This window comes from Anomaloglossus baeobatrachus, chromosome 5 (genome assembly GCF_048569485.1).
Source record: "Anomaloglossus baeobatrachus isolate aAnoBae1 chromosome 5, aAnoBae1.hap1, whole genome shotgun sequence".
In the NCBI taxonomy this organism is placed as follows: domain Eukaryota; kingdom Metazoa; phylum Chordata; class Amphibia; order Anura; family Aromobatidae; genus Anomaloglossus; species Anomaloglossus baeobatrachus.
Genome location: NC_134357.1, coordinates 19511117 through 19799474, shown reverse-complemented (window position 1 = coordinate 19799474; position 288358 = coordinate 19511117). Strand labels below are relative to the sequence as shown.

At 48.3% G+C, this 288358-nt stretch overlaps 2 protein-coding genes across 2 annotated transcripts in view; both read right to left on the bottom strand.

Moving 5' to 3' along the window:
- Positions 1-17602, bottom strand: part of LOC142310670 (uncharacterized) — a 22220-nt gene extending 4618 nt beyond the window's left edge. The window contains exons 1-5 of the mRNA XM_075348254.1: positions 17457-17602; positions 13046-13225; positions 12840-12963; positions 12638-12705; positions 11770-11890 (exon numbers count right to left, since the gene is read on the bottom strand). Coding sequence (XP_075204369.1) covers positions 11770-11890; positions 12638-12705; positions 12840-12963; positions 13046-13225; positions 17457-17534 — 571 coding nt within the window. The 5' untranslated portion in view covers positions 17535-17602. The remainder of the gene's footprint in view (positions 1-11769; positions 11891-12637; positions 12706-12839; positions 12964-13045; positions 13226-17456) is intronic.
- A 65158-nt stretch (positions 17603-82760) lies between these two features.
- On the bottom strand, positions 82761-267456 carry LOC142312570 (uncharacterized). Its single transcript, XM_075351561.1, is given in 14 exon segments — positions 82761-83733; positions 83736-85181; positions 168729-168849; positions 169568-169635; positions 170166-170289; positions 170371-170547; positions 184573-184704; positions 220376-220531; positions 221652-222865; positions 255955-256075; positions 256838-256905; positions 257063-257186; positions 257269-257445; positions 267311-267456. Coding segments are annotated over 14 exon segments (4278 nt in total). The 5' UTR covers positions 267389-267456; the 3' UTR covers positions 82761-83461.
- Positions 267457-288358: the final 20902 nt, after the last annotated feature.

The following is a 288358-nucleotide window of genomic DNA, read 5'->3' as shown; positions in this document are numbered from 1 at the left end:
CCATCAGTCCCTTTCCTGTCCTTTCCTATTTTAGTCAGCGGGGGCCTCACCTTTTGCTAATCCTGTCATCTACCTGTGTATTGTGTTTTTCCTATATCACTGCAGTCTTTGAATATGGGGGGCTTGCTATTCTTGTCTATTTTCTGAGGCAGAGAGTAATTCATCTTTCCTACCTTTAGGATAGTTAGTTCTCCGGCTGGGTTCACGGTGCACAGGATGTTAGTTCACCCCTCGGCTACTTCTAGTTGTGATGGTTAGTAAGGGGATGGCGGCCAGATTAGTTGCCAATGCTCTTGTCACCTTTTGCCAATGATTTGTGGTGGTCTTCCATGGTTCCGGATCATAACACTTACTGTTATGATCCGGAACCATGGAAGATCACAATAGATCACTGGCAAAAAAGGTGACAAGAGCATTGGCAACTAATCTGGCCGCCATCCCCTTACTAACCATCAACACTAGAAGTAGCTGAGGGGTGAACTAACATCCTATGCACCGCGAACCCAGCCGGAGAACTAGCTATCCTCAACGAAGGAAGGATGAATAACTCACTGCCTCAGAAATAGACCATAAAAGGTATAGCAAGCCCCCCACATTTAAAGATTACGGTGATATAGGAAAACACAATACACAGATGTATGATAGGATTAGAAAAGGTGAGGCCCCACTGACTAAATAGAAAAGGATAGGAAAGGGGCTGATGGTGGCCAGAGAAAAACCCTAAAAAAATCCCAAATACCTAATAGTGCAAAAAGTCCTCAGATCGCTACATCTGAACTCCGTCCTATATCAGGTGCTCGTGTCAAACCAATGAACAGAAAACGGGAACAATTACAAATTCAAGAAGCAACAAACACATGGACTTATAGGAGAAAAACTCCAACCATAGCTGCAGGGAGCTTCCCAACAAAGCAACAGAGAGGGAAGATCCCTGCGTGCAAATAACTGACAATAACCACAGTAAATGACAAACTCAGATAAGAGCAAAAAGAACCAAACAACAAATAAAGAGCCAAGCACTTATCTGGGGTAGATGTGGTCTGGAGCAGGATGAGAAGGCTGGTAACTAAAGAACAAATGGGAACCGGCTCAGCCTGCTAGGAGACCAAGGTTTAAATAGGCAGAGAGTGAGCAATGGAAACGCCCATTGCCGCAGCACACGTGGTCTCTGTCCAAACCAGTCCTGGCCACAAAAGGGAGCCTCACAGCAGCAAAAGCATAACTGACATTTACAACACCTTACATTGCATGTGCTGTGTTTGTTTGCATAGCTGGAAGAACAAATAGACAATGTACTGTGATTGAGCTTCAATTTGTTTGTGTTGAATTTGCTTGCATTACCAGCAAACCAGTGGAGGAGGGGGTGCAGCCTCTCCTGGCCTGAGAACAGTTACATAGTTTGCACTCTCATTGGGCCTAACAGAGTCACATGCTCTGTGCTCTGATTGGGTATGGATTGTGCAGCTGGCAAAATTGCAAGAGTCAGCAGAGGTAGAGGGGCGTGCCCAGATTCTCATCACTGAGGAACAAAGAAAACGTGCTAACCAAGATGGCCCTGGGAGGCATGGTTTTATCCAGTGTGTGTGTCTATGGAGGGGAATTGAAATACACATGGAGACTAAAATGGCTATATAGGCATGCCTGTGATCCGACCTGTGTGCCTGAGGATTAACTCTGTGCTGTGCTGCTTCCTCGTATAATGGACGGAAACACTGGTGGATATGTGATGGATCTACCCAACTATTGTATGCTATGAAGGGATGTGAGTGACGTTTGCTGCCACCACTGAGAGGAGTAAGTGGGGTTGTGGAGACCTTATGGTGATGCTGCCCAGGAGTCCCTATACGGACATTGAGTGTAGGGAGGCTGGTAACAGAGTCCAACCTTGTCTTCACCGAGGGTGGAGGTACTTGGACTTTTACTCCCAGTTCTGTCTCATGGCCGCGCTTCACTCTGGTGGGTGATTGGGCTGGAGATGTTTCCCTCTTTCTCATGGCCGCGCTTTACTCTGTATAGTAAGCGGGGCTGGAGATATTTCCCTCTTCTGTCTCAACGGCCTCGCTTCTTGCTCTTTATAGCAAGCGGGACGGAGACTCGGCTAGGATCGTGATGACTCCCGGTCCAAACGCTAAACGCTGACGTGTTAGTGTAAAATGATCCTGCCATCCCAACCAGAGAGGAAACAGTGTGATCTATCATTATCTCCTGTTCTCTTGGTCTCTGTGTGGGAAAACAGAGTGACACATTACACTCTGTTGCCCTTAGAAAATGCTTGATTTCGGAAATAGAAAAGGAGAAATAATTAGTGTAAAAAAACGGTAATTGTGGAAAAAACTGGGGCTGAGAAAAAGACCCATGTCCAACTCCTACGACACGAAGCAAAAAACTGAATAACTTCCTGCCGGCAGGTGGGTATATACTGCGGAGGAGGAATTAAACTTTTATTTTTTTTGCCAGTGTCGCCTCCTAGTGGCAGCAGCATATACCCATGGTTTCCTGTGCCCCCCAATGAAACAAAAGAGAAAAACAAGCCCTCACGCAACTCCCGCAACAGATTTTCTTTTACAAATTTCAGAATTTTTCTTTCACCACTAAATAATATACAAAACTATACAGGATTGGCATCGCTGTGATTGTACTGATCTGAAGAGTCATATTTCAACTTCTTACTTACCATTAAAAAAAAACAAAACACACAAACGCAATTTTGGGATTTGTTCACCACCTCCCCATCCAGTACAACGTATAGTAACATGTCATTCAAAACCACAACGTGTCCCAATAAAAATCAAGCCCTTATTATAGCCTCGACTACTGCAACCTCCTGCTCTCTGGCCTCCCTTCCAACACTCTTGCACCCCTCCAATCTATCCTAAACTCTGCGGCCCGCTTAATCCACCTCTCCCCTCGCTACTCCCCAGCCTCGCCACTCTGCCAATCCCTTCACTGGCTTCCCATCGCCCAACGACTCCAGTTCAAAACATTAACCATGACATACAAAGCCATGCACAACCTGTCTCCTCCCTACATCTGTGACCTAGTCTCCCAGTACCTACCTGCACGCAACCTTAGATCCTCACAAGATCTCCTTCTCTGCTCCTCTCTTATTTCCTCTTCCCACAATCGTGTACAAGATTTCTCCCGTGCATCCCCCATACTCTGGAACGCTCTACCTCAGCACATCAGACTCTCCACTACCGTGGAAAGCTTCAAGAGGAACCTCAAGACCCACCTCTTCCAACAAGCCTACAACCTACAATAGCCCTCAGCCCAGTAGACCACTGCGCAACCAGCTCTGTCCTCACCTATTGTACCATCACCCATTCCCTGTAGACTGTGAGCCCTCGCGGGCAGGGTCCTCTCTCCTCCTATACCAGTCTGTCTTGTACTGTTAATGATTGTTGTACGTATACCCTCTTTCACTTGTAAAGCGCCATGGAATAAATGGCGCTATAATAATAAATAATAATAATAATAATAATAATAGCGATGTCACCAAAAATATAGAAAAAGTTATGGCTCCTGAAAGAAGAGGCGGAAACTAAAAAAGAAATAAAAATGGGTTGCGGTGGAAAGGGATAATCAGGATATTGCAGAATGGGAGTAATATCCAATTTAATTGGAATAATTAGGGTAGAGAATCCACATTTCCCAGCTCTTTGTCTACTTGGAATAAATAAGTTGCTGTGGTGCAATCATTTTTTCATATATATATGTAATATCCCCATAGCCTGGCATAGAAGAGGGTAAGAAGATATTCAGCTCTTTTACCACCCTCCCGTATTTATGTCCACATATAGTGTAAGTGTACACCACTGGCTATAGAGAATGTATATATAAAATTAATATTTAACTATTATTATTACCATCAAAATTACACACACACACTATATACAGTATATTAATATATAATATATATATCTAATATATAAAGCTCAGTGTGTGTGTGTGTGTCCGCTAAAGAAATCCGCACCGTCATATTTACAATCACGAAATTTTGCACAGACGCCTCATGTGACACAGGAAACATCGTAGACTATGTTTTGACAGGTAAATTTAACCCCGCGCTTTACAGTTACTCTCCAAAAAACATGCCTCCATTAAAGTAAATGGAGCCTGGAACTACTGGTTTTAATAGCAGCTGTGATTGGTTGCTACAGGAACAAAAGACATTGCTAGTATAAGAAGCTTATGTGTGAGGTAATATCATGTCGGTGGGGAGACAGAGAGAGAAGGAGACAGAGACACAGACGGGGAGAGAGACAGACGGGCAGAGAGACAGACGGAGAGAGAGACAGAGAGACAGATAGACTAATACAAAGACAGACAGACAGAGACAGAGACTGAGGGAGAGACAGTTACTATCCGGGACAACGCCCGGGTACTGCAGCCAGCATTTTTTTTTAATATATATATATATATTTATATTGTGAGGTAGCGTCATCGGCTGCGCTGCAGAAGACACGGGATCCAGGCACCAAGGTTCACAGCACACCGTTTATTCCAAAGAAAAAGTCCACAATAGTACATATGTGCCTTTCCGGCAGAGAACTCAGGGAGATGTGATCACTCCCTCACACCCGGCACACCTGCCCTTGTTCCTGAATCTATTTAACCCTCCCTTCAGCCTGTAGGGAAACAGCATTAACTCTATAGTGGATTATCATGGAGTGAGCACAACCGGGGCGAGACATACCGGCCGTCATAGATAACCCCGGTCACAGTCTCACATACCCCCCCCCTCAGTTCAAGCGTGCGGGGTTGAACTCCTGCCATCAAACACGGGCCGCGGGACAAGGCATCGGCGTTGCCCTGCAACCTACCGGCCCGGTGTTCAACCGTAAACCGGAAGTTCTGCAGAGAAAGGAACCACCGGGTAACCCGGGCATTCCGTTCCTTGGCGGACCTCATCCAGACCAGTGGAGAGTGATCCGTCACCAAGCGAAACTGACGTCCCAGCAGGTAATAGCGTAGGGACTCCAAGGCCCACTTGATCGCCAGGCACTCCTTCTCCACTACGCTATAATTCCGCTCGGGAGGGGTGAGCTTCCTGCTTAAGAAGGTGACGGGGTGTTCCACCCCCTGAACCACCTGAGACAGCACTGCCCCCAGGCCGACCTCCGAGGCGTCAGTCTGTACTATGAACTCTTTCCGGAAATCAGGGTTTACAAGAACGGGCTGTCCGCACAGGACCCCCTTCAGGGCCCGGAAGGAGTCCTCGGCCTGCGGAGTCCAGCGCACCATGACGGACTTCTTGCCTTTGAGAAGGTCCGTCAAGGGGGCTGATAGTCCCGCAAAATCCTTTACAAACCTCCTGTAGTACCCCACGATACCCAGGAAGGCCCTAACCTGCTTCGTGGTCAGGGGTCTAGGCCACTTCTGGATCGCCTCAACTTTGTTAATTTGGGGCTTAATCACTCCTTGGCCTATTACGTAGCCCAAGTAGCGGACTTCTGTGAGTCCCAACGCACATTTCTTGGGATTGGCTGTCAATCCGGCTGTTCGAAGCGCGTCTACCACCGCTTGTACCTGTTCCAAGTGGGTCTGCCAATCGGAGCTGTAAATAATGATGTCATCAAGGTACGCTGATGCATACGCCTGGTGCGGTTCCAGCACTAAGTCCATATACCTCTGGAACGTGGCCGGAGCGCCATGTAACCCAAAAGGCAAGACAACATAGTGGAAGAGACCATCCGGCGTAACAAAAGCGGTTTTCTCCTTGGCGGACTCCGTTAGTGGCACCTGCCAGTACCCCTTGGTCAGGTCGAGCGTGGTAAAATATCGCGCCTGTCCCAGCCTATCAATCAGCTCATCCACCCGGGGCATGGGGTAGAGATCAAACTTGGATATTTCGTTCAATCTCCTAAAGTCATTGCAGAACCTTAAGGAGCCATCGGGTTTTGGTATTAGGACAATCGGACTAGCCCATTCACTCCGGGATTTTTCGATGACCCCCAGGCGTAACATTGTCTTTACTTCCTCCGATATGGCTTGTCGTCGAGCCTCCGGTACTCGGTATGACTTCAGGCGTACCTTCAGGTGGGGCTCGGTGACAATATCATGTCGTATCAGACTGGTCCTACCGGGCAGCTCGGAGAAGACATCGGGGTTCTGCTGAACCAACCGTCTGGCCTCTCGCCTCTGTGTCTTGGTGAGGGCTTCTCCAATCCTTACTTCTGGTTCGTCCTCTCCAGAGGTCGCTGGAGCCGGATGTGAACGACCCGAAGAGGAGGGAGGTGGGGAAAAAACAGCCATCAGGCTTTCCCGTTCCTGCCAAGGTTTTAATAGGTGGACATGGTATATTTGTTCAGGTTTCCGCCTACCGGGCTGCAATACTTTATAGTTAACCACCCCGACTCTTTCCTTTATCTCGTAGGGGCCTTGCCACTGAGCCAGGAATTTACTCTCCGCCGTGGGAATCAATACCAACACCCGATCCCCGGGATTAAAGGTCCGCACGGTGGCTTGTCTATTGTAGCGGCCGCTTTGCGCGGCCTGAGCCTCCTGTAAATGCTCCTTCACAATTGGCATGACCGCGCTTATGCGGTTCTGCATACCCAAAATGTGTTCAATCACGCTTTTATGGGGGGTGGGCTCCTGCTCCCAGGTTTCTTTTGCCAGGTCCAACAATCCCCGGGGATGTCGCCCGTATAACAATTCAAAAGGCGAAAACCCCGTGGATGCCTGTGGCACCTCTCGTATGGCAAACATCAAATAGGGAAGCATCATATCCCAGTCTTTCCCGTCTTTGGAGATCACCCTTTTGAGCATGGTTTTCAGGGTTTTATTGAATCGTTCCACTAAACCATCCGTCTGAGGATGATACACGGACGTACGCAACTGCTTGATCTGGAGTAGCCGGCATAGCTCTTTGGTCACTTTAGACATGAATGGGGTCCCCTGATCCGTAAGGATCTCCTTGGGCAACCCCACCCGGCAGAACACAGCAAACAACTCCCGAGCTATAAGCTTGGCTGCAGTATGTCTGAGAGGTATCGCTTCTGGATACCGGGTGGCATAGTCAACGATCACTAGGATATGCTGGTGCCCTCGAGCAGACTTTACGAGGGGCCCCACCAGATCCATCCCTATCCGTTCAAAAGGGACTTCTATAATGGGTAACGGTACCAACGGACTGCGAAAGTGGGTCAGGGGTGCGGTAAGCTGACACTCCGGGCAGGTTTCGCAGAACCGTTTTACCTCCCCAAAGACCCCGGGCCAGTAGAACCTTTGCAATATTCGCTCCTGCGTTTTCTTGACCCCTAGGTGACCACTCATCAGGTGTTTATGAGCCAAGTCGAGGACCCGCCGGCGATACGGCTGGGGCACCACCAACTGCTCTACCCCTACGCCCCGTATTTCATCTACCCGGTAGAGTAAATCCAGCTTAAGAGCGAAATGGGGGTATCTTACCTGGGCACCAGGCAGCTGTGCCACCCCGTCAACTACTGTCACCCGACTCCGGGCATGTATTAATGTAGGGTCCTGGAGTTGGGCTGTCCCAAACGTATCCGGGGACGCCTCCAACTCCGGGATGGGCTCGACCGTCTCAGCCTCTCCTGCCAATACCTCTAGGGGCGACCTATCAGGTTCACATCCTGTCCCTATCATGGGGACCCCTACGGCAGGCGTCCCGGATTCAGGATTGTAGGGCTCAGGTCCCGGACTGACCAATATCTGAGGGGACTCAGGAGGTCCCTTCCATAAAGTCCAAAAATAGGGCAGATCCCTTCCTAGGATCACATCATAGGGAAGAGTATTAATAAGTCCCACCTCATGTTGCACCTGACCGCAAGGTGCTGTGATGGTGACTATCCCCGTGGGATAGTCTCGGCGGTCCCCATGTATGCAAACCACCCCCACGGTACGTCCTGTGGCCTTTACTTTAGCCCTTAGGGTTGATCGCACAAGGGTCACTAAGCTTCCGGAATCCAACAAGCCTGTAACCGGACATCCATTCACCTGAATTTGGCACAAGTGGGGCTCAGTCTCTGGGTAGACCAGGTCAGCGGTACACACCACCTGAGCATACATTGAACCCCGCCGGGTAACCCCACAATCCATGGGCTCCGTGGTGAGTGGACACTGGGCTTCCATATGTCCCACCCGCTGGCACCGCCAACATCTAATGGAGACGGGAACCCCCTTCACGGGTTGTCGTTTAGGGTACAGAACCTTCCGGACCTCAGGAAGGGCGGCCGCGGCCTCAGACGGGACGGTAGGGGACTCCTGCACCGGTGTCAGCGGTGGGTCCTTGGCCCTAGGCTTGGAGGGGCCGGACCGACGGGCGGTACGCAAAGTCTCAGTGTCCAGTATCAAGTCCTGCGTAGCCACATGCCGCTCTACCAGGGACACTAATTGGTCCAGGGTACTCGGGTCACCCTGTCCTACCCACCGTTGAACGGTGACGGGTAAAGTGCGCACAACACGATCCACTACTACCCTTTCCACCATCTGCGCCGGGCTCAGAGTGTCAGGCTGCAACCACTTTTTTACAAGATGCAATAAGTCATAGGCCTGGGAGCGTACGGGTTTGGCTTCCTCATAGAACCACTGATTTACCCGCTGAGCCCGTACATAGGTATTCACCCCCAACCGTGCCAGTATTTCGGCTTTCAGGGTCACATAGTCAATGGCGTCCTCGGTACAGAGGTCCAGGTACGCTTTTTGGGGTTCCCCCGTCAGAGAAGGGCGACAACACCTCAGCCCACTGGGGGGTCGGCAGCTTTTCCCACTCGGCCACCCGCTCAAACACCGCCAGGAACGCTTCCACATCATCCCCCGGGGTCATCTTTTGTAATGCTTGTCTCACCGCTTTCCGGACGCTGCCGTCGTCACCCGGTCCCGGGGTTGTTGCTGCCGGTCCGGCACGGATCGACTTGGCCAGGAGAACCATCTGTTCTTGGTGCCTTTTTTCCTGCAATTGCAAGGCTTGCTGCTGACGTGCATTGGCCTGATCCATCTGTTCTTGGAATTTTTTTTCCTGCACTTGCAAGGATTGGAGCAGGTGTGCATTGGTCTGTTGCTGCTGTGCATTAGCCTGTTGCTGCTGTGCATTAGCCTGAGCCAAATGCTTTATTATGTCGTCCATGGCGTCGCCGGGTTTGGCCTGTAGTATATCCGCTCGAATCCAGGACATGCGCAGCTGGGTCACCAGGGATGGATGCTACACCTCACCGGCTGTCATGCCTGCATTCTCCACCATATGTGAGGTAGCGTCATCGGCTGCGCTGCAGAAGACATGGGATCCAGGCACCAAGGTTCACAGCACACCGTTTATTCCAAAGAAAAAGTCCACAATAGTACATATGTGCCTTTCCGGCAGAGAACTCAGGGAGATGTGATCACTCCCTCACACCCGGCACACCTGCCCTTGTTCCTGAATCTATTTAACCCTCCCTTCAGCCTGTAGGGAAACAGCATTAACCCTATAGTGGATTATCATGGAGTGAGCACAACCGGGGCGAGACATACCGGCCGTCATAGATAACCCCGGTCACAGTCTCACAATATATATATATATATATATATATATATATATATATATATATATATATATATATATATATATATATAAAAATGTCCTTGTTCTTGACCAAGAATCCTCCTAATTCATGGGTTGGGAGAGGACATGCCCAAATCCTCAATATTAATTCTCAGTCTAATATTGGGATTATATTATCCCCTATATAATGAGGAGTAATATTATAATTAATAAGCAGCACCGTGATCATGGCACATAAATAATTCTATATGTCAAATGAATTAAGGTCACACATCTCCACACAGAGTTGATCAGGTTGGTGATTGTGTCCTGTGGATTGTTGGTCCTCTCCTCTTCAATGGCTGTGAAGTTGCTGGATATTGGCATGAACTTGTCCTCGCTGTTGTATACGCCGATCCAGAGCCCCAATCCTGCTCAATGGGTGACCTGTCCGAAGAGTATGTCGCCATGAAACAACTGGGATGTTTTCAGCTTCCAGTAATTGTGCACAGATCCTTGCACCATAGGGCCACGCATTATCATCTGCAACATGAGCTGATGGTGGTGGATGAGGCACAACAATGTCCTCAGGATCTCATCATGGTATCTCTGTGCATTCAAAGCGACATCAATAATGCAGCTGTGTTTGTTGTCCGTAATAAACGCCTGTCCATACCATAGCCCCACCGCCACCATGGGCTACTCTATTCACAGCGGTGACATCAGCAAACCGCTCATCCACACGACGCCATGTACACGGTCTGCCATCTGCCCTGTACAGTGAAAACCGGGATTCATCTGTGAAGGGAAACCTTTCCAACATGCCAGATGCCATCAAATGTGACCACTTGCCCACTCAAGTCGATTACAACGACGAACTGCAGTCAGGTGGAGACCCCCGATGAGGACAACGAGCAGCAGATGAGCTCCTCTGAGACGAGTTCTGACAGTTTGTACAGAAATTGCACCGATTGTTGCAGTCGCCGTGCTGGTGGCCGGTCTCAGGCGCTGCTGGAGGTGACGATGCTGGATGTGGAGGTCCTGGGCTGCTGTGGTTACATGTGGTCTGTGGTTGTGAGGCTGGTTAAATATTCTGAAAATTCTCTGAGCACTTTTGGAGATGACTTATGGTAGAGAAATAAACATTCAATTCACATGTCGTTCTGGTGACATTCCCGCAGTCAGCAGCCAACTGCACGCTCTATCTGTGGCATTGTGCTGTGTGATAATACTCCATATTTTAGAGTGGCTTTTTATAGTGGCCAGCCGAAGACACACCTGTGCAATAATCATGCTGGCCAGCCTAAAGCGCACCTGTGCAATAATCCTGCTGTCTAACCAGCCCTTGATATGCCGCACCTGTGAGGTGGATTATCTCGGCAAACTAGAAATACTCACTAAGGCCCCTTTCACACGTCAGTGATTCTGGGACGTTTGTGCTTTTTTTTAAACGTACCAGAATCACTGACATACGCAGACCCATTATAATTAATGGGTCTGCTCACACGTCAGTGATTTGTCACTGCACGTGTCTCCGTGCAGCGTACCTGCGTGTGCGTGATTGCCGCACGGAGACATGTCCATTTTTTTCTGGCATCACTGATGTCCCACGGACCACGCAGTGGTGTGGTCCGTGAAACACGTGCCAGAAAAAAACGTGCATTTAAAATAATAAACATTTTTACTCACCCGGCTTCAGCCGCGCTCTCTGCAGCCCGTGCAGCTTGCTGCTTCTAAGCCGGCTGATTACTGTCGCGCATATTAATGATGCACGACACAGCCGACCCGGAAGCAGCTGCTGCGGGGGTCAGCGCCGGCCGGATGCTGCACCGCGGGAGCGATCAGCACCATGGAGAGCGGGAGCGGGCACAGGTGAGTTGATTTCTAAGTGCAATCACGGGCCACGGAGAACGGAGCCCGGATTGCACTTAGACAACCCACGTGTGCCATGATTCATGGAACATGGAGGGACATGTGCGTGTTTTACACGCCAGTGAAAAACGTCTGTGTTTTTCACTGACATGTGAAACGGGCCTGACACAGATTTACACAAATTTGTGAACAACATTGAGAGATAAAGGTCTTTTGTACATAGAAAAAGTCTAAGATCTCTGAGTTTAGCACATAAAAAATGGGAGAAAAACAAAAGTGTTGTATTTATATTTTTTGTGAATCTGGTGAAAGTGAGATCTGGTGAGAGATCCACTTTACCAAATTGAAGATAAATCTGCTGCATCCAGTGGAGAAGAGGAATATGTGATCTGCATTCAGTGGCCACTACTCACCGGAGCCGTCATCTGTCGGAGTCTCCTTCTTACACTGCTCGTCACCCCTCACATATTTCTCCTCTTCTTCCATTATGTCTGTAGTAGGACAATGGTTCAGAGCTTCATCCTGATTCACAAGCTGTGGAAGAAATGTGCTAAAAAGTGACCGGATACTTGGAGACTTCACATGGAATGAACACTTCACATAGAATGAATAGATGACCAGAGAAGATCATTAAAGGGTTATTCTCCCACAAAACAGCAAGTTATTCCCTATACATTGTAGTTTTGCAGGGATCCAACTGCTGAGACACCAGATCCAGAGATCCTGTGAATGCAGCTCTGCAGCCCGTCCTGAAAAGAGTGAATGTGCGCATGCTCAGCTCCTGCTCCATTCATTGTCTATGGGACAGATGTAAATAACTGAGCGATGCACTTCCAAGTCCCACTGACAATGAATGAAGTGGAGGTTGAGCATGCATACCATCGCTCTTTTCAGGAAGGGGCTGCAGAGCCACATTCTTGGGATCCCAGAGCCCCAATCTCAGGATCAATAGAGAGACCAATGGTCAAATCCCCAGTGATAGTCATTCCTTATTCCATGGACAGGTAATAACGTGTTTTAGTAACATCCGTTTAATTAACAGGATGAACGAAGCTCACATTACAGCAAATAGCGGCACATCTGCCATATAAATCCAACCTGTCTGTTCCTTTAACAACATTTTTCACAGCCAGAGACGTGTGAGGAGATCCAGACCCCATGTAACGTCTGTGGTCAGCTGCCTTCTCCGCCATGTATAAATCATATAATAATGCTGGACGGCAGAACACGACCTGCACAGCCTCCTACACATCAGACCCCTACAACCTCCTCCCCACCGACCTGATGATCCTGTGACCAGTCCGGAGCTCCGGGATTTGTCTCTGGTGTCGTCTTCTTGCTTGTTGTAACTGTAGGAAAAACATAAGGAAGGTAATTTTCATCTTTCTGAAAGTTTTTTCTTCAGTGGCTTGTCAATGTTTAAAGATTTCCCTAAAGTGACCAATCCCTTTAACAGATGTGTGTATTTAGTCCTGTCTATTACCTGGTGATGTGCGGGGCGGATTCTCCTCCATCATCACGTCCTTGTACTGATCCTTGTGTCCTTCTAGATACTCCCACTCCTCCATGGAGAAATAGACGGTGACGTCCTGACACCTTATAGGAACCTGACACATACAATGATACCGTCATCCCCCGATCCCTTCATAGCGTTACTGTATAATGTCCCAGCATTCCCAGCAGTGTCACCTCTCCAGTCAGCAGCTCAATCATCTTGTAGGTGAGTTCTAGGATCTTCTGGTCATTGATGTCCCCATGTATCCGGGGGTGCGGTGGAGACTCCGGGATCGGGCTCAGGGTTCCCCCCCATCCCTGAGACACCGGGGCCTGACAGCGCTCACTAGAGGTCTTCTTCACCACCGTGTAATCCTGTGTATGGAGACACAATAATAAATATCACTACAGACATTTCTATAGTTCCTCCAGTTACAATGTTGCTTACACGTTTGTGAACCCTTCATAATTTTTCATTTTTCTGATAAATTGAACCTAGAATTACATCACATTTTCATAAAAGTCGTAAAAATGGATAAATAAAATAAAGGAGTAAAAAATAGTTGCTTACTGGTAATTGGGTTTTCCAGACCCACAACAGCACCAAGGAGAGAGATTTTCCACGCCAAATGCAAGAAACCCCCTTTTTTCCCTGAACCTCTGTGGTCAAGCAGTGTAACACAATACCTCCAAGGAACAGAAAAAATAAAAATATAAAGAGTAAGGCGGCTTTCACAGATCCGTTTTTTGCTGAGCGGCACAATACAGCACTTTACAGAAAAAACGCAACCGTTTTTTTTTGCCGCCAGTTGCGGTTTTTCCGCATAGACTTGCATTAGCGCCGTATTGTGCCGCATGGCCTGCGTTGCGTCCGTTTTTTGCCGGATGCAGCATATTTAGCCCATGCGGCGGCCGGATGGAACGTTGCCTGGCACGGTTTTTTGTGCGGCGAAAAAAACGCATCGCGCTGGATCCGGTGCGATTTACAATGCAAGCCTATGGACGCCGGATGCGGCGTCCTGCGGCAAAAACCGCATCGACCGGATGGGGTTTTATGAACTGTGCATGCTCAGTATCAAGCCGCAGCCGTCAAAAAACGGACGGGCCGCATGGAAAAAGTTATGCAACAGATCCGTTTTTTTCGCCGCATCCGTTGCATAGGTTTTTGAGCTGGATTGAGCCGCACTGCAAAAACCAGATGTGCGAAAGCAGCCTAAGGGAAAATAAAGGATGTGGTCATGGGTCTGGAAATCCCAATTACCAGTAAGTAATTATCTATTTTCCCTTCCTCACGACAGCACCAAGGAGGGAAATCGTCTAGGGAGAGAACACAACGTTCAAAACTTTTCTCCCATACTAAATGTCATTAGAACACCAATCCAACCTGAGGAGCCAAAAAATGGAAGATCAAGACGAAATTTGTTCAAGAGAGGCTTCTGCTCTCTCCACCCAAGATGTGGATACAGGCCTAGTGGGGTGTGCTTCCAAGCTTTTGGGGTGGGGGGGGGGTCACTATAGGTCTCCTAAAGGATTAGAAACCACTGAAGTGTATAGGGAGGCTCTGCCTTTTAAAGCTGTAGGTTTCCTGTCTTTGGGGCAGATCCTGTCTCTCCATGGTGATGTCGAGGGGAAGGGAAAATATTAGATTTTGTTTTTCAAAAGAGGAAAATGATTCAATATCACGTGTATAAGAGGCAACAATACGTGAACCTTTAGGATTAGCAGATAATTTGACAGTGAAATAAGAATCTGCTGTTATCAATCAATAGAGTGACAATTAGGTGTTCTATTTAAAGTGTAGGGATCTATCAAAGTCTACAACATATTTGTGGAAATGTATCAAAAAAGATTTCCAAGGACCTCAGAAGAGTTATTTATTCTGTTCACGCTTGAAAAGGTCATAAAACTATTCCTAAAGAGCTTGGACTCCACCAATCCACAGTCAGACAAATTGTGCAGAAAAATGGAGGAGATTCAAGACCAACAAAAAGCAAAGTGTATAATAATCCACGAGGTCTCAAAGGAACATTGAAAAATAATGGTGTGCATAGCAAGATTGTAAGGAAAAAGCCACTGCTCTGCAAAAGCAACATTGCTGCCAGTCTGCAGTTTGCTAAAGATCACCTGGACAAGACAAAAGGATACTGAAATAATGTCTTCTGGGCGGCTAAGACTAAATTAGAGATTTGGGGTTTATATGAGAAACATTATGTCTGGAGAAAAAAATTACTGCATTAGAGCATAAAACCCTCCTCCCACCTGTGACACACGGTGGCAGTAGTATCATGGCTTTATCACTCACAGACACGTCACACTGGATCATTCTTATCTAAAAAAAAGTTGAAATGGAATATTTTGTTGACTCATTTGTTTGATTTGGGATTTTATCTACTTTTAGGACTCGTGTGAAAGTGTAATACAGTTTTAGGTCGCATTTATGCAGACATATAGCAAATTCTGAAGCGTTCCCAAACTTTCAGGTACCACTGAATGTCCATCTCTTATTACCATAGATAATGCCGATGATACTCAGATGTACCTCTGTGGACCTGACATTACCTCTCTACTAACCAAAATTCCACAATGTCTGTCTGCTATTTCATCCTTCTTCTCTGAATGTTCATTGTCTTTCCTCCTTCTTCACTCATCTCCTCCAACAAGCCTTTCCATCAAACTTGTCGGCTGCTCACTCTCTCCAGTCTCACAAGCTCGTTGCCTTAGAGTAACCCTCGACTCTGCTCTATCCTTCAAGCCGCACATCCAAGCCCTCTTCACCTCATGCCGACTAGAACTCAAAAATATTTCCCGGATCCGTGCTTTTGTGACGCCTGAGGGCCGTGGGGTACTCAGTCCCGGGCTTGGGGTGAGCAGTGGGGTCAGTCGTGGTCGCGGCCCGGTACCGTGGCCCTTGAGGTGCTGTCCCCCCAAAAAAGAAAGGTTAGAAAATAATAAAAGTAAAAAAAAATAAAAATAAAAAAAATAAATAAAAAGAGTTCTCGACTACGCCACTTGCGGTGTGCGGCCAGGTTACAGGGGCCGCCGCTAAAGATTTCTGCTGGGGTTGATGGAGTGATGCAGCCTGGATGTTTGGAGCCCTCCGCAAGCAGGGACAGGCCCCTGCAGTTAATGATGAGGATAATAGTGGGGAACCGTCTATGTGAGTGCATAAGAACACAGTCCACGCCAGTGTTGCAGTTTCCACTTGCCTTTACTTCACTGTGGTACCTGGACCTGTGGCTGTCGGTTCCAGGTGTACCCGCTCCCCTTGTTCTCCGTGCCAGCTGTGACCTGGGTTGATTGTCCTCCGTGCACACTCATTGTGGTTGGACTCCCGTGGCCTGGAGCTACTTGGAAGCCCCTTTTCTTCAGCCTTGGCCTTAATGCAGGCAGCCTAGACTATTTAAGGGGTTCAGTCCCCGGTCCCCTCTTTGCTGCTTGTGCTTCAAGCTTGTTTGGTTAGCGATGGACCCTAGAGATCTTCTCGCCCGGCAGAGTTAACAGCTGATCATAAAGTGCCCCACTGTCCTAGTGTCTGCACCCCACCTTGTGCTGAGTCCTTTGAGCTTGGTTCCAGACTTCCACAGGCCTCCCGCGGCTCCTGGAGTCTGACGCTTCCACAGGTAACCCACGGTGCCTGGAGTCCTGGTTCCGTACTCCACAGTCCCTCACTCCTTTTACAGCACTCCGGTGGTTCTTCAGGTCAGTTTCTGTACTTTCCACTTTCTACTACTACTATACTCTCCTTATTGCTTCCTTCTCCTCTTCCCTCCAACACTCAACTCTCCTCTTACACTCTTTCCCGCCAGCTTCCAACTGACCACTCGCCCCTCCCCCTCGCTGGGTCTCTCCATACAGATTGGGTGGCGACTATCCAATCAGTGCTCTCTCCTTTTACCTGTTGTTACTAGGCAGGCAGTCTCCCAGTCTGGTGTTAGGGTTGTGTATGTGGCCTGAGGGTGCTGGTGTACTTGCTGGCACGGGTATTCCAGGGTTTGGGTTTCCACTGGTTACATTTGTGGCACCTGGTACCTCAGGGGTGCTACACCTTCCTTAATCAAGAATCAGCAAAAGCATTAGTACATGCCCTCATCATCTCCAACCTAGACTACTGCAACCACCTGCAACCTGGCCTCTCTTCAACACTCTTGCACCCCTCCTATCTATGCTGAATTCTGCAGCCTGCTTAATCCATCTCTCCCCTCGCTATTCCCCAGCCTCACCACTCTGCCAATCCCTTCACTGGCTTCCCATTGCCCAAATACTCCAGTTCAAAACATTAACCATGACCTACAAAGCCATCCACAACCTGTCTCCTCCTTACATCTGTGACCTAGTCTCCCGGTACCTACCTGCACGCAACCTCAGATCCTCACAAGATCTCCTTCTCTACTCCTCTCTTATCTCCCCTTCCCACAATTGCATACAAGATTTCTCCCGTGCCTCCCCCATACTCTGGAACGCTCCAATGATAATGTTAATGATTGTTTTACTAGTTTTTATCTATACCCTTTTTCACTTGTAAAGCACCATGGAATTAATGGCGCTATAATAATAAATAATATTCATAATAATAATAACGTAATGTGAGGTCACCAGAATCTCTCACCTCTCCAGTAATCTGGAAGAGGATCTCCAGGGTGAGGTTCATTAACCTCTCCACCATCTTGTCTCTGTCCTTATTCATCCTCGATGGGTCAATCAGTAAAATTATGTTATCAAGAAGATCTTCACTGAGAGGATCCTAGCTTGTTGGAATCTGAAAGCAAAGAAGATGAGACGGAGTAAAATCATCCAAAATCCCAATGTAAAAATACAATTACTAAGGATAAGAAGGGGAAACATGTTATTCAAATCCGATTAAGGAGTCCGTCACGTGAACTCCGACCACACGTGGCAGATGACTGCTATATTTAACAGCCAACATTTGTTTCTAACAGCTGCCATTTAAATGGTGCCCGCGCGCATCGGCTCCTATCTGAGATTACAGAGAGACACATAATTCAACGCATTCAAAGAGAATTGAAGATCCTTTTCGCAAGCTTAAAATCTAAGGGGAAACACAAAAGGTAAAAAAAAAGTGCTTGTCATCAAACAACGCTGCATGAACTGTATCCAGTATCTGTACCCATACAGATACAGAGTGCTATGAAGTGCCTGTGTAGCGCAACCTATTCGTCACCGGGCCAGGGGTGCAGATCCTCTGCTTTGTCACGGGGTGGCTTGGCTCGGGTCCGTTTTCTTGAGGCGTCCAGGGAGGGAAGGTGGAGGGTGGTTGGAAGGATTGAGGTGGTAGTTGGAGGTGGAGGATGGGGGTGACTGTGAGTCTTTAGATGATCATGACACCACCTGTGGTATGTGGCCAGGTAGGCGGCCGCAGCTGCAGGGTCTCTCACCGGGGCAGATGTTGGGTGCAGCCGGGATGGTGTTGTTCCCCACAGGCGGAGCGGGATTACCCCGGGGAGGATGATGGAGGATGGGGGTGGTGGTAGTCCCCATTGGCGCCGCAATGCTGGGTGACAGTTAACACTAGAAGTCCCAGAGAGGGGTCATTTAAAATTTCTACCATTGGAACCCTATGGAGTTTGAAATTTCTGGGACTTCTAGTGTTAAAAGGAGAGGCAGAGACAGGGGCTGTGCTTCCAGGTCTTTTTACTCACAGGTTGTTCAGGCGCTGCCCCAGAGTACCGCTCTCTGCCACGATGGGCTCCAGCCGATCCCGGATAGTCCGCAGTCACCGCCGGTGCCCATGAAAGTCTGTTAGTGAAGTGTCCCTCGATTGCTATCTGGAACCGAGCCTCCTGCTCCAAACCACAGGCCCACGAAGAGAGAGAAACACTAACTCCAGTTGTCAGTCCTAGGTGGTATCTCAAGCTGTGCCCAGGAAGGTTCTGTCTGAAGTGTGTTGGTTGCGCCTACTTCTACCCCATGTGGTGCCCTCCCCCAGTGGTTGTCCTAGCAACTGGGGAAGTCCCATGCTTCGTGATGGCTAACTACCCTGTCTGCCCTTGTCCAACCCCCTGTGAGTAAGCACCTTACTGTTGTACATGTGTGTTTTGTGAAGGCACCGGCAGGTTAACCCCCTCCTGACCCAGGATCATAGCCAGCTTTAGCTATGTGCGAGTGGTGCGGTCGCACAGGCGCCGGCAGGCCGACAGCAGAGGGGGCGCCCAGGGAGCAGAACTGTTTACTTTCACTTTGCTGCTCCTATGTCAGCTCCCTGCACAGGCTCCAGCAGGGGGCGCCCTTACCTGCTATCAGCTCTGCACTGTCGGCTGCCTGCCAGGCTCCAGCAGGGGGCGCCCCCACCTGACCTCGGCTCTGCACTGTCGGCTCCCTGCACAGGCTCCAGCAGGGGGCGCCCTCACCTGACCTCGGCTCTGCACTGTTGGCTCCCTGCACAGGCTCCAGCAGGGGGCGCCCTCACCTGACCTCGGCTCTGTGTCCTCTCTCCTTCCATCTTTACCAGAGAGAGGGAGGGGGGAGGGGCAGTAGCACTGCCGGAGATCCTGCTACAACAGCCCCACTGAAATCCTGCAGCCCAGAAAGTGACTGTATGAGAGTATAACATGCTGTGTGTGATATCTGTAATGTATTATGTGCTGTTTGTGTGTGTTATGTATAATATGTGTGTTCTGTATACTGTGCAATGTCTGTCTGTCTGCCTATCTATTATATATCTGTCTATATCTATGTATCTCTATCCCTCTATCTATCATATTTCTATCTATCTATCCCTTTATCTATCATATATCTATCTATCCCTTTATCTATCATATATCTATCTATCTCCCTATCTATCTATCTCCCTATCTATCTATCCCTTTATCTGTCTATCATATATCTATTATCTATGTATCCCTCTATCTATCTATATATCTATCTATCATATCATCTATCTATCATCTATCTATCTATCCCTTTATCCCTCTATCATATATCTATTATTTATCTATCATCTATCTCCCTATCTATTTATCTATCCCTTTGTCTATCTATCTATTATCTATCTATGTATCCCTCTATCTATCCCTTTATCTATCATATATCTATTATCTATCTATGTATCCCTCTATCTATCATCTATTATCTATCTATCTATCTATCCCTCTATCTATCTATCTAACCCTCTATCTATCTATTATCTATCTATATATCCCTCTATCTATCTATCTATCTATCTCTATCTATCCCTTTATCTATCTATCATAGATCTATTATCTATCTATCCCTCTATCTATCTATCCCTTTATCTATCATATATCTATCTATCTATCCCTCTATCTATCTATCCCTTTATCTGTCTATCATATATCTATTATCTATCTATCCCTCTATCTATCTATATATCTATCTATCATATCATCTATCTATCATCTATCTATCTATCATATATCTATTATTTATCTATCATCTATCTCCCTATCTATTTATCTATCCCTTTGTCTATCTATCATATATCTATTATCTATCTATGTATCCCTCTATCTATCTATCTATCTATCTCTATCCCTTTATCTATCTATCTATCATAGATCTATTATCTATCTATCTCTCTATCCCTCTAACTATCTATGTACCTATCTATCTATCTATCTATCCCTCTATCTATCTATCTATCCCTCTATCTATCTATCTATCTATCTATCCCTCTATCTATCTATCTATCCCTCTATCTATCTATCTATCTATCTATCTATCCCTCTATCTATCTATCTATCTATCTATCCCTCTATCTATCTATCTATCCCTCTATCTATCTATCTATCTATCTATCTATCCCTCTGTCTATCTATTATCTATGTATTATCTATCTCTATATCTATCCCTTTATCTTTGTTTTTTTAATCAGATCTTTTTTATTAAGCAGTTAGAAATCAATACAGAGAGAATATATCACTTCTCATATGGCTAATAGCAGGATACATCAAATAAGCACATGTTGTATGTAAATCAAGTTCTTCCTCTGTATATATATAAAACTAGTAATAAGGTTTTCAAATCGCAGTCAAATTAAAGTTAAAGTTAAATTATGCAATAATGCCTCAGTCTAACAGAAAAGCCTCCTCCATCAGCCGTGTCGCCCCACATCATAGTTCCATACCCTCCTACCTCTCTCTCCGAGCAGTCATCAATCACACCCTTCCGGCCCCTCCCACAACGATACTTAAAATCCACTTTGCCACGGAAAACACTAGTTTTAGTTTTATTCCCCACACATTTCATTCATTGCAAGCACAACAGTAACTGATCCAGCACTGCATCCTGAACCAGTGCACTGGAGGGTAGGCCTGGCAACTCCATCCATGGCTGCCAAATTTTGTAAAACTTTCTCAATGCTTTTCTTTTTAAATAAACTTCCCTTTCTAATCTTAAAACATTATTTAATTTGTTTTTAAGCTCCAGTAATGTTGGTGGCAGAGGATCTAACCAGTGATATGCTAGTAGCTTTCTTGCTTGGTACAGGATACGGGCTATTCCCAGGGCTGTTGGGGAGTCCGGGTCCACTCCTCCCTCCCACAGACTCCACAAACAGACGAGGCGACGGTTGTATTGTGATATAATATATTTGGTCTAAGAGTCCCCGTCTGCCTCTTGGTCACAGGGTTTCCGGGCGATGACCCAGATCACTGACAGACGTTTACTCCTACTCCTCTCCAACTACTCCACTCTCCTCTCCCTCCTAACGGGGTCCCTCTGTTTTCCCGCCTCAGGCTATCCGAACTCCTCGGTGGGCGTGGCCAACCGCCTGGCTCCGCCCCCTGGTGTGAACGACAAGACCTGAGAGGGGTGACTCAGGGTTTTTAGGTTGGCTGCTGTTACCTTGTAAGGGGATGGGTGTTTGTGCAAGGGCCTGTCTGTGACTACCTGGCTAGTCCAGGGCGTCACATTCCCCCTTGGTTTAATGCAGACCGTCCGAGGGCTGCCCGACCACCACCGGTTTATTTTTGTTTGCTGTAAAAGATAAACGGGAAAAAAGGTACAAGTATACTAATTTTTTACATTTTAAGCAGGTTGGGAAATCATCCCTTGCGGGAGGCACATTCTTAAACGTTGCACATATATATATAAACATTTTTTATTAACGATAACGGGACCGGGTCTTTCCAGTTGCCCACCCAAGCAAACCTAGCCTTGATGCTGCCTCTAAGAAACAGGTCAGCACCCCTTTCCCCAGTCCAGGAACAGGAACGGGTTCAGGTATTGCCCGAACGGGCCGGGTAAAAAGTTCCTTACCCGGCAGTCTCTGCAGAGGCCCCACGTCCAGGGGACCCCTGATCCGGAGGGTCGTCACCGGTTGCATTGATGACAGGGTCTCGGCCATCACATTCCCGCAGGCCCTTCCTCCAGTCTGCCTCTCCGGAGGCTGTGGGACCTAAATGGTGGTCCGGGACTTATTTACAAACCCAAAAGTTTTTGGGTGGCCTGCTAGTTCTCGGCCTTGTCTATGGGTTAAACGGGACAAATCGACAAAGTCCCAACGGGGACGGCTAGTATGGTCCCAACGGGGACTTCAACATGGCAGCCGGGATCCGCTGCCTTTAACACTGCTGTTCTGAATCAGGTGAACTTACGGGGCTCCAGTACCACCTCCACATGGTACACTGCTCTGGACCCAGATGGTAGCTTGCTGCAGGTGACCTTTCTCCATATAAATGTGGGCATGCACATCTGCTTTACCCTTTCCTCAGGCAATGATCTCCCTGCGCAGCTGCTGTTTCTGCCGCTCTCAATATGGAACGCCAGTTCTGCGCTCTGCTCCCCTCTGCACAGGGGTCTGGACTATTCGGATGCCCTCACTGCCAGCTATGACCGGGCTCACATGAAGTGGAAGAGGGCTCCGTGGATCCGCGGCCTGCTCTGCCGCCTTGCAGATGCATACCGGCTGCGCCCCAGCCGGGGCCGGGTGTCTGGGAGCGGTCAACTTGACTTGCGATGTTGGCTTCTGGTTGAGGACCGCCTCCATCTTGGCCGGGCAGACTGCCAGGGCCGTTGTCATCTGGAGCGCGGCTTCCTCTAGGATCGCTGGTGCGTCCAAGCTGGGACGAGGTACTTTCTGGACGCGGGTGCGACGTGGGGCCGGTGTGGGTGTCGGAGCGATGATGGACGGACGGCTGGTGTCTTCTGCAGGCGGGTCTTTGCAGGCTGGTAGAACGGACACCGCTGCTGGTGTTGGTGGCAGCGGACCGAGCGGGGGAGCAGCGGCAACCGGTACGGGCGGTGAGGGAGGCGATATAGAGGGCAGGGGCAGACCGGGTCCCTTAGCCGCATCGGCCTGTCCCTCGGGGACATAAGGGCGTGGGTCGCTTACCCGCTCCTCTATGGTTGCCTCCACTTCGCGTGCTCGCACGGCCGCAGCCAGCTCCTCCATCTCGGCCATCCACCGCTCCATCAGGGAATCAGCCTGGGCCTGGATTCTCCAATTTTCGCAACGGATCACCGCTGACTTCTACTTCAAAGTGCCCTTCCACCGGTAAGTGGATGGGTTCAATACTGTTCGTGATGCATGAAGAGTCGATGTGTACCTCCCCGGGGCTCATCCGGCAGCCGAGCCGCTCGGGTCCGGGCTCATTTGGTGGGTTGCTCGAGCGCCTCCGGACCCGGGGGCACGTCGCTCTGAAGGGAGGCTGGCGCTACGTGAGGGTGTTTCGGTGGGGAGGTTCACGGCCAAGCCCGTGGTGTTTAGGGTTGTAAGTTTGTGACGCCACCCACGGGTTGTGGTGAGTGTGGACACCACCGCTGCTGTTAACTTGGCTCCCGGGGACGGTGTTGTGCAGCCTGGTGTTGACCCCTCCGTGGGCAGGGGGTGATGGTCCCGGGGCCCGGTGGTTGCGAGGTGCAGGCGTGTTAGTGCGGTGCACAGCCCGAGGGCACTGTTTTACTCACTATGACAGATACACAGGAGTCTCTGGTAAACCAAAAGGATGGTGGTCAGTGCCCGCAGCCGGCTGCGTCTGGTCCCCCACCCGGTTCGGTGGTTCCCGCCTTTCTCCTGCACCTCGTTTTTGTAGATTTTGACTGCCTACGATTCAGCGACGGTAGTCCGCTCCCCGGCTTTGTGTGTAGGGGAACCCGTTTGCCTGCAGGCGCTGGCCCGTGCGTTCTCTCTGCCTGTGCGGTGGCTTTCTATCCCCCTCGGTGGGCTCTTGCAGTCTTTCGGGTCTTGGGACGGGAAAGGACCTAAGGTCCAGACCTCAATCAGTAAATTCGACGTGGTCCAGTGGCTTCTGGACCTCGTTCTGGGTCTGAGTACCCCTCCTGGTGCTCCGGTTTCCAGTTGGTTCCCCGGTTTGGTACTGGCGGGCCACTACCCTGTCCCGGTCCCTTACGGTTCCACCAGCCGTCTTCCCGGCTACTGCAGGCGGCAACCACCATCTGCCTCCTGGTCACAGGGTATCCGGGCGACGACTCAGATCCCTGACAGACGTTTACTCCTACTCCTCTCCAACTATTCCTCTCTCCTCTCCCTCCAAACAGGGTCCCTCTGTTTTCCCGCCTCAGGCTATCCGAACTCCTCGGTGGGCGTGGCCAACTGCCTAGCTCCGCCCCCCTGGTGTGAACGACAAGACCTGAGAGGGGTGACTCAGGGTTTTTAGGTTGGCTGCTGTTACCTTCTTAGGGGATGGGTGTTTGTGCAAGGGCCTGTCTGTGACTACCTGGCTAGTCCAGGGTGTCACATATGTATGTACCTATCTCCCTATCTATCTATCTATCTATCCCTTTATCTATCTATCATATATCTATTATCTATCATATCATCTATCATCTCATCTATCTATCATCTATCTATCTATGTATCTATCTACCTATCTATAATCTATCTCCCTAGCTATCTATCTACCTACCTACCTATGTATCTATTATCTATCTATCTATCCCTTTATCTATCTATCTATCATATATCTATTATCTATCTATGTATCCCTCTATTTATCTATCATCTATCTATCTATCTAGCTATGTATCTATCTGATATCTATTTGTCTATCATCTATGTAACGTCAGTCTGGCACACAAACACCAGTCAATGCCCCAGAGGGCTTTCCAACTGGACATAGAGGGGACCCGCCGGCAGGGGCACCACTGGCATCAAAGATCCAGAGCTCCGGCCCAGAACTTCTTGGCTGGAGCCCCGAATCTTCTGCAACCACCGCACTGAACTATGTCGGCGTCGCCCCGATACAGCTCAATCCTGTGACAGAGCAAGAGCTCCCTATAGCTGCCCATCTCCTAAGTCACAGACCGCTGCAGGCCTGTGTCTTAGGAGACCGTATATCCACAAGGGCAGAGCAGTGACATCATTGCATAGCGCTGCCTCCGCAGGCCACCATAGAAGAGAAGACGGAGGATGCAGTGCTGGGAATCAGGATTAGGTGAGTATACTTTTTTTATGTCTATATGGGACCTGTGGGGGCTCCTGTTGTATATAAGAGGCTATGTGGGGGCCCCTGCTGTGTATGGGAGCCTGTGTGAAGACTCCTGCTATGTATAGGAGGCTGTGTGGCGGCTCCTGCTGTGTATAGGAGGCTGTGTGAGGGCTCCTACTGTGCATAGGAGGCTGTGTGAGGGTTCTTTCTCTGTGTAATAGGATGTGTGGGGGCTCCTACTGTGCATAGGAGGCTGTGTGAGGGCTCTTGCTCTGTGTAATAGGATGTGTGGGGGCTCCTGCTGTGTGTAGGAGGCTGTCTGGGGGCTCCTGCTGTGTGCAGGAGGCTGTGTGGGGGCTCATGCTGTGTGGAGGAGGCTGTGTGAAGGCTCCTGCTGTGTATAGGAGGCTGTGTGAGGACTCCTGCTGTGTATAGGAGGCTGTGTGGGGGCTCCTGCTGTGTATAGGAGGCTGTGTGAGGGCTCCTGTTGTGCATAGGAGGCTGTGTGGGGGCTCCTGCTGTGCATAGGAGGCTGTGTGGGGGCTCCTGCTGTGCATAGGAGGCTGTGTGGGGGCTCCTGCTGTGCATAGGAGGCTGTGTGGGGGCTCCTGCTGTGCATAGGAGGCTGTGTGGGGGCTCCTGCTGTGCATAGGAGGCTGTGTGGGGGCTCCTGCTGTGCATAGGAGGCTGTGTAGAAGCTCCTGCTGTGCATAGGAGGCTGTGTGGGGACTCCTGCTGTGCATAGGAGGCTGTGTGGGGGCTTCTGCTGTGCATAGGAGGTTGTGTGGGGGCTCCTGCTGTGCATAGGAGGCTGTGTGGAAGCTCCTGCTGTGCATAGGAGGCTGTGTGGAAGCTCCTGCTGTGCATAGGAGGCTGTGTGGGGGCTCCTGCTGTGCATAGGAGGCTGTGTGGGAGCTCTTTCTGTGCATAGGAGGCTGTGTGGGGGCTCCTGCTGTGCACAGGAGGCTGTGTGGGGGCTCCTGCAGCTATTTGCATATAGTTGTTGTGTGGCCTCTAGAGTTAACTCTTCCTATGGACCCCAGACACCCCAGTCCAACCCATCTATCTTTTCTATAGTATCTATGTGTGTGTCATGTATATGGTGTAATTTATGCAGTGGCAGTGACTGGGCCTGTAGGTGATGGGGGCCATTGCTATTTTCTCGGATGCATGGTTGAAAACCATTGTGGAGCAGTTGACCACTGGCTCTCTGTTTCGTCCTTGCTCTGCAGCTGTAGGGCCTGGATAAGTGTAATGACATCAGGGGGAGCCTGTGACGGGATGCCAGTGGGCCCTGCAGCTGCGGCCAGAGTGGGTGCAGAGCATGTGTAGGGGATAATAGATACATGTGACGCCCTGGACCCCAGGGGTCACAGAATAACATCACACACACACACACCCCTTCCCTAGTAGGGAACATCCGTCAAACAAAACCCTTGTTGCCTCCTTCAGGGTCTGATGTCCACACCAGGTGGGCTTGAGCTAGGCGGTTGGCCCCACCCACCGAGGAGTTCACAGGCCTGGAAGCGGGGAAAAGTTGAGTGAAGGAGTTGAGCTCAGGAAGTAGAGGAGTCAAGTTCAGGAGTAGAGTGTTGGAGGTTGAAGTGGAGAGACTGTGTGTGTCTGGGTCGGAGCCCAGGCATAGTCAGCAAGGTCGGCAGACGGTGGTGGCCGTCTGCAGGAGTTAGTGGACGTCTGCGGAACCGTAGGACCGGGGTCGGGCGGTGGCCCGCCGGTACCGAACCGGGGAGCGGAGTGACGCTAAGCACCAAGGCAGGGTACTCAGACCCCGACTAGGCTCGGAAGCCGCCGTAACGGTCAAATTCTCTGATTGCGGTCTGGTCCTCAGGGGTTCATTCCCACCCAAGTCCCGTCAGAAGGCAACAGCCCAACCCGTCCGAATAAGAGCCACCGCCAACGGCCAGAGATCCAAGGGCCAGCGCCTGCAGGCAAAATGGGCTCTTCCGACACGTACAATCCGGGGAGCGGACCACCCGTGGGAATCCATAGGGGTCAAACACTTACACACAGGTGCAGGGAAAGACAGCCGCCATCAACCCGTCCGGGGAGAGTGAAGACGCCGCAGCCGACTGCGGGCCACATCCATCCAGCCATTTGGTTTACCAGTGACTCTGTTATTGACTACCTGAGTGAGTACACCAGTGCCATCCGGCACAGTGCTGCACCGTATCGCTGCCCTGCTTCCGCGCTGCCTCCCCGCATCGGCACCTGCACCTAGCCCCTACCCACCAACATCCATCCATCCCCCCCAACCGGGGCCCCGGGACCAACCGCCCCTACCCACGGAGGGGCCAACACCTCAGCTGCTCCCCGCCATCGCTCCCGGGAACCCCCGTCACCAGCAGCGGTGGTGCCCACCATCACCACAACCCCGTGGGTGGCGTCACAACCGACATCCCACCACCAAACCTCCCCTTTTCACTCGTGCGCGAGGAGGCGCTGCTCGAGCCCCGGGTCCAGCCCCGTGCTCGAGCCACCGGAGGAGCAGAAGCAAACCCCTCCACCCGCGACATATATATACAGTGCCTACAAGTAGTATTCAACCCCCTGCAGATTTAGCAGGTTTACACATTCGGAATTAACTTGGCATTGTGACATTTGGACTGTAGATCAGCCTGGAAGTGTGAAATGCACTGCAGCAAAAAAGAATGTTATTTCTTTTTTTTTTTTTTTTAAATTGTGAAACGTTTATTCAGAGGGTCATTTATTATTCAACCCCTCAAACCACCAGAATTCTTTTTGGTTCCCTTAAAGTATTAAGAAGTATTTCAGGCACAAAGAACAATGAGCTTCACAGGTTTGGATTAATTATTTCCTTTTCCAGCTTTTTCTGACTAATTAAGACCCTCCCCAAACTTGTGAACAGCACTCATACTTGGTCAACATGGGAAAGACAAAAGGAGCATTCCAAGGCCATCAGAGCCAAGATCGTGGAGGGTCACAAGGCTGGCAAGGGGTACAAAACCCTTTCCAAGGAGTTGGGCCTACCTGTCTCCACTGTTGGGAGCATCATCCGGAAGTGGAAGGCTTATGGAACTACTGTTAGCCTTCCATGGCCTGGACAGCCTTTGAAAGTTTCCACCCGTGCCGAGGCCAGGCTTGTCCGAAGAGTCAAGGCTAACCCAAGGACAACAAGGAAGGAGCTCCGGGAAGATCTCATGGCAGTGGGGACATTGGTTTCAGTCAATACCATAAGTAACGTACTCCACTGCAATGGTCTCCGTTCCAGACGAGCCCGTAAGGTACCTTTACTTTCAAAGCGTCATGTCAAGGCTCGTCTACAGTTTGCTCATGATCACTTGGAGGACTCTGAGACAGACTGGTTCAAGGTTCTCTGGTCTGATGAGACCAAGATCGAGATCTTTGGTGCCAACCACACACGTGACGTTTGGAGACTGAATGGCACTGCATACGACCCCAAGAATACCATCCCTACAGTCAAGCACGGTGGTGGAGCATCATGCTGTGGGGCTGTTTCTCAGCCAAGGGGCCTGGCCATCTGGTCCGCATCCATAGGAAGATGGATAGCACGGCCTACCTGAAGATTTTGGCCAAGAACCTCCGCTCCTCCATCAAGGATCTTAAGATGGGTCGTCATTTCATCTTCCAACAAGACAACGACCCAAAGCACACAGCCATAAAAACCAAGGCCTGATTCAAGAGGGAAAAAATCAAGGTGTTGCAGTGGCCTAGTCAGTCTCCTGACCTTAACCCAATTGAAAACTTGTGGAAGGAGCTCAAGATTAAAGTCCACATGAGACACTCAAAGAACCTAGATAACTTGGAGAAGATCTGCATGGATGAGTGGGCCAAGATAACTCCAGAGACCTGTGTCGGCCTGATCAGGTCTTATAAAAGACGATTATTAGCTGTAATTGCAAACAAGGGTTATTCCACAAAATATTAAACCTAGGGGTTGAATAATAATTGACCCACACTTTTATGTTGAAAATTTATTAAAATTTAACTGAGCAACATAACTTGTTGGTTTGTAAGATTTATGCATCTGTTAATAAATCCTGCTCTTGTTTGAAGTTTGCAGGCTCTAACTTATTTGCATCTTATCGAACCTGCTAAATCTGCAAGGGGTTGAATACTACTTGTAGGCACTGTATATATATATATATATATATATATATATATATATATATATTTATTTACTAGCTGTAGTACCTGGCGGTGCCCGGGATAGTAATTGTCTCTCTCCCTCTCTCCCACCCTCTGTGTCCCTCTCTGTCTGTCTGTCTCCCTCTCTCTGTCTCTGTGTGTTTCTGTCTCTGTGTGTCTGTGCTTGTGTTTGTGTGTGTCTCTGTGTATCTCTGTCTATGTGTGTCTCTGTGTCTATATCTGTGTCTCTGTGTCTATATCTGTGTCTCTGTGTTTATATCTGTGTCTCTTTGTGTCTCTGTGTGTCTCTCTCTCTCTCTGCGTGTCTCTGTCTGTCTCTGTCTTTGTGGGTCTCTGTGTGTGTCTGTCTCTGTCTGTGTTTCTGTGTGTGTCCGTGTCTCTGTATGTGTGTCTCTGTATATCTCTGTCTGTGTGTGTCTCTGTCTGTGTATCTCTGTCTTTGTGGATCTCTGTGTTTGTCTGTCTCTGTGTATCTCTGTCTGTGTCTCTGTGTGTTTCCGTCTCTTTCTCTGTGCCTCTGTGTCTCTATATCAGTTATCAGTCTTTGTGTGTCTATGTCTCTGTGTGTCTCTGTATCAGTTTCTGTATTCGTCTGTCTCTGTGTGTGTCTTTGTGTTTCTCTGTATCAGTCTTTGTGTCTATGTTTCTGTGTGTGTTGTGTGTGTGTGTCTCTGTATCAGTCTCTGTGTGTCTCTGTATTAGTCTTTGTGTCTATGTGTCTGTGTGTGTGTCTCTGTATTAGTCTTTGTGTCTATGTGTCTGTGTGTGTGTCTCTGTATCAGTCTCTGTATCAGTCGCTGTCTCTGTGTGTGTCTCTGTATCAGTCTGTGTGTGTCTCTGTCTCTATATCAGTCTCTGTGATTCTATGTCTGTGTCTGTCTCTGTGATTCTATGTCTGTGTCTGTCTCTGTGATTCTATGTCTGTGTCTGTCTCTGTGATTCTATGTCTGTGTCTGTCTCTGTGATTCTATGTCTGTGTCTGTCTCTGTGATTCTATGTCTGTGTCTGTCTCTGTGATTCTATGTCTGTGTCTGTCTCTGTGATTCTATGTCTGTGTCTGTCTCTGTGATTCTATGTCTGTCTCTGTCTCTGTGATTCTATGTCTGTGTCTGTCTCTGTGATTCTATGTCTGTGTCTGTCTCTGTGATTCTATGTCTGTGTCTGTCTCTGTGATTCTATGTCTGTGTCTGTGTCTCTGTGATTCTATGTCTGTGTCTGTGTCTCTGTGATTCTATGTCTGTGTCTCTGTGATTCTATGTCTGTGTCTCGGTCTCGCGTGTGTCTCGGTCTCGCGTGTGTCTCGGTCTCGCGTGTGTCTCGGTCTCGCGTGTGTCTCGGTCTCGCGTGTGTCTCGGTCTCGCGTGTGTCTCGGTCTCGCGTGTGTCTCGGTCTCGCGTGTGTCTCGGTCTCGCGTGTGTCTCGGTCTCGCGTGTGTCTCGGTCTCGCGTGTGTCTCGGTCTCGCGTGTGTCTCGGTCTCGCGTGTGTCTCGGTCTCGCGTGTGTCTCGGTCTCGCGTGTGTCTCTTTGTCAGTCTATGTGTGTCTCTGCATCAGTTTCTGTGTGTGTGTTTCTCTTTGTGTCTCTGTTTGTCTCTGTGTTTCTGTCTCTGTATCAGACTCTGTGTCCCTGTGTGTATCTGTGTGTCTCTTCTGTATCAGTCTGTGTGTCTCTGTCTCTATATCAGTCTCTCTGGGTGTGTCTCTGTCTCTGTGTCTGTGTTTGTCTCTATCGACATTATATTATCTGACACATTACCTGTCTTATACTAACAATGCCCTTTGTTGCCCATAGCAACCAATTACAGCTCCTATTAATGACCTGTAGCTCCCAGCTCCATTGATTTTAATGTAAGCAGGTTTATTGGCAAATAACTGTAAAGCGCGAGGTTACATTTTCCCCTCAAAACATAGTCTATGACGTTCCCTGAGTCACATCAGGCATCTGTGCAAAATTTTGTGATTGTAAATGCGACGGTGCGGATTCCTTTAACGGACACACACACATACACACACACACACAGCTTTATGTATTAGATTATACACCCTACATATGCCCTGTACCGGTCACGTACAGTATAGTGTGTAATGTAATGTAATTCTGAATATTGATCTGCGATATCCTATAGGTGTGTAATATGCGCTCTGTTAGGATTTCACTTGTCGAGTAGTTGTCACCTGATCGCTCGCATTTGTGGTCATCTGCCGAATGACGTCGCCTCCTGTTCCTCTCAAATTGAAAATTATAACAATGAGAGAAGCAGGAGGAGACGTCATTCAGCAGATGACCCCCAGTCCGCAAATCACTTGTGAGCGATTACACGACCACTCAAATTGGCAAATTAAATCCTAACAGTGTATATTACACATTTTGGGGGTTCGACCAGCCAATGTGCAGGAGAGAAGGGAGAAGCCGCCGGGGACCGGCCTCCCGGGCTCCTCATCCTGACTGCATCGTCCTCGGCAGAGATAAAATGTGTTTTATCTGGAATGTGAAGCATCAGAGTAAAATATACACGACTGCGATAATGGAGCCGGTGTCTGATTCCTTCCACGCGGGGGTCGTGCTGGAGGAATCAGCTGTCAGATTCCTCACCTGGTAGAAAATAACAGTGGAGTCTCATATGTTACATGGTGTCACTGCCGTCTGCACATCACATTTAATAGTTTAGGGGATGTTCACACGGGGCATCTTTTTTACCACAAATATGCAGCGTTTTTGCCCCAAGAATGCACCAAAAACGCACTGCGGCAAAAACGCCATGTGTTTTTGACGCGTTTTTACTGCGTTTTGCCCAATGCGGTTTTTAAGTCTAATCTATTGACTGGAAGGGTTCAAAAACGAAAACGCAAAAATAATTGACATGCTGCATCTTCAAATCCGCAGCCAACAAAAAATAGCCCAGTGTGGACAGCAAAAAATAAATCTCATAGACTCTGCTGGGAGGGGGAAATGCATGTATTTGCTGCATCTAGTAACCTCAAAAATGCAACAAAAGATGTCCTGTGTGAACTTAGCCTTAGTGTCGTTATGATGCCCATTCTATCTGTGTAATGCATCATCAGCAGCTGAGGTGTATTATGAGGTTCTGCAGCAGCTGAGGTGTATTATGAAGTTCTGCAGCAGCTGAGGTGTATTATGAAGTTCTGCAGCAGCTGAGGTGTATTATGGGGTTCTGCAGCAGCTGAGGTGTTTTATGCGGTTCTGCAGCAGCTAAGGTGTATTATGAGATTCTGCAGCAGCTGAGGTCTGTATGATGAGGTCCTGCAGCAGCTGAGGTGTGTATTATGGGGTTCTGCAGCAGCTGAGATGTGTATTATGAGGTTCTGTAGCAGCTGAGATGTGTATTATGAGATTCTGCAGCAGCTGAGATGTGTATTATGAGGTTCTGCAGAAGCTGAGGTGTATTATGGGGTTCTGCAGCAGCTGAGGTGCTTTATGCGGTTCTGCAGCAGCTAATGTGTATTATGAGATTCTGCAGCAGCTGAGGTCTGTATGATGAGGTCCTGCAGCAGCTGAGGTGTGTATTATGGGGTTCTGCAGGAGCTGAGGTGTGAATGATGAGGTTCTGTAGCATCTGAGGTGTGTATGATGAGGTTCTGCAGCAGCTGAGGTGTCCATTATGACGTTCTGCAGAATATTACATTATTCGGCGTGGATTTACCTTACAAATTTTCCGACAAATTGTTTTTGCAGCATTGCTAAATGGGGTGAGCCGAGACTGGTTAATAAAGGGATTACAGTATATATGCCATAGTTCTTCCATACACCATGCCCCTCCCTCATGGTGTGCATGTGATGCTGCACCTCGGTCTGTTCAGGTCAGTGGATCTGAGAGGCAGCCACACATACACAGAGCCCCCCATCCTCATGGTGTGTATGTGGTGCTGCACCTCAGTCTGTTCAGGTCATTTTAGCTGAGAGGCAGCGACACATAAACAGCACCCCCCCTCCTTATGGTGGGTATGTGGTGCTGCACCTCAGTCTGCTAAGGGTAGTGGAGCTGAGAGGCAGCGACACATACACAGCGCCCCCCGTCCTTATGGTGTGTATGTGGTGCTGCACCTCAGAGTGTTCAGGTCAGTGGAGCTGAGAGGCAGTGACACATATAACCTGAGGACTCTTTATTATGTATAAAGCAGAGCTTTTTTCTAATTTCTTACATTCCCCTTTAACATCTGTATTTTGGACTTTTTGGTCCAGAGTACACGCAGTATCGGCTGCCGGCTCCATGGTGCCTTGTCTGGTATCATCTGGTACATTTATCCTCAGGATCCCACCAATGGGACCACAACCCGCGCCCCTCTAAGTGTATGGGAATTTATAACATCTCTCCACGAAGAGCGGCAGTGCCTCATTGTGCAGATACGTGTGCGCCCCATTGGGGGGATCCATATGTACCATCCATAATGTAATATCCAGGCATACAGCATGTACGAGATGAGAAGACCCCAATAAGAATCATTTCAGATGTGGTGGAATTAACGTGGATTTAAGAAGCAGATTCTCCAACACAAATCTGGAGGACTTTATTGTACATTTGAAGAAATCAATTGTCTTAGGATATAAAAAAAGGCCTCTGGTCCTCATTTGTTTCCTGGAAACTGGGTAAAAAAAAAATCAGTGGGGGGGGGGGCACCAAAGGGCAGTTTTGCACAGGGCACCGTTCAGGCTAAGGCCGGCCCTGCCCAGGATAGATATTACCCCTGAAAAGTGGTGTAATACCCTGTGGCGCATGAAGCCCAGGGGCGCCACATGTGTGGGAAAAGATTATATGACGGACCAGATTCAAAGGAAAATTTAGGAAGGGATAGCAGGCAATAGCTAGATTATTGAGATGAGGTGATAGGTACCAATCTAAAAAAATGCATTTTTATTGCACATTTAAAACTGTAGATACTGGGAATAATTTATTAAATTGTCCGGGGTAGCGCATTCCAGAGAACTGGTGCAGCACTAGGGAAGTCCTGAAGACTGGAGTGAGAGGTTCTGTTAAAAAGGATATTAGTCATAGGTCATTTTAGGGCACGCTTAAAAGGGTAGTGCGTTCCAAAGATTTGGTGCAGCTCACAAGACGTCTTGGAGACGGGAGGGGGAGGGTCGGATAAAAGAGGATGTCAGTATGGTGTCAGTGACAGGTTCCCTTTAAAAATGCAGTATGATGAGATGGTCTGCAGTAACTGGCAGCAGCTACTAAACTATGGACTGTGGTGTGCAGCTCCAGGTCTACATCTGTCCACTGTCAATATGACACTGATGACCTAACAAAAGTATACGGCATAAATATCATAATAATCAAATTTTTACCCCGGTGGTTTAAATCTAAATTTAATGGACTCTAGAGGAAAGGGGTCTGTGACCACCGAGGATGGGAGGAAATGGAATCCTGGCCCTGGAAAGGGACTTTCCAACTTATACTGGACTCGCAATGCATAATCACCATTTTGTGGTTTTTTTTATTTTTTTTCTCCCCCTTATTTAAAAGGGGTAATGTGAGAATATGGCAGGACTGCAGTACAGATCAGATAGACAGGCAGACACCGTGCACGATAAACAGGCGTGGTTCACCCCTCCTTCTAGAGGCCCTAGTTCTGGTTTTATTGATTGCTGATTGGGCCCTGTCCATGGTAGAAGAGAGAAAGTGGCAAAAGATGGACACGGTATCTGGCAGAATAGCCAAAGGCAAAAATATGCCCTCCGTCCCTGTTGCAAAGAGGACTGGTGGCAACGATGTGTTACTATGTTTTTTTGTTGGGGGGGTTGTATATTGGGGGGGGGGGGGCAGGGGGTGGGGGGGCCGGTCGACAGTCTCATTTGGCCTATTAAGGAGCTCTGGGAAGGTGAGAATTTTTTAGTTAGTCATGTGGCGGGAAGCATTAAGCTAATTAGCTGGCATGTTAGGGGCTTAGCATCTAACATCAAAAGGCAGGCGGTATTTCAATTTTTACGCACAGAGAAACCTGACTTAATTTGCTTGCAGGAGACGCACATTATACCGGAGAAGCTGCATTTAATGGATAGAAAATGGCTTAGGGTGGGGAATCATTCTACGTAATCTGTGTACTCCATAGGGGCCAGTAAACTAGTTGTTTCAGTCACGCGGTTTGAATTTTTGAAGGTCATCGTGGATAAAGATGGGCGGTATGTATATCTTTCCTGTAAACTGGGAACAAGTGCCGTAGTAATTATATCATTATATATGCTGTCAAGGTTGGGAATTTCAGGGAAACCACAAATTGGGTTTCTCAGGGTCACAGAGGCAGATTTCAAATCGATCTGCTCAGATATAAATGAATCAGGCAACAATGATCACGCCGAGACGTATTCATCGTTTGAGCAAAAGCAAGCTTCTGGCTCATGTATTAAAAATCTCATGATTATACAGTCCAACATTTGACCTTGAAACGGGAACAAGGAGTAAAAGATAAAGCCCCAGTTTCACATCCCAGCTGGTGAGAACCAACATGTTATGAATACAATCATTGTGTTATGAATACTTCTTTGTTCATTGTACATTTTGGCTTATTCATCTTGGTTAACACATTCCTGAGCGCACATCTTAAAATCATATTATGGCTCTGCGATTGTCATACAGACATACAGATAATTATGCAATAACATCTATGCTTTAATTATATACTCACACAGATTATCTTATTACATCTGGACAAACGGCCTACAGTCCAGGCCTTACCCCCACAATACCTCCGCCGTATAGCAGAAAATTGATTTATAGTCTGATAAGTATACTTGCAGATCTTCCAAGAGTTCCCTTTATGATAATGGGAAATTTTAACTACATTCCAAATTCAGATTGGGACAAGGGGAGACATGAGGTACGAAAAGTGGGGGGCAATTATACACTGTTTGGTAATCTGCTTAAAGAAACGGCGCTGATTGACCTGTGGAGGACTCGGCACCTGGAAGTATACCAATATTCCTGTTACTCGGCTACGTTTTCATCGCTCTCACATATAGATCTGGCCTTAGGCAATGAAGCAATGCAAGGTTTGGAAGTGGCCACTAAATACTTTCCCAGAACACGGTCAGACCATTCGCCCCTGTGTGTAGAAATAGACCTGGGGGAACAATGAAACCAAGATAGGCCTTTATGGAAATTGAATCCCTTTTGGTTGCAATTAGAAGAAGAAGGGAGTGGCATTGGTGAAGAACTAAGGGGTACTTTGCACACTACGACATCGCAGGTGCAATGTCGGTGGGGTCAAATCGAAAGTGACGCACATCCGGCGTCGCTGTCGATATCGGAGTGTGTAAATCGTTTTTGATACGATTAACAAGCGCAAAAGCGTTGAAATCGTATCATCGGTGTAGTGTCGGTCATTTCCATAATTTCGGAAGGACCGATGTTACGATGTTGTTCCTTGTTCCTGCGGCAGCACACATCGCTGTGTGTGAAGCCGCAGGAGTGAGGAACATCTCCGTCCTGCGGCTCACGCCGGCTATGCGGAAGGAAGGAGGTGGGCGGGATGTTTACGTCCCGCTCATCTCTGCCCCTCCACTTCTATTGGCCGCCTGCCGTGGGACGTCGCTGTGACTTAGAAGAAGGCGGGTTGCCGGCCAGAGCGACGTCGCAGGGCAGGTAAGTCCATGTGAAGCTGCCGTAGCGATAATGTTCTCTACGGCAGCTATCACAAGAGATTGCAGCTGCGTCGGGGGCGGGGACTATCGCGCTCGGCATCGCAAGCATCGGCTTGCGATGTCGTAGTGTGAAAAGTACCCCTAAGGGAATACCTTAGGTTTAATGAAGGATCGGCGTCTATTGGAATGGTTTGGGAGGCTATGAAGGCGTACTTGAGGGGATTGTATATAAGGGGTATATCTAGGGTAAAGTCGAAGGCAAAAAAACCAAAACAGTACCAGCTTGCATTTCAGGAATTGGGGGAGGCGGAAGATGCTTTAACATCAAACCCCACGCCGACGGCAAAAGCTAGGATGAAGGCAGCTCAAAAGGAGGTCACTAGATTGACAATACAGGTGGCGGAGAGGAAGAAAATGGTTCAGACCATGCATTCCTTTGAGAACAGAGAGCGGGCGGGTCATCTGTTATCAGAGGGAATCGACGTACATCGCACAGCTACATCCAATGGATGGGACAGCAGTCACGGACACTTCGGGGATCCTGAAAGTTTTGGAAACATTTTACACTGATCAGCCAAGGTTCATCCGGAGGAGGGGGAGGTAGATGAATTCCTGAGCAGAGTCCAGGTGCCGGTCCTCTCAAGGGAATATAGAGAGCTGCTGGATGAGCCATTTGACTTGGAGGAGTTGGAGCTGGCTCTGAGTGACATGGCGAATGATAAGGCGCCGGGGGTGGATGGGTTTCCGGCTGAAGTATATAAGCAACATAGGGAGGTTTTGCTTCTGGTGCTGCTTAAGGTATCTAATTCATGTATGGAGAAGGGAGCGCTGCTGCCATCCATGCAGGAGGCGATAATTGTGGTACTCCCTAAAGAAGGCAAAGACCCGTTTACCAGCCTCATATAGACAGATTTCCCTACTAACGGTAGATGTAAAGCTACTGGCTAAGATGCTTGCAAATAGGCTCACTAAAGTCATTACATCCTTAATACACCCAGATCAAGCAGGGTTTATGCCCAACAAATCCTCTGCAACCAACCTCAGGAGACTGTACCTAAATATACAGATAGAGAATAAGGGGCGGCGGGTGATTCTTTCCTTAGATGCGGTCAAAGCCTTTGATTGCGTAGAGTGGGGGTATTTATGGGCTACGATGCGGTCGATGTGGTTTGGGGAAGTGTATATTAGGTGGGTACAGCTGCTGTACTCTGCTCCTAAGACAAGAATTAGGGCGAATGGATGGCAGCATGTCAGACAGATTCTCCCTGTATCGGGGCACAAGACAGTGGTGCCCTCTATCCACCCTGTTGTTTACTATTGCCATTGAACCATTGGCGGCGGCAGTGCGAAGGGATACGGATATAGTGGGTTACAGATAAGGGAGCGTGGAGAAGAAGGTGGCCTTATATGAGGTTGACCTACTGTTTTTGGGAGATGCGGGGGGGGCTCTTTGGAAACGGTGATGCGGGTCATATCTAATTTTGGGAAGATATCAGGACTCACTATAAATTGAGACAAATCGGTTTTGATGCCACTGGACGAAACGCCCTCAAATACGGTGGTAGCTTGCGCCCCGGTGCAGGTGGTGTCAGAGTTTAAATATCTGGGAATTATGATATCCAATAAATTGACGGAGTATGAACGTCTTAATCTCGCCCTCTTCTTACTTAAATTTAAGCAAAAAATTCTGGCCTGGTCCAAACTGTACCTTACGGTGGTGGGGAGAGTCAATTTAATTAAAATGATACTTATGCCCCAACTGCTATATGTGCTTCATAACGCCCCGTAGTGGCTACCACAGAATAGGTTCTAAAAAATAAACTCTATTTTACTAAGTTTATTCTGGGGAAAGAAGCGCCACGGACGAGGTTAGAATATTTACAGAGGCCAAAGGACGAAGGGGGACTGGCTTTACCCAACCCTTGGTGTTATTGTGGCGCCCTGGACAAGCCAGGACGTCACAGGTACTACAACAACATACCCCACACCCCGGCTAGGCACACCGAAGTCAAACAAAAATCCTTGTTGCCTCCCTCCAGGGGCTGATGTCCACACCAGGGGGTGGGCCAGGCGGTTGGCCCCACCCACCGAGGAGTTCACAGTCCTGGAGGTGGGAAAAGGAAGGCAGTTTGTAGTTTTAGTTTGGAGTTTGGAGTTGAAGGAGTGAAGTGGCAATAGAGGAGACTGACCGTGTCCGGGTGCGTGGCCCAGGCACATACAGCAAGGTTGGCAGACGGTTGTGACCGTCTGCAGGAGAGGCTGATTGGAGTGAACCTTAAGGACCGGGGACGGGCGGTGGCCCGACGGTACCGGATCGGGGAGCAAAGAGAAGCCAGCACCATTCGGCAGGGCTTACGGACCCCGACCAGGCTAGGAGTTGCCGTAAAACCGGTCAAATCCATTAGCGAAGGGAACCTCCGGGGTTTCCCAGCAGTCAAGACCCGATTGAAGGCAACAGCTCAAACCGTGAAGAGAAATACAGCCACCGCCAAGGCTACAGTTCCCAGGGCCAGAGCCTGCGGGCAAAAGGGGCTCCCTCAGCATCCATCCAAGCTGGGGAGCGGGTTACCGGTGGGAAGCCATTGGAACCGTGAACACAACACAGGTGCAGGGAAAGGCAGTCACCACCAACCTACCGGGAGAGCTACCGCAGCCGTTTGTGGGACCCGTCCATCCAGCCGTTTGTTTTACCAGAGACTTTGCATTCGTCATTGGCTGAGTGAGTACCACCGTGCCGTGCGGCACAGCGCTGCCCCCGCGACCCTGCACCTCACCAGGCCCCGTAACCCGCCTGCCATCCCTCCCTCACCAGGCCCCTGGACAACCAACCCCCTACCCACGGAGGGGAGAAACAACATCCAGGCTGCTCCCTGTCATTAGTCCCCGGGATCCCCGTCCAGAGCAGCGGTGGTGTCACAACCTCACCACAACCGTGGGTGGCATCACGGACAACATCCCTAAACCAAACCACCGCTTTCACTCACAGGCGAGGAGCGCCGCTCGAGTCCCCGGGATCCAGCCCACCGCTCAAGCCACCGACCGAGCGAGCAGCAGCAGCAGCCGGACCCGAGCAGTGGGTGAGCGCAGCGTCCCCTCCCCGCCCGCGACAACTTGGCGTCACGAACAGGATCTTACCGCTCTGCCGTCTGGTAGAGGTGCGCCTTGTGACCGCCGGAGGTGACCGGCCGAAAATTTTGAGAAGCCGCCATTTTGGGCGCGAAAAGTCCCCGCTCGAGCGTCTTCCCGAGTAGTGGAGGTGCAAAAGCCGAAACCCCGCCCCTGTAGAGGAGGAGCCGGAAAAGACTAATGGGGACGGATGGCGTCTGGCCGCATGTAGCCCGCGGCTATAAAAGCAGGGACGCCAGGACCCTGCGGCCATCTGTTTGTTCCTGGAAGAGGCCGCCGCAGAGATGTACCAACCGTCCCACAGCACCATAGCCCCCGCGCCTGGAACCGCGGCGTGGGTGGAGGTCCGGACTGCTCAGCTGCAACAACGGCTGCAGATCAGAGTGCAACTCCTCTTGGAGGAGTGGGAGGCAGACATGGCGGAGGTGGTGGCGGCCATACGGAGACGCGAGGTGGAGGGAGTCTTGGAAGAGAGGGTAAGTGACCCACGCCCCTGTACCCCTAGTGGGTCGGTCATCGCGGCCGAGGGGCCCGGTCTACACCCGCTCGCCCTGCTACCTCCGCCGCTACCCATGTTGGCTGCTGCTGCCCCGTCACTAGGCCCGCTACCACCACAACCGGTAACGGTACCCCGCCAATCCGCCCAGGCGGACCTGCAGCCGGGGCCCGTGACCACTCAGGCTGCAACCTGATGCCGAGGGACTTGGTCCAATACACTCGGCATTGCGGGGAGAGGGGTTGGTTTGCTCTGGACGCGAAGCTAAGGGGCGGTCAAGAGGCCCGAGCACCAGCCCGGCCCCCTCCCCCGGCCGACACCGTGGATTTGGAGTGAGTCAGCGGTCCACCGTTGTCAGCAAGTTGTCCCCGTTGGGACCACCAGTTTAAAAGTTGTGAATGAAAAGTAATCAACAGAAGATGTAACCTGATTAGCACTTTGATTAAACCGGCTGTTGCTGGCAATCAGTCCCTGTAGGGACTTCCTGCAACCGTTGCGTAAGGGACTTCTTACGGACAAGCCCGAGAACTGGCAGGGCAACCACAAACTTAGTGGAATGTAAATAAAAATGTTTTGGCTTGATACCGTTACCGCCTCCGGAGAGGCTGATTTGGGAGGATGGGCCTGGAGGAAAGGGATGGCCCAGGCCCGCCACTACCGTAACCGGTGGCGATCCTCCGGGGGTTCAGGGGTGCCCATGGACGCGGGTGCCCTGAAAGGGACCGTACCCGCTCGGGCAGCCTGGTGATGGACTGGGGCAAGGGGTGCTGCCCACTTCTTAGGTGCAGCATCAGGGCCAGGTTGTTTGGGTGGGAGAAGAGCGGAAGCTGTTACCGTTTGCAACGTTTAAGTACTGTACCTTCCGTTAAGGGAAGTTTTATACAAAATGCTTGTTTTTACTGTTTTATATGTTTTACCCCTTTTTCTACATTTAAACAAAAATAAAACCGGTGATGGATGGGCAGCCCGCGGACGGTCTGCATTTTACTAAGGGGGAATGTGGCGCCCTGGACAAGCCAGGACGTCACAGGTACTACAACAACATACCCCACACCCCGGCTAGGCACACCGAAGTCAAACAAAAATCCTTGTTGCCTCCCTCCAGGGGCTGATGTCCACACAAGGGGGTGGGCCAGGCGGTTGGCCCCACCCACCGAGGAGTTCACAGTCCTGGAGGCAGGAAATGGAAGGCAGTTTGTAGTTTTAGTTTGGAGTTGAAGGAGTGAAGTGGCAGTAGAGGAGACTGACCGTGTCCGGGTGCGTGGCCCGGGCACATACAGCAAGGTTGGCAGACGGTGGTGACCGTCTGCAGGAGAGGCTGATTGGAGTGAACCGTAAGGACCGGGGACGGGAGGTGGCCCGACGGTACCGGATCGGGGAGCAAAGAGAAGCCAGCACCATTCGGCAGGGCTTACGGACACCGACCAGGCTAGGAGTCGCCGTAAAACCGGTCAAATCCGTTAGCGAAGGGAACCTCCGGGGTTTCCCAGCAGTCAAGACCCGATTGAAGGCAACAGCTCAAACCGTGAAGGGAAATACAGTCACCGCCAAGGCTACAGTTCCCAGGGCCAGAGCCTGCGGGCAAAAGGGGCTCCCTCAGCATCCATCCAAGCTGGGGAGCGGGTTACCGGTGGGAAGCCATTGGAACCGTGAACACAACACAGGTGCAGGGAAAGGCAGTCACCACCAACATACCGGGAGAGCTACCGCAGCCGTCTGTGGGACCCATCCATCCAGCCGTTTGTTTTACCGGAGACTTTGCATTCGTCATTGGCTGAGTGAGTACCACCGTGCCGTGCGGCACAGCGCTGCCCCCGCGACCCTGCATCTCACCAGGCCCCGTAACCCGCCTGCCATCCCTCCCTCACCAGGCCCCGGGACAACCAACCCCCTACCCACGGAGGGGAGAAACAACATCCAGGCTGCTCCCTGTCATCAGTCCCCGGGATCCCCGTCCAGAGCAGCGGTGGTGTCACAACCTCACTACAACCGTGGGTGGCGTCACAGACAATATCCCTAAACCAAACCACCCCTTTCACTCACGGGCGAGGAGCGCCGCTCGAGTCCCCGGGATCCGGCCCACCGCTCGAGCCACCGACCGAGCGAGCCGCAGCAGCAGCCGGACCCGAGCAGTGGGTGAGCGCAGCGTCCCCTCCCCGCCTGCGACATTATTACTCAGCTGCCCAGAGTCAACATATGGTGGGGTAGGGGGCTCGGAGACCTCAGCTGGGAAAATTCTACAATATGTGATCGGAAAAGATCCTCTGCTGGCTAGTTTGGAGGGGGGAAAGTTCCGTTCACATGCTGCATCATATCCTATTATACAGCTGATAGCTAAAGTATGGGGTAAGATCAAACAGGTGAAACAGGTAATGGGATTCACTAGATATACCCCCATGTGGGAAAATCCCAACATTCCGGAACTTTTATCCCTTAAGAAATTCGGGCAATGGAGGAGAATTAGTATCTGGTACCTCTCCCAAGTGGTGGATGGAAATATTTTCAAGACCTTTGAAGGACTGCTTAAAGACTTCCCACTGGGACATAGTATGTTCTATAAAATACCTGCAGCATTTATAAATGCGCCACGCATTTGAGTCGCAGAACAGAATTACACCAATTACCATACAACCAGATAGTGTGATCAATATACTAGGAATGCAGAGAGGAACGGCAGGATGCATATAGATGGTTTATGGGGGGCGTCTGTCCATGTCTGTTGGGAGGCAGCAAATTGGGGCATATGCAAAGTGGGTGGAAGATTTGAGAGAAATTAGGGAGGAGAATTAGGAGTCTATTTTGCAATATGTCACCAAAATATCTCTGAGCGAAGCGAAACGGCTATCGCAGATATATGTTATATACAGAGTCTACAAAACCCCGATGTGGATGCATAAAGTGGGTGTGAGAACTGATTCCAGATGTCCGAAATGTACCGTGGAAGAAGCAAGGATCACACACATGTTGTGGGAATGCCCGTGTTTGCAAGGGTCCTGGATCATAGTGTTAAATTTAATTCAGTCAGTGACGCAAGTGGTCCTACCCAGAAACCCGCTGGTGTGTGTGCTGGGCTATGTGGATGAAGTGGGGGTGGATGAACATGAGAAGCTGGCAGTGGCACGATTCTTGTATGCAGCAAGGAAACTAATTGCCTCGTATTGGTTATCTGAAAAGGCACCGACACGTAAGGAAGTAGTTCAAAAAGTGAATCTTATTATTCTTATAGAAAAAAATACTTATATTAAAAGGGGCAGGATATGATAAGATCTGGAGCAAGTGGCTGGACTTTCCAGGATTAGCGTCATTTGACTTACTGAAAGATAGGATATTTGGAATATAAGTAGGAGAGGAAAGATCTCAAAGGTTGAGAAATAAGAAAGGTGGCTTATGTGAACAGAGAGGAAAGTGTAGAAAGTGGGTGGGTGACACTGTTAACCGGAAGAGGGTGGGGGCAGGGGAAGGGGGGAGTAGGGGAGGGGGTTTATGTGAGGACTACCCTCACAATTTGTTATGAAAGTTTTAAAATGCAATAAAATCTGATTAAAATCATTATAGTCGAAAAGTCCTTTAAAAGTGAATCTGTCAGTAGGTTCAACCTTCCAAATCTTATACATTGACATACAGATCATAGGAAGTTGAATAAAATTACACCCTGATTATCTGCAATCCAATGTCTTACTCCAGAGAAATCAAGGTTTTCCTAATATGTAAATGAGCCGTTAAGATCTCTGGAGCAGACATAGATCTACCTGAGAACCTGCCTACAGAGCTTATTGTAAATGAAAACGGGAGAGCGGACTGTCAGTCAATACATGTCACACTGGTAGCGGCCCCGTTCATTTACAATAAGCTCTGGAAGAAGATTCTTGGGAAGATTTATATCTCCCCATAGATGTTAACAGCTCATTTACATATTAAGAAAAATGTACAATTTTCTGAGATAAGACATCGGATCGCAGATATCATGGCGTCATTTTATTCTTCTTCCTATGATCTGTATGCCCATGAAGACGTCTAAGGAGGGTTAATCTTACTGACAGTAGCCCTTTAAAAAGTGTTTAGAGTTGAACAGCGGTCACATCAGTATTCCAGAGCCCGGCGAACCTCCTCTTACATTTAAAGCACCACTCCAGGGTTAAAAAAAAAAAAATGAAAAATGCTGGAGTGGTGCTTTAACAGGTTAAATTAAAGGTGCAGCCATATTGGGCCTGTTATACTGATTTCATAGATACCTGTTGTGCAGAAATCTTCAGTCTGGTTCTTGTTTAATGATAGCTTTGTTGGTGCAATATCCTTTTTGTTCATCAGGACGGGACCTTGGGTGGGGTCTTTGGTTCTGCTGCGGCCTCTCCACGTTTGTCCAAGCCTCTTTTTTTTAAATTTCGCGCTAGCACCACCTGAAAAAAGGGCGGCACTTGCACACATTCATCTCCCAATGGTTTTCAGCAAAATGGCGCTGCGGGTGGTGCAGCTCTAGACCTAGGCTCAATGACGAACCAAGAACTCAATCTGCACATGCCCCTCCACCAGTGCATTCTGCTGAAGACGGTTGGATGATCATGTCACTGTGCATATACACCGACCACTACACCATTTTGTTAAAGACAGTTCGATGTCACTGTGTGCATTCTCCGCCCACAGCGCCATTTTGCTGAAGACCACCCAGAGATGAACGTTTGTCAGCTCAGCCCTTCCTATGGGCGATTCTAGAGAAGAAAAAATTAAATTTGTCTCGTACAAATGCGGAGGAGCCGCGGCAGAGCTGAGACTCTACCCACAGCCCCGCCACATTGCAGGAAAAGGATATTACACCAAAACGTCCATAGTATTGATAGTTTTTTCCAAAATTGTCTTCAAAATAAAAGTTGTCTGCACCTAAAAATGGCGCCAATCAATAACACAAGCCCCGCAACAAAACTAACCCCCGCTCTCATACTGCGACACCAACAGAAAAGTAATAAAGTTCCGGCTCTTGGAAAAAAAACAATAAAAAACAAACATATAAATAAATGCCGGGTTCTAAGAAATAGTTGTAAAGAGATAAACAGTCCCTGGACGGGGAATCTGCACTCACCTCCGCCACCTGCAGAGCCGCACACTGGAGAATACGCTGCTCTGTGCTTACAGGACCTGCAGTGATGTCACCATCATGTGATCAGTCACATGTGTGGGAGGAGTCAGGGGTCACATGTCCAGGAGGCTCAGCGTGTGCTGCACTGCAGTGCTGGTTGTCATGGTGCTGGATCTCACTTTCCTTCTGCTGTTCCTAGATTTCTTGTTATTTCCTCACTTATATAGCGCTATTACTTCCACATTACAGCGGTGATCACCATCTTGTATATTCCTGGTTATACGTCGTCTAATATTATATTATTATTATTATTATTATAGCGCCATCAATTCCATGGCGCTTTCCATGTGAAAGGGGTATACATAATAGGGACAAGTACAATAATCATAAACAATACAAGGCACAGACTGGTACAGGAGGATACAGCGGCATCTTATCTGATATTCGTTAACCCCTTAAGGATTCGTGTACTTTACCCCCTCATGACCTGGAATTATTTTTTTGGGGGCTTTTTCAACATTGTATTCTAAAGACTGCTCTATGTTTTTGGCCGTATGATAGGAGCGCTGTTTTTATGTTTTGGGGTTTGTTTGTTTTTTTAATAATGCTATCTTTATCTTTGAGTAATTTTGAGTAATTTTTGAGGTTTGTTTTCTAGGTTTTAAAATCCGGCAGCTCCGTATACAGGAGTGTGGTGAACTCCGCTCCTGAGCCCCTCCACACATGCGGACCCTTCCCGGGGTGTCACATCCTAGCATTATTTCTGGTGCGGTCAGTCAATATTCCGGGGTCGTCAGCGCAGGTTTATTCTTTCCTCTTTTAATATTTCCCCTTTCAGGTAAGAGAAATACGTAAAGAAAGACAGAAGTTTTTAAATTTGCCTAAATAAGTCTGTATATCCCATGGTCACACAAGAAAAACAATGGAAACTCCGTACTAAACTTAGAAATTTATTTAGACATAGAGTACATAGGATATAAAATGTAGAAAATTACATAGCAACCAGGACAATGACAAAGAGAGGTGAAAAACCCCTATGTGGGGCCACATGCCAAAAGGGTATACAAATTTGCTCCCTACTAAAAAAGGTGCTGAGTGAAAAAGGCACATATACAGGTAGAATACAATTAGTAGCAAAGCACCTTAATAGAACTGAACAAGGTCAGATGGCTGCATGCTAAAAGTCAATAACCAAAGGTATCACAGCAGCACTGAGCACCAAGGTGAGGGAGCTTACCGATGTGAAATAGGTCGCATGTGGACACACATGGGGACAAGTCCCAACACGTGTTTCGTGCGACTTCCTCAGGGGACCGTGGACAACAAAAACACAAGGTGAGTATATATACTTGCCGTAGCCAAATGGGATCTGTAGCACCTGTCGCATTTGGGCAGTGCGGGGATGCATAGCGCTGGTGTGCGCGGCTTGTCCGGCGTTCACTGGGTTGGGGAAATCCCCTTAGTGACGTCAACTTACCCAGAGGACGCTGGAAGGAGAGCCGCACACAATGCGCATGCGCAATTCCCGAACCCGGAAGTGCGACAACAAATGCCATATTAGGTACTGGCAAAGATGAGGGCAAATCACAAGACTGTGATAGACGCCCCCCACACTCATATAAACGCATAAAGATAACAAGAAATGAACTTAAAGAGCACCACAGCAGAGGCACAAAACTAGTGATTACAGCTTAGATCAGGCACAATATATTCAATAATACAGTTACAAGGCATCAGCACAATATCAATATTTATTATGCAGTGATCCAAACAGCATGATGTGGTGGCCATAGCTGGATTTATTTCTGAGCAGTGGGACGTCAGCTCCAGACATGACATAAGGACATCTGGCAAGGATATGCAAAAAGACACAGGACAAAGTGAACTGTGAACAAAAAAGGAACACAAAAGGTCATTATAAATAAAAATTAAAAATAGAAGTTAAAAGACTCAACAATGCAATCACACAAGGGCCCTGCAAACCAAGCAAAAAATCCAACAAGGGATAATTCAAAAATCCAAAAGTCCAACAGCAGAAGGAGCATAAAAGTTACAGAAAGGGGGCAAAGGTCTGTCTCTCATTTAGCCCGTTGGGTGCCACCGTGCCGAAGAGAAAGATCCAACGGCACTCAACACGCGCCAACGCCTTATGGATGTCCCCACCCCTTAATCCTGTCGTATGCAAACCTCTTCCTGAGCTTCTGGGAGAGGGAGGTTTTCGGCGGCGGTGTGCCTGCCAGCTCCCATGTGCAGTGCTGGCTCCGCTTCATTGACGACATTTTCGTCATCTGGGGAGGAACCGCCCCGGAGCTTGAGGACTTTGTGCGCCACTTGAACTCCAATTCTTTTAACATCTATCTTACTTTTCGGGCTGACCCAATTAAAATTGATTTCCTGCATCTTGCGATATCTATCGGTGAGCACGGGGTTTAACCACCGATATCTACCGCAAGCCCTTCTCTGTATATGCACTATTGCACGCATCCTCTGGCCATCCCATATCCACTATTAATGCCATACCAACCGGACATTTCATTTGATTGAAGCGAATTTGTTCCGATATAAGTGTATTTGAGGATCGGGCCAGTGAGATGAGTGACACATTCAGGGAGAGAGGGTATAGCGGAAGATCTATCAAGAAGGCATATAGACGCGCCAAATCGGCATCACGTGACCAACTCCTGCTGAGATTCAACCCTGGAAGGACACGATCAATGGAGCCTAAGGTTCGGTTTATCTCGTCCTTCGACCATCAGTGGGACCAGATTAGACGAATTCTTACCAAGCACTGGCCGGTTTTACAAACCAAACCAGTGTTGAGAGACATGCTGCCTGAGCGACCTCTCATGACGGCTAGTCGGGGCAGGAGTTTGTGTGACATGCTGGTTCATAGCCATTATGTCACGCGAACTAGTCTACCTTTTTCCACGGGACGCCCCAGGTGGGGGTCCTATCCTTGTGGTTCTTGTTCTTGCGTGCCACCATGGCAATATCATTAGGGCCATGTCCTTTACCTCCTCTAACGGATCCAAAACTTTTGAAATCCGACATTATATTTCCTGCAGTAGCACAGGCGTAATTTATTATGCCACGTGTGGATGTGGTTTAATATATGTCGGGCTTATGAGCCGGGAATTGAGGGTCTGAACAAGGGAGCATATTAGGGACATAATTGCCGCCAAGCAGGCTAAGCCCGAGGATGTTGATACCCTTAAAACCATTCCTCGCCATTTCAGGATGCACCACGGGTCGGATCCCTCTTGCCTTAAGGTCAGGGGGATCGACCGTGTGCATCTTGGATTAAGGGGTGGGGACATCCATAAGGCTTTGGCGCGTGTAGAGTGCCGTTAGATCTTTCTCCTCGGCACGGTGGCACCCGACGGGCTAAATGAGAGACAGACCTTTGCGCCCTTTCTGTAACTTTTATGCTCCTTCTGCTGTTGGACTTTTGGATTTTTGAATTATCACTTGTTGGTTTTTTCTGCTTGGTTTGCAGGGCCCTTGTGTGATCGCATTATTGAGTCTTTTAACTTCTATTTTTAATTTTTTTTTTATAATGACCTTTTGTGTTCCTTTTTTGTTCACAGTTCACTTTGTCCTGTGTCTTTTTGTATATCCTTGCCGGATGTCCTTATGTCATGTCTGGAGCTGACGTCCCACTGCTCAGAAATAAATCCAGCTGTGGCCACTACATCATGCTGTGTGGATCACTGCATAATAAATATTGATATTGTGCTGATGCCTTGTAACTGTATTTTTGAATATATTGTGCCTGATCTAAGCTGTAATCACTAGTTTTGTGCCTCTGCTGTGGTGCTCTTTAAGTGCATTTCTTGTTATCGTTATGCGTTAATATGAGTGTGGGGGGTGTCTATCACAGTCTTGTGATTTGCCCTCATCTTTGCCAGTACCTAATATGGCATTTGTTGTCGCACTTCCGGGTTCGGGGATTGCGCATGCGCGGTGTGTGCGGCTCTCCTTCCAGCGTCCTCTGGGTAAGTTGACGTCACTAAGGGGATTTCCCCAACCCAGTGAACGCCAGAGCAGCCGCCCACGCCAGCGCTATGCATCCCCGCACCGCTCAACTGCGACAAGTGCTACAGATCCACGATCCCCTGAGGAAGTCGCACGAAACACGTGTTGGGACTTGTCCCCATGTGTGTCCACATGCGACCTATTTCACATCGGTAAGCTCCCTCACCTTGGTGCTCAGTGCTGCTGTGATACCTTTGGTTATTGACTTTTAGCATGCAGCCATCTGACCTTGTTCAGTTCTATTAAGGTGCTTTGCTGCTAATTGTATTCTACCTGTATATGTGCCTTTTTCACTCAGCACCTTTTTTAGTAGGGAGCAAATTTGTATACCCTTTTGGCATGTGGCCCCACATGGGGTTTTTGTCACCTCTCTTTGTCATTGTCCTGGTTGCTATGTAATTTTCTACATTTTACGTCCCATGTACTCTATGTCTAAATAAATTTCTATGTTTAGTCCGGAGTTTCCATTGTTTACTTGTGTGACCATGAGATATACAGACTTATTTAGGCAACTTTAAAAACTTCTGTGTTTCTTTATGTATTTATACCAATTGAAGTTGTTGCCTGTTTACCTCTAATGAAGTCCATTATTACTGCTCTGGTTTCTCTAATCTCAGGTAAGAGAAATCAGCGCGGAGTATGGACGGGGACATGTAAGAGAAGACACTCGGCCGCCCTAATCCTGTTTTACCCCTTAGCAGGTGTTTGATTCAGATGGAAGCAGTGACGATGAAAGTTACATTGTGTGAAAAGAATTCAAATAAAAAATGGGGTGATATAAGTATTTATACAGTATATCTGGCCTGAGGAAGAATCTGGCTGATGCTGAAACGTGTAGCCCTGTATTTATCTCATAAATTCTTATGTATGTATACCGCCCCGCGCTCTGCTTCTGCCGAGCCGCTCGGATCCGGGCTCGTGCGTCAGTGGCTCGAGCGCCTCCAGACCGGGGGTCACGTCGCTCTGTAAGGGGGCTGGCGTGTTGAGTGGGGGGTTTGTTGGTTTAGGTTGAGTTCTTGACGCCACCCACGGGTTGTGGTGAATGTAGGCACCACCGCTGCCGGTTACGGGGCACCCCGGGGGAGATGTTGGGGGAAGCTTGTGATGTTAAACCCTCCGTGGGCAGGGGATGGTGGCCCCGGGACCCGGTTGATGTGGGGCAGTGTTGGTAAGTGGCCCGCAGGCCCAGTAGTACTCATTGAGACAAACACACGGGAGTCTCTGGTAAACCAAACGGTGGATAGTCGGTGCCCGCAGTCGGTCGCTTTGGTCCCCAAACGGTTGGTGGTTTCCGTCTTCTCCTACACCTGTGTGTACGTCGGGAGAGCCCGTTGCCCGCAGGCGCTGGCCCGTTGGATCTCTTGGCCCTTGGCGGTGGCCGTTATCTGGAATTGGTGGGCTGTTGCCTTCTTTCGGGACTTTGGGTGGGAAAGGACCTAGAGTCCAGACCTCAATCAGATAATTAACGGGGTCCGGTAGATTCGGGACCGCATTTCAGGGTCTGAGTACCCCCACTTGTGCTCCAGCTTCCAACTGGTTCCCCGGTTCGGTACCGGCGGGCCACTACCCTGTCCCAGCTACCTACGGTTCCACCGGCTGTCTCCCCGCCTCCTGCAGATGGCCACCACCGTCTGCCTCCTGGCCAAAGTGCCCGGGCGCCTACCCAGGACAGATTTACTCCTCTTAACACCTGTCCTCACTCACTCCTGAACTGATCTGCACGAACTTCCTGCCTCTGGGCATGTGAACTCCTGGGGGGCGTGGCCAACCACCAGGCTCCGCCCCCATGGTGTGGACATCAAACCCAGAGGGAGGTGACCAGGGTTTTAATGGGTTGGCTGCTGTCACCTTATTTGGGGATGGGTGTAGTGGAAGGGCCTAACTGTGACTATCTGGCTAGTCCAGGGCGTCACATATGTATTACCTGCCTGTCTGTTACACTCAACAGCGGTTATGTCATCCCCCATTTTTTCTTTTAATTTTAAAACTATTTTTCTGATACATGGTGGTTCCTGCACCATACCATCATTTGGGGCAAGCTGCAGTGGATTCAGTCCATCTTTGGTTTTGTGCACATCCCTACAAGGTGAGGATACTACTATATGCCCTGTCCACACTCACCATTTCCACTTTATTAAAGGGGTTCTCTGAGAATGAGATAAAATGAAGTTCCTGATATAATTCATACTGCAGCCCGTCCTAGTCATGTGTCAGTACGGGCTGCAGACTGGAGATATACGGCTTCTGAGACCTGGGTTTCAACTCAAGAGCTGTATAACACATACCTCAGTGAATGGCCAGCTGCAATGTATGAACAAATGTTTTTAAGTAAACATATTTTAGTTACAAAAATGTTTTATTGTTTTATAAAATAAATAATAAACAACTCCCCCAAAGGGGGGGGGGGTTAATACCCAATGCATAATACATGAACTGAAAAGCTTAGATTTAAGGGATGTAAATCTTCTGTCGTGAAGAAATCTTTTAATTACAGATAAGTGAACCTGAACTGTATAGTTCGGATATCGTACCCCAGTCCTCAAATCTGAACACAGAATTCTCACAGAAATCTGTGAGATTTGTAGTTTGTAGTTCAGATGCTGTATAACAGTAGTTGGAAGACTTCAGTGCAGTCAATCAACAAGCTTTTTGGCTATGGGCTCTTCCTCAGCCATCACAACCATGCTGACTATTGGCGTGGCTGTGATTGGCCGTTGCACCAAATGACCCAACTTATAGATCATGGGTGACTTTGCCATTGTGCCCTGACTAGCATAGGGACAGGACATGGCTCGAGTGAGCAACAGTGTTAGGCTAATCCTCTTTCTGCATACTCAGAAAATAGGCTCTGTGAGGGTACTCTGCACCAGGCTCTGTAGCGGTACTCTGAAAATAGGCTTGTGGGGTGTAAGAAGGCGACCATCTACATTTTGAATGGCTGATATGTACCACACAAGTGGTGTGAACCTAGAGTGTTGTGAATGTTAGTTATGTCTTGGCTGCTGGGAGGCTCCCTCTGGTGGCCAGGAAGGGTTTGGACAGAGACCAGGTGGGTTGTGCAGTGGGTGTTTCCTTTCCTAACTAACTGCTTATTTAAGTCCTGGTCTGATTGCAGGCTGTTGCCGGATTTCAGTTGTTCTTTGTATCTCTAGCCTGCTTAATCCTGCTCTACATCACATCCACCCCAGATAAGTTCTTGCTCTTTATTTATTGCCTGGTTCTTTTGCTTATCTGGGTTTGTCATTTGTTGTGGTTGGTTTCAGTTTATTTCCTTCCAGGGATTTTCCCCTCAGTGGATTGTTGAGGAACTCCCTGCAGTTCTGTGTGGAGTATAGCTCCTTTGGGTCCATGTGTTTATGGCTTGTTGAATTTGTTATAATTCTTGTTTTCTGTTCATTGGTATGACAAGGGCACCTGGTATAGGACGGAATTCAGATCGAGCGATCTGAGGGCCTTTTTGTACTATCAGGAAGTTGGTATTTTGCAGGGTTTTTCTCTGGCTACCATCAGTCCCTTTCCTGTCCTTTCCTATTTTAGTCAGCGGGGGCCTCACCTTTTGCTAATCCTGTCATCTACCTGTGTATTGTTTTTCCTATATCACCGCAGTCTTTGAATGTGGGGGGCTTGCTATTCTTGTCTATTTTCTGAGGCAGAGAGTTATTCATCTTTCCTACCTTTAGGATAGTTAGTTCTCCGGCTGGGTTCGCGGTGCACAGGATGTTAGTTCACCCCTCGGCTACTTCTAGTTGTGTTGGTTAGTAAGGGGATGGCGGCCAGATTAGTTGCCAAGGCTCTTGTCACCTTTTTGCCAATGATTTGTGGTGATCTTCCATGGTTCCGGATCATAACACTAGAGTTTGTGCTGGTTCTTGCAGTACCACAAAAGTTTTCTATAGTATTTTTAGGGTAGGTCCAGGGGTGGCTGGAGAGATGGGTGATATAGGCCATCCACATACCCCATCTATGAGTGTGTCTGAGTGAGGCAGTGTATGTGAGGAGCACTGTATGAGAAGTAGCCTCAGAGAGAGGAGAGGCTGCTAAACTCAGAGGTTGAAGCTGCTGGAAGTAACTTAGGTAAGGGAAATGTGGGTTGGCTTCAACTGTCTGGAGGTGAGTGAGTGGAGGCTGTGGGAGCGCCACTCAGATACTGGAGGTATCCAAACCTGAGCAGGAGTACAGCGACAAATACAGACTAGAAATCCGAGTATCTGAGGAGCAGCATCTGAGAGAGGAAAGAGGCTGCTGGACTCAGAATAGAGGCACAGAAACCTCTCTGAGGGTAACGGATTGTATGCGTGTGTGTTTTGTCTTTGGAGGAATTATTTACGTGATTTTAATAAACTGTTTTTGACTTTCAATGAACTGTGTTTTCCTGTGCTACCTCGCATCGCAGCATAGTGAGTACCCCCATTATACAGTGTAAACTGTGTGCAATATCAAAGAGGGGGTAGTCTGAAAACAGGCTCAGTAGGGGTTCTCTGAAAAAAAGGTTCTGTGGGGATACTCTACTAGGCTGTGTAGGGGTACTGTGAAAACAAGCTCTGTGGAGGTATTCTACACTCTGCACCAGGATCTATGGGGGTAGTCTGAAAACAGGCTGTGTGGGGGAAATGTGGCGCCCCTGAGCCTTCCGTCGCCACAGAGACATTGCACCTCAGCCAGAGGTGTGATGTTCCACCCTGGGTAAGGACAAGAGTAAACACAGTTTCACAGGCAAATTCACACTACACCTATTGTTAAGCATATTTTGGGACCGGGGATAGTGGCAGCTACCCCCATGCTGCATGCTGGGGGGCCGTAAGACCCATCTCTTCTCCCATAGGGTGGGGCCTAGCAACGGGGAAAGTGGGTGGAGCCAACAGAAAGATACAGTAGAAATAGGAAGTTCAAGGTCAGTTAGTTGGTGAAGGGAGAGAAAGAGAGGAGAGGGAGGTAGTTACCTCAGCAGAGTGGAGCGAAAGTGACTGAAAGAGAAGTTTCCTGGTGGAGATCCTGGGGCCCAGCTAGGCCCAGGTGACACCACATGAGAAAAGAGTAACCCCGGCACACTACAACTCCCAGAAAAAAGGCAAAATGCAAAAAGTTGTATGCAATATTTTTATTAACACAATAGTTCCTTGAATGCTTTTTTTCAGAAAAAATGAATATGGTCCAACAAACTGGACGTTTCGGCCACAGGCCTTCGTCAACATGGACTATTATCATGCACAATCAAATGTATGCGAATATTCGGTAAGGGACTAGGAATTATGCCCGGTCCGGGCAATTGCACCTCCGGTTCTACCGGCTTCAGTTTTCCCCTACTGCCTGAGGACATAGAATGACTACACTGACACAGCACATGCAAGAGTGTGCATCAGCTACTACAAGTTTCCTGCTTCACTGCTTTTTAGCAGTTCTCTCCAGGTGGAGATAGGATTCAATTGAGTACCAGCTTATGGTTATTCCCCTGTGTTTTGTGACCAGATACATGCTGCCCCTTCCCTCTTTGGCACCATACATATAGGTCTTATTCTGTAGCACCATTCTAATGCTACACACAGTATAGAATCGATGTACTAGCATCGAATACCCTTGACGTATATACCGTTCCAATTATGGGTATGCGAATTGACACAGTGATAAACATATGAGAATCTACTCATTTCCATAATTCCTAGTCCCTTACCGAATATTCGCATACATTTGATTGTGCATGATAATAGTCCATGTTGACGAAGGCCTGTGGCCGAAACGTCCAGTTTGTTGGACCATATTCATTTTTTCTGAAAAAAAGCATTCAAGGAACTATTGTGTTAATAAAAATATTGCATACAACTTTTTGCATTTTGCCTTTTTTCTGGGAGTTGTAGTGTGCCGGGGTTACTCTTTTCTCATGTGCTATTTTTTACCCTAGAGCACCTACTTTATCGGTGACGCGGAGCTTCTCTCCTTTATACAGGTGACACCACAGACAGTGAAGAAAGGATTCCAGGGCCACGGAAGGCTTTCAAGCTCGTAGCCTGTTCCACTAAAACATCGGGTGGAGGGATCAGGCTGCAATATGGGACAGTCCCCAGACAGAGGGAAGAAAGACATTTCCAGAAAGTGATACCGAGGCCCAGGGTGGTTGCAAGCGCCTCAGGCCACAACCTGCCGTAGATCCCCTGGGAAGAGGGCAAGATTCCAGCCAGGCAAGCCTTCTTGACCAGACTCTATGGTGGAGGCCGAGACAAGTTTATCTATAAAGGTCAAGGCTCTGAAGTCAGTCGAGGAAAGAGACACAAATAAGGGTGCACCGGAATTTACGCTAAGGACTACCTGGGATCGGCCTATGTCCCTGACAGTGAGTTTCAGCAATCCAAAGGCAACCAGTTTGCTGCAGCCCTGGAACAGTGAGTAAAAACCTTGAAACTGCACCCCCTGGTGTTGCTTCCTTTATTTCGCCCGGCACTGCACCATTTCCAAAGCATCATAGACTTTAATAAGCACCAACGGCTGCCCCGGGGTACCGCTCCACCTGTGGGGAGCAGAACCATCCCAGCTGCTAATCCATCAGCCCCGGAGGTCTCATCCAGCAGCGGCGACTCTATAGCCGCAATCCACAGGTGGCGTCACGAATATTTCCACAAACTTTAATTAAAGTTACCAACCCCACAACTGCCATATTAGTTGACCCCGCCAGGGTCACTGAGTCGGGCCCCGCCACCACTGACTACCCCCGGACTAGTCCGGCCCGACACCGGGTGTCCCAAAGCCCTGGGGTGGGCGAGTCAGAAACCTGCACCATGTCTTGTGGGTGCACTTTGCATTAGACTCTGTGGGGCTATATTGAAAATAGGCTCCGTGGGGGCAGTCTGCCTACAGACAGTGTTGTAATCTGCTGGGCACCCTCTCTCTGTGTATATGCCTTGTAATGATCTGCACGTTTTTGGAGTGCAAAGAATTAGGAGAGCATCAAATAGGGGTGGTGCTGCTGGTGTTGGAGCTGCTGCAGGGTCAGGATGTGGTCGATCTGTGCCTGCTATGCTCCTAAATGAAACACCTTCTTCTGGTGCAAGCCGGTGACAGGACGTTATGCATAATTTCGTAGGCCCGATTACCACTGTACGAATGGTGAGGCCAGAACAAGTAGAAGCAGGTTTAGATTGTATGGCCGAGAGTGCCTCCAGTTCCTTTCTCTTCCAACTGGTCCCTTGTTTAAAGCGCAAAGTTTGTATTTGTGGCCAATGGGCATCCGTTTTCCACTTCAACCCTTTGAAAATAGGCCAGGTAGTTCGGGCCCAAAGTCATTCAGCAGCCACTTCTGCTTTTGATGACTCCTCTGGCTGGGGTTCCGTGGCCATTCCCCAGAAGCGGAAGAGATCGAGTGTACGGATACCCAACCACTTGTTCTGTTTGAAGAGGAGTACGTGGCAGGAGCACACAGTCAATTGGCCACCGCATCACATCTCTGATGATGATGATAAAACTCAGTTGCTAAGAGCTGCGGTTTTCTGCAGTGTGCAGACCGGCACGGAGGGCAGGGTTGAGGAGTTTATGGAAGATAATAGATGGAATGATGAGTTCCTAGACCCCACATGGAGTCAATACCATCTGAGTGACGTGTGCAGTTCGGAAGAAGACGTGGTGGTATGCTGCCCCAGCTGCACAGAAAAAGGGGGAGCAGGGTGCAAAAGCACTAAAACCAGCTCAAAGTTGCTCCCTAGCATGTAATTTCCTTAGGCAGCATGCTGACGATAAGACACGGTGGTTTGTATGCTGTGCCGTTGGAGCCTGAAGCAAGGCATAAATGTTCTTAACCTAAGCACCACCTGCATGTCGAGCCATCTGAATGCAAAGAACAAGCTGCTGTGGAGTAGACATCTAAAAAAACAGGGAAGATCTGAGGCTCATCTTGCTTCCCGTTCTGCTGTGGTCTTGCCCTCATCCAGCCGCTCCTGAGAAACAGAGATTCCGGTCTCCCCACAAAGAGAGGCTGTGACACCACCACCAGCAGTGTCACCGAGAATCTACACACTGTCCCATGGAAGCGTTCAGCTGTTTTTCCCCCAGACAATGGAGAGGAACAGGAAGTAACCCCCTACCCACCCACGAGCCCTGGTCCTGAATGGCAGCATTTTCAAATTTCTTGCCATTGCAATGCTGCCATTCTAGCTGGTGTGAAATGGAAACTCATAGAAAACTTAATGTGGTGGTTGCCTCACAGTATGTGGCTCCCAGCCGCCACTACTTTTCCAGGTGGGCCATCCCTGCCCTGGACTAACATACTGCGGACAAAATCAGGTGTGCACTGCACAACGCCATCAGTGGAAAGGTCCACATAACCACCGATACATAGACCAGTAATCATGGGCAGGATCATTATTACTCCCTCACTGCCCAATGGATGAATGTAGTGGCAGCTCGGCCTGTGATGGACGGTTTGGCGCATGTCCTACCGTGTTTTTCCAAAAATAAGCCCTCCCCAAAAATAAGCCCTTAATAATGAAGTGTCCATGGAGCTAAAAAAGTTAGTGCAGGACACTTCATCATAAACAGCAGGCGCCCCGCAATTACACTCACCAGACGCCAAGCAGAGGACCTGCAGTGATCGAACCCCAGCACACATTCGATCTCACACACACACACACACACACACACACACACACAAACAGATCGCACACACAAACATCCGATCTCACACATAATCAAATCACACACACAAACATCGCATCACATACTCATCGGATCGCACACATACTCACCACATCCAGTGACACTGATCTCTTCTCGCCGGCAGAATCCTGAGAGGCTGTGCAGTGGAGCGCAAGGACCTGCCGCAACAGGACCTGCGGACACACGTGACTTCCTCCCATGATTCCCTGCGGTCGGAGGCATTTTTAACGCTGGATGCGGTGTGTGTGGGTGGGTGTGTGATCAGCGATCTGCTGTGTGTGTGTCAGCCAGCAGCAGGGAAGGACGGCGTGCAGCACCCACCGTAGATCACAGGAGGACCTGGGAACCACGCAGACGTCCTGGTCTGGTAAGTATGAGTCTCCTGGGAAGTGGGAGGTCTGCTTTTTTGGGGGGGGGGGGTAAACTTACCCCCAACCGTGTTTCGCCAAGAAGAAGACCTCCTCTAAAAATAACCCTAGTGCTTTTTTGGGGGGCAAAAAAAAGTATAAGACAGTGTCTTATTTTTGGAAAAACACGGTACTGCCACCGAGGATTGCTGGACGTTTCTATGTCCGTGTTGCCTCTTACTCTGCTTTCTCCACTGCCTCTTCTTACAGTCAGCGTAAAACCTGCATAACCAATTCAGCACAGCCAGCGGGAAACAACAGCAAGTTGTTTTGAAACTCCTCTTTTTGGGGAGAAAAAATCCCACACCATGTAGGAGCTGTGGAGGGGGATCAAACAACAGACTGAACCTCAAGTCCGGCATGATGGTGTGCCAAAATGGGCAAAATCTCGTAGCAACTTTGATCTTAGCTGGTTTGACGCACAAACCTTGTCTGGCGCATGTGCTGAATTTGGTGGTGCAGAGCTTCCTGAAAAAAACACAATCATCTTCACGAACTCTTAGGGGTACTTTGCACACTACGACATCGCAGCCGCGATGTCGGTGGGGTCAAATTAAGTGACGCACTTCCGGCATCGCATGCGACATCGTAGTGTGTAAAGGCTCGATGATACGATTAACGAGCGCAAAAGCGTCGTAATCGTATCATCGCTGCAGCGTCGGCGTAATCCAAAATTACGCTGACGCGACAGTCCGATGTTGTTCCTCGCTCCTGCGGCAGCACACATCGCTGTGTGTGAAGCCGCAGGAGCGAGGAACATCTCCTACCGGCGTAACTGCGGCTTCCGTAGAATATGCGGAAGGAAGGAGATGGGCGGGATGTTTACTTTACTATCGCGCTCGGCATCGCAGCATCGGCCTGCGATGTCGCAGCGTGCAAAGTACCCCTTACTGAGAACAATCAATTCCTGGTTGTACCGTGTTTCCCCGAAAGTAGGACCCCCCCGAAAGTAAGACAGGGTGGGGGTTACGGGGGGGTCCTTCAATGTAAGGCCTCCCCCGAATGTAAGGCAGGGTTGGGGGGCCGCTGTGAAATGTAAGGCCCTTACCTTTGGGCCGCCGCTGTTCCCCATTGGGTCCTAAGGCTCCAGAGGTGTCCTCAGGTGCAGCTGGGCGGGTCCAGCGCTCATGGGGTTAACTCGCCGTGTTAACCCCGCAATCTGCCCAGCTCAACAGCTCATTGGCCGCCCCTGCTCCCCACGTCACCGCCGGCCCCCGGCTCGAGCGCTGATTGGCCCAGCAGCTCGGGCTGTAATTGGCCGCCCCTGCTCCCCACGTCACCGCCGGCCCCCGGCTCCACCGCTGATTGGCCCAGCAGCTCGGGCTGTAATTGGCCGCCCCTGCTCCCCACGTCACCGCCGGCCCCCGGCTCCAGCGCTGATTGGCCCAGCAGCTCGGGCTGTAATTGGCCGCCCCTGCTCCCCACGTCACCGCCGGCCCCTGGCTCCACCGCTGATTGGCCCAGCAGCTCGGGCTGTAATTGGCCGCCCCTGCTCCCCACGTCACCGCCGGCCCCCGGCTCCACCGCTGATTGGCCCAGCAGCTCGGGCTGTAATTGGCCGCCCCTGCTCCACACGTCACCGCCGGCCCCCGGCTCCACCGCTGATTGGCCCAGCAGCTCGGGCTGTAATTGGCCGCCCCTGCTCCCCACGTCACCGCCGGCCCAGCTAATGTAAGACCTCCCCCGAAAGTAAGACCGGGTGGGACTTTTTGGGGTAAAATTAATGTAAGACAGGGTCTTACTTTCGGGGAAACACGTACTAGCTTGACTGGGCGATAATGATGGTTCCAGCTGTTCTCCAGACCAATAAATTAGTGAAATTAGTCATGAATACCAAAGAAAATATGGCATGGGTAATACAGTATATTACAAAAGTGAGTACACCGCTCACGTTTTTATTATAGCTTCTCATAGGACAACACTAAAGGGGGCTTTTCACGCTACGATATCGTTAATGTTTTATCGTCGGGGTCACGTTGTTAGTGACGCACATCCGGCGTCATTAAAGATATCGCAGCATGTGACACTTACCAGCGACCTCAAAAATGGTGAAAATCGTTCACCATGGAGAGGTCGTCCCAAAACCAAAAATCGGTAATGGTTGATTTTCCTGCGGCAGTACACATCGCTATGTGTGACACCGCAGGAATGAGGAACGTCTCCTTACCTGCCGCCGGCCGCAATGCGGAAGGAAGGAGGTGGGCGGGATGTTACGTCTCGCTCATCTCCGCCCCTCCGCTTTGATTGGCCGGCCGCTTAGTGACGTCGCGGTGACATCGCTGTGATGCCGAACGTCCCTCCCCTTGAAGGAGGGATTGTTCGGCAGTCACAGCGACGACGACCAGGTAAGTGCGTGTGACGCTGCCGTAGCGATAATGTTCGCTACGGCAGCAAACACACGATATCGCACACACGACGGGGGCGGGTGCTTACATGCTCGATATCGCTAGCAATTGCTAGCGATATCGTAGCGTGTAAAGCCCGCTTAAAGATCTGACCCTGTGATACAATGTACAGTGTCAGTGTGCAGCTTGTATAACAGTGTAAATTTGGTGTCCTCTAAATAACTCAACACACAGCCATTAAGGTGAAAAACACTGGCAACAAAAGGGAGTACACCCCTTAAGCCTGCTTTACAAGTTGCAATTTCGCATACGATATCGTGTGCGATTTGCAACGCCCCCATCGTATGTGTGGCACGTTCAATTTGTTGAATGTGCCGCACATACGAGTAACCCCCCATCACACATACTTACCCGTCCATATGACCTCGATGTGGGCGACGAACGTCCACTTCCTGGAGTGGGAGGGACGTTTGGCGTCACATCGACGTCATGCAGTAGCCGGCCAATAGAAGTGGAGGGGCGGAGCTGAACGGGACGTAAACATCCCACCCACCTCCTTCCTTCCGCATTGTGGGCCGGGAGCCGCAGGACGCTGGTAAGATCTGTTCATCGTTCCCGGGGTGTCACACACTGCAATGTGTGCTACCCCGGGTACGATGAACAATCTGACGTGCAATTCTAGAGACAGGTACGATGTGTATGCGATGAACGTTTTAACGTTCAATCGCAATTGCACGTACCTGTCACACACTGCAATGTACCTTACAATGCCGGATGTGCATCAATTACGACGTGACCCCGCCGACACAATGCAAGATATATTGCAGCGTGTAAAGCGGGCTTTAGTGAATATGGCCAACTTGTGCACAAAGTGTCAATTTCTTCTGTGGCCAATATTTTTTTAAAGCACTGCCTTAACTCTCTTGGGTATGGAATTCACTACAGATTCACAGGTTGCCCCACAGATGCTCAATAGGGTTTAAATCTGGGGATGTGATTGGCAGTCTAGCACCTTTAGGCTAAGAACGCACTTTGCGTCGTCCTACTTGCAGTTCTAAACGCACGTTTTGGGCTTAATTGATTTGACCAAAGTTGCCTTTTTCAGAACTTTAGCGCAGAAAATGCATGCGTATTTACCGCGTTTTAGATGCGTTTTCAGCGCTTTTTACATGCTTTTCCACCTGCGTTTTGACAGATGCGTTATGAACATCAAGACACTGCTAAATAAAGTTTAAACAGTCAAACAGAATGAAAAAAGAGAAAAAAAAACGAAACATTGAATTATAGAAATAATTTAGAAAATAGAAATATTTAATAAAATTATAGCGGTAATACACTATTTATTGAAAAAATATTAATAAAATCATATTTTTCTTTAATTTGTCGGACTATGTGTGTGTGTAAAGGGACATATGAAATCATTATTTTGATGTCCAAAACGCATGTTTTCTGCACATAAAAAGCAGGTAAAATGCAGGAATTTGAAGGAATCTTGGTTTTTGCCATTTCTCATTGACTCCAATGTTAGCAAAACGCACCCAAAATGGCAAAAACAACTGACATGCTGCTTCTTTGAACGCATGGTTTTTGCCACAAAATATGCAAATTAAACGCAGCGTTTAGAAACGCAAAGTGCGGACAAGAAATCCCCATTTTCCATTGACTTTGCTGTAAAATCAAAACGCATGCTTTTTGGCATGAAAAAGGTGCTTCTCAAAACGGACATAAAAAGCAGCTGAAACGCAGGTGGAAACGCAAAGTGCGTTCTTAGCCTAACCCTCAGTTTCTTTAGCGAGGCAGCGGTGGTCTTTTAGGTGGTTGGGGTTGTTGTCATGTTGCAATCTGAAGAGAGTTGGATCATGCTGATCTTGTCTGACTGTAGACAGGACACGCTTCTCTTTGTCCTCCTCATCTGGTTGCTGCCACACACGCTTCACACCATCTGACTCAAAAAAGTATATCTTGGTCTCATCAAACCACAGAACGGTCCCAGTAATTAATTTCCTTAGTCTGTTTGACTGCAGCAAACTGTTTGTAGCCGTCTTTTGCATCATCTTTCGGGTTCCTTTTGGGACAACAGCTATACAGACTAGCCTCCCCCCCATACCCTTATAACCTCTGCAGCAATGCTGGCAGCACTCATATGTCTATTTTGAAATGACAACCTCTAGATGTTAAAAAAAAATTAAGAATTGCTTATTTTTTAAGTAAGGACTAGAGTTGAGCGGACTGTCAATAATCCGGGTCCGGGGGGTTGACAAAGAAGTTCGGATCCGATCCGGAATCCCAGCCCCATATATGTCAGAGGGGGAGAGAGGGGGAGAGAGAGGGAGAGAGAGAGAGAGAGGGGGAGAGAGAGAGAGAGAGGGGGAGAGGGAGAGGGGGAGAGAGAGAGCGAGAAAAAAAAAACCCCAACAACTCAGATCTGCTACTCAAACCGCGCGGATCCGGATTTTGCCGATCCGGGTCCGCTCAACACTAGTAAGGACGCAATGAGGAGCAGGAAAGATATACTTAAGATTTAAAAATAGTTGTATTGTATATAGACTGAAAATAATTGGCAAAAATAAAAGTTCATTTTATGTTGATCAGTTACAGAAAAGGAAAAATAGTATTGTTCTTTATGTTAGATGATAGATATTTTGATATTCTAATGGATAATTGTCCATTTCTCTATTAAATCAATAAAGTTAATTTCTTCTTTCATTTATTCTTGCTTGAATCCTTTAAATGGTCTAGGGGCCATAGTGCTCTGCTGATGCCTAGTACATGTGCTTCATCGGGAATCTTCCTCCAGCCCTGCCACGTGTTGCTGCATAGTCGACTCTCCAGAGTGAAGTGAGCCCCCCCCCCTGTGTGTCATGTGATGGATAGTCATATGTTTTAGGTGCAGCTGATGATGTTCTTCTTAGGCTACTTTCACACATCCGTTTTTTTCCATCAGGCACAATCCGGAAGAAAACGGATAAAACGGATCCTGCGCCAGATGCGTTTTATCCACATTGATTTGTATTAGCGCCGGATTGTGCCTGATGGCCTTGCGTTGCATCCGGCTTTTGCCGGATCCATCGTAATTGGCTAATGCGGCGGCCGGATGGAACGTCTCTTGTAACGTTTTTTTGTCTCAGACAAAAAAAACGCATTGCGCCGGATCCGGCGAGATACGGTGTGATTTACAATGGAAGCCTATGGACGCCGGATCCAGCAAAAAACGGATGCGGCCGCCGGACCAGTTTTTGTAAACTGAGCATGCTCCAATCTTTTGGAAAAAAAAACGTATCCAGCAAAAAACGGACGAAACTGTTGCAAAAAACGGATGCGCCGGATCTGTTTTTTGACGGATCAGTTATACCCGATCCGTCAAAAAAAAGGATCAGGCGCATCAGTTTTTTCATATTCTGCGCCGGATCCGTTGCATCAGGGACACGCCGGATTGTGCCTGATGCCAAAAAACTGATGTGTGAAAGTAGCCTTAGAAAGTCCTGTCCATTGCATGATGCAACTCTTTACCAGGATTACACACAGATATACACTTTTGATGTCAGCAAAAATATACAGTATATCTACATGTATTGTGAATTATTTAATAAATGTGAACTTTTTACACTAGATATGACGCTTAGCACCTGCACTCAGCTTCTGTAGTTGATCATGGCGAGACCTGTTATGAGAACCGGTCTTGGTAAAATGTTGTATGATCTTCTAGGCCACCGTGCTGCAGCTCAGGTTCAGGGTGCTGGCAATCTTCTTATAGCCTAGAATATCTTTATGTAGTGCAACAATTATTTTTTTTCAGGTCCTCAGAGAATTCTTTAGCATGAGGAGCCATGGACAACTTCCAATGACCCAGGGGCGGACATCGTTGGAACCTGTGCAGCTGCAAAGGGGCGCAAGAGGTTCAGGGGCAAATTTCTCCCTCCAAAGCAAGTGTAATTGTGCAGTATGATGACCTATTGAACGGCAAATGTCACATTTACTGATCTTGCACAGGTGCCCTTTTCTGTTTGTGTCTGACAGTACAGTGTCCAGTATGAGAGCGAGTGTCAGTGATAACACCCCGAATTTACCACACATGCTCCCCATTTATACCTGAGCCATTGTAACTCCAATGAGTCACATGACACCAGGGAGGGAAACTGGCTAATTGGGCACAATTTGGCCATTTTCACTTAGGGGTGTACTCACTTTTCTTGCCAGCAGTTTAGACATTAATGGCTGGGTTTGTTGTTTAGAGGGCACCAAATTTACCTCGTTTTACAAGCTTCACACTGATGCTGTATATTGTATCACAGGGACAGATCTACAGTGATGTCTCATGAAAAGATATTTTGTATGTATCTACAAAAACTTGAGGGGTGTACTAACTTTTGTGATATGCTGTATATCTGAAGAATTCCAGTGTAATTAAAAGGAATAATTTTTTATTCATTGAACACTCCAAAAGTCAGGTCGTCTGAGACTAGTCTTGGAGATACAGTTTCAGGAGAGTTAAATCAGCCTTTTTACAAAAGAAATAATCAAATACTAAGTCTCATGTCAATCTCGGTTGAGGCAACAGCTTGAGCTAGAAGACACCAGAGACCCCTGCAACAGGAAATCCTGCGTAATCATGTAGTCTATATAATGGATATTTGAGAGAGTTGATTATTGGGAAAGCCCACTCATTCTAATTGAAGGAATTAAAAGGTAGTCTTGAAAGATCTCCACAATCGAATTTACTCAGACAAGCTACAATTGCGTACATCAATTGTTTAGTGTACAGAAAATTGTTTTCTCTTCTTCAACTAATTTTATCCCATCATGAGCCTAGTAAAGAAGGACCACAAAAGCATGATTTCATAATTATTCCCTATCAAAGATAGTTTTCAAAACCAGAAAATGCCCTAGAAAATTACATAAAGTGTTATCACTATATATCTGTGTATTATCAGGATTGTAACCTCACTATTATAAGGTAATACATATATATCATCTGGATTCTGATTGCTTAAAAGTTGTTTATTGGTAATTGCAAACATTTCATAAATTACATACAAATTTTTGATGTTCAATAAGATCTGCTTTGCTGACAAAACATTTCCCACATTTACAACACAGATATGTCTTCTCCTCTGTGAATTATCAGATTATTAACAACATCTGATTTCTGGTTTAAATCTTTCCCACATTACGAACATGAGAATGGCTTCTCTCCTCTGTGACTTCTCTCATACTGATAAAGACTTGATAGATATGTCAAACATTTCCCACATTCTGGACATGAATACAGCTTCTCCCCTGTGTTACTTCTCTGATGTCTAAGGCTATGTGCGCACACTGCATCTTGAGTGCATCTTTTTATCCTGTGGTCACAGAAAATGCATCATTGGCTCGAAAAGCGCATGAAAGAACACGTGTTTTTGTATATGGTTTTTTTTTAAAGAAGAAACAAAATATGGTAGGATAGCATAATTGATAGAGAAAGAAAAAACAGATAGAAATACCAGAATAGCTTGATAGATAGCTACAGCTCAGTTTTTTCAGGTCTTTTTTTTGTACCAAAAAATAATTTAATAAATTATGTGTGGTTCCCCCTTTTTCATATCCAGCACATGAACAGCAGCAGCTGTGGGCTGCAAGCCTCAGTTGTCTGCTGTACCTTGGCTGGTTATGAAAACTAGAGGGGATCCCATGCTTTTTTTTTTTTTTTTAAATATTATTTGATTTATTTAAAAAAAAAAAAAAAAATGACATGGGGTTCCCCCCATTTTTCTAATACCAGCCAAACTACAGCAGACAACTCAGGGATATAATTAGGGTGGAAAGGGCCATGGTTATTTGACCTTTTCCAGTGTAACAATAGCAGCCCTTAAGCGGGCTTTACACGAGACGACTGATCGTGCGATGCATCGTCGGGGTCACGGTTTTCATGACGCACATCCGGCATCGTACACGACATCGTCTCATGTAACACCTCCTAGCGACGCAGTATCGCTCGCAAATCGTGAGTCGTGTACTCATCGCTAGGTTTCTTAAAATTGTTTAATTAAAATGGCGGCGGTTGTTCATAGTTTCCGTGGCATCACACGTTGCTCCGTGTGACACCACGGGAACGATGAACAGCAGCTTTACTTGCCTCCCGCGGCACCCGACGGCTTAATGGAAGGAAGGAGGTGGGCGGGATGTTTACATTCCGCTCATCTCCGCCCCTCCACTTCTATTGGCCGGCTGCCATGTGACGCCAAACGTCCCTCCCACTTCAGGAAGTGGACACTGTGGGCGACGTTCGTCGCCCACAGCGAGGTCGTCCGGAAGGTAAGTACGTGTGACGGGGGTTAAACGAGTTTGTGCGCCACGGGCAACTAATTGCCCGTGACGCAAAAACGACGGGGGCGGGTACGATCGATCGTGCTATCGCACAATCGGTCGTATCGTGTAAAGCAGGCTTTAGCCGACCCAGAAGTGACACATCCATTAGATGCACCAATTCTGGGGCTGGACCCGGCTCTTCCCGTTGCACTGGTGTAGTAGCAATTGGGGTAATAAGGAGTTAATGGCGACCATAGCTGTAACTAACCCCTAGATTAGTAATGAGAGTCTGAGACTCACCCATCACTATTCTGTAAGTGAACGCAAATAAACACAAACGGCTCAATAATCCTTTATTTGAAATAAAAGACAAAAACCCCCACAATCTTTTACCCCTTTATTAACCTCAAAAACACCCCTGCAGGTCCGACGTAATCCATATGAGGTCCCACGACTCTGCTATGTTTCAAGCTCCCAGCGAGCACCATAGAACATGACTGCCCGCTGTGAGGATCAGGCAGCGACTGAAGTGAGACACACGATCAGCGGTGCCGTTACTCAGGTTAGCCGCAGCTACAGCTGAAGGTTCCCACTGTTCTCAACATGTCACTGCAAATCAACTGAGTGACGTCACCGCTGATCTCACGGCTCACTTCAGTCGCTGCGTGAACCACACAGTGGGCAGTCATGTTCTATGGCCACTCGGTGTAAATTCAGATGATGCAGTGCTGGAGGCATTGTGGGACCTTGTGTGGATTACGCCAGACTTGCAAGGGTGTTTTGGGAGTTAATAAAGTAGTGAAAGAGGATGCTTTTTTGTCTTTTATTTCCAATAATGTTTTTTTTGGTTGTTTGTTTTTATTTACTTTCACTTACACATTAGTAATGGGGGTCTCATAGATGCTTACCCCTTACTAATCGAGGTCTTATTGGCAGCTGTGGGCTGCCATTAACTCCTTATTACCCCGATTACCACTGCACCAGGGTAATACGGAAGAGCTGCGTAAAGTGGCGGGACTGCCACATCTAATGGATGCAGCAATTCCGGGCGGCTGCAGGCTGAAATTTTTAGGCTGGGGGACAACCAATAACCATGGGTCTCTCCAGCTTGAGTATACCAGCCCCCAGCTGTCAGGCTATATCTTGGCTGGGCATCAAAATTGGGTGGAATGCATGCCGTTCTTTTAAATTATTTAAATAATAGAAAAAAAAAAGCCGGATGCTGTTCCTCCTGTTTTGATACACAGCCAAGATAAGTGTATGGCTGGGGGCTGCAGCCTGCAGAGGTGACTTCATCTGTGCTGGGTATAATAATATGGGGGGGACCATATGCCAATTTTTTTATTTATTTCACTGTACGATACAGACCCACCAACCAGCGTCTGTGATTGTCAGAAATGCCGTCACTCAGCGTGGGGGCGCGTCTGGCTGTAACCAATCACAGATGCCAGTGGGCGGGGGAAACATGGCATATTCAGTGAAGGTAATGAGCAGCCCGGAAAGTGAATGAGCGGCCGTGGGAGCAGGGTGACCGCTACGCCAGTGACTCTGTAATTATGAAGCGCTTGCTCCTAACCACTCAGAGTCAACGGGGGATTGATTTGTCAGTCCTCCCATCATCACTAGTGAGAAATGCAGGGACAAAATGCAAAAAGAATTGACATGCTGCATCTTGGCTGCATCTTCAAAATCGCAGCTAAAAAAGATGCACTGTGCGGACAGCAAAATAGAGATCTCAGACTTTGCTGTAAGATGGAAATTCATGCATTTCGGTGCATCTTTGTGACCACAAAACTTCACCGAAAACGCAGTAAAAGATGTAGCATGCGCACATAGCCTAAGATAATGCTCTCTATGAACATGAAAATATTTTCTCCTGTGTGCGATGTCTCACATGGCTTCTCACCTGTGTGACTTTTCTGATGTCTAATAGATGGGATTTACGTGTAAAACATTTCCAACATTCTGAACGTTAATAAGGCTACTCCCCAGTATGAATTATTTGATGTTTAACAAAATGTGATCTCTGATTGAAACATTTCCCACATTCTGAACATGAATACCATTTCTCTCCCATGTCAATTCTCTGATGACTAACAAGATATGATTTCTGTGTGAGTTCTCTTATGTGTAGCAAGAATAGATTTTGTGCCAAAACATTTTTCACATTCTAAACATGAAAAAGGTTTCTCCTCTGTGTGGTTTCTTAAATGCATAGCAAGAGCTAATCTCGTTTTAAAAATTTATCACATTTGGAACATGAATATGGTTTCTCACTTGTGTGAGTTTTCTGATGTTTAACAAGGTATGATTTAGTTGGAAAACATTTCCCACATTCTGATCATGCATATGTTAAAGGGGCAGTTGGGAGTCTTGATAATCGTGGCAGAGCCTTCTTTTTGGCTGCAGTGCAGCCGGGTTTCTTATCTCTGCACCCCAACCACCACTTTAGTACAATACAGTAATAAGCATACTTTTACTTCCTGCGTCAGAAGCACTGACACTGCGAAGTGAGAAACTGTGGAAAAGAGAAGCGCAATAGGGTCTTACCCGAGTATTGTTAGGGTGAAATAATAAATATCACTCACCCAGAGAGTTGTGACAGTCACAACTACTATGCAGGCAAAAGATTCCAGGCCACAGGCAGCAGCACCCAAAGTGGCTGATAACAGAGAATGATGAAGTAGGGCTTGCACGGCCGCGCCAGTGACCACTCTGACCATAGAGAGTTAATGTTCCTTTATTTCATCTTTAGGTCGACGCGTTTCTGGAGTCTCTGCTCCCTTCCTCAGGACACACAGGAAAAAGGTACATCAAATCTGCTAGACCACGAGGACTGTAAGATCTATATACATTCCGTCATGATGACGTCAGAAACCAACCTCTTTCTTAAAAAAATCGGCGGGAAAGACACATCAAAAAAAAAACAAAAAAAAAACACATGACAGTGAAAATAACGTGGTATAAAAAAGTGAGCAAGAAATAAACACAAATACATATGATAATATCACCATATAATCTCATAAAATGATGAATTGTAATAAACGGATTTTTGAGATAAAAAATGTGTGGATTACTGTGCATTAGATAAGGTACGGGAGTAAAACACTATAACTTCAGTGCCACTCAAAAGTGGCCTCGAACCCCTAGGAATATTTTCTTCTTTCTTATAGGGGTAGCCCGTCAAAGGGAGAAACCATGTCTCCACCACAGGAGTAGTGAAATCACCCTTTAAAATCAAGTGACCAGAAAAAAGAAAGAAGCACCTATTGTGTGTAGCCGTGTAGGCAGATACGTAAAATTACTAGTGCAAAAGCTTACGTAACAACAATGTGGAAGTGTCAGCGTAAAATGCCTAAGACGGGGTGAAGAAAGTTCAGAGCGTGGGAAAAAATGGAAGTGCGCATGTCAGAAAAAAAGGTCCGGAGCTTGTAAGTCTTCCGGGCTCCATACAGAGGGTTATCTGCCGGTTTCTGTAAAGACTACAGCGCCCGTTAAAATGAAACGGAAAACACAAAAGGGAATATTATGAAAAAATAATAATAAAAAAAATATATAAAAAAATAAAAATATATACCTGACAAAATGTATCGATAAAAACCTGATAAAAGTCAGCGCTCATAGAAAATGTGGCATAAACTAGGAACATGTAACAAAAATATATATATGTATAAAAACTAAAAGCATGTTTATTGTATGTAGTCATATAATTAAAAAAGTTTTTTATGTATATGTAGTTCAATATAAAATTCAATATAAAATATTTTTTATATAAAAAATATTTTTTGATATAAGACAGGTGGATAGAACAAAAAAAGAGGGGGGGGATTTTTTATGCAGAAAAGGGCCCTAAACCAATGATTATATAGATTTTACATCATTGTATTATTATCTCAATATCATATGTCAATCTGTATTTATAGGGATATTAGTCGGGTGATGAAAAAAGCACCATCACCATATCAATTATATCACGGACTCTATCCTTAGTTATAGAAGAATCTATATATATAATTGCCTTATTCTGTCTGTCTGTCTGTCTGTCTGTCTATCTGTCTGTCTGTCATGCTCCGAAATTGTGTCCTTACGGTGACACAAAGCTGATTGGCCGCTGGGCTCGCCATGGCCCCGCCCCCCCACACGGATTGGCCTCTCGCCCCGGCTCTCTGCAGGCCCCGCCCCCCTCACGCAATCCACGCTCGCTCTTGCCCAACTGACACGGAGCCCCGATTCCCAGGTGAGTACACACACACACATCAGATCACACTCACTCTCACACTCACTCTCACACACACCTCACACATCACAACATGCTGGGATATCGCTTGCTTCTACACCGGCTCCGTCAGGATCCCAGCAGCGCCACACATAACCTTGCGATGCTGGGATCTTCACGGAGGCCGTGAAAGCTGGTAACCATTATACACATCGGGTAACTAAGGTCCCTTAGTTACCCGATGTGTATCATAGTTACCAGTGTACACCGGCTCACACTCACTCTCACACACACCTCACACACACATCACATCGCATCCACACATCAAGGTCCTGCAGCGCCGGAAAATACAGACACATAACAGCACACACACATAACAGCACACACATACACACACACAAATCAGATCACACTCACTCACACACACACATCACATCGCATCCACATACTCACAACATCCTGGGATATCGCTTGCTTCTCGGCCTCGATACTGTGCTGTTGTGATCTTCCAGGACCTGCGGGAGGATCACATGGCCAGAAGCATGTGATATCCCCGGATGTTGTGAGTATAAGCGCGTATGTGCGATATCGTCAGTGTCTGTGTGTGTGAGTGGATGCGATCGGGTGTGTGTGAGTGGATGCGATCGGGTGTGTGTGAGTGGATGCGATCGGGTGTGTGTGAGTGGATGCGATCGGGTGTGTGTGAGTGGATGCGATCGGGTGTGTGTGAGTGGATGCGATCGGGTGTGTGAGTGTCGGCAGAGGAGCACGGCGTGCTGGAGGAGGCTGGGAGCAGAGAGGCTGATCATGGGGAAGGCTGGGAGGAGAGAGGCTGATGGTGGGGGAGGCTGGGAGGGGGAGGCTGGGACGAGGGAGGCTGATGCTGGTGGAGGCTGATGCTTGGGGAGGCTGGGAGCGGAAGGCTGATGTTGAGGGAGGCTGGGAGAGGGAGGCTGGGAGGAAGGAGGCTGGGAGGAGAGAGGCTGATCCTGGGGAAGGCTGGGAAGGGGAGGCTGATGCTGGGGGAGGCTGGAAGGAGAGAGGCTGGAAGGAGAGAGGCTGATGCATGGGGAGGCTGATGCTGGGGGAGGCTGGAAGGAGAGAGGCTAATGCTGGTGGAGGCTGATGCTTGGGGAGGCTGATGCTGGGGGAGACTGGGAGGGGAAGGCTGATGCTGAGGGAGGCTGGGAGGAAGGAGGCTGGGAGGAGAGAGGCTGATCCTGGGGAAGACTGGGAACGGGAGGCTGATGCTGAGGGAGGCTGGAAGGAGAGAGGCTGATGCTGGGGGAGGCTGGAAGGAGAGAGGCTGATGCTGGTGGAGGCTGATGCTTGGGGAGGCTGATGCTGGGGGAGACTGGGAGCGGAAGGCTGATGCTGAGGGAGGCTGGGAGAGGGAGGCTGGGAGGAAGGATGCTGGGAGGAGAGAGGCTGATCCTGGGGAAGGCTGGGAAGGGGAGGCTGATGCTGGGGGAGGCTGGAAGGAGAGAGGCTGATGCTGGTGGAGGCTGATGCTGGGGGAGACTGGGAGCAGAAGGCTGATGCTGAGGGAGGCTGGGAGGAAGGAGGCTGGGAGGAGAGAGGCTGATCCTGGGGAAGGCTGGGAAGGGGAGGCTGATGCTGAGGGAAGCTGGAAGGAGAGAGGCTGATGCTGGGGGAGGCTGGAAGGAGAGAGGCTGAGGCTGGGAGGAGAGAGGCTGATGCTGGGGAAGGCTGATGCTGAGGGAGGCTGGGAGGGGAAAGCTGATGCTGGGGAAGGCTGGGAGGACGGAGGCTGGGAGGAGAGAGGCTGATCCTGGGGAAGGCTGGGAGAGGGAGGCTGATGCTGGAGGAGGCTGGAAGGAGAGAGGCTGATGCTGGCGGAGGCTGATGCTGGGGAGGCTGGGAGAGGGAGGCTGATGCTGAGGGAGGCTGGGAGGAGGGAGGCTGGGAGAGGTAGGCTGAGAGAAGAGAGGCTGATGCACACACACACACACGCGCGCGCACTGCACAACACACCACACACACACACACACACACTGGGAACCACAAACAACTGCCCTACACAGACACCCACACACACAGACAACGCTGCACACACACAACACCCAACACACAAACACCGCGGCACACACAAATATACGCACATACCGCACAACACACACATTGCTCAAAACATACCTCCCCCCAAAACACACCACACACACACAAACCGCGCAACACACACACAACGCTACAGACACACAGCGCTCCACAAACAACGCAACACACGCAACACACATAAACAAGTTCAAAGCGTGGGAAAAATTTGTAGTGCGCAAGGGCAAAAGCAAAGATATGCAGCAAAAATAATAAAAAAAATAATAACAATAACAACTTTTTTATATATTTTTTTTTTTTATTATTTTTTCTTGTTCGAGTATTATCCCTATATTATTGCACAATGCACTTTGAATTCTCTGGCTCTAGATCTGTGTACCCACGTTTTGGAGCTATAAGGTTCTCACTCTGTTGGTTTGGGGCTATATGCTCACTGCCACATTGTCTCTGGTCCGCTTTTTGGTTTGACACGCTTGCTGCATATCTTTGCTTTTGCCCTTGCGCACTACAAATTTTTCCCACGCTTTGAACTTGTTTCACCTCACCGGCTACATTTCTTTTTCTTGAACATCCGACTTTTTGGTCCTATTTATTGTTCGTGCAAATGAGCATTTAACCATTGGGAGTATATTTACATATACACATTCATATGTGCTCACTTGATAGATATACATATATATATATTGTTTTTTCCGTTTTTTCTAATATCCACCATTGGATTAGAATTCCCTCCCCTTTTTTGTTCCCTTCCACTCCGCATTAGACGGCTCCATATTGTGGAGGTCATAGCCATAGGTGCACAGACCTTAGTCTGTGGTTTGGAGCTAACTAGGGTTCGACACTTTTTTGATGGTTTTCAATTATTTATTTATTACTTTTTTAATATATTCTTCTATAACTAAGGATAGAGTCCGTGATATAATTGATATGGTGATGGTGCTTTTTTCATCACCCGACTAATATCCCTATAAATACAGATTGACATATGATATTGAGATAATAATACAATGATGTAAAATCTATATAATCATTGGTTTAGGGCCCTTTTCTGCATAAAAAATCCCCCCCCCCTCTTTTTTTGTTCTATCCACCTGTCTTATATCAAAAAATATTTTTTATATAAAAAATATTTTATATTGAATTTTATATTGAACTACATATACATAAAAAACTTTTTTAATTATATGACTACATACAATAAACATGCTTTTAGTTTTTATACATATATATATTTTTGTTACATGTTCCTAGCTTATGCCACATTTTCTATGAGCGCTGACTTTTATCAGGTTTTTATCGATACATATTTTATATACATTTTGTCAGGTTTTATATATATATTTTTTTATATATTTTTTTATTATTATTTTTTCATAATATTCCCTTTTGTGTTTTCCGTTTCATTTTAACGGGCGCTGTAGTCTTTACAGAAACCGGCAGATAACCCTCTGTATGGAGCCCGGAAGACTTACAAGCTCCGGACCTTTTTTTCTGACATGCGCACTTCCATTTTTTCCCACGCTCTGAACTTTCTTCACCCCGTCTTAGGCATTTTACGCTGACACTTCCACATTGTTGTTACGCAAGCTTTTGCACTAGTAATTTTACGTATCTGCCTACACGGCTACACACAATAGGTGCTTCTTTCTTTTTTCTGGTCACTTGATTTTAAAGGGTGATTTCACTACTCCTGTGGTGGAGACATGGTTTCTCCCTTTGACGGGCTACCCCTATAAGAAAGAAGAAAATATTCCTAGGGGTTCGAGGCCGCTTTTGAGTGGCACTGAAGTTATAGTGTTTTACTCCCGTACCTTATCTAATACACAGTAATCCACACATTTTTTATCTCAAAAATCCGTTTATTACAATTCATCATTTTATGAGATTATATGGTGATATTATCATATGTATTTGTGTTCATTTCTTGCTCACTTTTTTATACCACGTTATTTTCACTGTCATGTGTTTTTTTTTTGTTTTTTTTTTTATGTGTCTTTCCCGCCGATTTTTTTAAGAAAGAGGTTGGTTTCTGACGTCATCATGACGGAATGTATATAGATCTTACAGTCCTCGTGGTCTAGCAGATTTGATGTACCTTTTTCCTGTGTGTCCTGAGGAAGGGAGCAGAGACTCCAGAAACGCGTCGACCTAAAGATGAAATAAAGGAACATTAACTCTCTATGGTCAGAGTGGTCACTGGCGCGGCCGTGCAAGCCCTACTTCATCATTCTCTGTTAGAAGCACTGACACTGTCACAGGTTGTATTAATCAAACTTCTTTACTTGTCAACGTCTTCAAAAACAGGTTTTTTTTATCTCGCCTCAGGCGGGCACATTCTTTTTCCCCAAAGGGTTTACTATTAGCAGCGAATAATTCATACATTTTACCAACCGACCACTTCCCTGGTACTCGGGCGCCCATTGGGGTCCCTAAGCTCCTCATCCTCTCCATCAGCTTCATTATTCCTGACATAAATTCTCCAGTCAGTCAGAACCTACTCTTCTCTCAAGAGTAGTGATAGGCGAACTCCATTGCCCGAACATTTTGCAAAGATCGAGTTAGGGTTCTGATATAACGCAAATTTGCGTCCGAACACCAAACTCGGGCTTTACAGATATGGGATGGGGAGGGGGGGGGGGAAGGCTGTAAAATAAAGAATATAGTTAATAATAAACTGTCATATATATAGGTCTCCCGGCAGCTTCTGCTTCCGCGTCCGATCATTACTTTGCCCCCTGGTAACCACCACTGCCCAAAAGAACTTTCCATGACGTCATAGCCATGTGAACAGTCTGGTGTGAATGTTGTACAGACATTGGCTTACAGACTAGTCGCATGGCTATGACGTCATCGAAGGTCCTGTTAACTGAACTTCGACTGTCACTGTGCGAGTGTCGTATTGCTACACCCGCCACGGCGCACACTCTCCCGATAGGAGCGGGTCGGCTGCATGTATTTCCATGCAGTTGAGGTGCTCCTGTCCTGAGAGCATAAGGCCATGCAGGGTGATGCAATGCGAGATGCAAGTGGAATAAAACCTTCACTATCAACCTGCTTCTCGCTCTGTGCAGAGTGATGAAGCAGGACTGACAATGCTTTTTCTGCTTCTCACTCTGTATATACGCTGTCTGGAATGCTCTACCTGTAGACTACGTCGGACTAAGGATTTTTTTTAGATTAAAGATGGAGTCTCTAAATATTTGTTTTATTTCTAATAAAAAAAAAAAAATTCTGTGTTGTGGTTTGTTTTTTTTACTGTTTACTAGAAATTCATGGTGGCCATGTCTAATTTGGCGAGACACCATGAATTTCAGATGAGGCACTCCGGAGAGCGTCAGGCTTTGCGGCGTGATCGCTGTGATGCAAGTGCAGTCATACCATCACTGTCAGTCTGTTTCTTGCTCTGTACAGAGCGATGTAGCAGAGCTGACAATGCGCTCTCTGCTTCTCACTTTTTATAGACTGTGTCTGTACAGTCATGGCCAAAAGTTTTGAGAATGCTACAAATATTAATTTTTACAAAGTCTACTGCTTAACGGAGTTGTCCGACATTAGCTTAACAAACATTTTTGAGTTTCTGTGTTGTATTGTCATATAAATCACACCTACATTGTTATTTTTTGTTTTCTAACTTTTGTTCCTCTTGAATTATCCCTTTATTCTCTGCAGCTCTTGTTTACATTCAGATCCAGCAAACATGACCACTTCCTGTGCAAAACCTCAGTCAGAGCTGTCACCGCCCAGCCTCAGTGTCCAGTCCCACCCCAGTGTCCAGCCTCGCCCCCTGCCCACACATTCCCTGTCAGTATTCTTCCCCAGCACCTGACCTGGTATCACTACAGCATTGCAAATAACATCCCCACATGGGGCTCTGCACCGCACACGCACACATATGGCTCTGCATCGCACACGCACACATATGGCTCTGTACCGCACACGCACACATATGGCTCTGCACACGCACACACATGGCTCTGCACCGCACACGCACACATATGGCTCTGCACCGCACACATATGGCTCTGCACACACACACATATGGCTCTGCACACACACACACATATGGCTCTGTACCGCACACGCACACATATGGCTCTGCACCACACACATATGGCTCTGTACCGCACACGCGCACATATGGCTCTGTACCGCACACGCACACATATGGCTCTGCACCGCACACACACACATATGGCTCTGCACCGCACACACACACATATGGCTCTGCACCGCACACGCACACATATGCTCTGCACCGCACACGCACACATATGGCTCTGCACCACACACGCACACATATGGCTCTGCACACGCACACACATGGCTCTGCACCGTACACGCACACACATGGCTCTGCACACGCACACATATGGCTCTGCACCGCACACGCACACATATGGCTCTGCACACGCACACACATGGCTCTGCACCGTACACGCACACACATGGCTCTGCACACGCACACATATGGCTCTGCACCTCACACGCACACATATGGCTCTGCACATGCACACATATGGCTCTGCGCACACCCCCCCCATAGGGAACACATGTGGAGTACATACTCACCTGTCCTCGGTCCCCGCCGCTCCTGCACGTTCGCGCGCTGTCTGTGCTCTGGACATATCAGCACAGTAGTGACGTCACCGCTGTGCTGAAGAGAGCACAGACAGCGGGAGGGACAGTGATGAGAAGCTGCGCTGCTTCTCATCAGCACTTTCAAATGTACCGGCATCGGTGATCTGTGATGCCGGTACATTGGAATGTGCGATCCTGGGCAGGGGGCCCGGTGCTGGCGCTGACACCACGGCAGCTGCCGCAAGGCCCCGCCCCCAGGTCACGGACCCCACAGCAGTGCAGGGGGAGGTTACTGAAGGTGCGGGGGAATGTGTGGGAGGGTGCAGGGAAGCGGGGCGGGGCTCATCACACTGTAGACACCCAGCAGGGAGGCGACATGCTGTTCCAGATTTGCATGTCAACATGGCCCTGCCCATGTAGACATGAAATGACCGGAAGCAGCAAAATCGCGGCAGGAGCGGTCACATGACCACTCTGAGCCGGGGGAGAGGGGCTGACAGCAGGGCAGGTAAGTGGTCTCTATCTACTTACCTGCCCCAATGTAGCCCAATAGGGAAATAAAAAAAAAAATGTCAAAGAAGCCGGATAAACCCTTTAAGTTTTTCTAATGGCAATTTACATATACTCCAGAATGTCATAAAGAGTGATTAGCTTAACAGCAATTACTTGCAAATTCAATATTGGCTAAGAAAATGAACTTTAACCCCCAAAACACATTTCAACATCATTGCATTCCTGCCTTAAAAGGAGCAGCTAACATTGTTTTAGTGATTGTTCCATTAACACAGGTGTGGGTGTTGATGAGGACAGGGCTGGCGATCAGTCATGATTAAGTAAGAATGACACCACTGGACACTTTAAAAAGGAGGCTGGTGCTTGGTATCATTGTTTCTCTTCAGTTAACCATCGTTATCTCTAAAGAAACACGTGCAGCCTTCATTGCTCTGCACAAAAATGGCCCAACAGGGAAGAGTATCGCAGCTACAAAGCTTGCACCTCAGTCAACAATCTATCGCATCATCAAGAACTTCAAGGAGAGAGCTTCCATTGTTGCCAAAAAGGCTCCAGGGCGCCCAAGAAGTACCAGCAAACGCCAGGACCGTATCTTAAAACTGTTCCAGCTGCAGGATCGGACTACCAGCAGTGCCGAGCTAGCTCAGCAATGGCAGCAGGCTGGTGTGAGTGCTTCTGCACGCACTGTGAGGCGGAGACTGCTTGAACAAGGCCTGGTTTCAAGGAGGGCAGCAAAGAAGCCACTTCTCTCCAGAAAAAACATCAGGGACCGACTGATATTCTGCAAAAGGTACAGGGAGTGGACTGCTGAGGACTGGGGTAAAGTCATTTTCTCAGATGAATCCCCTTTTCGATTGCTTTGGACATCTGGAAAATTAGGAGATATTAGAAGAGGTGAGCGCTACCACCAGTCTTGTCTCATGCCAACTGTTAAGCATCCAAAAACGATTCATGTGTGGGGTTGCTTCTCAGCCAAGGGAATCGGCTCACTCACAGTCTTGCCTAAAAACACAGCCATGAATAAAGAATGGTACCAGAATGTCCTCCAAGAGCAACTTCTCCCAACTGTCCAAGAGCAGTTTGGCGCAAACAAGGCCTTTTCCAGCATGATGGAGCACCTTGCCATAAAGCAAAGGTGATCACTAAATGGCTCATGGAACAAAACATAGAGATTTTGAGTCCATGACCTGGAAACTCCCCAGATCTTAATCCCATTGAGAACTTGTGGGCAATCATCAAAAGACGGGTGGACAAACAAAAACCAACAAATTCTGGCAAAATGCAAGCATTGCTTATGCAAGAATGGACAGTTATCAGTCAGGATTTGCTCCAGAAGATGAGTGAGAGCATGCCAGGGAGAATTGCAGAGGTCCTGAAGAAGAAGGGTCAACACTGCAAATATTCACTTGCTGCATTAACTCATTCTGTCAATATAACCTTTTGGTCTCATAATATGATTGCAATTATATTTCTGTATGTGATTTAAACATCAGACAAACACAATTAAAAACCAGAGGGCAACAGATCATGTGAAAATATAATTTTGGTGTCATTCTCAAAACTTTTGGCCAGGACTGTACAGTGATGAAGCTGACATTGCTGTCCCTGTGGATTATGTTGGACTAAGGAGTTTTTATAATAAAGATGGAGTCTCTAAATTTTTTGTTTTATTTCTAATAAAAAAAAAAAATTGTGTTGTGTTTTTTTTTTTTTACTGTTTACTAGAAATTTATGGTGGCCATGTCTAATTTGACGAGACACCATGAATTTCAGGCTTAGAACCATCTGAGAATACAAAGCTGGTATTAACACCTTTATTACCCAGCATTCCAGCATGCTGGAAGAGCCGGGTAAAGTGCCTGGAAATGGCGCTAAGAAACAATGCGCCATTTCCAGGGGCGGCTGCAGAGAATCCCAGCCCCCAGCTGCCTGGTTTTACCTGACTGCCAATCAAAATACGGCGGGAAAAAAATAAATGGCTTTCCTGTATTTTGATTGCCAGCCAAGGTAAAGCCAGCCAAGGTAACTTTTTCCTTGGAAATTCGGAGACATGTCAGCATTTTATAGAATAAAACAACAAATTACAGTTTATTAAAAAAATATTTCTAAGACGAGAAAAATCAGAAAACTGAAAATATTGCAGTGGTCTTAATTTTTGCCAGAGCTGACATATACGGTATATACATACACACACAATATATAGTTGTATAAAAATAAATCATTAGAAAAATAACGTAGAGCTCCGCGATATTTTTGATACCGGATGGCTACGGGCTGCCACCCCCATCTGCTTGGCTTTACTTTGGCTGGCAATCAAAATACAGGGCAGCCCATTATTTTGTTTATTTATTTTTAAATACTTAAAAAATAACCGCATGGGCTCCCGCTGTATTTTGGTTGCCAGTCGGTAAAACCAGGAAGCTGGCGGCTGGGATTCTCAGTGTGGTAAGTATATGGAGAGAAGGTATGCACACCAGTGACTATGTAAGGGGAATACATGTAATAGCAGAAACTGCTGTGTGAATACTGACATGAAAAATCTAATAGCTATATGTAAGAATGAAAATATGAAAAAATGGAATCTGCATTACTGCCATGAACATATGAATAAAGAGAAATTTAGTTATTGAATTGATCAATGCAACAGAGCCCCAACACTATGCCAAAGTATTCTCTACGTTGGAGTCCCTAGCTAGTGTGTGTCCTCTCATGCAGTTAAAAAAACTTACCGTGTATGGGAAGCTGAGACCCAGGCTATATATGCTTATAATGTGGACTGGCAATAGGTGTGAGTGGGGTCGGGTTCACAAACAAAAGAATACTAACAAATAAAGGAATAACGTTTGGAACACCGTTCTAAATCTGAACTGGGTGCAAAAACCTAAAAAAAATCACTATATGGAGAGAAGGTATGCGCACCAGTGACTATGCAAGGGGAATACATGTAATAGCAGAAACTGCTGTGTGAATACTGACATGAAATTTCTCTTTATTCATATGTTCATGGCAGTAATGCAGATCCCATTTTTCATATTTTCATTCTTACATATAGCTATTGGATTTATCACGTCAGTATTCACACAGCAGTTTCTGCTATTACATGTATTCCCCTTGCATAGTCACTGGTGTGCATACCTTCTCTCCATATAGTGATTTTTTTTAGGTTTTTGCACCCAGTTCAGACTTAGAATGGTGTTCCAAACGTTATTCCTTTATTTCTCAGTGTGGTAAGGCCCAAGCATTCTGGGCCACCCACACAAAAAAACGCAATCTGCAGCCGCCCCCGGAAATGGCACATTGTTTTTTCGCGCTATTTCTAGGCGCTTTACCCAGATTGTCCAGTGACACTGATGGCGGTGGCACACTGGGTAATAAAAGGATTAATATCAGCTTTGTATTCTCAGCTGGTACTAAGCCCGAAAAAACAAAAAAAAAACAAAAAAACAAAAAACATTTAGAGACTCTTCTTCCTTTATTATAAAAAAAAAAAAATCCTTAGTCCTACATACTCCAAAAGTAGAGCAATGTCAGCGCTGCTTCATTACTCTGTACAGACAGCGTCTATACAGAGTGAGAAGCAGGCTGACACTGAGGCCGGAATTCCACTTGCGTATGACTTGTGCAGTCTCGCATCGGCATCACCCGGCACGGACTGCCACTCTCCAAACACGAGCGCCTCAGCTACATGGAAATACATGCAGCTGACTGCTCATGTCAGGAGAGTGTGCGGCCGTACCGGATGATGCCGATGCGAGACACGCACAGTAACAATCAAAGTTCATGGCTCATGGACTCTGGTGAACCCTGACGTCACCGCGAACACGGCCGAAAACAGTAAAAGACTGCTGAGTGACTATCAGTGCAGTAAATACCCCCGGAGGTTAACAGGACCTTTAATGACGTCATAGCCATGTGACCAGTCTGTAAGGCAATGTCTATACAACATTCACACCAGACTGGTCACATGGCTATGACGTGGTGGTTACCCGGGGGCACAGCAATGATCGGATGCGGAAACAGAAGCGGCCAGGAGACAGAGTCTGCAGGACGTGTCGCGGGACCTGTAAGTATGATCATAATATTTTTTAATAATGTGAATTTTTTTTTTGTACAGCACCTGGACCCGAACTGTAACACGAGCTTCCCAGAAATCTTATGTTCGGGATCGTGTGCACTATGTGTTCTATACGAGCCCCAAACTTTACAGTTCGGGTTTGCCCATCACTACTCAAGAGCCCACTGACCTTCCGCTGTCTGTAGGAATTCGTTAGGTATCCACCAGGGAATGGGCACCACCTGGGCCACATCGCATGTCCGGCACCCGGATTCAACCCAGGTCACGCCAAATTAAAGTTATTGGGGATTTGCGCCACCATGTCTTTCACAGACGGAGTTTGTTTCTCTCCCTCAGGGATACCTCCTACTTCCTGTCTTTCCATTCATTTTCTCTGACTAAGCTCCTCCCCTTAATTAACTCTCTCTAGCCCAAGAGTACTAGGGAAGCAGCTTACACATTGTGGCCACCTAGTGGCCGTTTGAACACACTACACCATTATATAAAATTGAAACATTACACACGGTGGATTTGCAAGTGTGGGGTGGCCGAGCCTTACACCCCCTTACACTCTGTAAATGTCCGTGTGATGCTCCAATTGGGGCATGAGGCATTTTGGGTTACGTCAGATGTTACCTCCATGTTGACCTGGGTCCTCGTCATGAATAAGGTTTCTCCTCTGTGTTGTTTCTTAGATGCATATCAACAGCTAATCTCGTTTTAAAACACTTTTCACATTTGGAACATAAATATAGTTTCTCACTTGTGTGAGTTTTCTGATGTCTAACAAGATCTGATTTTTTTGGAAAACATTTCCAACATTATGAACATGCATACAGCTGCTCACCTGTATGAATTTCCTGATGTCTAATAAGATCTGCTATAGTTGTAAAAGCTTTCCCATATTTTGGGCATGAATATGGCTTTTCCTTGTGTGAATTCTCTGATGATTAACAAGCTTTGTCCTCCGACTGAAACATTTCTCACATTCTAAACATGCATATGGCTTCTCCCCTGTGTGAATTTTCTTATGGTTGGCAAGGGCAGACTTACTGCTAAAACATTTTCCACATTCTAAACATGAACACGGCTTTTCACCTGTGTGTTTTCTTTGATGTATAACAAGATCATGACTTCTTTGAAAACATTTCTCACATTCTGAACATGAATACCGTTTCTCTCCTGTGTGAATTCTCTGATGACCAACAAGATGTGATTTCTGTTTAAAATATTTACCACATTCTGAACATGAATACGGCTTCTCCCCTGTGTGAATTCTCTTATGTGCAACCAAACCAGACCTTATGGAAAAACATTTTCCACATTCTAAACATGAATAAGGTTTCTCCCCTGTGTGGGTTCTTAGATGAATAACAAGACCTATTTTTGTTTTAAGATCTTTTTCACATTCAGAACATGAATATGGTTTCTGACTTGTGTGACTTTTCTGATGTTTAACAAGATGTGAATTAGCTCGAAAACATTTTCCGCATTCTGAACATGAATATGGCATCTCCCCTGTGTGAATTTTCTGATGTACAACAAGGCGTGATTTAGTTGGAAAACATTTTCCACATTCTGAACATGAATATGGCATCTCCCCTGTGTGAATTTTCTGATGTACAACAAGGCGTGATTTAGTTGGAAAACATTTTCCGCATTCGGAACATGAATATGGCATCTCCCCTGTGTGAATTTTCTTATGTCTGACAAGAACTGATTTACTGCTAAAACATTTTCCACATTCTGAACATGAATATGGCATCTCCCCTGTGTGAATTTTCTTATGTCTGACAAGAACTGATTTACTGCTAAAATATTTTCCACATTCTGAACATAAATATGGCTTCTCACCTGTATGAATTTTCTTATGTCTGAAAAAAACAGAATTACTGCTAAAACATTTTCCACATTCTGAACATGAATATGGCTTCTCCCCTGTGTGAATTTTCTTATGTGCAACAAGAACAGATTTACTCCTAAAACATTTTCCACATTCGGGACATGAATATGGCTTCTCCCCTGTGTGTGTTCTTAGATGTACTACAAGATGTGCTCTAGTTGTAAAACATTTGTCACATTCAGAACATGAATATGGCTTCTCCCCTGTGTGTATTCTCTGATGTACAACAAGATTTGCTTTGTTGTTATAACATTTTTTACATTCTGAACATGAAAATGGCTTATTTCCTTTCAGAGTTTCTTGATATTTCATACCCATTCTGTGAATTTTACTTTGCTTTTCAGTCTGTGATGAATCAGAAGATGAGGGTAGATCTGGGACAACTGCATGTACTTCATGGGTAGCTTGCGAGTTATCAGGATTTTCTGCCTTTAAATCTGACGTCAGATTTCCCTCTGTATTCCTGTTACAGACATCTGCCAAAAATTGAATCTAATTTGATTATTTATGAATAAGAAAAAAAAAAAAACTTTTAAAATGTGTTGCAATTTTACAATTTATTTTTTCAACAGCAGTATGTCACACGAAAAACAAGCCCTCATACTACTCCAGCAACAGAAAATATAAAAAAAAACAAAAAACAAAAAAAAACACACAACAATACACTTTTTCTTTTACAAATTTCAGAATTTTTCTTTCACCACTAAATAAAATACAAAACTATACAGGATTGGCATCAATGTGATTTTACTGATCTGGAGAGTCATACAGTCATATGAAAAACTTTGAGTACCCCTAATAATGTTAACCTTTTTTCTTTATAACAATTTGGGTTTTTGCTATTTCAGTTTCATATATCTAATAAATGATGGACTCAGTAATATTTCTGAATTGAAATGAGGTTTATTGTACTAACAGAAAATGTGCAATCTGCATTTAAACTAAATTTGACAGGTGCATAAGTATGGGCATCTCAACATTAAAGTGACATTAATATTTTGTAGATCCTCCTTTTGCAAAAATCACAGCCTGTAGTGGCTTCCTGTAGCTTTTAATGAGTTCCTGGATCCTGGATGAAGGTACTTTTGACCATTCCTGGTTACAAAACAATTCCAGTTCAGTTAAGTTTGATGGTCGCCGAGCATGGACAGCCGCATCACATCATCCCACAGATGTTCAATGATATTCAGGTCTGGGGACTGGGATAGCCATTCCAGAACATTGTAATTGTTCCTCTGCATGAATGCCTGAGTAGATTTGGAGCGGTGTTTTGGATCATTGTCTTGCTGAAATATCTATCCCCTGCGTAACTTCAACTTCGTCACTGATTCATGCACATTATTGTCAAGAATCTGCTGATACTGAGTTGAATCCATGCGACCCACAACTTTAACAAGATTCCCGGTGCTGGCATTGGCCACACAGCCCCAAAGCATGATGGAACCTCAACCAAATTTTACTGTGGGTAGCAAGTGCTTTTCTTGGAATGCCATGTTTTTTTGCCTCCATGCAAAACGCCTTTTTGTATGATCAAACAACTCAATCTTTGTTTCATCAGTCCACAGGACCTTTGTCCAAAATGTAACTGGCTTGTCCAAATGTGCTTTTGCATACCTCAGGCGACTCTGTTTGTGGCGTGCTTGCAGAAACGACTTCTTTCGCATCACTCTCCCATACAGCTTCTCCTTGTGCAAAGTGCGCTGTATTGTTGACCGATGCACAGTGAACACCATCTGCAGCAAGATGATGCTGCAGGTCTTTGGAGGTGGTCTGTGGATTGTCCTTGACTGTTCTCACCATTCTTCTTCTCTGCCTTTCTGATATTTTTCTTGTCCTGCCACTTCTGGGCTTCACAAGAACTGTACCTGTGTTCTTCCATTTCCTTACTATGTTCCTCACAGTGGAAACTGACAGTTTAAATCTCTGAGACAACTTTTTTTACCTTCCCCTGAACAACTATGTTGAATAATCTTTGTTTTCAGATCATTTGAGAGTTGTTTTGAGGAGACCATGATGCCACTCTTCATAGGAGATTCCATTAGGAGAACTACTTGCAAGTGGACACCTTAAATACATTTTCTCATGATTGGATACACCTGCCTATGAAGTTCAAAGCTCAATGAGGTTACAAAACCAATTTAGTGCTTCAGTCAAATTTAGTTTAAATGCAGATTGCACATTTTCTGTTAGTACAATAAACATTTTCATTCAAAAATATTACTGAGTCCATCATTTATTAGATATATGAAACTGAAATAGCTATTGCAAAAATCCAAATTGTTATAAAGAAAAAAGGCTAACATTAATAGGGGTGCCCAAACTTTTTCATATGACTGTATTTCAACTGCTTAGTTACCATTAAAAAAACCCCCAACAAATGCAATTGTGGGATTTGTTCACCACCTCCCCTTCTAGTACAACATATAGTAACGTGTCATTCAAAACTACAATGTGTCCCAATTAAAATCAAGCCCTTATTATAGCGATGTCACCAAAAATACAGAAACAGTTATGACTCCCGAAAAAAAGAGGCAAAAAAAAAAAAAAAATGGGTTGCGACGAGAAGGGTCTAAAGACAGGCTTAAGGCTATGTGCGCACGTGTGCGCTCTGCACTGCACCTAAGGTGCGCTTCAGAGCGCAGCTGAAAAGCTCCGTTCTAAAGTGCATGGTGCCGGCAGAGAACGTGCGCTCTGCCGGCAACTCCTGCCATAGACAGAGCAGGGGCTGCTGGCAAAGCGCACGGAAGAAGTGACATGTCACTTCTTAGAACGTGCGCTTCGGGCAGCAGCCGAAGCGCTGCGCTCTAAGACGCCACGTGCGAACGGCCCCTGCACAATCTCCATAGATTGTGCAGGGGACGCAGGACGCATGCATTTACGCTGCGCTACAAAGCGCAGCGTAACTGCATGAATTACGCACACGTGCGCACATAGCCTAATGAGGATATTGCAGAGTAAGAGTAATGTGCAATTTAATTGGAATAATTAATCTACATTTCCCAGCTCTGTCTGCTTAGAATAAATAAGTTGCTGTGGGGTGTGTGGCCTAGCTACTGAATGGAGAAGACGCATCTCTCCCAGCTCTCCTGAATATCAAGAAGAGAAGTGAACAAAAACACCGAACAATGTTCACTAAATCACTCTAAAAGGAGACAGGAGAGGGAGGAGACGTTGTGGGGACCCCTAAGTGAAAGAAAAAAAACCCAGAGACCACAGAAAAGGTCCCATCAAGAAGAGACAGAGAGGCTGCAATGTGGAGGAAATCCTCCATCATAAACTACAGCCCCAGAAGAAAAGATTCCTGCTGCAAAGTACATACAGCTAATTAAGACTTAATCACCGCCGAGAGACGACTGCAACAAGAGCTAAAGGTGAGTTCATCTGATACCTGAATTGCTCGGTGTTGGGTGACCAGCAGCTTCTGTCTCCCTCCCCTGGCAGCGCGTCTGTCTCCCTCGGCTGCCTTCTGTTCCCCAGGGTGCCCCCCCCCCCCCCCTTGCTATCATCTCCCGCGGCCATCTTGATAAGGAAAAAGCCTAGGCAGGAGCTTACAGGCTGCCAAAGCTCCTGAGTACTACAAAGGAATCTAGGGGCAGAATTAAATGATTTAACTATTTGACTCCCAAGTCTCGGTGTAGTGGTATAAAACCAGACAAAATGGGGAAGAATAATAAACCTCATACTGAAGAAACAAACAAGGTGCATAAGACACCTAAGAAGACTCAAGATGAGAATAAAGCACAAAAACGTCCTGCAGCAGAAACTCCACAGCATACTAAACATTGCAGTGACCCACACAAACAGAAAAATGAGCTCACTTCCAACTTGTCAATGGTCAGAGAGTGAAGAAGATGACGATCATAACTCTCTCCAACAAGACCTAAGTATAAAAGAATATCTAAAGGCTCTACCTACAGCAGACTATATGAAGAACCTATTCAAAGACTTCACACAGGCAGTGAAAGAGGAGATAGCAGACCTAAGAAATGATGTTAAAGCTGCGCGCGACAGAATACAGACTCTGGAGAACAACAGCGAACAGATTTTGGTGCACGCCACAAAAGGTAACAGAAATCTTGATAGAAAATCAAAAAGATCAATTCTTACAAAGAACTCACATAGACGATCTTGAGAATAGATCACGCAGAAATAACCTTAGAGTTAAAGGACTGCCAGAATCCATTCCTGATAAGGACATTTTCACTACACTGACCAAAATCTTCAACAACATCATCGGGGAAAAATGACGACAACGACTTAAAAATTTAAAGAGCTCACAGGGTGTTCCGTCGGCCAAGAGATATTTTATGTTGCTTCCAAAGCTTCAAGACCAAAGAAGACATATACCAAAAAGCGAGAGATACATAGAAAATAGAATATGAAGGTAACGAGGTTCAAATCTATCAAGACCTCACAAAGCTGACCCTGAACCTAAGACGGCAGCTTCAACCCCTGACAAAGGCCGTGAGAAACAAAAGCATTAACTACAGATGGCTCTTCCCATTTGGACTGGCAATTCCAATCAATAACCGTACTCTAATAATCAGAACTCTGGATGATCTGCCGCCTGCCCTCAAGAAACTAGACCTGATGGATCTTCATGTTCCAGATTGGACAACTGCCGAAGCCTATCTAAACCTACCCCCATTACCAGCAATGGAGAAATGGTCCACAGCCATCTCCCCCAAAGAAAAAAAGAAAAAGAGGCTGAACTCAAAACACAAGAGAACACCCAAAAAAGACTCAAAAGAAGACAATGAAGCCGAATGAAAATCAGATGTGAAACCCACGGCGTAACTATCTGATTTACCTGACCTAATTATTGTCTAGTTTGATGAGTAATGCTGTCTTATAGACTTATTGACATTAATAGAGAGGCGCAGGTTTGAATGGCTTGTGTTTTTTTTTTTCTCCCTCCGCCTCTCACAAGATATGTTTCCCTCTTTTTCTTTCCTCCCGCTCTTGTGCCCCGCCATCGAGGGGGGACAGAGGGGCGGGAAAGGTCTGGAAAATACATCCAGGTCGGAAAACACAACCCCCTTGGATCAGGCACGTAGGCCTGTCCCATAGGGAAATCTGACAGGATGTAATCAACTCATTTGACCAATTAAGACTCACCGGGAGTCTTTATAATCTAAAGCCCCCAACACCCATAGGTCCACACCCCCACGGACCTGTGATCCTTTCTTTTTTTGCATTTACTGCTGGTGGGGTGTGCACCGTTGCCCCAACCAGCTGCAAAATAAAAAAAAAAAATTCTACCAAATTAGTGATAGACCTGAGATCAAGCTTCTCAGCATGGTCTACCTCACTTTGTTGTTTTATTTACTGTTATGTTCTGGTTTACCCCAAACCCTGCTAGGAAAATAAAAAAAACATATAAACATGCATCTTTTAATGCCTAATGACTAGCATAAAAGTAGCTACTTTTAATGTAAGAGGCCTAAACATTTAAAAAATAAAAAAAAAAAAGGTCACAGATCTTAAACTATTTACAAAAAAATAAAGTAGATGTGATATTCCTACAAGAAACCCATTTCAAACAAACACATACGCCTATAACCAAGAATAGATTTTATACCAAGTGGTAGAACTCCAATTCCCCTATAAAAAAAAAAAAAATAAAGGTGTTTCCATAATTATAAATAAAAGGATCCCCTTTACATTCCAAGATGTGCTACACGACACAGAAGGCAGATATATAATGCTTAACCCCTTCAGCCCCGGGGCACTTTCCGTTTTTGTTTTTTGCTCCCCTTCTTCCGAGAGCCGTAACTTGTTTATTTTTCCGTCAATCTTGCCATATGAGGGCTTGTTTTTTGTGGGACAAGTTTGTTCTTTTAAATGAAACCATAAGTTTTACCATATGGTGTACTGGAAAACAGCAAACAAATTCCAAGTGTGGAAAAACTGCAAAAAAAAAAGTGTGATGGCACAATAGTTTTTGGGATGTTTTATTCACGGTGTTCACTATATGGTAAAACTGATGTGTGGGTATGATGCATGAGGTCGGTGCGAGTTTGTAGACACCAAACATGTATAGGTTTACTTGTATCTAAGGGGTTAAACAAAATGCACAAGTTTGTCCAATAAAAGTGGCGCATGTTTTGCGCCATTTTCCGAAACACGTAGCGTTCTCATTTTTTGGGATCTATGGCTCAGTGACGGCTTATTTTTTGCGTCTCGAGCTGTCGTTTCTAATGGTACCATTTTTGCGCAGATGCTACGTTTTGATCGCCTATTATTGCATTTTGCGTAAAACTTGCGGCGACCAAAAAACGTAATTTTGGCGTTTGGTAAACGGCGTAGTGGCAAAAAAATTCCAATCAGATTAATTGATTTTATATTTTGATAGATCGGGCATTTCTGAACGCGGCGATACTAAATATGTGTATATTTATTTATTTTTTAACCCTTTAATTTTCAATGGGGGAAAGAGGGGTGATTTGAACTTTTAGGTTTTTTTTTTGTTTTTTTTTATTTCTTAAAACTTTCTGTTTCTCTCTGCTCGCGGCCGAGGGAAAACGAAAGTGAAACTTCATAGCTGCAGGCGTCATCAGATGACCCTGTGCTAAGATGGCAACCACCGAAAGTCACGTGATCACGCACGTGACTTCCGTTGGGGGCGGCGGTAAGTAAAAAACATGGCTGCGCGCATATAGATCTTGCTGCCAGACTTTGGCAGCGAGATTTAAGGGGTTAATGGCCGCGGGTGGAAGCGATTCCAACCGTGGCTAGCAGGCATACGTCAGCTGTTGAAAACAGCTGATATGTGTGCCGACCGCCGCCGCCTGCCCGCGGCAGGGGGCGTGGCTTAACGGGACACGCTCCATGACGGATATATCCGTCAATGGTCGTGAAGGGGTTAAAAGGCTCAATACACAATGTCCTGTTCACGTTAGCGAATGTATATGCACCAAACAATAACCAAGGTGCCTTCTTTAAAAAGTAACTGACATACTAGATAACTTTGCTGAGGGTGAATTAATTCTAGGCGGTGACTTTAACGTACCTTTACATCCCCCTTCAGACACATCGAACGGCCAATTGACAATACCACAAAAAAAAACAATCAAATAATACATTAGAAAGCTCTTATCCACCCGACTTCTGATGGATGTTTGGAGAATAGTACACCCCTCCTCAAGAGACTATTCATTCTTTTCAGCTGTACATAAAAAATACTCGAGAATTGATTACTTGTTCCTTCCACACAAATGTCTGAGTCATCTAGATGACATCTCATATGACGTAATCTTATTTTCAGACCATGCCCCGCTATTTCTTAATTTGAAAATACACCAACAAAACAAAGGGCCTATTAACTGGAAACTAAACAATAATCTCCTCAAAAATAATAACACACGAGAACAAATAGCTAAAAATATCAAAACTTTTTTTCAGAGAAAACTGTTTGGGTAACAAATGTGATTCCAATATATGGGAAACCCACAAGGCCGTCCTTAGAGGCTCTTTTATCGAATTAGGATCAAGATCAAAGAAAGAGAGGGAAAAAGAGATCACAACAAAAATAGCCCTAATAAAAAAATTAGAAGACAAACATAAGACGTCACACTCCCCTATTCTAGAAAAAAAAACTCTACAATCTAAGATTCGAGCTGAGAGCTCTTCTTGACCAGAAATACGAGAGATTTCTGTCATTTTCTCGATTCAAAGCATATTCATATGCAAATAAATGTGGTAAATACCTCGCAAATTCTATTAAGAAACAAATTAACTCTACCCACATACTAAAAATAAAAAATAATAAAGATCAGATCCTACACAAGACGGAAGATATTGCTAAAACATTTTCCGAATACTTTTCAAACCTATACAATCTAAAACCAAATTACAAGACTGAATCCGAAAAAATTGCAAAAACTAGGAATTTTTAAAAAAATTTAACTCTTCCTCAGCTCTCTGACACACAAAAGAACTCTTTAACCTGCCCAATAACTAGAAATGAGGTAGAAGAAGCTATATCACAAACCCCAAATGACAAAAGCCCAGGCCCAGACGGCTTCCCGATCGAGTACTATAAGCATTTCAAAGCTGAACTAGTTCCATATCTCACAGATTATTTTAACCACATTGACGAATTCAACAAATTTAAAAAGGAATCCCTTATTGCTCATATTAGCCTTAGGCGGGCTTTGCACGTTGCGACATCGCAAGCCGATGCTGCGATGTCGCACGCGATAGTCCACGCCCCCGTCGCAGCAGTGATATCTTGTGATTCCTGGCGTAGCGAACATTATCGCTACGGCAGCTTCACATGCACTCACCTGTCCTGCGACGCCGCTCTGGCCGGCGACCCGCCTCCTTCCTAAGGGAGCTAGTCGTACAACGTCAGAGCGACATCACACGGCAGGCGGCCAATCAAAGCGGAGGGGCGGAGATAAGCAGGATGTAAACATCCCGCCCACCTTCTTCCTTCCGTATAGGCGCCGGCGGCAGGTAAGGTGATGTTCCTCGCTCCTGCGGCTTCACACACAGCGATGTGTGCTGCTGCAGGAACGAGGAACAACAACGTACCTGTCGCTGCACCGGCATTATGGAAATGTCGGAGCCTGCACCGATGATACGATAACGACGCTTTTGCGCTCGTTAATCGTATCATCTAGGATTTACACACTACGATGTCGAAAGTGACGCCGGATGTGCGTCACTTTCGATTTGACACCACCGAAATCGCACGTACAATGTTGCAACGTGCAAAACCGCCATTATACAGATGGAGGGAAAGGACCCTACCTCCTGTAGTAGTTTCAGGCCAATCTCCCTTATCAACAATGACATAAAGATCTATGCCAAAATATTAGAGAACCGATTACAAAAATTTCTCCCAGAACTGATAAACACCGGAACAGGTTGGCTTTGTCAAAGGCAGAGAGGCTAAGGACAACGTAATGAGGGCAATCGACGCAATCCATCTCGCAAAACACCGGAAAATATAAATGACTGTACTTTCTACGGATGCAAAAAAAGTCTTTGATCGCGTCCATTGGTACTTCATGGAGCAGACCCTTTCCAAATTCGGAATTCCACAAAAATTCGTACACAAAATTATGGCTTTATATACCGCCCCTTCAGCGAAAGTCAAAATCAACAACACATTATCTCCTGGCTTCAATATACAGAATGACAAGACAAGGCTGCCCCCTATCTCCTATACTCTTTATCCTTCCGCTAGAAACATTATTACAAAAAAAAAAAAAAAGACAATCCCCCAAAATTAAAGGATAGAAACTTGGCACAATTGAACACAAATGCGCTGCCTACGCAGATGATATTCTTTTCTTTTTAGTAAACCCAAATGAATCTATAAAAACCTTACTATCTGACTTAAGTTACTTTAATTCAATTTCGAACTTTAAAATAAATGTTTCTAAATCAAACATTTTGCACATTCTAATATCACCTGAAAACAATCTCATCCTTTAAGGAATGCTCATCCATCACCTATCTAGGCACAAAATTGAGTGACTCCTCCATCCATCTCTATAGGCTTAATTTTGCACCATTAATATTGTCACTAGAATCTACTCTGACATCATGGAAAGATGTTCCAATTGCCTGGTTCGGTAGAGTAAACTTAATAAAAATGATAATCCTACCAAACATTTTATACCTTCTACAAACTCTCCCGATAGAGATCTCCCAACAATTCTTCAAAAAATGGAAAGTTTAGTATCAAACTTTATATGGGCAGGAAAAAGTCATAGAATAAGCTACAAGATCTTAAACCCAAAACACAAAGGAGATCTAGGTCTCCCAGACTTTGAGAGATACAGAATAGCCGCACACATAGCTAGAGTAACGGAACTTAGAACTCACTCCAAGAACTAACAGAGTTAAATAGATGGGTAGAGTGCTCAAAAAGGGACTAACATGTAATCTCAACCCTATTTTAACCCCTTCACGACCGCGGGCCGTAAAATTACGTCCTATTTTAACGTGACTTAACGACCAGGGACGTAATTTTACGGCCTAAACTTCATTTGATTGCCGTGGCCATAGCAACGGCTTTCAAATGATGTCCCCTGCTGTTTCTTACAGCAGGGGACCTTTGCTTGACCCCAGGGGGGGCGGCATCGCCACCCCCTATCGACGATCGATGTGATTGGCTGTTCAAATCTGAACCGCCAACCACATCGATCGCACTAATTTCGGCAAAAATAATGCCCGAATTAGTGCGATCCTGTGAGATCCAGCTATGAGATGCCGCAGCTGCAGCAGCATATCATAGGTGAACCTCAAACATGCTGCCCCCAGCCCCTGCAGCACTGATTGGAGCGATCGTGCTATGACGCGCAATCGCTCCAATCAGTGTGCAGTGGGGCGGTCTGATCTGCCGGTGGCCGCCCTCCCCAGGCCTGTGCTGGCCTGTGAGCCCTCCCCCAACATGTCTGCAGCGTGCAGTGGCTGGTACTTGTGGTACCACGCCACCGCTGCTGCTGCCGCCGCCGTAGCTGAGGTCACCGCTGCTGCTGCACGTGAGTACTGTGCTCACTTTGCAGCCCGTGCGCGCTCCCGTGGTGCCCCTGCGCGCTGCCGTGATAGCCCCTGCCGTGCCCCCCCCGCGATCTGCTCCCCCCAACCACCCCCCCCCCCCCCGACATCCCGATCCGCTCCCCCCCGCGATCTGACTGCCTCCCCCATTATCTCTATTCTGCTTCTGCAGCTCCCTCTCCGGTCTCCCCCTCTGCTCTCCCCCCTCCCCCTCTGCTCTCCCCCCCTCTGCTCTCAACCCCCCCTCTGCTCTCTCACCCCCCTCTCCCCCTCTGCTCTCCCCCGACGTCCTCTTACCTGTCTTCACCGGCCTGATCACATCTGCGTCCATCGCTGGGTCCTTCCTGGGCATTCTGCTGATCTGCCTGCTGCTCCTGTAAAGCTGTCCATCTCTCTGCCATCTGTTCCTCTGCAGCTCTTCTGGTCAGTGATCCTCCTGCTAGTCCTCTGGGTACTGTGAGTATAACTTTTTTTTTTTTTTTCCGTATCCCCTGTCCATTTTTACACCTCATCCGTCCGTGCGTCCTGCCAAGCGCTGATCAGGAATGCAGATAACGGATCGGCATCCCTGCTCAATTTTTGGCGTGACTTTTTTCCGTATTCACGACGCTTTTTGTATCGCATCCGTCCGTGCGTCCCGCCGAGCGCTGATCAGGGATGCAGATAACGGATCTGCATCCGTGGTCAGTTTTTGGCGTGACTTTTTTCCGTATTCACGACGCTTTTTGTATCACATCCGTCCGTGCGTCCCGCCGAGCGCTGATTAGGGATGCAGATAACGGATCTGCATCCCTGCTCAATTTTTGGCGTGACTTTTTTCCGTATTTGCGACGCTTTTTGTATCGCATCCGTCCGTGCATCCCGCCAAGCGCTGATCAGGGATGCACATAACGGATCGGCATCCCTGCTCAATTTTTGGCGTGACTTTTTTCCGTATTTGCGACGCTTTTTGTATCGCATCCGTCCGTGCATCCCGCCAAGCGCTGATCAGGGATGCACATAACGGATCGGCATCCCTGCTCAATTTTTGGCGTGACTTTTTTCCGTATCTGCGACGCTTTTTGTATCGCATCCGACCGTGCGTCCTGCAGCGGCCGATCAGTGCACTGCGTCTGTGCGTTTGAAAAGTCAAATGGCGCTCCTTCTCTTCTGAGCCCCGCCATGCGCTCAAACAATTACTTTCCACCACATATGAGGTATCTGCGTACTCAGGAGAAATTGCACAATACGTTTTATGGTGCATTTTTTCCTGTTACCCTTGTGAAAAAAAAAGCTACCTAGTTAAAGCAACCGTTTTGTGGTAAAAAAAAAAAAATTTCTTTTCACGGCTCAACGCTATAAACTTCTGTGAAGCCCCCAGGTGTTCAAAGTGCTCACCAAACATCTAGAAAAATTATTTGAGGGCTCTAGTTTCCAAAATGGTGTCACTTGTGGGGGAGCTCCACTGTTTAGGCACCATAGGGGGTCTCCAAACGTGACATGGCGTCCGCTAATGATTCCAACCAATTTTGCTGTCAAATGGCGCTCCTTCTCTTCTGAGCCCCGCCATGCGCCCAAACAATTACTTTCCACCACATATGAGGTATCTGCGTACTCAGGAGAAAATGCACAATACATTTTATGGTGCATTTTTTCCTGTTACCCTTGTGAAAAAAAAGCTACCTAGTTGAAGCAACCGTTTTGTGGTAAAAAATATTTTTTTTCTTTTCACGGCTCAACGCTATAAACTTTTGTGAAGCCCCCAGGGGTTCAAAGTGCTCACCAAACATCTAGAAAAATTATTTGAGGGCTCTAGTTTCCAAAATGGGGTCACTTGTGGGGGAGCTCCATTGGTTAGGCACCTCAGGGGGTCTTCAAACCCGACATGGCGTCCGCTAATGAGTGCAGCTAATTTTGCGTTCAAAAATTCAAATGGCGCTCCTTCCCTTCCGAGCTCTGCCGTGCGCCCAAACAATTGATTTTTACCACATATGGGGTATCAGCGTACTCAGGAGAACATGCACAATAAATTGTATTGTGTACTTTCTCTTTTCTCCCTTGTAAAAAATGAAAATTTTATGCTTTATTGCTTTGGTTCCTGTGAAGCACCTAAAGGGTTAATAAACTTATTGGATGTGGTTTTGAGCAGTGTGAGGGGTGTAGTTTTTAGAATGGGGTCACTTTTGGGTATTTTCTGTCACCTAGGCCTCTCAAAGTCACCTCAAATGTAATGTGGTCCCTAAAAAAAATTATTTTGTAAATTTTGTTGGAAAAATGAGAATTTGCTGATGACCTTTGACCCCTTCTAACTTCCTAACGGAAAAAAAATTTGTTTCGAAAATTGCGCTGATGTAAAGTAGACCAGTGGGAAATGTTATTTAGAAACTATTTTGTGTGACATATCTCTCAGATTTATGGGCATAAATTTTCAAAGTTTGAAAATTGCGAAATTTTCAAAATTTTCGCCAAATTTCCTAAATTTTCACAAATAAACGCAAAAAATATCGGCCTAAATTTACCACTGACATGAAGTACAATATGTCACGAAAAAACAATCTCAGAATCGCCAGGATCCGTTGAAGCGTTCCAGAGTTATAACCTGTCAAAGTGACACTGGTCAGAATTGCAAAAAATGGCCCGGTCATTAGGGTGTTTTAGTGGCCAGGGGTGAAGGGGTTAAAATGTGCAATTTTTATTAATATTCATTAAAATGTACCCACAAACAGACACACAAACATAAATGAGAATGGATCACGATATCCTTGTAAATAACCAAGGAATTTTATATACACACTCACTTTAGGAAAGGGAAGGGAAACTAATATAGCCCTATAAGGGTAGTGTATCCCTACCTAACAACGGAGGGTATGACACCATAAGTTACCGGGCGCCCCCGTTCCACGTCGGCTCTCCCTCTCCCTGACCCTGATATAGGGATGGGATGGAAAGCCCTATAGTGGTGCTTGCACAGTACAATATATTTGAGTTCCCAAATGGTAATACTCCTCCCTGTATTGTTTTCCTTAGATCAAGAAGGTATCAATTTACTGATCTATAACCAGGAATTCCTATTCATGATACTAGCACTGTACAAGACGTATAGACTTCTATTCCTAATACATTATCTTTATGCAAGGTAGTGATCCATAAGAGTTATTTACAACCACATGTGTTACAGGGTGGTATACCCCACAAGTATATTACAGTCACCTAGAGTCATATCACAAGGGGCTCAGATAATCTCCCCATTATACCCCAGGAGCTGAACGAAAAATGGGATACAGACACCCCTGCAAACTACTGCAAAATAGAAAAGGTTGCTCCAATCATATTCTATATAATATAGTATAACAGGGAGAAGAAGGGAATTTTGTTACTTACCGTAAATTCCTTTTCTTCTAGCTCTTATTGGGAGACCCAGACGATCGGGTGTATAGCACTGCCTCCGGAGGCCACACAAAGCAATTACACTAAAAAGTGTAAGGCCCCTCCCCTTCTGGCTATACACCCCCAGTGGGATCACTGGCTCACCAGTTTTAGTGCAAAAGCAAGAAGGAGGAAAGCCAATAACTGGTTTAAACAAATTCACTCCGAGTAACATCGGAGAACTGAAAACCGTTCAACATGAACAACATGTGTACCCGCAAACAAACCAAAAATCCCGAAGGACAACAGGGCGGGTGCTGGGTCTCCCAATAAGAGCTAGAAGAAAAGGAATTTACGGTAAGTAACAAAATTCCCTTCTTCTTCGGCGCTCTATTGGGAGACCCAGACGATTGGGACGTCCAAAAGCTGTCCCTGGGTGGGTAAAGAAATACCTCATGTTAGAGCTGCAAGACAGCCCTCCCCTACGGGGAGGCAACTGCCGCCTGCAGGACTCTTCTACCTAGGCTGGCGTCCGCCGAAGCATAGGTATGCACCTGATAATGTTTGGTGAAAGTGTGCAGACTCGACCAGGTAGCTGCCTGGCACACCTGTTGAGCCGTAGCCTGGTGTCGCAATGCCCAGGATGCACCCACGGCTCTGGAAGAATGGGCCTTCAGCCCTGATGGAACCGGAAGCCCAGCAGAACGGTAGGCTTCAAGAATTGGTTCTTTGATCCATCGAGCCAGGGTGGCCTTAGAAGCCTGCGACCCTTTGCGCTTACCAGCGACAAGGACAAAGAGTGCATCCGAACGGCGCAAGGGCGCCGTGCGGGAAATGTAGATTCTGAGTGCTCTCACCAGATCTAACAAATGTAAATCCTTCTCATACCGATGAACTGCATGAGGACAAAACGAAGGCAAAGAGATATCCTGATTAAGATGAAAAGAGGATACCACCTTCGGGAGAAACTCCTGAATGGGGCGCAGCACTACCTTGTCCTGGTGGAAGACCAGGAAGGGAGCCTTGGATGATAGTGCTGCCAGCTCAGACACTCTCCGAAGAGATGTGATCGCTACCAGAAAAGCCACTTTCTGTGATAGTCTAGAAAGCGAAACCTCCCTCAGAGGCTCGAAGGGCGGCTTCTGGAGGGCAACTAGTACCCTGTTCAGATCCCATGGATCTAACGGCCGCTTGTACGGGGGTACGATATGGCAAACCCCCTGTAGGAACGTGCGCACCTTAGGAAGGCGTGCCAAACGCCTCTGAAAAAAGACGGATAGCGCCGAGACCTGACCTTTAAGGGAGCCGAGCGACAAACCTTTTTCTAACCCAGATTGCAGGAAAGAAAGAAAGGTAGGCAATGCAAATGGCCAGGGAGACACTCCCTGAGCAGAGCACCAGGATAAGAATATCCTCCACGTTCTGTGGTAGATCTTAGCGGACGTGGGCTTCCTAGCCTGTCTCATGGTGGCAACGACCCCTTGGGACAATCCTGAAGACGCTAGGATCCAGGACTCAATGGCCACACAGTCAGGTTCAGGGCCGCAGAATTCCGATGGAAAAACGGCCCTTGGGACAGTAAGTCTGGTCGGTCTGGTAGTGCCCACGGTTGGCCGACCGTGAGCTGCCACAGATCCGGATACCACGCCCTCCTCGGCCAGTCTGGGGCGACGAGTATGACGCGGCTGCAATCGGATCTGATCTTGCGTAGCACTCTGGGCAAGAGTGCCAGAGGTGGAAACACATAAGGGAGCCGGAACTGCGACCAATCTTGCACTAGGGCGTCTGCCGCCAGCGCTCTTTGATCGCGAGACCGTGCCATGAAGGTTGGGACCTTGTTGTTGTGCCGGGACGCCATGAGGTCGACGTCCGGCCTTCCCCATCGGCGACAGATTTCCTGAAACACGTCTGGGTGAAGGGACCATTCCCCTGCGTCCATGCCCTGGCGACTGAGGAAGTCTGCTTCCCAGTTTTCTACGCCGGGGACGTGAACTGCGGATATGGTGGAGGCTGTGGCTTCCACCCACATCAGAATCCGCCGGACTTCCTGGAAGGCTTGCCGACTGCGTGTCCCCCCTTGGTGGTTGATGTATGCCACCGCTGTGGAGTTGTCCGACTGAATTCGGATCTGCCTTCCTTCCAGCCGCTGCTGGAAGGCTAGTAGGGCAAGATACACTGCTCTGATTTCCAGAACATTGATCTGAAGGGTGGACTCCTGCTGAGTCCACGTACCCTGAGCCCTGTGGTGGAGAAAAACTGCTCCCCACCCTGACAGACTCGCGTCTGTCGTGACCACCGCCCAAGACGGTGGTAGGAAGGATCTTCCCTGTGATAATGAGGTGGGAAGAAGCCACCACTGCAGAGAGTCTTTGGCCGTCTGGGAAAGGGAGACTTTCCTGTCCAGGGATGTTGACTTCCCGTCCCATTGGCGGAGAATGTCCCATTGAAGTGGGCGCAGATGAAACTGCGCAAACGGAACCGCTTCCATTGCCGCCACCATCTTCCCGAGGAAGTGCATGAGGCGTCTTAAGGAGTGCGACTGACTTTGAAGGAGAGCCTGCACCCCAGTCTGTAGTGACCTCTGCTTGTCCAGCGGAAGCTTCACTATCGCTGAGAGAGTATGAAACTCCATGCCAAGATACGTTAGTGATTGGGTCGGTGACAGATTTGACTTTGAGAAGTTGATGATCCACCCGAACGTCTGGAGAGTCTCCAGTGCAACAGTCAAGCTGAGTTGGCATGCCTCTTGAGAGGGTGCCTTGACCAGTAGATCGTCCAAGTAAGGGATCACAGAGTGTCCCTGAGAGTGCAAGACTGCTACCACTGCCGCCATGATCTTGGTGAACACCCGTGGGGCTGTCGCTAGACCAAATGGCAGAGCTACGAACTGAAGATGGTCATCTCCTATCACGAAGCGTAGAAAGCGTTGGTGCTCTGTAGCAATCGGCACGTGGAGATAAGCATCCTTGATGTCTATTGATGCTAGGAAATCTCCTTGAGACATTGAGGCAATGACTGAGCGGAGGGATTCCATCCGGAACCGCCTGGCGTTCACATGCTTGTTGAGCAGTTTTAGGTCCAGAACAGGACGGAATGAGCCGTCCTTTTTTGGCACCACAAAGAGATTGGAGTAAAAACCTTGACCTCGTTCCTGAAGAGGAACAGGGACCACCACTCCTTCTGCTCTTAGAGAATTCACCGCCTGCAGAAGGGCATCTGCTCGGTCGGGATGTGGGGAAGTTCTGAAGAACCGAGGCGGAGGACGAGAACTGAACTCTATCCTGTACCCGTGAGACAAAATGTCTGTTACCCACCGGTCTTTGACCTGTGGCAGCCAAATGTCGCAAAAGCGGGAGAGCCTGCCACCGACCGAAGATGCGGAGGGAGGCGGCTGAAAGTCATGAGGCTGCCGCCTTGGAAGCGGTACCTCCGGTTGCTTTCTTGGGGCGTGAGTGAGCCCGCCAGGAATCAGAGCTCCTTTGCTCTTTCTGAGTCCCTTTGGACGAGGAGAATTGGGGCTTGCCCGAGCCTCGAAAGGACCGAAACTTCGACTGCCACTTCCTCTGTGGAGGTTTGCTTGATCTGGGCTGGGGTAAGGAGGAGTCCTTACCTTTGGACTGTTTGATGATTTCCGCCAATTGCTCACCAAACAGTCTGTCTCCAGATAATGGCAAGCTGGTTAAACATTTTTTAGAAGCAGAATCTGCTTTCCATTCCTTTAACCACAAGGCTCTGCGCAAAACTACAGAGTTGGCAGATGCCATTGAGGTACGGCTCGTAGAGTCCAGTACCGCATTGATAGCGTAGGTCGCAAACGCAGACATTTGCGTAGTTAGGGACGCCACTTGCGGCACTGCTGGACGTATGAGAGAGTCCACCTGTGCCAGACCAGCTGAAATAGCTTGGAGCGCCCACACGGCCGCGAATGCTGGAGCAAACGACGCGCCGATAGCTTCATAGACAGATTTCAACCAAAGGTCCATCTGTCTGTCATTGGCATCTTTAAGTGAAGCCCCATCCTCCACTGCAACTATGGATCTAGCTGCAAGCCTGGATATTGGAGGGTCCACTTTTGGACACTGGGTCCAGCGTTTGACCACGTCAGGGGGAAAAGGATAACGTGTATCCTTAAGGCGTTTAGAAAAACGCTTGTCCGGATAAGTATTATGTTTCTGGATGGATTCTCTGAAGTCAGAGTGGTCCAGAAAAGTACTCAATTTACGCTTGGGATACAGGAAATGGAATTTCTCCTGCTGTGCAGCTGCCTCCTCTGCAGAAGGGGCTGGGGGAGAAATATCCAACAGCCTATTGATGGCCGCTATAAGGTCATTTACCATGGCGTCACCATCTGGCGTATCCAAATTGAGTGCGGCGTCAGGACAAGACTCCTGATCACCCACCTCTGAACCCTCATATAGGGACCCTTCTCGCTGAGACCCTGATCCGCGTGATGACGTGGAGGGTCTCTCCCAGCGAGCTCGCTTAGGCGGACTGGGACTGTCATCGGAGTCAGAGCCCTCAGCCTGTGATGCCTGGGACCCCCGTGAAGTACGGATTAGTTCCAACTGAGGGGGACCGGGGAACATAGACACAGCAGTGTCTATGGTCTGAGCAACTGGCCTGGACTGCAAGGTTTCCAGGATTTTTGTCATAGTCACAGACATTTTATCAGCAAAGACTGCAAATTCTGTCCCCGTCACCGGGGCAGGGTTCACAGGCGTCTCTGCCTGGGCTACCACCACAATAGGCTCTGGCTGACGAAGTGCCACTGGGACTGAACATTGCACACAATGAGAGTCGTTGGAGCCTGCTGGTAGATTAGCCCCACATGCTGTACAAGTAGTGTATACAGCCCGTGCCTTGGCACCCTTGCGTTTTGCGGATGACATGCTGTTGTCTCCTCAAGCAATATAGGGTGTACAGCCAAGAAGCGACCTTACAGTGCAGTATATAAATATATCTAGACACAGCAGTGTCTATGTACAGCGAAAAATATAACACTGTGGCACTAGTGGGGCCGCACGTATGTGCTTACCGCCCGCTTAGCGCGGGTGTGTGGTCGCCAGAAACCCCTAGCCTGGGTCCCCCAGAGCCTGCGTCCGTTCTCCAGCCAGACTGCATGTGTATAATGGCTGCCGGCGTCCTGGGGAGCTGCAAGCCTGGGGGCGGGCCTAGGGCGTGCACAGAGAAAAAGCGCGAAGCCTGTGTCCTACTGTGCTCAGTGAGAGGGCTGGAGCATGTAAATCGTGCTCCAGCCCTCGGCGCTGCCGATTGAACAACGTCTCTCCCCTACCCTGATTGACAGGGTGGGGGGCGTTAACGAAGCGGAGCTAGGCCGCAGAAAGCCGGGGACTAAAGTTAGAAGCGCCGCCGCCGTAAAAGCGCGGTCGGCGCGTCCCCGGCGCACTACAAGTCGCAGCTGCGCCGCCGCTCCAGGGGCGGTCGGCGCGGCGATCCACACACATAAAGTCCCCCAGTAATCTGTGGGGACTATAAGCCCAGCGCACAGCGCTACAGTCCCCGGCGCACTAGCACACCCAGCAAGCCTGGGGTGCGCGTGGTCTGCCATACGGGGACACAGAGTACCTGAAAGTTGCAGGGCCTTGTCCCTGAACGGCACTCCCGCTCCACATCCAGCAGGTTCTATGGGTCTGTGGATGGAGCCCGGCCTCAGGGCTTGGTGGCCGGTAAGATCCCACTTCCTCAGAGCCCTTCAGGGGGATGGGGAAGGAAAAACAGCATGTGGGCTCCAGCCTCCGTACCCGCAATGGGTACCTCAACCTTACAAACCACAAGTGGGGTAAGAAGGGAGCATGCTGGGGGCCCCATATGGGCCCTCTTTTCTTCCATCCGATATAGTCAGCAGCTACTGCTGACTAAACAGTGGAGCTATGCGTGGATGTCTGACCTCCTTCGCACAAAGCAGAAAAATGGTGAGCCAGTGATCCCACTGGGGGTGTATAGCCAGAAGGGGAGGGGCCTTACACTTTTTAGTGTAATTGCTTTGTGTGGCCTCCGGAGGCAGTGCTATACACCCGATCGTCTGGGTCTCCCAATAGAGCGCCGAAGAAAAGATGAATTACTTCCCTGAGAAGCAGGAAGCCAGGCCTGCCAGGCCTCAACGCGTTTCTCCTCTCCCTTTAGAGGGTCATCAGGAGGCTAAGGGGAGACGGCAGCGGGTCCTGTTCAATAACAATCCATGGCTGTAAGCAGCGTTCACGTGCATGAATGAGGTATTCAAAGCATGGCTGCGGGGGAAGGGGCGGTCACATGAACCAATCAGACAAAAAGGGCTTCAGTGTCTGCAAGTTTCTACTGCACATGCCTGAAAAAAATCAAACACTAGAGGCCTGACACACACTGAGCATGCTCCATAGACCACAAGCCATAGGGCACACAGAGGTCCAGGGGAGTGTCAGTGGTGAACTAAGCATCCAGTCATAGCATGATAGGAGTGGCCACATGAAAATGTTTAACCATTGAAGCCACATACAAGCGCGATCACATGACAACGCAGCCAGAGGGCTTCAATGTCTACAGGTTAACACTGCGCATGCCTAAGAAGAGGCAAGCGTTAGGATTTTATAGGATTAGGATTAGGTTAGGTTAGGATTTCGTAACTGTAATCCAGCTGCAGTACTTGCAATTTCCACACCGGTAGCAGCCCAATGGCTTTCTATCCAGCCACGTGCCTGGTGGAGTTGGTCTCGTGTACAGACTATGCACCAACTGGTCCCTTAGTGAGGCCCCCCTTCTATAGGTTATAGAAGGACGAGTGGTGAGCACATCCTGAAGATCCGGATCCGCTAGAAGGATACCCCAGTGCTTATTAAAGATAGAGCGCACCTGTTCAGAACGAGAGTCAAAAGGTACCAATGACTCGAATGGGTTCTTTATCATTGTTACCTGTTTTTGTTTGTAACAAAGACTCCCTTGTGCGCTCTAAGGTGTTTTTTTTTTTTTTTTATCATAAAGGTTTTTATTGAGTTTTCAGAAAAATACAAACTTCTCATACAACAACATCAAGAACAGGAGCATTGAGTAGCAAGAGGTGGAATAGCCTCGAGCCATTATCAGAATATCAATCTGGGACATTAAATACCCCTTACAACAACAACCTGAACATAGGAGCAGGGAGGGAGGTGGGAAAGAGAGGGGGTGGGGGAAGCAGCTCTACAAGACATTCTTAGGCATAATCAATTTATTTATGGTGTAGGTGTCGGTATCTGGGGGAGGGCCGTTGCATAAAGGGAAGTGGCCCACGGGTGCCATTGTTTAAGTCTCACCGTTCTCTTCTCTAGGTTGGGGGCCAAGTTGGTTTCGTATAGCCAGTGTAGGTTGATCCTCTCAATTAGATCTCTTTTTGTAGGGGGGCTCACCGACCTCCACTTGTATGCCACACAGTACCTGCCAGCTATGAGAATGTGAGAAATGATGTTTTTTAAAAGATCCGGGATCCCATCTAAGCCAATGTGTAGCACCGCTAAGGTTGGGTTTGGAGAAAGGCGGAGACTAGTAACCTCATGGATTAGATTGAACACCTCCTGCCAGAAGTTAGATAACTTAGGGCAAAACCACCACATATGACATAAGGTGCCCCTGTGGTTGCAGCCCCTCCAGCACAGTGGTGACACATGTGGGGAAAAAGAAGCCAGTTTAGTAGGGGAGTTGTACCACCTCAGATGAACCTTTTTTAATTGCTCTATATGATTGAGACAAGAAGAGAACTTGTGGATCCATTTTGAGGCCGCGAACCATTCTTGCGGCGGAAGCGGAGAAGCTAGATCTTTTTCCCATTTGAGCATATACGGCAATTGTTTGTCCGGTTGTGGGGAGTTTAGCATATTATGGATATATGAAAGGCCTTTGATTTTGCTATTTTGAAAGAATTTTTTAATTGAGGCGTGGTCAGCTGTCGTGGGAGCCGGGAGATGAGGAGCGGACTGAAGACAGTGACGTATTTGAAAAAACTGGAATAGACTGTGTCGGGGAAGGTTAAATTTATCACACATTTCTGAGTACGGGAGTAGGACGCCTTCTCTATAGAGATCTGCTAGGGTGATTGGACCTCCACGTGTCCAGGCGGCAAGATTCAAGTTCGGAATGAAGGCTTCTAGCGATCTAAGGGGAATGCTGGGACCTAAAGCATGTGACACTGGCTTGCTCCACAAGGACCAAGCTTTCTTTAGAGCTGCTGTGGTGGGTAGAAGATCGCCGGGGGGCGAAGGGGTTAGGAGCAGGGAGTCTATGAATTGTTTAGGGGAGTGGACCTGTGCCCAGGTGTACTCAATCTGTAACCATCTTAAGTCTGAATCATTCCTCCACCAATCTCGAGCCGGTTCCAGGATAGCGGCTCTGTGGTATGTTAGAATATTAGGAATACCCATTCCTCCACCACTTAACGGGGCATGCATGCATCTCAGGGCTATTCTAGGTTTTTTCCCAGCCCATATAAATTTACTCATTAGCGAATGAATTTTGGTGAGATACCGTTGCGGAATTGTTAGGGGCAGGCACCGAAGTAAGTAGATAATTTTTGGGAGGCAGATCATTTTAAAGGTCTGCATTCTCGCCACCCAAGAGAGCGGGAGAAGAGAAAGGCGAGTAAGTTCTCTATCCAGTGAGGTGTGCAGGGTCAGCAGATTTTTCCGGATCACGGAGTGTAGCGGGGCCAGTATAATACCCAGGTAGGGGATACCCTCGTCTTCCCATTTGAAAGGGTAAAGATGAGAAAGAGTGGCTCTAGTTGAGGCGGGCAGGAAGAGCGGAAAAATTAAGGACTTGGTAATATTAAGCTTGTAATACGAGACTTGAGCGAAGGAGGACAGGATCTCCATTACGTGTTTTAGGGACACCTCTACATTAGTGCAGGATAAAATCACATCATCCGCATATAGACTAATCACATGGTTTGTACTCCCCACTCGAATCCCCGAGATCCGAGGGCATTCACGGATAGTCTGCGCCAGAGGCTCTATAGCAAGGGCATAGATGATAGGGGAGAGCGGACACCCCTGGCGTGTCCCATTGGATAATTCAAAACTCCGAGATATAAATCCGGATGCCAGAACTTTGGCGTTAGGGTTAGAGTATAGTGCCATTATGGCGGTAAGTATGGGGCCTTCAAATCCAAACTTGGCCAGTACAGATTTCAGATATCCCCAGTGCACCCTGTCAAACGCCTTCTCTGCGTCCAAGGACAGGAATACACTGGGGATTTTCCTCCCCTCAGCCACCGCAATCAGGTCCAGCATACGTCTCGTCCCATCTTTCGCCTGCCTCCCCGCCACAAACCCCACTTGATCCGGGGAAATCAGTGATGGAAGGACTTTATGTATTCTAGCTGAGATTATTTTGGCGTACAATTTTAAGTCGCAGTTTAGGAGGGATATTGGCCTGAAGTTTCCTGGTGATGTAGGGGGTTTTCCTGGCTTTGGCAGGGTAGTTATAATGGCCTCTAGATTATTTGGTGAAATATCTGCTGTGGCTCGCCAAGAGGAGAAAAGTCTCAGGAGGAAAGGAGACAGGGTTTCAGTGAATTGCCTATAATAGGAGTTAGTGAGGCCGTCTGGGCCTGGAGCTGAATTTCTTTTGGCTCTGATCACCGCCTGGCGAACCTCTTCCAGTGAGAAAGGGGAATTTAGTTGCTCTAGATGTACTGTAGATAACCGAGGAAGATTAATATTGTTTAAGAAGCAATTAATTGCCGATTGGGTAGGCTTTGGGGCATTGGGGTCATTTTTAAGGTTGTAGAGAGACTGATAAAAATCAGCGAATGCATTGGCTATTTCCGTTGGGTTGCGTATTGTGGCATTAGAACCCGTCACGAGGTATTCAATTTTGTTTTGCATTTCTCGTTTTTTAACCCTCCTGGCTAGTAAGGCACCCGCCCTGTCACCCATCATATAGTACCGCTGTTTGAGGGATCTTAAATTTTTCTCATAGTCTACCATCAGCAATTGGCGGAGCTGTGTTCTTAGTTTCCTGAGTTCGTCAGATGTTGACATGTTTGGGGCAGATTTATTGTTGGCTTCTAAAAGCGCTATGTGGGACAGTAGAGCTTTGGAAGTTGCCTGACGCCTCCTTTTCTCCCTAGTTGCAATTTTGATGAATGACCCCCTAATAAAGGCCTTGTGTGCAGACCATAGCGTTTCCTCTGTCACCTCCTTGTTGTCATTAAATTTAAAAAACTCTGCGAGGTCGGCCTGCAACTCCTCAGAGATTTGTCTACAGGCTAGGAGGGAGTCATTCATGCGCCACCGGGTAAAAACGGGCGTGCGGCTTTGCTCCTGGACTGTCAGGTATATGGGGGCATGGTCCGACCAAGCTATAAGTCCAATTTTTGAATCTGAGCAATCCAAAATAAGTGAGCTTTCAACCAGAAAGTAGTCCAATCTGCTGTATGAGGTGAACCGAGGTGAGAAGAATGTGTAGTCCCTCTCATTTGCATGTTGGTATCTCCATATATCATGGAGATGCCTTTCTGAAATTATTGTGCTCATTTCCTTCCTCTTTACAGCAGTATTGGAGCAATCCAGAGTGCTGGACATTAACATGTTAAAATCCCCGCAGATTATTTGCTTACCCTCTGTAACGGATGAAAGCTTGGAAAGAAACCTCCGCAGAAAGCTGATCTGACCAGAGTTGGGGGCGTAAAGGGTTGCAATAGTATACTTAGATTCATTTATGGAGCAGTTAATAATGGCGTATCTACCTTCAGGGTCTAAATGTTGGGAATGTAGTGTGAGCGCAACAGTATTTTTTACACAAATGAATACTCCAGCCTTTTTTTTTTTCCCACAAGCCAGCAGTATGAAAGGAAATTTAGCATTATTTAACCTGTGCGAGTCCCCCTGGAGGAGATGAGACTCTTGACCACAAATCACGTCACATTTGGATTTAACCACTTCCCGCCAAAACATGGATCTCTTGGCCGGCGAGTTCAGGCCCCTAACATTTATAGACATACAGAATACCATTGTACATGAAAAAAAGTCTCTTGCCTAGAGCTGCGGGGGGAGAAAGGAAGGTTAGGCAGGAAAGAGGTAACACTGACAACATTAACATCACTAACATTACTGATGTAGGGAGCATCAGTCCACATAGAAAAAAGCCCAAAAAGGGGGCCTGCGGTATGGTGGAAATGTACCGCCATGGGGGCTCAGGGTCCTGGTTGAACAGAACCAGCGGACCTTAAAAGTAGCAACTAAGTCTCAGCCGCGACTCAGACATATCACATAACTCACGCGACGGACCAATCTTCATTCACTTTATCCCTTTGGGATGATCCTGTGGCTCTTGGAGATCTGGCCGGGAGATTTGCCATGTTCCATGAGGATAGGAGCTTTGCCAACTGTTGTGGGGAATGGCAGACGTGGGTGTTTCCTGCACGGAAAAGCAGGATCTTTACAGGGAAACCCCATCTATAGGATATAGCTTCATCCCTGAGAATTTTGGTATAAGGGGCAAATTCCCTCCTTTTTGCCAGGGTTCCTGCAGACAGATCCGGAAAAATGGACAGGTGCTGGAATTGCTCAGACAGAGGCGGCCTCCTTCTCAGGGCTTTCAGCAGGGCTTCTTTGGTCTTGTAAAAGTGCAGGCGAGCCAAAGTGTCCCGGGGGGCATCAGCACTGAGGGATTTAGGCTTAGGGACTCTGTATTCTGTCCACCAGGAAATCAGTTGCAGACAGGTCTGGGAGCAGCTCCTGCAGCAAGGAGCCTAGAAAGCTCTGCAGCCCCTTGTCTGGTATGTCCTCTGGAATTCCTCTGATTCTTATGTTGTTTCTGCGGGACCTGTCCTCTAAATCCAAGACCTTGGTATGGAGCTTTTGCACTTGTTCCTCCAGTGCTGCATTGGCATCAATGAGGCTATTGTGTGACTTTGTCAGCTCCTGCATTTTAGTTTCAATGTGTGCTGTGCGACTGCCTATGGCAGTGATATCTCCCCTCAGCTCAGCCACCATATCTTTCCAATCCTGCTGCAGTGATGAGCGGAGGGCACTGAGCAGTTTCTGCATGGTACCTTTGGTAAGCGGTATATCTGCAGCGTCTGTGTCCAAGTCTGGGCCTGCTGTGGATCCCCTCCTGGATGAGCGTGAGGAAGCTGTGGAGGAGGATGCTGCTGCCATTTTCCCTCTTCCCGTGCTGGAGAAGAAGTCTGTAACTTTCGCCGGGGACGGCTTCTTCTGGGACTTTCCCCTTGGCATGCCACGTTCCTGGGTACCTCCGCAGCACTTTCCCCCCCGTGTGCAGAGAGATTGGTGCCACTGGTGAGCCGCAGTGAGCCGGTTAGGAGTCGAGGTGGCTGGAGCTCAGCAGCTAGGTGACCGGTGCCATTAGCAAGCAGGCCACGCCCCCCCTCTAAGGTGTTTTTAAAAGCACCTCGTAGTATATTGTCCGGGTATCCTCTATCTTGGAATCTCATTCTCAAGTCTCCAGCTTGCGTATGAAAATCCTGCTCCCGGGAACAATTGCGCCTTAGGCGCAAATATTGTCCCTTCGGAATTCCACTCCTGAGGGGGCATGGATGGAAACTATCCCACCTCAGGAGACTATTTGTGGAAGTTGGTTTTCGATACGTTTTTGAGACAAGGGATCCAGACTCATCAATTGTAAATGTGACATCCAAGAAAGACAGAGTGTTTTCGTGAATTTCGCTTGTGAAGGATAATCCGAACTGATTAGAATTGATGCAACTCATGAACTCCCTAAATTCGTCCCTACTGCCAGACCAAATAATAAAAACATCATCGATGTATCTCCCCCAGTGGCGCTTTTCAGACACGTTAGTTGGTCACGTGATCGCACCTGTTAAAACGTTTTCACATTTCCATACCAGTGTTGATGTGTGTGGATGTGGCCTGCATTATTGGCACTCTCCTGGACATCTGTGCTTCTATTTAATGCCCCGTGCTCTATGTGATAATTGGGCATATGCAGTGAGTGCTATAAAATCCTAACGCTTGCCTTTTCTTAGGCATGCGCAGTGTTAACCTGTAGACATTGAAGCCCTCTGGCTGCGTTGTCATGTGATCGCGCTTGTATGTGGCTTCAATGGTTAAACATTTTCATGTGGCCACTCCTATCATGCTATGACTGGATGCTTAGTTCACCACTGACACTCCCCTGGACCTCTGTGTGCCCTATGGCTTGTGGTCTATGGAGCATGCTCAGTGTGTGTCAGGCCTCTAGTGTTTGATTTTTTTCAGGCATGTGCAGTAGAAACTTGCAGACACTGAAGCCCTTTTTGTCTGATTGGTTCATGTGACCGCCCCTTCCCCCGCAGCCATGCTTTGAATACCTCATTCATGCACGTGAACGCTGCTTACAGCCATGGATTGTTATTGAACAGGACCCGCTGCCGTCTCCCCTTAGCCTCCTGATGACCCTCTAAAGGGAGAGGAGAAACGCGTTGAGGCCTGGCAGGCCTGGCTTCCTGCTTCTCAGGGAAGAAATTCATCTTTTCTCCCTGTTATACTATATTATATAGAATATGATTGGAGCAACCTTTTCTATTTTGCAGTAATTTGCAGGGGTGTCTGTATCCCATTTTTCGTTCAGCTCCTGGGGTATAATGGGGAGATTATCTGAGCCCCTTGTGATATGACTCTAGGTGACTGTAATATACTTGTGGGGTATACCACCCTGTAACATATGTGGTTGTAAATAACTCTTATGGATCACTACCTTGCATAAAGATAATGTATTAGGAATAGAAGTCTATACATCTTGTACAGTGCTAGTATCATGAATAGGAATTCCTGGTTATAGATCAGTAAATTGATACCTTCTTGATCTAAGGAAAACAATACAGGGAGGAGTATTACCATTTGGGAACTCATATATATTGTACTGTGCAAGCACCACTAAAGGGCTTTCCATCCCATCCCTATATCAGGGTCAGGGAGAGGGAGAGCCGACGTGGAACGGGGGCGCCCGGTAACTTATGGTGTCATACCCTCCGTTGTTAGGTAGGGATACACTACCCTTATAGGGCTATATTAGTTTCCCTTCCCTTTCCTAAAGTGAGTGTGTATATAAAATTCCTTGGTTATTTACAAGGATATCGTGATCCATTCTCATTTATGTTTGTGTGTCTGTTTGTGGGTACATTTTAATGAATATTAATAAAAATTGCACATTTTAAAATAGGGTTGAGATTACATGTTAGTCCCTTAGAACTCACTCCCCAACAAAACTCTGGACGACTTTAGAAATCAATGACCTAGATGCAGGGTTCCTACACTATCTTTGGCCTACCCCACATAACAAATTCAAATATAATAGCATCTCAAACCCCTATACTTTGACAACTCTTAAGCTATGGCACAGAACGAATAAAAAAAAATGAGCATCATACCAAGGATATGTAAAGCCAACCCTATTCTCCACTTAATACCAAACAAATATAGAACACTTAAAAAAAAAAAAAAAGATTTGTCTTTCGAAAGCATATAGAGATGCACCACTATATTCAATGAAGGACAAAAATGACTCCCTAAGATCTGATAAGTTCAAACTACTCACCTCTTCCCTCCAACTAGATAACGCTGATGCACAAATCCTTGGAGATATAATAAAACATCACTTTCCAGACATTTCAACTTGTACACCAGACCCCCCAATACTCAAACTCTTTTTAAACACAACGAGAAATGATAAAATAATAGCTAAAACAAATAAAAATTTAAACACAAGGAGAAGTTATCCCAAATTTTATAAGCAAATGGGAAACCGAACTGAACATAAAATGTCTCCCAAACGAAATTCAAGCAATAATGAGAAATATTCATTACCTTACATTCTCAGTGAGATATCAAGAATTAAATTATAAAATAATCTCAAGGTGGTACAAAACCCCAGTAATATTAAACAAAATAAATAACACAATATCCCCACTATGCTGGAGATGTGAGATGGAGTTGGGCACTTTGACTCACATCTGGTTGAAATGTCCAAAAATTCAAGAATACTGGGAAAAGACAAGACAACACATTAAGAGAGTGGCTAAAATAGATATACATTTAACACCAGAAATCATCCTCTTAAATCTAGATCCTACAAATACACTATTAAAAAAAAACAAAACTACATGCTACCTCAATTACTCAATGCTGCAAAACTAATGATAGCCACACATTGGAAGAGTGAAGACCCGCCCTCCATCAAAGACTGGATTGAGGAGACAACACGAGTAGGCATATACGAAAAAATTAGATTGTCAAAAATTAAAGATAAGAAAATATCAACGAACTGGATCGCCTGGCTAAATGCTCTTACATAACGATAGTAGCCTAGTCTTCGTCAATATTACCGAAACAATTTTCTTCAAATGTTTCATGTTTTTTATTTATCCTTGCTCTAAAAAGAACATGATAATCTTAGCAGGACTTAAGGTGGTGTAACACACAACGACAACAACGTCGCTGCTACGTCACCATTTTCTGTGACGTAGCAGCGACGTCCCGTCGCTGTGTGACATCCAGCAACGACCTGGCCCCTGCTGTGAGGTCGCCGCTCGTTGCTGAATGTCCAGCTTCATTTTTTTGGTCGTCGCTCTCCCACTGACGCACACAGCGCTGTGTGTGACAGCGAGAGAGCGACGAAATGAAGCGAGCAGGGAGCAGGAGCCGGCATCTGGCAGCTGAGGTAAGCTGTAACTAAGGTAAACATCGGGTAACCAAGGGAAGACCTTTCCCTGGTTACCCAATATTTACCTTCGTTACTAGCGTCCGTCGCTCTCGCTGCCAGTGCCGGCTCCCTGCTCTCTGCACATGTAGCTGCAGTACACATCGGGTAATTAACCCGATGTGTACTGTAGCTAGGAGTGCAGGGAGCCAGCGCTAAGCAGTGTGCGCGGCTCCCTGCTCTCTGCACATGTAGCACAGCGACGTGTGTCGTTATGATCGCTGCTGCGTCTGCTGTGTTTGACAGCTAAGCAGCGATCATAACAGCGACTTACATGGTCGCTGTTGCGTCACAGAAAATGGTGACGTAACAGCGACGTCGTTGTCGCTATGTGTGAACCCAGCTTTAAGTTTCTTTTCTCTGTTTATCATAACACCCTCTCTCCCCTATATATCATTCACCCATCTTCTCCCCGCATTCTGCCGTATCCTAAACTTAATACTCCTCTTCCCTCCTTTTCTTCTCCTTACTCTCATATCTTCTCAGGCATCAAAGCTTCTTTCTTTTGTACTCTATTGGATATAGAATCATATACGTCGCAATGTGTATTACACTCCGTGTGTGTATATTATGTTATATCTTCTAAAAGATTTGTTAAGATGCCATTCCTTTTCTATCGTCTTATACCTTGTTATGACTTAAAATTTAAATAAAGAGTTTATATATAAAAAAAAAATATATATATATAAGTTGCTGTGGTGCAATCATGTTTTCATAGATACATGTAATATTCCCATAGCCTGGCATAGTCGAAGAGGGTAAAGGCTACTTTACACGCTGCGATATCGGTCCCGATATTGCTAGCGTGGGTACCCGCCCCCATCTGTTGTGCGACACGGGCAAATCGCTGCCCGTGCCGCACAACATCGCGCAGACCCGTCACACATACTTACCTGCCCGGCGACGTCGCTGTGACCGGCGAACCGCCTTCTTTCTAAGGGGGCGGTCCGTGCGGCGTCACAGCGACGTCACTGAGCGGCCGCCCCATAGAAGCGGAGGGGCGGAGATGAGTGGCCGGAACATCCCGCCCACCTCCTTCCTTCCTCATAGCGGCCGGGAGGCAGGTAAGGAGAGCTTCCTCGTTCCTGCGGCGTCACACATAGCGATGTGTGCTGCCGCAGGAGCGACAAACTACATCGTTACTGCTGCAGTAACGATAATCGAGAATGGACCCCCATGTCACCGATGAGCGATTTTGCACGTTTTTGCAACGATGTAAAATCGCTCATCGGTGTCACACGCAGCAACATCGCTAATGCGGCCGGATGCGCGTCACAAATTCCGTGACCCCAACGACTCCGCATTAGCGATGTCGCAGCGTGTAAAGCCCCCTTTAGAAGATATTCAGCTCTTTTACCACCATGCAGTATTTATGTCCACATATAATGTACACCACTGAATATAAAGAATGTGAATATATAATATTAATATGTAACTTTTATTAGTTCCATTAAAGAAATATAAATATTGTTAAAACGTGCCTATTGTTGACCAAGAAATTCCAATTCGTGGGATGGTAGAGGACATGCCGGGTCCTCAATGTTAATTCCCAGTCTAATATTGGGAATATATTATCCCTTCTATAATGAGGAGTGATATTATACTTAATAAGCAGCACTGTGATTATGGCGCCCCTGAGGCTCTGGTCGCCACAGGGTACTGCACCTCAATTAAGGTGCAGTATCCATCTCAAGTAAGGGGGGGTTAATCACCGGTGTTCCACATTCACACATTACATACAGCTTAGGAGCCTTCTCACAGAGTGGGATGGCTCAGGGTAAGCAGGGGGGTGGCAATCACTATACATGGGACATCCCCAGTCACTGAAGCCAGCCACCTGGAGGGCGGGGTCCACTGGGGGTAGATAAAGGCGCAACACACTCACATCAGACAGATGAGTCGGGACCATGGTTCTGACAAGACAAAGTAGGAAATCTTTGAACTTTACTAGGCCTGGGGCTTGGAGCGGGAGCTCATATCGGTCACCTAGCTTCAGAGGGGGACATCCTACGAATGGGACACTCCCTCTCTTTCTCTCTTCAAACACTGGTGGTGGCCCCTTCACTTGCTTGGGATTGACCGGAGCCCACAACAGCAGAGACCAGCACCTGGGTGCAGCTTTAAGTCAGTGAGTAAAAAGAACCTGGAACCGTAGTTGCCATCTCAGACTCTGATTAGCGACGCAGTCACTCCACGCTCCGGCGCTTCCAAGGGACCGCCATCCCCGTCATCCACCAGGAGCCTGCTCCGCCTGTGGGGAGCATCACAATCCAAGCTGCCATAACACTTGCCCCGGCGAGGAATTCTGCAGCAGCGGCTACTCCCTGGCCATGTACCACAGGTGGCGTCCCGACACACTTTCCCCAATCACCCAGCTTTCCCCACCATTTACTGCACGCCTTGGGGCAACGGAATCGGGCTAGGCCACCCATGACAACGCCTGACCCGACCTGCGACTCCTCGGCAATGAGTAGGTTAACCACCTGCCCTGTGGGGGCGCTGCATTTGACGTCACGAACAGGATATCGTGCCCATTAAACCGTGTACTACAGAACTGTGTTAAACTGGCTAACTTGGCGTTGAACCGTTCATTAGTGAAAAAGAACAGTTGCCATTAATGATTCCGCGCAGGAAGAAAAGAGGGCGTGCTGTCTTGGGCGACACCCTGAAAAGCGCGTGAACGGAGGCAAAGGACTTCTTTGTTGATTCAGGAAGACAGCGGGGCTGCCCTCCATGCTACAACAATAACTCCGGAGAAGCAGGACTTAAAACCTGGCACCTTGGGAGTGGTTGAGGCACCGCAGTGTGCAGAAAAACTGCAACCACCGAGTGTTGGCGTAGACGAACCCGGTAACCCGACCAGTGTGCACCGCCCAGCTGAGACTTACACATTGACGCGCTCGGTCTGCCCGGGTCACGGTGGGGTGCAGTTCTGGCAGATTCATCACCCGGAACGTCGTGATGAGACTGCATGTGAGGTAGTAATGATCCTCTCCTTGAAACCAGGGGTTCTGGGAGGTCGCTTGAGCACCGTTCCATTGGGGGACTCTGTCGCTGACCTCGCCGGTCTTCTCATTCCGGTTTACTGTAACTATAAGCGAGTAGGTCATTTTGCCAGAGGATGTCCAGTGATCGTGCGAAAACAGGGAGTCGGGACTGGACCTCTGGAAACAACAGCAGCCAAGCAAGAGTAATTGTTAATGTATTTCATATGCAGAATGTTTTCTAATTGCTGATATTTACATGCCTTGAAATGTTTTGACCTGTGACCAGTATTCTTGAAAATGTTTGAAATCTTTTGAAAGTATTGCTGCCTCCCAAAAAGGGAAAACTGTTTTCTTGTTACCTGTTACATGCATATAAAAATTGCGGTGTTAACTGTGTTTTGTTGCAGCCCGGGATTGCTGCCATTTGCCGTGGGGGGAATGTGGCGCCCCTGAGGCTCTGGTCACCACAGGGTACTGCACCTCAATTAAGGTGCGGTATCCATCTCAGGTAAGGAAAGGGGGGGGGGTTAATCACCGGTGTTTCACATTCACACATTACATACAGCTTAGGAGCCTTCTCACAGGATGGGATGGCTCAGGGTGGGTAGGTGGGTGGCCATCGATACATGGGACTTCCCCAGTCATTGAAGCTAGCCACCTGGGTGGTGGGGTCCACTGGGGGTAGATAGAGGTGCAACACACTCACATCAGACAGATGAGCTGGGACCATAGTTCTAACAAGACACAGCATGAACTCTTTGAACTTTGCTAAGCCCGGGGCTTGGAGCAGAAGCTCAGCTCGGTCACCTAGCTCCAGAGGGGGACATCCTACGAACGGGACACGCTCTCTTTTTCGCTCTTCTTCTGGAGGTGGAGGTGAAGATGCTGGATGTGGAGGTCCTGGGCTGGTGCGGTTACACATGGTCTGTTGGATGTTCTGCCAAATTCTCTGAAACACCTTTGGAGATGTCTGACAGTAGAGAAATGAACATTTAATTCAAGGGCAACAGCTCTGGTGACTTTCCTGCTGTCAGCATGACAACTGCACGCTCTCGCAAAACCAGTGACATCTTTGGCATTGTGCTGTGTGATAATACTGCATATTTTATAGTGGCTTTTTATTGTGGCCAACCTAAGGCACACCTGTGCAATAATCAGCATATTGATATGCCACACCTGTGAGGTGGAAGGATTATCTCGGCAGAGAAAAAGTGATCACGAACACAGATTTACAAAAATTTGTGAACAACATTTGAGAGATAAAGGTTTTTTGTGTTGCTATATACAACAGTTGAAGACTTCTTTATTTGTGTGAAGAACTTTATACTGATCTAACAGTAGATGGCGAAACGAAGTTAAAAAAAAAAAAAACAGTAGATGGCGATGTTGTGTAAAGTTTCCTTACTCACTGTTGTAAAGAAGGGAATTTTGTTACTTACCGTAAATTCCTTTTCTTCTAGCTCCTATTGGGAGACCCAGACGATTGGGTGTATAGCTACTGCCTCCGGAGGCCACACAAAGCAATACACTAAAAAGTGTAAGGCCCCTCCCCTTCTGGCTATACACCCCCAGTGGGATCACTGGCTCACCAGTTTTAGTGCAAAAGCAAGAAGGAGGAAAGCCAATAACTTGGTTAAACAAATTCACTCCGAGTAACATCGGAGAACTGAAAAACCGTTCAACATGAACAACATGTGTACCCGAAAAAACCCAAAAGAAGGGAATTTTGTTTACTTACCGTAAATTCCTTTTCTTCTAGCTCCAATTGGGAGACCCAGACAGTGGTGTATAGCTACTGCCTCTGGAGGCCGCACAAAGAACTACACTTAAAAGTGTAAGGCCCCTCCCCTTCTGGCTATACACCCTCCCGTAGGAGTACGGATTCCTCAGTTTTAGTACCAAAGCAAGAAGGAGGAAAGCCAATAACAGTTTCAAAAACAAATTCAATCCGATAACAAGATCGGAGAACTTAAGAAACAACATGAACAACATGTGCACCCGAAAAACGAAACCCTAAGAACAAATAGGGCGGGTGCTGGGTCTCCCAATTGGAGCTAGAAGAAAAGGAATTTACGGTAAGTAAACAAAATTCCCTTCTTCTTTTTCGCTCCTAATTGGGAGACCCAGACAGTGGGACGTCCAAAAGCAGTCCCTGGGTGGGTAAAAAGATACCACATGAACGGGCTGTCAGACAGCCCTTTCCTACAGGTGGGCCACCGCCGCCTGAAGGACCTGTCTACCTAGGCTGGCATCTGCCGAAGCGTAGGTATGCACTTGATAGTGTTTGGTAAACGTGTGCAGACTCGACCAGGTAGCCGCCTGGCACACTTGCTGAGCCGTAGCCTGATGCCGCAATGCCCAGGACGCACCCACGGCTCTGGTAGAATGGGCCTTCAGTCCAGATGGAATCGGAAGCCCAGCAGAACGGTATGTGTGAAGAATTGGTTCCTTGATCCACCGCGCCAGGGTGGATTTGGAAGCTTGCGATCCCTTATGCTGACCAGCGACTAGGACAAAGAGCGCATCAGAACGGCGTAGAGACGCCGTGCGAGAAATGTAAATCCTGAGTGCTCTCACCAGGTCCAACAGATGTAAACCCTTTTCAAATTGGTGAACTGGATGCGGACACAAAGATGGCAAAGTGATATCCTGATTAAGATGAAAGGAAGAAACCACCTTGGGAGAAAACTCTGGAATTGGACGCAGTACTACCTTGTCTTGGTGAAACACCAGGAAGGGAGATTTGGAAGATAACGCCGCTAGCTCGGACACTCTTCGAAGAGACGTGACCACCACAAGAAAAACTACTTTTTGTGAAAGCCGAGAAAGGGAAACCTCTTTCAAAGGCTCGAAAGGCGGCTTCTGGAGAGCAATGAGAACCTTGTTCAGATCCCAGGGTTCCAATGGCCGTCTGTAAGGAGGAACGATATGAGAAACTCCTTGGAGAAACGTGCGTACTTTAGAAAGCCGTGCCAAGCGCTTCTGAAAGAATACGGATAGCGCGGAGACTTGACCCTTAAGAGAGCTAAGCGACAAACCTTTTTCCAACCCAGACTGCAGGAAGGAAAGAAAAATTGGCAATGCAAATGGCCAGGGAGAAAACCCTTGAGCCAAGCACCAAGCTAAGAATATCTTCCACGTCCTGTGATAGATCTTAGCTGAGGATGGTTTTCTAGCCTGTCTCATTGTGGCAACAACTTCATGAGATAAACCTGAGGCCGCTAGGATCCAGGACTCAATGGCCACACAGTCAGGTTCAGGGCCGCAGAATTCAGATGGAAAAACGGCCCTTGAGACAGCAAATCTGGACGGTCTGGTAGTGCCCACGGTTGGCCTACCGTGAGATGCCACAGATCCGGGTACCACGACCTTCTTGGCCAGTCTGGAGCGACGAGAATGGCTCGATGGCAGTCGGACCTGATTTTCCGGAGAACTCTGGGTAACAATGCTAGAGGTGGGAACACATAGGGGAGTCGGAATTGCGACCAATCCTGAACCAAGGCGTCTGCCGCCAGCGCTCGGTGATCGTGAGACCGTGCCATGAAAACTGGGACCTTGTTGTTGTGCCGTGACGCCATCAGATCGACGTCCGGCGTTCCCCAGCGGCAACAGATCTGCTGAAACACGTCCGGGTGAAGGGACCATTCTCCTGCGTCCATGCCCTGGCGACTGAGAAAGTCTGCTTCCCAGTTTTCCACGCCTGGGATGTGAACTGCGGATATGGTGGACGCTCTGCTTTCCACCCACGTCAAAATCCGCCGGACTTCCTGAAAGGCTTGGTGACTGCGTGTTCCCCCTTGGTGGTTGATGTACGCCACCGCCGTGGAATTGTCCGACTGAATCCGAATCTGCTTGCCTTCCAGCCATTGTTGGAAGGCTCGCAGAGCAAGATAGATTGCTCTGATTTCCAGAACATTGATCTGCAGAGTGGACTCTTCCTGAGTCCACGTCCCCTGAGCCCTGTGGTGGAGAAACACCGCTCCCCACCCTGATAGGCTCGCATCCGTCGTGACCACTGCCCAGGACGGGGGAAGGAACGACTTTCCCTGTGACAATGAGGTGGGGAGAAGCCACCAACGCAGAGAGTCCTTGGCAGTCTGAGAGAGGGAGACAGTCCTGTCGAGGGACGTCGATTTCCCATCCCATTGGCGTAGAATGTCCCATTGTAGAGGGCGCAGATGAAACTGCGCGAACGGGACCGCCTCCATTGCTGCTACCATCTTCCCTAGGAAATGCATGAGGCGCCTCAGTGAGTGCGACTGGCTCTGAAGGAGAGATTGTACTCCTGTCCGTAGCGAACACTGCTTGTCCAGTGGAAGCTTCACTATCGCTGAGAGAGTATGAAACTCCATGCCAAGATAAGTCAGAGATTGGGTCGGGGTGAGATGAGACTTTGGAAAGTTGATAATCCACCCGAAACTCTGGAGAGTGTCTAGTGCCACCTTCAGACTGTGTTGGCATGCCTCTTGAGAGGGTGCCTTTATAAGCAGGTCGTCTAGATACGGGATGACCGAGTGACCCTGCGAGTGCAGAACAGCTACTACTGCTGCCATGACTTTGGTGAAGACCCGGGGGGCTGTTGCCAGACCGAAAGGTAACGCTACGAACTGCAGGTGTTCGTCGTGTATGACGAAGCGTAGGAAACGCTGATGCTCTGGCGCAATCGGCACGTGGAGATACGCATCTTTGATATCTATTGATGCTAGAAAATCTCCTTGAGACATTGAGGCTATGACGGAGCGTAGGGATTCCATCCGGAACCTCCTGACTTTTACGTGTCTGTTGAGCAACTTTAGATCCAGGACGGGTCGATACGATCCGTCCTTTTTTGGGACCACAAACAGATTGGAGTAAAAACCGTGACCTTGTTCCTGCAGAGGGACGGAGGTCACCACTCCTTCCGCCTTTAGAGCGGCCACCGCCTGCAACAGAGCATCGGCTCGGTCTGGTGGTGGAGAAGTTCTGAAGAAACGAGTTGGCGGACGAGAACTGAACTCTATCCTGTACCCGTGAGACAGAATATCCCTCATCCAACGGTCTTTGACGCGTGACAGCCAAATGTCGCCAAAGTGGGAAAGCCTCCCACCGACCGAGGGTGTGGGAATCGGAGACTGCAAGTCAGGAGGACGCCGTTTTGGCAACGGTTCCTCCGGCTGTCCTTTTTGGGCGTGACTGAGACCTCCAAGAATCTGAGCGTCTCTGGTCTTTTTGAGTCTTTTTTGACGAGGCGAATTGGGACCTGCCCGGTCCTCGAAAGGACCGATAACCAGACTGACCCTTCCTCTGTTGGGGTTTGTTTTGTCTGTGTTGCGGTAAGGATGAGTCCTTACCCTTGGAGTGTTTGATGATTTCATCCAAACGCTCTCCAAACAATCGGTCACGAGAAAAAGGCAAATTGGTTAAGCACTTCTTGGAATGAGAATCTGCTTTCCAATGTCTCAACCACAGGGCCCTACGCAAAACAACGGAGTTGGCTGACGCCACTGCCGTGCGGCTTGTAGCGTCAAGAACAGCATTAATTGCGTACGACGCGAATGCCGCCATTTGCGAGGTCAATGGTGCTACCTGCGGGGCAAATGCACGTGTGACTGAGTCGACTTGCACAAGCCCGGCTGAGATAGCTTGGAGTGCCCATACGGCAGCAAAAGATGGCGCTAACGACGCTCCAATCGCTTCATAGATGGATTTCAGCCAGAGCTCCATCTGCCTGTCAGTGGCATCTTTAAGTGCCGCTCCATCTTCAACTGCAACCAAAGATCTAGCTGCAAGCCTGGAAATTGGAGGATCCACTTTTGGACACTGGGTCCAACCCTTGACCACCTCAGGGGGAAAAGGATAGCGTGTATCTTTAAGCCGTTTAGAAAAACGCCTTTCCGGATAAGCGTGGGGTTTCTGGATTGCGTCTCTAAAGTCAGCGTGGTCCAGAAAAGTGCTTAATGTACGCTTAGGATATCTGATATGGATTCTCTCGTGCTGCGAAGCTGACTCCTCTACAAGAGGAGCTGGTGGGGAAATATTTAACATCTTATTGATGGACGCTACAAGATCATTAACTATGGCGTCACCATCTGGTGTATCTAGATTGAGAGCGGTCCCAGGATCAGAATCTTGATCAGTTACGTCCGCCTCATCACCCATAGATTCATCTCGCTGGGATCCTGACCATTGAGATGAATGTGAAGGTCCCTCATAGCGAGCCCGCTTAGGCTGCCCGGGGCCATCGTCCGAGTCAGAGTCTTCACCCTGAGGTGTATGTGCCCGTCCCGGAGCTTGAAGGTAATTCAGCTGAGGGGGACCAGGGGGCAATGATTGCACAGTGTCCGTGGCCTGAAGTACAGGCCTAGCTCGCAATGTGTCAAGAATTTGTGACATAGTGAGAGACATTCTGTCAGCAAAAGCTGCAAACTCAGTTCCTGTCACCTGGACAGCATTCACAGGTGGTACACCCTGGGTCACGTCCAGCAGAGGTCCCGACTGTGCAAGCGCCGCAGGGGCCGAGCACTGCACACAATGGGGGTCAGTGGAGCCTGCCGGTAGAAAAGTCCCACATGCGGTGCAGGAAGCATATAATGTCTGTGCCTTGGCACCCTTGCGTTTTGTGGACGACATGCTGTTGGCTCTCTGCAATGTGAGAGAGTCTATAGCCAAAAGGGCGACCAGCGCTATGCAGTACAAAGTATTTTACTAATAATACTACTGGCACAAGAGGGGTGAGCCCTGAGGGCTGCTTACCGCCCGCTGAATAGCGGGTAAGAGGCGCAGAATTCCTTGTCTGGGTCTCCCCAGCTCCCCTCTGCAGCTCAGCGTGTCAGCAGGAATGGCTGCCGGCGTCTGTGGAGAGGGGCGGTCCGTGGGAGTTCCTAAACAAAAGTGCGGGAAACAGTGTCCCCTCTGTGCCTACTGTGAGGGCTGGAGTATGTAAAAACGACTCCAGCCCTCAGCGCTGATGCACTGACCAGCGTCCCGCCCCTCTCCTGACTGGCAGGTCTGGGGGCGGGAACGAACGGAAGCAGGCCGCAAAAGCCGGGGACTCGAGTTATCAGCGCGGCCGCCGTAAAAGCGCGGCCCGCGCTGAAGTCCCCGGCGCACCACAAGTGCCAGCCGCGCCGCAGTCCCAGCGGCCGGCGCGACCGTGTCCCAATAGTGTGCCTGCTTCAGCGAAGCTGAATGAGGCCATGGCACAAGCGCCGCAGCGCTGATGTCCCCCGGCGCACTACAACACCCAGCATGCTGCGGTGTGAGCGCCAAATGCACGGGGACACAGAGTACCTTGAGGAAGCAGGGCCATGTCCCTGATGTACTCCGCTCCATCCAGCATCTTCTCCAGGGGCTGTAGATGGAGCACAGTCTCAGTGCCTGGAGACCAGTAAATCCCACTTCACCCAGAGCCCTGTAAAAAGGGATGGGGAAGGAATCAGCATGTGGGCTCCTGCCGCCGTACCCGCAATGGGTACCTCAACCTTACAAACACCTCCGACATACAGTGGGGTGAGAAGGGAGCATGCTGGGAGCCCTGTATGGGCCCTCTTTTCTTCCATCCGACATAGTCAGCAGCTGCTGCTGACTAAAAACAATGGAGCTATGCGTGCGTGTCTGACCTCCTTTCGCACAAAGCTAAAACTGAGGAATCCGTACTCCTACGGGAGGGTGTATAGCCAGAAGGGGAGGGGCCTTACACTTTTAAGTGTAGTTCTTTGTGCGGCCTCCAGAGGCAGTAGCTATACACCACTGTCTGTGTCTCCCAATTAGGAGCGAAAAAGAAATCCCGAAGGACAACAGGGCGGGTGCTGGGTCTCCCAATAGGAGCTAGAAGAAAAGGAATTTACGGTAAGTAACAAAATTCCCTTCTTCTTCGGCGCTCCATTGGGAGACCCAGACGATTGGGACGTCCAAAAGCTGTCCCTGGGTGGGTAAAGAAATACCTTATGTTAGAGCTGCGAAGACAGCCCTCCCCTACGGGGAGGCAACTGCCGCCTGCAGGACTCTTCTACCTAGGCTGGCGTCCGCCGAAGCATAGGTATGCACCTGATAATGTTTGGTGAAAGTGTGCAGACTCGACCAGGTAGCTGCCTGGCACACCTGTTGAGCCGTAGCCTGGTGTCGCAATACCCAGGACGCACCCACGGCTCTGGTAGAATGGGCCTTCAGCCCTGATGGAACCGGAAGCCCAGCAGAACGGTAGGCTTCAAGAATTGGTTCTTTGATCCATCGAGCCAGGGTGGCTTTGGAAGCCTGCGACCCTTTGCGCTTACCAGCGACAAGGACAAAGAGTGCCTCGGAGCGGCGCAGGGGCGCCGTGCGGGAAATGTAGATTCTGAGTGCTCTCACCAGATCTAACAAATGTAAATTCTTCTCATACCGATGAACTGCATGAGGACAAAAAGAAGGCAAAGAGATATCCTGATTAAGATGAAAAGAGGATACCACCTTCGGGAGAAACTCCTGAATGGGGCGCAGCACTACCTTGTCCTGGTGGAAGACCAGGAAAGGAGCCTTGGATGACAGCGCTGCTAGCTCAGACACTCTCCGAAGAGATGTGATCGCTACCAGAAAAGCCACTTTCTGTGATAGTCTAGAAAGTGAAACCTCCCTCAGAGGCTCGAAGGGCGGCTTCTGGAGGGCAACTAGTACCCTGTTCAGATCCCATGGATCTAACGGCCGCTTGTACGGGGGTACAATATGACAAACCCCCTGCAGGAACGTGCGCACCTTAGGAAGTCGTGCTAGACGCTTTTGAAAAAAGACGGATAGCGCCGAGACTTGCCCTTTAAGGGAGCCGAGCGACAAACCTTTTTCTAACCCAGATTGCAGGAAAGAAAGAAAGGTAGGCAATGCAAAAGGCCAGGGAGACACTCCCTGAGCAGAGCACCAGGATAAGAATATCCTCCACGTTCTGTGGTAGATCTTAGCGGACGTGGGCTTCCTAGCCTGTCTCATGGTGGCAACGACCCCTTGGGATAATCCTGAAGACCCTAGGATCCAGGACTCAATGGCCACACAGTCAGGTTCAGGGCCGCAGAATTCCGATGGAAAAACGGCCCTTGGGACAGTAAGTCTGGTCGGTCTGGTAGTGCCGACGGTTGGCCGACCGTGAGATGCCACAGATCCGGATACCACGCCCTCCTTGGCCAGTCTGGGGCGACGAGTATGACGCGGCTGCAGTCGGATCTGATCTTGCGTAGCACTCTGGGCAAGAGTGCCAGAGGTGGAAACACATAAGGGAGCCGGAACTGCGACCAATCTTGCACTAAGGCGTCTGCCGCCAGAGCTCTGTGATCGCGAGACCGTGCTATGAAGGTTGGGACCTTGTTGTTGTGCCTGGACGCCATTAGGTCGACGTCCGGCCTTCCCCAGCGGCTACAGATTTCCTGAAACACGTCCGGGTGAAGGGACCATTCCCCTGCGTCCATGCCCTGGCGGCTGAGGAAGTCTGCTTCCCAGTGTTCTACGCCGGGGATGTGAACTGCGGATACGGTGGAGGCCGTGGCTTCCACCCACATCAGAATCCGCCGGACTTCCTGGAAGGCTTGCCGACTGCGTGTCCCTCCTTGGTGATTGATGTATGCCACCGCTGTGGAGTTGTCCGACTGAATTCGGATCTGCTTTCCTTCCAGCCACTGCTGGAAGGCTAGTAGGGCAAGATACACTGCTCTGATTTCCAGAACATGGATCTGAAGGGTGGACTCCTGCTGAGTCCACGTACCCTGAGCCCTGTGGTGGAGAAAAACTGCTCCCCACCCTGACAGACTCGCGTCTGTCGTGCCTACCGCCCAAGACGGTGGTAGGAAGGATCTTCCCTGTGATAATGAGGTGGGAAGAAGCCACCATTGCAGAGAGTCCTTCTGTGAAAAGGATACTTTCCTGTTCAGGGATGTTGACTTCCCGTCCCATTGGCGGAGAATGTCCCAATAAAGAGGACGCAGATGAAACTGCGCAAACGGAACCGCCTCCATTGCCGCCACCATCTTCCCGAGGAAGTGCATGAGGCGTCTTAAGGAGTGCGACTGACCTTGACGGAGAGTCTGCACCCCAGCTGTAGTGACCGCTGCTTGTCCAGCGGAAGCTTCACTAGCGCTGAGAGGGTATGAAACTCCATGCCAAGATACGTTAGTGATTGGGTCGGTGACAGGTTTGACTTTGAGAAGTCGATGATCCACCCGAACGTCTGGAGAGTCTCCAGCGCAACATTCAGGCTGAGTTGGCATGCCTCTTGAGAGGGTGCCTTGAGAAGTAGATCGTCCAAGTAAGGGATCACAGAGTGTCCCTGTGAGTGCAAGACTGCTACCACTGCCGCCATGACCTTGGTGAACACCCGTGGGGCTGTCGCCAGACCGAATGGCAGAGCTACGAACTGAAGATGGTCGTCTCCCATCACGAAACGTAGAAAACATTGGTGCTCTGTAGCAATCGGCACGTGGAGATAAGCATCTTTGATGTCTATTGATGCTAGGAAATATCCTTGAGACATTGAGGCAATGACGGAGCGGAGGGTTACATCCGGAACCACCTGGCCTCCACGTGCTTGTTGAGCAGTTTTAGGTCCAGAACGGAACGGAAAGAGCCATCCTTTTTTGGCACCACAACCAGATTGGAGGAAAACCGTGTCTTGTTCCTGAAGAGGAACGGGGATTACCACTCCTTCTGCCTGCAGAAGAGCATCGGCTCGGTGGGGAGGTGGGGACGTTCTGAAGAATCGAGTCGGAGGACGAGAACAGAACTCTGTCCTGTGCACGTGGGCACAATGTCCCTCACCCACCGGTCTGTGACCTGTGGCAGCTAAATGTCGCCAAAGGCGAGCGAGTCTGCCATCAACCGCGGATGCGGAGAGATGAGAGAGCTGAGAGTCATGAGGAGACCGCCTTGGTAGCGGTTCCTCCGGCTGCCTTCCTTGGGCGTGATTGAGCCCCCGGAAGCTGAGCCCCTCTGAGGCTTTTCAGCTCTTTTGGACGAGGACAATTGGGGCCTGCCCGAGCTTGGGAAGGACCGAAACCTCGACTGTCCTTCCAGGACAGCATTAATAGGGTAAGTCGCAATGCAGACATTGCGAGGTTACGGACGCCCCTGCGGCACAAATGTACATATGCTCAAGACCAGCTGTGCAAGAACAGCTGAAAAGCTTAGGGTGCCCATACGGCTGTAAATGCCGGAGCAACCGACACGCCGATAGCCTCATAGACAGATTTCAACCAGAGTCCATCTGTCTGGCATCTTTAAGTGAAGACCCATCTCCACTGCAACTATGGCTCTAGCCGCAAGCCTGGAGATTGGAGAATCCACCTTTGGACCCTGGGTCCCGCGCTTGACCACGTCAGGGGGAAAAGGATAACGTGTATCCTTAATACGTTTGGAGAAAACGCTTAGCTGGTAAGCGTGGTGTTCCTGGACTGCTTCTCTGAAGTCAGCGTGGCCAGAAAAATACTCAATATACGTTTGAGCTACTGAAATGGGACTTCTCCTGCTGTGAAGCTGACTCCTCCGCTGGGGGAGCTGAGGGAGAAAGATCCAACATTCCATTGATGGACGCTATAGGATCATTCCTTATGGCGTCACCATCCGGTGTATCCGGATTGAGAGCGTTGTCAGGATCAAAGTCCTGATGAGCTACGTCTGCCTCATCATACAGAGAGCCTCCTGGGACCCCCCCGGAGCACCGATTTTATTCCCAATGAGGGTGGCCAGGGAGCAATGATCCAGATTGCCCATGGCCTGTCCGGACTGCAAGTCTCTATCCCATTGCAACTCCATCCCTGTCCTTGGACAGGGTTGGCAGGTGGTTCCTTTGGCCACGTCTAGTAGAGACCCCGGCTGACCAAGTGCTCCAGGGGAGCATTGCACACAATGGGGTTCAGTGCCGTGGAACAGTATCACATGCAGTAAAAACAGCATCGAAAGCCTGTGTTGCTTATATGCTGCTGCCGACTAGCCATCTAGGATATAGAGCCAAGAATGGCGACCGTACAATGCAATGTATAGCATACAAGCATAAAGTACAAATGAACACTGCAGCACATGCAATACAAGCAGCATAGAAAGCCTGTGCCTTGGCACCCCTGCTTTTCTGCTGCTGTAGACTAGCCATCTAGGGGAATATAGCCCAGAATATCGACCATACAGTGCAATGTATAGCATACAAGCATAAGTACAAATGAACACTGCAACCCCTGCAATACAAGCAGCATAGAAAAAAACCTGTGCCTCAGCACCCTTGCTTTTCTGCTGCTGTAGTCTAGTCATTCTAGGCGAAAATAGCCCAGACTAGCGACCGTACAGTGCAGTGTATAGCATACAAGCATAAATACACATGAACACTTCAGTACATGCAATACAAGCAGCATAGAAAGCCTGTGCCTTAGCACCCCTGCTTTCCTGCTGCTGATGTGTCGCCATCTAAGAGGGCATATAGCCAAAAATAGCGACCTATGCAGTGTAAGCATAAAAATACAAATGGACAACTGCGGTATTTAGTGGGGTCAGCACTTCAGGTGCCGCTTACCGCCCGCCTATAAGCGGGTGTGTGGTCGCCCTAGTCCTGTGCCTGGTTGCCCAGAGTCCGATCTCTCAGCTCGGACTGCAGGAATGGCTGCCGGCGTCCTTCTCCAGCTCGTGTGAGTAGGGGCGGGCCGTGGGCGTGCCCCCAAGTCAGAGCGGGAAACCGGCGTCCCACAGTGTCCAGTGAGAGGGCTGGAGCATGTAAATAAGGCTCCAGCCCTCGGCGCTGCTGATTGTACAGCGTCTCTCCCCTACCCTGATTGACAGGGTGGGGCGGGAACGAAGCGGAGCTAGGCCGCAAAAGCCGGGGACTGGATTTATAAGCGCCGCCGCCGTAAAAGCGCGGTCGGCGCTAAGTCCCCGGCGCACTACAAGTCCCAGCCGCGCCGCCGCTCCCGGAGCGTCCGGCGCGGTAGTTCCCCATACATAAAGTCACTCAGCTAGGCTGCAGTGACTGTAACCCTTTACTGTCCCCGGCGCACTAGCACACCCAGCAAGTCTGGAGTGTGCTGTGCCTGTGTGTACGGGGACACAGAGTACCTGAATGGTGCAGGGCCATGTCCCTGAACGGTACCCAGCTCCGTATCCAGCAGGTTCAATGGGTCTGTGGATGGAGCCCGGCCTCAGGGCTTTGGGGCCGGTAAGATCCCACTTCCTCAGAGCCCCTCAGGGGGATGTGGAAGGAAAACAGCATGTGGGCTCCAGCCGCCGTACCAGCAATAGGTAGCTCAACCTTACAAACCACAAGCGGGGTGAGAAGGGAGCATGCTGGGGGCCCTATATGGGCCCTCTTTTCTTCCATCCGATATAGTCAGCAGCTACTGCTGACTAAACAGTGGAGCTATGCGTGGATGTCTGACCTCCTTCGCACAAAGCAGAAAACTGGTGAGCCAGTGATCCCACTGGGGGTGTATAGCCAGAAGGGGAGGGGCCTTACACTTTTTAGTGTAATGCTTTGTGTGGCCTCCGGAGGCAGTAGCTATACACCCAATCGTCTGGGTCTCCCAATGGAGCGCCGAAGAAAAGTGGTTGTAAAAACTACTTAAGACAAAATGGTATAGAGCATCAAAAGACTGTTCCATACACACCTGAACAAAATGGGGTAACAGAACTCTGACTGAAATGATAAGATGTATGCCAACAGATTCCAAACTACCAGAGAAATATTGGGGTGAAGCAGCAATGACAGCTACTTACCTACAAAACCGACTTTTTTCTAAAAAACTGAAAAAACCCCATATGAACTATGGCAGGGTAAGAAACCAAGTGTAGATCATTTAAGAGTTTTTAGATGTAAGGTTTTTGTATTTATTCCAACAGAAAAATGTTCTAAACTTTAAAACAGATCCATAGAAGGAATATTTGTTGGATATAGTGAAAATTGCAAAGGATATAGAATCCTAGATCCCAAAACGGACAGAGTTAAGGTGAGTAAGGCCGGGGCCACACGGGGCACTACTGCGATGCTCGCATGACACTCGGCTCATGCTGGCAGCACAGCAGGAGCCGAGTGTCATGCGAGTGTGCCTGCGACTGTGGTCCAACCGTGTGAGCAGACGTCAGCTGCAGGGGGCGGGCCGGCTCTCAGGAGGGGCAGGCAGGAGCTGCGGAGGGGAGGGATTTCTCTCCCTCTCTCCTCCGTAGCCGGCTATTGCCATTCTCGCACTGTACTAGCAGTACACCGGTGTACCGCGACTTTTCTCTCGCCCCATTCACTTGAATGGGTGCGAGAGAAAAGAGTCTTGCCTTACAATCGCAGCATGCTGCAATTGTTTTCTCGGTCCGATTAGGGCTGAGAAAATAATCGCTCATGTGTGCTGACACAGACTCCACTCGCACCGATTTTCTCGCCGTGTGGCTTAGGCCTAACAGTGTGACATTCATTGAGGATCTAAATGAAGGACACTATAATTTCACTGGAAACAAAAAATGAGAAAACAGCAGTGATATAGCTGAAAGAAAATCTGATAAAAAAAGAAGTTGAAATTGATGAAAAACAGAATGCTGAAAATGAAGAGAGATACAACTACAAACAGACACAGAACCAATACGCTCAATAAGAAAAAACAAAAGGAAAAACACCAATATGTCTTTCATACAAGGCAAGTACAAGCAAAATTTATTAACCTACCTCTTGGAAAGACATATCTCGACTTCCTGAAGAAGAAGCTAATAAATGGATAAAGGCAACAGAATCAAAATAAAATCCATGCATGACTCAAACACATGGACACTGCCAGAATTACCAGAAGGAAGTAAAGCTATAGGATGTAAATGGGTTTTTAAAAGTAAAATACCAAACAGATGGCACAGCTGAAAGATACCAAGCAAGACTCGTAGCTAAAGGTTATTCTCAAAAATATGGAGACTATAATGAAACATTTGCTCCAGTTGCAGTTGCAGCACTGAAACAAATGGAGTTGAAGCATCTGGGCGTAAAGACAGCATTTTTGAATGGAGATTTAACAGAAGATATTTACATGGAACAACCTCCAGGATTCAAAGATAAAAGTAACCCGAACATGGTTTGTAAACTACAGAAAAGAATATATGGTTTAAAAGAAGCTGCTAAAGCGTGGAATGATAAAATCACAGAAGTGCTCACAAATGAAACATTTCAAAGAAGCAAAGCAGATCCTTGCCTATACACAGAAAGACTGATTGACAGATGGATCTATGTACTCATATATGTTCATGATATTTTAGTTTGTTTTGAAAAAGAAAGGGATAAAGAGGACATACTAAGAATTCTGAATCAACATTTCGAGATCAAAGACTTGGGAAATGTGAAACAGTACCTAGGAATACAGATAGAAAGAGAAGAAGATGGAAGTTTCCTACTTAATCAAAATCACATGATTCAAGACAAATGTGAAACATTTGGTTAGAAGGATGCAAAAACAGTAAAGTCTCCAATGGAAACCAATTATCTTAACCCATTCAGCCCCCGGGCACTTTCCGTTTTTGCGTTTTTGTTCCCCTTCTTCCGAGCCGTAACTTTTTTTATTTTTCTGTCAATCTTGCCATATGAGGGCTTGTTTTTTGCGGGACGAGTTGCACTTTTAAATGAAACCATAAGTTTTACCATATAGTGTACTAGAAAACGGCAAAAAAATTCCAAGTGCGGAAAAATTGCAAAAAAAAGTGTGATCGTACAATAGTTTTTGGGATATTTTATTCATCGTGTTCATTATATGGTAAAACTGATGTATCTATGTGATGCCTCAGGTCAGTGAGAGTTTGTAGACACCAAACATGAATAGGTTTACTTGTATTTAAAAGGTTAAAAAAAATTCACAAGCTTGTCCAAAAAAAGTGGCGCACATTTTGCGCCATATTCCAAAACCCGTAGCATTCTAATTTTTCGGGATCTGAAGCTCAGTGACGGCTTATTTTTTGCTTCTCGACCTGACGTTTTTAACTGTACCATTTTTTTTTTTTCAATTTAAAGTTTTATTGGTTTTCAAAGGAAAGAGTACAACAACATTGCAAACCATTGAATACAAATTTGATAAACAAGGAGCCATCACGGCGGCTAAAGGCCACAGGCTCAGTAATCTTTACAGCTGTCATTGAGGAAATAATCAAACAACATGACTTACTAATAGAGAACAAGAAACCAAAGTGAAGGTAAAGAAGGATGAACAAGGAAAAGAGTAGATCAGAAGTGAGTGGGGGAGACAAGAGGGGGAGAACCGTAGGGGAAAAGATGTGGATAGGAGTATGTTGGCCGAGACTGGCGTCCCGTCTGTTGGGCGTAAACCTGAAAAGAATGAAAATGACTATGGAAGGTGTGGCTAGCCGAGGGTCTTGTTTACTGAGGGTCAACGAGGGCAAGAAACCTTGGGTCAGAGAGAAAAGATTCCCACTGATACCATTTAGAGGAGGCTTCCACTAGCTGGCCCCGCGATTGAGCCATTACCATCTCCATGCGGTGTATTACATTTACTTCTGTCACCCATTCCTCTATGGACGGAGGGGTAGGGTCTTTCCAATGTCGTGGGATTACTGTCTTGGCGGCCTGGAGGAGATGTCCAGTAAGAGATTTTTTATACACCTTTTCTGGTATTTTAAACATAAACAATAGGGCTGCCTCGGGGCGACTGGGGACTAAGATCCCTGTGACCTCCTGGATGCCCACCAGCACCTTGCTCCAGAAGGCCGCCAAGCTCGGACAGTACCACCAGATATGGGCCATGGTACCTCCCTGTGCTCCGCACCGCCAGCATGTGTCAGTGATTTCGGGGCACCACTTATGAAGGGATGACGGGACCTTGTACCACCTGGAGAGAATTTTGTAGCAAGTCTCTTGCATTCTCGTTGCAACCGCTGACTTGTGGGTCAAGCGGAAGCATCGTTCCCATTGATCCCTGGAGAATGTCTGGCCGAGCTCTGCCTCCCATGCAGTACAGAAGCGAGGAAGTGGTGTTTCTGCTGCTGCTGTCAAGATCCCATAAATCCTTGATATTGCATGTCTAGTGTCGGGTGTCCCTGTACAGATAAGTTCAAAAGGGGTTGGGGATGAGGGACGAGCTAGGTCTGGCCCCTGCGTGGTTATGAAGTGTTTAAGTTGGGCATATTCAAAGTAGAACCGCATCTTGAAATCTCTCTGCCCCACAATGTCCGGAAGTGGGAGAAGAACCCCATCTGGTGCCACCTGTCCCAGTCTCAGGGGGTTCTGTTTTGAGCTTCCCAAAAAATTATTAGACGATGCCCCTGGTAAAAAGTCAGGGTTATCCGTCAGTGCCATAAGGGGTCCCCGAGTCTGGAGCAGGCGCTTAATCCGTGGCAGTGAGTGTACTGATTGTAATGTTTGTTTAGTGGTGTAGGACATTCCTATCTTATGTTTGGTAAGAAGTGGCCAGTTCCACGGCAGGGATAGAATAGATAAGGGGCACAGGTCGTGTGCCAGGCGGACCCAGAGCTTCGATCCAGAGTTATGCAAGAGGTCTAAGACCCTGGCATGGGCAGCAGCCAGATAATAACGCCGACAGTCAGGCAGCCCCACCCCTCCCGCCCCCTTGGTCCTAGTTAGGACATTCCTCCCGAGTCGGGACCGTCCCTTGGACCACACAAATTGATTAAACAAGCGCTGTAACTTTACCCAATACAATGCCGGGACATATACCGGGACCGTCTGGAGTAAGTAGAGCAGTCTGGGCAGGGCTGTCATCCTGAGGGCACTGATCCTACCGAACCATGAGAGGGTACCTCTATGCCATACAGTCAGGTCCCTCTCGAGCTTGGAGAGAAAATTTTGAAAATTAAGCTGGAAAAGTCTGGTTACATCAGATGGGATAGTGATACCTAGGTAGCCGATACTGCCGTGTGGTGGCCATTTGAAGGGGAAGTTTGGTTTTATACCATCTACTGTTGCTTGGGAAAGTGATATGTTTAGGGCTTCAGATTTGTCAAGGTTGATTTTAAAATTGGACCATTTGCTAAAACGATTGAGTTCACGCATTAAGGATGGAAGGGAAGTGAGTGGGTTTTGCACATAAATAAGGAGGTCATCCGCGAAGGCGGCGCATTTATATTCTTGAGTGGCAATTTTAATCCCCTGTATGTCGGGGTTAAGCCGGATGGCCGACAACAGATGCTCCATGACTAAGATATAGAGCAATGGGGATAGGGGGCATCCCTGTCGAGTCCCGTTATGGATATCAAAGGGACTCGACAGGGTGCCATTAATCTTAAGACGCGCGGTCGGGGAACAATATAAGGCCAAGATTTTAGATGAGAAGGTTGGACCAAAACCAACATGGGACAGAGTCTGAGAAATAGAATGCCAGGAAATTCTATCGAATGCCTTTTCGGCGTCTAACGATAACATCATCATGGGGATATTTTGGGTGTGAGCATGTTGGACCAGGTCTAGGGTTTTTAGGGTGTTGTCCCTTGCTTCCCTACCAGGAACGAATCCTGCTTGGTCCAAGTGCACCAGGTCTGGCAAAAGGGGATTGAGTCTGTTTGCAAGAAGCTTAGCATAGATCTTCAAATCCACATTGAGCAACGATATTGGTCTGAAGCTGCTACATGCGGTAGGGTCTTTACCAGGTTTTCGGAGTAAAGCCACATGAGCTGTCGTGGTGTGGGGAGGGAATGGGGTCTCATCTGATATAGCGTTAAAAGAAAGGAGCATTAGGGGTGCTAACTGTTCTGCAAACGTCTTATAAAATTTGGCTGGGAATCCATCCGGGCCGGGACTTTTGTTACCGGGTGTGTCACGGATTACTGACAGAATGTCCTCAAGTAGAAATGGCTTCTCGAGGTCCTCAATTGTGGACTTATTAAGAGGTTTAAAGGGAGAGGGCATTGTAGGGGGCTCGTGGTCTATCTCAGGAAGCCGAGGGGTCAGATTATATAGTTTGGAATAGTAAGCATGGAAGGCAGAAGAGATATCAGGAGTAGCATAGAGCATCTCGTCTCTTGTATTTTTAATGCAGGGAATTAGAGTGTGGGCTTTCCCTTCCCTTCAGTGCATTTGCCAATAGTCTGCTCGGCTTATCCCCGAATTCATAAAATTTCCCCTTTCCCACTTGCAACAGGCGCTGGTATGACACATCCAACAATTTCTTGACCTGTAGTCTGGCCTGCAGGTGGGCCTGTAAGGTAGCGGCTGATAAAGCTCGCTTATGAGCAAGCTCTAACCCCGAGACCCTGCGGAGGGCCTCTGCTAGATTCTGGGCTTTCTTTTTTCATACGGGCTCCATGTTTGATGAAAATGCCCCTCAAGACGCACTTCAGTGCCTCCCACTTAAACGTGGGGGCTGTGTCGTCCGCCAAATGATCCTCTGAAAATTGAGTGATCGTGGTCAGCACATCAGAAACACAGAGCTCATCCATGAGCAAAGATTCATTAAGCCGCCATGTTCCCGCAGGAGCTGGGAGGGAAGGAACCTCTACCTCACAGTATACTGGGGCGTGGTCTGACCACAATATGCTGCCTATTCCAGTCTGTCGGACCCAAGGGAGAGCATTGTGCGGTATGAAGATGTAGTCTATACGACTGTAGGAGTCTTGTGAGTGCGAGTAGAAACTATAGTCTCTATCTGACGGATGCGTTATTCTCCAAGTGTCAAACAGCTGGATGCTTAACAGAACCTTTTTGATACGTTTGATGGTGGTGTATGAAATGCTGGACTTCCCCTTGGAGTTATCTAATGTAGGGTCCAGAGTAGCATTAAGGTCAATACAGAGAATTGCTGTACCTCTAATTAGGGGCGTCGCAGTGTCGGCAAGGCTAGCCAGAAAGTCATCTTGTCTCTGGTTTGGGGCGTAAGCATTTATGATTGTGAATGTTTGGTCTCCAGCTATCAGTGAGAGGATAATATACCGTCCCGTACCGTCTGATGTGCAGTTTATAATTTGATGTGGAAGAGACTTGTGAATTGCAATCGCCACTCCCTTTGAGCGGGATTCCGGGTTATCTGAAAATAACCAGGTTTGGTAGTATTTGTTCTTTAAGATAGGGGCGTGTCCCTGTTTGAAATGCGTTTCTTGAAAACATACTATTTTCACCTTATGCTTGTGGAAGTGGTAGAGGACCTGTGCTCTCTTCTCCGGCACGTTAAGACCCTTAGCATTGAAGGAGGCGATTGTCAGGTTGGCCATCTGTAAAAGATTGAAGTGTTATAGGTACATGAGATATAAGGACGGACTAGCCCGTCTCGGCCACCATTTGGGGAGAGAGAAGGAAGTGTGAACTGTGAAAGGTAGATGAAAAGTAGAAAGAATAGGAGTTGAAGCAGAGAAAACAGCAGGGGTATAGCTCCCGCACAACACACTAGCTGAGAACAAACGTTCCGGGGGAGCTTGTCCGCCTCACCCGGGCAAGACAGAGGGTCCCGACCTACTTGGGGGAGAAAAAGAACAGACATAACCGTTGATAGCTCCGTAGTATACTGTTAACATTAGAGATAACCATAAACACTGGCGTATATAAATCAAAAGTTTGAGTAATAAGGGCCTTGGGCAATCGGCAGGTTAGAAAGTAAAGTCTATGTACTTAGCTAGTTAAAGTTTATGATACATTGGGTAGTCCCCGATATCTTGACATTTATCTCGGACGGCCCAATCTCCGGCCCCGAGTCTCTCTCGGGGGGAGTCCCCTTGCATGAACGGGGGATGGATTTGCGTGGGGAGGGGCTGGGCGTTCCCTTGGGACCCACGGTTGGAGCAAGGTGGTGGGCCATTGAGAGATGGAGATTGGGGGTAGACCCAGGTTTGAGGTAAAGGATGGGAGGTCTTCTGGTGACCGCATTACCCACCATCTTGAATTTTTTTGTACCGACAGAGAAAAGGGAAAACCCCAACGAAACGGGAGACCCCTTTCTCTAATGACATCCAACAAGGGTTTGAGAACCGCCCTCTGAGCTAAGGTGTGTCTCGAAAGATCCGGCATGATGCGTATTGTAGATCCATTGTACGTTAGGGACTGTTTCTTTCGAGCTGCTTGAAGGATAGCTTCCTTTGCTGCAAAATAGTGCACCCTGCATACAATGTCTCTCGGGCGGGGGTCCCCTGGGTCCGGGGGGCGTAATGCCCTGTGGGCTCTGTCAAGTTCCAGGGGGGCCCCGGGTGGTCTTTTTAGGAGATTATTAAAGATTGAAATAAGGACTGAAGGTATGTCAGGAGGGGCAATTGACTCCGGCAGGCCCCTGATACGCAGGTTATTTCTTCGATTTCTATTCTCTAAGTCGTCCACGTGCTGTTGGAGAGAGAATAGCTGCTTGGATTGAACCTGCAGTGTGGCTTGGACAGATTGGATGTCAGCTTGAGATGTTGATTGTTGGTCTGTAAGGACATCCACCCTTTGGGTGAGTGAAGAAAGGTCCATCCGTAGCTGGGCAAATTCTTGCTTACATTCTGCCACTACCTGGTTGGCCAAAGCAGCTATATCGTTTTTAGTGGGCATTGCTTGGAAAAGGGATCGTAGGTCTGCTAAGGATGCTGGACGCTCTTCATTTATCACATTAGTGGAGAAAGATGTTGTGGAAAAAGAGCCGATAGAGTCCTGCAGAGCTGGGTCATATAGTATTTGTGAACTTCTAGAAGAAGGGAATTTTGTTACTTACCGTAAATTCCTTTTCTTCTAGCTCTTATTGGGAGACCCAGACGATTGGGGTATAGCTACTGCCCTCTGGAGGCCACACAAAGCACTACATCAAAAGTGCAAGGCCCCTCCTCCTCTGGCTATACCCCCCCCGTGGTATCACGGGTTCTCCAGTTTTAGTGCCAAAGCAAGAAGGAGGAAGCCAATAACTGGTTTAAACAAATTAACTCCGAATAACATCGGAGAACTGAAAAACCGTTCAACATGAACAACATGTGTACCCGCAATCAACAAAAAAAGATCCCGAAGGACAACAGGGCGGGTGCTGGGTCTCCCAATAAGAGCTAGAAGAAAAGGAATTTACGGTAAGTAACAAAATTCCCTTCTTCTTCAGCGCTCTATTGGGAGACCCAGACGATTGGGACGTCCAAAAGCTGTCCCTGGGTGGGTAAAGAAATACCTCATGTTAGAGCTGCAAAAACAGCCCTCCCCTACGGGGGTGTCACTGCCTCCTGCAGGACTCTTCCACCTAAGCTGGCATCCGCCGAAGCATAGGTATGCACCTGATAATGCTTGGTGCAAGTGTGCAGGCTGGACCAGGTGGCTGCCTGGCACACTTGTTGAGCCGAAGCCTGGTGTCGCAATGCCCAGGACGCACCCACGGCTCTGGTAGGATGGGCCTTCAGCCTTGATGGAACCGGAAGCTCAGCAGAACGGTAGGCTTCAAGAATTGGTTCTTTGATCCATCGAGCCAGGGTGACCTTAGAAGCCTGCGACCCTTTGGGCTTACCAGCGACAAGGACAAAGAGTGCATCCGAACGGCGCAAGGGCGCCGTGCGGGAAATGTAGATTCTGAGTGCTCTCACCAGATCTAACAAAAGTAAATCCTTCTCATACCGATGAACTGCATGAGGACAAAACGAAGGCAAAGAGATATCCTGATTAAGATGAAAAAAGGATACCACCTTCGGGAGAAACTCCTGAATGGGGCGCAGCACTACCTTGTCCTGGTGGAAGACCAGAAAAGGAGCCTTGGATGACAGCGCTGCCAGCTCAGACACTCTCCGAAGAGATGTGATCGCTACCAGAAAAGCCACTTTCTGTGATAGTCTAGAAAGTGAAACCTCCCTCAGAAGCTCGAAGGGCGGCTTCTGGAGGACAACTAGTACCCTGTTCAGATCCCATGGATCTAACGGCCGCTTGTACGGGGGTACGATATGGCAAACCCCCTGTAGGAACGTGCGCACCTTAGGAAGGCGCGCCAAACGCCTCTGAAAAAAGACGGATAGCACCGAGACCTGACCTTTAAGGGGGCCGAGCGACAAACCTTTTTTCTAACCCAGATTGCAGGAAAGATAGAAAGGTAGGCAATGCAAATGGCCAGGGAGACACTCCCTGAGCAGAGCACCAGGATAAGAATATCCTCCACGTTCTGTGGTAGATCTTAGCAGACGTGGGCTTCCTAGCCTGTCTCATGGTGGCAACGACCCCTTGGGATAATCCTGAAGACGCTAGGATCCAGGACTCAATGGCCACACAGTCAGGTTCAGGGCCGCAGAATTCCGATGGAAAAACGGCCCTTGGAACAGTAAGTCTGGTCGGTCTGGTAGTGCCCACGGTTGGCCGACCGTGATATGCCACAGATCCGGATACCACGCCCTCCTCGGCCAGTCTGGGGCGACGAGTATGACGCGGCTGCAATCGGATCTGATCTTGCGTAGCACTCTGGGCAAAAGTGCCAGAGGTGGAAACACATAAGGGAGCCGGAACTGCGACCAATCTTGCACTAAGGCGTCTGCCGCCAGAGCTCTTTGATCGCGAGACCGTGCCATGAAGGTTGGGACCTTGTTGTTGTGCCGGGACGCCATTAGGTCGACATCCGGCCTTCTCCATCGGCGACAGATTTCCTGAAACACGTCCGGGTGAAGGGACCATTCCCCTGCGTCCATGCCCTGGCCACTGAGGAAGTCTGCTTCCCAATTTTCTACGCCGGGGATGTGAACTGCGGATATGGTGGAGGCCGTGGCGTCCACCCACATCAGAATCCGCCGGACTTCCTGGAAGGCTTGCCGACTGCGTGTCCCCCCTTGGTGGTTGACGTATGCCACCGCTGTGGAGTTGTCCGACTGAATTCGGATCTGCCTTCCTTCCAGCCACTGCTGGAAGGCTATAAGGGCAAGATACACTGCTCTGATTTCCAGAACATTGATCTGAAGGGTGGACTCCTGCTGAGTCCACGTACCCTGAGCCCTGTGGTGGAGAAAAAACTGCTCCCCACCCTAACAGACTCGCATCTGTCGTGACCACCGCCCAAGACGGTGGTAGGAAGGATCTTCCCTGTGATAATGAGGTGGGAAGAAGCCACCATTACAGAGAGTCCTTGGCCGTCTGTGAAAGGGATACTTTCCTGTTCAGGGATGTTGACTTCCCGTCCCATTGGCGGAGAATGTCCCATTGAAGTGGACGCAGATGAAACTGCGTAAACGGAACCGCCTCCATTGCTCATCTTCCCGAGGAAGTGCATGAGGCGTCTTAAGGAGTGCGACTGACCTTGAAGGAGAGTCTGCACCCCAGTCTGTAGTGACCGCTGCTTGTCCAGCGGAAGCTTCACTAGCGCTGAGAGGGTATGAAAATCCTGCCAAGATACGTTAGTGATTGGGTCGGTGACAGGTTTGGCTTTGAGAAGTTGATGAGCCACCCAAACGTCTGGAGAGTCTCCAGCGCAACATTCAGGCTGAGTTGGCATGCCTCTTGAGAGGGTGCCTTGCCAAGTAGATCATCCAAGTAAGGGATCACAGAGTGTCCCTGTGAGTGCAAGACTGCTACCCCTGCCGCCATGACCTTGGTGAACACCCGTGGGGCTGTCGCCAGACCGAATGGCAGAGCTACGCACTGAAGATGGTCGTCACCTATCACGAAACGTAGAAAAACATTGGTGCTCTGTAGCAATCGGCACGTGGAGATAAGCATCTTTGATGTCTATTGATGCTAGGAAATTTCCTTGAGACATTGAGGCAATGGCGGAGCGGAGGGTTTCATCCGGAACCGCCTGGCCTCCACGTGCTTGTTGAGCAGTTTTAGGTCCAGAACGGAACGGAAAGAGCCATCCTTTTTTGGCACCACAACCAGATTGGAGAAAAACCGTGTCTTGTTCCTGAAGAGGAACAGGGATTACCACTCCTTCTGCCTGCAGAAGAGCATCGGCTCGGTGGGGAGGTGGGGACGGTCTGAAGAATCGAGTCGGAGGACGAGAACCGAACTCTGTCCTGTGCACGTGGGCACAATGTCCCTCACCCACCGGTCTGTGACCTGTGGCAGCTAAATGTCGCCAAAGGCGAGCGAGTCTGCCATCAACCGTGGATGCGGAGAGATGAGAGAGCTGAGAGTCATGAGGAGACCGCCTTGGTAGCGGTTCCTCCGGCTGCCTTCCTTGGGCGTGATTGAGCCCGGCCGGAAGCTGAGCCCCTCTGAGGCTTTTCAGCCCTTTTGGACGAGGACAAGTGGGACCTGCCCGAGCTTGGGAAGGACCGAAACCTCGACTGTCCTTCCAGGACAGCATCAATAGGGTAAGTCGCAATGCAGACATTGCGAGGTTACGGACGCCCCTGCGGCATAGATGTACATATGCTCAAGACCAGCTGCGTCAAGAACAGCTGAAAGCTTAGGGTGCCCCTACGGCTGTGAATGCCGGAGCAACCGACACGCCGATAGCCTCATAGACAGATTTCAATCAGAGTCCATCTGTCAGTCAATGGCATCTTTAAGTGAAGTCCCATCTCCACTGCAACTATGGCTTTAGCCGCAAGCCTGGAGATTGGAGAATCCACCTTTGGACCCTGGGTCCAGCGCTTGACCACGTCAGGGGGAAGGGGATAACGTGTATCCTTAATACGTTTGGAGAAAACGCTTATCTGGTAAGCGTGGTGTTCCTGGACTGCTTCTCTGAATTCAGCGTGGCCAGAAAAATACTCAATATACGTTTGAGCTACTGGAATGGGACTTCTCCTGCTGTGAAGCTGACTCCTCCGCTGGGGGAGCTGAGGGAGAAAGATCCAACATTCCATTGATGGACGCTATAGGATCATTCCTTATGGCGTCACCATCCGGTGTATCCGGATTGAGAGCGGTGTCAGGATCAAAGTCCTGATGAGCTACGTCTGCCTCACCATACAGAGAGTCCTCCTGGGACCCCCCCGGAGCACCGATTTTATTCCAAATGAGGGTGGCCAGGGAGCAATGAACCAGATTGCGCATGGCCTGTCTGATGACAATATATCAGCCAAAACTGCAACTCTGTCCCTGTCCTTGGACAGGGTTGACAGGTTGCTTCCTTTGGCCACATCTAGGAGAGACCCCGGCTGACCAAGTGCTACAGGAGAGCATTGCAGACAATGGGGGTCAGTGCCGTGGAACAGTATCACATGCAGTAAAAACAGCATTGAAAGCCTGTGTTGCTTATATGCTGCTGCCGACTAGCCATCTAGGATTATAGCGCCAAGAATGGCGACCGTACAGTGCAATGTATAGCATACCAGCACAAGTACAAATGACCACTGCAGCACATGCAATACAAGCAGCGTAGAAGCCTGTGCCGTGGCACCCCAGCTCTACTGCTGCTGTAGACTAGTCATCTAGGGGAATATGGCCCAGAAGAGTGACCATACAGTGCAATGTATAGCATACAAGCACCAGTACAAATGCACACTGCAGCCCATGCAAAACAAGCAGCATAGAAAAAAACCTGTGCCCCAGCACCCTTGGTTTTCTGCTGCTATAGTCTAGCCCTTCCAGGAGAATATAGCTAAGACTAGCGACTGTACAGTGGAATGTACAACACAAAAACACAAATGAGCATCTCAGTCTGCGATACAAGTAGCCTAGAAAGCCTGTGCCTTAGCACACCTGCTTTCCTGCTGCTAATGTGTCGCTCCCCAAGCGGGCATATAGCGACCTGTGCAGTTAAAAACAACACATGTACACACTGCATTTATCTGTGTTCAGCACTATGTGTGCCGCTTACCGCCCGCCTATCAGCGGGTGTATGATCGCCACCGTCCTGCCTGGTTGCTGAAAATCCGAGCTCGGACTTCAGTAATGGCTGCCGGCTTCTTCCCCAGCTCATGTGAGGAGGGGCGGGCCGTGGGCGTGCCCCCAAGGCAGAGCGGGAATCCGGCGCCCGACAGTGTGCAGTGAGAGGGCTGGAGCATGTAAAAAGGCTCCAGCCCTCGGCGCTGCTGATTGCTCAGCGCCTGTCCCCTTCCCTGAGTGACAGGGAGGGGGCGGGAACGAAGCGGCCCTAGGCCGCAGAAGCCGGGGACTGTATTTATAAGCGCCGCCGCCGTAAAAGCGCGGTCGGCGCCCAGTCCCCGGCGAACTACAAGTCCCAGCCGCGCCGCCGCTCCCGGAGCGTCCGGCGCGGTAGTTCCCAAAACACAAAGTCACTCAGCAAAGCTGCAGTGACTGTAACCCATTACTGTCCCCGGCGCACTAGCACACCCAGCAAGCCTGGAGTGTGCTGTGCCTGTGTGTACGGGGACACAGAGTACCTGTAATGGTGCAGGGCCATGTCCCTGAACGGTACTCCAGCTCCGTATCCAACAGGTTCAAATGGGTCTGTGGATGGAGCCCGGCGTCAGAGCTTTGAGGCCGGCAGGATCCCACTTCCACAGAGCCTCTCAGGGGGATGTGGAAGGAAAGCAGCATGTCAGGCTCCAGCCCTGTACCAGCAATAGGTACCTCAACCTTACAACACCATCCAGGGGTGAGAAGGGAGCATGCTGGGGACACTATATGTGTCCTCTTTTCTTCCATCCGACATAGTCAGCAGCTACTGCTGACTAAAATCTGTGGAGCTATGCGTGGATGTCTGACCTCCTTCGCACACAAAGCTAAAACTGGAGAACCCGTGATACCACGGGGGGGGTATAGCCAGAGGAGGAGGGGCCTTGCACTTTTGATGTAGTGCTTTGTGTGGCCTCCAGAGGGCAGTAGCTATACCCCAATCGTCTGGGTCTCCCAATAGAGCGCTGAAGAAATGCTTGTATTTCCTCCCAAGTGTGCTATTGTGGTAATCTGTTGTGGAGGGGTCCCCGATGCCCTGGGCCCATCGTTCCACTGACCTTTAGTGGTTGCCACCAGGCTACCTCCCGGGCCCGTCGGGCTATTTTCCCTTGAGGAGCCCGTGGACCACCTCGCAGGGGGTGTATAAGGAGGGGGCCCTTGGAGGTTCCCCCCAGTCTGATCCTGGGGCTCTTGGATGCTGTAATATCCCCTCTTCTCCACATTAGTGCCGTCAGGTAAATAATTGTGCCTTTTGCAAATGATGGGGGGCTGCCGTCGCCAGCCATGACTGTGCCCCTTCCGCCCTCCCCCAGTCCAGTTATCGCCTGCTGGCTGGAGATTTTGGTATGCGGTGGGGCAGGGGTGTCCGGGTTTTGTTTCCTACCTCCATCGGTGGTGCTGTTGACAACGCGGGAGACTGGTGACCGCGGGGCCCCCTCACTCTGGGAGCGCTGCTGTAGTGGATGTTTCCCGAACGCCGCTCCAGAGCCTGTCTGCATGTGTGCTGCAGGCTGAAGAGGCATTAGGCACCTGGAAGCGACCGGAGGTAAGTCGATGTTCTGCCGGCCACCGGGAAGTTCCATTCCCATCGCGGGCTGCGGTGAAGGAGCAGCGGGCGGTGATGCTGCCGCTGAGGGGTCATCTTGCTGACGCTGCGGGGCCTGGTCTGGAAGCGTACGGCGGCCCTCTTGGAATGGGGCCTGTGATTCATGTTGTCGGCCGCTCCTCCGCACATCCCCCAGCCCGTGACCGTCAATGCTGTCGGTAGTCACCGCGGTTCCCCCGGGTCCCTGCGACTCCACCGTCGACCCCCGCCTCTCCACCGACGTCTTGGAAGTCAGTTATCGGGTCAGCAGGCCGCGATTCTTGCTGCCTTTCCAGCTCGGGCTGCGATAGAGCGCTGGAGCCCCGTGGATTAGACAGATATGCCCCGATTTTGCCTTGAGCCATGGGGGCCTTCTTTGGGGTTCGTGCTGTGGCCTTTTTGCCCGTTGATTTGCCCATTTTGGAGTCTTGGGCCAGTGCTATGGAGTTCTGCAGAGAGGAGCTCAGAGAAGCTGCTTCCTCACTCGGCCATGTCCGGCTCCGCCCCCTCTAACTGTACCATTTTTGCGCAGATGCTACGTTTTGATCGCCTGTTATTGCATTTTGTGCAAAATTTGTGGCGACCACAAAACGTAATTTTGGCGTTTGGATTTTTTTTGCCGCTACGCCGTTTACCAATCAGATTAATTGATTTTATATTTTGATAGATCGGGCATTTCTGAACGCGGCGATACCAAATATGTGTATATTTTTTATTTTTTTAACCCTTTAAATTTTCAATGGGGTGAAAGGGGGGTGATTTGAATTTTTAGTTTTTTTTTTAAATTTTACTAGTCTGATCACTCTGTACTATCTGCAGATTACAGCTACAGAGCTGAGAACTGCAGATTTGGTGCTTTACTTTCAATGCTGGCTGTATTCCGGCATTGAGAGGAAGTGACTCATGTTAGCTACAGGCGTCATCACATGACCCTGTGCTACCATGGCGACCACCGAAAGTCACGTGATCATGTCACGTGACTCCAGGTGGGGGCGGGGTAAGTGACTGTCATGGCGATGCGCATATACATCTTGTTGCCAGATTTTGGCAGCGAGATGTAAGGGGTTAATAGCCGCGGCTGGAAGCGATTCCAACCGCTACTAGCAGGTGCACGTCAGCTGTTGAAAACAGCTGATATGTGCGCGGATCACCGTCGCTGGCCCACTGCAGGGGGCGGGGATTAACCGCACACGATCTATGACGTACCCAGTACGTCATGGGTCGTTAAGGGGTTGGGTCGTTAAGGGGTTAAAGAGATGAATAGCGAGCAAAATGTGTTACCAAATAATGAAGAGTACAAAACGGCAATGGGAAAATTACTGTATCTAGCAACTGTTACAAGGTCGGACATCGCAGCAGAAGTAGGAATTCTGAGCAGAAAAAGTGTCAAAGCAAAATAAAAGTGACTGGAATGCCGTGAATAGAGTAATACATTATTTGAAAGGATCTAGCAACGGTAAACAAACTAACTACAAGAGATAAATGCACTTTAACTGGATACATTGATGCAGATTGGGCTGGAGATCCAATTGACAGGAAATCTACCAGTGGCTCTCTTTTCTTTCTCTCAGGGGTACCAATTAGTTGGACTAGTAAAAAGCAATCTATAGTAACACTGTCGTCAACAGAAGAAGAATATGTTGCAGCACATGGGAGTCAACAAGTTCTATGGTTAAGACAATTGCTAACAGACCTAGGACAACCACAGTTGGAACCAACAAAAATAAATGAGAACAATCAAGGATGTCTTGTTCTTGATCAGATGGAAAGAGTTAACCCAAGAACCAAGCACACTGATGTGAAGTATCATTTCTTGATACTACTAGAGTCCTGTAAAAAACGGATTTTTGTGTACTCACCATAAAATCGTTTTCTCTTAGCCATCATTGGGGGACACAGGACCATGGGTGTTATGCTGCCTATCCATAGGAGGACACCAAGTAGATGCAAAAGCATAGCTCCTCCTCTGCAGGCAAGCTCAGTTTTAGTACACAAGCAGTAGGAGTAAAAAAACAGTAAAAACTTACCTTAACAGAGGAACATGAGAAAAGAAGAGTCAAAACCAAATAAGGTACTGAGAGAACCAAGGCCCCGCAGGGCAACAGGGTGGGTGCTGTGTCCCCCAATGATGGCTAAGAGAAAACCGATTTTACGGTGAGTACACAAAAATCCGTTTTTCTCTGACGCCTCATTTTGGGGACACAGGACCATGGGACGTCCTAAAGCAGTCCATGGGTGGGAAACATAAAAGAAGACAACATAACCCAAGGACTAGGAACCAGTCCCGGACAGCCTGGAGCGCCTACTGAAAGAGGTGCTCTACTGCCGTTTGCAGAAATTTTCCTACCCAGATTTGCCTCAGCTGAAACCTGGGTATGGACTCTGTAATGCTTTGAAAACGTATGTAGGCTAGACCAGGTCGCAGCCTTACACACCTGTTCCACTGAAGCCTGATGCCGAATGGCCCACGAAGCGCCAACTGCTCGTGTGGAATGAGCCCGCAGCCCACTAGGAATGGGCTTGAGTTGCAAGCGGTAGACTTCCTGGATCGCAGAGCGAATCCAGCGAGCCAGCGTCGCCTTTGAAGCTGCCTGTCCCTTCTTAGGCCCCTCAGGAATGACGAACAAAGTGTCCTGGATATGTAATATCTGAGAGCTCTGACGAGGTCTAACGAGTGCAGAGACCTTTCCACACTTTGAACTGGGTGTGGACAAAAGGAAGGCAGAACAATGTCCTCGTTCAAATGAAATGGGGTAAGAACCTTTGGAAGGAAATCCGGAAGGGGGCGCAGAACCACCTTGTCCTGGTGAAAGATCAGAAAAAGGCTTGCGGCAAGAGAGTGCTGCCAGCTCCGAAACCCGTCTGGTGGACGTAATTGCCACTAAGAATGTTACCTTTCAGGACAGAAGAGCAAGGGAGGATTCCTTGAGAGGTTCAAAGGGAGACCTCTGGAGACCGTCCAGAACGAGGTTGAGGTCCCATGGTTCCAGCGGCCGTTTGTACCTGGGAACTAGATGGGAAATGCCCTGGAGGAAGGTCTTGACTTGCGGTTTTTGAGCCAGGCGGCATTGGTAGAAGATTGAGAGCGCTGAGACCTGCCCTTTAAGGGAACTGAGAGCCAACCCCGCTTGCAAACCAGACAGTAGAAAATCGAGAATTCTGGGGATGGCCAGAGGCATAGGCTGGACGTTAGTTTCCCTGCACCATGAAAGGAAGATTTTCCACGTACGGTGGTAAATGCGGGATGAAGCAGGCTTTCGGGCGCTGATCATGGTGGCAATAACCGCGGGGGAGAATCCCGCTCTTGTTAATATCCAGGTCTCAATGGCCATGCCGTCAGCTTCAGGGCTCTGGAGTTCTGATGGGAAATGGGCCCTTGGGTCAGCAAGTCTGGGATGTCTGGAAGGTGCCACGGTGCGTCTGTGAGCATTTGTACTAATTCGGCGTACCAGGCGTGCCTGGGCCAGTCCGGTACTATCAGTATCACTGGGACTCCCTCTGCCTTGATCTTCCTGATTACCCGCGGCAGCAGGGGTAGAGGTGGAAATATGTAAGGCAGGCGGAAGTGGTGCCAGGAGCAGACTAGAGCATCCGCGCCGATGGACTGTGGGTCGCGTGATCTGGCTATGAACGCGGGTACCTTTGCATTCAACCTTGAGGCCATTAGGTACACGTCTGGTGTGCCCCAGCGAGTGCAGATGTGTAGAAACACATCTGGGTGGAGGAATCATTCTCCGGCAACCAGGCCTTGGCGACTCAGAAAGTCTGCTGCCCAGTTCTCTACCCCCGGTATGTGTACCGCTGATATCACTGATCCCGTCAATTCGGCCCAGCTGAGGATCTTGTGGGCCTCGAGATAAGCCGCTTTGCTGCGGGTGCCCCCCTGCCGATTGATATAGGCTACAGCTGTCGCATTGTCCGATTGGACTCTAATCTGACGACCCGCTAGCAGAGGGCTGAACGCTCTGAGTGCGAGGAAGATCGCGCGGAGTTCCAGGATGTTGATGGGGAGGAAGGACTCCTGGGGCGTCCAACGTCCTTGAGCAGTGTGGTGCAGGTACACTGCTCCCCAGCCTAGGAGGCTGGCGTCCGTGGTCAGGACCAGCCAGTTCACTGGGAGAAAAGATCTCCCCTTCGATAGGGATGAGGACCGAAGCCACCAGCGGAGTGCGTACCTGACTGAAGGCGTCAGGTGAAGATGTCTGTCCAGGGAGAAGGGGCTCTTGTCCCAGGCCGCTAGAAGGGCTAAGCTGCAGTGGGCGGAGGTGCAGTTGAGCAAAGGGTACTGCTTCCATAGCCGCCACCATCCTACCGAGCACTTTCATGCTGAATCAAATGGAGCGAGACGGAGGACGTAGACGGCAGCGTACCGCTCGTTGAAGAGCGAACGCCTTGTCCTGAGGGAGAAGGATCAAGCCCCGACGGGTGTCCAGGGACATGCCCAGGAAGGTGATGGATCGTGATGGGATCGGGTATGATTTGTCCAGATTCACTAGCCACCCTAAGCGGGAAAGGGTGTCCACAGTGATTTATACGCTGGTTGAGCAGTCGCGGAAGGAGGAGCTACGAATTGAAAGTGGGAGTCCTGAATTGCGAAGCGTAGGAACTTTTGGTGATCTGGGGCGATGGGTATGTGCAGGTACGCGTCCTTGATGTCTATGGAGGCGAGGAATTCCCCTTCGACCATGGATGCAATAATGGACCTTAGGAACTCCATTCTGAATCTCCGTACGTGCACATGTTTGTTTAGGTGTTTGAGGTCCAGGATGGGTCGAACTGACCCATTCTTTCTGGGGACCACAAAGAGGTTGGAATAAAAACCCCCAAACTGCTCATCGACTGGGACAGGTATTATCACTCCTGCTGTTTGGAGCAAGTGGATTTCTGAGAAAAAAGCTTTGCGTCGTTTTCGAGTCTTTGGGGGGCTTGAGAGAAAGAACCGACTTGGGGGTCGGGTCCGAAATTCTATGTGGTAACCGGAAGACACAAGGTCTCGCACCCATTTGTCGTCTGAGGCAGCAGCCCAGATGTGTTGAAAGAGCCGCAGTCGACCTCCTACAATGAGTGTGTCTTCTGGGGCGCCGAAGGAGTCATGAGGGGGGAAAACGTTGTGGCCGAGTCTCCCTAGTCCTGGACTGTTTCGGTCTAGGCTGCCATGACAAAGTGGGTTTCGGGGAGAGCTGAGAAGGTCGGTCCCTGCGTAGTCCGCGGCTGGTGGCGGGGACAGCACGGGATGTCGACCAACCAAATGAGTTCCGAAAGGAGCGGAACGAGGACTGTGGACGTCTGGTGAAGGACGTCCTGGACTTCAGCTGGGGGAGGGAGATACTCTTTCCTCCCGTGGCGTCAGAAATGAGCTCGTCCAGACGTTCGCCAAACAATCGGTCTGTAAAAAAAGGAAGGCCCGTGAGAGACTTCTTGGAGGCAGAGTCCGCTCGCCATTGTCGGAGCCAGAGAGCTCTACGGATGGCTATGGTATTTGAGACGGCAAACACTGCGCAGGTAGCAGCGTCCATGGAGGCCTGGATGAGGTACTCCGCCGCAGCGGCAATTTGAGCTGTTACCTCTGTGAAGTTGTGAGTGAACTGGGATTCCTCAAGCGAAGTGTTAAGGGATTCTGCCCAGACCGAGATCGCCTTTGCGACCCACACAGAGGCAAAGGAGGGCGAGAGGGAGGAACCCGCAGCCTCAAAAGCAGAGCGGGCGAGGTGCTCCACCTGTCTGTCTGTCGGGTCCTTAATGGATGAACCATCGGGTAAAGACAGGAGTGTCTTTGGGGTAAGGCGGGAGACCGGGGGGGTCGACCAAGGGTGGATCGGCCCAGCCCTTAGGGGCAGGTGAGGCAAAAGGGTACAGGGACTCCATGAGTTTTCGGTTACCGAAGCGCCTGTCAGGCTTCTCCCTTTGCTTTGTGAGGATATCCTGAAACTCTGGGTGATCAGCGAAAACCTTTTGGGGTTTCCTTGCCCTCTTAAAGGAGACCGCATGGTCAGTGGTAGTGGATGGGGGATCCTCCACATGCAGAGTTTGGTTGATTGCTGCTATAAGAGAGTCTATTGCAGTTTGATCATCTGGGGGTGATGAAACCAAGGAATCCTCCTGGTACAAACAGCATTCTCCCTCCTCCAGCTCTTCAGAAGCCGTGGAGCGTGTGGGAGAGCCTGCCCTGTGTGCTCCCGAGGGAGAGCCCGCTGGAGACACCCGGCCGTGTGCCCTTTTCCTGATCCCTTCAACCGGTGAAGCATGTGCCCGGATTACCTCAGAAGGATCCTCCAAAGGGGTATCCTCAGGCTGCGTTCCGTCCAGGGACCCAGAAGGGTGTGGAGGACGACATTGCATAGCCAGAACCAGGTTCTGTGACAGTTTTTCCATGGATTGGGACAGAAACTGTGCCCATTCCGTTGGGCTGGGGGCCCTAGGCTCTGGGCTGCCGGTTGCGGCAGTGGTGGCAGGGGGGGCTATAGGGGCACAGGACTCACAGAGAGAAGAGGTGTGTTTACGTGGTAGCTCAACGTGGCAGGCAGTGCAGGCTGAATAATAGACTTTCTCTATCGTTTCATTGGGGGACACAGGACCATGGGTTATGCTGCTGTCACTAGGAGGCTGACACTAAGTAAACAGAAAAAGTTAGCTCCTCCCCAGCAGTATAACCCCTGAGCCGGAGGCGGGCTCAATCAGTTTTTTGCTTAGTGTCGTAGGAGGCTGATGTGGGCCGACTGGGCCCCCTTCAGCCACTTGTTTTTTTGCGTATATTTTTTCTTTTTTCTCTCGGCGACGCTCGTCGCTCTCATCTGTTGGATTTCTCTTTTTCTGCAGGTATCGTTTTCTCTACCTCAGCTCTCGCAGCCCGTGTGGGTACCACTCCCCTGGGTCGCAGAAGCTTGATTCGTCGGGCCCTCTCCCCCGTCCAATTCCACGGTACCACTCCCGGGTTGGCACGCGGGGCTAATCCTTCCTGGGCACCCCCTATTCACCCTGCGGTATCACTCCAAAGGGTGCAAGGGGCATACAGCAGGGACTGGACCTCGCAGCGCGTCTGGATGATATCGGGCCCGCAGCGCTGCCTCACTACAGAGGGGCTCCCTACCCTCACCGGCGTCCATCTCCCTGCCTGCCTGCCTGCCTGCCTCATTCTCTTCTGCGGCCCGCAGCCAGCCCTCCGGTGTGCGGAGCGGACACAGGTGCAGAGCTCCACGCCTGCACACTGCCAGATGCGGCGCCGCCGACCAGGTAGGACACTCACCCTCCCTTCTCCCGGGCGGCTACAAGATATAGGCCCCGGTCTGGGCCTACTCACCGAGCACCCCGGCCTCGCCCCCACCCGGCGCTGGAGTCCACACAGGCAGGGCTCGGCCGGTGCCCGGACATCGCTGCCGCGCCGCCGCTCCCGCAGGTAGGACCCCCAGTCTCTACCTTCCCCTGCGCCGGCGGTTTCAAATTTAGGCCCCGGTCCGGGCCTACTCACCGGGCGCCCCGGCCGCGTCCCCATCCGGCGATGGAGTCCTTCTCCGCGCCTGCGGTGCTCGTCGCTGCCGTGCCGCCGCTCCTGCGGGTGGATCCGCCGGTCTCTGTTTTCCCCTGCGCCGGCTGCCTCAAAATTTAGGCCCCGGCTTCGGCCCTGTCTCCGGCGTCCCAGGCCCGCCCCCCGCCGCTTCGCTATTGGCCGCCGGCCGCTCCGTCTCCGCCCTCCGCTCAGCCCCAGGCATCACAGTGGGGGCGGTGTTTGCGTTTTCCCGCTCTCCTGGGCCCACCTCCAGCCTCCTCAGCGTTCATCAAAAAAAAAAAAAAAAAAAAAAAAAGGTGATTATGGCAAACTCCTGGTATGCGGTTTACTGACGCTGCAGCAGCCCGTATATCAGGGGAAGATAAACCCTAGTTTTCCATGATGATTATATACAGTGGGGTTTTTTATCAGGGCTTGCGTTTTGTACATTATATATATTAACCTCTTCAGGTACTTTTTTCGGGTTTTTTGCATCAGGACACATCCAACTAGGGTTAGTCTAAGAGCTCTCAGAGCTGAGTTTTTTAATTATTTGGGACCGGTAGCTCAAGTTTGCGGTTCCCTTAATGGTAATTTCCCGCACATAATGGCAGATTAGTGTTGACAGCTACCGCAGCCCCTGGCACCGCACGCCCCTGTGTCTCGCCCCTGCCGGCTGGTTAACGCCCTGTCTCAGGCCATATTTCCCTCGCTGACGTCCCTCGGGTTCGTGCGCATGCGCTGCGTCCCCCGCCGACGCTTGGTCATACCATCCACAAAACGGCGCCATTCCCTCGGGGAGACAAGTCCCGTACCAGGGACCTTTTTCCTAGGCTGGAAGCGGACCTGCCAGGTCTCGTCTTTCGTGGCCCCCCAGTTTTCCACCTTATTCCCCAGGTCCAGACTGCCCTTCCTACGGTAGTCTTACGACCTCTCGGGTGTTGGCCCAGGCTTTCCATCTCCGCTGGACTCCGAGCAGGACCTAGATGTTTTGGCGCAGGACGCATTAGCATGCTAGAAACGGTGAGTCAAGCCGTAAGGCTACGGACAGCCCCTCTTCTCTCCGTGCACCCAGGTCTCCTTTAGGGCGTTGGGAGCAGACCCGTGATGTGCTCGGGGGACATCCAGAGTTCGCCGAGTTACCGCGTGTTCACGGACAACTACCAGACACGACGTTTGCCTGCGGTAAGCCATGTCATTGTCTTTTTTCCCTTCTCCAAAGGGGTTTTCGGAAAGTATGGCCAGGCTACACTGGAGTCTTGGATTGATTACAGACATCTACCAGACACGCCGTTTACCACCGGTAAGTCGTGTGTTTTTGGCATTATCATTCCCCCGAAGGGCTCTGGAGAGAGGGGGCAGTCACCTTGCAGAGACGAAGACGGCAGGCCCCTTCGGTTTCAGTGGAATACAGTTCGCCGTGTGACTGTGTTAGCACGGATAATCCCAGGCCTCGATTTCTACCAATGGTAAGTCCTTTTATTGTCATTACCCCTTATAGAAAGGGGCTCCAAAAGGAAGGGGCACCCCACCCTGTGGTCGACCCGCCTGTGTTCCTCCGGGTTTCTCGTCCCGAACGTGGCGTCCCTCAGAGAATCAGCGGACTCCATACGCAGCGGACCAAGTTCCACCTATCCCGTCCCAGGACTGGTTATCATCTTCAGTGAGTACCCTCTCTTCACATACCTGGGGCCTGCCTACTGCTCGGCCTGAGCCTCTACCATCAGTGTGTCCACCTGTCGAGACCTCTGACTCGGGATCAGGAACGCAGATTTGACATCTAGGAGGTCACTGACTTCCCTTCCGACTTTAGGGAACGCCACTCTGAAGATAGGCGAGTCCAGTGGCCCCCCTTGGCTACGTCAGAGTAGAGTACTTCTCTACCGTAGACTACGTAAGGGAAGGATTCATCCTTTTCCCTACATCGTCCCAGATGCATCAGGATCGTCCCCTCACACTAGGTCCCAGCCCGTTCACGCCGCACCCGTCAGGAAGCCTCTATCCCTCCAACAGCCCCTCCACCTTGAGTGGCAGTGGACCGTTCCAGTTTTTTATCAGAGCGCTTGCAGGGATCACTGTCCCTGCGCACCCTACTTTACAGGGCTGCTAGGTTCTCTACGCCCAAGTACGGCCGGGAGGCCCAGAGTTCTCCCTTCAAGGATCCTTGCTTGGGGTTTAGACCGTCATATTCACTTTTCGCTACTAGCGCAGCTGAGATACCGGAAGGAGTCCTACCAGACCCCGGCTCGGTCCATCATCCCTTAGGCACGGTTTTTTCGAGCCCGTTCAGGGGTAGCTACTCCTCACGCAGGAATAGTTTTTTCCTTTCTGGCACAGAGTCCCGCGTACCCTTGCCACCCGCTCCCGTTTTGGCTATGCGAGCCCTCGGCAGTCTGTGGCGGTGATAGCGACGGTGCACGTACCAGATTCATCCCTTACTCTCCAGGGGACCACACTGAAGATCGGAGACAAAGAGAGTTCCGTCTTCGCGGGTGATCCGCCAATCTCCTCATAGCGGACCAGTCTTCGAAACCGTCCCTTGGGAAGCTTCCCTTCCCTCCTCTGGAGGATATTATCAACCGTCACCAGTCTCCCGTGCTAGGGTAGGCTGCCCCCACCATTCCTCGGCACGGTCCCGAGGGACAGCCCTAGAGCGTTGTCTCCCCTTCAATATTCCGGAAGCCAGAGCCATCCTGTTAGCACGGCTTCAATTTCTTCTCTGGGTCGGGGTTTGCCACAGCGGCGACGTGCATCATCCACCAGGTAGACGCAGAGAGTTCATGGCAAGGGAAGAGGCCAAGGAGATCTTGCCCGGGGACGGGTCCATTAACTCGCTGACCTCGGCAGTACATCCCTAGCATGGACGTTTTAGACGGCCGATTTTTTCGGTAGGAAAGACCTCCCTTAGGAAAAGGGCTCCTCAACAGGGGAGTCACCAGTCAGTTCCCGGGCGAGGGAAGACCTCCAGTCGTGGACCTATTGTTCTCCCGTTCCAGCTTTCAAGTCAATGGTACGTCGAGTGTACCACCTGCTCTGGACTAGGTGACGACGCCCTCGACCGGTCGGGTAGCCTTTTCAGGTTCTCCTGCATCTTCCCGCAGCTTCCCATGGTCTCGAGGGTTCTCAGGATGGACCAAGGCAACGATGCCGCTGGAGTGTCCCAGGCGAGCATAGTTCGCATAGCCTACTCAACTCCTCACGGAGGCCCCGGGGCTCCTTCCCGACCGCCAAGTTCTCCGTGTCGGGGCCCCTCTCTTCTACCAGGACTCAAAAGTCCCAAGTTCGACGGCCACACCAGTGGATCCCGGGCTCTGCCTCGGTCAGGTCTGTTGACAAGAGGATTACAGACAACATTGAGGGCCGGGAATCCAGTTTCCTCCAGGATTTATTTCCACTAGGAAAGAGCTTCCCGGTGGGTGAGGACCACATCTTCCCTCCTTCTTGCTGGCATTCTTCCAGTCAGATCCGAATGCGGCCCTCTCGCGCGTCCGTGTTTCGGCCAGGTGTCGGCCCGTTTCGCTTCGGTGTGTTCAGAGTCTTTTCACTTCCCGTCCTCCAATCAGGGCCTTCGCTCAGAGAAGCGTCCATCTGGCTCGGCTGTTTCATCGTTCGCTAAAAACGTGGGTCCTTATTCCAGTGAGGGGTTCGTTCAAGGTAACCCTTTTTTCCCGGCTCCACCTGTTTTTGTTAGGTGGGCTCCTCGTGGACATCTTGTTGTTACAGATAGCATCGGGGCGGACAGCCCTCTTGTCGCTCTTCCCCCCTTTTTTGTTTTCCAGCTCCTCCAGCAGGACAAGGGGAGGCTCCGGCCAGAACTCTTCGTTCCTGTCCAGGGCAGCTCGCTGATTCCTTCCAGAAGATGTGTTTAGTTTTCGGTTTTCGGTTCTAGTCTCCTCTCTCAGCCGGAAAGGGGCCTAGTTCGTTCCAGAACTGGTACGAGCCCTCAGTCTTACATGTCTGCAGGACACTCCTTTCGGTTACACCGACACCCAGTCCACCACGCCACCCGTTCCCAAGGGGCGCATGCCAGCGCCAGAGGCCAGAATTGTCACATGGATCCATTACTCCATGGGTGAAGACTTTCGCTTGAAGGGCGGACTTCCGCCACGGGCTACCGAGCAAGGGGTACCCTTTGGACGATTGGACTCCAGATGTCGACCGTCCAGGTTCCCTGGGCCGCCACCCGGTCTAGTCGGCATACCTTTACTAGTTTCTACCAGGGTCACACCCAAGCTTCGACAGCGGCCAGTCTTGGAGTAAGGTCTGCGGGTGGCAGTGGCACACCTGTCACAACGTAGGTGCTTGTACGTCTGGCGCGAGCCCGACAGGGGGAAGCGGTTGCCTTCCTGTCTCCGGTGATGGTTTCTCTTCCCACCCAGGGACTGCTTTTGGACGTCCCATGGTCCTGTGTCCCCCAATGAAACGATAGAGAAAGAAGGATTTTTGTGTACTCACCGTAAAATCTCTTTCTCTGAGTCTTCATTGGGGGACACAGCACCCACCCTGCTTGTGTTATTGGTTATATATATTACCTGTCGGTTGCATCAGTGGCCATTTCCCCAGGCCACTAGTCACACGATTACTGGTCATAGTTTTTAACTTGTTTTATCCAGGATTGTTTGATTCTCCTCCTACTGCTTGTGCACTAAACTGATTGAGCCCGCCTCCGGCTCAGGGGTTATACTGCTGGGGAGGAGCTAACTTTTTCTGTTTACTTAGTGTCAGCCTCCTAGTGACAGCAGCATAACCCATGGTCCTGTGTCCCCCAATGAAGACTCAGAGAAAGAGATTTTACGGTGAGTACACAAAAATCCTTCTATGTGGGCCTTAGCCCTCTTAGTGCCTTTTGAATTCTGCATGTTCCTAATAGGAGTATGCCAGGAGGGGGAGCAATGCTCAGCAGAGCTACAATTGATAGCAAGCACCTCACCAGAATCAGCCGATGACCCTGTCCTCAGGAAGGAGTAAGCTCTAAGAAGATCTCGCACGCTTCCCTGGGGGGAGCGGGGCTTATCGCGGCCGCGGGGGGGGGGTTAAAAGAGTGGGAAGATGAATCAGTGTGCCCCCCCCCCCTGCTGTGGGTAGTAAAAACCGGCGGGAAGGGAGCTTCTGAGTTTTCCTCCCTCTCTCTACAGTCAGCATGTAACTTGTCAGTGGTGGTTATCAGCCGGCTTTTGCCGGAGCAAATAAACAGAGCAGATAATACACAGCTGAGTCCCTGAGACCTGAGCCCTCCCCCTGCCACCCCCCTGCCACCGGGAAGTTATCTGCAAGACTTTCTGCAAACAGCAGAACTTGCCCCCAGCCAGCAAGCTAGAGAAAGTTAACACTGTGTGTGCAGGATCCTTGCTCCTTGCACATAAATACTGTAAATGTGCCTGGGAAACTTCCCTACAGCGTCCTGTCTCCCTTTGTCTGGGAAACCAGTCAGGGGGGATCTCACCTTAAAACACTGCTTTCCAGGCAGTGAAAATAGCATAGCCAGCTTGCTGTGTCGGTGTCATATTCAACTCAGAGCCTGCAGAGAGGGGCTGAGGAATCAGTGCCATCTTCCTCTCAGAGCCTGCAGAGAGGGACTGAGGAATTGGGCTATAGGGCACAGGCCTCTACCCTGGGCTTTGGAAAATCGTTGTCTGTGGAACCCGTCGTCCAGCCCAGGATCCAGCGTCGCGGGAGGGGGTACGTGTAGGCAACGCTTCACGTTCCCGCCCGTTGATGGTAGTGGGAGATCGGTCCCAAAAGGAAACCGTCGCCCTCAAAAAATAACAAACCTTGAAAGGAAGTGCCTCCTACAGACACTAAGCTAAAACTGAGCTTGCCTGGCCCGGCCAGGGGGTGTATACTGCAGAGGAGGAGCTATGCTTTTGCATCTACTTAGTGTCCTCCTATGGATAGGCAGCATAACACCCATGGTCCTGTGTCCCCCAATGAGGCGTCAGAGAAAAAAACTTATACCCTCTGGTAATAAAATGTCCAGGAATAAAAAGAAACCACTATGGATAAATAAGACTGTACTAAGTCTAATAAAACAAAAACAAAGGGCGTTTAAAATCTTAAAGGCGGAGTATACAGAAATAGCATTTCAGAAGTATAGAGATATCAATAGGAAATGTAAAAAAAAAAAAAAAAAATCGCCAATGACATTAAAATAACTACCAAAATATTTTATAAATACATTAATGCCAAAAGGAAAACAAAGGATAGTATTTAGTATTGGCCCCTTAAAATATAATGTTAGTTATAGAGGACAAACAAAAGACTGAGATATTAAATCTCATCTGTGTTCACTAAGGAACTGACTGTACCAGGGATCACTCAACAAGTGAAAAATCAAAGTTCACCACCCGATATAATTAATTTAACACAAGAAGAAGTGCGCCTACGTCGGAGTAAATTAAACATTCACAAATACCCAGGGCCAGATGGCATTCATCCACAAATATGGAGGGAATTGAGCTCTGTAATCGACAGACCGCTGTATCTCATCTTTTTAGACTCGCTTGTAATAGGGTTAGTGCCTCAGGATTGGAGGATTGCTGATGTTGTACCGATATTTAAGAAAGGTAAGAGGGTAGATCCAGGCAACTACCGTCCAGTAAGCCTGAAATCAGTAGTATGCAAAGTTTTTGAGGGCATTTTAAGGGATGACATGCAAAAATATATTGCAGAAAATAATATAATAACTGACAAACAGCATGGATTCATGGGAGATAAGTCATGTCTAACCAACCTGTTGGGGTTCTATGAGGGGGTAAGTTCAAACCTGGATATTGGTAATGCAGCTGATGTGATTTATTTGGACTTTACAAAGGCATTTGATACTGTACCACATAATAGCATTATACTAAAGCTCCAGAAGCAAGGACTAGGGGAAACTATATGCAACTGGGTAAGGAATTGGCTAAAAGATAGGAAGCAAAGAGTAGTAGTTATAAATGGTACATTCTCTAAATGGGCTATAGTCAGCAGTGGTGGCCGCAGGGATCTGTGCTTGGACCGGTTCTTTTTAATCTCTTTATTAATGACCTTATGGATGGGATTGATAGTAAAGTGTCAGTCTTTGCTGATGACACCAAACTATGTAGGATATTAAAAACGGACCTTGATAGTACAATATTACAAAAAGATCTGGATAAGATGTCAGAATGGGCAGATACTTGGCAAATGAGATTTAATGTTGATAAATGTAAAGTAATGCACCTAGGACGTAGTAATCCTATAACTGCATATACATTAAATGGAAGTAAACTTGGGACTACAGAACAGGAGAAGGACTTGGGTATTCTCATTACAAATAAGCTGAGCAGCAGCACTCAATGTCAAGCAGCAGCTGCAAAAGCAAACAAGATTCTGGGGTGTATAAAGAAGGGAATTTTGTTTACTTACCGTAAATTCCTTTTCTTCTAGCTCCAATTGGGAGACCCAGACAGTGGGTGTATAGCTACTGCCTCTGGAGGCCGCACAAAGAACTACACTCAAAAGTGTAAGGCCCCTCCCCTTCTGGCTATACACCCTCCCGTAGGAGTACGGATTCCTCAGTTTTAGTACCAAAGCAAGAAGGAGGAAAGCCAATAACAGTTTCAAAAACAAATTCAATCCGATAACTAGATCGGAGAACTTAAGAAACAACATGAACAACATGTGCACCCGAAAAAACGAAACCCTAAAAACAGATAGGGCGGGTGCTGGGTCTCCCAATTGGAGCTAGAAGAAAAGGAATTTACGGTAAGTAAACAAAATTCCCTTCTTCTTTTTCGCTCCTAATTGGGAGACCCAGACAGTGGGACGTCCAAAAGCAGTCCCTGGGTGGGTAAAAAGATACCACATGAACGGGCTGTCATACAGCCTCTTCCTACAGGTGGGCCACCGCCGCCTGAAGGACCCGTCTACCTAGGCTGGCATCTGCCGAAGCGTAGGTATGCACTTGATAGTGTTTGGTAAACGTGTGCAGACTCGACCAGGTAGCCGCCTGGCACACTTGCTGAGCCGTAGCCTGATGCCTCAACGCCCAGGACGCACCAACGGCTCTGGTAGAATGGGCCTTCAGTCCAGATGGAATCTGAAGCCCAGCAGAACGGTATGTGTGAAGAATTGGTTCCTTGATCCACCGCGCCAGGGTGGATTTGGAAGCTTGCGATCCCTTATGCTGACCAGCGACTAGGACAAAGAGCGCATCCGAACGGCGTAGAGGCGCCGTGCGAGAAATGTAAATCCTGAGTGCTCTCACCAGGTCCAACAGATGTAAACCCTTTTCAAATTGGTGAACTGGATGCGGACACAAAGATGGCAAAGTGATATCCTGATTGAGATGAAAGGAAGAAACCACCTTGGGAGAAAACTCTGGAATTGGACGCAGTACTACCTTGTCTTGGTGAAACACCAGGAAGGGAGATTTGCAAGATAACGCCGCCAGCTCGGACACTCTTCGAAGAGACGTGACCGCTACAAGAAAAACTACCTTTTGTGAAAGCCGAGAAAGGGGAACCTCTTTCAAAGGCTCGAAAGGCGGCTTTTGAAGAGCAAGAAGAACCTTGTTCAGATCCCAGGGTTCCAATGGCCGTCTGTAAGGAGGAACGATATGACAAACTCCTTGGAGAAACGTGCGTACTTTAGAAAGCTGTGCCAAGCGCTTCTGAAAGAATACGGATAACGCGGAGACTTGACCCTTAAGCGAGCTAAGGGACAAACCTTTTTCCAACCCAGACTGCAGGAAGGAAAGAAAAATTGGCAATGCAAATGGCCAGGGAGAAAACCCTTGAGCCAAGCACCACGCTAAGAATATCTTCCACGTCCTGTGATAGATCTTAGCTGAGGATGGTTTTCTAGCCTGTCTCATTGTGGCAACAACTCCCTGAGATAAACCTGAGGCCGCTAGGATCCAGGACTCAATGGCCACACAGTCAGGTTCAGGGCCGCAGAATTCAGATGGAAAAACGGCCCTTGAGACAGAAGATCTGGACGGTCTGGTAGTGCCCACGGTTGGCCTACCGTGAGATGCCACAGATCCGGGTACCACGACCTTCTTGGCCAATTTGGAGCGACGAGTATGGCTCGCTGGCAGTCGGACTTGATTTTCCGGAGAACTCTGGGTAACAATGCTAGAGGTGGGAACACATAGGGGAGTCGGAATTGCGACCAATCCTGAACCAAGGCGTCTGCCGCCAGCGCTCGGTGATCGTGAGACCGTGCCATGAAAACTGGGACCTTGTTGTTGTGCCGTGACGCCATCAGATCGACGTCCGGCGACCCCCAGCGGCAACAGATCTGTTGAAACACGTCCGGGTGAAGGGACCATTCTCCTGCGTCCATGCCCTGGCGACTGAGAAAGTCTGCTTCCCAGTTTTCCACGCCTGGGATGTGAACTGCAGATATGGTGGACGCTCTGCTTTCCACCCACGTCAAAATCCGCTGGACTTCTTGAAAAGCTTGGCGACTGCGTGTTCCCCCTTGGTGGTTGATGTACGCCACCGCCGTGGAATTGTCCGACTGAATCCGAATCTGCTTGCCTTCCAGCCATTGTTGGAAGGCTCGCAGGGCAAGATAGATTGCTCTGATTTCCAGAACATTGATCTGCAATGTGGACTCTTCCTGAGTCCACGTCCCCTGAGCCCTGTGGTGGAGAAACACCGCTCCCCACCCTGATAGGCTCGCATCTGTCGTGACCACTGCCCAGGACGGGGGAAGGAACGACTTTCCCTGTGACAATGAGTTGGGGAGAAGCCACCAACGTAGAGAGTCCTTGGCAGTCTGAGAGAGGGAAACGGTCCTGTCGAGGGACGTCGATTTCCCATCCCACTGGCGCAGAATGTCCCATTGGAGAGGGCGCAGATGAAACTGCGCGAACGGGACTGCCTCCATTGCTGCTACCATCTTTCCTAGGAAATGCATGAGGCGCCTCAGTGAGTGCGACTGGCTCTGAAGGAGAGATTGCACTCCAGTCCGTAGCGAGCACTGCTTGTCCAGTGGAAGCCTCACTATCGCTGATAGAGTATGAAACTCCATGCCAAGATAAGTCAGAGATTGGGTCGGGGTTAGATGAGACTTTGGAAAGTTGATAATCCACCCGAAAGTCTGGAGAGTGTCTAGCGCCACCTTCAGACTGTGTTGGCATGCTTCTTGAGAGGATGCCTTTATAAGCAGGTCGTCTAGATACGGGATGACCGAGTGACCCTGCGAGTGCAGAACAGCTACTACTGCTGCCATGACTTTGGTGAAGACCCGGGGGGCTGTTGCCAGACCGAAGGGTAACGCTACGAACTGTAGGTGCTCGTCGTGTATGACGAAACGTAGGAAACGCTGATGCTCTGGTGCAATCGGCACGTGGAGATACGCATCTTTGATGTCTATTGATGCTAGAAAATCTCCCTGAGACATTGAGGCTATGACGGAGCGTAGGGATTCCATCCGGAACCTCCTGACTTTTACGTGTCTGTTGAGCAACTTCAGATCCAGGACGGGACGATACGATCCGTCCTTTTTTGGGACCACAAACAGATTGGAGTAAAAACCGTGACCCTGTTCCTGAAGAGGGACGGAGGTCACCACTCCTTCCGCCTTTAGAGCGGCCACCGCCTGCAACAGAGCATCGGCTCGGTCTGGTGGTGGAGAAGTTCGGAAGAAACGAGTTGGCGGACGAGAACTGAACTCTATCCTGTACCCGTGAGATAGAATATCTCTCACCCAACGGTCCTTGACGCTTGCTAGCCAAATGTCGCCAAAGTGGGACAGCCTCCCACCGACCGCGGGTGTGGGCATCGGAGACCGCAAGTCAGGAGGACGTCGTTTTGGCAACGGTTCCTCCGGCTGGTCTTTTTGGGCGTGACTGAGACTTCCAAGAATTTGAACGTCTCTGGTCCTTTTGAGTCTTTTTTGACGAGGCAAATTGGGACCTGCCCTGTCCTCGAAAGGACCGATAACCAGACTGACCCCTCCTCTGTTGGGGCTTGTTTTGTCTGTGTTGCGGTAAGGAAGAGTCCTTACCCTTGGAGTGTTTGATGATTTCATCCAAACGCTCTCCAAACAATCGGTCACGAGAAAAAGGCAAATTGGTCAAGCACTTTTTGGAATGAGAATCTGCTTTCCAATGTCTCAACCACAGAGCCCTACGCAAAACAACTGAGTTGGCTGACGCCACTGCCGTGCGGCTTGTAGCGTCAAGAACAGCATTAATCGCGTACGACGCGAATGCCGCCATTTGCGAGGTCAATGGTGCTACCTGCGGGGCAAATGCACGTGTGACTGAGTCGACTCGCGCAAGCCCGGCCGTGATAGCTTGGAGTGCCCATACGGCCGCAAAAGAAGGCGCTAATGACGCTCCAATCGCTTCATAGATGGATTTCAGCCAGAGCTCCATCTGCCTGTCAGTGGCATCTTTAAGTGCCGCTCCATCTTCAACAGCAACCAAGGATCTAGCTGCAAGCCTGGAAATTGGAGGATCCACTTTTGGACACTGGGTCCAACCCTTGACCACTTCAGAGGGAAAAGGGTAGCGTGTATCTTTAAGTCGTTTAGGAAAACGCCTTTCAGGATAAGCGTGGGGTTTCTGGATTGCGTCTCTGAAGTCAGCGTGGTCCAGAAAAGTGCTTAATGTACGCTTAGGATATCTAAAATGGATTCTCTCGTGCTGCGAAGCTGACTCCTCTACAGGAGGAGCTGGTGGGGAAATATTCAACATCTTATTGATGTTAAATATAAGATCATTAACTATGGCGTCACCATCTGGTGTATCTAGATTGAGAGCGGTCCCAGGATCAGAATCCTGATCAGTTACGTCCGCCTCATCACCCATAGATTCATCCCGCTGGGATCCAGACCATTGAGATGAATGTGAAGGCCCGTCATAACGAGCCCGCTTAGGCTGCCCGGGGCCATCGTCCGAGTCAGAGTCTTCACCCTGAGGTGTAGATGCCCGTCCCGGAGCTAGGAGCTGAGGGGGACCAGGGGGCAATACATGCACAGTGTCCGTGGTCTGAAGTACAGGCCTAGCCCGCAATGTGTCAAGAATTTGTGACATAGTGAGAGACATTCTGTCAGCAAAAGCTGCAAACTCAGTGCCTGTCACCTGGACAGCATTCACAGGTGGTACACCCTGGGACACGTCCAGCAGAGGTCCCGACTGTGCAAGCGCCGCAGGGGCCGAGCACTGCACACAATGGGGGTCCGTGGAGCCTGCCGGTAGAAAAGTCCCACATGCGGTGCAGGAAGCATACAATGTCTGTGCCTTGGCACCCTTGCGTTTTACGGGCGACATGCTGCTGGCTCTCTGCATGTGAGAGAGTCTATAGCCAAAGGGCGACCAGCACTATGTAATACAAAGTATTTGTAGCAACAAAATACTAAGAATACTACGAGCACAAGAGGGGGTGAGCCCTGAGGGCTGCTTACCGCCCGCTGAACAGCGGGTAAGAGGCTGCAGAATGCCTTGTCTGGGTCTCCCCGGCTCCCCTCTGCAGCTCAGCGTGTCAGCAATAATGGCTGCCGGCGTCTGTGGAGAGGGGCGGTCCGTGGGAGTTCCCCAACAAAAGTGCGGGAACAGTGTCCCCTCTGTGCTGACTGTGAGGGCTGGAGTATGTAAAAACGACTCCAGCCCTCAGCGCTGTGCACTGGCCAGCGTCCCGCCCCCTCCTGATTGGCAGGTCTGGGGGCGGGAACGAACTAAAGCAGGCCGCAAAAGCCGGGGACTCGAGTAATCAGCGCGGCCGCCGTAAAAGCGCGGGCCGCGCTGAAGTCCCCGGCGCACTGCAAGTGCCAGCCGCGCCGCTGTTCCAGCGGCCGGCGCGCCCGAGTCCTAGACGTGGGCAGCGTCCCGCCCCTCTCCTGACTGGCAGGTCTGGGGGCGGGAACGAACGGAAGCAGGCCGCAAAAGCCGGGGACTGTAGTTATCAGCGCGGCCGCCGTAAAAGCGCAGGCCGCGCTGAAGTCCCCGGCGCACTACAAGTGCCAGCCGTGCCGCAGTCCCAGCGGCCGGCGCGGCCGAGTCCCATAAGTGTGCCTGCTTCAGCTAAGCTGAATGAGGCTATGGCACAGGCGCCGCAGCGCTGATGTCCCCCGGCGCACTACAACACCCAGCATGCTGCGGTGTGAGCGCCAAATGCACGGGGACACAGAGTACCTTAAGGAAGCAGGGCCATGTCCCTGATGTACTCCGCTCCATCCAGCATCTTCTCCAGGGGCTGTAGATGGAGCACGGTCTCAGTGCCTGGAGACCGGTAAATCCCACTTCACCCAGAGCCCTGTAAAAGGGGATGGGGAAGGAATCAGCATGTGGGCTCCTGCCGCCGTACCCGCAATGGGTACCTCAACCTTACAAACACCTCCGACATAAGTGGGGTGAGAAGGGAGCATGCTGGGGACACTATATGTGTCCTCTTTTCTTCCATCCGACATAGTCAGCAGCTGCTGCTGACTAAAAACAATGGAGCTATGCGTGCGTGTCTGACCTCCTTGCGCACAAAGCTAAAACTGAGGAATCCGTACTCCTACGGGAGGGTGTATAGCCAGAAGGGGAGGGGCCTTACACTTTTGAGTGTAGTTCTTTGTGCGGCCTCCAGAGGCAGTAGCTATACACCCACTGTCTGGGTCTCCCAATTAGGAGCGAAAAAGAAAAGAGAGATTAGATCCTGTGATCCCAACGTATTGTTACCCCTCTATAAATCACTTGTAAGGCCACATCTGGAATATGGGATTCAGTTTTGGGCTCCACATTTTAAAAAGGACATTCAGAAGTTAGAGTCAGTTCAAAGGCGGTAACTAGACTACTACAAGGAATGGAGGCCGCCCATATGATGACAGGTTGAAAAAGTTAGATATGTTTAGCTTAGAAAAAAGACGTCTCAGAGATCTCATTTATATGTATAAATACATGTGTGGTCAATATAAAGGACTGGCACATGACTTATTTCTTCCGAAGACAATACTAAGGACCAGGGGGCACTCACTGCGAGTGGAAGAAAAGCGATTCCGACAGCTAAATAGGAAAGGGTTCTTTACAGTTAGAGCAGTCAGACTGTGGAATGCACTACCACAAGAGGTAGTAATGGCAGATACTATAACAGCTTTTATATCAGGGCTGGAAGATTTCCTCAGTACACACATTATTGGTTATAAATGACTTAGTGACCAAATGTAGAACTGGTGGAGGAAGGTTGAACTAGATGGACCTAGGTCTTTTTTCAACCTAAGTAACTATGTAACTATCACCAGGAACAAGGAATCCTGAAATTAGAATATTGTCAAACTGAAGATATGACAGCAGATATTTTCACAAAGGCATTGAATGCTGAAAGACATCAGAGACTAATGAAGAAATTAGGCTTAACTGAATAAGTCCTTACTGTTGAGAAAGAGTGTTGATATATACAACAGTTGAAGGACTTCTTTGTGTGAAGCAGGACTTTATACTGATTTAACAGTAGATGGCGATGTTGTGTAAAGTCTCCTTACTCACTGTTGTAAAAAATCTTTTGTTTCTTTTTTAGTTTCGCTTTCTCTTCCTGATGCAATGCTGTAAGACTGTGCATATTTTTATCTCATATTCCAGAAGTAAAGACCTTGTTATCCCATGTTGTCTGTTTTGTGAACTTTCTTCTGCAACTGGGAAACTAGAAGCTGTGCAACATTTTGTACATAAAAAGTCTTAAATCTATCAGTTCAGCTCATGAAAAATGGGAAAAACACAAAAGTGTTGATTATTTTTTGTGAATGTGGTGAAAGTGAAATCAGGTGAGAGATCCATTTACCAATTTCAACATAAAACTGCTGCATCAAGTGGAGAAGAGGAATATGTGATCTGCATTAAAGGGAACCTGTCAGCAGAAATTTCCCCTAAAACCTAACAGATTCCCCCTCTGCAGCTCCTGGGCTGCATTCTAGAAAGGTCCCTTTTATTATTGTGCCCCCTTTCTGACCAAAAAAAAGAATTTATAAAGAGGTACCTTTTTGGCTTCGGATTCTATAAATGTGACACGGGGGCGGGCAGCCTGATGGCCGTTATTCTGCCCCCTGGTCCTGTATGCCGCCCCCATCGCTGATTTCCATACTTTTGGACGCCGCCCACTGCTCCAGCCATCCCCGCGCATGCCCAGTGCCAGTCTCACGGGACTGAGCAGTGTGACCGCTGGTGACGTGTGCGCAGACAAGTGATTATGGGCGGGACTGTGACTGTTATCAGCAAGTACCCGCCCATAATCTCGTGAGCGCGCAAACCTCTCCAGCGGTCACACTGTGCTCAGTGTAGATGCTAGACTGTATGGGCTGCTTCCAGGGATGACGTCCCTTTGTCACGTGATAGTATTTTGAACACGCCCCTATCACGTGACAAAGGGACGTCATCCCTGGAAGCAGCCCATACAGTCTAGCATCTACACTGATCACAGTGTGACCGCTGGAGAGGTTTGCGCGCTCACGAGATTATGGGCGGGTACTTGCTGATAACAGTCACAGTCCCGCTCATAATCACTTGTCTGCGCACACGTCACCAGCGGTCGCACTGCTCAGTCCCGTGAGACTGGCACTGGGCATGCGCGGGGATGGCTGGAGCAGTGGGCGGCGTCCAAAAGTATGGAAATCAGCGATGGGGGCGGCATACAGGACCAGGGGGCAGAATAACGGCCATCAGGCTGCCCGCCCCCGTGTCACATTTATAGAATCCGAAGCCAAAAAGGTACCTCTTTATAAATTCTTTTTTTTGGTCAGAAAGGGGGCACAATAATAAAAGGGACCTTTCTAGAATGCAGCCCACGAGCTGCAGAGGGGGAATCTGTTAGGTTTTAGGGGAAATTTCTGCTGACAGGTTCCCTTTAAGTGGCCACTACTCACCGGAGCCGTCATCTGTCGGAGTCTCCTTCTTACACTGCTCGTCACCCCTCACATATTTCTCCTCTTCTTCCATTATGTCTGTAGTAGGACAATGGTTCAGAGGTTCATCCTGATTCACAAGCTGTGAAAGAAATGGGCTAAAAAGTGACTGGATACTTGGAGACTTCACATGGAATGAATAGATGACCAGAACAGATCATGAAAGGGTTATTCTCCCACAAAATAGTAAGCTATCCCCTGTAGATTGGTGGGTGTCCGACTGCTGGGACACCAGATCCAGAGATGCTGTGAATGCAGCTCTGCAGCCCGTCCTGAAAAGAGCGATGGTTCGCATGCTCGGCTTCTGCTCCATTCATGGTCTATGGGACTGATGTAAACAGCCGAGCGATGCACTTCCAAGTCCCACTGACAATGAATGAAGCAGAGGTTGAGCATGCGCACCTTCGCGCTTTTCAGGAAGGGGCTGCAGAGCTACATTCTTGGGATCACAGTGCCCCAATCTCAGGATTAATGGAGAGACCAGTGATCAAACACCCAGTGATCAAAGTCATTCCTTATTCCATGGACAGCGAATAACTTCTTGTTTTGGTAACATCCCTTTAATTATCAAGACAACCGAAGCTCACATTACAGCAAATAGCGGCACATATTCCATATAAATCCAACCTGTTGGTTCATTTTCCACAGCCAGAAAAGCATGAGAAGATTCAGAACTCATGTAACGTCTGTGGTCAGCTGCCTTCTCCGCCATGTATAAATCATACAATAATGCTGGACGGCAGAACACGACCTGCACAACCTCCTACACATCAGATCCCTACAACCTCCTCCCCACCGACCTGATGATCCTGTGACCAGTCCTGAGCTCCGGGATGTGTCTCTGGCGTCGTCCTCTTACTGGTTCTTACTGTAGGAGACACAGAAGGAAATCAATTAATTCCTTATATATAAGTAATTTAGTATTTGCTGTTTTGAGAAACTGAAAGAAATTAAATGATTGTAACAATTGTAGTAAGTTTTATCAGACGTTCTGCTCTGTTTTCGCCCCTTCCTATGACAGCCGTGTCTTCTGACCACACACCTTTCCCCTCATCGATATGGAGGAGCCTGTGACCAGACACTCTGCATCCAGGACACGAGTGCAGGGGCTGTGTGCAACAATGGATGAAGCGGAGATGTCTCATCATTGGCCGCAGAGGTGACCACTGCTCCTGTGCCCATGATTGACAGCAGAAGTCACTGGTCCATCTATACTGTGCAGTACAGTGACAGGTAAGGGACACAGGAGAGGAATCACCACAGAGGGGATCAGTAAGGTGAATATTACTTATTTGTCATCTCCGATAGTTTTTTCTTCAGTTGCTGGTCAACTTTTAAAGATTTACCTAAAGTGACCAATCCCTTTAACAGATGTGTGTATTTCATCCTGTCTATTACCTGGTGATGTGCGGGGCGGATTCTCCTCCATCATGACGTCCTTGTACCGGTCCTTGTGTCCTTCTAGATACTCCCACTCCTCCATGGAGAAATAGACGGTGACGTCCTGACACCTTATAGGAACCTGACACATACAATGATACAGTCATCCCCGATCCCTTCATAGCGTTACTGTATAATGTCCCAGCATTCCCAGCAGTGTCACCTCTCCAGTCAGCAGCTCAATCATCTTGTAGGTGAGTTCTAGGATCTTCTGGTCATTGATGTCCTCATGTATCGGGGGGTGCGGTGGAGGGCCAGGGATTGGGCTCAGTGTTCCTCCCCATTCCTCAGGCACAGGGGCCTGACAGCGATCACTAGAGGTCTTCACCACTATGTAATCCTGTGTATGGAGAGACACAGTAACAAATCTCACTACAGACATTCATATAATTCCTTCAGTTGCAATGCTGCTTAAATGTTTGTGAACCCTTCAGAATTTTCTGCAGAAATTTAACCCAGAATTACATTACATTTCCACAAAAGTCGTAAAAAAAATAGATAAAAAATAAAATAAAGGAGTAAAAAAAAAAAAACCCAGATAATTACTTACTGGTAATTGGGTTCCCCTTTTTTTCTGACCCCCTATGACTCAAACAGTGTAACACACCACTAAAGAGGAACAGAAAAAAATGGTAATAGGAAGGGAAAATAAAGGGTGCTGTCATGGGTCTGCAAAACTCAATTACCGGTAAGTAATTATCTATTTTCCCTTCCTCACAACAGCACCAAGGAAGAATTACAGAGCAATCCCTTAGGGAGGGACCACCACTTGGAAAACTTTTCTTCCAAAAGGAAAGGTTATTAGAACCTCAATCCAACCTGTAGTGCCTAAAAAGGAAGGTGAAGACCATGTGGCTGCCATACAAATTTGGTCAAGAGAGGATTCTGCCCAAGATGTAGATACAGCCCTAGTGGAGTGGGCTTTCAAGCTTTCAGAGGGATCATGACTTCCTGCTATACATGCTAGATTTGATCCATCTGGCAAAAGCCCCTTTCGATGATGCCTGGCCTCTACCGGGACCCTGAAAAAGACTAAAGAGGGAGGCAGATCTTCTGAAACTCTTTGTTGCTTCTATGTATTGAAGAACACACTGCCTGATGTCTAGCATGTGAAATTCAATTACTTTCTCATTCTTGGGGTTATCACAAAATTAAGCTAGTACAATATCCTGGCATCTATGAAATACCGAGACTACTTTAGGAAGGAAGGCTGAGTCAGACCTATTAACACAAATCCTTTCAGATAGGGTAAGGGTTGGTTTACTGACAAAGCCTGTAGCTCCTCTTTTCTTCTGGCTTATGTGATGGCTACTAAAAGAGCAGTCTTAATGATCAGAACCCTGACAGTGCATTCCAACAATGGCTGGAATGGGGCTCTAGACAGGGCCTTCAAAACAAGGTTAACCCCTTAACGACCCATGACGTACTGGGTACGTCATGGATCGTGCGCCGTTAATCACCGCCCCCTGCCGTGGGCAGGCGGCGATCCCCGCACATATCAGCTGTTTTCAACAGCTGACATGTGTGCCTGCTAGCCGCGGGTGGAATCGCTTCCACCCGCGGCCATTAACCCCTTACATTTCGCTGCCAAAATCTGGCAGCGATATGTATATGGGCGCCGCCATGAGAGTTACTTACCCCGCCCTCGCCGGAAGTCACGTGACATGATGACGTGACTTTCGGTGGTTGCCATCGTAGCACAGGGTCTTGTGATGACTCCTGCAGCTACGAAGTTTCACTTTCGTTTTCACCTGGCTCGGAGCAGGGTGAAATAGGAAGTGACTGAATCTGCCGTTTACAGCTGTATAGCTGTGATCAGCAGATAGATAAGAGCGATCGGATTGCTGATCGCTTTAGCCCCCTAGGGGGACTAGTAAAATTAAAAAAAAAAAAAAAAAGTTTTAAAAAATAAAAAAAAAAATAAATAAAAAACCTAAAAGTTCAAGTCACCCCCCTTTTACCCCATTGAAAATTAAAGGGTTAAAAAAATAAAAAATATACACATATTTGGTATCGCCGTGTTCAGAAATGCCCGATCAAAATATAAAATCAATTAATCTGATCAGTAAATGGCGTAGCGGCAAAAAAATTCCAAACACCAAAATTACGTTTTTTGGTCGCCGCAAGCTTTGCGCAAAATGCAATAACAGTCGATCAAAATGTAGCATCTGCGCAAAAATGGTACCGTTAAAAACGTCAAGTCGAGACGCAAAAAATAAGCCGCCACTGTGTCTCAGATCCCGAAAAATGAGAACACTACAGGTTTTGGAATATGGCACAAAACGTGCACCACTTTTTTTGGACACGCTTGTGAAATTTTTTTTAACCCCTTAGATACAAGTAAACCTATACATGTTTGGTGTCTACAAATTCGCAACGACCTCAGGCATCACATAGATACATCAGTTTTACCATATAGTGAACACAGTGAATAAAATATCCCAAAAACTATTGTACGATCACACTTTTTTTTGCCATTTTTCCGCACTTGGAATTTTTTTGCCGTTTTCCAGTACACTATATGGTAAAACTTATGGTTTCATTTAAAAGTACAACTTGCCCCATAAAAAACAAGCCCTTATATGGCAAGATTGATGGAAAAATAAAGTTACGGCCGCGTGCATATACATCTCGCTGCCTGATTTTGGAAGCGAGATGTAAGGGGTTAAAAGTTGCGAGTGGAAAGCGATACCACTCGTAACTTGCAGGCACACATGTCAGCTGTTGAAATCAGATGATATGTAGGAGGATCACCGTGGCCTGCCCACGGCAGGGGGCAGGGATTAACCTTACATGATCCATGACGGATATATCCGTCATGGGTCGTGAAGGGGTTAAGAGTATTTAGTTTATGACCTTTTTCTAACCCCTTCTTTACATATTCCAAAATGACTGACCAGGGCATTGGATTATTTTCAAGAGGATTTAACCCTGAAACATCTAAAAATTTCCTCCACACCTTAGCGTAAATGTTAGTAGGTATTTTCTTCTTACAGTCCATTAGAGAGGAGATAAGACTCTCCGTAAATTCTTTGGCCACTAGATGCTGCTGCTCAAACACCACGCTGTCATATCCAAACTCATTAGATTGGGATGAAGGATAGAACCCTGGGATAGTAGGTCTTAGGCGGGCTTTGCACAGTACGACATCGCAGGTGCGATGTCTGTGGGGTCAAATCGAAAGTGACGCACATCCAGCGTCGCAGTCGATATCGTAGTGTGCATATACTTTTTGATACGATTAACGAGCGCAAAAGCGTCGTTATCGTATCATCGGTGTAGGATCCGACATTTCCATAATGCCGATGCAGCGACAGCTACGATGCATTTCCTCGTTCCTGCGGCAGAACACATCGCTGTGTGTGAAGCCGCTGGAGCGAGGAACTTCTCCTTACCTGCGTCCCGGCTGCAATGCGGAAGGAAGGAGGTGGGCGGGAGGTTTAAGTCCTGCTCATCTCCGCCCCTCCGCTTCTATTGGCCGCCTACCGTGTGACGTCACTTTGACGCCGCACGACCCGCCCCCTTAGGAAGGAGGCAGGTCGCCGGCCAGAGCAACGTTGCAGGGCAGGTAAGTGCATGTGAAGCTGCCGTAGCGATAATATTTGCTACGGAAGCTATCACAAGATATCGCACCTGCGACGGGGGCGGGGACTATCGCTGCAGCGTCGGTAACACATTGTTACCGATGTTGCAGCGTGCAAAGCCAGTCTTAGATCTCTGGAAAGATCCATGGTTGTCCCATCATCATCATCATCAGGTGTAGCCATGTAAACCAAGTACTTGTAGGCTGTGTACGCACATTGCTTTTTTCATGCGTTTCTGCAGCGTTTTGAACTGCAGCGTTTTAATGGCAAAATGCATGCGTTTTGATTTTCAAGCAAAGTCTATGGGAAATAGGGCTTTCTTGTGCGCACAATGCTGATAAAAATGCAGCGTTTCAGTTGCAGAAAATTTGGCAAAATCTCTGCATTTAAAGAAGCAACATGTCAATTGTTTTTCCCATTTTGGCAGTATTTTGCTAACAATGGAGTCAATGAGAACTTTCAAAACGCATCTTATATCAAAATCCTAGCATTTTACATGCTTTTTTGGTGCAGAATAAACGCATGCGTTTTTAACTTTATATTAAGGGCATGATATGTCCCTTTACACACAGTCCGACAAATAAATTAATGAAAATCCAAAATTTATCATTATTTTATTCATAAATATTAGAACACAGTTAAATTATATTAAAATTAGCTATTTTGTGTATGATTTTAATTACGATATTTGTTATCTTTTTTTTTTCCCTTTTTTTCATAGTGTTTGTATGTTTAAACTTTATTTAGTAGTGTATTTGTAATCAAAACGCATCTGACTTCAAGCAAGGAAAAAGCATGTAAATTGCAGTAAAAACGCGGTTAAAACGCAAGCGTATTTTTAGCGTTTTTTTGTGGTCCTAACCAAATTTGACAAAGACAATTTCTGCCAGAGAATGCGTTTAGAACTGCAACTACCTCGACGCAAAGTGCGCACATAGCCTTATACGAAAAGGGAGCAATGAAAACTACTTCCACCCGATCCATCCGAATATTCCTCAGAACAATTGGAATCAAAGAAAATGGGAGAGAAGGCATAAACCAACCCCACAGGTCACTCTTAAGCCTGCTTTACACGTTGCAATTTTGCATACGATATCGTATGCGATGGTAACCGCCCCCATCTTATGTGTGGCACGTTCAATTTGTTGAATGTGCCGCACAAACAATTAACCCCCGTCACACGTACTTACCTTCCATACGACCTCGATGTGCGCGGCGAACGTCCACTTCCTGGAGTGGGAGGGACTTCGACGTCACGCAGCAGCCGGCCAATAGAAGCGGAGGGGCGGAGCTAAGCGGGACGTAAACATCCCGCCCACCTCCTTCTTTCCGCATTGTGGGCCGGGAGCCGCAGGACGCTGGTAAGATCTGTTCATTGTTCCCGGGGTGTCACACGCTGCGATGTGTGCTACCCCGGGTACGATGAACAATCTGACGTGCAATTCTAGAGAAAGGTACGATGTGTATGCGATGAACGTTTTACCGTTCAATCGCATTTGCACGTACCTGTCAGACACTGCAATGTACCTTACAATGCCGGATGTGCGTCACTTACGACGGGACCCCACCGACACATTGTAAGATACATTGCAGCGTGTAAAGCGGGCTTTAGAGAAGGGCATCCACCCCCTGGGGAGAATCTCATGGGTTTAGTGGGGAAAAAAAGAATGCTCTGACATTTTTGTTTGAACAATTTGCAAACAAGTCTTATAATGAAAACCCCCATCTGTGAGTAATATCCCAGAATATTACGGGGTTTAGAGACCATTCATGCATGTTGCGCACGGTAACCTATTCTTTTTTTCCGGCAGCAAGGGAAAACACCTGTCACATAAAAATAAAGAATTTTTACACTTACCTGTCTCCGATGCTGCTGTCTCTGCCTCTGCTGTTGCTTCTGGGCCCACTCATTATGATAATTGCATATTCACTGCACTCACTGCGGACCCAGAAGTAACAGCAGTGCTGGAGACAGCAGTACCGGGGGTCAGAAAGTATAACAGCTCACTGAAATTAAAATTTTGTAGTTGTGATACTTTTTAATGGCTAACTAAAATAAAATATATGATGATGTTATAAAGTAAGCTTTCGAGACATCTCAGGTCTCTTCCTCAGGCATGGTATGACAAAATATATCTGAAGAAACACAAATATATACACAAAACAGGGAAGAGGGATGCATAGTAAAAGGACATTTATGCTCTGTTTTGTGTATATATTTGTGTTTCTTCAGATATATTTTGTCATACCATGCCTGAGGAAGAGACCTGAGATGTCTCGAAAGCTTGCTTTATAACATCATCATATATTTTATTTTAGTTAGCCATTAAAAGGTATCACAACTACAAAATTTTAATTTTGTTTCTCTCACTGAGAGCAATCAATAATTTTTCAACTGGCTAACACGGTACCAAAACCTTTTTCTTTTAACTATCCAGATATCACACGGCTAGCACACGGTCACAGGCACCTAAACCACGGACCATGCAAACTATTCACGTTTTGCATGGACATGTGAAAGAAGCCTAAAATAGAGAATTGTGGTTTACACTGTGTGCAGAATTATTAGGCAAGAAGGGAATTTTGTTTACTTACCGTAAATTCCTTTTCTTCTAGCTCCAATTGGGAGACCCAGACAATTGGGTGTATAGGCTATGCCTCCGGAGGCCGCACAAAGTATTACACTTAAAAGTGTTAAGCCCCTCCCCTTCTGCCTATACACCCCCCGTGCTCCCACGGGCTCCTCAGTTTTGGTGCAAAAGCAAGAAGGAGGAAAAGAATTAAAAACTGGTTTAAAGTAACTTCAATCCGAAGGAATATCGGAGAACTGAAACCATTCAACATGAACAACATGTGTACACAAAAAAACAGGGGCGGGCGCTGGGTCTCCCAATTGGAGCTAGAAGAAAAGGAATTTACGGTAAGTAAACAAAATTCCCTTCTTCTTTGTCGCTCCATTGGGAGACCCAGACAATTGGGACGTCCAAAAGCAGTCCCTGGGTGGGTAAAATAATACCTTGTAAGAGAGCCGTAAAACGGCCTCTTCCTACAGGTGGGCAACCGCCGCCTGAAGGACTCGTCTACCTAGGCTGGCATCCGCCGAAGCATAGGTATGCACCTGATAGTGTTTCGTGAAAGTGTGCAGGCTCGACCAGGTAGCCGCCTGACACACCTGCTGAGCCGTAGCCTGGTGCCTCAAAGCCCAGGACGCGCCCACGGCTCTGGTAGAATGGGCCTTCAGCCCTGAGGGAACCGGAAGCCCAGCCGAACGGTAGGCTTCGAGAATTGGCTCCTTGATCCACCGAGCCAAGGTTGATTTGGAAGCCTGTGACCCTTTACGCTGGCCAGCGACAAGGACAAAGAGTGCATCCGAGCGGCGCAGGGGCGCCGTACGAGAAATGTAGAGTCTGAGTGCTCTCACCAGATCTAACAAGTGCAAATCCTTTTCACATTGGTGAACTGGATGAGGACAAAAAGAAGGTAAGGAGATATCCTGATTGAGATGAAAGGGGGATACCACCTTAGGGAGAAATTCCGGAACCGGACGCAGAACCACCTTGTCCTGGTGAAAAACCAGGAAAGGGGCTTTGCATGACAGCGCTGCTAGCTCAGACACTCTCCGAAGTGAAGTGACTGCTACTAGAAAAACCACTTTCTGCGAAAGGCGTGAGAGAGAAATATCTCTCATTGGCTCGAATGGTGGTTTCTGAAGAACCAGCAGCACCCTGTTCAGATCCCAGGGTTCTAACGGCCGCTTGTAAGGAGGAACGATGTGACAAACCCCCTGCAGGAACGTGCGTACCTGTGGAAGTCTGGCTAGGCGCTTCTGGAAAAACACAGAGAGCGCTGAGACTTGTCCCTTAAGGGAGCCGAGCGACAAACCCTTTTCCAGTCCAGATTGAAGGAAGGACAGAAAAGTGGGCAAGGCAAAAGGCCAGGGAGAAAAACCCTGAGCAGAGCACCACGACAGGAAAATTTTCCACGTCCTGTGGTAGATCTTGGCGGACGTTGGTTTCCTAGCCTGTCTCATAGTGGCAATGACGTCTTGAGATAACCCTGAAGACGCTAGGATCCAGGACTCAATGGCCACACAGTCAGGTTGAGGGCCGCAGAATTCAGATGGAAAAACGGCCCTCGGCCAGTCTGGAGCGACGAGGATGACGCGGCGGCAGTCGGCCCTGATCTTGCGTAACACTCTGGGCAACAGTGCCAGCGGAGGAAACACATAAGGGAGCTGAAACTGCGACCAATCCTGAACTAAGGCGTCTGCCGCCAGAGCTCTGGGATCTTGAGACCGTGCCATGAACACCGGTACCTTGTTGTTGTGCCGGGACGCCATGAGGTCGACGTCCGGCACCCCCCAGCGGCAACAGATCTCCTGAAACACGTCCGGGTGAAGGGACCATTCCCCTGCGTCCATGCCCTGGCGACTGAGATAGTCTGCTTCCCAGTTTTCCACGCCCGGAATGTGAACTGCAGAGATGGTGGAGGCCGTGGCTTCCACCCACATCAAAATCCGCCGGACTTCCTGGAAGGCTTGCCGACTGCGTGTGCCGCCTTGGTGATTGATGTATGCCACCGCTGTGGAATTGTCCGACTGAATTCTGATCTGCTTGCCTTCCAGCCACTGCTGGAACGCCTTCAGGGCAAGATACACTGCCCGTATTTCCAGAACATTGATCTGAAGCGAGGACTCTTGCTGGGTCCACGTACCCTGAGCCCTGTGGTGGAGAAAAACCGCTCCCCACCCTGACAGACTCGCGTCCGTCGTGACCACCTCCCAGGATGGGGGTAGGAAGGATTTCCCCTTCGATAATGAAGTGGGAAGAAGCCACCACCGAAGGGAAGCTTTGGTCGCCTGAGAGAGGGAGACGTTCCTGTCGAGGGACGTCGGCTTCCTGTCCCATTTGCGTAGGATGTCCCATTGAAGTGGACGCAGGTGAAACTGCGCGAACGGAACTGCCTCCATTGCTGCCACCATCTTCCCCAGGAAGTGCATGAGGCGCCTCAAGGGGTGTGACTGGCCTTGAAGGAGAGATTGTACCCCTGTCTGTAGTGACCGCTGCTTGATCAGTGGAAGCTTCACTATCGCTGAGAGGGTATGAAACTCCATGCCAAGATATGTCAGCGATTGGGCCGGTGTCAGATTTGACTTTGGAAAATTGATGATCCACCCGAAACTCTGGAGAGTCTCCAGGGTAGCGTCGAGGCTGTGTTGGCATGCCTCTAGAGAGGGTGCCTTGATCAACAGATCGTCCAAGTACGGGATCACCGAGTGACCCTGAGAGTGGAGGACCGCTACTACAGTAGCCATCACCTTGGTGAAAACCCGTGGGGCTGTTGCCAGGCCGAACGGCAGTGCCACGAACTGCAGGTGTTCGTTTTCTATGGCGAAGCGCAAGAAGCGCTGGTGCTCTGGAGCAATCGGTACGTGGAGATATGCATCCTTGATATCGATCGATGCAAGGAAATCTCCTTGGGACATTGAGGCGATGACGGAGCGGAGGGATTCCATCCGGAACCGCCTGGTCTTTACGTGTTTGTTGAGAAGTTTCAGGTCCAGGACAGGACGGAAAGACCCGTCCTTCTTTGGGACCACAAACAAGTTGGAGTAAAAACCGTGACCCTGTTGCTGAATAGGAACAGGGACCACCACTCCTTCTGCCTTCAGAGTGCCCAGCGCCTGCAGAAGAGCCTCGGCTCGCTCGGGAGGCGGGGATGACCTGAAGAATCGAGTCGGGGGACGAGAGGTGAACTCTATCTTGTAACCGTGAGACAGAATGTCTCTCACCCAACGGTCTTTTACCCGTGGCAGCCAGGTGTCGCAAAAGCGGGAGAGCCTGCCACCGACCGAAGATGCGGAGTGGGGAGGCCGAAAGTCATGAGGAAGCCGCTTTGGTAGCGGCACCTCCGGTGGCCTTTTTAGGACGTGACTTAGACCGCCATGCATCAGAGTTCCTTTGATCTTTCTGAGGTCTTGTGGACGAGGAGAATTGGGACCTGCCCGCGCCCCGAAAGGACCGAAAACTCGACTGCCCCCTCCTCTGTTGGGGTATTTTCGGTTTGGGCTGGGGTAAGGATGTATCCTTTCCCTTGGATTGTTTGATGATTTCATCCAAACGCTCGCCAAACAATCGGTTGGCAGAAATTGGCAAACTGGTTAAGCGCTTTTTGGAAACAGAATCTGCCTTCCATTCCCGCAGCCACAAGGCCCTGCGGAGTACCACCGAATTGGCGGCTGCAACCGCCGTACGGCTCGCAGAGTCCAGAACAGCATTAATAGCGTAAGACGCAAATGCCGAAGTCTGTGTGGTTATGGACGCCACCTGTGGCGCGGACGTGCGTGTGGCTGCGTCGATTTGCACTTGACCTGCTGAGATAGCTTGCAGCGCCCATACGGCTGCGAATGCTGGGGCAAAAGAAGCGCCGATAGCTTCATAGATGGATTTCAACCAGAGCTCCATCTGCCTGTCAGTGGCATCTTTGAGTGAAGCCCCGTCTTCCACTGCAAGTATGGATCTAGCTGCCAGTCTGGAGATTGGAGGATCCACTTTGGGACACTGAGTCCAACCCTTGACCACGTCAGGGGGAAAGGGATAACGTGTATCCTTAAGGCGCTTAGAAAAACGCTTATCTGGACAAGCATGGTGATTCTGGACTGCCTCTCTGAAATCAGAGTGGTCCAGAAACATACTCGGTGTACGCTTGGGAAACCTGAAACGGAATTTCTCCTGCTGTGAAGCTGACTCCTCCACCGGAGGAGCTGAGGGAGAAATATCCAACATACGATTGATGGACGCAATAAGGTCGTTCACTATGGCGTCCCCGTCCGGAGTATCAAGATTGAGAGCGGCCTCAGGATCAGAATCCTGATCAGCTGTGTCCGCATCATCAACTAGAGATTCCCCCCGCTGAGACCCTGAACAATATGAGGATGTCAAGGGAATTGTCAAGCGAGCTCGCTTAGTCGGTCTGGGGCCGGGGTCTGTGTCAGAACCCTCAGCCTGGGATCCATGAGACACCCCAGGAGGACATTGTTGGTCCAACTGAGGTGGGCCAGGGGACAAAGATTCAACAGAGTCCCTGTGCTGAGATACCGGCCTGGACTGCAAGGCTTCTAGTATCTTAGCCATAGTCTCAGAGAGTTTTGCAAACTCTGTCCCCGTCACCTGAACAGTGTCAGCAGGTGGCTCCCCCTGGGCCCCCCTTAGCAGAGGCTCTAGCTGAGTAAGTGCCACAGGGGGCGAACAGTGCTCACAATGAGGGTCAGTGGAACCTGCCGGTAGCGGGGTCATACATGCGGCGCAGGCAGCATAATAAGCCTGTGTTTTGGCACCCCTGCCTTTCGTGGGCGCCATGCTATTATCTTCCCTGAGAAACACAATAGGGTATATAGCCAGAAATCAACTGTGCACCATACAGTGTAAAATATCTATACCATAAACATATAATGTTACACTACTGCACAATGGGGCTAGCACCACAGGTGCTGCTTACCACCCGCTTAAAGCGGTTGTGAGGCCACCAGAGTCCCTGCCTGAGTCTCCCAGACTTTGTCCCCCTCTGTAGCGTCCAAGGAGCTGACAGGAATGGCTGCCGGCGTCCTGAGGAGAGGTGGGAGCCGTGGGCGTGGCTCAGAAAGTGCGGGAGCTGGTGCCTGCACTGTGCACAGTGAGGGGAGTGGAGTATGCAAAGCATGCTCCAACCCTCAGTGCTGCTCGTTCTGTGCAGCGTCCCGCCCTTCCCCTGCCTGTCAGGGCTGTGGGCGGGAGGAAAGGAAACTAGGCCGCAAAAAGCCGGGGACTCTAGTAATAAACGCGGCCGCCGTAAAAGCGCGGCCGGCGCGAAAGTCCCCGGCGCACTACAAGTCCCAGCCGCGCCGCAGTGTTTCCCTGGCAGCGGCGGTTAGTGCGGCAGTCCCTATACATAAACACACTCAGCAGCGCTGAGTGTGTAATGGCACATATTAACCCGGTCAGCGCCGCGGTCCCCGGTGCACTAGCACACCCAGCAATGCTGGAGTGTTGCTGTGCGCGGTCCCCACGGGGACACAGAGTACCTCCAAGTAGCAGGGCCATGTCCCTGAACGATACCCGGCTCCTATCCAGCAGTCTCCCAGGAGTTGTGGATGAAGCACGGTCTCAGTGCCTGGAGACCGATAGGATCCCACTTCACCAGAGCCCTGAGGGGGATGGGGAAGGAAAGCAGCATGTGGGCTCCAGCCTCCGTACCCGCAATGGATACCTCAACCTTAACTACACCGCCGACAAGAGTGGGGTGAGAAGGGAGCATGCTGGGGGCCCTATATGGGCCCACTTTTCTTCCATCCGATATAGTCAGCAGCTGCTGCTGACCAATCTGTGGAGCTGTGCGTGCGTGTCTGACCTCCTTCGCACAAAGCAAAAAACTGAGGAGCCCGTGGGAGCACGGGGGGTGTATAGGCAGAAGGGGAGGGGCTTAACACTTTTGAGTGTAATACTTTGTGCGGCCTCCGGAGGCATAGCCTATACACCCAATTGTCTGGGTCTCCCAATGGAGCGACAAAGAAATGAGTATTTTGATAATTTTTATACATGTTGTCCTACTCCAAGCTGTATAGGCTGAGAGCCAACTACCAATGAAGTAAATCAGGTGATGTGCATCTCTGTAATGAGGAGGGGTGCGGTGTAATGACCTCAACACCCTATATAAGGTGTGCTTAATTATTAGGCAACTTCCTTTCCTTTGGCAAAATGGGTCAGAAGAGAGATTTGCCGAGCTCTGAAAAGTCCATATTGTGAGCTGTCTTGCAGAGGGACGCAGCAGTCTTGAAATTGCCAAACTTTTGAAGCGTGATCACCGAACAATCAAGCGTTTCATGGCAAATAGCCAACAGGGTCGCAAGAAGAGTGTTGGGCAAAAAAAGCGCAAAATAACTGACCATGAATTGAGGAAAATCAAGCGTTAAGCTGCCAAGATGCCATTTGGCCATATTTCAGAGCTGCAACGTTACTGGAGTATCAAAAAGCACAAGGTGTGCCATACTCAGGGACATGGCCAAGGTAAGGAAGGCTGAAAAACCACCACCTCTGACCAAGACACAAGATAAAACGTCAAGACTGGGCCAAGAAATATCTTAAGACTGATTTTTCAGGGGTTTTATGGACTGATGAAATGAGAGTGACTCTTGATGGGCAGATGGATGGGCCAGAGGCTGGATCAGTAAAGGGCAGAGGCTCCACTCCGACTCAGACGCCAGCAAGGTGCAGGTGGGCACTGGTATGGGCTGGTATCATCAAAGATGAGCTTGTGGGACCTTTTCGGGTTGAGGATGAAGTGAAGCTCAACTCCCAGACCTACTGCCAGTTTCTGGAAGACAACTTCTGCAAGCAGTGGTACAGGAAGAAGTCGGTATCGTTTAACAAAAACATGATTTTCATGCAGGACAATGCTCCATTACATGCATCCAACTACTCCACAGCGTGGCTGGCCAGTAAAGGTCTAAAAGATGAAAAAATAATGACATGGCCCCCTTGTTCACCTGATCTGAACCCCATAGAGAACCTGTGGTCCCTCATAAAATGTAAAATCTACATGCAGGGAAAACAGTACACCTCTGGGAACAGTGACTGGAGGCTGTGGTGGCTGCTGCACACAATGTTGATCATAAACAGATCAAGCAACTGACAATCTATAAATGGTAGGCTGTTGAGTGTCATCATACAGAAAGGTGGCTATATTGGTCACTAATGTTTTGGGGTTTTGTTTTTGCATGTCAGAAATGTTTATTTCTACATTTTGTGCAGTTATATTGGTTTACCTTGTGAAAATAAACAAGTGAGATGAGAATAGATTTGGTTTATATTAAGTTGCCTAATAATTCTGCACAGTAATAGTTACCTGCACAAACAGAATCCTCCTAAGATAGCCAAATCTAAAAAACACCTCCAACTGCCAAAATTATTAAGCTTTGATATTTATGAGTCTTTTGGGTTGATTGAGAACAGAGTTGTTGATCAATAATAAAAAAATCCTCTAAAATACAACTTGCCTAATAATTCTGCACACAGTGTATATGAGAAACATTATGTCTAAAGAAAGAAAATGCTGCATTAGAGCATAAAACTCTCCTCCCATCTGTGACACACGGTGGCTGTAGTATCATGCTTTTATCACTCACAGAAACGTGATACTGGATCATTGTCCTCATAGAAAATAATGAAGTGGAATATTTTTTGACTCTTGTTTGATGTATTCTGACTCACAAAAACGTAAGACGTGATGGCGACGGAACACACCTGGATTTCGCATTGACTGTACTCACGTTCATATTGATTTCTCTGATAGTTTAACTCAGCCACAATCTCATTGCAAGAAGACTCCAGGAAAAGAGGAATACTTTAACTGAAAATCTTGTACTGATGATAAATGCAGCAGGTAAAAAGAGTGATTTTGTCAGACAGCATGTTATATGTAAGATGGCTGGTACAAAACACTACATGGAGAAGACGGGCTGGGAATGATGACATCACAGTGCTACAGGGAGGAGGAAGGGACAAAATACAAGGAAAATGAAAGCTTCTGCCTAGCAACAGAAAGGCAATATACAGCAGTGAAAACATTAAATAAATCCCAAGTCGTGGGACAGAACAACATGTGTGAAAGTGTAATTTAGTTTTAGGTCAAATTTATGCAGAGATATGGCAAATTCTGAAGGGTTCACAAACTTTCAGGCACCACTGAATGTCCATCTCTTATTACCATAGATAATGATGTAATGTGACGTCACCAGAACCTCTCACCTCTCCAGTAATCCGGAAGAGGATCTCCAGGGTGAGGTTTATTAACCTCTCCACCATCTTGTCTCTGTCCTTATTCATCCTCGATGGGTCAATCAGGAAAATTATGTTATCAAGATCTTCACTGAGAGGATCCTAGCTTGTGGGAATCTGAAAGGAAAGAAGATAAGTAAAATCATCCAAAATCCCATTGAATAAATACAATTACTAAGTATAAGGCTATGTGCCCACGCTGCGGAAAATGCGCGGATTTTGCCGCGGATTTCTCGTGGAAAAGCCGCGGATTTTCCAGAAATCTGCAGCACAGCTACTCCCCAGCCATTTCTATGGCATTTGGGAAATGCTGTGCCCACACTGCGGATTTTTGCGCAGCGGAAATCGTGCGGATTTTTGTGCGGAAAAATCTGCAGCATGTTAATTATTGTTGCAGATTTTCGTGCGGATTTTGCCTATTCAATTGAATTAATAAAAAATCAAAATCCACATCAAATCCGCACCTATGAAAAGGTGCGGATTCCGGGGGAAAGCTGCGGATTTTGATGCAGAAAAATCCGCAGATACAGAGTCCCGTGGGCACATAAGGGAAAACATGTTATTCACATCCTGGGAAGGAGTCACTGTGCTGTTCCTACCGGTTTTCTTTAAAACCTTTAATGTTATATCCACTGTTACCTAGGTTTTGTTATACATGTTCATGCTTGCACTTTGCTGCCATCTACTGGTCAGGCCCTTCTGTTCCCCTGGTTCTTTTTAGCCCAGCCTGTGGGAGTGTTTTCAGCCCTACATGTGACCTCACAGCCTGCCTCCAAGTTAGTTTCACTTTTAGTCAGTGCGTCATGAGGAGCACATCTATCTCTACTTTGCGCTTCAGAAAAGCAAAGTTTTCGACCAGTAGCAGCTCTAGAATAATTATCACAAGACTACCACAGTTACAGTCACTTCATCACTGTATAGCTGCACATTTTTTTCATGGAGGAAAGATAAACCACCATTGCTTCACCTCAGTGTGTGTACATTTGAATCCATCCATCCTGGAGCGCTCTGGTCATGTCTGCCTCACATAGTGGAAACGAAGTTAAGACTCCTCACACTTCTACCCAACTACCTGCCTTCAATCGCCTCTAAGTGGGGACAGAACACTCACGTGAGCTCCTTCCACACGTGGCAGATGACTGCTGTAGTCAATAGCCAACATTTGTTTCTAATGGCCACTATTTAAATAGAACGCTCACTGGTGTCCGCGCGCATCGGCTCCCATCGGACATTACAGAGTAACACAACTCAACGCATACCAAGAAGATTGAGGGTCTTTTTTTTGCAAGTTTACGACCTAAGAGGAAACAGTGGGAACACAAAACGTACAAAAAGTGTTCGTCATGTATGGTTTAGCCATCATTACAATAAATTGGGGCATTCAAATAACGCTGCATGAACTGGTCATCATCCAGTATTTGTACCCAGGGGCGGAACTATCGCAATCACAGGGATCGCAAACGTGACCGAGCCCGGGGGTGAGGTCTCCCCAGCTTGAGCTGGATATGCGTCCGAGGCCGCACATGCAACTGAAATGAGTCACAGTGCAGAGACTGGTCAGGTCCCTGTACTGCGATACATGCTGCCGGCCAAACTGAAGTCGGTAGCTTTCATCTGCATCCCAGTGACTGAGGGCGGCGCATTGCAATGACGTCATGTGTTGAAATAGCACCGACACTGATGAAAGCTGCCGGCCACTGCATGCTGGCTACACAGGAGAACGCTGCGCGACTTGGGAGCCAGGAAGGGTGAGTACAATGTTGTTGTTTTTTGATTTAGACAGAGCGGAGACATATTTACAAGGATGGGGGCATATATACCAAGGAGAGGGACAGTATACACCAGGAGGGCCCCAGGAGGGGGACAGTAGATACCAGGAGGGGGGCAGTATTGCAACATATATACAAGAATGATGACATATATACCAGGATGGCAGACATTTTTACAAGGATGGGGATAGATATATATATATATATATACACACATACATACACACACACACACACACAGGTTATATATACACACACACCAGGATATAGGTTAGGATGGGGGACATATATACCAGGATCGAGGGACATATATACCAGGAAGAAGCCCAGGATGGGGGATATTACTACATAATGGGGAGAAGCTCTTATGTCTTTATAGGATTTAGAACGCTAAATGTATACATATATAAAGTCATCTGACCAACATAAGGTGGGGGGCCAGGTCCAATTTTTGCACCAGGGCCCATCGACCTCTAGTAACAATACTGTGTGTACCCATACAGATACAAAGTGCATGTGTGGGAAAAAGATGATACAAGGGACCAGATTCTGAGGAAAATTTAGGAAGGGATAGCAGGCAATAGATAGATTACGGAGTTGATTGGTACTTTTCTAATAAAAAAAAATGCATTTTAGGGCACATTTAAAACTGTAGATACTGGGAATAATGGAACTGTCCTCGGTAGTGCATTCCAGAGACTTGGTGCAGCTCACAAGAAACTTTGGAGACGGGAGAAAGAGGTTCAGATAAAAGAGGATGTCAGTGTCAGGTTTCCTTTAAAAATGCAGCATGATGAGGGTCTGCAGTAACTGGCAGCAGCCACTAAACTATGGACTGTGGTGTGCAGCTCCATGTCTACATCTGTCTGCTGATAACAGATGTTCACGGGAAGGATAAAATTGATGAGCTAACCAAAAGGATAAGCCATAAACATCATAGTTGAGGGGAATCTGTCAGTAGGTTCAACCCCCCTAAGCTGTATACACGGGCATACAGATAATAGGAAGTTGAATAAAATGACACCTTGATCTCTGGAATCCGATGTCTTACTCCAGAGAAATCAAAGTTTTCCTAATATGTAAATGAGCTGTTAAGATCTCTGGGGCGGACATAGATCTCCCTGAGAACCTGCCTACAGAGCTTATTGTAAATGAAAAGGGGAGTTACCAGTGTGAGAAATGTCCATAAGAGCGGGCTGTCAGTCATTACTAGTGATGGGCGATCCCCCCCGATAGTCAGGATCGGGAGCCTCGCCCGATCATTTTGTAAAGATCGGGATCGAGATAACACAATCTTGCATCTGATCACCGATCTCGGGCTTTACAGTAATGGGATGGGGCAGGAGGGGGGGTGGGGGTGGGGGGGTTTGTAAAATAAAGAATATAGTTTATAATAAACTTTGTCGTTATACTTACAGGTCCCGCGACGCATCCTGGAGACCCTGTCTCCCGGTCGCTTCTACTTGATCATTCTGTGCCGCCGAATTAAAAAAGGACCTTCCGATATGTCATGGCCATGTGACCAGTCAGGTGTGAATGTTGTATTACCTCGTTGGTTACAGACTGGTCACATGACTATGATGTCATAAAAGGACATGTCCTGTTAACTGAACTTTAATTGTCACTGTGCTAGTGTCGCATCGCATCATTGCACACAATTTCCCAACAGGAGCTGGTCAGTGGCATATATTTCCATGCAGCTGAGGCACTCTTGTCCGGAGAGCGTCAGGCTTTGCAGGGTGATGCAATGTGACGCAAGTGCAGTCATACCCTCACTGTCAGCCTGTTTCTTGCTTGTAGAGAGCGATGTAGCAGAGCTGACAATGCCCTCTCTGCTTCTCACTTTGTATAGACTGTGTCTTTACAGAGTGACGATGCTGACATTGCTGTCCCTGTGTCCTTGTGTGTACCACATTGAGCATGGAGAAAAGAAAGAAGTCCAAAGAACTGTCTGAGGACTTGAGAATCCAAATTGTGAGGAAGCATGAGCACTCACAAGGCTACAAGTCCATCTCCAAAGACCTGAAAGTGCCTGTGTCTATGGTGCGCAGTGTCATCAAGAAGTTTAAAGCCCATGGCACTGTGGCTAACCTCCCTAGATATGGAAGGAAAAGAAAAATTGACGAACGATTTCAACGCAAGATTGTGCGGATGGTGGATAAAGAACCTCAACTAACATCCAAACAAGTTCAAGCTGCCCTGCAGTCCGAGGGTACAACAGTGACAACCCGTACTATCCGTCAGCGTCTGAATGAAAAGGGACTGTATGGTAGGGTACAGGAAGACCCCACTTCTTACCCAGAGACATAAAAAAGCCAGGCTGGAGTTTGCCAAAACTCACCTGAGAAAGCCTTAAACGTTTTGGAAGAATGTTCTCTGGTCAGATGAGACAAAAGTAGAGCTTTTTGGGAACAGCCATCAACATAGAGTTTACAGGAAGAAAAAAAAATAGGCATTCAAAGAAAAGAACACGGTCCCTACAGTCAAACATGGCCGAGGTTCCCTGATGTTTTGGGGTTGCTTTGCTGCCTCTGGCACTGGACTGCTTGACCGTGTGCATGGCATTATGAAGTCTGAAGACTATCAACAAATTTTGCAGCATAATGCAGGGCCCAGTGTGAGAAAGCTGGGTCTCCCTCAGAGGTCATGGGTCTTCCAGCAGGACAATGACCCAAAACACACTTCAAAAAGCACTAAAAATGGTTTGAGAGAAAGCACTGGAGACTACTAAAGTGGCCAGCAATGAGTCCAGACCTGAATCCCATAGAACACCTGTGGAGAGATCTCACAATGGCAGTTTGGAGAAGGCCCCTTCAAATCTCAGGGACCTGGAGCAGTTTGCCAAAGAAGAATGGTCTAAAATTCCAGCAGAGCATTGTAAGAAACTCATTGATGGTCACCAGAAGCGGTTGTTCGCAGTTATTTTAGCTAAAGGTTGTGCAATCAAGTATTAGGCTAAAGCCCGCTTTATACACTACAATATCTCTTACGATGTGTCGGCGGGGTCACGTCATGACGAACATCCGGCATCGTAAGGTACATTGCAGCATGTGACAGCTACATGCGATTGCGAATGAACGGTAAAACGTTTATCGCATACACGTCGTTCATTCCTCATGAATTGAACGTCAGATTGTTCATCGTACCCGGGGTAGCGCACATCGCTGTGTGTGACACCCCGGAAACGATGAACAGATCTTACCTGCGTCCAGCGGCTCCCGGCCAGCAATGCGGAAGGAAGGAGGTAGGCGGAATGTTTACGTCCCGCTCATCTCCGCTTCTATCGTCCGGCTTCCGCGTGACGTCGATGTGACGCCGAACGTCCCTCCCACTCCAGGAAGTGGACGTTTGCCGCCCACATCGAGGTCGTATGGACGGGTAAGTACGTGTGACGGTGGTTAATTGTTTGTGCGGCACATTCAACAAAATTGAACGTGCCGCACATACGATGGGGGCGGTTACGATCGCATACGATATCGTATGCAGAATCGTAACATGTAAAGCAGCCTTAAAAAGGTGCCAATACTTTTGTCTGGCCCATTTGTGGAGCTTTGTGTGAAATGATCAATGATTTGATTTTTGTTTCCTTCTCTTTTGTGTTTTATCATTGCAAGCAAAATAAATGAAGATAATAATACCAAAGAATTTGTGATTGCAATCATTTTCAAAAAGAAACTGAGTATTATCTGACAGAATTGCAGGGGTGCCAATACTTTTGGCCAGCACTGTATATAGTTGTATAAAAATAAATTATTAAAAAAAAAAAATGACGTAGCGCTCCGCAGTATTTTTGATTCTCAGCTCAGATAAGCGGACGGCTACGGGCTGCCACCCCCATCTGCCTGGCTTCAACTAGGCTGGTAATTAAAATACAGGGAAGCCCATTAAATTTTTATTTATTTTTTTTAAATAATAATAAAAAAAAAGTTGGGTTCCCGACGTTTTTTTGATTGCCAGCCAGGTAAAACCAGGCAGCTGGGATTCTCTGCAGCCCACAGCGGCCCCTGGAAATGACGCATTGTTTCTTAGCGCCATTTCCAGGCGCTTTACCCGGCTCGTCCAACGGCCCTGCTGGCGGTGGCATACTGGGTAATAAAAGGGTTATTACCAGCTTTGTATTCTCAGATGGTACTAAGCCCGAAATTCATGGTGTCACGCCAAATTAGACATGGCCATCGTGAATTTCTAGTAAACAGTAAAACAAACAAAAAAAAAAAAAAAACATTTGGAGACTCCCATCTTTATTATAAAAAAAAAATCCTTAGTCTGACGTAGTCCACAGGGAGAGCCATGTCAGCTCTGCTTCATCGCTCTGTACAGAGCGAGAAACAGGTTGACAGTGAGGGGATGATTCCACTTGTGTCTTACATCGGTATCAGCCGATATGGCCTGACGTTGTCCGGACAGGAGCGCCTCAGCTGCATGGAAATACATGCACCAGACTGCTCCTGTCAGAAGATTGTGGAGCCGTAAAGGGTGATGCGATGCGAGACACTCACAGTGACAGTCAAAGTTCAGTTAACAGGACCTTCGATGACGTCATAGTCATGTGACCAGTCTGTAAGCCAATGTCTGTATAACATTCACACCAGACTGGTCACATGGCTATGAAGTCATCGAAGGTCCTTTAGGCAGTGCTGGTTACCGGGCGGCACAGCAATGATCGGACGCGAAAGCAGAAGCAGCCGGGAGACAGAGTCTGCAGGACGTGTCACGGGACCTGAAAGTATAATGAGAATGTTTATTATTAACTATATTCTTTATTTTACAGCACCCCCCCATCCCATAACTGTAAAGCCAGAGTTCGGTGATCAGATGCAAGTTCGCGTTATCTCGATCCCGATCTTTACAAAACGATCGGGCGGGACTCCCGATCATCGGGGGGGAGGAAGAGCCAATCACTAGACGTAACTTCTGAATAGTCAGAAGTTACAGGCACAAGATGGTGCCGCGTGACTGGATTGTCATCTATAAGAGGTCAATACAGAAGGTGAGTACATGACCTGGGGTAGGAGACTTACATTTAAAGTGCCGCTACAGAGTTACAAAAAAAATAAAATAAAAAAAATGCTGGAGTGGTGCTTTAACATATTAAACTAAAGGCCATATTAGGGTTGTTATACTGATTTCATAGATACCTGTTGTGGAGAAATTTGCAGCTTGGTTCTTGTTTAATTAAAAGGGTTTATCCTACTTATTTTGCTAAATGTTATTTATTGCACTATTGGGCTACATTGGGGCAGGAAAGTAGATAGTAACTACCTACCTGCCCTGCCGTCAGCCCCTCTCCCCCATCTCAGAGCAGTCATGTGACCGCTCCTGCTAGGATTTTACTGCTTTCTGTGATGTCACGTCGACAGGGGCAGAAGCTTATGCTCGCCTTGTAGACGGGCATCACAGCTGACAACATGTAGCAGTCCTGCTGGGCAGGTACATGGCGCTGGAGTCCCTGCCCCATTTCCCTGCACCCTCCCCACATTTCTACTCTCCCCCGCCACTGCTGTGGGTCCCATGAGCTATGGGGGAGGAGCCTGGCGGTGGTTGCCCGTGGTATCACCGCTAGCACCGGGTCCCTTGCTCAGGATTGCACTTCAAATGTATCGGCATCACAGATGCCGATACACTTCACAGCACTGAAGAGTGGAAGCGCTGCGCTTCTTCTCATCACTGTCCCGCTGTCTGCTCTGACAGTTCAGCACAGCGGTGACGTCACTACTGTGCTGATATGCTGATATCGTCAGAGCACAAACAGCAGGAGAATGAGGAGCAGCGGCGGGGACCGGGGAGAGGTAAATATGTATTCCCTAAACGGTGGGGGGGGGCTGCAGAGCGACGTGTGGGGGTGTCTGATGTGTAAGGGGCCTGCAGAGCCCTATGTGGTGGGGCCTGCAGAGCCCTATGTGGTGGGGCCTACAGAGCCCTATGTGGGGCTGTTATTTCCATTGTTGAAGTGATGAGAGGTCAGTGCTGGGCATTATACTGACAACCAATGAGTGTGCAGAGGACGGGTAGAAGGCAGGTCTGGACAGTGAGGCCGAGCGGTGCCAGCTCTGACGGTGAGGTTTGGAATAGGAAAATGTCATGTTTGGTTGACCTGCAGGTAAACAAAGAGCTGCAGAGAATAAAGGGATAATTCAAGAGGAACAATATGTAGGGGTGTTTAAGATGACAATACAGCACAGATTAGCTTACAAAAAATGTTTGAGTTTACGTCGACAACTCCTTTAAATGATAGACGTTTTAGTACAACATCCTTTTTGTGCATTGGCGCGGGACTGTGGGTCAGGACCTTGGGAAGAGTCTTTGGTTCTGCTGCGGAATCTCGACATTTGTACAAGACTCTTTTTTTTAAATTTTGCACCACCCACAGGAAGGGCAGCATTTGCACGCATTTATTCAGTTTTTAGCAAAATGGCGTTGCAGGTGGCGCATGTGCAGATTAAAGGCTACTTTACACACTGCGACATCGCTAGCGATCTCGTTAGCGATGTGAAATTCTAGATCGCAAGTGCGATCTTTCAAGATCGCACATAGGTCATTTTACGCATGTGCGATCTCGAAAGATCGCACTTGCGATCTAGAATTTCACATCGCTAACGAGATCGCTAGCGATGTCGCAGTGTGTAAAGTAGCCTTAAAGGCCCTGTCACACACAGAGATAAATCTGCGGCAGATCTGTGGTTGCAGTGAAATTGTGGACAATCAGTGCCAGGTTTGTGGCTGTGTACAAATGGAACAATATGTGCATGATTTCACTGCAACCACAGATCTGCCAAAGATTTATCTCTGTGTGTGACGGGGCCTTAAGACTTTGGCTCAATGACGAACTAAGAACTCAATCTGCACATTCACCTCCAGCAGCGCCATTCTGCTGAATACCGTTGAAGGTCACTGTGCATATACACCGCCCATGATGCTATTTTGTTAAAGACGGTTGGATGTCACTGTGCACTTTCTCCACTTGTGGCGCCATTTCTATGAAGACCGTCCGATTTGACTGTGTGCATGCACTCTCCGCAGTGCCATTTTGCTGAAGACTGCCCAGAGACGAATGTGTGTAAGCTCCGCCCTTACAATGGGTGAAAAATTTAAAAAAAAAAATTGGCTTGTACAAATGTGGAGAGGCCGCGGCAGAGCTGAAGACTCTACCCACAGCCCCGCCACATTGCAGGAAAAGGATACTGCACCAAAACCTCTAGAACGAATCAAACGACAACCAGGCGGCAGATTTCAGCACAACCGGTGTCTATTCCATCAGTATAACAGCCCCAATATGGCCGCACCTTTACATTAACAGGATAAATCGGGATGACAGGGTTCAACAAAAAGAACAATGGAATTATTGAGCGTTTTTTTCTAATTTCTCCTCAAAATAAAAGTTATCTGCACTTAAAAATGGCGCCAATCAATAACACAAGCCCCGCAACAAAACTAACCCCCGCTCTCATACTGCGACACCCACAGAAGAGTAATAAAGTTCCGGCTCTTGGAAAACAACAATAAAAAACAAATAAACATAAATAAACGCCGGGTTATAGGAAATAGCTGTGAAGAGATAAACAGTCCCTGGACGGGGAATCTGCACTCACCTCCGCCACCTGCAGAGCCGCACACTGGAGAATACGCTGCTCTGTGCTTACAGGACCTGCCGTGATGTCACCATCATGTGATCAGTCACATGTGTGGGAGGAGTCAGGGGTCACATGTCCAGGAGGCTCAGCGTGTGCTGCACTGCAGGGCTGGTTGTCACCCCCTCCACACACACATGCGGACCCTTCCCGGGGGGTCCCATCCTAGCATTATTTCTGGTGCGGTCAGTCAATATTCCGGGGTCGTCAGCGCAGGTTTATTCTTTTCTCTTTTAATATTTCTCTTCTCAGGTAAGCTGAGTATGGACGGCTGCTTTCACACCTCCGGTTTTTGCTCTGCGGCACAATACGGCGTTCTGCAGAAAAACCGCAACCGTTTTTCTTGCCGCCGGTTGCGGGTTTTTTTGCATAGACTTACATTAGTGCCGTATTGTGCTGCATGGGTTTGCGTTCGGTCCGGTTTTTGCCGCATGCGGCAGATTTAGCCGATGCCGCGGCCGGATGGAACGTTGCCTGCAACGTTTTTTGCTCCAGCAAAAAAAAACGCATCGCGCTGCGGCGCATTTTTCAATGCATGCCTATGGACGCCGGATGCGGCGCGATGCGGAAAAAAACGCATCCGGCCGCCGCATGCAGTTTCTTCCACTGCGCATGCTCAGTAGCATGCCGCAACCGGAAAAAAACGGACCGGCCGCATGTAAAAACTTATGCAAAGGATGCGGTGTTTTCACCGCATCCGTTGCATAGGTTTCACAGCCGCACGGCTCAAACCGGATGTGTGAAAGTACCCTAAGAGAAGACACTCGGCCGCACTTCTCCTGTTTTACCTCTTAGCAGATGTTTGATTCAGATGGAAGCAGTGACGATGAGAGGAACATTGTGTGAAAAGAATTCAAATAAAAATGGGGTGATATAAGTATTTATACAGTATATACCTGACCTGAGGAAGAATCTGTCTGATGCTGAAACGTGTAGCCCTGTATTTATCTCATAAATTCTTATGTACGTGTTACCTGCCTGTCTGTTACACGCAGCAGCGGTTATGTCATCCCCCTTTTTTTCTTTTAATTTTTCAACTATTTTTCTGATACATGGTGGTTCCTGCACCGTACCATCATTTGGGGCAAGCTGCAGCTGAGTCACTCCATCTCTGGCTTTGTGCACATCCCTCCAAGGTGAGGATACTACCATATGCATACCTCCCAACCGTCCCGGATACTGCAGGACTCTCCTGGTTTTGAGCCGGTATCCCGGCCGTGATCTATGTGTCCTGTGGCTCCGCCCACCCACTCTCTCCCCATTTCGCTTTCTCTCCCTCCTATCCAGGTGAGCAGAACCGAGGGCTACTTCAACTGCTCTGACTCTGTGCTGCCGCTATGTTATGAGGCAGCCGCACTTCCCTGGCTGCCGGCGCTTTAAACCCTGCACCTGCAGCCCAGCGTGCACTGCTCACTGCTGGGCTGCTTGTGTATGGAAGTTCATCTGTGGGCGGAGATACCACGCGACATGCTGAGCTCCTGTCCACAGATGAAGAGACTGGAGGGAAAGAAGAGCCACAGCACCAAGGAACGTCACCGAGTCCAGTGCTGTACGTGCCCCCCCCCCCCCTATCCCCCCCTACCCAGAGCTGTATGCACCCAGCCCACTCCTCACCACAGCTATATGCCTCCAGCCACCCCCCCTCACCAGAGCTGTATGCCTCCAGCCCCCCTCACCAGAGCTGTATGCCTCCAGCCCCCCTCACCAGAGCTGTATGCCTCCAGCCCCCCTCACCAGAACTGTATGCCTCCAGCCGCCCCCACCAGAACTGTATGCCTCCAGCCGCCCCCACCAGAACTGTATGCCTCCAGCCGCCCCCACCAGAACTGTATGCCTCCAGCCGCCCCCACCAGAACTGTATGCCTCCAGCCGGCCCCACCAGAACTGTATGCTCCCAGCCCCCTCCACCAGATCTGTATGCCTCCAGCCCCCCTCACGAGAACTGTATGCTTCCAGCCCCCCTCACTAGAACTGTATGCCTCCAGCCCCCCTCTCCAGATATGTCTGCCCCCACCAGATCTGTGTGCCCCCAGCCCCCTCACCAGATCTGTATGCCCCCAGCCCCCCCACCAGATGTGTATGCCCCCAGCCCCCCCTCACCAGATCTGTATGCCCCCCCTCACCAGATCTGTATGCCCCCAGCCCCCCCCTCACCAGATCTGTATGCCCCCAGCCCCCCCCTCCCCAGATCTGTATGCCCCCAGCCCCCCCCTCCCCAGATCTGTATGCCCCCAGCCCCCTCACCAGATCTGTATGCCCCAAGCCCCCCTCACCAGATCTGTATGCCCCCAGCCCCCCTCACCAGATCTGTATGCCCCCAGCCCCCCTCACCAGATCTGTATGCCCCCAGTCCCCCCTCACCAGATCTGTATGCCCCCAGACCCCCCACACCAGATCTGTATGCCCCCAGACCCCCCTCACCAGATCTGTATGCCCCCATCACCCCCTCACCAGATCTGTATGCCCCCATCCCCCCCCCTCACCAGATCTGTATGCCCCCAGCCCCCTCACCAGATCTGTATGTCCCCAGTCCCCCTCACCAGACCTGTATGCCCCCAGACCCCCCCAGCAGATCTGTATGCCCCCAGACCCCCACCAGATCTGTATGTCCCCCGCCCCTCCACCAGATTTGTATGGGGACCCCCGCCACCAGACTCTCTCACCTCTGCAGCTACTTCCGGGTCGGCTGTGGCTGCATAAATGAATATGCATGCCATAATGCGTCGGCCAGGAAGAAGCAGAGAGCAGCTGCCAAACACAGCAGCGCTGGAGACGGGTGATTTGGAAAAGCTTTTTATTTTCAATGTCCGTGTTTTTCTGGGACGTGTTTCACGGATCACACCATAGTGTGGTCTGTGGGACATCAGTGATGTCAGAAAACAATACGCCATACGGAGACATGGTCAGTGAAAAATCACTGATGTGTGCGCAGACCCATTGATTATAACGTGTCTGCGTATGTCAGTGATTCTGGTACGTATAACTAGTACATACGTACCAGAATCACTGATGTGTGAAACAGGCCTAATAAGTATGCCCCCTCAAGTACTGTCTATGCCCCAAGACCCTCATGTGATGTATATACTATAACCCCAGCCCCTCCTGTGATGTATGTACTGAGCCCCCAGCCCCTCCTGTGATTTATATATTGTAACCCCTAGCCCCTCCTGTGATGTATATACTGTAGCTCCCAGCCCCTCCTGTGATGTATATACTGTAGCCCCCAGCCCCTCCTGTGATGTATATACTGAACCCCCTAGCCCCTCCTGTGATGTATATACCGTATCCCCTAGCCCCTCCTGTGATGTATATACTGTAGCTCCCAGCCCCTCCTGTGATGTATATACTGTAGCCCCCAGCCCCTCCTGTGATGTATATACTGAACCCCCTAGCCCCTCCTGTGATGTATATACCGTATCCCCTAGCCCCTCCTGTGATGTATATACTGTAGCCCCCAGCTCCTCCTGTGATGTATATACTGTAGCCCCCAGCTCCTCCTGTGATGTATATACTGTAGCCCCCAACTCCTCCTGTGATATATATACTGTAGCCCCCAGCCCCTCCTGTGATGTATATACTGAACCCCCAGCCCCTCCTGTGATGTATATTCCGTAGCCCCCAGCTCCTACCTGTGATGTATATACTGTAGCCCCCAGCCCCTCCTGTGATGTATATTCCGTAGCCCCCAGCCCCTCCTGTGATGTATATACTGAACCCCCAGCCCCTCCTGTGATGTATATTCCGTAGCCCCCAGCCTCTACCTGTGATATATATTCCGTAGCCCCCAGCCCCTACCTGTGATGTATATACTGTAGCCCCCAGCCCCTACCTGTGATGTATATACTGTAGCCCCCAGCCCCTACCTGTGATGTATATACCGTAGCCCCCAGCCCCTACCTGTGATGTAAATACCGTAGCCCCAGCTCCTCCTGTGATGTATATTCCGTAGCCCCCAGCACCTCCTGTGATGTATATACTGTAGCCACCAACTCCTCCTGTGATGTATATACTGTAGCCCCAGCCCCTCCTGTAATGTGTATAATGTAACCACCAGCCCTTCCTGAGATATATAATATATATAATATATAGGCCCCAGCCTCCCTTGTGATACAGATACAGCAATGTCAGTATGCATTGTGCGTAGCTAGGTCTGTTAAAGTGATGTCCATCATATACCCAGGAGGAGCTGGACAGAGACAAGCGGCGGAGATGAGTGCGGCTGCTGCCGACTTCCCCATATTTTTACCTATAATGTGTCTGTATGTATGATGTATATATCTATGTATGTCAGTGTATATGACTGTGTATATAGATTTGTCTGTTTATATGTATTTTAGTGTGTTTGTCTTCAAATATGTACTTATGCCTGTATCATGTGTACGTATCTGTTTATGTGCGTTTGTGTGTGCATGGGGGCCAGAGTCTTTTTAGTCTTGGTGTCCTTCTCCAGAAAATGTTTACTTCCGAAAATGGTGCATGACAGAGCACACGGTGACTCCGTCTGCCCCAACATAGTAAATGGTACCGTCAGTGCATATGTTCAAAACTCGTTCTGCGGGGTGTTCAGACCGAAGCCCCTAAGGGACCACTGACCGGAGATCAGAACGCAGTGTGAAAGCGGCATCTCATAATTTCAGCAGACAAGCAGAACAATAAATCACAGTATTCTCTAATTACTTCTATTAACCAGAAGCACAATATTATTATTAAAGATATTTTATCTAACAGAGTAGACCTGTTTTGTGATGTGCAGCTTTTACATAGTGCAGATGTAGGGGTCAGATCTGCTCTAAAATCGAATTTTGTAGTTTAAAATATTCAAATTTAAAAGAAATACAAGAAATACTACAAAGTTTGCATTAAGAATATAATTCAGTATTGTAGATATTTTTTCTGTTTACAGTTATTGTTTATAAGGGTATGTGCCCACGATCAGGACTCACTGTGTCCTGGACACGGCGGGTCCTAACCTGCGGGGCTGCAAATCTCCTCCGCAGGAGAACTCAGGAGACCTCAGCTGCCTGTGCCCACGATCAGGGTTCAGGGCGCTGCGGTCTCCCGCTGTGTTCTCCCTATGGAGGACGCATGCGACTGCAGCAAACAAATGACATGCTGCGGTCTGGAAAAATGCAGGTCAGTGTTTGCTGCAGAAAAAACAAGCACAGTGGGCAGGAGCATTGTCCTGCAAGAAAGTCATGTTTTTCTTGAACGATAGCGACTTCTTCCGGTACCACTGCTTGAAGAAGTTGTCTTCCAGAAACTGGCAGTAGGTCTGGGAGTTGAGCTTCGCTCCATCCTCAACCCGAAAAGGTCCTACAAGTTGATCTTTGCTGATACCAGCCCATGCCAGTCCCCACCTCCACCTTGCTGGCGTCTGAGTCGGAGTGGAGCTCTCTTTACTGATCCATCCTCTGGCCCATCCATCTGCCCATCAAGAGTCACTCTCATTTCATCAGTCCATAAAACCTTTGAAAAATCAGTCTTCAGATATTTCTTGGCCCAGTCTTGACGTTTCTTGTTCAGAGGTGGTGGTTTTCAGCCTTCCTTACCTTGGCCTGTCCCTGAGTATGGCACACCTTGTGCTTTTTGATACTCCAGTAACGTTGCAGCTCTGAAATATGGCCAAACTGGTGGCAAATGGCATCTTGGCAGCTTCACGCTTGATTTTCCTCAATTCATGGGCAGTTATTTTGCACCTTTTTTTGCCCAGCACGCTTCTTGCGACCCTGTTGGCTATTTGCCATGAAACACTTGATTGTTCGGTGATCACACTTCAAAAGTTTGGCAATTTCAAGACCGCTGCATCCCTCTGCAAGACATCTCACAATTGTGGACTTTTCAGAGCCCGTCAAATCTCTCTTCTGACCCATTTTGCCAAAGGAAAGAAAGTTGCCTAATAATTAAGCCCCCCTTATATAGGGTGTTGATGTCATTACACCGCACCCCTCCTCATTACAGAGATGCACATCACCGGATTTACTTAATTGGCAGTTGGCTCTCAAGAATATACAGCTTGGAGTAGGATAACATGTATAAAAAGTATCATGGGATCAAAATACTCATTTGCCTAATAATTCTGCACACGGTGTATTACAAAAGTGAGTACACCGCTCACATTTTTGTAAATCTTTTATTATAGCTTCTCATTGGACAACACTAAAGATCTGATACTTTGATACAATGTACAGTGTCAGTGTGCAGTTTGTATACCAGTATAAATTTGGTGTCCTCTAAATAACTCAACACACAGCCATTAGGCTATGTGCCCACGCTGCGGATTTTGCGCGGATTTGCCGCGGATTTACCGCGGATTTTCCGAAAATCTGCAGCAGCGGCACTTCCAAGCCATTTCAATGGCATTTTGGAAATGCTGTGTCCATGCTGCGGATTTTTCCGCGGCGGATTTTGATCCGGAAGAATCTGCAGCATGTCAATTATTGTTGCGGATTTTGGGTTTAGAATGGGGAAAAAAAAAAAAAAATCCGCATCAAAATCCGCGGCAAAAATAAGGTGCGGATTTGCCGCGAAAGTCGCGGATTTTCATGCAGAAAAATCCGCAGGTACATTCTACCGTGGACACATAGCCTTAATGTCAAAAACACTGGCAACAAATGTGAGTACACCCCTTAGTGAATATGGCCAACTTGTGCCCAACGCGTCAATTTTTTCTGTGGCCAACATTTTTTTAAAGCACTGCCTTAACTCCACAGAAGCTCAGCAGGGTTTAAGTCTGGAGATATGATTGGCGGTCCAGCAGCTTTACCCTCACTTTCTTTAGCGAGGCAGCGGTGGTCTTGGAGGTGTTTGGGGTTGTTGTCACGTTGGAATGTGAAGGGAGGTGGATCATGCTGATCTTGTCTGGCTGTAGGCAGGACACACTTGTCTTTGTCCTCCTCACCTAATTGCTGCCACACACGTGTGACACCATCTGAACCAAAAAAGTTTATCTTGGTCTCATCAGACCAAAGGACGGTCCCAGTATTTAATTTCCTTAATCTGCTTGACTGCAGCTGTTTGTGGCTTTCTTTTGTATCATCTTTAGAACAGGCTTCCATTTGGAACAACATCTATATAGACCAGGGGTCTCAAACTCATCTGGGTGTATGGGCCGCATACAGGAAAAAAATTGAGAGTGGCCGCATTCTTTGCAGGACAAAGTGACATTTTTAATGAATCGATGTTTTTTCTATACATCTTTGGATCACTTTTTTGAACATTTTTTGCTTGATTATTATGACAAACCTGCACTTTTTTGTTAATTTTATATAAAAAGCATTTTTAATGGCGCAAAAAAATAATCATGCTTTATTTTGAATTTTATCACTTTCTTGTAATATTGTTTTAAAATTAGTAGCATCATATAGTAATCTTAGCCAACATATTGTTGTAATGTCCCCATCTGTGTGCCCTGTATTAATGTCCCCCATCCTTGTGGTATTGTGCCCATCCTTGTAGTATTGTGCCCTGTAGTATTGTGCCATCCTTGTGCCCAGTAGTACTGTGCCGATCCTTGCAGTATTGTGCCCATCCTTGTAGTATTGTGCCCATCCTTGTGGTATTGTGCCCATCCTTGTGGCCTGTAGTATTATGCTCATCCTTGTAGCATTGTGCCCAGTAGTATTGTGCCCATCCTTGTAGCATTGTGTCCAGTAGTATTGTGCCCATCCTTGTAGTATTGTGCCTATTCTTGTGGTATTGTGCCCAGTAGTATTGTGCCCATCCTTGTAGTATTGTGCCCAGTAGTATTGTGCCCATCCTTGTGATAGTGCCCAGTAGTATTGTGCTCATCCTAGTAGTATTGTGCCCATCCTAGTAGTATTGTGCCCAGTAGTATTGTGCCTATTCTTGTGGTATTGTGCCCAGTAGTATTGTGCGCATCCTTGTAGTATTGTGCCCAGTAGTATTGTGCCTATTCTTGTGGTATTGTGCCCAGTAGTATTGTGCCCATCCTTGTAGTATTGTGCCCAGTAGTATTGTACCCATCCTTGTAGTATTGTGCCCATCCTTGTAGTATTGTGCCCAGTAGTATTGTACCCATCCTTGTAGTATTGTGCTTAGTAGTATTGTGCACATCATTGTAGTATTGTGCTCATCCTTGTAGTATTGTGCCCAGTAGTATTGTGCGCATCCTTTTGTAGTATTGTGCCCAGTAGTATTGTACCCATCCTTGTAGTATTGTGCCCAGTAGTATTGTGCGCATCCTTGTAGTATTGTGCTCATCCTTGTAGTATTGTACCCATCCTTGTGCCCTGTAATATTGTGCCCAGTAGTATTGTGCGTATCCTTGTGGTATTGTGCTCATCCTTGTGGCCTGTAGTATTATGCTCATCCTTGTAGCATTGTGCCCAGTAGTATTGTGCCCATCCTTGTAGCATGGTGTCTAGTAGTATTGTGCCCATTCTTGTAGTATTGTGCCAAGTAGTATTTTACCCATCCTTGTAGTATTGTGCCCAGTAGTATTGTGCCCATCCTTGTGATAGTGCCCAGTAGTATTTTGCTCATCCTAGTAGTATTGTGCCCAGTAGTATTGTGCCTATTCTTGTGGTATTGTGCCCAGTAGTATTGTGCGCATCCTTGTAGTATTGTGCCCAGTAGTATTGTGCCTAGCCTTGTAGTATTGTGCCCATCCTTGTAGTATTGTGCCTATTCTTGTGGTAGTGTGCCCAGTAGTATTGTGCCCATTCTTGTAGTATTGTGCCAAGTAGTATTTTACCCATCCTTGTAGTATTGTGCCCAGTAGTATTGTGCCCATCCTTGTGATAGTGCCCAGTAGTATTTTGCTCATCCTAGTAGTATTGTGCCCAGTAGTATTGTGCCCATCCTTGTAGTATTGTGCCCATCCGTGTAGTATTGTGCCCAGTAGTATTGTACCCATCCTTGTAGTATTGTACCCATCCTTGTAGTATTGTGCCCTGCAGTATTGTGCCCTGCAGTACTGTGCTCATCCTTGTGGTATTGTGGCCATCCTTTAGTAATACGCAAAAAACAAAATTCTCCTCACCTTTCCTCCGTTCCCGCAGGCTGTGTGCCCACAATCAGTGTTTGCAGCATTTTGAATGCATGTGTCAGCTGCGTCCAAAATGCAGTGATGTGCAGTACAAGCCGAGTAGATGGGATTTCTCATGCTTACTGTGCTTGTGCTGCCAGCAGTGGAAACTGACCTGCGGTGCAGCTTGCGGAGGCCACAGCATGTCAGTTCTTTGCTGTGGAGTTGCATGCATCCTCTCTAGGGAGAACACAGTGACGAGACTGCAGCGCTCCGAACCCTGATCGCGGACACGGGTAGCTGTGGTATCCTAAGGAGGAGACTTGCGGCCCTGCTAGTCAGGACCCGCCGTGTCCAGGACCTGCTTGTTGCGGTCTGTGATGATCGCAGCTCTATGCATGGGAGCCGGCAGGACTTTATTACAATTCAATAATTTGCGGTGCACTCAGAGGAGCTGTCTCCTTAATGGCTACCGCCGGCCAATCAGATGCAAGGAGGTGGTCATACAGCGAGATCACTTCCTTGCATCTGATTGACGGGCAGCAGCCATTAATATAGTGCAGACAGCTCCTCTGCGCGGCACCGCAAATGATTCAATTTTAGTAAAGTCCTACCGGCACCGGTCCCCGGGTATAGAGCTGCGATCGTCACGGGGTCTGCGAGCCGCAACAAGCAGCCTTGGGGGCAACATGCGGCTCGTGGGCCACGTGTTTGAGACCTCTGATATAGACCAATTTGATGCATTGTGCGGCCTATGGTCTTAGCACTGACAGGCAGCCTCCCCTCCATACCCTTGTAACCTCTGCAGCAATGCTGGCAGCACTCATGTCTATTTTGAAAAGACAACCTCTAGATGTAAAAATATACAAATTGCTTATTTTTTTTTAAGGACGCAATGAAGTGCACGAAAGACAGACTTAAGATTTAAAAATAAATAGTTTTATTTTATATAGAATAAAAATAATTGGCAAAAATAAATCATTGTATGTTGATCAGTTACAGAAAAGGAAAAATAGTATTGTTCTTTAGGTTAGGTGATAGATATTATGAGATTCTAGTGGATAATTGTCCATGTCTCTATTAAATCAATAAAGTTAATTTCTTTCATTTATCCTTGCTTGAATCCTTTAAATGGTCTAGGCCATAGTGTGAGAATACAAAATATTTTTCTATATGCTTATCTACTGTGAGAGTACTATATAAATATATGTTTCTCTATACGTTTTTATGTAACCACTATATACCTTTTTATAACCAAGTTTTCTTTTGTATATGAGGAGCAAGATGGAGTTTTAAAGTCTGCAGCTGATGTCTTAGGGTACTTTCACACTTGCGTTATTTTCCTTCCGTTACAATCCGCCCTTTTGGGAAACAGCGGAATCCGTTAACGGATTCCGCTGTTTCCCATAGACTTGTATGGTTGACGGATTGTACCAAAAGGAGCTCCGTTGCTTCCGCCCAGCGGGAGGAACGCAGCATGTAACGTTATTTTGAGCAGCGGAATCCTCTGGATTTCACTGCGCATGCTCTTTTTTTTTTTTTTTTTTTAAATCAAACTTTATTTTGGCTCGCGGTGGCCGAACGTTCAGCTGAGCGCCCGGCCGTCGGCAAGCGACAGCGCTCAGCTGAACGACCGGCCACCAGCATGCCCGGCCGCCGGCAAGTCACAGCGCTCAGCTGAGCGCCCGCCCGCCGGCATGCCCGGGCGCCGGCAAGTGACAGCGATCAGCTGATCACCCGGCGGCCGGCTGCAGGGAGCGATCAGCTGATCACCCGGCGGGCGGGAGCGATCAGCTGATCACCCGGCGGCCGGCTACTGGGAGCAATCAGCTGATCACCCAGCGGCCGGCTGCAGGGAACGATCAGCTGATCGTTCACTATAGTCTGCCGCTGGTAAAACCGGGGGAAAAAAAAAAATCAAAACGAATTGCGTTGTTTTGCAGCATCCGTTGCATCCGTTGTGTCACTATATGCAACACATCCGTTGCATCCGTTACACAACGCAATGCCACGGATACCGTTCAACGCAAGTGTGAAACTACCCTTATATATATTTCAGTTTGTTTTCGGATTACTGCTACATATCCGGAAAAGTATGCATACAAGGTAACCAACTGGACTGACACAAAGCAACGGAATGCAGATGTGATAAGAGACTGGCTACATGCGCAAGTCCAAATTCAAGGCTGAGACATTACGTGTCAAAGATGGAGTCGGAAAATAGGAGGCGCTGAGAGGAATTTCCAAAATAGATAAATGTCACAGACAATTTGCATATTTTTTAATATAGCGAATGGCATACATAGCAATGTTACTAAAAGATTAACCCATTCCTGTTCTCTATAAAAAGATTGTAAAAAAATAAAGCACGTCACTCTTGTGCACCTACCCTCACTGAGAGGGGGTATAAAGCAGATGTCTGTGTGGTCTAAATCTCTTTGCCGGCACTCAGTAAAGGCCCCGTCACACACAGAGATAAATCTTTGGCAGATCTGTGGTTGCAGTGAAATCATGGACATATTGTTCCATTTGTACACAGCCACAAACCTGCCACTGATTGTCCACAATTTCACTGCAACCACAGATCTGCCGCAGATTTATCTGTGTGTAAAGTGGCCTTTACTATTAAAGATTTTAGCAGGCATTCACTGTGAGGTCCGTTTCACACGTCAGTGACGTGTAAAACACGCACATGTCCCTCCGTGTTCCGTGATTCACGGCACACGGTTGTCCATGTGCAATCCGTGATTGCATATGGACATTACTCACCTGCCTTCACTGCTGCTGTATGGTGCTGATCTCCTCGGGTCTCCAGCGTCCGCCCACCGCTCTCAGCAGCTACTTCCTGGTCGGGTTTTCCTGCCCCTCATGAATATTCATGAGCCAGGCAAGAGCTGCCGAGAACAGAGGCTGCACAGCGAATCGCAGGCAAGGTGAGTTGAAAATATTTAATATGTCCGTGATTTTCTGGTACGTGTTTCACTGATCACACATGGATCACACCATAGTGTGGTCCGTGGGTCATCAGTGATGCCAGACAAAAACTGACATGTCTCCGTGCAGAAACACAGCCACGGATGCACGCTGCACGGAGACACGTTCAGTGAAAAATCACTGATGTGTGAGCAGACCCATTGATTATAATGGGTCTGCGTATGTCAGCGATTCTGGTATGTTTTAAAAAAAGCACAAACGTACCAGAATCACTGACGTGTGAAAGGGGCCTGAAGAAGGTGATTTCTGAAACTATGGAATTTCTCCTTGACAATAGTGTCTTGCTGATGCCTAGAACATGTGCTTCATCGGGAATCTTCCTGCAGCTCTCACACGTGTTCCTGCAGCGGTGACCCTCCAGAGTGAAGTGAGCCCCCCCTGTGTGTCATGTGATGGATAGTTACATGTTTTAGGTGCAGCTGGTGATGTCTTTCTTAGGCCGGTTTCACAGATCAGTTTTTTGGCATCAGGCACAATCCGGCTTCTGCCTGATGCAACAGATTAGTCGCAGATTGTATAAAAACCAATGCGACGGATCCAGCAAAAAACGGAATTTTTTTTTTATTTATTTTTCATGCCAAGAGAGAGAGATCCCATCATCACCGCAAACCCTACCGCCCCCATCATCACCGCACATATGCAGGCTCTACTGCCCCAATCATCACCCCACACACCCAGGCACTACAGCCCCCATTATCACTGCACACACCGGCACTACCGCTCCCATCATCACCGCACACACCCTGGCACTACTGCCCCCATCATCACCGCACACACGCAAACACTACTGCCCCCATCATTACTGTACACATGCAGGCTCTACTGCCCCAATCATCACCGCACACACCCAGGCACTACCGCCCCCATTATCACTGCGCACACCCAGGCACTACCGCCTCCATCATCACTGCACACACACCGGCACTACCGCCCCCATCATCACCGCACACACCCCGGCACTACCGCCCCCATGATCACCGCACACACCCCGACACTACCGCCCCATCATCATCGCACACATCCCAGCACTACCGCCCCATCATCACCACACACACCCCGGCACTACCGCCCCATCATCACCACCACCGCACACACCAGCACTACCTGGATGACGTCACCGCTGACAACGCGGCTCACTTCAGTTGCTGCATGGAGCTCACGGGAACGGCGGTGTTCTACTGCCGCTCCTGTCAGCTTCCGATGTAGCAGAGCTGAAAGCGTCGTGGGACCTTGTGTGGATTACGTCAGACCTGGAGGGGTATTTGGGGGTTAATAAAGTGGTGAAAAAGTGTTTTTTGTCTTTTATTTCAAATAAAGGATATTTCGGTGTATGTTTATTTACTTTCACTATAGATTAATCATGGGGGTGTCTCATAGACGCCTGCCATGATTAACCAAGGACTTAGTGGCAGCTATGGGCTGCCATTAACTCCTTAATACCCCAATTACCACCGCACCAGGGCATTTCGGGATTAGCCGGGTAGAATCCCGGGACTGTCACATCTAATGGATGCGGAAATTCTGGGCGGCTGCTGGCTGATATTTTTAGGCTGGGGGACTCCCCATAACATGGGGCTACCCATCCTGAGAATACCAGCCTTCAGCCGTGTGGCTTTACATTGGCTCTATCAAAATTTGGGGGGGGGGGGTCTGCACATCGTTTTTTTTAATAATTTATTTTACTGCAGTATATAGACCCGCCCACCGGCAGCTGTGATTGGTTGCAGTGAGACAGCTGTCACTCAGCGTGGGGGCGTGTCTGACTGCAACCAATCATAGGCGCTGGTGGGCGGGGGAAGCAGGGAATAAAAGATGGAATAATGAGCGGCCAGCATTTTCAAAAGAGGAAAATCCGCCAGAGCAGTGTGACAGCCGTGCAGCGTCGTGCCCGTGATCGGTGGGTATAAAGGAGGGAGGGAGAGACCGACCAACAGAGACACCGACCGACAGAGAGACTGTCGGACACATCGACAGAGAGAGAGACTATTTACACAACGTCTGGGCATGCCCAAAAAAAAAAAATGGAAACCGGCGCCGGTTTCCGGCATATGACGGATGATGCCGAATCTGGCTGCCATAGGCTTCCATTATAAAAAAAAAAGCCGTTCGGCGCGATCTGTTTTTTCATCGGAGACAAAAAATGTTCCCTTCAATGTTTCATCCGGCTGCCGGACAAGCAAATTTTGCTGGATCCGGCGAAAGCCGGATGGAACACAAGGCCATCCGGCACAATCCAGTGCTAATAGAAGTCTATGGGGGAAAAAACGCATCCGGTGGCAAGACGCCGGATGCGTTTTTTCATGTTTTTGCCGGATTGTGCCTGATGGTGAAAAACTGATGTGTGAAACCAGCCTTAGGAAGTCCTGTCCCTTGCATGATGCAACTCTTTACCTGGATTACACACAGATATATATATATATTTTTGCTGACATATCAAAAGTGTATATCTATATGTATTGTGAATTATTTAATAAATATGACCTTTTTTCACTAGATATGATGCTTAGCACCTGCACTCAGCTTCTGTGGTCGATCATGGTGAGACCTGGTTTGAGAAGAACCGGTCTTGTTAAAATGCTGTATGGTCTTCGCAGGGCGCTTTCACACTTGTGTTGAACGGCATCCATCGCAATGCGTTGTGTGACGCATGTGACGGATGCGTTGTAAATAGTGTGATAATAAAGTCAACGGATTCCTGTGAAATAATGTGTTGCGATCTTTGAAAGAGAGAGCCCCCATCATCACTGCACATACACCGGCACTACCGCTCCTATCATCACCACCCATACACTGGCACTACCGCCCCCATCATCACCGCACATACACCGGCACTACCACTCCCATCATCACCGCACATACACTAGCACTACTGTTGAGGATAAGAATTGAGTTACCAAAAGTACTTAAGTCAGCCATTGCATAGACTCAGGTATATAGTTTAGTAGATGTAAACTAACACATATATATGCTTGCTTTTGTTTTATTTTATATATATATATATATATATATATATATATATATATATATATATATATATATATATATATATATATATATATTACACACATTGCATATTCAGTGTTTTTTCCTTAATACAATATATGTAGCACATGTAACTTGAAGATGGCTGCCACATCCTGTCTACACCCAAGATGATGAACAAAGGAGAATTCCTAAAGTTTGGACTGACCAATCCAGGGAGATTATGTAAATTTCTATACGTCTTGAAGCCCCGACCTGCGATACTTGATTGGACTATACTTTTGTTTACACCCTTTACTTCCTGCTCCTATAAAGGCTTTGTCTAAGAATGTTTCAGTTGGCTCGCCAGTCGTGAAAGAGAGTCATAATTGATGCAACTAATTGTTATTCTTTCTCGCTGTGCACACACAACAATATAATTTGGAACAGCAGTCAGATCCCGAGGGACCACTTGAGTCTCATCATCATCTCAAGACTACCACCCCCATCATCACATCACATACACCGGCACTACCGCTCCCATCATCCCCGCTCATACACTGGCACTACCGCTCCCACCATCACCCCACATACACCGACACTACCGCTCCAATCATCACCACACATACACCGGCACTACCGCTCCCATCACCACTGTATACACACCGGCACTACCTCAGTGACGTCCCCGTTGACAGCGCATATCACTTCAGTTGCTGCGTGGAGCTCACAGGAGCAGCGGTGTTTTACGGCGCTCCTGTCAGCTTCATGTAGCAGAGCTGAAAGCGTCTTGGGACCTCTGTGGATTACGTCGGACCTGGAGGGGTATTTGGGGATTTTAATAAAGTGGTGAAAGAGGGTGTTTTTTGTCTTTTATTTCAAATAAAGGATTTTTTTGGGTGTGTTTATTTACTTTCACTTACAGGTTAATCATCGGGGGTGTCTCATAGACGCCTGCCATGATTAACCTAGGACTTAGTGGTAGCTATGGGCTCCCATTAACTCCTTATTACCCAGATTGCCACCGCACCAGGAAAATTCTGGATGAGCCGGGTAGAGTCCCGGGACTGTCGCATCTAATGTATGCGGCAATTCCGGGCGGCTGCTGGCTGATATTTTTAGGCTGGGGACTCCCCATCCTGAGAATACCAGCCTTCAGCCGTGTGGCTTTATCTTGGCTGGTATCAAAATTAGAGGGGACCGCACGCCGTTTTTTTCTCAATTTATTTATTTATTGTACTGCACTATATAGATCCGCCCACCGGCGGCTGTGATTGGTTGCAGTGAGACAGTTGTCACTCTGCATAGCGGCGCGTCTGACTGCAACCAGAGGAGTCGGTGGGAAGAGGAAGCAGGGAATACGAGATGGAATAATGAGCGGCCGGCATTTTCAAAAGAGGAGAAGCCGCCAGAGCAGTGTGACAGTCGTGCAGTGACGCCCCGTGATCGGTGAGTATGAAAGAGGAGGAGAGAGGGAGAGACAGACCGAAAGAGATAGAGACCGACCGACAGGGAGAGAGCGAGAGAGAGACCGACAGAGAGAGAGAGAGAGACCCAAGAGGTTCAGGGGCCAATTTCTACCTCCAAAACAAGTAGAAATGTGCATTATGATGACCTATTAAACGGCAAAGGTCTCATTTATTGTTCTTGCACAGGTGCCCTTTTCTGTGTGTCCGACAGTGCAGTGTCCAGTATGAGGGCGAGTATGTGAGTGATAACCCCAAATTTACCACACTTGAGCCCTTGTAACACCAATGAGTCACATGACACCAGGGAGAGAAACTGGCTAATTGGGCACAATTTGGCCATTTTCACTTTTGGGGTGTTCTCACGTTTGTCGCTAGTGGTTTAGACATTTCATGGCTGTGTTTGTTGTTTAGATGGCACCAAATTTACATGGGTATACAAGCTGCAGCCTGACATTGTACATTGTATCACAGGGTCACATCTGCAGTGTTGTCTCATGAAAAGATATTTTGTATATATCTACAGAAACTTGAGGGGTGTACTAACTTTCGTGATATGCTGTATATCTGAACAATTCCAGTGTAATTAAAAGGAATAGTTTTTTTTAGGATTCATTTAACACCCCAAAAGTCAGACCGTCTACTGAGACTAGTCTTGGAGATACAGTTTCATGAGAGTAAAATCAGCCTCATTACAAAACAACTAATCAAATAGGGAGTCTCATGTCAATCTCAGTTGAGGCAACAGCTTGAGCCAGAAGGCACCAGAGACCCCTGCAACAGGAAATCCGGCGTAATCATGCAGTCTATATAATGGATATTTGAGAGAATTGATTATTGGGAAAGCCCACTCATTCAAATTAAAGGAATTAAAAGGGAACCTGTCAGGTGCAATATCCACCCAGAGCCACGAGCCATTCTGGGTGCATATCGGTAGTCCCTGCCTAATTATCCCTGTATACACTAGCATAAATAAAGAGATCTTTAGAAAAAGTATTTCTAAAGATCTTTTACCGTATGCTAATGAGCGCGGGGACTAGTCCTCTGGGCGTTGCTTCACTTGCAAGGGCCTATTAGCATATTAGTACACCCCTGTGGGTGTGCTATCATGCTAATGAATGTGCAGCATCACAGGATAATCTCACTCACCTCTCCGTAGCCATCGCGTCCGACGGGGGATTTCGGCTCAGTGCGCATGACCCCAGAGTTTGGGTCATGCGCACTATGAAGCCGTGTTTACGCATCCTGGCTTCAAACAGAAGTAGGTAGTGTGCATGATTCCAACTCCGGGATTATGTGCACTGAGCCGAAATCCAGCCACGGACGCGATGGCGGCGGAGAGGTGAGTGAGATCATCCTGTGATGCTGCACATTCATTAGCATGTTAGTACGCCCACAGGGACGTACTAACATGCTAATGGAGCGACTACCCAGGGGGATTAATACACAGAGGACTAGTTCCCTCGCTCATTAGCATATGTGATGCCCTGGCCTATCAGGTCGTCACAGGGTATTGTGCAATCTGCCCTTCTGCACGGTATCCGCATCCTCCTTGGTTACGGATCCCTGTTCTTTGGTGTTGCTAAGATCAGAGCCAGTCAAAACCCTAGGAACACATTACACCACACCCACCAGACACACCATTGGGGGCCCTGAAGGGAATAGGGCGGCCCATTTGGGGGGTTGGTTGGAGAAAGTGAAAAAGTGAGAGGAGTGTTGTGTTGGAGGTGAAAGTGAGAGGAGGTCAGGAGCAGGGCTCCTTGATACTACTAGCTGGCAAACGTTGGTCTGGGCCTGGTAGGAGCTGGAACCCTGGTAGCAGGGGATCGTGTCAAGGGGCATGGAGAGTCGAGGAGGGCAGCCAGCGGACTTAAGCCATCTCCGGGCAGGGTCCAGGGCACGACGGGGTACGCGGACCCTAGGCCGGGAAGTAGCTTCAAGCGTCCTGGTAATTTACCCGATGGGGGTGAAGTCTTCAAGATTCATCCCTCACCCACTCCAAAATCGGGGTACTAGCGCAACGAGGGGATAGGACTTTTCCGAAAACACAGTCCATCAAATCCAAAGCGTGAACCCTGAGAGCAAGCTCACTCAGTTAGCCATACGGGTGAGCGGGACCCGACTAGTTCCATACTACAGGGTCCAAACAGTGAACAAGGTGCCACGGAAAAGGTCACAGGCTAACAAGCAACACCAAGGGCACGGATCCAAGTGTGCTCAGAATTCTGATTTACAAGCTGTCGGTGTCAGTATTCTCGGACTGAGTGAGTACCCTTTCCTTTCGCAACGACACCCCTTCACTGCCACCACCGGGCCCCGGGGCACAACCGCCTACCCAAGGAGGGGTTAGACACCTTGCTGCCATATCACCACCACCGGGCTTCCCCCCTAACAGCAGTGGTGGTACCCCATCTTACCACGCACCGTGGGTGGCGTCACGAACTTCTAATTCCCCTGTACATACTCCTCTTTTCAAATTTGAGTGTCCGCATGAACCCAGGGGTCCGGAGACCCCTCGAGCCACCGCGGTTCCGGATCCGAGCGGCTCGGCCGCTGACACAGGGGCAGTACACATACAATATAGGATATTTAGAAATACTTTTTCTAAAGATCTCTTTATATTACTAGATACAGAGACGGTTAGGCAGGGATTAGCAATATGCACCCAGAACTGCTTGTGATTCTGGGTGCATATTGGACCTGACAGGTTCCCTTTAAAAAAATAAAAGGAAGTATTGAAAGATCTCTACAAATCGAATATTCTTAGACAATCTACAATTGCATATATCAATTAGTGTACAGAAAATTGTTTTCTCTTCTAATTTTCCCCCATTATGAGCCTAGTAAAGACGGGCCACAAAAACATGATTTACATAATTATTCTCTATGAAGATAGTTTTCAAAACCAGAAAATGCCCTAGAAAATTACATAAAGTGTTATCTCCATATATCTGTGTATTATCAGGATTGTAACCTCACTATTATAAAGGTAATATACATCATCTGGATTCTGATTGCTTAAAAGTTGTTGGTAATTGCAAACATTTCATAAATTACATAAAAAATGTTGATGTTTAAAAAGATCTGATTTGCTGACAAAATATTTCTCACATTCACAACACAGATATGTCTTCTCCTCTGTGTGAATTATTAACAAGGTCTGATTTCTGGCTGAAAATCTTTCCCACATTACGAACATGAAAATGGCTTCTCTGCTCTGTGACTTCTCTCATGCTGATAAAGACTTGATGGACGTGTCAAACATTTCCTACATGCTAGACATGAATACAGCTTCTCCCCTGTGTGACTTCGCTGACGTCTAAAGCTGGTGTCACACATAACGACAACGACGACGTCGTCGCTGCTACGTCACCATATTCTGTGACGTAGCAGCGACCATAGATGATCGTTAGTAAGCTGTCAAACGTTATATAAAGCAGCGACGGAGCAGCGATCATAGCGACGTCGACGGTCGTTGTCAGACTTTGATAGAGGCGTGGTTTTAACTCCTAGACATGGTTTGCGTTGCCTCTTTTAACGCCCATCTGTTCCGATTGATCACTGTTTTCAGCGTCATATCGATCGTCGCTGCTGCGGTGTCAAACACAAGGATGCAGCGCTTATCAGCATGGCGCAGCGGGATAGTAGCGATCAAAAAATGACCTGGAACATTCAGGAGCGAGCAACGATTTCGCAGCAGGGGTCTGATCGTTGTTATGTGTCACACACAGTTTGTGGAGTCCATATTTATCACAGCATATTTATATTCTCTGGTTTTGTTTATTTTTTAGGCTACATGAGTCAAGTGGTGAGCCGATTATTTTTTTCTTTTTTTTTTTTCTATGTTCCTATTTTTGTAGTTTTATGTTTCAATCTCTTTTTCTGGCTTTACTATAAGGGTATGTGCGCACGTTGCTTTTTACCTGCTTTTTTGCTGCTTTTTCTTCTGCGCTGTTTAATGCCAAAATGGATGTGTTCTTCTATTCAAGCAAAGTCTATGGGAATTTGGGTTTCTTGTTCACACTATTGTTGTTCAAAATGCTGCCTTTTTGTGGCAGAACTTTGGTCAAAAACTCAGCTTTGCAGTGCAAAACCCAAATGGCAAAAACAATTGACATGTTGCTTCTTTGAAAAGCTGAGTTTTTGACCAAAGTTCTGCCACAAAAAGGCAGCATTTTGAACAACATAGTGTGAACAAGAAACCCAAATTCCCATAGACTTTGCTTGAATAGAAGAACACATCCATTTTGGCATTAAACAGCGCAGAAGAAAAAGCAGCAAAAAAGCAGGTAAAAAGCAGGTAAAAAGCAATGTGCGCACATACCCTCAATCTGCATATTCACCTACTAAGAATTGTGCAGGAACTGTCCTTTATCTCTTCTTTTCTGCCTCTGTCATTCATTTACTGTCATGGTAATGAGCTCCTTCAGCCACACTTAGGCTAGGTTCACACACTGCGTTTTTTTGACGCTGCGTTTTTGTGAGTTTTTTGCGGCAAAAACCGCACAAAAACGCACCAGTGTCAAAAAAAACGCGGCAAAAAACGCACGCGTTTTGCCGCGATTTGGTGCGTTTTTGCTCACTGTGTCTTTATGCGTTTTTTATCAGTGAACAAAAAAAAAGGTCTGATGTCATTTCCTTCTTCAATGTGTTCTTCATTCTCCACTAGTGTATGCAGAAGAGCAGACAGCTGCAGAACTACAAGGCTCAGCATACTCCATCCAATAGTGTATGCAGGAGAGCAGACAGCAGCTGCAGAACTACAAGGCTCAGCATGCTCAATCCAGGACTGTATGCTTGAGGGAGAGTGAGGGGGAGCAGACCTACAAGGCTCAGCATCCTCCATCCAATAGTGTATGCAGGAGAGCAGACAGCAGCTGTTGAACTACAAGGCTCAGCATCCTCCATCCAATAGTGTATGCAAGAGAGCAGACAGCAGCTGTCGAACTACAAGGCTCAGCATCTTCCTTCCAGGACTGTATGCAGGATTTCTTTGCCCCCCCCCAAACAAAAAAAAATGACGTGGGCGTCGCCATATTTTTGTATGCTAGCCGGGTACAGCAGGCTGCCCCCAACCCCCAGCTGCCTATTGGTACCCGGCTGGGAACCAAAAATATAGGGAAGCCCTTTTTTTTTTTTAATTATTTCATGAATTTCATGAAATAATTTAAAAAAAAAAAAATGACGTGAGCTTCGCCCAATTTTTGAGTCCAGCCGGGTACAACTAGGCAGCTGGGGATTGGAATCCACAGTACAGGGTGCCCATGCTTTCTGGGCACCCCCGCTGTGAATTGCAGTCTTGCAGCCACCCCAGAAAATGGCGCTTTCATAGAAGCGCCATCTTCTGGCGCTGTATCCAACTCTTCCAGCTGCCCTGATGCCGGGTGGCTCGCTGGGTAATAATGGGGTTAGGGCTAGCTGTATAGCTGGCCCTAAGCCCGAAATTCATGGTGTCACGCCAATATTAGACATGGCCACCATGAATTTCTAGTAAAGATAAAAAAAAAACACAACACACAGAAAAATATTTTTATTAGAAATAAAATACAAACACAATTAGTGACTCCATCTTTATTGAAATAAAGAACCCCCCTCCGCAGTAATCCTGGGTCAGGGTCCCGCGCCGTCCAATCCAGATCCAATATCATCTGATCGGTTTGCTGGAAGGCAATGCGATCAGATGATGTGTCAGGTTCTAGGGGCTGAAGCACATCACACATCTGCTGATTGTATAAAAGCCGATTATACAATCAGCTGATGCATCGGTGCAAAAATAAAAAATACTCACTTATGTGCTGATTACCGGCAGCTCCTGGAGCGATGGGGCGGGAGTCTGATCCTGTCCGCTCGCTGCAGCAGCTGCCGGTAATCAGGGATGAAGTCTCCTGACGCATCCGCTGATAGCTTAAACCGGCCGGGCGCCCGCGTCACCGCGAGACTTACGATCACCTGATGCGTCAGGTGACTGCGTCAGGTGATCCATCGCCAGGTCTTGCATCTATCGGAGATGTCCCGGCCGTCTGCACACACCCGGAGCGGCGATACCGTGAGAGGAGATGGGAGCGGACATGGCACCGGGACCCTGCAGACAGGTGAGTATAACTTTTTTTTTTTTCCCTACTGTTCACTTTTGTTTTCGCAGCCGCTTCCACCTCCCGCCCAGACATGGCGCCGCACGGCAGCATACATGCCCAGGACGGGAGGTGGAAGCGGCGGTGACGGTACCGGGAGGATTCACGCTTCTGTGTTTACTGACAGAAGGAATCCTCTTCCTGTACATGTCACTTTACTACCCACCTCCTGCGTTTATAGCTGCGTTTTTGGTCTTAGAAATGCACCAAAACGCAGCTATTTGCGTTTCTCATTGCGTCTTTCAACATCCCATTGCACTCAATGGATGAAAAGCGCAGTGAAAAATGCGGGAATAATTGACATGCTGCGTTTTTGTGGCACCACAAAAACGCAGCTAAAAAAAAACCGCTGTGTGCAGACAGCAAAAATGAAAACTCATAGACTTTGCTGGGGAAGCAAAGTCATGCAGTTTTCTGAGCAAAAACGCACCCGAAAACTGCGCAAAAACGCACTGTGTGAACTTACCCTTATGTACCTTCACTTTATTAGCTTTCATTCCTGCTGCTTTGTCTAATAACACGTGACTGTTGGTGTCTCTCTGGGTTGGTTGGGAGACCAGTCTTTATACTATTTAAAGATCTCTGCATGGTGTCCTGATTGCACCACACTGGAGCACGGCCCTGCTTGTATGTCTTGTATCACATAAGGTATAGTTTATAGGTCCTTAGATCTTATGTTTCTATTTGTGACATGTGGTGCTAACTCACTTATTCTTTGTATAGGGGTTTTGCCTCTATTTATATGCCGATTCCAAGTTTTACCAGGTATTTGTTCATATGGTTTTACCTGTTAGATTACACCAGTGTTTTATCTGGCTCCTGCACCCCTGCTTTTTCCTGTGTCTTCATGTCTCTCTCTCTTGTTCTCAATGATTTACTTTTGTGTCTATTCTTTTCAATTTTAGCCTAACATTTATTGTTGTCTTTTTGTTTCTTTTTTTCTCTTCCTCCTTTACATTCCCAATCGGCCTGTCACATGGTTTTTTCTTTTGTTTTACAGCCTTACCGGTTATACAGACCTCTATGGGTGCCCACTCTGTGACCCAGTAAACTTAGGTACATGGGCGCTTACAGTCCTTTTTCATGCTACACTTATACTTGTTTGTTCTATTATATTATTATGATCCAGTGGCGACTGTTATTGTAAATTAAAATGATGTTATATATGGATCTTAAAAAATACATATATACTGATTGTTAATTCTGTTATTTTGTTTATGCAGACCTAATTTTTTGATAAAGGCTATTTAATGCCGAAAACGTTCATGAAATGAATGAAGGTTACAACTCGATATTTTGCAAATGAGTGAAGAATTATAATAATAATAAAAATAATTTTTGGACCACCATATCTGTTTTTTTCTCGTTTGGGTGTGCCAGAGCTACGCTTTTCAGTATCACACACAGCGACGTCACTGTTGAGGTCGCTGCTACGTCACAGAATATGGTGACGTAGCAGCGACGTCGTTGTCGTTATGTGTGACACCAGCTTTAGTCTATGTGCACACACTGCATCTTGAGGGCATCTTTTCATCTTGTGGTCACGGAAAATGCATCATTGGGTCAAAAAATGCATGGAAGGACACATGCGTTTTGCCTCATTTTTATTAATGCGTTTGTTTTTTTTTTACAGAAGAAACAAAATATGATAGGATAATTGACAGAAAGAAACAGGAATACCAGAATAGCTCAATAGACAGCTGGCCAAGCTAGCTATAGCGCTGTTTTATTAATTATACTGCTCAAAAAAAATAAAGGGGACACTAAAATACCATTTTGTTATTTAAGTGTTCCGTTTATTTTTTTGAGCAGTATTCTTGGTAAAAAAAAACCAAAACAAAACGTGTAGTCCCCCCCCTTTTTCATATCCAGCACAGGAACAGCAGCAGCTGCGGACTGCAACCCACAGCTGTCTGCTGTACCTTGGCTGGCTATGAAAAATAGAGGGGATCCCACACTTTTTTAAATTAGATTAAAAAAAAAAAGAAAAAAGGAAGACATTTAGTCCCCCCCCCATTTTTCTAATACCAGCCAAGGTACAGCAGACAACTCGGGGCTGATTTTATTAGGGTGGGAAGGGCCATGATTCTTTGGCCCTTTTTGGCCTAACAATAGCAGCCCACAGCCGACCCTGAAGTTTGGGCTAATAAGGAGTTAATGCTAGCCCACAGCTGCCACTAAGCCCTAGATTGGTAATGAGAGGAGTGTGTGAGGCTCCCCCATCACTAATCTGTAAGTGAAAGCAAATACACACAAACAGCTCAAAAATCCTTTATTTGAAATAAAAGACAAAAGAGCACAAATCTTTCACACAAAAACACTCCTGCAGGTCTGATTAAATCCATCGAGGTCCCACGACAATTCAACTCTGCTACATTTCAAGCTCCCAGCGAGCGCCATTGAACATGACTGCCTGCTGTGAGGTTCAGGCAGCAACTGAAGTGAGCCGCGTGATCAGCGGTGATGTTACTCAGGTTAGCCACAGCTGAAGGTTCCCTCTATTCTTCACCTGTGACCCCAAATCACCTGAGTGACATCACCGCTGATATCGCGACTCACTTCAGTCGCTGCCTGAAACAGCGGGCAGTCATGTTCTATGTCCTCTCAGTGTGAATTCAGATTAAGCAGTACTGAAGGTGTTGTTGGACCTCGTGTGGATTACGCTGGACGTGCATGAGTGTTTTTGGGGTTAATAAAGTAGTGAAAGAGGGTGCTTTTTTGTCTTTTATTTCCAATAAAGGTTTTATTGACTGTTTGTATTTATTTACTCTTACTTACAGATTAGTAATGGGGCGGGGTATCAGATGCTTCCACCTTATTAATCAAGGGTTTAACGGTAGCTGTGGGCTACCAGTAACTCCCTATTAAGCAGATTGCCACTGCACCTAGGTAATAGGGAAAAGCCGGGATTGTCCCATCTAATAAATGCGGCAATTCCGGGTGACTGCAAGCTGATATTTTTAGGCTGGGGGGGCAACCAATAACTATGGGTGTCTCCAGCCTGAGAATACCAGCCCCTAGCTGTCAGGCTTTAAAAAAAAAAATAAAAAAAGCCGCATCCGGTTTCTACTGTTTTGATACCAGCCAAGATAAGGGCATAGCTAGGGGCAGCAGCCTGTAGCTGTGGCTTTATCTGTGCTGGGTATAATAATATGGGGGAACCATATTCCAATTTTTTTATTTCATAGTACGATTTAGATTTGGGGCGTGTGTGACTGCAACCAATCACAAATTCCAGTGGGCGGGGAAAACAGGGCATATTTAGTGAAGGTAATGAGCGGCCCGGGAAGTGAAAGAGCGGCCGCGAGACCAGGGTGGCAGCTACGCTGGTGACTCGGTAATTATGAAGCGCTTGCTACTAACCACCCTGAGTCAACGAGGAAGGACTGGCAGATCAATCTCATCACTAGTGAGAAATGCAGGGACAAAATGCAAAAAGAATGGACATACTGCATCTTGTTTGCGTCTTCAAAAACGCAGCCAAAAACAGATGCACTGTGCGGACAGCAAAATAGAAATCTCATAGACTTTGCTTTTTGGGTGCATCTTTGTGACCACAAAATGTCACCAAAAACGCAGTAAAAGATGTAGCATGCACACATGGCCTAAGATAATGCTCTCTATGAACATGAAAATATTTTCTCCTATGTGTGATTCCTCACATGTTCAGCATAATAGGATTTACTTGTGAAACATTTACTACCCTCTAAGCTGCAATCTGGCTTCTCACCTGTGTGACTTTTCTGATGTCTAATAGATGGGATTTACGTGTAAAACATTTTCAACATTCTGAACATGAATATGGCTACTCCCCTGTATGAATTCTCTGATGTTTAACAATATGTGATCTCTGATTGAAACATTTCCCACGTTCTGAACATGAATACAATTTCTCTCCCGTGTGAATTCTCTGATGACTAACAAGATATGATATCTGTTTAAAATATTTACCACATTCTGAACATGAATACAGCTTCTCCCCTGTCTGAATTCTCTTATGTATAACAAGAATAGATTTTGTGCCAAAACATTTTCCACATTCTAAACATCAATATGATTTCTCTGTGTGGTTTCTTGGATGCATATCAAGAGCTAATCTCGTTTTAAAACATTTTTCACATTTGGAACATGAATACGGTTTCTCACTTTTACTCAGTTTTCTGATGTCTGACAAGATCTGATTTAGTTGGAAAACATTTCCCACATTCTGATCATGCATATGTTAAAGGGGCGGTTGAGGGTCTTGAAAATAATGGCAGAATCTGCTATTTGGCTGCAGCGCAGTCCGGTTTCTTTTCTCTGCACCCCAACCACCACTTTAGTGCAATACAGTAATAAGCATACTTTTTCTTCATGCATCACAAGCACTGACATTGTCACAGGTTGTATTAATCAAACGTCTTTACTTGTCAAGGTCTTCAAAAACAGGTTTTTTTTTATCTCGCCTTAGGCGGGCACATTGTTGTTTCCCAAAGGGGTTACTATTAGTAAATAAATAATAATAATAATAATAATAATAATAATAATCGGACAATTCATACATTTTATTAACCGACCACTTCCCTGGTACTCGGGCGCCCATTGGGGTCCCTAAGCTCCTTATCCTATCATTCAGCTTCATTATTCTTGACAGAAACAACAGTCTCTCCGGTCAGTCAGGGACTATTCTTCTCTCAAGAGCCCACTGACCTTCCGGCCACCACCTGGACCGCATCGTGTGTCCGGCACCTGGATTCGACCCAGAAGGTCACGCCAAATTCAAGTTATTGGGGTTTTACTCCACCATGTCTCTCACAGATGCAGTCTGCTTCCCTCCCTCAGAGACTCCTCCTACTTCCTGTCTTTCCAGCCATTTTTACTGACTAAGCTCCTCCCCTTAATTAACTCCCTCTAGCCCAGGAGTACCAGGGAAGCAGCTTACACATTGTGGCCACCTAGTGGCCATTTGAACACACTACACCATTATATGAAATTGAAACATTACACAGTGGATTTGCAAGTTTGGGGCGGCCGAGTCTTACACCCCCTTACCTTCTGTATATGTGCGTGATTGGGGCATGAGGCATTTTGGGTTACGTCCGATGTTACCTCCATCTTGACCTGGGTCCTCGTCATGAATAAGGTTTCTCCTCTGTGTGGTTTCTTAGATGCTTATCCAGAGCTAATCTCGTTTTAAAACACTTTTCACATTTGGAACATGAATATGGCATCTCCCCTGTGTGAGTTTTCTGATGTCTAACAAGATCTGATTTATTTGGAAAACATTTCCCACATTCTGAACGTGCATACGGCTTATCACCTGTGTGATTTTTCTTATGTTTGACAAGAGCAGATTTACGGCGAAAACATTTTCCACATTCTAAACATGAATACGGATTTTCACCTGTGTGTTTTCTTTGATGTATAATAAGATCTTGACTTCTTTGAAAACATTTCTCACATTCTGAACATGAATACCGTTTCTCTCCTGTGTGAATTCTCTGATGACTAGCAAGATTTGATTTATGTGTAAAATATTTTCCACATTCAGAACATGAATATGGCTTCTCCCCTGTGTGAATTCTCTTATGTGCAACCAAACCAGACCTTATGGAAAAACATTTTCCACATTCTAAACATGAATAAGGTTTCTCCCCTGTGTGGGTTCTTACATGACTAACAAGAGCTATTCTTGTTTTAAAACCTTTTTCACATTCGGAACATGAATATGGCTTCTCCCCTGTGTGAATTTTCTTATGTCTAACAAGAACAGATTTACTGCTAAAATATTTTCCACATTCTGAACATGAATTTGGCTTGTCACCTGTGTGAATTTTCTGATGTTTAAAAAGATATGATTTAGATGGAAAACCTTTTTCACATTCAGAACATGAATATGGCATCTCCCTTGTGTGAATTTTCTTATGTCTGACAAGAACAGATTTACTGCTAAAACATTTGTCACAATCAGAACATGAATATGGCTTCTCCCCTGTGTGTATTCTTAGATGTACTTCAAGATGTGATCTACTTGTAAAATATTGTTCACATTCAGAACATGAATACGGCTTCTCCCTTGTGTGTATTCGCTGATGAAATACAAGACTTGCTTTGCTGTTATAACATTTTCCACATTCAGAACATGAAAATGGCTTATTTCCTTTCAGAGTTGTTGGATATTTCATACTCATTCTGTGAATTTTACTTTGCTTTTCAGTCTGTGATGAATCAGTAGATGAGGGTGTATCTGGGACAATTGCATGTACTTCATGTGTAGCTTGCGAGTTATCAGGATTTTCTGCCTTTAAATCAGACGTCAGATGTCCCACTGCGCTCCTATTACAGTCATCTGCCAAAAAATGAATCTAATTAGATTATTTATGAATAAGAAAAAAACACCCAAACTTTAACCCCTTCAGCCCCAAGCCTATTTTGACCCTAAAGACCAGGCCATTTTTTGCAATTTTGACCAGTGTCACTTTATGAGGTTATAACTCTGGAACGCTTCAGCGGATCCCGGTGATTCTGAGATTGTTTTTTCGTGACATATTGGGCTTCATGTTAGTGGTAAATTTAGGCCGATATTTTTTGCGTTTCTTTGTGAAAAAAAACGGAAATTTCGCGAAAATTTTGAAAATTTTGTAATTTTCAAACTTTGAATTTTTATGCTCTAAAAACAACGAGACATATGACACAAAATAATTAATAAATAACATTTCCCACATGTCTACTTTACATCAGAACAATTTTGGGAAAAAAAAAAAAAATTAAGGAAGTTATAGGGGTTCAAAGTTTGAGCAATTTCTCATTTTTACAACAAAATTTACAAAGCCACTTTTTTTAGGGACCACATCACATTTGAAGCGATTTTGAAAGGTCTACATGACACAAAACACCCAAAAGTGACACCATTCCAAAAACAGCACCCCTCAGGCTACTCAAAACCACATTAAAGAAGGTTATTAACCCTTCAGGTGCTTCACAGTAACTAAAGCAATGTGGAAGGCAAAAATGAACATTTTACTTTTTGCAACAAAAATGTTAATTTAGCCTCAAATATTGCATATTCACAAGGGTAGCAGGATTAAATGAACCCCCAAAATTTGTTGGGCAATTTCTACTGAACACGCAGATACCTCATATGTGGCGAAAAACCACTGTTTGGGCGCACGGCAGGACTCGGAAGGGAAGGAGCGCCATTTGACTTTTTTGAACAGAAAATTAGCTGGAATCGTTAGCCGCACCATGTTGCGTTTGGAGAGCCCCTGAGGTGCCGAAACAGTGGAGCTCCCCCACATGTGACCCCATTTTGGAAACTAGACCCCTCATGGAATTTATCTAGATGTTTATTGAGCACTTTGAGCCTCTGGGGGCTTCACAAAAGTTAATAGAGTTGAGCTGTGAAAATAAAAAAAAAAAAGTTTTACCACAAAATTGGTACTTCAACCAGGTAGCTTTTTTTTCACAAGGGTATCAGGAAAAATTGCACCATAAAATGTATTGTGCAATTTCTCCTGAGTACACAGACACCTCATATGTGGTGGAAATAAAATTTTTGGGCGCACAGCAGGGCTCGGAAGGCAAGGAGCGTCATTTGACGTTTCAAACGCAAAATTGTCTGGGATAATTAGCGTATTCCATGCTATTTGGAGACCCCCTGAGGTGCCGAAACAGTGGAGCTCCCCCACATGTGACCCCATTTTGGAAACTAGACCCCCATGGCATAGAAAAAAAAAAACAGCGGCAGATGGGGGGGGTGGCAGATGGGGCGGCGGCAGATGGGGGAGCAGCGGCATATAAAGGGAGCATCTGTGATTGTGAGACGGCGGCTGGGATAGGGTGGGGGCGGATAGGAGAGGGCGCAGTGGATGCAGGAGCGGCAGAGGATGGGGGGAGGGGGGGATGGGTGGGAAGGGGAGTGGGAGGTGAGATTGGGGATAGTTACCCTACAGGATGGATCTAGGCAGCTGGATTACAGGAGATGAAGGAGGCAGCAGATCGGGGAGGGTGAGAGGTGGGGGAGGGAGCGCAGCGCAGATCACGGAGGAGACAGGTGAGCAGAGCACAGATAACGGGGATGAGAGGTGAGGGAGAGCGGACAGCAGATCACGGGGGTGACAGGTGAGGGAGCACAGATCACGGGGTGACAGGTGAGGGAGCACAGATCACGGGGTGACAGGTGAGGGAGCACAGATCACGGGGTGACAGGTGAGGGAGCACAGATCACGGGGTGACAGGTGAGGGAGCACAGATCACGGGGTGACAGGGGAGGGAGCACAGATCACGGCGGTGACAGGGGAGGGAGCGCACATCACGGCGGTGACAGGGGAGGGAGCGCACATCACGGCGGTGACAGGGGAGGGAGCGCACATCACGGCGGTGACAGGGGAGGGAGCGCACATCACGGCGGTGACAGGGGAGGGAGCGCACATCACGGCGGTGACAGGTGAGGGATCACAGATCACGGGGTGACAGGGGAGGGAGCGCACATCACGGCGGTGACAGGGGAGGGAGCGCACATCACGGCGGTGACAGGGGAGGGAGCGCACATCACGGCGGTGACAGGGGAGGGAGCGCACATCACGGCGGTGACAGGTGAGGGAGCGCACATCACGGCGGTGACAGGGGAGGGAGCGCACATCACGGCGGTGACAGGGGAGGGAGCGCACATCACGGCGGTGACAGGGGAGGGAGCGCACATCACGGCGGTGACAGGGGAGGGAGCGCACATCACGGCGGTGACAGGAGAGGGAGCGCACATCACGGCGGTGACAGGAGAGGGAGCGCACATCACGGCGGTGACAGGGGAGGGAGCGCACATCACGGCGGTGACAGGGAAGGGAGCGCACATCATGGGGGTGACAAGTAGGGGGCGAGTAGCCGATCACGGGGGTGAGAGGTGGGGGGGAGCGGGCAGCACATAACTAAGGAGAGGGGGCGCGCAGCACATAACGGAGGAGAGGGGGTGGGGCCGGGCAGCACATAACGGAGAGGGGGCGGGGCCGGACAGCACATAACGGAGGAGGAAGCGGGCAGCCGATCTCGAGTGGAGGGGGCTGGCAGCACATCACGGAGGTGAGGGGACGAGCAGCCGATCACAAGGGAAAGGGGCCGGGCAGCAGATCGATGGGGACCGGTGGCACTGTGGCAGATGGAGGGCGGCGGCGGATCGGGAGGTGTGGGGGTGGGGGTGCGGGCAGCAGATCGGGTGGCAGATCGGAGGGCAGAGGCGGATCGGGAGGTGTGGGGGTGCGGGCAGCAGATACGAGGGGTGGGGGTGCGGGTGGCAGATCGTGGAGGGCAGCGGCAGCGGCAGATCGGGAGGTGTGGGGGTGCGGGCAGCAGATACGAGGGGTGGGGGTGTGGGTGGCAGATCGCGGAGGGCAGCGGCGGATCGGGAGGCCGGTTTCATACAGTGCAATGGCGGCGCGGCAACTTCCGGGTCCCATGCTCCGGTCTCATAACAGCATGGGACCGGAGCTTGTCGCCCTGCCATTGCACTGTGTACACTCACTGTGCTGGCGTGCTGCAGGGACGATGACGGGGGCGGTCACCGGTAACAGGTCCACTGTGATTGGAGACAGCGGTCACAAGGCCGATCTCTCCAATCAGAGCTACTGGAGCTGGGGGAGGGTGATCCAGTGAGGTCACCCAGCTCCAGCTAATGGCCAGTGCTATAGCTGCACTGGCCAGGGCTGGATTTCAATGTTTCAGTCACTTTAAGTGGCTGGAACATTACAGTGGCTGTGATTGGTTGAGCGGCGTTCGTCAGCCAATCACAGCCTCCGTAGGTCCGGGGAGGAGGCACCACCCCTCCTGAGGTCAGGAACAGGTCCCCTCCTCCCCGAATCTGCGGTTTATGTAAACCGATCGCAGTCACCGGAGGCTCCGGTGCCGCGATTACGCCATGACGGAAAGATCCATCCTTGGTCGTTAAGGCTCAGGGCACCATGACGGATCTTTCCGTCCATGGTCGTGAAGGGGTTAAAAAAGTGTTGCAATTTTACCAACATCAGTATATCACACAAAAAACAACTCGCACTACTCCATCAACAGAAAATAAGAAAAAAAAAATTTCTTTTACAAATTTCAGAATTTTTCTTTTACCACTAAATAAAATACAAAACTATATAGGATTGGCATCACTGTGATCGTACTGATCTGAAGAGTCATATTTCAACTTTCTAGCTATCATTATTAAAAAAAAAAAAAAAAAAAACCAAAACCCACAACAAATGCAATTGTGGGACTTAGTCACCACCTCTCCTGCCAGTACAACGTATAGAAACGTTTCATTCAAAACTACAACTTGTCTTTCTGCCATCCATAGAATATTACGAAGCCTGTGAAGGCTTGACGTCGCATTGACTTTTGATTCGCATCATTTGTTATAGCATGGATGTGTGTTCTAATATTGTATTCTTTTGAAAAATCAATAAAATCTTAAATTGGATAAAAAACTACAACTTGTCCCAATAAGAAAATCAAGCTCTTATATAGCAATGTCTCCAAAAATATAGAAAGAGTTATGGCTCCTGAAAGAAGAGGCGAAAAAAAAAAAAAAGGGTTGTGGCGGGAAGGGTTTAAAGCAGGGGTGGGCAATTAATTTTCCCATGGGGCCGCATGAGAAATTGGGATGGTTTTAGAGGGCCGGACTAATATAATTAACTCGGTTCTAATATATATATATATATATATATATTGTCACGGCCAGGTGGACGGGCAGACCCAGGAGGTGGATCCACTGGGCCGAACTCCAAGATGGTAGTAAAGAGTCCGGTAGCTGAAACACTATAAACAGCAGAACAGTCCGTGCACACGAGTATAGCGGAGAAGTCCCTGGGACCACGGAGTCACGGGTGGTAGTCCGGGTGACGCAGCTCAGGTTCGGAAGCCGAGATGATGTCAGGCGGGGTCCGGAACCTTTGGAGCGAGATGACGGGTCACCGCAGGGATCCGAGATGGTGCGGACTGTCAGGATGGCAGATGGACAGCGTTCGGGGTTCAGGATACGGCAGGACTGGATGGCGAGGCAGGCACGGCTCTACAAGAGAGATAGGTGAGTATATGCACAGCGACACCAGGAGACCTGACTCCTAGCTTAGGAAACACGAAGATCAGGCCCCGCCCCCTTGGACAATAAACCCCTTTATACCCTGTACCTGTTTAGCCTCATTTCCTGTTAATGGACGCTGGCCCTTTAAGAAAGGGTCAGTGACCGCGCGCGCGCCCTAATGCGCATGCGCGCGGCCCGGGTGCCAGAAGCCAGGGAAGGAAGCTGAGAGGAGGACGCAGGGGAGCCGGCCAGGGCCTGGGAAGCCGTCGGGCGCCGGGATCGGAGACCAGGGGGCCTGGGAAGGACGGGCACCGGAGGCTGGAGAGCGGGGAGCGGGGCTGAGGACCCGGGGAGCGGAGCAGAGGACCCGGGGAGGGGAGCCGAGGACCCGGGGAGCGTGACAGTACCCCCCCCCCCCACGCCCCCCTCCCCGCAACCGGGACATGAAGGCACGGATCAGAGGAGTGCCCACGTTCTCCCTGGGCTCCCAGGACCTATCCTCAGGACCATACCCTTCCCAGTCCACCAGGAAGAACTGTCGACCACGTACGGTCTTCATGGCCACGATATCCCTTACCGCATAGATGTCGTCATCGGCAATAGGTGGAGGAGCCGGACTGGCAGCAGCGGAGAAGGGACCAAGGACTACCGGCTTGAGCAGGGAGACGTGGAATGAGTTGGGTATCCTCATCGTGGCCGGGAGCTGTAGCTTGTAGGAGACCTCATTGATCTTGTTGAGGACTTTAAACGACCCAATGTAGCGAGGACCCAGCTTGTATGATGGTATCTTCAGGCGGACGTACTTGGAGGCAAGCCAGACGAGATCTCCAGGAGAGAAACACGGAGGGTCCAGACGTTTCTTGTCTGCGTGTCTTTTCATCCGCAGGGAAGCACGCCCAAGGGACGCTTTGACAGAGTCCCAAATGGTTGCAAAGTCACGGGCTACAGTATCTGCAGCAGGGACATCCGAAGAAGGGGATACAGGCAATGGGATGGAAGGCTGAAGTCCGTAAACGACATGGAAGGGAGAGCTGGAGGACGACTCACTGATGTGGTGGTTGTGGGAGAATTCAGCCCAAGGAAGAAGAGCGGACCAGTCGTCGTGATGGGCGTTAACATAGTGACGTAAGAAAGAGGTCAAGATTTGATTGACCCTCTCTACCTGGCCATTAGACTGAGGATGGTATGCAGATGAAAAGTCCAGAGTCACTCCCAGATGTTTACAGAGAGCCCTCCAGAAGCGGGAGGTGAACTGAGTTCCTCTGTCGGATACGATGTGTAATGGAAAGCCATGCAAGCGGAAGATGTGTTGTATATAGGCGTCCGCGAGTTCCTGAGCAGAGGGCAGTCCAGCCATAGGGACGAAATGAGCCATTTTAGAGAACCGGTCCACCACGACCCATATGACTGTGTGTCCGGAGGACAATGGCAAGTCCGTAATAAAGTCCATTGCTATGTGTTGCCACGGAACTGAGGGTATCGACAGAGGCAGAAGACGGCCATATGGGAGGTGTTTGGGCGTCTTGTTCCTGGCACAAGAGGAGCAGGCGGATACAAAAGCAGCGACGTCCGTGCGAAGGGATGGCCACCAATAATGACGTACAATCGCACCCCATGTCTTTTTCTGACCAGCATGACCGGCTGTTTTCGAGGCATGACCCCAGTGTAACACTTTTTTCCTGTCTACCTCAGAGACATAGGTCTTCCCGGGCGGTATCTGGGCCAGGGTGACAGGGGCCACCGGAATGATTTTACTAGGACAAATGATGGGTTGGTAGTCTCTTCCTCCTGCTCCATGGGCATGAAAGACCTGGACAAGGCATCAGCGCGTACATTCTTGTCCGCGGGTCGGAAGTGAAGCTGGAAATCAAACCTGGCAAAGAATAGGGACCACCTGGCTTGCCGTGGGTTCAGACGCTGAGCGGACCGTAGGTATTCCAAGTTCTTGTGGTCCGTGTAAATAATCACGGGGTACACTGCACCTTCCAGGAGGTAGCGCCATTCCTCCAAAGCCAGTTTGACTGCCAAGAGCTCTCGGTCACCGATTGTGTAGTTGCGTTCAGGCGCTGAGAAGCCCTTGGAGAAGAATCCGCAAGTCACCATCTTCCCGGAGGAGGACTTTTGCATGAGCACTGCTCCGGCTCCTGAGGAGGAGGCATCCACCTCCAAGGTGAACTGGCGGTTTAACTCCGGACGGTGGAGTACAGGAGAGGAAGCAAAAGCCCGCTTCAGAGAGCCAAACGCGGCGTCGGCCGCAGGTGACCAGTCCTTTGGATTAGCCTCCTTCTTAGTCAAAGCGGAGAGAGGAGCAGTCAAGGCAGAGAAGTGAGGGATAAACTGGCGGTAGTAGTTGGCGAATCCCAGGAAGCGTTGGATTGCCTTCAGTCCAGAAGGAGGAGGCCAGTTGAGAATGGCAGAGACCTTCTTGGGATCCATCTGCAGTCCAGTCTCAGAGATGATGTACCCCAGAAAGGGGAGAGAAGACTGCTCAAAGACACACTTCTCATATTTTGCGTACAGACGATTCTCCCTCAGTCTTTGTAGAACCAGCTGTACGTTTTCTCTGTGGGTTTGGAGGTCCGGAGAGAAGACAAGGATGTCATCTAGATACACTACCACACAGATGTAGAGAAGGTCCCGGAACACGTCGTTCACCAGTTCTTGAAAGACGGCAGGAGCGTTACACAGGCCGAAGGGCATCACGCAGTATTCATAATGTCCATCGCGCGTATTGAACGCGGTCTTCCATTCGTCACCAGAGCGGATGCGTACCAGATTGTAAGCACCCCGAAGATCCAGCTTGGTGAACACACGAGCTCCCCTAAGCCGGTCAAACAATTCGGGGATGAGCGGCAGAGGGTACTTGTTTTTTACGGTGATTTGATTCAAACCCCGGTAGTCTATGCATGGGCGTAAGTCGCCCTCTTTCTTCTTGACAAAGAAGAAACCTGCTCCAGCAGGAGAGGAGGATCTCCGAATGAATCCCCTTGCCAGGCTCTCTGAGATGTAAGCAGACATGGCCCTTGTTTCGGCTGGAGATAAAGGATATATCCGTCCTCGTGGTGGTGTTGTTCCTGGGAGCAGGTCGATGGCACAATCGTATGGACGATGTGGCGGCAGTACCTCGGATTCCTTTTTATCAAAGACATCTGGAAAGGACCAATAGGCCGAGGGCAGCCCCGGTAGGTTCTCTGGAACCGGAGGTCGTCGGATGGGTTGTATGGACTTTAGGCACCTCTCATGACACGAAGAGCCCCATCGGGTGATTTCGCCAGTGCCCCAGCTGACTGATGGTTCGTGTGTCCGCAACCATGGAAGTCCCAGCAGGATCTGATGGGACATGTGTGGGAGGACGTAGAAAGCGATGTTCTCGGTGTGAAGGGCACCGATACGCAGTTCGACCGGCCTGGTGATCCAGGAGATGGTGTCAGAGAGGGGTCTCCCATCCACAGAGGCAATCACTAGGGGCTTGTCGAGTGGAATAACAGGCACCTGGTACTTGTCCACCGTGGCCTGCTGGATGAAATTGCCTGCTGCCCCGGAATCGAGGTAGGCATCAGCCGTGAACCGCGTCTCTCCCGTTGTCACTTGCACTGTCCATGTAACCGGGTCAGAGAGAGTCCCAGCACCTAGGGTGGCCTCTCCTACCAACCCTAGGCTTTGGAGTTTCCCGGCCTCTCTGGACAGGAGCGTAGCAGGTGTGTGTCCTCTCCGCAGTAAAAGCAGAGGCCCTTGGCGAGCCGCTCTGCTCGACGTTGTTCAGACTGCCGCACTCGGTCGATCTGCATGGGCTCGTGGACGGGGGCCCCAGCTGTCGATGACTGAAGTACGGAGGGTTTCTGCGGGGGAGAGGAATGCCGTACCGGACGTCTCTCACGGGACACTTCCTTGGATCGCTCCTGAAAGCGAATGTCCACTCGAGTCGCTAGGGCAATCAGGGCATCCAGGGTGGTCGGTACGTCACGACCCGCCAGCTCGTCTTTAATTCGCCCTGAGAGTCCTTCCCAGAAGGCGGCGGTTAGGGCCTCGTTGTTCCACCCGAGTTCTGAGGCCAGGGTGCGAAACCGGATCGCGTATTGACCCACCGTCAGAGTCCCCTGACGTAACCGGAGAAGAGACGAAGCAGACGCGGAGGCGCGTCCGGGCTCATCAAAGGTACCACGGAATGCCTGCAGGAACTCCTGGATGTTCGTGGTCACAGGATCCCCCTTCTCCCACAAGGGGTTCATCCACGCCAGTGCCTCACCCTCTAGATGGGACATGATGAAGGCGACCTTGGCTTGGTCGGAGGCAAACAAATGCGGCAGCTGCGTGAAATGGAGGGAGCATTGGTTTAAGAATCCCCTGCAGGTCTTGGGGTCTCCGGCGTACCGGGGTGGTAAAGCCAACCGAAGTCTGGTGGTATCTGAAGAAGTCGCCACAGGAGCTGGATCCGTGGATTGACTAGTGGAAGCCCGGGATGTTGAAGTCGTAACTGCCACTTGTAGCGTGTTCAGGCGGGCGTCTACAGAAGACATGAATTGCAGCATGCGGGTCTGGACTTCACGCTGGCGTTGGAGTTCCTCCTGTACGGCTGCTAGTGCTGCAGCGGGATCCATGGCCTGATCTTACTGTCACGGCCAGGTGGACGGGCAGACCCAGGAGGTGGATCCACTGGGCCGAACTCCAAGATGGTAGTAAAGAGTCCGGTAGCTGAAACACTATAAACAGCAGAACAGTCCGTGCACACGAGTATAGCGGAGAAGTCCCTGGGACCACGGAGTCACGGGTGGTAGTCCGGGTGACGCAGCTCAGGTTCGGAAGCCGAGATGATGTCAGGCGGGGTCCGGAACCTTTGGAGCGAGATGACGGGTCACCGCAGGGATCCGAGATGGTGCGGACTGTCAGGATGGCAGATGGACAGCGTTCGGGGTTCAGGATACGGCAGGACTGGATGGCGAGGCAGGCACGGCTCTACAAGAGAGATAGGTGAGTATATGCACAGCGACACCAGGAGACCTGACTCCTAGCTTAGGAAACACGAAGATCAGGCCCCGCCCCCTTGGACAATAAACCCCTTTATACCCTGTACCTGTTTAGCCTCATTTCCTGTTAATGGACGCTGGCCCTTTAAGAAAGGGTCAGTGACCGCGCGCGCGCCCTAATGCGCATGCGCGCGGCCCGGGTGCCAGAAGCCAGGGAAGGAAGCTGAGAGGAGGACGCAGGGGAGCCGGCCAGGGCCTGGGAAGCCGTCGGGCGCCGGGATCGGAGACCAGGGGGCCTGGGAAGGACGGGCACCGGAGGCTGGAGAGCGGGGAGCGTGGCAGGTGTGCCGGGGAGCGGGGCTGAGGACCCGGGGAGCGGAGCAGAGGACCCGGGGAGCGTGACACATACATACATATATATTATATATTATATATTATATATATATATATATATATATATATATATATATTATATATATATATATATATATATACACACACATATATATATATATATACACACACACACATATATAATGTGTGTGTATATAATATATACACATACACACTGTGTACATACATAATAAACTACACCTCTATATACTGTACCACTATATACTACACCTCTATATACACACACCTGTAATATACTACATCACTATATACTACACCTGTATTATACTACACCACTACATCACTATATACACCTGTATTATACTGCACTGCTATATACTACACCTGTATTATACTACACCACTACATCACTATATACTACACCTGTAATATACTACACCACTACACCCCTTTATACACCTGTATTATACTACACCCCTATATACTACACCTGTATTATACTACACCCCTATATACACCTGTAATAAACTACATCACTATATCCTACACCTGTGATAACCTACAATCACTACACCCCTATATACTACACTTGTATTATACTATACCTGTGATAAACTACACCACTACACCCCTATATACTACACCACTACATCACTATATACACCTGTATTATACTACACCCCTATATACTACACAGGTAATATTCTACACCCCTATATACTACATCACTATATACACCTGCATTATACTACACTCCTATATACTACACCTGTATTATACTACACCCCTATATACTACACCTGTATTATACTACACCCCTTTATATACCTGTATTATACTACACCCCTATATACTACACCTGTATTATACTACACCCCTATATACACCTGTAATAAACTACATCACTATATCCTACACCTGTGATAACCTACAATCACTACACCCCTATATACTACACTTGTATTATACTACACCTGTGATAAACTACACCACTACACCCCTATATACTACACCACTACATCACTATATACACCTGTATTATACTACACCCCTATATACTACACAGGTAATATTCTACACCCCTATATACTACACCACTACATCACTATATACACCTGCATTATACTACACTCCTATATACTACACCTGTATTATACTACACCCCTATATACACCTGTATTATACTACACCCCTATATACTACACCTGTATTATACTACACCACTACACTCCTATATACACACCTGTATTATACTACACCTCTATATACTACACCTGTTTTATACTACACCACTACATAACTATATGCTACACCTGTATTATACTATACCACTACATCACTATATACTACACCTGTAATATACTACACCACTACACCCCTTTATACACCTGTATTATACTACACCACTACACCCCTATATACACCTGTATTATACAACACCACACCCCTATATACACCTGTATTATACTACACAACTACACCCCTACATACACCTGTATTATACTACACCCCTATATACACCTGTATTATACTACACCACTACACCCCTATATACACCTGTATTATACTACACCACTACACCCCTATAAAACTACACCACTATATACTACACCACTACACCCCCCCATATACCACACCGGTTAAAATTACATTCCCATATACTACACCACTACACCCCAAATATTTGTCAACAATTAGCCACCTCCCCCCGGCCCGCCCCCCATTGTCCCCACAGGTTACTAGTAACCACTCACCTCTCCCTTCTTATTGTCCCCTCCTCGGGCACCTCTGTATGAGCCCTCCGCTGAGCTGCTTCTCTTTCACATACCCAGGCTGCGCCGATGCTGTTTTCCTAGGAGCCCCTACCGCTGCTGTTCTTGTACGGGTCCCCGCCGCTGTTTCCGTACGGGCCCCCGCCGCTGCTGTTCTTGTACAGGCCCCCGCTTCTCTCCGTATGGGCCCCGGCTGCTGCAGCTTCTTCTCCTGCCGGGCGGGAACTTTTCAAATGACACACGCGCACCGTACTGACGATATCAGGGCGCGCGCGTCACAGAGAAAGGTGTCGGGCAGGGAACAGAGGAGAGATTCCTGCGTTCTGTTGCCTGCACTGTGCGGAGCTGCAGGATCGCTCCCTGCCCAGCACGCAGCGTGCGATGAAGGCGATCTGACCAGGGGTCTCCCGGAGCCTGGAACTCCGAACAACAGGTCAGATTGCCCTAATCACTGACCGGCCAGCAAGGACGCCCTGAATCAGGCGAGCCGGTCACAGAGAGTAGGCGGGCCGGATGTGGCCCGCAGGCCGCCCCTTGCCCAGGTCTGGTTTAAAGAGAGGGTTAATGAGGATATTATAGAATTGGAGTAATATGCAATTTAATTGGAATAATTAGGGTTGAGTATCCACATTTCTCAGCTCTTTGTCTACTTGGAATAAATAAGTTGCTGTAGTTCAATCATGTTTTCATATATAAATGTAATATTCCCATAGCCTGGCATAGTCGAAGAGGGTAAGAAGATATTCAGCTCTTACCACCCTCCCGTATTTATGTCCACATATAATGTACACCACTGGGTATAAAGAATGTGAATATATGATATTAATATTTATTACTAGGGATGATCGAATACTCTATTATTCGCTTCGCCCAATATCCGGCGAATACCTCGCCGCGATTCGAGTAGTAGCGAATATTCGACCCCCCAATGAGTCTATGGGAAACCAGAATAATTTCACATCGGATCTGTCGGTGACCTGTGGTGACTGAGGAAAAGGCTGAAACAGTATGGGCACAGCCTGTAGAAGGTGCCTGACTGCATTTCTGGTGTCTTGGAATAACGAGGTCAGAGCAGCATGCGGCGTTTACGTAGTCGCTAGAACAGCTCTCAAACCAAAGTAAAAAAGAGGGGAAATTGCTAAGAAACAGTTTCTAGTGCCTAATCACTGTAATAAAATGTCAAATCAAGCCCCGACCTCCAAAAAAACCAACAAAACACTTGAGCATATGTTCACACGTTTCGTTTTTAACATTTTTCCTTCTTTTTCGATTAGAAAGGGCTGTAACTTATACATTATATTGGTTTCTGTCTCACACCTCCTTTTTTGGGACATATTTGACAGCACTTTAAAAGGTCCGCTACAATGTGCCTGTTGGGATGTTGACCTTGCCCTCCTCCTCCACCAGCACCACCGGCTCCAGTGGCCCTCTATTCAAAAGTAGGAAGGGCCACTGGCTGTCCTCAAATCTCAGACTTCTTAGGGCTCTCAGGTGGGCCCTGTAAACATACATTGGGGAGGGATGGCAGTCATTTGTATTTTTCTGCGTCCCCTATATCATAAGGCCCCTTTCACATGTCAGTGATTCTGGTACGTTTGTGCTTTTTTTTAAACGTACCAGAATCACTGACATACGCAGACACATTATAATGAATGGGTCTGCTCACAAGTCAGTGATTTTTCACTGCACGTGTCTCCGTGCGGCGTACCCGCGTGTGCGTGATTGCCGCACGGAGACATGTCCATTTTTTTCTGGCATCACTGATGTCCCACGGACCACGCAGTGGTGTGGTCCGTATAACACGTGCCAGAAAAAAACGTGCATTTAAAATAATAAACATTTTTACTCACCCGGCTTCAGCCGCGCTCTCTGCAGCCCGTGCAGCCTGCTGCTTCTAAGCCGGCTGATTACTGTTGCGCATATTAATGATGCACGACACAGCCGACCCGGAAGCAGCTGCTGCAGGGGTCAGCGCCGGCCGGATGCTGCACTGCGGGAGCGATCAGCACCATGGAGAGCGGGAGCGGGCACAGGTGAGTTAATCTCTAAGTGCAATCACGGGCCACGGAGAACGGAGCCCGGATTGCACTTAGACAACCCAAGTGTGCCGTAATTCACGGCACACGGAGGGACATGTGCGTGTTTTACACGCCAGTGAAAAACGTCAGTGGTTTTCACTGACGTGTGAAACGGGCCTAAGTGTGAAAGTTGCAATACGTACTCCATAACACTTTACAGTGCTATTGCCAATGTGGCCATTTGGGTGTTGGCCTTGCTCTCCTCCTCCTCCACCAACACCACCGGCTAAAGTGGCCCTCTATTCAAATGATTCAGTAATGTATGTTTTATGGACAAATGAACGCCACGCTGGGACATCGAAGCTGATGTCGTTGATGATTGCATCGGACCAAAAGCAGGTTGAGAGCAGGAGGCATCATTGCCTGCTTCGTAGACCGCAGTTTGTGAAGCATGCAGCACCATGGAAGTGGCAGTAGTTTCACTCTGGAACTCAGGCTTTATTCAACTAGCTAACACCGAGGATTTAAAAAAATTCAGTTTCCCCAGGGGGGAATGGTTCAAACACCATGTAGCACAGCATCAGAAGGTACTCCCAATAACTCTCAACAGCTTTTTTTAAAAAATTGGTAGGATTTGCAACAGGGCATAACATGCCAAGGAGTTTAATAAATTTAGTTTCCCCAGGGGGAAATGGTTCAAACACCATTGGGCACAGCATCAGAAGGTACTCCCAATAGATCTCAACATTTTTTTTTTTAAAAATTGGTAGGATTTGCAACAGAGCATAACATGCCAAGGATCTAAAAAAAATCTGATTCCTCGGGGCCATGTGTAACACACCGTGGAGCACAGCATCAATAAAGAACAGAAATAGAGACTGCCTGACCAATTGTTCTAGACCAGGCGTCTCAAACTCGGCTTGGTGTATGGGCCGCAGAGGAAAAAAATAAATTTGGGGGGCCACATTCTTTGCAGGACAAAGTTACATTTTTATTGGTACCACATTCTTTGTTTAAATATATATAAAAAAAAATTTGATGGTAAAAAAAAAAGTCATGGCTTATTTTTTTTTTTTTTACATTTTATCTCTTTCTTGTAACTAATAATTGTAACACTATCACTATATAGAAATTTTGGCCAACATCTTTTAGTAATGTTCCCCATCTTGTTGTAATGTGCCCATCCTTGTCCCCTTGTAGTATTGTGCCCCATCCCAGTTCCCATCCTACAGTAATGTACTGATCCTTGTCCCCATCCTACAGTAATGTCCCCAGCCTTGTCCCCATCTTATCGTAATGTGCCCATGTGGCGCCCCAGGACCTGGTCGCCACAACAGCATTGCCCCTCCAAAGGGTTAATGCTGAGCCTGCAGGTAATTGGGGGAATCTTTGGCCAGTAAGTTCAACATCCAACGTAGTTTCTCCATCAGGCCAGCAGGGGGAGCTCTGAACCTGGAGTTCCAGGGAGCATTCCTTAAGTCTGACCTGAGGGAGGAGTTAGTGGTCAGTCTGCAGAGAGAAAGCAGAGAAAGCAGACGCAGAGTAGTGCTGCCTTGTGGAACTGGGGCCTGGAGCTGGAATAGCTTGGCCCAGTGAAGCAAGATTTGCAGAGAGGCACAGAAGAGACTCAGACATCGGAGTCTATGGTTGCCAGGGTATAAAATCCTTCCCTGGTGGCCGAATCCGGAGGGCAGGAGAGCTGCAAGCCCCCTGACCCAGAAGCAATCTGAAGGTACAGCTGCATCCCAAGGGCCCGGTGTGGACTCCAGCAGAGAAGCACCAGAGAGGGCCTGCGCAGCCTACCACACAGAAAAAGGGACGAACCACCGGTCCCAGCAGCAAGAGGGCCATTGCTAAATTCAGAGTGCAGGGTCCTGTAGAAGAAAAGAAAGATCAGGGAGTAGGCCTCATACTCAACTGGCCAAAGAGATCACCCCTAGGCACTTCCAGGCCGGCCGGATCATCTTTACCACCTGTGACGGTCTCCCTGGACTAAACTGTTGCCAAGTAAAAGAGGAGAAGGTAAAGAGACTACTGTTTGTGCCTGTTTCTTTCACTGCCTGTCGGCCCTGCACTGTATTATTCACACAACATCACACCATAGACTCTCCCGAGCACCAACTGTTGCCCCGGGGTACCGCTCCACCTGTGGGGAGCAGGACCATCCAAGCGGTCATTCCATCAGCCCCGGAGGCCCCATACAGCAGTGGCGGGCTTAATAGCCGCAAACCACAGGTGGCGTCACGACAACCATAAACTTTATTCACCAGCCCTATTTAATTGACACCCACCAGGGCCACGGAGTCGGGCCCCGCCACCACTGACGACCCCCGGACTAGTCACCCATCCTGTAGTAATGTGTCCAGCCTTGTCCCCATCTTATAGTAATGTTCCCCATCTTTGTCCCCTTGTACCAATTTTCCCTATCCTGTAGTACTGTCCCCATCATATAGTTGTCCCATTCTATAGTAATGTGCCCATCCTACAGTAATGTCCCTATCCTATAGTAATGTGCCAACCTTGTCCCCATCCTATAGTAATGTCCCCAGCCTTGTCCCCATCTTATCATAATGTGCCCATCCTCTAGTAATGTGTCCATCCTTGTAATGTCCCCATCTTATAGTAATGTCCCCAGCCTTATCCCTATCCTATAGTAATGTTTCTCATCCTTGTCCCCTTGTAGTAATGTCCCTATCCTGTAGTACTGTGCCCATCCTAGTCCCCATCCTATAGTAATGTCCCCAGCCTTGTCCCCATTCTATAGTATGTCCCCATTCAATAGTATTATGCCCATCCTTGTATTGTCCCCAGCCTTGTCCCCATCCTTTTTTTTTTTTTAACCAAAATGTTTTTATTAGAAATTTTGTAAAGTACATAAAACATACAATTCGGGGTCAACATAACCGCTACAGTCCCACCCCTTCCTCCCCCCCACATGAGAAACCTAGAAACCATAAACATATATTTGATCATAGCATACATGTGTCATATAGATGCCATAATTCCCCCCACGAAACCTCTAACCTATGGAATATTAGAGGATCTGGATCCTCCATGCTCCTATCTCAATTACCATCATGTATATCTCATAGCCGGACACAAACAGGAAAAGAGTTTGTGGTAGAGGGATACTGTTCCTATAGTCATATTGCCTCTTAGCTATTTATATCATGATTTTAAAACAAGCCCAGCCGGAACCTAAATAAATCTCTAGATGCCAGACCAGAGTCGTCTATCCACGGGGCCCAGATCTTTTCAAATTTGGCCATACAGTTTCCTTTTAAATATATTCCTTTCTCTACATTTACTATCCAATTGACCTTGTTAACAAACTCCAATATGGTGGGGACCTGATCCGTAATCCAGTATTGTGCTATTAATTTTCTAGCCATGTATAGCATATGGGCAGCTGCCAGTTTACCCTCTTCTTCCAACTTCAGGTCTTCAATATATCCCAAGATGCACACCAAGGGGGTAAGACTTAGATCTGTGATGTACACTCTGTTAATAACTGAAGTCACCCCCATCCAAAACGCCTCCAAGCTAGGGCAAGACCACAACATGTGGAGCATGGACGCTGAGTCCGCCCCACATCGTGGACAGGTGGGATCCGGTCTGGCACCTATGTCAAATAGAAATTTTGGTGTTCGATATACTCGATGGATGACATATAGATGAGACAACCTGTAGGCTTCCCCTAGGGACAGGGCAGGTGCTCTTTCCAATATTTCCGCCCACTGATTGTCCTCAATAGGCCCCCATCTCCTGCTCCCACCTCTGCTTAGAGTTTGGTTTATGATGTGTTAATAACCTGTCCAGTACTTCGCCGTATAATACTGATATCAGACCAGATGAGCCTCCTGAAGAAGCAATTCTCTGTATTATTTTATTACAATTAATTGTGCGGCCAGCCATGCCAGCCTCAGCCTGGTATGCATGTCTTAATTGGAGGTATTTATAGAATTCGCTATTCAAAAAACCAAACTCTGATTGTAGCGTGGAGAATTCTTTAAAGTTATCCCCTTCCATTAGCTGTGTGAGTCGAGCCAGCCCTCTATCCCTCCAAACCCCAAACCCCTCCAGCTTATTTAAATTGGGCAGCCACGGAGTGTCCCAGATAGAGGTGAACTGCGTTGGCCCCTTAATGTCCTGTATAGCTCTGATTTTAATCCACAACTTATGTATCAACAGAAGGGTAGGCATAGATTTTGATGATGTGTTAAATTTACCTGCTTCTAGGGTCTCATAAAGATTGAGTGACCTGAAATATTGCTGCAGTAATAGTCTTTGCGAGCCCCCCCCCCCCGGGTCCTCCCACCCTTGGATATGTTGCATCTGGGCGGCTGCAAAGTATGCCCATGGATTTGGCACAGAGTCCTCCATCACATTTGCTCCTCTGTAACGTTTCTAATTTAATTCTTGGACTACACCTCCTCCATATCAATTCCCTGAAGAGCGAGTTAACTTTATAAAAATATCTCTGGGGTATCCAATGTGGAGAATTATGTAGAACGTACAGCAGCTGAGGCATCCATATCATTTTTACCAGATTCGCCCGTCCCACCACCAATAGAGGTAGCCGGGTCCATATGTCAATTTTATCCTTACATTTTTTAAGGAATGGAGATAAATTAAGCGTGGTATAATCATTCACTCTAGCGGTAACATTAATTCCCAAGTATTTAAACTGCGGAGATATCTGCAGTCCTGAAGGAGTGTATCTAGGAATATCAGCCAAGTTATCCACAGGGAGTAACACCGACTTCCCCCAATTTATAGTTAACCCGGAGTAACTCCCAAACATCTGAATTACCTCCATGGCCACTGGCAACGAAACCGATGCATCTGACATAAAGAGGAGAGTATCATCCGCATACAGAGCCACTTTTTCCTCTCGATCCCCTCTTCTGAAGCCCGTTATTTTTGGATGTCTACGCAGGATCTCTGCCATGGGCTCTATAGCCATTGCAAACAGGAGGGGTGAGAGGGGGCATCCCTGTCGAGTGCCCCTGGTCAGATTAAATGTTGAAGTGAGTCTACCATTAACACGAATTCTAGCCGTAGACCTGCCATATAGTAATGTCACCCAGGAGATGAAATCCTCACCCAACCCAAACTTACGGAGGACTGCCCACAGAAAGTTCCATTCAATGGAGTCGAATGCTTTAGCAGCGTCCAGGGAGCAGATAACTCTGTCCCCCGGATTATCTACTGGGAGTTGTAGGTTGAGGTGGAGGCGCCTGATGTTAACTGCTATAGATCTAGAGGGCATAAACCCAGACTGGTCAGAATGAATCAGAGAGGAAATCACCTTGTTCAATCTAGATGTCAATACCTTAGCTATGATTTTAATATCAGTGGTATGGAGAGATATCGGTCTATATGAGTCAGGGAGCAAGGGGTCCTTACTCGGTTTAAGTATGACTACCACAATTGCCTCTTGCATTGATGGAGGAAAGCTGCCCGCTTTGACTGCTCCTTGGAACGTTTCCAAGAGCTGCGGCAATAGGATGTCTCCGAATTTTTTGTATATTTCTATTGGAAGACCATCCGATCCCGGGGACTTTCCATTAGACATGGAGGTCACCGCCAGCTGCAGTTCCTCCAATTGCAAGGGGCCATTCAGGTAGGCTCGATCTGACTCAGTTAGCCTGGGGAGAGGTATTTCCTCCAGATATGAATCAATCTGTTCCTCAGTAAAACTTAATTTGGAAGTATATAATTGCTGGTAGAAGTCAGTAAAAACCTGCAATATCCTCTCTGATTCACTAACCACAGCCCCCGTGGAATCCTTTATTGCCCCCACAAAGGAACTTCCCTGCTGTGCCCTAGCTATCACAGCCAATAGATGTCCTGCCTTTTCCCCCTCTTCAAAAAATGTATACTGCGAGAACATCCGCCTATTCCTGGCCTTTTCCCTGAGGTGCAGATCATACGACTTCTGGGCCTCATTCCATTCTAGCAGATTCTGAGTGGTTGACGATTCTATATACTGACGCTCCGTAGACTGAACCCTGTCCTGGAGAAATATCCCAAAATTGACGTGACCGGGACTTGGATCTATCAATCCCTTGTATTAATGCCCCTCTCAGGCAAGCCTTCATGGCGTCCCATATAACATTTTGAGCAATATCTTCCTGTGTATTTTCTTTAAAGTAATGATTTAAAGTAGCAACAATAGGGTCAGTCTCAATGACCTGCAACCAAAAAGGGTTCAGAGACCAGGTAAGTAAAGTTTTATCAGGGTCAGGGACCAGACGGAGACAAGTCACCATGGGTGAATGATCTGAGATGGCTCTCGGTAAGTAAGACACCGACTCCACTAGTGGCAACACTCCTGAGGACCCCAATGTCATGTCTATTCTGGATAGGGATTTATGTGATTTAGAATAACAGGAGAATTGACGGACCCCTGGGTGTCCCATCCTCCACACATCCGTCAGTGCCAAATCCTTTAAGGTCTCACCAAACCCTGAAATAGGTAATGTCGCCAAAGAGGGGTCATTATTAAATTTGTCCCAATACGGGTGAATAGTATTATTAAAATCCCCCATACACAGCACTTGTACACCCGCATTCTCCTGCATAGCCTCCGCCACCATCTTAATGACCCCATTATTATAGGGTGGGGGAATGTATACCCCTATTAGCAACAATTCCTTGTTGAATTTTACACCGCACCCAAAGAAACCTCCCCTCTCTGGCTACCTTGGATGTAATAGGTTCAAACGTTATGGCCCTATGGACTAATAGGCTAACCCCCCTAGAGTAAGATGAGAATGTAGAATGATAACTATGACTAATCCACGATCTACTCAGGTACATTATTTTTTCCTTCTCTAAGTGTGTTTCCTGTAAACAGACTATAGCCGGGAAATAATCCCTGACAAAATCCATAACAGCCGCCCTCTTCGTGTGATCTCCCAGACCACGGACATTCCATGTTAAGATATTAACCTTCCCCGCCATACCAGATAAATAAAAGCGTTTTGCTCCTCCGACCCTCCCCCAGTGACATCATACATTCCTGGCTTCCCTCCTGTAGGGCCTTAGAGAGTAGAAACATGTGAAGGGCCACGGCATCAACAACACCATACAGTTCCGGTTTCCCATAAAATCCAAAAGAGAAAACATCCTCACAAACGTTGAGGCCAAACATCATCCTAACAATACAAGTCGACAGTAGGGTCTGTCAGAAGTACTCCTCTCCAGTAGGAGCCCAGACCAAAAGAAAAACTACTGTCCAAAACCACTACTTCTACCCCTTAGGGGACGTGTACAACTCAGAGGACTGTTCTAGTCCATGGCAAGCTCCTTTGAACACTTTGCATGGAACTGCTGTTTTCATATAATGTTACATTACAGTCTCCCCCCCACAACACATCTCAACATCTCCCCCCCCCAGCAGTGTTTGAGTACAAATTCTGTGTAGCTCGGGGAGAAAGAGAAAGGGGAAACGAAAAGGATAGAGCGATGGAGGGAGACAAAAGGTGAGAAAGGGAGACGGAGAAGCGAAGAAGACCATTCAATAAAGCCCGTGGACCATAGAGAGTCCCGGGGGACATATCCACGTTCAGCAATGCAGTGTTACCATAACAGGCTTCCCTCTCTACTTTTCAGGAAGACCTGCATTTTCATCCCTCACCCTCCCCCCATCCCCCCCACCCCACCCCACATCCCAAATGTAAATTCATGAAGGAGAGGGCGAGAGAAAGAAAGAGGGGGAAGAGAGGGGAAGAGAAGAAGAGAGAAAAAAAAAAATGGAGGGGGGGGGGGGGGGACGGCAAGAGAAGGGAGAATGGCAAAACATCATAGGGGGGGAAGCCAAATGAAGCCCGTGGGCCAAAAGTAGCCCCAGGGGACAAACTTTAAATTCAGAAGTACAATATAACCAGTCCTTCATGTAACGTTATCACCCGAGTATAGTTGTCAACATAGAGGAGAAGTCTGTTTCAGTCAGGGGGTGGGCTCCTTCGCTTCCTTGAATCCCGGATGGTTTTCTCATGTTGATCGACCCAGCTCTGTGCATCCTTAGGGGTTTCGAAAAAAATGTGTAGAGTTCATAGCCACCACTCGGAGTCGTGCCGGATACAACATCGAATAGGGTATATCCAGCTGGCGTAGTCGCCGTTTAACGTCCAGAAATTGTGCCCTCTTTTTTTGGACCTCTGCCGAGTAATCAGGAAAAAGTGACACCCTCTGGCCATTTATAGAGAGGTTTGGGATATTTCTTGCAGCTCTTAAAATGTTATCTCTGTCTCTGTAGTGCAGTATTTTCATAAGCACCGTGCGTGGAGGGGCTCCTGGTGGGAGGGGTCTGGTAGGGACCCTATGAGCCCGTTCAATAGCAAATAACGGGGTAAGCGCATCCTTTCCAAAGGTCTGTACAATCCAATCCTCGAAATATTCAGCAGGTCGTGTTCCCTCCACTCTCTCCGGCACTCCCACTAGGCGGATGTTACTTCTGCGCAGACGGTTCTCTAGGTCATCCTGTTTAGCCTGGATGGCGTCGATATTTCTACAGTACACCTCCATCTTCTGTGACATGGGCCATAATACATCATCCATTTCGCTCACTCTCTCCTCAAGGGCTGTGGTTTTCTCAGCCTGTTGCTTCATGTCTTTTCTCACACTAGCCAGATCCCTGGTGAGGCAGCCCACTTGGTATGTGAGATTATTGAGAGTGGTGTTGCAGACTCCTATAACCGCCATGATGTCTGACAAAGTGGGCTCTCTTTGGAGATCTGCACTTTTCTGAGCAGAAGGGGTTAAATGCAGAGACATTTGCTGCAGCCCATCTGTTAACTGTGATGGGGGAGGTGGAGACAGGCTCTCTTCTCTATCCTCCATTATGGCATGTAAGTCCTGTTGTTCCTGCTGCTGCTTATTTTGGGGTGACAGAGAGGCTGTCTTTTCATTGCCAGTGTCCAGGCCAGGGGGGCTATGTCTGGCAAATTGAGCCAGGCGTCCTGCAGCAGTTTTCTGCTGTGCAGCAGTCCTAGCCCCTTTTCCCGCCGCTCCTGCGCCTGTGGCGCCATTTTGTGTAGCCTTCCCCACGCTTCTTGGTGGCCCCATCTCAGCTCCTCTCACTCCCCCAGCTGACACGTGCTCCCAGGGGACCCCCTCCACAGCCCCTCACTCACCGCCGCCGGCTGCGGAGTACACTCTTCTCCAAGGCACTGGGGGAGGGCGAAGCCAGAAGGCTCTAGGACCCAGCGACGCCGCGCCTGCTGTTCAGGGAATATCAGACCGGCTTCTCCTCGCCAAAATCACCTCTCCTCCCGGCCGCTGCTGAGCCAACACAGGGAAGCTCAGGATTCTGCAGCAGGTGAGCGCTTCCTTCACTGTTCTCCCGCCGGTCCCGCTCCACTCTCCTCCGTCCCCTCCAAGCTCCGCACCTAAGATGGCCGCTGCTGCCAGCACTTCCAGCAGGGCCTCAGCGTCCAACCCTGCTCCCCACTCTCCTGGAAGTTGCACTGCACCTCCGATCGCTCTGCTTCCTGAACTCCTCCTCAGGGATCACCCAGAAAAGAAATCTCAGTCTTCCCCACCAATATTTTTATCAGTATTCTGAAACAGGATAGCGGAGATCGTCCCAGGCACGTCTTCCTAGCTCCAAACCATAGGCACGCCCCTTGTCCCCATCCTTTAGTAGTGACCCCAGCCTTGTCTCCATCCTATAGTCATGTGCCCACCTTGTCCCTATCCTATAGTCATGTGCCCACCTTGTCCCTATTCTATATAGTAATGTGCCGACCTTGTCCCCATCCTATAATCATGTGCACACCTTGTCCCCATCCTATAATCATGTGCCCACCTTGTCCCCATCATATAGTAATGTGCCCACCTTGTCCCTATTCTATAGTAATGTGCCCACCATGTCCCCATCCTGTAGTCATGTGCCTACCTTGTCCCTATTCTATAAACATGTGTCCACCTTGTCCCCATCCTATAATCATGTGCCCACCTTGTCCCCATCATATAGTAATGTGCCCACCTTGTCCCCATCCTATAGTCATGTGCCCACCTTGTCCCTATTCTATAGTCATGTGCCCACCTTGTCCCCATCCTATAGTCATGTGCCCACCTTGTCCACATCCTGTAGTCATGTGCTTACCTTGTCCCCATCCTATAGTCATGTGATCACCTTGTCCCCACCTTGTCCCTATTCTACAGTCATGTGCCCACCTTGCCCCCATCCTGTAGTCATGTGCCCACCTTGTCCCCATCCTGTAGTCATGTGCCCACCTTGTCCCCATCCTATAGTCATGTGCCCACCTTGTCCCCATCCTGTAGTCATGTGCCCACCTTGTCCCTATTCTATAGTAATGTGATCACCTTGTCCCTATTCTATAGTAATGTGATCACCTTGTCCCTATTCTGTAGTAATGGGTCGGGGGGGGCAGTGGCGGTGGCTGAAAGGGGGCAGTGACTATAACTTACCGATCGCTCTCAGCTTCCACAGACTCTGGAGTGAAGCTGAGGGGGTGGTCTCCGGCCCCAGATCCACAGTGATTGGACAGATCGGTCACAAGGCCGGTCTCTCCAATCAGAGCTGGGGGCGGGTGAAACAGAGGTCACCCAGCTCCAGCCAATGATCGGTGCTATAGCTGCACTGACCATGGCTGGATTTCAATGTTTTAGCCATTTTCAATGGCTGCAACATTACAGTGGCTGTGATTGGCTGAGCGGCGTTCGTCAGCCAATCACAGCCTCCGTAGGTCCGGGGAGGAGACACCACCCCTCCTCAGGTCCTCTCCTCCCCGAATTTAAGGTATTTGCAATGCATAGCGATCACAGCCACCGGGGATGCGATTTCGCCATGACGTTCTGGGTACGTCATGGGTCCTTAAGTACCAGGGAGCCATGACGTACCCAGTACGTCATAGGTCGCTAAGGGATTAATGTGCCGTCCGTCACACACACACACACACACACACACACACACACACACACACACACTCTTCTCACCTGTCCCGCGTTCCCTCGGCTGCCTCAGCTCTGCTTCGTGCGGCCCCCAGGCCCGTGCCCCTGTTAACTATCGCGGCAGCTGCAGGGGATGCAGCCACTGTCTGTGATTTATGTCAGATGATTGTATTGCCGGCGCTGCGCGCGTAGAGTCCTCGACTTTGAGAGCGCAGCGTCGGCAAAACATTCATCTAACAAAGTGCAGACAGTAGCGCGATAATTAACAGGGGCACGGGCCTGGGGGCCGCCCGCATTTTTTTGAGTTTTGTTTGAGACCCCTGTTCTAGACAGTGTAGCTTCGACAGTGGCTGTGCCAGTGCGTAATGTACAAAGGCTTGAAAAATATTGCCCTGGGTGACTGGGCGAAACAATTACATCGCATCAGCATAACAAGTTAGATTAGTCATGCGGTGTCATTAGATGATAGAAGAGAAAATAGTCTTGAATGAGAGACAATGGAACTTATTTGAACTTAAATACAAATTTTGGGGCTACACTTATTATTGGGTCTTGTTAACAGGCGGCCTGAAATACTCTGGAGCAATCCATCTATGGTTCATTTTGATCATCGTCAAACTGTCTGCACTTTCCGTGGATAGTTGTGTGCGAGTATCTGTTATTATTGACCCCGCTGAGCTGAAAACACCCTCAGACAACACACTCGCAGCAGGGCAAGCTAGCACTTCCAAAGCGTATAAGGCGAGGTCTGGCCAAGTGTTGAGCTTGGAAACCAAATAGTTAAAAGGGAACAGTAGACTCTGAAAGCACGCTGATACGATCACCTACATAGTCCCTCACCAAATAACTTAAGTGTTCCCTCCTTGTCATAGTTCCCCCAGCCGGTATCTGATTCACAGTTGACGGTTTGTGGAAAATTGACCAGTTTTGGCACATTAGTCCCCCGCCTGTGTTGTTCCTACTATGCGTAGCCCTCTCTTTTAATCCTGTTGCGTGAGAGAAAACGCTACCTCTGATGCCAGCATGATCTGAGGGAAATTGTTTCATCAACTGCTCCACTACAGCCCTCTTGAATGTTTCCGTAGTACAATCCTTATGTGCCTCGACAAGTAGTGAAGCGAATTTGTCTTTGTAGCGTGGGTCAAGGAAGGCACAGTATTTGTTGTCTGCCAAAATGTGGACTAGCCGACAGTCATGAGAATGGCAGTGTGACATGAACTGTGCCATCTGTTCCAGATTCCGAACTGGAAACCTTTGTGTGTCACTGCTAAAAATACATTCTGTCTCCCTAGACCTCCTCTCCTCCTCCTGCTCCTCCTCAGGCCATCCATGCTGGACAGCCCTGAAGCTTGGGTTGTCAATCCCTTGGTTACCAACTTCAAAGCATCCCTGTTCTTCATCATCCTCCTCATGATGCTGACCAAAGGTGGCCTGAGCCTGTTGGCCGAGGTTGTGCGTATTACTAGCAACCATTGTGAAGTCTGGATCCACAGACACCTTGGGTGCATTAAAGCTGGGTTTACACACTGAAACTTTCTAGCGATCCCACCAGCGATCCCAACCTGGCCGGGATCGCTACAAAGTCTCTGGTGAGCTGTCAAACAGGCAAACCTGGCCAACGACGCAACAGCGATCCGGACCTGCAGAGCGACCTAGCTGGTTGTTGGGGACGTTGTAAAGCAGCTTTTTGAAAGGGAAGTCGCTGTAAAGTCCCCTTTACACACTGAAACTTTCTAGCGATGCATGCTGCACAGCGGGAAACAAAAGACCTAAGAATGGTCCTGAACGATTTGTAGCGATCACAACTTCACAGCAGGGGCCAGGTCGCTGATGTGTTTCACACACTGCAATGTCGCTGGGGAGGTCGCTGTAACGTCACAAAACCGGTGACGTTACAGCGATGTCGTTTGCGATGTTGCAGTGTGTAAAGCCACCTTAACACTTTGGTCAGTCAGACCATCCACAGAGCGTTTAAATAAACAAATCAGTGGAATGGTAATGCTGATAACAGCATCACTGCTCACAATGTTGGAACAGTAATCAAAATTCTCTAGGACCTGACAAATGTCTGCAATCCACACCCACTCTGCAGTACTTATGTCTGGCAGCTGCGTCTGATGGGCATGTTCCAGCTGGAATTGGGATACTGCCCTCTGCTGCTCATGGATCCTGGACAACTTATGATAGGTTGAATTCCATCTCGTAGGTCACATATTAGTCTGTGAAGAGGCAAGTGTAAGTGCTGCTGCAGCACTGCCAAGCCAGCAAAAGAGGGAGATGACTTGCGGAAATGGGCGCTTAAACGTCGTACCTTGGTAAGTAGGTCTGGTATCCCAGGGTATTTCTTGAGAAAGTGGTGAACTACTAAATTTACAACGTGGGCCATACAAGGCACGTGTACAAGCTTTCCAAGCTTTTAAGCCGCCACCAGATTACGACCATTATCGCACACTACCATCCCTGGACGAAGGTCCAACAGGAGTCGACAAAAGATGTTGTGAATATCTTTGAGCCCCAAAAGAAAACAGGGTTTGACAACACTTTTATTCTAGTATTGGTTTTTGGCACTCAGACTGTTTTAGTATGAGCAGGACACTATGTAGGTTCTGTAAGATATGAAGCCACCAAAAGTATGCTAGGTTGCTGCTAGGAAGGTACTGGCCTTGAGGCAGAAGTAGAGCCACTGACATAAAGTATTAATAAAAATTTGGTAACACTGACACTGTTATAATAAGAGGAAGCCACCATCTAAGTTCTGTAAGATATGAAGCCACCACCAGGATGCTATATATTATAGTATTTGGCTTCAGGCAGAACTACAGGCTGTGACATCAAATTTTTTTTTTTTTTTTTTTAAACTTACACTATTTTTTTTTTTGTAGCAGTAGGGTACTATGGAGTTTATGTACACTATGAAGCCAATACAAGGATGCAACTGAGCTGGTATGAATTGAGATGATGGCTGACAGGCACTACACTACACCTGAACCCGTTGTTGTGACAATTTTGGGACCTTTTTTTAGGAAGTTGTAATACCTATTCCTAGTAGAACAGACACAAGGCATGTAGCAGTGCTGAGATTGTTGATTATTAGTAGCAGATGTCAGGGCAGCTTTAACACTAGAACTACTGGACTCGTGACACCTATATAGAAATACATAGTGCAAAGTAGTCAAAATGACTACCTCAGTAGTTCTAGTGTTAAATCTCTCCCTTGCTGTGAATAAGCTCTCCCTATATCACACTGCAGTAACAGACCGTATGCAGCACTAATAAGGATTTTTTTATTTGGGCGGTTTAAAACAGGAACGGCTCTCACCTAACACTGACCCTATAGCTGGTTCTACGATTTACACAGCTGCTAGCACATAATACACACTATCTTCAGCCCTTAAAAGGACTATTTTGGATTTTGCAGCAGGAACACTATCTCATAGAACGCACTGCACTGTCCCTATACCTGGTTCTATGATTTACACAGCTGCTAGCAGCTACTGGACACTGTGTTCAGCCCTTACAAGGACTATTAGTTCGCTGTATAAACGCTCTCCCGCACACAGTACAGTCCATCTACACCGCCAGCTCAGGAATTAATGCGTGCACACAATGGCGGCAGCCTTATATAGCCCCCTATGACGCTGTGCGGCTAAGCCAATCACAGTAACACCACAACAAAGATGGCTGCGGCGTTACTGTGAGGGCAAGCAACATCAGATGTGTTCATTGGCTGGAAAAGGCACCAGGAAGGCAGAAATGAAAATATCGAAGCGAATACCATGTTAGCTGTCGGATAGCGAATATCTCGAATACCCAATTATTCGCCGGATACCGAATAGTGGCGAATACATTCGCTCATCCCTAATTATTACCATTAATCAAGTATAAATATTGTTAAAATGTCCCTATTCTTGACCACGAAATCGGTGGGGTCAAATCGAAAGTGACGCACATCTGGCGTCGCTGTCGACATCGGAGTGTGTAAATCGTTTTTGATACGATTAACGAGCGCAAAAGCGTCGAAATCGCATCATCGGTGTAGTGTCTGTCATTTCCATAATTTCAGAAGGACCGATGTTACGATGTTGTTACTCGTTCCTGAAGCCACAGGAGCAAGGAACATCACCTTACCTGTGTCCCGGCTGCAATGAGGAAGGAAGAAGGTGGGCGGGATGTTATGTCCCGCTCATCTCCGCCCCTCTGCTTCTATTGGCCGCCTGCCGTGTGACGTCGCTGTGACGCCGCACAGCCAGAGCGACGTCGCAGGGCAGGTGAGTGCATGTGAAGCTGCCGTAGCGATAATGTTCGCTACGGCAGGTATCACAAGATATCGCAGCTGCGACGGGGGCGGGGACTATCGCGCTCGACATCGCAGCAATTGGCTTGCGATGTCGTAGTGTGCAAAGTACCCCTTAGGCTGGCCACAAAAAAAGGCCACTGAAAAATGTGCAGTTTTGCAGTAATTGAAGGGGATTTGGAAGAAGAGGGGGAGCAGAAAACCAGTCGGCGATCGCCATTTGTGTCACACAGTGCAACACTTCTCCATATAGAGTTGATCAGGTTGGTGATTGTGGATTATTGGTCCTCTCCTCATCAATGGTGGCAAATTTGCTGGATATTGGCAGGAACTTATCCCCCACTTTCGTATACGCCAATCCAGAGCTCCAACCATGCTCAATGGGTGACCTGTCTGCAGAGTATGCTGCCATACAATAACTGGGATGTTTTCAGCTTCCAGGAATTGTGCACAGATCCTTGCACCATAGGACCGCACATTATCATCTGCAACATGAGGTGAAGGTGGTGGATAGGCACAACAATGGCCTTAGGATCTCGCCATGGTATCTCTGTGCATTCAAAGTGGCATCAATAAAAACGCATATGTGTTTGTTGTCCGTAATATACGCCTGTCCAAACCATAACCCCAACACCACCATGGGCTACTCTATTCACTGTGGTGACATCAGCAAACCGCTCATCCACATAACGTCATAAACACACTCTGCCATCTGCCCTTTAGGGTAAGTTCACACAGTGCGTTTTTCGCGGCGTTTTTGCGCAGTTTTCGGGTGCGTTTTTGCTCAGAAAACTGCATGACTTTGCTTCCCCAGCAAAGTCTATGAGTTTTCATTTTTGCTGTCTGCACACAGCGTTTTTTTTCAGCTGCGTTTTTGTGGTGCCACTAAAACGCAGCATGTCAATTATTCCCGCGTTTTTCACTGCGCTTTTCATCCATTGAGTGCAATGGGATGTTGAAAGACGCAATGAGAAACGCAAATAGCTGCGTTTTGGTGCGTTTCTAAGACCAAAAACGCAGCTATAAACGCAGGAGGTGGGTAGTAAAGTGACGTGTACAGGAAGAGGATTCCTTCTGTCAGTAAACACAGAAGCGTGAATCCTCCCGGTACCGTCACCGCCGCTTCCACCTCCCATCCTGGGCATGTATGCTGCCGTGCGGCGCCATGTCTGGGCGGGAGGTGGAAGCGGCTGCGAAAACAAAAGTGAACAGTAGAAAAAAAAAAAAAAAAAAAGTTATACTCACCTGTCTGCAGACTCCCGGTGCCATGCCCGCTCCCAGATCCTCCTACCGGTACCGCCGCTCCGGGTGTGTGCAGTCTCCCCAGGTACGTATGCCTGCAGGATGCAGAACCTGGCGATGGATCACCTGATGCAGTCACCTGACGCATCAGCTGATTGTAAGTCTCGGGCTGACGCCGGCGCCCAGCCGGTTATCAGCGGATGCATCAGGAGACTTCATCCCTGATTACCGGCAGCTGCTGCAGCGATCGGACAGGATCAGACTCCCGCCCCATCGCTCCAGGAGCTGCCGGTAATCAGCACATAAGTGAGTATTTTTTTTTTATTTTTTTTTGCACCGATGCATCAGCTGATTGTATAATCGGCTTTTATACAATCAGCTGATGTGTGATGTAATTCAGCCCCTAGAACCTGACACATCATCTGATCGCTTTGCCTTCCAGCAAACCGATCAGATGATATTGGATCCGGATTGGATGGCGCGGGACCCTTGACCCAGGATTACTGCGGAGGGGGGTTCTTTATTTCAATAAAGATGGAGTCACTAATTGTGTTGTGTTTTATTTCTAATAAAAATATTTTTCTGTGTGTTGTGTTTTTTTTTTATCTTTACTAGAAATTCATGGTGGCCATGTCTAATATTGGCGTGACACCATGAATTTCGGGCTTAGGGCCAGCTATACAGCTATCCCTAACCCCATTATTACCCAGCGAGCCACCAGGGCAGCTGGAAGAGTTGGATACAGCGCCAGAAGATGGCGCTTCTATGAAAGCGCCATTTTCTGGGGTGGCTGCAGGACTGCAATTCACAGCGGGGGTGCCCAGAAAGCATGGGCACCCTGCACTGTGGATTCCAATCCCCAGCTGCCTAGTTGTACCCGGCTGGACTCAAAAATTGGGCGAAGCTCACGTCATTTTTTTTAAAAATTATTTCATGAAATTCATGAAATAATTAAAAAAAAAAAAAGGGCTTCCCTAGATTTTTGGTTCCCAGCCAGGTACAAATAGGCAGCTGGGGGTTGGGGGCAGCCCGTACCTGCCTGCTGTACACGGCTAGCATACAAAAATATGGCGAAGCCCACGTCATTTTTTTGTTTGGGGGGGGGGCAAAGAAATCCTGCATACAGTCCTGGAAGGAGGATGCTGAGCCTTGTAGTTCGACAGCTGCTGTCTGCTCTCCTGCATACACTATTGGATGGAGTATGCTGAGCCTTATAGTTCTGCAGCTGTCTGCTCTTCTGCATACACTAGTGGAGAATGAAGAACACATTGAAGAAGGAAATGACATCAGACCTTTTTTTTGTTCACTGATAAAAAACGCATAAAGACGCAGTGAGCAAAAACGCAGCAAAACGCAGCAAAAAAACGCACCAAATCGCGGCAAAACGCGTGCGTTTGTTGCCGCGTTTTTTGCTGCGGGTGCGTTTGTGCGTTTTTGGTCGCAAAAACGCACAAAAATGCAGCGTCAAAAAATCGCAGTGTGTGAACCTAGCCTTACAGTGAAAGCCAGGATTTATCCATGAAGGGAAACCTTTCCAACATGCCAGACGCTATCAAATGTGACCACTTGCCCACTCAAGTCAATTACAACAACATTCTGCAGTCAAGTGAAGACCCCCGATGAGGATGATGAGCAGCAGATGAGCTTTCTTGAGACGGGCTCTGACAGTGCAGAAATTCTTTGGTTTTGCACGGATTGTTGCAGCCGCTGTCCGGGGGGCGGTCTCAGATGCTCCTGGAGGTGAAGATGCTGGATGTAGAGGTCCTGGGCTGGTGTGATTTCACGTGGTCTGCGGTTGTGAGGCCGGTTGGCTATTCTAACAAATTTTCTGACACACCTTTGGAGACGACTTATGGTAAAGAAATGAACATTCAATTCACAGACGACCGTTCTGGTGACATTCCTGCAGTCAGCAGCCAACTGCACGCTCCCTCAAAACTTGTGACATCTGTGGCATTGTGCTGTGTGATAAAACTGCATATTTTAGAATGGCCTTTTATAGTGGTCAGCCTGAGGCGCAAATGTGCTATAATCATGCTGTATAATCTGCCCTTGATATGCAGCACCTGTGAGGTGGATGGATTATCTTGACAAAGGAGAAGTGTTCACTAACACAGATATACACAAATCTGTGAACAACATTTGAGAGATAAAGGTCTTTTGTACATAGAAAAAGTGTTAAGGTGGCTTTACACACTGCAACATCGCAAACGACATCGCTGTAACGTCACCGGTTTTGTGACGTAATAGCGACCTCACCAGCGACATTGCAGTGTGTGAAACAGATCAGCGACCTGGCCCCTGCTGTGAAGTTGCTGATCACTACAAATCGCTCAGGACCATTCTTTGGTCCTTTGTTTCCCGCTGTGCAGCATGATCGCTAGAAAGTCTCAGTGTGTAAAGGGGACTTTACAGCGACTTCGTTAGCGACTTCCCTTTCAAAAAGCTGCTTTACAACGTCCCCAATGACTAGCGAGGTCGTTCTGCAGGTCCGGATCGCTGCTGCGTCGTTGGCCAGGTTTGCCTGTTAGACAGCTCACCAGCGACTCACCAGAGACTTTGTAGCGATCCCGGCCAGGTTGGGATCGCTGGTGGGATCGCTAGAAAGTCTCAGTGTGTAAAGGGGCCTTAAGATCTCTGAGTTCAGCTGATAAAAATGGGAGGAAAACAAAAAAGTGTTGTGTAAATATTTTTAGTGAATCTGGTGAAAGTGAGATCTGGTGAGAGATCCACTTTACGAATTTCAACATAAAACTGCTGCATCCAGTGGAGAAGAGGAATATGTGCTCTGCATTCAGTGGCCACTACTCACCGGAGCCGTCATCTGTCGGAGTCTCCTTCTTACACTGCTCGTCACCCCTCACATATTCCTCCTCTTCTTCCATTATGTCTGTAGTAGGACAATGGTTCAGAACTTCATCCTGATTAACAAGCTGTGAAAGAAATGTGCTAAAAAGTGACTGGATACTTCACATAGAATGAATAGATGACCAGAGAAGATCATTAAAAAGTTATTCTCCCCAAAAAAGCAAGTTATACATTGTATAACTGTACATTGTAGTTTTATACATCATACCCTATACATTGTAGTTTTGCGGGGATCCGACTGCTGGGACACCAGATCCCGAGATCCTGTGAATGCAACGCAGCAGCACCATCCTGAAAAGAGTGAAGGTGCGCATGCTCGGCTTCTGCTCCATTCACTGTCTATAAGACTGATGTAAACAGCCGACTGATGCACTTCCAAGTCCCACTGAAAATGAATGAAGTGGAGGTTGAGTATGTGCACTTTCGCTCATTTCAGGAAAGGGCTGAAGAGCCACATTTTTTGGAATCACAAAGCCCCAATTTCAGGATCAATGGAGAGACCAGTGGTCAAATCCCCAGTGATCAAGTCATTCCTTATTCCATGGACAGGGAATAACGTGTTTTGGTAACATCCCTTTAATTAACAGGACTAACGAAGCTCACATTACGGCAAAGAGCTGGTCATCTGCCATATAAATCCAACCTGTCTGTTCCTTTTCCCAACATTTTCCACAGCCAGAAAAGTGTGAGAAGATCCAGCCCCCATGTAACGTCTGTGGTCAGCTGCCTTGTCCGCCATGTATAAATCATACAATAATGCTGGACGGCAGAACACGACCTGCACAGCCTCCTACACATCAGATCCCTACAACCTCCTCCCCACCGACCTGATGATCCTGTGACCAGTCCTGAGCTCCGGGATGTCTCTCTGGCGTCGTCCTCTTGCTTGATATTACTATAGGAAAGACATAAGAAAATATATGTGTGTATGTAATTTTACTTAATTTTCATCTTTCTGAAAGTTTTTTCTTCAGTTGCTGGTCACCAATTAAAGATTTCCCTAGAGTGACCAATCCCTTTAACAGATGTGTGTATTTAGTCCTGTCTATTACCTGGTGATGTGCGGGGCGGTTTCTCCTCCATCATGATGTCTTTGTACACATCCCTGTGTCCTTCTAGATACTCCCACTCCTCCATGGAGAAATAGACGGTGATGTCCTGACACCTTATAGGAACCTGACACATACAATGATACCGTCACCCCCCGATCCCTTCATAGCGTTACTGTATAATGTCCCAGCATTCCCAGCAGTGTCACCTCTCCAGTCAGCAGCTCAATCATCTTGTAGGCGAGTTCTAGGATCTTCTGGTCATTGATGTCCTCATGTTTCCGGGGGTGCGGTGGAGACTCTGGGATTGGGCTCAGGGTTCCTCCCTGATCCTCAGACACAGGGGCCTGACAGCGATCACTAGAGGTCTTTACCACTATGTAATCCTGTGTATGGAGAGACAGTAATAAATCTCACTACAGACATTTCTATAGTGCCTCCAGTTACAATGCTGCTTAAACGTTTGTGAACTCTCCAGAATTTTCTATAATTCTGCATAAATTTTAAAAATAGATATACAATTAAAGAAAATAAAGGAGTAAAAAATGGATAATTACTTACTGGTAATTGGGTTTTCCAGACCCACGTCAGCACCAAGGAGAGACATGATCCACCCCAAGAACAAGCACCCCCCTATTTTCCCCGACCCCTGTGGTAACACACCACCTCCAAGAAAAAGAAAAAATATCAATAGAAAGAGGAAGGGAAAATAAAGACGGTGATCATGGGTCTGGAAAACCCAATTACCAGTAAGTAATTATCTATTTTCCCTTCCTCACAACAGCACCAAGGAAGGAAATCCTCTAGGGAGACAGCACAACTTTTCTCCCATAGTAAATGTCATTAGAACACCAATCCAACCTGAAGTGCCTAAAAAAAAAATGGAAGAAGAAGACCATGTGGCTGCCGTACAAATTTGTCCAAGAGAGGCTTTTGCGATCTCCACCCAAAATGTGGATACAGCCCTAGTTGGGTGTGCTTTTAAGCTTTTTTGGAAGGGGAAGTTTCACTATAGGTCTTCCAAAGGATTGGAAACCACTGAGGTGTATAGGGAGGCTCTGCCTTTTAAAGCTGTAGGTTTCCTGTTTTGGGGGCAGATCCTGTCTCTCCTTGGTGATGTCGAGGGGTAGGGAAAATATTAGATTTTGTTTTTTAAATGAGGAAAATGATTCAATATCACGTGTATTAGGCTACTTTCACACATCAGTTTTCTGCTTTCAGGCACAATCCTTTTTTTCCCTGATCCAAAGGATCCGGCAAAAAATGTAAAACCGTATCCACCGGATCCGGTTTTTAACGGATCCGTTATGCCGGATGCGTACAAAACCGGATGCGGTGGATATGGTTTGCATCCGTTTTTGCATCCGGTTTGTCCTTTTTTTTGAAGGATCAGCTTTTTTAATTAATTTGGTGCATGCGCAGTTTACAAAAACGGATCCGGTAGCCGCATCCATTTTTTACCGCATTGCGCCGGATCTGGCGTCCATAGGCTTTCATTGTAAAACACGCCGTATCGCGCCGGATCCGGCGCGATGCGGTTTTTTTGCGGGATAAAAAAACGTTGCAAGACACGTTGCCTCCGGCCGCCGCTTTGATAAATTTTGCCGCATCCGGAAAAAAACGGATGCAACGCAAAGCCATCAGGTACAATCCGGTAACAATGCAAATCTATGGGAATAAAACAGATGCGGTACCGGATCCGTTTAACCCGTTTTTTTCCGGATTGTACCTGATGGAAAAAAACTGATGTGTGAAAGTAGCCTAAGGCTATGTTCGCACGTTGCGTTTTTTTCCGCGTTTCTTCAGCGTTTTTAGCAGCAGCGTTTTTGCGCTAAAACGCATGCGTTTTTGATTGCCAGCAAAGTCTATGGGAAAAGCAGAAATCCTGTCTGCACTTTGCTTTTTTTTCTGCAGCGTTTAATTTGCATATTTGTGGTCAAAAACCATGCTGAAAAAGAAGCAGCATGTCAGTTTTTGCCATTTCTGCAGCGTTTCCTTATCATTGGAGTCAATGAGAAATGGCAAAACGCAACCAAAAGGACAATTCCTGCGTTTTTCATGCTTTTTACCTGCTTTTCCACTGCGTTTTTGGCTCCAAAAACGCATGCTTTACTGGACAAAAATTAATGGGTTCTAATGTTCCTTTACACACGCACAATAACCGAAAATTTAAATGTTAAAAAATTATAAACTTCACCTATTTTTCTGATAAAATGTACATAACCACTATTTTTTAATTTAGAATGATAATTTCCCATATATTTTTATTAAAAGTAAATTTTATTCTTTTTTTCTCTTTTTTCATTCTTTTTGTCTATTTCAACTTTATTTCTCAGTGTCTTGATCTACAAAACGCATCTGCAGAAACGCAGGTGAAAACGCAGGTAAAAAGCGCTAAAAACGCACTAAAAACGTGGTAAAAACGCATGCGTTTTTAGCGCTAAAAAATGGTCAAAAGCCATTTGGACAAAAACCAAGGGAAGGAAAACGTGCAGAATAAACTGCAGGTACTCCGACGCAACGTGCGCACATAGCCTAAGAGGCAACAATACATGAACCTTTAGGATTAGCAGATAATTTGACAGTGAAATAAGAATCTGGTGTTATCAATCAACAGAGTGACATTTAGGTGTTTTATTTAAAGAGCAGGGATCTATCAAAGTCTACAATATGTTTGTGGAAATGTATCAAAAAAGATTTTCGAGGACCTCAGAAGAGTTGCTTATACTCTTCAGGCTTGAAAAGGTCATAAAACTATTGCTAAACAGTTTGGACTCCACCAATCCACAGTCAGACAAATTGTGCAGAAAAATGGAGGAGATTCAAGATCAACAAAGAGCAAAGTGTATAATAATCCACGAGGTCTCAAAGGAACCAAAGTTAACTTCAAAGCAACTAAAGGCCTCTCACACATTAGATAATGGTAAAGTTCATGCATCTACCATCAGATAACATTGAAAAATAATGGTATGCAGGGCCGGAGTGGCTGTAGGGCAATTCTGGCAAATGCCAGAGGGGCTGGTCCCTGTAGTGGGCCGCTCGGTTCTCTCTTAGTCGGCGCCGCGATCATTAACTCTGTTACTGACTCTGTCCGAACGCTCTAGCGCTGAAATCACAGCAGCCGCGCGCTATACAGGAGAAGGTGGGTGGTCTTCACTCAGATCACAGACTGCAGTGATGTAAGGCATTGCCAGGGGACTGAGAGCGCTGTTCTGTTCAGAATTTATAACACTTCTGGGCATGCTCAGTTGTAAATAACCGCATCTGGACTAGGATTCCGGCGTTTGCCTCATGCCACCTGATCCAGCGCCCATAGACATACATTATGCACCATGCCGCATAGCACCACATCCAGCTCTCTGCAGTTTTTTGCCGCTGCTAAAAAACGTTGCATGCTGCATCCTGTCCGGCCGCTGGACTGACAAATTTTGCTGCATATGATCTGGCAAAGAACGGACCAAACGCATGGCCATGTGGCACAATACAGCGCTATTGTAAGTCTTTAAGAAAAAAAACACATCCGGCGGCAAAAAAAACAAAACAAAAACTGATGCGTTTTTTCTGCAAAGCACCGGATTGTGCCTGACGGCAAAAAACTGATGTCTAAGAGCAGCCTAAGGGCGGCTTTGCATGTTGCAACATCGCACGTGCGATATCGGTGGGGTCAAATCGAATGTGATGCACATCCGGCGTCACTTTCGACATCGTTGTGTGTAAATTCTAGATGATACGATAAACGAGCGCAAAAGCGTCGTTATCGTATCATCGTTGCAAGCTCCGACTTTTCCATAATTACGCTGCAGCAATGGTACGATGCTGTTCCTCGTTCCTGTGGCAGCACACATCGCTGTGTATGAAGCCGCAGGAGCGAGGAACTTCACCTTACCTGCCGCCGGCGGCTCTACGGAAGGAAGGAGGTGGGCGGGATGTTTACCCCCTCCGCCGCTATTGGCCGCCTGCCGTGTGACGTCGCTATGACGCCGCACGACCCGCCCCCTTAGGAAGGAGGCGGGTCGCTGGCCAGAGCGACGGTCGCAGGGCAGGTGAGTGCATGTGAAGCTGGCGTAGCGATTATTTTCGCTACGCCAGCTATCACAAGATATCGGACCTGCGACGGGGGCGGGGACTATCGCGTGCGACATCGCAGCATCGGCTTGCGATGTCGCATCGTGCAAAGCCCGCCTAACAGGCAGGGGTCAAGCTGTTCCTCGTCGCCAGGAGGACACAAGAGTATACAGACATTACTGCATGGAATAACAGCTGATTCTTTTTGTGAGGTAAAACGTTGCTTAAAAACAAGCAGGGAAATGGTTTACCTACAAAAATAATCCCATGCTGTAATGGCTGTATACTTTATTACTTCCTCCCCGGCCCAGGAGATGTGGTATGATTGTAGCGCCCCTGAAGCCACAAGGTACTGCATTCCCACCAGGATGCAGCGCCTACCCCCAGGGTACCCAGAAGACCAGTTCCAGTACCAGCTAAACACAAACTAATCCCTGTTTTTCCCCATTCCCAGACACTGGTGACAGACTAGGGTTGGACCTAGTGGACGGCCACCCAGAGGCAGAGCCTATCCAGACCACTAAACGACGACCAGATGGGAGGGGTCAGGCAGTTCGTCAGTGACCGTGAAAGTGAGTGGAAGCACTGACAGGAGTGTGATGGTGACCTGAGGGCCCAGGCAGTTAGTTGCCGGTGGAGTACGGTGAAGTACTCCTGGAACCACGCACCAACAGGGTACAGAATCCTAGGTCACGCAAATGCTCCAGGCAGATCTGATAAAATCTGCAGTGAGGGGACCATCAAGGACCTCACTGACCGTAAAGTTCGAGACACAGTAGCAACGGTAGAATCCGGGAACAGAACCAGAGACTCCAAACCCACAGGGTTCACGCTACCGTCATATGGACTGCTGTAAGAGACTACCAGTAGGGCCCCCCAGCCGTTCCAAGCCACGGGGACCCACCAACCAAAGAAAGGTGCAGGGGAAAGAAGCGACCAGGTCACTAAACTGGCACTGCGACTAAGGGGACCTGCGGTTAAGACCAGCCATGCTTGGATAACCAGTTTACATCTGACCGTGAGTAAAGGAACCAGTTACACTGTAACCCTGTGTGCGGCCTACCTTCCTTCAACACCTGTCTAAATCACCCATCCTCTGGGGTCCGGCTCTACTTGTGGAGAGTCTAACATCCAGGCTGTCACTAACACCAGCCCCAGTAGTGGAATCTGGCAGCGGCAGCTCCATCCATATAGCCGCAACCTGCAAGTGGCATCACGTGTATTATCACCTGTAAATATTCCCCTTTTAAAAAGCACCCAGGGCACGGAACCAGGCAACGGCCACCAAGTGACATTTCCCCAGTTATACACTGCCCAGAACCGAGTACCCCATAACCCTGGCGACATGATCAGACCATGTCCCGGTCAGACACAGCCATTGCACAGTATATACCAGGGACACAAATATAAGATTATCTCAGCACAGGAACATTTTATATAACGTCCAATTGTGGAAATTATTATTATTCCAAGATCTATTGATGAAACTCAACTTTAAAATGAACATTGTTCGTGGGAAAACCCCTTTAACTTATTACTTTGTAAAATAATGATGAAAAGAGGTTGTTATCTGGTGTGGTTTTGATGCATTCAGATGTTATAATATATTTTTTATATAATATATATATATATATATATAGCGCCCCTGAGGCTTCCGTCGCCACAGGACATTGCACCCCATCCAGCGGTGTGATGTCCCATTCTGGGTGAGGAAAGGAGTGAACGCCAGTCCCCTGGCAAAATCTACACTACACCCATTGCTAGGAACACACTGGGACCAGGGATAGTGGCAGCAACCCTCCCATGCTGCATGCTGGGAGGGGCCGTAAGACCCATCCCTGCTCCTATAGGGTAGATCAGAGCAACTGGGGAGGTGGAGGAGCCACCAGAAAGCAGACACTGAAAGGAAGGTCAAGTGTAGTGAGTTGAAGTGAGGAGTTGAAGAGAGTGAGGGGAAGGAGAAGGAGGTCTGCAGGAGGCAGACAAGAAGGAGGAGAAGAAGAAAAGCTCTAGTCAGACAGGAGCTAAGGAAAGAAAGAGACACTTCCTGGTGAAGATCCTGGGACTCAGAGGGTCTAGGTGACACCAAGCAGAGGAAGAGAAGGGATTCCAGGGCCACGGATAGCTGGTGAGCTGTGGTGGCCTGTTCCACAGGAACATCGGTGGAGGAATCAAGCTGCAACAGGGGACGGTCCCTAGAAACCGGAGGAGTGCAAAATCATCTCCAACAGTGAAAACCGAGGCCCAGGGAAAGTTGTAAACTCCCCGGGCCACAGCCCACAGCAGAACCTCTAGAAAGGGGGCAAGTAACCGACAGGTGAGCTCCCAGCCTGGAGGCTGTAGTGGAGGCCGAGCAGGTTCATCCTAAAAGAGCTAGGCTTAAGGAGACAGCTGCAGACAGAGACACTTGAGAGAAGGGTACCGGCTTTTACTCCAGAAATTACCCAGGATCGGCGGAGGTCCCTGACAGTGGGTCTCAGCAGTCCAGAGGCCCCAGTGTGCACCTACCAGGAACTGTGAGTAAACAACTTGAACTGCACCCTTGGAGTTGCCTCTGTTATTTCATCTGCATAGACACTCACAAGCACCAACTGTGCCCCGGGGCACCGCTCCACCTGTGGGGAGCAGTACCATCATTGCTGCCATTCTATCACCCCGGAGGCCTCATACAGCAGCGGCGGCTTAAATAGCCGCATACCACAGGTGGCGTCACGAACACAAACTTTAATTACTCCCAAGTCACCAGCCATATTTAACTGACACCCACCAGGGCCACGGAGTCGGGCACCGCCACCACTGACGTCCTCCGGACTAGTCCGGCCCGGCACCGGGTGGCCCATAGCCCTGGGGTGGGCGAGTCATATATATATATATATATTACTGTATGTTATATTTTATTAAATTAATCTGCTCTTTAACGTGATTACCAAGTACTTGATACTGATGGCCTATCTGTAGGATAGATGATCAACATAAGTTCAGTGGGCTTCGGACTCATTATATCCATGTCCATCAGCTATATGAAGATGCTGCAGCACTATATGGACAGCACAGCATCCTCTTCATTATCTAGGACAGTGTTCCCCAACTCCAGTTCTCAAGGCCCACTTAGGCTACTTTCACACATCAGTTTTCTGCATTCAGGCACAATCCTTTTTTTTCCTGACCCAAAGGATCCGGCAAAAAAAATGTAAAACCGTATCCACCGGATCCGGTTTTTAACGGATCCGTTATGCCGGATGCGTACAAAACCGGATCTGGTGGATACGGTTTGCATCCGTTTTTGCATCCGGTTTGTCCTTTTTTTTTGAAGGATCAGCTTTTTTAATTAATTTGGTGCATGCGCAGTTTACAAAAACGGATCCGGTAGCCGCATCCATTTTTTACCGCATTGCGCCGGATCTGGCGTCCATAGGCTTTCATTGTAAAACACGCCGTATCGCGCCGGATCTGGCGCGATGCGGTTTTTTTGCCGGACAAAAAAACGTTGCAAGACACGTTGCCTCCGGTCGCCACTTTGATAAATTTTGCCGCATCCGGAAAAAAACGGATGCAACGCAAAGCCATCAGGTACAATCCGGTAACAATGCAAAGCTATGGGGATAAAACGGATGCGGTACCGGATCCGTTTAACCCGTTTTTTTCCGGATTGTACCTGATGGAAAAAAACTGATGTGTGAAAGTAGCGTAACACTGCATGTTTTCAGGATTTCATTTGTATTGCACAGGTGATGATTTCAATACCTGTGCAATACTAAGAAAACCCTGAAAACATGCAGTGTTGGTGGGCCTTGAGAACTGGAGTTGGGGAACACTGGTCTACGAGACCCAGCTCTGTAGGTAAAATACCGGATTTGCCAGGTCCTGCAACTAAAAGCAATAAATAGGACTGAGCTATAATACAGGACACAACTGTAGACAAGAAAGAAAAAAAAAAAGCGAACAAAGTCCTAATAATAAATTATTTTTTTATTCAAGGATCAAGTACAAAGTATATAGATTGGGTGGTGAACAATTACTCAATCAGCAATATATAGTAGTTGGGTATAGCCTGTATAAGCCACAAATATATAGTAGCAATAGTAAAAGGTAATTCTAATTCATATTCCACAAAAATATTGATATAACAATATATACATAGGCTATATAGTTTATTATTATCAGTAGCATAACAATTAATAGCAAGTTAAATTTGTCATCTAAACAGCATAAACTGTTGGTAATTAATCACTATTACAATATGGATAAACTGAACTCACGGCTACAATAATTAAGGTAAGTCCACACAGTGCGTTTTTTTGCGTCGTTTTTGCACGTTTTTCGGGTGCGTTTTTGGCCTCAAAACTGCATGACTTTGCTTCCCCAGCAAAGTCTATGAGTTTTAATTTTTGCTGTCCGCGCACAACTTTTTTTTTAAGCTGCGTTTTTGAGCTTTAAAAAAAAAAAAATAAATAAATAAATGGACATGTCAATTCTTTCCTGCGTTTTTCTGCGTTTCCCCCCCCCCTATGAAATGCATTGGAAAAATGCAGAGATCAAAAATGCAGCAAAACGCAGCCAAAAACCCACCAAATTGCGGCAAAAACGCACAAAAACGCAGCGTCAAAAAAATGCAGCGTGTGCACATAGCCTTAGAGTGCAAGACAATTGCCTATTTGCACAGCCGGTATAGACTAAGGCACCATAGTGAAAATCGCACCACAGTTCATACACATTAAAAGATGTGGAAACTAACAGCACAATCAGCTGAGGTTAATTAAAGTTATCCATAAAGGTAAACCAATCAATATGTAAATGGCTGTTTTAAAGATCGCAAAGGACTTGCAGAGATATAAAACTAAAGATAATGATTATCGCTGCCTGCAAAGGAGATAAGAAGCAGAGCGATAAGCAAAAACCTGACAATTAATAACCAACCTGGCTGAGAGTAACGATAGCTCCTTCACCCGACGGCCGTTTCGGAGACCTTCGTCAACTGTGACTACATGTTATATGGTTGTGTTACACAACCTACAAGTGTACAAATATATTACACATTCACCATGCAAAAAGTGGGCCTGTGTACCCCAAAATGCCAGGGCTGATTTTTAGTCCCAGTCCGGCCCTGATGGTGTGTATAGCAAGATTGTAAGGAAAAAGCCACCGCTCTGCAAAAGTAACATTGCTGTCAGTCTGCAGTTTGCTAAAGATCACCTGAACAAGACAAAAGGATACTGAAATAATGTCTTCTGGACGGCTAAAGCCTGCTTTACACGAGTCGATCTATTGTGTGATAGCACGAGCGATCGTACTCGCCCCCGTCGTTTTTGCGTCACGGGCAAATCGCTGCTCGTGGCGCACAAACTCATTTAACCCCCGTCACACGCACTTACCTTCCGGACGACCTCGCTGTGGGCGACGAACGTCCACTTCCTGAAGTGGGAGGGACGTTCAGCGTCACAGTGACGTCACACGGCAGCCAGCCAGTAGAAGCGGAGGGGTGGAGATGAGCGGGATGTAAACATCCCGCCCACCTCCTTCCTTCCATTAAGCCGGCGGGTGCCGTGGGACGCAGGTACGCTGTGTTCATCGTTCCCGTGGTGTCACACGGAGCAACGTGTGATGCCACGGAAATGATGAACAACCTGCACCCATGAAAATAAACGATATTATGAAAGTTAACGATGAGTACACGACTCACGATTTGTGAGCGATACTGCATCGCTCGGAGGTGTCACACGAGACGACGTCGTGCGCTATGCCGGATGTGCGTCACGAAAACCGTGACCCCGACGACATATCGCACGATATATCGTCTCGTGTAAAGCCCGCATAAGACTAAAATAGAGATTTGTGGTTTATATGAGAAACATTCTGTCTAGAGAATGAAAATGCTGCATTAGAGGATAAAACCCTCCTCCCATCTGTGACACACGGTGGCGGTAGTATCATGGCTTTATCACTCACAGACACGTCACACTGGATCATTCTCATCTAAAAAATGTGGATTATTTTTTGGACTCATTTGTTTGATTTGGGGTTTTATCTACTTTTAGGACTCGTGTGAAAGTGTAATATAGTTTTAGGTCACATTTATGCAGAAATATGGCAAATTCTGAAGGGTTCACAAACTTTCAGGCACCACTGAATGTCCATCTCCTATTACCATAGATAATGATGTAATGTGACGTCACCAGAACCTCTCACCTCTCCAGTAATCCGGAAGAGGATCTCTAGGGTGAGGTTTATTAACCTCTCCACCATCTTGTCTCTGTCCTTATTCATCCTCGATGGGTCAATCAGGAAAATGATGTTATCAAGAAGATCTTCACTGAGAGGATCCTAGCTTGTTGGAATCTGAAAGGAAAGAAGATGAGCCGGAGTAAAATCATCCAAAATCCCAATGAAAAATACAATTACTAAGGATAAGAAGGGGAAACATGTTATTCACATCCTGGGAAGGAGTTCTCATGTGAGCTCCATCCACACGTGGCAGATGACGGCTATACTCAATAGCCAACATCTGTTTCTAACAACCGCCATTTAAATGGTGCCCGTGCACATCGGCTCCTGTCGGATATTACAGAGTAACAGATAATTCAGCGAATTCCAAGAGGATTGAGGATCCTTTTTGCAAGCTTACAATCTAAGAGGAAACAGTAGGCACACAAAAAGTAAAAAAAAAAAAAAAAAAAAAAAAAAAAAAAAAAAAAAAAAAAAAAGGTGCTTGTCATCAAATAACGCTGCATGAACTGGTCATCATCCAGTATCTGTACCCATAGAGATATAAAGTGCTATCAAGTGCATGTGTGGGAGAAGATTATATGACGGACCAGATTCAGAGGAAAATTTAGGAAGGGATAGCAGGCAATAGTTAGATTATTGAGATGAGGTGATAAGTACCAGTCTAAAAAAATGCATTTTTATTGCACATTTAAAACTGTAGATACTGGGAATTTATTGAATTGTCCGAGGTAGCGCATTCCAGAGAACTGGTGCAGCACAAGAGAAGTCCTGAAGGATATTAGTCTTAGCTCATTTTTAAAAGGGTAGTGCATTCCAGAGACTTGATACAGCTCACATGACGTCTTGGAGATGGGAGGGGGAGGGTCGGATAAAAGAGGATGTCAGTATGGTGTCAGTGACAGTTTCCCTTTAAAAATGCAGCATGATGAGGGTTTGCAGTAACTGGCAGCAGCCACTAAACTATGGATTGTGATGTGAAGCTCCATGTTTACCTCTGTCCGCTGATAACACATGTTCAGGGAAGGACGCCAGGTGCCTTCAATATGAAATTGATCACCTAACAAAAGTATACGTCATAAATATAATAGTCAAAGTGAATCTGTCAGTAGGTTCAACCTTCTTAAGCTGTGTACATAGGCATACAGATCATAGGAAGCTGAATAAAATTACACCTTGATCTCTGGAATCCGATGTCTTATTCCAGAGAATTCAAGGTTTTCCTAATATGTAAATGAGCTGTTAAGATCTCTGGGGCAGACATAGATCTCCCTGAGAACCTGCCTACAGAGCTTATTGTAAATGAAAAGGGAAGTTACCAGTGTGAGAATTGTCTATCTGGAGAGCGGGCTGTCAGTCATTACATGTCTCACACTGGTAGCGCTCCCGTTCATTTACAAACAGCTCTGGTAGCAGATTCTTGAACAGATTTATGTCCGGCCCATAGATGTTAACAGCTCATTTACATATTAACCTCTTAACAACCGCAGGCGGCAAAATTACGCCCTAGCGGTCATAGGGTTAATCTTCCGCTGGTGCGAGGACTTCGGCGCACATCTCAGCTGATTTATACAACTGAGATGTGCGCCTGCTAGGCACGAGCGGAATTGTTATCCGCTAGTTCTGGTTAACCCCTTAAATGACGCTGTCAATAAGTGACAGCGCCGTTATAAACGCGAGCGCTGTAAATGTATACATACCGCCGAAACCGGAAGTCATGTGACGTGATCACATGACTTCCGGTGGTTGTCATGGTAGCACAGGGTCATGTGATGACTCCTGTAGCTCACATGACTCATTCACTGTTTCACCCGGCCCAAAGCTGGGTGAGACAGGAAATGGCAAAGCGATCAGATTGCTGATTCATATAGTCCCCTAGGAAACCTAGTAAAATAGAAAAAAAAAAAGTTTTTAAAAAATTAAAAAAAACCTAAAAGTTCAAATCACCCCCCCTTTCGCCCCATTGAAAATTAAAGGGTTTAAAAAAAAAATGGCGTAGCGGCAAAAAAAATACCAAACGCCAAAAATTACGTTTTTTGGTCACCACAAATTTGGCGCTAAATGCAATAACAGGCGATCAAAACGTAGCATCTGTGCAAAAATGGTACCATTAAAAAAAATCAGCTCGAGACGCAAAAAATAAGCCATCACTGAGCCATAGATCCAGAAAATTGAGAACGCTACGGGTCACATAATACGGCGGAAAACGTACGCCACTTTTTTTGGAAAAACGTCTGATTTTTTTTAACCCCTTAGATAAAAGTAAACCTATACATGTTTGGTGTCGACGAACTAGCACCAACCTGGGGCATCACACTAACATATCAGTTTTACCATATAGTGAACACAGTGAATAAAATATCTCAAAAATAATAGTGCTATCGCACTTTTTTTGCAATTTATCCGCATTTAGAATTTTTTTGCCATTTTCCAGTACACTATATGGTAAAACCTATGGTTTCATTTAAAAGTACAGCTCGTTCCGCAAAAAGTAAGTCCTCACATGAATATATTTACCAAAAAAACAGAGACAAATCAGCCGATCGTGAAGGGGTTAAGAAAAATGTACAATTCTCTTTAAGATATCGGATCGCAGACATTAAGGCATAATTTTAGTCTTTTTCCTATGATCTGTATGCCCATGAAGACGTCTTCGGAGGGTTAATCTTACTGACAGAAGCCCAAAAGAGTTGAACAGCAGTCACATCAGTATTCCAGAGCCAGAGCCCTGCGAACCTCCTCTTACATCTATAGCACCACTCCAGGGTTGAAAAAAAAAAGAGAAAAAAAAAAAAAAAAAAAGGAAAATGAAAAATGCTGGAGTGGTGCTTTAACCCCTTAACGACCCCTTGACACACCCTATGTGTCATGGCGGGATTCCATTCCTGCAGCGCTGGTGACCGGGGGTCACTGAAATGTTACCAGAGCTGCAGCTACGTGAGGACCTGTAGTTGACACCAGGTGGGTGGCTTTGCCCCCTGTGGCTACGATCGCTCTGATTGGCAGTTGAAAATTAAAGTGAAAATGCTAATCACAGCTATTTCAAACAGCAGGAGAAAAGCAGGTTTTGAATACAGCGCCAAACCACAGGAGTCCAGGTGAAGATAGTAAAACTCTTTTCTTTATTTTCACAGGTCTATGCGTTTCAAGGACATATCCGTCCTCTTCCTCAGGACAAATAGCCAATAGGCTATAGTATTCTCTGCACATTTGTCCTGAGGAAGAGGACGGATATGTCCTTGAAACACGTAGACCTGTGAAAATAAAGAAAAGAGTTTTACTATCTTCACCTGGACTCCTGTGGTTTGGCGCGGTATTCTAATCCTGCTTTTCTCCTGCTGTTTGAAACTACTCCTTGCTGCGGGACCGCTGCCTTCCACGTTATTTACATGCTTTCAAAGGGGTTGTGACTGACACAACCCTACCAGGTGAGTGTTCCTTCTGACATTTGACTCGCCCACCCCAGGGCTATGGGACACCCGGTGCCGGGCCGGACTAGTCCAGAGGTAGTCAGTGGTGGCTGGGCCCGGCTCCGTGGCCCTGGTGGGTGTCAGTTGAATATGAGGCTTGAATTAAAGTTTGTGTTCGTGACGCCACCTGTGGTATGCGGCTAATAAGCCGCCGCTGCTATATGAGGCCTCCGGGGGATGATATGGCAGCAATGGTGGTACTACTTCTCACAGGTGGAGCAGTGCCCCGGGGCACAGTTGGTGCTTATGAGTGTCTATGCAGATGAAATAACAGAGGCAACTCCAAGGGTGCAGTTTCAAGTTCTTTACTCACAATTCTTGTCAAGGCCGGCAGGAACCCTTGGACTGCTGGGACCACTGTCAGGGACCTCCGCCGTTTCTGGGTGATTCTTGGAGCAAAACCCGGTGCCCTTCTCTTAAGTGTCTCTGTCTTCAGCTGTCTCCTTAAACCTTGCCTTTGTAGGATAAACCTGGCTCGGCCTCCACTACAGCCTCCAGGCTGGGGGGTCACCTGTCGGCTGATTATCCCTTTTCTAGAAGTTCTGCTGTGGGCTGTGGCCCGGGGAGTTTACAACATTCCCTGGGCCTCGGTTTTTACTGTTTGGAGATGATTTTGCGCTCCTCCGGTTTCTAGGGACCGTCCCCTGCTGCAGCTTGATCCCTCCACCGATGTTCCTGTGGACCAGGCCACCGCAGCTCTACAGCTACCCGTGGCCCTGGAATCCCTTCTGTTCTCTGCTTGGTGTCACCTGGACCCTCTGAGTCCCAGGATCTTCACCAGGAAGCGTCTCTTTCTTACCTTGGCTCCTGACTGACTTGGAGCTCTTTTTCCTTTCACTTCTCCTCCTTGCCTGCCTCCTGCAGACCTCCTCCTCCTTCCCCCACTCTCTTTCTATCTGCTCACACTAGACTTTCCTTTCTGTGTCTGCACTCTTGTGGCTCCTCCCACCTCCCCAGTTGCTCTGTTCTACCCTATAGGAGCAGGGATGGGTCTTACGGCCCCTCCCAGCATGCAACATGGGAGGGTTTCTGCCACTATCCCTGGTCCCAGTGTGTTCCTAGCAATGGGTGTAGTGTGGATTTACAAGGGGACCGGTGTTCACTCCCTTCCTCACCCAGAATGGGGCATCACACCGCTGATGGGGTGCAATGACCTGTGGCGACGGAAGCCTCAGGGGCGCCACACATTCACCACCATTTGTCATACCGGGTAAGACCCTATTGCGCCTTATCTTTCCACAGCTTTTTCGTGCCTTCTGAATCACAGCTATTGCAATGTTTTGGGCAAAAACATGCCCCAAACAGTGCGATTCTGTCAGATCCAGCTTATGAGGTGCTGCAGCAGCATCAACTCATAAGCTGGAGACGAGCAGACACGGCGTCCCCACCCCCTGCAGCACTAATTGGAGCGATCGTGCTATGACTTGCAATCGTTCCAATTAGCGTACAGGGGAGGGGTGCGGTCTGACCTGGTTGTGTGCCGTGCCCTGATGGTACTTGTAGTAACACACTGCCGCCGCCCGATCGCCACTTATTGATCTTGCTGCCGCTGTAAGTATTGCCCCTGCGCGCTCCCAATTTGCCAACCTTCCCCAGCTGCCCGCCGATCTGTATCCCCGCCCGCCGATCTACCCCAGACGCCCGCCGATCTACTCCAGACGCCCACCGATCTGCCCCCTTGCATTCTCTTTTCCTGCAGTTGGTGCGATCCCTCACCCCGGCTTGCGTTTTTACCACTGCGTTTTTGTCGCGGGTGCGTTTTTACGAACAAAGACGCAGTGTCAAAAAAAAAAAACAAAACAAAAACAACTCAGCGTGCGCACATAGCCTTATACTGATTTCATAGATAAGTGTTGTGCAAAAAATATGCAGCCCGGTTCTTGTTTAATAATAGACGTTTTAGTGTAATATTCTTTTTGTGCATCGGGGCGGGACCTTGGGTGGGGTCTTTGACTCTGCTGCGGCCTCTCCAAGTTTGTGCAAGCCTCTTTTTTTTTTTTTTTTTTAAATTTCGCGCTAGCACTCCCTGTAAAAAGGATGGCACTTGCACACATTCATCTCCCAGTGGTTTTCAGCAAAATGGCGCTGCGGGTGACACATGCGCAGATTCAGATCTAGGCTCAATGACAAACCAAGAATTCAATCTGCACATGCCCCTCCACGGGTGTCATTGTGCTGAAGACGGTCGGATGCCACTGTGCATATACACCGACCACGGCACCATTTTGCTAAAGATTGTTTGATGTCACTGTGTGCATTTGTAGCACCCACGGGGCAAGGGGTTAACTTCACTCGTCGCTGGGGCGGTAATGTCAGGTCTGGGGATGTCACGGGTGGCCCTTGCCTGGCTTCATGGCCCCTAGGTGTACAATAAAAGGGGAATGGAGGATGATGAAGGATGTGGATGGGATGATGGGGGTAGTTGGGAGTTTGTCTCGTGACGCCACCTGTGGCATGTGGCCAGGGATTAACCGTCACTGCGGGTGATGTCCTCGGGGGCTAGTGGTGCAGCAAAGATGGTCCTGCTACCCCTCACAGGTGGAGCGTACCCCGAGGAGGATGATGAGGGACTGAACGGCTGTTGGCGCCGAAGCGTGGGGCGACAGCGTCGACAATAAGAGGCTGACTCAGCTGCTGCAGGTCCAGGTATTTTAACACAGTTCCAACGTAGCCTCAGTGTACCGGTCACCGCCGTGATGGGCCCCAGCTGATCCCGGATAATTCGGACGTCACCGTTGGTGTGCCCATTGTGTGTCCTTTCTGGTTGGTGTGCCTCCAATCCTGTGGATGGAATGTGGAACAAGCTGTGGGTGTTTCCTGCATTCGCCGTAGCCCCTAGAATCCCGGTAGCTGTGGAGAACCCGGGCTGAGCTGCCTGCTCTAAGCCACGGGTCCTGTAGTGCTCCCAGTAGTGTGTAGGTAGAGAAAATATGCCTGGACTGAAGTCCCGACTGTTCTCCTTACCCCAAGCTGGGCCCGGGGCTAGCTGCCTACGTGTGGAGATGCTCCTTCCTTTTCCCCAAGTGGTGCCCACCCCCCAGGTGGTTGTCCTAGTGACCGGGAAAGTCCGATGCTTTGTGATGGCCACCCCCTATCTAACCCAGGCTAACAACTGGTGGGAAAGCATCTGTGTGTAATTTGTGAATGTGAGAAACACCAGCAATTAACCCCTACCTTACCCGGGATGAGTACCGAACCTTACGTGACGTGCAGTGCCGTGTGGCGACTGAGGCCTCAGGGGCACCACACATTCTCCACCCGCAGCGCCATTTTTCTGAAGACCATTCGATTCCAGTGTGTGCATTTGCTTTCCACAGTGCCATGTTGCTGAAGACCACCCAGAGATGAGGATGTGTAAACTCAGCCCTTCCTATGGGCGGTTCCAGAGAAAAAAAAAAATAAAAATTGTCTGGTACAAATGTGGAGGAGCCGCGGCAGAGCTGAGACTCTACCCACAGCCCCGCCACATTGCAGGAAAAGGATGTTACACCAAAATTTCTATAATATTGAGCGTTTTTTCCAAATTTCTCCTCAAAATAAAAATTTTCTGTACCTAAAAATGGCGCCAATCAATAACACAAGCCCCGCAACAAAAACTAACCCCTGCTCTCATACTGCGACAACCACAGAAAAGTAATAATGTTCCGGCTCTTGGAATACAACAATAAAAAAAACAAACAAATCTATATATATAATTGCCTTATTCTGTCTATCTGTCTGTCTTGCTCCAAAATTGTGTCCTTACGGTGACAAACAGCGGATTGGCCGCTCGCCTCGCCTCCGCCCCCCCGCACAGATTGGCCGTTCGCTTCGCCTCGGCCCCGCCCCTATCACGCATTGCACGCTCGCTCTGGCCCCGCCCCCCGCACGCATTCCCCGAACCGATACGGAGACCCAACTCGCAGGTGAGAACAGACACACACACACACACACATCAGATCACACACACACCTCACACACACACACATCAGATCACATCCACATACTCACAACATCCCGTGATATCGCTTGCTTCTCGGCAGCGATACTGTGCAGTGACCTTCCAGGACCTGCCGGAGGATCAAATGGCCGGAAGCATGTGGTATCTCCGGATGTTGTGATTGTGTTAGTGCGTATGTGCGATATCTTCAGTGTTTGTGTGAGTGTATGCGATCGGATGTGTGTGAGTGTGTTCTGATGTGTGAGTGTGTGTGTGTGTGTGAGTGTATGCGATCGGATCTGTGAGTGTCGGCAGAGAAGCACGGCGTGCAGCACAGCTGCTGGGACCGCCCACCGGTGGGCACAGGGAGAAGTGGGGTGTGTGTGAGTGTATGCGATCAGATGTGTGCGTGTATACTGTCTGATGTGTGACTGTGGAGCACGATTGGGAGTGCGCAGCATGGGGGATGGAGCACGATGGGGAGTGCGCAGCATAGGGGATGGAGCACGATGGGGAGTGCGCAGCATAGGGGATGGAGCACGATGGGGAGTGCGCAGCATAGGGGATGGAGCACGATGGGGAGTGCGCAGCATAGGGGATGGAGCACGATGGGGAGTGCGCAGCATAGGGGATGGAGCACGATGGGGAGTGCGCAGCATGGAGAATGGAGCACGATGGGGGATGGAGCACGGTTGGGGTTGCGCAGCATGGGGGATGGAGCACGGTTGGGAGTGCGCAGCATGGGGGATGGAGCACGGTTGGGAGTGCGCAGCATGGGGGATAAAGCACGATGGGGAGTGCGCAGCATGTGCGATGGAGCACGATGGGGAGTGCGCAGCATGTGCGATGGAGCACGATGGGGAGTGCGCAGCATGTGCGATGGAGCACGATGGGGAGTGCGCAGCATGTGCGATGGAGCACGATGGGGAGTGCGCAGCATGTGCGATGGAGCACGATGGGGAGTGCGCAGCATGTGCGATGGAGCACGATGGGGAGTGCGCAGCATGTGCGATGGAGCACGATGGGGAGTGCGCAGCATGTGCGATGGAGCACGATGGGGAGTGCGCAGCATGTGCGATGGAGCACGATGGGGAGTGCGCAGCATGTGCGATGGAGCACGATGGGGAGTGCGCAGCATGTGCGATGGAGCACGATGGGGAGTGCGCAGCATGTGCGATGGAGCACGATGGGGAGTGCGCAGCATGTGCGATGGAGCACGATGGGGAGTGCGCAGCATGTGCGATGGAGCACGATGGGGAGTGCGCAGCATGTGCGATGGAGCACGATGGGGAGTGCGCAGCATGTGCGATGGAGCACGATGGGGAGTGCGCAGCATGTGCGATGGAGCACGATGGGGAGTGCGCAGCATGTGCGATGGAGCACGATGGGGAGTGCGCAGCATGTGCGATGGAGCACGATGGGGGGTGCGCAGCATGTGCGATGGAGCACGATGGGGGGTGCGCAGCATGTGCGATGGAGCACGATGGGGGGTGCGCAGCATGTGCGATGGAGCACGATGGGGGGTGCGCAGCATGTGCGATGGAGCACGATGGGGGGTGCGCAGCATGTGCGATGGAGCACGATGGGGGGTGCGCAGCATGTGCGATGGAGCACGATGGGGGGTGCGCAGCATGTGCGATGGAGCACGATGGGGGGTGCGCAGCATGTGCGATGGAGCACGATGGGGGGGTGCGCAGCATGTGCGATGGAGCACGATGGGGGGTGCGCAGCATGTGCGATGGAGCACGATGGGGGGTGCGCAGCATGTGCGATGGAGCACGATGGGGGGTGCGCAGCATGTGCGATGGAGCACGATGGGGGGTGCGCAGCATGTGCGATGGAGCACGATGGGGAGTGCGCAGCATGTGCGATGGAGCACGATGGGGAGTGCGCAGCATGTGCGATGGAGCACGATGGGGAGTGCGCAGCATGTGCGATGGAGCACGATGGGGGAGTGCGCAGCATGTGCGATGGAGCACGATGGGGAGTGCGCAGCATGTGCGATGGAGCACGATGGGGAGTGCGCAGCATGTGCGATGGAGCACGATGGGGAGTGCGCAGCATGTGCGATGGAGCACGATGGGGAGTGCGCAGCATGTGCGATGGAGCACGATGGGGAGTGCGCAGCATGTGCGATGGAGCACGATGGGGAGTGCGCAGCATGTGCGATGGAGCACGATGGGGAGTGCGCAGCATGTGCGATGGAGCACGATGGGGAGTGCGCAGCATGTGCGATGGAGCGCGATGGGGGGGGTGCGCAGCATGTGCGATGGAGCGCGATGGGGGGGGTGCGCAGCATGGGGGATGGAGCGCGATGGGGAGTGCGCAGCATGTGCGATGGAGCACGATGGGGAGTGCGCAGCATGTGCGATGGAGCACGATGGGGAGTGCGCAGCATGTGCGATGGAGCACGATGGGGAGTGCGCAGCATGTGCGATGGAGCACGATGGGGGGGGTGCGCAGCATGTGCGATGGAGCACGATGGGGGGGGGTGCGCAGCATGTGCGATGGAGCACGATGGGGGGGGTGCACACCTACCCCCAAAACACACACACACACGCACTGCACAACACACCACACACACACACACTGGGAACCACAAACACTGCCCTACACTGACACCCACACAGACAACGCCACACACACACACACACACAAACACCCAACACAAACACCGCGGCACACACAAATGTACGCACATAACGCACAACACACACATTGCACAAAACATACCTCCCCCCAAAACACACACACACACAAACCGCGCAACACACACACACACAACGCTACAGACACACAGCGCTCCACAAATAACGCAACACACAACACTGCTCTCACCCCCGCCACACCCAGAACATGTACAGCCCCTACACAAACACTTGGTAACTACACACAACATCTACATACATATATATATATATATATATATATATATATATATAACAAAAATCATACATTAACTACACAATACGTAAATTCTAGAATACCCGATGCGTAGAATCCGGCCACCTTCTAGTACATAAATAAACGCCGGGTTCTAAGAAATAGTTGTGAAGAGATAAACAGTCCCTGGACGGGGAATCTGCACTCACCTCCGCCACCTGCAGAGCCGCACACTGGAGAATACGCTGCTCTGTGCTTACAGGACCTGCCGTGATGTCACCATCATGTGATCAGTCACATGTGTGGGAGGAGTCAGGGGTCACATGTCCAGGAGGCTCAGCGTGTGCTGCACTGCAGTGCTGGTTGTCATGGTGCTGGATCTCACTTTCCTTCTGCTGTTCCTGTATTTCTTGTTATTTCCTCACTTATATAGCGCTATTACTCAGTTCAAAACATTAACCATGACCTACAAAGCCATCCACAACCTGACTCCTCCTTACATCTGTGACCTGGTCTCCCCGTAGCTTGTACGATGAGAGGAACATTGTGTGAAAAGAATTCAAATAAAAAAAGAGGTGATATAAGTATTTATACAGTATATACCTGACCTGAGGAGGAATCTGTCTGATGCTGAAACGTGTAGCCCTGTATTTATCTCATAAATTCTTATGCACGTATTACCTGCCTGTCTGTTACACTCAGCAGCGGTTATGTCATCCCCCTTTTTTTCTTTTAATTTGTAACCTATTTTTCTGATACATGGTGGCTCCTGCACTGTGCCATCATTTGGGGCAAGCTGCAGCTGAGTCACTCCATCTCTGGCTGTGTAGACATAACAAACAACTCCCTCTTGGGGGTTAACACCCAATGTAGAATACATGAACTGAAACGCTTACATTCAAGGCATGTAAATCTTGTGTTGTGAAGAAATGTTTTAATTAGATATAAGGGAAACTGAACTGTATAGTTCGGGTTTCGTACTCCCGTCCTCCTCTTCTGAACACAGAATTCTTATAGAAATCTGTTATCAAGTTTGTAGTTTGGATACTACAGTGTGTCCACCAGGGCTGTGGAGTCGGTGAGGCTACTTTCACACATCCGGCTTGAGCCATGCGGCTCAATCCGGCTGTGCAAGCTATGCAACGGATGCGGTGAAAACACCGCATCCTTTGCATACGTTTTTCCCATGCGGCCCGCCCGGTTTTTGCCGCTTGCGGCATGCTACTGAGCATGCGCAGTGGCAAAAACCGCATGCGGCGGCCGAATGCGGTATTTGCCGCATCGCGCCGCATCCGGCCGCCATAGGCATGCATTGAGAGATGCGCCGCATCGGCCGAATGCGGCGCGATGCGGGTTTTTTTTGCCGCACGAAAAAACGTGCCAGGCAACGTTCCATCCGGCCGCCGCATCGGCTAAATCTGCCGCATGCGGCAAAAACCGGATGGAACGCAAGGCCATGCGGCACAATGCGGCACTAATTAAAGTCTATTCAGGAAAATCGCAACCGGCAGCAAAAAAAACCGGTTGCGATTTTCCTGCAAAGTGCCGGATTGTGCCGCAGAAGAAAAAACGGAGGTGTGAAAGTACCCTAAGCCAAACCTTCGACTCCAACTCCTCAATTTCTCTTGCACAGACTCCGACTCCGACTCCGTCTCCCACATATATTGCTTATAGTTAGGTGAAAAATTTATTGTAGTACATGAACATGTGTATGTGAACATCAAACATTAATAATTTTTATGATACAATAATCAAGATATTTGGATAGAACATAAAATATATTTATTGGAATACAACAAAAAACTAATAAATTGTAAATATGTAATACACTATGTAATATACAGTAGATTACATATTTATCTTGTGTGTGTGTGTATATATATATATATATATATATATATATATATATATATATATATTACATATTGTATTACATATTTACAATTTATTAGTTTTTTGTGTTCTAAAGTTGTATTCCAATAAATATTTTATGTTCTATCCAAATATCTTGATTATTGTATCATAAAAATAATTAAATGTCTGATGTTCACATTGCACTACAATACATTTTTCACTTAAATATAAGCATTATACTAAATATTATTTAGTAAAATATTCAGCACATTCTGCATTGCACTACTGTCCCCAATTTATTATATATTTTAGGAGTCGGAGTCGGTGCATTTTATACCGACTCCACCAAAATGAGCTCCGACTCAGACTACACGACTCCGACTCCACAGCCCTGGTGTCCACCCATATCCTGTCCACCGCCATTAACTTGAGAACGGCGGCAGCTATAGGCATAAAAGTGGTGTCTAGGTATAGTAAAGTAGCCATGCGCGGCGCAATGAAACCACCTATAGCGCCACCTGGTGGAAAACAACGGAGTTAGCATTTTTATCTTAAAAATGGAACGAGATAGAGAAAAAAAATGAATTACAAATTTGCAGGGCGTCATCAAATCAATACGAATCAACACCTTGCGTACAGAAATGCTATGATATGAAACCCATGACCCCCCCAAAATCATTGAATGCTGGTCACGGATATGGCGCTCATTTAACTTTGATGCTCATAGTGGCCCTCGTCAGCTGCAATGCACATCTGGACTCTGGACAGTATACTGTATCTTGCTGCACGTTGTGCAATATGGTAGGTGACACGTGTGCACAAGCATCTGTGACACGTCGTCGTAGATCCTGCAATGTTGGTGGAGGGGTCGCATACACCTGATGTTTGATGTGACCTCACAGAAAGAAGTCCAATGGGGTCAGGTCAGGTGAGCGGAGGCCACTCCACGCAGCCACCATACCCAAAGACTTGTAGGAAGGTCTCCATGAGGTATCGCTTCACGTCCGCAGCCTTGTGAGTATTACACGTTCTAATCATAGCATTTCTGTATACAAGGAGTCGATTCGTATTGAATTGATGATGCCCTACAACTTTGTAATTCACTTTTTTTCTCTATCTCGTTCAGTTTTTGAGATAAAAATGCTAACTCTGTTGTTTTCCACCAGGTGGCGCTATAGGTGGTTTCATTGTGTAGTGCATGGCTACTTTACTATACCTAGACACCACTTCTATGCCTATAGCTGCCGCCATTCTCAAGTTAATGGCGGTGGACAGAATATGGGTGGACACACTGTATATAAAGGTTGTTGAAAGGCTGCCGTTCCCGAAAGGCCCGTCCTAGCTTATAGCTGAAAATCCCCTTGGGTGGGATGAAAGGACACCCAGAGGAGTATTTGAACCTGCCCAACAGTATGAAGATCACTGAGGGAATGAGGGGCTTAGGAGCTCGACCGGAAGCCCGAGTACCAGGGAAGTGGCTGGCCTGCAAATTAAGTGTAACTCCATTTGCTATTGGCAACCCCGTCGGGGAACCAGAGCATACGGCTGAAGCGTTATGGAAAAGTTTTTTTGTGACCCATGTAACTGAGAAGAAATGTGCCTGCTGCAGGCATGATGAGAAACTTTGTGATACCTGTTTAGTAAAGAAACATTGCTAGTAATAGAGAGCTGTGTCCGTGTGCGGTGTTTGAAGGTACTGGGACCTGCTGCAGCTGGCAGCCTGAACGTGGTCCAGAAGAATGACTCAGTCCTGGCCTCCAGCCTGAAAGTAAGTTCCCTGCACCATAAGTCCCAGAAAAGATCCCCCTGCACTAAAGAGGCGGTTGTGGTGCAGAGTCAGCACCCAGGGCTGCGCTACAGCCGAACAGCAGGCTCTGATGCGACTACGACGGCATCCGAACGCCCCTTTAACAAGGGTACGCTCACACGAGCATACAACACAGACGAGTGCAATGCGAGAAAATCTCGCATTGCACTCGGACCAATGTTATTCAATGAGGGAGAGCAGATGGTCAGCTTTTTTTCTCAAGGAAGAAATATTTAGTTTACCAATCTACTGCAATCCGACTCCAGCTTGGAATCCGCACACGGGATGGCAGGGCTACCATTGAAAAATCCAAACAGGAAAGGATATCAAGCACAGTCCCTGGAGTGTTTAAAAATTCATCAATTTGTTTTAATCCACATAAAACCAATCGGATAAGCAGCAATAGATATAGGTAAGTTGTAATACAGAACAATGCGTTTCGACGCTGTCAGAACATGATTAAAGGGTGCTTTACACGCTGCAACATCGCTAACGATATATCGTCGGGGTCACGGTGTTTGTGACGCACATCTGGTGTCGTTAGCGACATCGCAGTGTGTGACAGCTAGGAGCGACGATCAACGATCGCAAAAACGGCAAAAATCGTTGATCGTTGACACGTCGCTCCAAATTATAATGTCGTTGGTGTTTCATTCCGCAGGTTGTTAGTCGTTCCTGCGGCACCACACATCGCTGTGTGTGACACCGCCGGAACGACGAACATCATCCTACCTGCGTCCACCGGAAAGGAGGAAGGAAGGAGGTGGGCGGCATCTTCCCGCCGCTCATCTCCTCCCCTCCTCTTCTATTGGGCGGCCATTTTGTGACGCCGCTGTGACGCCGAACGCACCTCCCCCTTGAAGGAGGGATTGTTTGGCGGTCACAACGACGTCGCTGAACAGGTATGTGCATGTGATGCTGCCATAGCGATATTGTTCGCTACGGCAGAGATCACCACATGTCGCACGAAAGACGGGGGCGGGTGCTATCGCTTGCGACATCGCTAGCGATGTCGCAGCATGTAAAGCACCCTTTAGACATAGCGTCGAAATGCGTTATTCTGTATTACAACTTATATCTATTGCTGCTTATCCGATTGCTTTTATGTGGATTAAAATTAATTGATGAATTTATAAATACTCAAGGAACTGCGCTGGATTTCCTTTCCTATTTAGCTTTTTTTTTCCATCCAGATTTTGAATGAGAGAAAACTCGCAGCATGCTGCGATGGTCAGTGAGAGCCAGATCACTCGCACCCATAGAAGTCTAAAGGTGTAAGAGAAACTTCGGACTGCACTCGGATGACATCCGAGTGCAGTGTGATAATCTCATCAGCTGAGAATGGAGGAGATAGAGAGATTAATCCCTCCCTCCTTCGCAGCTATGGTCCAATCATAGGATCGCATCACGGTGGCATGACACTTGCAGCACAGTGGGAGCCAGGGGTTATTAGCATATCGCATCGGATACTATAGGCTCGTGTGAATCCAGCCTTAGGCAATTATTCTCTCTGCATATTCAGAAAATAGGCTCTGTGAGGGTAATCTGCAAACAGGCTCTCTGGGGGTACATTGTACCATGCTCTGTGAGGACACTCTGTACCAGACTCTGTGGGTTGTGGGGGTACTTGGAAAAAAAAGCAACTTGGGGTTACTCTGAAAACAGGCTCTATGGATATAGTCTGAACAAAGGCTCTGTGGGGTTACTCTGAAAACAGGCTTGTGGGGTATTGTGAATGGCTGGTATGTACCACACAAGTGGTTTGAAACTAGATGTTGGTGCTGGTACTTGTACTACCAAAGATGTTTTCTATAGTAATTTTAGGACTAAGTTCAAAGGTGGCTGGAGAGATGGGTGGGACTAGCTAGGCACATATCCAGTGGCATAACTAGAGTTTGATGGGCCCTGGTGCAAAATTTGGACCGGGGCCCCCCTCCACGTACACTGACACTTAGGGTACGGGGTAATGACACTGACACTTGGCTCTTACCCTCAGCACTCAGGTTTCCCATGATCTGAAATCCCTCTATTAGCACCCAGCTTTCCCATGATATGATATCCATCTTGTCCTTGTCACCCAGCTTCCCCATGCTCTACCATATAGCTTTCCCTCAGCACCCAGCTTTCCCATAACAGAGCATGGGAAAGCTGGGTGCTGAGAGAAGATGTATAGCAGAGCATGGGAAAGCTGGGTGCTGAAGAAAAGAGCCTTTTTTCCTCAGCACAAAACATTTCCATCCCATGCTTGTATCTTTGTCCCCCCTAGTATATAGTTCTTCAAATATAATAATGGCCCCCACATAGCCTTCCATATAGTATAAAGGGTCCCACATAACCCTTCATATATTAGAATGCACCCCATAGTCCTCCATGTATTATAATGCTTTTCCCATAGTCCTCCATATATTATAATTCACCCCATAGTTCTCCATATTTTATACTGCACCACATAGTCCTCCATGTTTTATAATGCACCCCCATAGTCCATGTGTAAGGTAGCCTCCATAGTCCTCCATATATTATAATGCAGCCCCCATAGTCCTATATGTATTATAATGCAGCCCCATAAATCTTCATATTGTATTATGCAGCCCCATACTCCTCCATGTATAATGCACCCCTAGCCCATGTATAAAGTGTCCTTCATGTTGTATAATGCAGCCCCATAGACCTCCATGTATAATAAACCTCTATAGTCCATGTATAAGGTGTCCTTCATGTTTATTATGCAGTTCCATAGACCTCCATGTATCATGCAGCCAGCCCCCCCAGGGCCTCCATGTATCATGCAGCCAGCCCCCCCAAGGCCTCCATGTGTCATGCAGCCAGCCCCTTCCAGGGCTTCCATGTGTCATGCAGCCAGCCCCCAGGGCCTCCATGTGTCATGCAGCCAGCCCCCCAGGGCCTCCATGTGTCATGCAGCCAGCCCCCCCAGGGCCTCCATGTGTCATGCAGCCAGCCCCCCCAGGGCTTCCAAGTGTCATGCAGCCAACCCCCCCAGGGCTTCCATATGTCATGCAGCCAGCCCCTCCAGGGCCTCCATATGTCATGCAGCCAGCCCCTCCAGGGCCTCAATGTGTTATGCAGCCAGCCCCCCCAGGGCCTCCATGTGTCATGCAGCCAGCCCCCTCCAGGGCCTCCATGTGTCGTGCAGCCAGCCCCCTCCAGGGCCTCCATGTGTCATGCAGCCATCCCCCCCAGGGTCTCCATGTGTCATGAGGCCAGCCCCCCCAGGGCTTCCATGTGTTATGCAACCAGCCCCCCAGGGCCTCCATGTGTCATGCAGCCAGCCCCCCCAAGGCCTCCATGTGTCATGCAGCCAGCCCCCCCAAGGCCTCCATGTGTCATGCAGCCAGCCCTTCCAGGGCCTCCATGTGTCATGCAGCCAGCCCCCCCAGGGCCTCCATGTGTCATGCAGCCAGCCCCCCCAGGGCCTCCATGTGTCATGCAGCCAGCCCCTCCAGGGCCTCCATGTGTCATGCAGCCAGCCCCTCCAGGGCCTCCATGTGTCATGCAGCCAGCCCCCACAGGGCCTCTATGTGTCATGCAGCCAGCAAAATAAAAAAAACAAGTACCTCTCTTCTCCTTCCGACACCTGTGACCTCGGTAGTTACGCCATACCTCCCAACTTTTAAAGAAGGGAAAGTGGGACAAAGTTTGCAGCGCGCAACGGCCACACCCATATCCACTCCCCATCTACACCCATCCAGCAAACTGAAACTGCAGAAGCTGTCCGTGATCGCTCTGAGCCACCACAGATCAGCAATGTGCAGAACAGGCAGGGAGTTAACTACAGGGTGTGCAGGCGGCTGGGACCCAGGAGGAGAGCTGAACAGGGTGTGCAAGCAGCTAGGACCCAGGAGAAGAGCTGAACAGGGTGTGCAGGCAGCTGGGACCCAGGAGGAGAGCTGAACAGGGTGTGCAGGCAGCTAGGACCCAGGAGGAGAGCTGCACAGGGTGTGCAGGCAGCTAGGACCCAGGAGGAGAGCTGAACAGGGTGTGCAGGCAGCTAGAACCCAGGAGGAGAGCTGAACAGGGAGTGCAGGCAGCTAGGACCCAGGAGGAGGGCTGAACAGGGTGTGCAGGCAGCTAGGACCCAGGAGGAGGGCTGCACAGGGTGTGCAGGCAGCTAGGAACCAGGAAGAGGGCTGAACAGGGTGTGCAGGCAGCTAGGACCTAGGAGGAGAGCTGAACAGGGTGTGCAGCTAAGGGTATGTTCACACATCAGGTTTTTGCTGTGCGGCACAATCCGGCGCCTTGCGGGAAAAACGCATCTGGTTTTTTTTTGCCGCCGGGTGTGGTTTTTCCTCATAGACTTTTATTAGCGCCGGATTGTGCAGCATGTACTTGAGTTTGATCCGGTTTTTGCCTGATGCGGCAAAAATCGTCACTCCGGCGGCCATAGAGGACGCAGAGAGGAACGTTTTTTGCCAGCGGCAAAAAAATGGCTAGCGCCGGGTGCGGCATGGTGCATAATGAAAGTCTATGCGAGCCGGATACGGTGTCATGCTTCAAATGTCGGAAGCATGTACCGTATCCGGTTTTTACTTCTGAGCATGCCCAGAAGTGATATAAATTCATTGCTTGTCAGAAAATCAATCAATCACTCACTCTCTCTCAAACTCTCTCACTCACTGACTGACTCATTCACTCACTCTCACCCACTCACCGATCACCGGCGCAGGGCTGCACGGCTGTCACACTGCTCCGACGGCTTCTCCTGATTTGAAAATGCTGGCCGCTCATTATTCAATCTCGTATTCCCTGCTTTCCCCACATATCGGCGCCTATGATTAGTTGCAGGCAGACACGCCCCCACGCTGAGTGACAGCTGTCTCACTGCAACCAATCACAGCCGCCGGTGGGCGGGTCTATATTGTGCAGTAAAATAAATAAATAATTACAAGAAAAACAGCGTGCGGTTCCCCCCCAATATTGATACCAGCCAAGATAAAGCCACACGGCTGAAGGCTGGTATTCTCAGGATGGGGAGCTCTACGTTATGGGGAGCCCCCCATCATAAAAATATCAGCCAGCAGCCGCCCGGAATTGCCGCATCCATTAGATGCGACAGTCCCGGGACTCTACCCGGCTCTTCCCGAATTGCCCTGGTGCAGTGGCAATCCGGGTAATAAGGGATTAATCATGGCAGGCGTCTATGAGACACCCCCAATGATTAACCTGTAAGTGAAAGTAAATAAACACATACACCCAAAAAAATCCTTTATTTGGAATAAAAGACAAAAAAAACCCTCTTTCACCATTTTATTAAAATCAGCAAATACCCCTCCAGGTCCAATGTAATCCACAGAGGTCCCGCGACGCTCTCAGCTCTGCTACATGAAGCTGACAGGAACGGCAGTAGAACACCGCCTCTCTATCAGCTCCACGCAGCAACTGAAGGGAGTCACTCTGTCAGCGGTGACGTCACTGAGGTAATGCCGGGTTGTGTGCGGTGAAGATGCGTGCAGGGTAGTGCCTGCATGTGCGGTGATGATGTGTGCTGGGTAGTGCCAGCGTGTACGGTGATGATACGTGCGGTAGTGCAGGGGTGTGCGGTGATGATGCATGCTGGGTAGTGCCTGCGTGTGCGGTGATGATGCGTGCTGGGTAGTGCCTGCGTGTGCGGTGATGATGTGTGCTGGGTAGTGCCGGCGTGTGCGGTGATGATGCATGTGGTAGTGCAGGGGTGTGTGGTGATGATGCGTGTTGGGTAGTGCCTGCGTGTGCGGTGATGATGCGTGCTGGGTAGTGCCGGCGTGTGCAGTGATGATGCGTGCGGTAGTGCAGGGGTGTGCGGTGATGATGCGTGCTGGGTAATGCCTGCGTGTGCGGTGATGATGCATGCTGGGTAGTGCCGGCGTGTGCGGTAATGATGCGTGCTGGGTAGTGCTGGCGTGTGCGGTGATGATGCGTGCTGGGTAGTGCTGACGTGTGCGGTGATGATGCGTGCTGGGTAGTGCTGGAGTGTGCGGTGATGATGCGTGTGAGGTAGTGCCTGCGTGTGTGCGTGTGGGGTCTCTCTCAGCATAAAAAAAAAAAACAGATCAGTCGCATCAGTTTTTTCACAATCTGAGAGACGGATCCGTTGCATCAGGCACAAAGCAGATTGTGCCTGATTGGGAAAAAACTGATGTGTGAACAGCAGCTCTGCCAGGCAGGGGATCAGTGGTTGGTAGCTGATAGAAGCATTGCCAATGCTTCTATCTTTGCATATTACCGGCCAGTGCTGTGCACCTGCAGGAGAGGACACAAGTCAGTGGTAAGTACACACTGTGTCCTCTCCCCAATGTCCTGATCTACCGTGGTGTGCCGGCAGCATTGAGAAGCAAACACTGTTTGATTCTCAATGCTGCAGGGCAGGCACACACGATAGATAAGGACACACGGGAGTCATAGAAACAGCTTGAGGATCTCACGGTCCGGCCGGGGGGGGGGGGGGGGGGGAGGGGAATCAGCGCTGGGGAGATTCAGTTTTCATATCTTAGCAGCAGCACAGACCAAAGAGCAGACAGAGACTAGTTTCGGGCAGCGCGCTCCGCTCTGTTATACTCACGTCACGTGTTAGGATGGTAGGAGGGAAAAGCAGCGAGGCGGGGAGAGAGTGGGTGGGCGGAGCCCGGGATACGGCCCTCCCGACCGTGGCAACGGGACAAACAATGCAAAGCGTGATAGTCCCGCTGTATCCGGGACGGTTGGGAGGTATGGTTACGCCACTGCTCCCCATACAGCCTGCACCCCCCCCATCACACGCACTACACCCCCATATGTCTCACACCCTGCCCCACATATCTCACCCTGCCTGTACCCCAACTTACCCCTCTCAAACACTCTGCACCCCTTCACATCCTTCTCTCACAGTCTGAAGCCCTCATATGCCACCCCCCATGTCCCCTCTTTTCTCATTACCAGTCATGTGTCCAAATCTCCTTTAGGAATCAGTATCCTGCTCTCTGCCCGCAATCCTGTGTCTCCTCCCACACAGTCACATGGGTGTGACATTGTGGCGCCCTGGCCTAGCCAGGTCGTCACAGATAACACACAAACACCCCCACCCCCACCAGACAGGGACAACAGCC